Source organism: Carassius carassius, chromosome 32 (assembly GCF_963082965.1).
Source record: "Carassius carassius chromosome 32, fCarCar2.1, whole genome shotgun sequence".
NCBI classification, from domain to species: Eukaryota; Metazoa; Chordata; class Actinopteri; order Cypriniformes; family Cyprinidae; genus Carassius; species Carassius carassius.
This window is the reverse complement of record NC_081786.1, coordinates 17,765,943-18,025,005: the sequence shown is the minus strand read 5'-3', so window position 1 is coordinate 18,025,005 and position 259,063 is coordinate 17,765,943. Positions and strand designations below refer to the sequence as shown.

The 259,063-nt window shown below is 39.3% G+C and overlaps 4 protein-coding genes and 1 long non-coding RNA gene across 23 annotated transcripts in view; 3 read left to right on the top strand and 2 right to left on the bottom strand.

Moving 5' to 3' along the window:
• LOC132112898 (gephyrin-like) overlaps window positions 1-80,826 on the bottom strand; it is a 113,362-nt gene extending 32,536 nt beyond the window's left edge. For 12 of the 16 annotated variants that reach the window (XR_009425054.1, XM_059520619.1, XM_059520623.1 and 9 more), the window contains exons 1-9: window positions 80,686-80,826; window positions 35,395-35,473; window positions 26,564-26,621; window positions 25,812-25,904; window positions 22,693-22,787; window positions 22,495-22,561; window positions 17,314-17,586; window positions 16,938-17,054; window positions 5,226-5,357 (exon numbers count right to left, since the gene is read on the bottom strand). Coding sequence is in view for 15 of the 16 variants with exons in the window: in XM_059520619.1 (XP_059376602.1) it covers window positions 5,226-5,357; window positions 16,938-17,054; window positions 17,314-17,586; window positions 22,495-22,561; window positions 22,693-22,787; window positions 25,812-25,904; window positions 26,564-26,621; window positions 35,395-35,473; window positions 80,686-80,749 (978 nt within the window). In the remaining variant the exon portion in view is untranslated. The remainder of the gene's footprint in view (window positions 1-5,225; window positions 5,358-16,937; window positions 17,055-17,313; window positions 17,587-22,494; window positions 22,562-22,692; window positions 22,788-25,811; window positions 25,905-26,563; window positions 26,622-35,394; window positions 35,474-80,685) is intronic. The other 4 variants (XM_059520625.1, XM_059520629.1, XM_059520631.1 and 1 more) reach the window with 1 other exon arrangement.
• A 35,005-nt stretch (window positions 80,827-115,831) lies between these two features.
• fut8a (fucosyltransferase 8a (alpha (1,6) fucosyltransferase)) lies at window positions 115,832-208,178 on the bottom strand. Of its 4 annotated transcripts, none has more exons than XM_059520611.1 (11): window positions 208,160-208,178; window positions 183,120-183,176; window positions 159,113-159,618; window positions 130,294-130,412; window positions 129,498-129,660; window positions 127,380-127,494; window positions 123,221-123,458; window positions 120,664-120,910; window positions 119,763-119,939; window positions 118,527-118,677; window positions 115,832-117,191 (listed from the first exon to the last, which is right to left on the bottom strand). In XM_059520611.1, the coding sequence occupies exons 3-11, from the start codon at window positions 159,313-159,315 to the stop codon at window positions 116,859-116,861; spliced, it is 1,746 nt and encodes a 581-aa protein (XP_059376594.1). In that variant the 5' UTR covers window positions 159,316-159,618; window positions 183,120-183,176; window positions 208,160-208,178; the 3' UTR covers window positions 115,832-116,858. The 4 variants fall into 4 exon arrangements, with proteins under 4 accessions (XP_059376594.1, XP_059376595.1, XP_059376593.1 ...); XM_059520612.1 differs by lacking the exon at window positions 208,160-208,178 and adding an exon at window positions 205,401-205,557 and having other exon boundaries at window positions 183,104-183,176; XM_059520610.1 differs by lacking the exon at window positions 208,160-208,178 and adding an exon at window positions 205,401-205,557.
• LOC132113264 (uncharacterized) lies at window positions 156,091-156,979 on the top strand. The gene is made up of 3 exons (XR_009425129.1): window positions 156,091-156,261; window positions 156,455-156,475; window positions 156,850-156,979. It is a non-coding gene; the product is annotated as an uncharacterized LOC132113264 (long non-coding RNA).
• On the top strand, window positions 207,593-210,694 carry LOC132112897 (dynein axonemal light chain 1-like). Its single transcript, XM_059520618.1, has 8 exons — window positions 207,593-207,706; window positions 208,201-208,239; window positions 208,366-208,475; window positions 208,805-208,860; window positions 208,942-208,997; window positions 209,080-209,206; window positions 209,300-209,440; window positions 209,526-210,694. The coding sequence occupies exons 1-8, from the start codon at window positions 207,704-207,706 to the stop codon at window positions 209,573-209,575; spliced, it is 582 nt and encodes a 193-aa protein (XP_059376601.1). The 5' UTR covers window positions 207,593-207,703; the 3' UTR covers window positions 209,576-210,694.
• A 678-nt stretch (window positions 210,695-211,372) lies between these two features.
• On the top strand, window positions 211,373-223,865 carry LOC132112893 (tubulin epsilon and delta complex protein 1-like). The gene is made up of 8 exons (XM_059520609.1): window positions 211,373-211,641; window positions 211,792-211,882; window positions 211,962-212,173; window positions 215,793-215,969; window positions 216,067-216,156; window positions 218,224-218,310; window positions 220,750-220,956; window positions 222,173-223,865. The coding sequence occupies exons 1-8, from the start codon at window positions 211,510-211,512 to the stop codon at window positions 222,533-222,535; spliced, it is 1,359 nt and encodes a 452-aa protein (XP_059376592.1). The 5' UTR covers window positions 211,373-211,509; the 3' UTR covers window positions 222,536-223,865.
• The last annotated feature ends 35,198 nt before the right edge of the window (window positions 223,866-259,063 follow it).

The window sequence follows — 259,063 nt, the reverse complement described above, 5'->3', positions numbered from 1 at the left end:
TTATTGTTATTGTATAACAATTATATGACATGACATTATATTATATTTAGTGCTGAAATACAAAAAAAGTTTTTGTTTACATAATATATGTGTGTATACTGTGCATATTACATTTTTATATATAGACACACACATACATTGAGTATATATTTTGAAAAATGTATATTCATAGAATTTATATTATAATTATTATCTAAATATATTTAAATGTCTAAACATTTTTTATATACATGCGTGTGTATTTATATCTACATAATAAATACACCAAGTACACACACACACACACTATGTTCACAAAAACATTTATTTTGGATGCGATTTATCATGATTAATTGTTGCCCAGCACATATTATATTATATTATATTATATTATATTATATTATATTATATTATATTATATTATATTATATTATATTATATTATATTATATTATATTATATTATATTATATTATATTATATTATATTATATTATATTATATATCAAAGCCAAATTATGAAACGTCTGTTGTAAACTCATAAGAATACTGTATCCCCATAATGAAACACTTAAAGTGTGTAAAACAACACAAATCCCCCATAAACACAAACACACACTATGGACAACAACACCACCACCACACAGACATGCACTTGCACAACATGCAACACGCAAAATAAGCCACAGAATGAGACAAACATGAATGCACAAGTCATGAACAAAACAACATGATTCTCTCTGTAAGCTCCTGCACCTGGAGATGTGAACCAGCACTGAAACTACATCAGCCACATCTCCAAACACTGGCACCTAATGGAGCCTCCATTCAGAAAAGCCACAATATAACTACATCAGACCACTGCAGTTGTTATGAAACCAAGTGGCTGCTCTGTTAGATCATGCCCCCTGAAATCCTCCTGTCCCACTGATCCCCCCTGGAGTCTATGTGGAGCCCTACCAACCTACACCCCTCACACACATACACACACAACACACACATCCAAAACAGACATGTGTAAAACAAAACAGAATGACACATCAGAGCGGAGAAAGACTGCGCTTACCATGCTTTATCCCGACACACAGAAGAATGCCACACGTCTCCCGTGTACACACTAACACGCACTCACACACACATAACACGCATGAAGCCAGAGAGAGTGTAGGAGGGGAGGAAGAGGTGGAGTGAGACAGCATGCAAAGCGGAGGATGAGTAAAATCCCCATTGGGATCTAAATTTGGAGAAAGTGCAACCACAGATTTGAGGGATAGACAGCGTAACAGGGTTGACGGCTGTGTGTGCGGGTACAGAGTGTGTTTTCTGAAATCAGATTGGCTAAGGCGAAGCATCTGAGTGGGTTCAGAGAGGAAAAGCGAGAGAGTGTAAAAACTTATTATGCATTATTACCTCTGTGTTTAGCGTGCACGGAGAGCTCACAGCCAAACAGGGTCTTAGGTAACAGCTGGACGTTGTGCTGAGGGAATGCAGTGAGCATATATATATGTGTGTGTGTATGTGTATGTGTGTGTGTGTGTGTGTGTGTGTGTGTGTGTGTGTGTGTGTTGCCTTGGATGATGTATGCTAGGGAAAGGATTTTAATCACAAGCTCTTTTCTCACTGCTCACAAATCCAATTTCGTTTCACATGCGATATTTCGGCCTGATTGTTATTTTGATGAAATGCGATTCATTTGTTCAGACGGTCAAGATTCAGCATTTAGCATCATTTTAGTGTCAGCAGGATTTTAAAAGTCTTTATCGTACAAAAAGCTGTCAACGTGGAAAGAGAAGATGGGAAAACTGGAATTTAGCCTCTGCTGTCTAGCACGCCATTTTACGCATTCATGCATTTTTTTTATCCAGAACTGCTGATTCGGTCAGTAAATAGTGAATATCACACAGTTTATTATGTAAGAAAAGCATCAACAAAGAACAGTAATAAGACACAGTTCCAGAAAATATTGTGTATATTATGTAAGATGTTACACATATTAACATAAAAAAAATTGTGTGGTTGGAAAAATATTTAATGTTTATTTTTTGTCTCTTATTCTCATCAAGGCAGCAAGTATTTGATCATACTACACTTAAAACAGTTATATTGTAAAATAATATTACAATTCGAAAGCTTTTTTCTCATATTATATTTTAAGATGTAATTTATTTATTTGTATTCATTTACTCCAGTATTCAGTGTCACATGATCCTTTAGAAATCATTGTAATATATTGATTTGTTGCTCACAAAACCTTTCTTATTATAATCCATGTAGAGAGATGTCTTTTTTAGGATTTGTTGATGAGCACTGTAAACAGCAATTATTTGAAATAGAAATCTTTTCTCACATATATACAGTACAGACCAAAAGTTTGGAAACATTGCCATTTTTAAGTTTTCTATTTGAATATAGTTTAAAAAAATAATTTATTCCTGTGATGCAATGCTGAATTTTCAGCATCATTACTCCAGCCTTCAGTGTCACATGTAACATCCAGTCTATCACATGATCATTTAGAAATCATTCTAATATTCTGATTTATTATGAGTGTTGGAAACAGTTCTGCTGTCTAATATATTTGATTAATAAAAGGTTGAAAAGAAATAATAAAAAAAAATCTAATAATATATATTCTAATAATATATTTTCTTTACTATCACTTTTTATCAATTTAACACATCCTTGCTGAATAAAAGTATTGATTTTATTTTTAAAAAAAAAGAAAAGAAAAAAACATTACTGACCCCAAATTACTGACCAGTAGTGTATATTGTTATTACAAAATATTTATATTTTAAAAACATAGCTTCTTTTTTTTTCTTTTTATTCATCAAAGTATCCTAAAAAAGTATCACGTTCTGAAAAAATATTAAGCAGCAGAACTGTTTCCAACTTTGATAATGAATCATCATTTTAGAATGATTTCTAAAGGATCATGTGATAATGATCCTAAAAATTCAGCTTTGCATCACAGAAATAAATGATAATTTAAAGTATAATAAATTTAAAAACAATTATTTTAAATTGTAATAATATATCACAATATTACAGTTTTTTCTGTATTTTTGATCAAATAAATGCAGGCTTGATGAGCAGAAGAAACTTCTTTCAAAAACATTAAAAATAGTAATGTTTCCAAACTTTTGGTCTGTACTGTGTATATATATATATATATATATATATATATATATATATATATATATATATATATATATATATACATACATACAGTATATGTGTGTGAGAAAAGATTTCTATTTCAAATATATATATCCAGCTGATATCCAATCTTTGGATTTCTTTGTTTCTTTCCTGTTCAGACAAAAAGAAGAACGAATTGCAACAAAGCTTAAGAACTGTCACCTATTTCTCCTTTATGTTCATTTGCTTACTCTTTCTCTTCTTCCATTTCCTCTGGTGTTCACAGGTGAAGCAACTAACTAAACCATTATTGGCACCTCAAGTGCCTATTTTGGAAAATGACGAGTTATAGAAAGTCCAATTCTATATTTTATGTAAACACAGTATATGCATTATACTTTAAATAAGGTGACTGGTTTTTTTTTTATTTTATACAAGGTAGCGACAGATCTTTTCTAAGCCTTTTTGTTTTTAAAAAAATTACAAAGTTAAATGCATTTAAAAAAAAATTGCATGAATGAATTGTTCACAATAACACCAATAACATGCATTAAGAAAACTTTAAAATAAAATTTTCAACAACATATACATTTGGCTCTTTTTATGTGGGCTCCACAGTCTCTCTCTCTCTCTCTCTCTCTCTCAGACACACACACAGACACACACAATATTCCCACCGCATATAAATTCCCCACACATTTGTGAACATGCAATGACTATTTTATCAGGCCTGTGAATTCCCAGATGCTTAATGTGATAGGTGCACCGTTCAACAGCACCCACACACACACACACACACACACCTCAGCATGTTCTTTATTGTATGCAGCCTCTCACTGTTAAGTGCCACCTGACACCCTTGTTTAGCAACTAAAGCCAAACTGCCAGACACTTGTCACAAAAACATCAGTCAGCAGAATTCAGACCCAGTCTGAGGTCAAAGCGGACGCTTAGAGCACTTTGCTGGAATTCTGCTTATTACAGGCATTTCACATACATCCTAAAAACAGAAATGATAAAAAGAGCTCTGAACATTTCCATTATATACTTCAAGTACTTAGGGGCATCAACTTTCCAAAGTCTGACACTGAGACACAAATACTCTGATCTGTTAAAGGAAAACACAGTTGCAATACACACTGTGTTCACTAGAGGGAGACAAAAAGGCTGGTGAAGCGCCATTAATTATTTATGCACAGCTTGTTGACAGCTTTCAAACACACACATGACCTTCTCATTAACTAATCAGACACTCGATTGGTCCAGACCGAATTTTGCACTAAATGTGTTTTTGATTGTTTTTTGTCTGTCAATGGTGTCCACAAATGTGTAGGGTGTCTAGTCTGTCAATTTGTGTTTCAAATGGTACTATTAAACAGGATTCTGTCAAGTGAATGCTATTTTTGACAGGGCCAGCATCATCAGGGCCACAACACAAAGCACACATTTATACCAAGACACTCCTACAAAAAGGAAACAGTTGAGAAAGAGCTGAAACTGAAGAATCTTACTATCAAGCAATCCACAACAAAATGTAACTTGTTATAAACAGCACAAAAATGACTCCATTCAGTAAACGACTTGGTCAGCTACACTGATAGCACTTTTGAGTCAAAAACTGAGATGGAAGTCAACACAATGTGAGTTACTTCACCCCAAAATTTAAATTCTGTCATTAATTACTCACCCTCATGTCATTCCAAACCTGCTCATCTTTGGAACACAAATTAAGATATTTTTGATGAAATCTGAGAGCTCTCTGACCCTCACATGGACACTAATGTAACAAGGACATCGGTAAAATAATCCATGTGACATCAGGGGTTAACACTGTTGGATCTAAAACAACAAACTGTTAACTGCTAGAGGAGGAAAATCAATTTGGCCGAACTTCAAATTAAGCCAGTGAAGAGTTCCCGCCTATCCTCTCACACGGCCCAATGAGATACTGAGTCACTGCCGTCTGGAATGCAAAGCAGTGTGTCAAGCAGCCAATGAGGTGGCAGCAGATGAGGATCCAGCCATGGAGGATACGGAGTGCATGATGGAAAAGAGAGCTGAGGGGAGAAGGAATGGTTTGAATCAAGCGAGAAGGGGCGGAGTCTTACTTTGGGGGTGGGGCAGGAGGCAGTGGAGAGGCGGGACTGCTGAGCACAAGGAGACTCCGAGGGCGTGGTGCTGAGAGAGCCGGTGTCCCGTGGCAAAACCTGCACACCTCGTGAAATGATGGACTCTGGTATCTGTAGACAGAAGACAGGGACAGTCAAATTCAGTTAAGAACTAGCAATGATCAGTCAGTAAGAGTGTTTTTTCTAAGAAATTAATACTTTTATTCAGCAAGAATACATTGAAGGTAACAGTAAATACATTTGTAATTTTACATAAGATTTGTATTTCAAATAAATGCTGTTTTTTTTTTTTACTTTGTATTCATCAAAGAATCCTTAAAGGTCTATCACAGTATCCACAGAAATATTAAGCAGCTGAACTGTCAACACTGATAATAAAAATTTCAAGAGCACTAAATCAGTTTATTAGAATGATTTCTGAAGGATCATGTGACACTCAAGACTGATGTAATGACTGCTGAAAATTTAGCTTTTCTATTTTACAATATTGCTCTTTTTCTTGTATTTTTATCAAATAAATGCACCCTACGTGAGCATAAGAGACATACACTGCTGTTCAAAAGTTAAATTACATAAAAAGATATATCTATCATAAATATCTAATCATTAATGTAATTATTTAGAATTATATAATTGTAGAATAATAAATTCTAGATTTATTATTTTAAAATATAATTCTATTTGATAACATTTCATAATGTTCAATCAGACACACACACACGTGCACCCACGTGTGTATATGGCATGTTGCAAAGCATTAGCCAATCATAACACATCATATATACTGTACATACAGAACTCTCAAAGGTACAAGAGCAACCGAGAGCGGTGTGGTAAATAATCATGTAACACTACATTAAACCTTGACTAACATTGACTTTTGACTACTACTAGAGATCGACCGATATGGGTTTTTCTATAGCCGATGCCGATGTTTAGAGGTCAGGGTCAGCCGATGGCCGATATGTGCTGCCGATTTTTAGGGCAGTTTCCCCTTCATTTGCATGCTAAAATGTCACACTAATAATAAGTGGATGCACAACATTTTTAAACTTATCATCATTTATTGAGCACTGACTTGAACCATCTCTCCAATCTTAATTTTGTGCACTGCACGGTATTAAAATAAAAAATGTATCCAAAGTTAACCAAACAAATCAATAAACTGACCAAGTATTAAATATATAAAACAGGTAACATATATATATATATATATATATATATATATATATATATATATATATATATATATATATATATATATATATATATATATATATATATATATATCAATCAAAGTCAATCATTTAAATAAAATTTTAGAAATAAAATCAATTAAACTGAAAAAAAAAAAAAATAATTAATATATAAAAAATAAATAACAGTAGTGCTGCAAACACACTAGCAACCAGCAACATTTATTAAAATAAAGTACAGTCAACCAAACATTTAAAAGGTTACACTGGTCAGTTTAAATAGACCGTAGTATACCGGTCCACTCTGCTGTTATGCACGTTTTTGCTCATGTGAAGAGGATGATCTTTTCCGTCTAGTTTACATAAAAAAAAATAACAACATATTATAGTTTAACAGATACATTTCGAATATGGAAATATTTGGATATGTGCAGAACAAGACGTGAGCAATAACCTCCAAATACATCTAGTCAAACCCGCGCTCGCTCGTCCTCGTATGGATCGGATCATTTTTCAGATCAGCAAAAAAAAAAAAGAAAAAAAAGAAAAAAAAAAAAAAGGCCAAGACAAATAAACATACATTTTGTCTTTTTATATTAACATTAAATTATTAAATTAAAGGAGCTATGTGGAGGTTTTAACTTAAAAAAATCTTTAAGATAGAGTTCTCTTACGAGAGCTCTCTCGTACTGCGTCTTAGCTAAGACGCTACGGGAAAAGTCTCTTTTCACGAAATACTGAAGCAAAAAATTATCCTTAATTTTGTATTTTTGTAAAGCGCATTTGCAGCAGTACACAGCCATAGGCGAGACGGCTCGTTCGCTCATTGGCTTGTTCTGCGGCAACTACACAGCCTATCGAGCGCAGGCTGATGCAACATCAGACCAATAAGGGCGCTTCGTGCCCTTCTTGCCACTTCCCGCCGAAACGGGTGTGGCCCAACCTATAAAAGGAGCTCGAAAAGGCTGACTCACCTGATTTTTCATCTCTTCAGCGAAGCTCACGCATCGCTGGATCACGAGGAAGCAAGCGCCGTCTGGAAGAGCATATCAGCAGGACGAGCCATCCTGAAGCCGCTGGCATCGCCGCCTTCCACTGCCGTTCCTGCTGCGCTATCCGGCGCCCATATCCTTTACATCCTTGTTCTGTTATATTCTGTGTGTGTGTTCGCCCTGCGACGCACATTCACAAAAGAGCTGCGTCTTTTTAAAGATGCCCTCGTGCGGCTCGTGCAGAGCCCCGCTCAGCGAAGGAGATCGTCACGTCATCTGTGTCTCCTGTCTGGGTGAGGACCATGCAGCGCTCGCGCTCACTGACGGCGGATGCCCTCATTGCGAGTTGATGCCTATGGTGAATCTGAGGACTCGCCTAGCATCCTTCTAGAAGCCTGCATCATCCGCAGCGCCGTAAGAAGCCTTCGGAGGAAGAAGACACATGCTCTCTGCTTGCTTCGGGCAGTGAGGGTTGGGCGAGCTCCGTGGATCTCGCGCCCGCTGCTCAGAGGCCCAGCAGACGGGGGGATATCGATAAGGAGCTGATGCGTGTACTCTCGTTAGCCGCTGCGAGCCTCGGCTTTGAGTGGTCTGCACCAGCGCCCCCTTCACGTTCCCGGCTGGATGGTAGCTATCTTCCGGATGAGCGCACTTCCTCAAGCTCAAAGCACGCACCTTTTCTTCCTGAGCTTCACGAAGAAGTGGCGAAGGCTTGGGACGCTCCATTCTCGGCGAGAATCCGCTCATCTGTTTCGCCAGCATTCTCCACACTGGACGGTGCTAAGAACAGAGGCTACCTGTCACTTCCACCGGTGGAACAGGCTATAGCAGCGCACCTTTGCCCGCCCTCTGCTGGACGGCGGACTAAGGCGGCGTTACCATCCAAAGCCTGCCGCATGACGTCATCGCTGCTCGCACGGATATTCTCTGCTGCTGGGCAGGCTGCGTCTGCGTTACACACTATGGCTACGCTACAGATCTTCCAGGGCGATCTTCTCCGCAAGCTGGATGAGATGGGACCTGAAGCGATCTGTCTCGCGGATCTGAGGAGTGCTTCGGATCTCTCCCTCCGCGCTACTAAGTCCGCTACACAGGCCATGGGACGGGTTATGGCTTCCGCTACGGTGGCTGAGAGGCATTTGTGGCTGACGCTTTCTGACATCAAGGAGTCTGAGCGCGCTGCGTTCCTTGACGCGCCGCTAACTCCTGCCGGCCTCTTCGGATCTTCCGTCAACGAGTTTGTGGAGAGATTCGCCGAGGACCAGAAAGCTTTGCAGGCGTTCAAGCACTTCTTTCCGAAGCGCTCCAGTTCTGCAGCTAGCCGCTCTAGACCGGCCCCACAGAGCTCTCAGTCGCGCCCACCGCCTCCTGCTGCGTCATCGCGACAGCGTCAGCAACGCAGCTCGGGACCCCGTTCTCGCTCTTCAAGCCGTCGCCCCGCGCCGCGGGAGCCGCGGCAGAGGATTGCGGTGAAGCCAGAAGCCCCGACAGCATCCTAGCACTGCTGGGAAAGCGCCGGTGTTCGAGTTCCGCTGCGGCCGAGCTCTCACCCAAGCGCGCCGCTGTTGCAGTTCCAAGAGTTGTGACTGCCTCAGTGTCTTCTGCAATGCACAAGCCTGCACGAGTGCCCGCTTGCCTGCACACAAAAGCCGTTATCACGGCTACCCAGATGTTTCACAAAAAGAGTGTTTTTTCTGGTGTTCCGGCCACGGCCGATGGTGCTATAAATGTTGTGACGATGCCCACTCCTCAGTGCCCATCTCCACATGTAAGCACAGCCCTGCACACAGGGCCTGCGCCCATAATGTCGACTCAAGTCGGTCGCGCACACTGCATAGTAAACGTGCACACCCCTCAGTGCCCACAATTACTATGTCACACGCGTCATGTGGTTTCTGTAAAAACGAAACCCGTGCACGCTCGTCCGGCCACGGCCGATGGTGCTATAAATGCAGTGACGATGCCCACTACCCAGTGCCCATCTCCACATGTAAGCACAGCCCTGCACACAGGGCTAGCACACATAAGATCGACACGGATCGGTCGAGCGCGCCGCATAGTAAACGTGCCCACTTCCCAGTGCCCACATACACTATGTCACATACGGCACGGGGCTTCTGTAAAAACGAGGCCCGTGCACGTACATTCTGCACAGGCAGACAGCGAGTTGAAAGTGGTAAATGTGCACACATGCAGCCCACGGTTACTCGCAGATATATCGAGTCCCACGGGACCCGCTCAGCCTCCCTCCAGTCGGTTAAGCGCCGGAACGGGGTCGAGGAAGAGCGATCTGCCAGCTGTGATCAGCGCGCTCCCTGCCTCAGATGCGCAGCGCACTCGAGCGCCGCCGTTGCCCAGTCAACAGAGCGCGTTTCGCATCCAGCCCTTAGCCATTCATGCAGATGCATGGTCAGCGCTTCCAGGGGTTTCGGATTGGGTGCTAGGCATTATAAAGAGAGGCTACTCCCTACAGTTTTCTCGACGCCCACCGCGCGTCGAAACTACGGTCAAAACAGAAGTAGCACACATACTTCGGGCCGAAATATCAAAACTGTTGAGCAAAGGGGCTGTAGAGCCTGTGTCTCAAGCTCAAAGCGAGGGGGGGCTGTACAACAGATACTTTCTGGTGCCCAAGAGAGACGGGGGTCTCAGGCCCATACTGGATCTAAGACAGCTGAACAAGGCATTGATGAAACGCAGTTTCAAAATGCTCACGACCAGGAAGCTCCTCGCGCAGATTCGCAGAGGGGACTGGTTCATGTCAATAGATCTGAAGGACGCGTATTTTCAAATACAGATAGCGTCAAACCACAGGCGATATTTGAGATTCGCCTTCGAGGGCCAGGCATACCAGTTTGCAGTCCTGCCATTCGGCTTGTCCGTAGCTCCTCATACGTTTACGAGGTGCATGGATGCAGCGCTCGCTCCTCTCAGACTCAGAGGCATACGAGTGCTGAATTATTTGGACGACTGGCTGGTTCTGGCCCGATCACGAGCGGAGCCGTTTTACTCGATCACCTCGAGAAGCTCGGCCTCAGTGTCAATTGGGCGAAGAGTTCGCTGAACCCCAGTCAGACGATCCTGTTTCTGGGTATAGTTCTGAACTCGTGTTCCATGACGGCGCGGCTGTCACCACAGCGCGCGATGGGCATTTAGCGCGCAGCGAGTTCTTTCCGCTGCGGCGCGACCGTGTCGCTCAAACACTGTCAAAAGATGCTGGGTCTCATGGCCTCAGCATCTCCGGTTCTGCGGCTGGGCCTGCTCCGCATGCGCCCCCTGCAGTTCTGGCTGAAGGCTCGGATGCCGCGCAGAGCGTGGGCGTCTGGCCGGCTGCATTTCAAGGTCGATCAGAGCTGTGTTGCGGCTCTAGCACCTTGGACAGCGAACGGCTGGTACCGATCAGGTGTAAGCCTGAGGACTTCCCCGAGTGTGAAAATGGTGTCGACGGACGCCTCCACTTCGGGATGGGGAGCGCTGCTCGAAGGCAGACCGTCCTTTGGCCTATGGTCAGAACGGGAAAAGCTCCATCATATCAACTGCCTGGAAATGCTGGCAGTGGAGAACGCGCTGACGCGCTTTTGTCCCCGTATCAATGATCACCATGTCGTAGTCCATTCGGACAACATGTCCGTAGTGTCCTACATAAATCGCCAGGGCGGTCTCGGAATCCCGAAACCTGTGCAGGCTGACGGAACGCCTCCTGATTTGGGCTCAGCGCAACGTGCGCTCGCTGAGAGCAGTGCATGTGCCTGGACTGCAGAATCTGGGTCCAGACAGGCTGTCCAGAGGCAAACGCTCACTGCCCTGCGTTCTTTTCCAAGAACGAAAGCGCGCTGTCACGGAGATGGCCGTGCTGCCCGCTTTATGCGTTCCCTCCCGTCTCCCTCCTTCCGCAGGTGATAGAACGGGTGAGAGAAACGAGATGTTCAATACTGCTTGTAGCACCTCTTTGGAAGAACCAACCATGGTTCCCAGATTTGATGCAGTTAGCAGATGTCGCCCCGTGGCCGGTACCGTTGAGGAGAGACCTCCTCTCGCAGGCCAGGGGCTCGATTTGGCACCCTCAACCGGAGTTGTGGTCCCTCCATGTATGGGCACTCAACGGTTACCCGCTGATCTCGCAGTGGGAGTGCTAAATACCATCACTCAGGCTAGAGCTCCGTCGACACGACGTCTGTATGCCTCGAAGTGGTGGGTGTTATCCAGCTGGTGCACAGCTCGAGGTTATTCACCCCTTAGTTGAGAGGTGACGGAGGTCCTCTCCTTCCTTCAGGAGCTGTTGGATAAGGGCAGAGCCCCATCCACGCTCAAAGTTTATGTGGCTGCCATCGCGGCGTTTTCTGAAACGGCGTCCGGTCAGTCAATAGGAAGGAATGATTTAGTCATCCGGTTCCTCAGAGGAGCTAGGAGGCTGAATCCTCCCAGACCTCCGTCAGTCCCTATGTGGGACCTCGCGGCGTTTTCTGAAACGGCGTCCGGTCAGTCAATAGGAAGGAATGATTTAGTCATCCGGTTCCTCAGAGGAGCTAGGAGGCTGAATCCTCCCAGACCTCCGTCAGTCCCTATGTGGGACCTCGCGGCGGTTTTGGAGGCCTTGAAGGGTCCCCCTTTCGAGCCTATCCAATCGATTAGCCTTCAGCATCTGTCGTTCAAGACAGTATTCTTGTTGGCTCTCGCTTCTGTGAAGCGTGTGGGTGATTTGCACGCGCTCTCGGTGAGCCAGTCGTGCTTGGAGTTTGGGCCCAATGACTCAAGAGTCATACTCAAACCTAGGCACGGTTATGTGCCGAAATCCCTCAACACACCGTTTCGGGCTCAGGTTATTGCCCTGTCTGCCCTGCCGGTGTCAGGGGAGGATGGAGACTCGAGTCTTCTTTGCCCTGTCAGGGTTTTAAGAGCTTATGTGTCTCGCTCTGCTGCCTTTCGGCAGACGGAGCAGCTATTTGTCTCGTTCGGTGGACGTTCCAAGGGAATGGCTGTTTCGAGACAGACTCTATCCAGATGGATAGTTGACGCCATAGCGTTAGCTTACGCTTCCAGGGGCCTTCAGTGCCCGTTGGGCGTCAGAGCACACTCCACAAGAGGCGTCGCCTCGTCGTGGGCGTGGTCTACTGGGATCTCCTTGCAGGATATATGTATGGCGGCAGGTTGGGCCGCGCCGTCTACATTTATCAGGTTCTATAACCTGGAGGTTCCCGCCTTGCAAGCAAGGCTGCTGTCGGTATAGACGAATCAGGGCCCTAAGGGGAATTCTGAGTTCACGAGCGCTATGCGCTGCCGACTGTTATATGGGCAGTATTGCGTAAGACCCGCATTGCCACATTGGTCAGGCCTTGCCTCGGCTGTGTGATGTCATATTGCCACATCTATGGATGCTGCTAGATATGGGACGGAGGGCTTTCCCCCTTTCTGTCCTGGACTCTCTGTGAGTCCCTCAGGTGACTGTGCACTGTAAATCCTGGGCGTTGCTTCAGGTTTATTGGTGTGTGATCCCTGCGCGCACAGCGTTTTACATTGGGTTCCCGTAGCGTCTTAGCTAAGACGCAGTACGAGAGAGCTCTCGTAAGAGAACGTACTCAGTTACTAAACATAACCTCGGTTCTCTCTAGAAGAGCGAACGAGTACTGCGTTCTCTGCCATGCGTACGATTCACTTTGGTTCGCTTCGGCGATGAAATAAATCAGGTGAGTCAGCCTTTTCGAGCTCCTTTTATAGGTTGGGCCACACCCGTTTTGGCGGGAAGTGGCAAGAAGGGCAAGAACGAGCCGTCTCGCCTATGGCTGTGTACTGATGCAAATGCGCTTTACAAAAATACAAAATTAAGGATAATTTTTTGCTTCAGTATTTCGTGAAAAGAGACTTTTCCCGTAGCGTCTTAGCTAAGACGCAGTACTCGTTCGCTCTTCTAGAGAGAACCGAGGTTACGTTTAGTAACCGAGTACGTTTTCATTTGTACATGTATGAGCCAACCATGATGTAAAAAAAAGAATGACACCTCGACTGTCCACCACGGTTGCCTCTATCAGCCTGTAGGCTCAAATGTGTGTGGAGGAGTCGGGCCCGAATTGACGCGAAAATTCACAAAATGTGACGTCATGCGCGTTCTCGTCTACTTGGGCTTACAACCGTATGGCACGCCAGCCATTATAGTAGCGGCAATAGTGTTTTCAAATGGACTCTGCGGATGGAAAGAAGCGACCAGCCTCCAGCACAATTCAGACACCCACGGACACTCCTCGTAAGTAAAAAAAAAAAAAAAAGAGCGTGCGCACTGAGAACGAGCATGAGACTGGCTGCAGTTCCTCTAACGGCCACTGGTGTCAGTAACGGTTAAAAATTTCAGAACCTACGCAATGCTCCTTTAAAATATATGAAATCAACTTAAAGTGCACATGGCATAATATCTTCTTTTTAACATAATAGCCCGACTTCTCATCTCCCAGTCTGCTGTGATGAAGTGAGCAGTTATCATCACATAGCTCTCCGTCCCCCTGGACGTCCTCCCATCTGTCGTGAGCGCAACAGAGGATGCTCGGGATAGTTCATCCACAACTTTTTTCTTAAAGATCTGGCACAATCTTTTTGCTGAAGTGGGTGTGCGACGCGATGTCGTAACGTGGCTCTATGCACTCTCATGGTTTCACTCTAACCTCTTTCCTTCATCATTATATCTGACAGGGAAGCCAAAATGCACGGGGCATTCAAGCTCCTCCGTTCCTCCGCTCGCCATGACCACTGAGTGTGGACTGAACATGCGCAACTTTTTTTTTTTTTTTTTTTTTCATAAATCAATCTGCGGGTCACGTGTGTGCCGAACCGAAGATATTGATCCGAATGGATCACGGATCAATGATGATCCGTTGCACCACTACTATAGTGTCATTTGAAAACATTGCAGTTGCATTTTAAAATACAACAACGAGCACCACAAAACCATTTAAAGAGACGCATTCAGCGGTCTCCTTGACGGGAAACATTCAACAAAATAAAATGATCTCCAACGTATGGCGCGCTCTCTTCATTTTATCAAATGATCATAATCACATCTATTCATTTTACAGTCCTGCTACTAGCATTTTATTCAGACTAAAACTCCTTTAATTCGGGTGAGAAAGCTTTTTTTCCAAGTGGCATAATAATAATACCGCTGCAGACGCATTTTGCAGCGTTAAGGCCTGGTTCTCACCGGATGCGGAAGCGACGCAGAACGGAAAATCACGCACGGTCCGGCGCCTGCCTGTTCACACCAGATGCGTATTCTCCGCGGCGGTCGACAAGCACTTCTGCTCAGTTGTTGTTCATTCAGAGCACATCATGGGTAAGTAAATAACCTCATAAAATGAATACACCATGTTTCTGTAACCAAGAAGTTATGAAGTTAACCATGCGTGTGTGTGTTGTGTTTTTTTTTTTTGTCCATCTTTCTAGTCTGTGTGAACCAGGCCTAAAAATTTTATTAATTGATCATTAATTTAAACGACGATCGATAATGGAAATGATCGGATATTGACATCCCTAAATACAAATGAGTTGGATGAAAAACTGGTTATTGTCTGCATCAAACCATGCTTCCGAACAAATATAATTCATGGTTCTGGGAAGCTCCAGGACAGCTGTCTCTCCGAGCACGGTGCTGTCTGTGAGCGGGATGGAGTAACGGAGCCCTCAATCACGCAGTGTTTGTAAGAGCTGTCAACTTCTCCACCCCATTTACAGAGTGAAATTCTCTGACTACCTTTATCTCCCAGGACTGTTGTTGAATCTTCCAAAAGTTTTGGCTTGGGGTGCTTCACATGAGGCAGCAGCAGCGCACCAATAACACGAGGCTGCCCGCCTACGTGCCCGACTTTAAATCGGCGCTACTAAACACGGATATAGGATGATGCCGATATATTAAAAAATGACAAATATCAGCCCGATATATCGGCCGACCGATGTATCGGTCGATCTCTAACTACTACAGAAGCAAAATAGCCCACACAATCTTGAGAGAAAGTATTAATAAACCTCCACAGATAAATATTTGAAATGCCATTATCTAAACAGTGATATTTGTTACTGTATTCAGACTGAGATGCACTGTGTTTGATCCAGCAGGCGAGTCTTCGTAAGGTAACAAACTGCAGCTATGCTGTCTGGGAGAACTGTGCTGGGATTAAGCAGGAGTCTGATGGGCAGAAGGGCGAAGAGCACAGGGATCTTCCATAGGAATGCCGGGGCTTAACGAAGCACTAATTAACACTGAGGCTAAATCAAGGCCTCACAGGAAAGAGCAGCTCCACGAGCGCTTTAATTATCCAGCGCAGAAGCTAACCCTGTGCTAATAATAGCACTCGACTCAACCTCTGCCTTCCCATGATACTCGAGCTACGAGTGCTCCCTGTGGAGAACACAGTAATGCCAACCTGCACGACCCCATTATAATTACTATATAAAGACAGCTAAAACAGGATATATACTCAATCCTCTGTTATCAGAAGAAGAAAAAAAACACTTTACAAGACCTGGCAAGGCTGAACAACAAGACAAATATTGCTTGCTAGAGTATAACTGACAAAACGCACAACAGAAGGCTAAAGAAAGAAAGTGAGTCATGCTTGTCCATGTTGTGAGTGGTTGCCAGGGTCTTATTTATTGGCAAAGTCACAAAAGCTAGGCCTATATAAAAGCTTGGTCAATAGATATGGCGTTAATTTATACTCATCTTGTGTAACATTCAGAATAACAAAGATTCCAATTCCAAAATGTATGGTATAACAAAATGATATAATGTTAAATTATATGAATGTTACATTCTGGTTGGCTGAACATTTAATTATTATTAAATAATGTTATAAGAGATGGTACAGCTTTATACGCATGTTGATATTAAAGAATTAACATAAAAGTTAACCACAATAATAGTAGATTAGTAGTATAAAGTCAAAAAGCTAGACCTGGAAGTGTCAGTTTTATGTTACAGTATTTGGTCTCTAAAAATGTAATTCAAGTGTAAGGGACTGTTCACATTGAATGCATTTTTCCATTCCAATGCACTTATTTCCATGGTTTTTCTATGTAAACACACACTAGACACAGTTGTACTCGAGTGTTTTGAAGTGTCTCGCACATTACTACCAAGTTTTTAAAACATTGTGTTAAGTTAAACGAATGTAAACTTTTACACGTAGTGCCACTCATCAATGTCCGTTCCAGAACCTTGGACCAATCAAAAGACTCTGATGGTAACATGGTGGAGGAGCCATTCTCTGCTGAGGTTGTTTTAAAACCTGTGCAATACATCTTATGTTTTTTAGACACAACAATACATTCTGTGTGACAGCCCCGAAGGGATTTGTTTCCTGTTTTATTGTCAGGCAATAATAGTAGTGAGTAAATAAAACAATAATATCTTGCAATGACGTTTGATTTCTCTGATTGGTTGGCTTTGAAACAGGATGTTCAAAAAGGCCAATAGAATAGCAGGAGAGGTGAATCAGAATGGAAAAGTGGGTGTGGCTTACCGTATCGCTGCAGGAGCAGGTGAAATGGGAGGGAATGGAGGTGGACGGGATGAAGCCACTCAAGGGCTGTCCACCTTTCGCAATGACAACAGCATGGCTGGGATGAGACTTCATGCTCTGATGATGAACATGAGATGCATAAACATGACAAGAGACTTGACACGTGCAAACACAAACACGAAAGATGATTAAATGGAACATCAGTGGGCAAAAGACAATGATACAGAGTCTTAAAGGGGCAGAGTGTCATCTTTTAATTGTCAAAATACTTTCTCCTATTCCAGTTTTGTTAGAGAAACATGAAATTTCATGAAATTACATAATAATAATAATAATAATTATTATTATTATTATTATTATTAATACTGAAGCTCACCTTAGCAGCAATAGCAGCTGCTGTGATGTGAGAGGAGCCGCTGTCCTCTGTGGACGCCACGCCACTGTCCTTCTTCTCCTCATCATCTTCCTCACACTGCACACCCTTGTCTTCTGTCAGCTTGTGGGGGCTGGTGGTGTGTGGAGGGGAGAGGGGCGGTGGAGGGGACGGCAGGTCCTCTAGAGCATCGTGTACCTCCTTTACCTTTACTATGGCATCCCGCAGCAGGTCTATGGCATGCGGCAGAGCAGGCAGAATGAACTGAAAGCACTCCTGAGAAAAGACAGAGATGCAGATGAAGCAAGAGAAAGAATGAAAAAGCGAAAAGATCTTTTAGATATGCTCAAACTCTATTCTACAGAGACATAATCATGACAAGTTTAGAGAAAATCTCATTTGTATTTATATTTAGCATGAGTATTACATTGTTAGCATAGTAACAAGCAGCCAGTTACTACTAGGCAGTAAGAAGCTTTCTGGAAAAGAGCCATTAACTCAAAACAAAACAAAATGAACCAAATTGGAACAAAACTAAACTTAAAATAAACTAAACTAAACTAAACAACAAAACACAACACAAAACAAAAAAGACAGCAGTACACATAAAAAAACTTAACACAACAACAACAAAAAAATACAAAATAAAAGATAGCAAAACACAACACAAACTAAAAGCAAATAATTAAACAACATATATTAATAATTTAAAAAATATTTACACTTAGATAAAGAGAACAGAATATAACATTTATATGAATAAAATTAAGATTAAAAGGCTAATTTTAAATAAAATAAATTCTCATTCAGTTATTATATTGTCATGTAAAATCATTTTGTGTAACATTCAGTATAATTAACAAAATATAATTGTAACAATTACAAAAACAACATTTGCATGTGGCGTGTATGGCATAATGAAATTACATACTGTTAAATTATATAAACGTCATAGTGTGGTTTTCTTTTTTTTTTTAAATGTATCTTGTTTCAAAAAAACTTTTCATTTATTTTATACACCATTTGTTTTGACACATTCTGGTGCTTAAATAATATATAATCTGAGCTATTCCTTCAAGATTTGAACAGTAGAATTACCACAACAACAACAAAAAAAACTTTCTCAGAGTTCAACTTTCTCTAGCTCCTCAAGCTTCAAGTGTACTGTTTAGCAGTAATGTGAGGTCTTTAAGGCATAAATCCTTCTTGTTCTCCTGCAACGTAACAGGCCACTATCTATCCCAATCCCTTAATAGGATGACATACAGGCCAACCTATTGACACTAACTTAATGGAATTTCTAATACAGTTGGACATCCTCCATTCTGAGGAGCTGAAGTCCGATAAGGACACATTGTGTGAACTTAACACAGGTGGCCAAACTCGATTGCTCTTAAACTGCATTTCTTAAGCACTTCTGACAAGAGACATTAATAATAATAAAGGAAAGAACGGCAGAAGGGATGGAGACCGTTCCAGGGAGGGTTGATGCAGTGGAGTGTTCCCCCCTGCAGGTCTGATGTGGTTGCATCTCTCCGTTTTGGTGACTCAGAGTTAAAACGAAGATTAATGTGTGGAGACATCAGCAGTCCATAGGCTACTTCATGTCCTCTTGGTGCATGTAGGGATGGTCTATTTTTGTCTTCCCTTTGCAAGGTGAGGCACATGTGTGTGCGCTGACGCTCCAGTGCTCCAGAACAGAGTGTGCTGCTCTGTACAAATAATGGCACCTGAGCTCAAAGAAAGAATGATGGGCAACTCAGACATGCTGACCAGACAAGAAAATGCCGATATTGGATGTGTGATGTGAAGCCACATCACTGTAAAAGCAGATGGACATATTTCATGTCCAGTTTCCTCGAGAAAACGGTAGAATACAATGTAGCCCTTTTTCAGAGATAAGGCCTTACAAATCACTTGGGCAGCAACACTGTGTCCTAACTGTGTTTGACTTCACAAAGCAAAGCAAAATACTTTTTTCCTCAGTTGCTTGGTTTCTGTTTTGTTGTGTTCGACAGATCAAAGTGAAATGCAGCTAATTAATATAACTTAAGAGGTATCTTTGATGTGTGTTCAAATCTAGTGCAAATCTAAAACAGGTGTTTCTTCAACTTCACACAACTTTTTGGCTTTTTGTCACATTAAAGCTGTTTTTACATTTTTACAAAAACAAAATAAAAGCTGTCTTGCAACGTCTTACAGTTTTTATCAAAAAGGTCCTTATAGTGACCTTAACTACTATGTAATTACATTTAAATTAATCATTTGATACAATGCATTTATTATTTATTATATTATGAGAAAGAAAGACAGATAGAAATTAAGAAAGAAAGAAAGAAAATACATTATAAAAAATGAATTATTATTACATTCTAAACAAAGAAAACTAGCGTAATTTTTCAATTAATTGTTTTCAATGAGGGTGCTGCGTTTTATTTAGGAACTGAGCATTTTCTTCCCACTTAGTATTGTGCGCTCAGCGGTTTCTTGTTTGTTTGTTTGTTTGTTTTTTGCACAGAGAGTTGAAGAATGATACATTTTGGGTACAATGCATCATTTTCACTTTCTAGTCAGCCGTCCAATCACAGTGGAGGATGAACCAACCGCCAAATCCTCCCTTGTACAACAGCAAAAGATGACAAAAAGAAGCACAACAACAGAACAAAATAATTTAAAACAAGGACCAAAGCAAGTACTTTATATTCAGAAATAAACTATCGGTGATATCAGATCCAGAATCAGTTACACTTCCACAGATATTCTGTATAATAACAGCTAAAGTGTCTCAACTGAAGAAGAATAAATACCTTTACATCTTAAGCCCCATTCACACCAAGAACTATAACTATAAAAGACAAAGATATTAGCATTCACCCCAGTGGACAATATCGTCTGCTTATTCTTTGCACACGCTCGTATGCCACTTTACATTTTTGAGCTCGTTATATTAGGATGGATTTTTATTGGGTGTCAATGTTATTATTTAACAGCTGGAAAAAAAATTTTTTGTTCAAAGTTTGACTCCTAACCCTAAGGTTTTGGGTTCGAGTCTCGGGCCAGCAATACCACGACTTAGGTGCCCTTAAACCATGCACCGAACCCCCAACTGCTCCCCGGGTGCCGCATCATAAATGGCTGCCCACTGCTTCGGGTGTGTGTTCATGGTGTGTGTGTGTGTGTTTGTGTTCACGGTGTGTGTGTAAAAGCAGAGCACGAATTCTGAGTATGGCTCACCATACTTGGCTGTATGTCACTTCACTTTCACTTTTTTGTCACTTTATATAGTCATAGTCATGGAGTGGACTCTGCTATTCTTTAATACTGAGAATGATTTTTAGAACTGTATCTTTATCGTTATCTTTATAGTTATCGTTCTTGGTGTGAATGGGGCTGTATAATCACTCTCAAGCCTCATAGCTGGGCATTTTCAGTAGAGCGCCTGATTTGGCCTGATCTTTATTGGTGGAGTTCTTTTTTGGTAATCATTGGTAATTTAGGTAATTTCACCTGAAATTCTGCTGTTAAACACGATTATTTATCAAATAGGTTGAAACAATGTGAACTGATGAGAAATGTGATAAGTAAATTATGTAATTTCTAACAATCCCACAAGTTTGTCAAATTAAAGTGGAAAAATTTGATTAATCACGTGTATTTAGAATATATAAAATGCTAGCTACATTAGCTAAATTAGCAATACAAATTAATCTAATCAAATTACATCTATTTTTTTATTTATCACATAATTATGCTAAACCCTGTGCATCATTGTAGATGTGGTGGAAATATTCAGGACTTTAGAAAAGGGCCAAAGGTTGAAGAAACACCCATTGTATTTATTTTAGCAATTCATGGCCCTTTGAGGATTGTGTTTGTGTGTTTCCAGGTGACATTCTAGTGCAAACTGAAACACTGAATACACACACATCTCATTTTCTCTGATGTGCTGAGGTCTGTGGTTCTGTTTCGTATTCACTCAGTTTACTTACATGTTAACAATTTGCCTGTACCAAACCTCTTGCTGCAATCTAAAGGTTTTGCAGAATCTCTCTATGGATCAAAGTCTTTCTGAACCTGTGGCGTTGTGGCCTGGGTCTGTCTCCTTTTTAAAAGCAAGAAGGGCAAACTGAGTCCAGAAGAGAGTCGTTGTCATAGAGGAGGAGCCGGGGCTGTGAGAAGGTTGTGGGATGGAGGGTTGCTGGGGGAGGGAGGAGGGGAGAGGGGGAGTGCTGTAGCTAAGCTGGACTGGGCATAAAGGGGTTCTTCAAAGTTGAATCCCCTTATCGGCTCAGCTTCTGGACTTCAAAGCGGCAGTGACAGCAGAGTGCTCCGTGGCTGGGGCTGATGGGTAATGGAGATTAATACCACGGCCCAATCAGCGGAGCTTCATGGGAAGGAGCTGTAATAGGATTGGCCACAATGTTAACATGGTAAACGAGGGTAAACGTATATGTGAGAGGTGAAGGAAGTGGAGGGACGTATCCTCACTTGAAACTTTTTGTCATTGTTTATTCATCCTTATACATATATATTTGTTTTTCCATGGAACAGGTTTTTTTTTATCAAAGCAGTTCTTAAGTATGTATTTGTACTGTAATTTATATGTAACAAAAATCTATTTTTCTGTATGTATTATACAGTATATATACAGTATATATACAGTATATATACAGTATATATATATATATATATATATATATATATATATATATATATATATATAAAACAAATTAATAAATAATTTGTTTTAATCCATATATGATGTAGAGTACCCTTAGATAATTAAATAAAAATGTATAAACAATATAAGAAAATACATACAGTACATACACATAAACACACACACATAAATATATATATATATATATATATATATACACACACAAACACACAAATATATATACACACACAAACACACACATATACACATACAGATAGACAGACCCTACACCTAAACCTAACCCTCACAGAAAACTGTGCATTTTTACTTTCTCAAAAAAAAAAAAAATCTGTATGGTTTATAAGTGTTTTGAAAAAATGGGTTATGTCCTCATAAGTCACCCTCTCCTTGTAATACCTGTCTCATACCCATGTCATTATACAGAGTTGTGTCCTGATATGTCACAAAAACAAGAGCACACACACACACACACACACACACAGAAAGACAGACAAACATCTTACCTGTGAGCCCTTCTTGCTCCCAGGTAAATTAATGATGAGGGTTTTGCCCCTGATTCCACATACAGGTCTACAGGAAGGAGATTATTAGTATTTAATCCAATTAGTATTCCAAACACATCTTTCAGTCTTGTGCGTTTGAGAGAGACAGGGAGAGCGAAGGAGTGAGATGAGAGGACATGTCTGTGCATGTGCATTCACCTGGACAGCATGCCGAGTGGCGTGACATCTAGGGAGCCCATGAGCATTGCTAGAGCCATCCCTGGAGCTTCACGCTCGATCACCTCTCTGGTGGCCTGCAGACGAAAGAACACACATCTATAAACAACAGCAGGTGCATAAACCATCAATCTTATCTTTTAGGGATGTCAAAAGTACCAGTACAATTCGATAATAAGGGAGGGAAAGCAGTCTTTCTACAGTACAGTGTTGTCTGACTTTCAGGATTTTGCTTCATTTGTTTTTGTTTTAGAATATTTATTTATAGAGTTCTCGAGTCTCACATCTTCCTCCTGTTCATTAAGTCATTAATATTAATCAAAGGATAACTGACTTTAAAATTTTTGTACTGACTTGATGTCACTTGATGTATATAAAACAGTTATTGGAGTAGGTTTTACTAGGAAATACCATTTCAGTCTTTATTAAAAACATTATTAATTTACTTGCAATTTCTGAATGAAAACTGTTACAAATTAAATCCTACACCAAATTCTTTCAGTTGTCTATGTTCCTCGGGAGAAATAAATTCATCTATACAGGTTTGGAAAGACATTATGATTTTAATTTCTAGGTAAACTTGAATATATATATATATATATATATATATATATATATATATATATATATATTATATATATATATATATATATATATATATATATATATATATATATATATATATATATATATATATATAAAGTATAGCCTATATAGTAGAGCTTTCTAATATTTGTTAGACAGTGAGTGGCTTTCCAGTTTTTTCAGTATATGAAAAAAAGAATGTAAAAGCCACAAAACATGAGGGCCCTGCTAAACATCATTTTTTTATGATTTGCAGTCATGCATCCTAACAGGCTAAGATAAATCATCATTTAGAGCCAACTGTTCTTCACAGCAGTGGCATTAGCACAATACTCATGACATAAGCACAGCCCCATCGCTGAGATTTTTCATTACAAACACATTTCTAGTGGGTCTTTGATCTGAAAACCCCGTTCACTGAACCCTTCCCAGCATCCCCTGGGACACACGTCCCTCCACCTCCGCCATCCCATCCTGGTGGAACACACACACCCTCACACAGTCATATTCATACAAACACATTCTAGAACACACGCAAAGTCAGAAGAAAAAAAGTGCGCAGCAGGGAGAAGAGGAGAAGAAAAGGAAGGGGATCTCGGGCTAAAAGAAAGAGAGAACTTCTCTCCGATGTGACACACTGTGCCCTTGAATTGAATGACACTTCAAACACTCACATTATTAAAAAGGAGAAGGAGTGAAGGATACATAAAAAAAAAAAGCTACACAGTGTCGCTCCACCAGGCACAATCCCCACCAGACTCTCATAAAGATACACACATACTGTTTCATTTGTCAATTACAGCACTTTTGTGTATAGGTCTGCAGGTACACACACATACACACCAGGTATGGAGTGCTAAAATTATAATTTAGATTATGATTATGGTTTATCCATAGTTATCCGAATGCTAGAAAACATATACACTCTTGAAAGAAAAAGGTGCTTCATGATGCCATAGAAGAACCTTTTTGTCTAAATGGTTCCATTAAGAACCATTATAAATGGTTATATATTATAAATATATATATATATTATAAATAAATAAATAAATAAATATATATATATATATATATATATATATATATATATATATATATATATATATATATATATAAGCCAAATTAGAAATTAAATGTGTCCTTTTATTATTGCTTGGACAAAATGCTGCATGTTTCTTTGTGAAATTGAAATAGAACACTATAATAATATACTAATATAGCACTTGCTTATTATTGCTCTTTTGTTAAGTTTGATTGCTATTTGATTTGTAAGTAGCTGTGGATAAAAGTGTCTGATAAATGACAAGATTTAAATATATTGTAAATGTAAATAACAAAACTAAATTGATATTTTAAAACAAGCACAAAATCAAATAAATAACAAAATAAATATCTTCATAAAAACAAAACTAGGCTTTATCTGTGCACTTTCCATTTAATTTTACTTAGAGGCAACCACTGCATTTTAATCATGCTCCAAACAAAGATGCTGCAGTTTTAATCTAAATTAAATTGTATAATTTCAAAATTGGAAGCAAAAAGCAAAATGATTTGACTTCAGTTTTGTGAAACTATACATAAAAAATATCTGCATGAAACAGAAAGAGCAGATGAGCTAAATGAGACGCAGATTTACTCTCTGCCTGCACGTGGCGCTTAAAACATTTCCTTGGTTTCTGCTGTAAACACGACAGTGTTGCTCTTATGAACTTTAATATACATTATACAGAGGCAAGATGAAAATAAAAAATACCATCTAAACTTTTCTAAAGACAGTAAGTTCCTTTCAGACATACATTGTCACAGTGCGAAAGAGGCGAAGACTCAAATGCAGGCAGAATGGTCCTTTTAATACAAAAAATGAAACAAAACTAACAAAAACCACCCCGAGGGGGACAAACAGGCAGACTAGAAACTCTACTACAAACAGACATAACACCACGATGGAAAACAACAGATCAGCACAGGATTACAGACACCAGGAGAATAAATAGGGAACCTAACGAGGGAGACACAGGTGTGGCAACTAAAACAATAATGATGTAACAAGATGGGTGGGGTCAGAAAATAGACAGGATAGAGCACATGGCACCAAATAACACACAACACTCACAAGTAGACAGAGTCATCTGGTGGCCCTCCCGGGCACACCAGCTGAAGACTATGACATACAATAAACTCCAACCGCTAATTGAATTGTGATTTGTTTACCATTTCAACCGATTTGAATCATCACATATTTTAATCGATTTTTAACCGGCTCATGGTTAATCGTTACATCCCTACTGAAAAGCCTTTAAAAAGTCACATTTTTTGTTTCACAAGAAATCATCAACCAAGGAGCATGCATGTGAATGGAAAAGAAAATTGTACATAAACACAGTGCACAAATACACAAACATCACAATTTCTCCCTCTCACTCACAGACAGACTCAGAAAACAAGGACACATTGGGGTGGGGGCAGAAACACACACTCACATGGACACAAACACAAACAGGTGGGCTCCCATGTACCTCAGGCGTGACATCACGGGGTGCAAACCCTGTTCCACCAGTGGTCAGGATCAAGTTAAGCTTCTTCTCATCGCACCAGTCCACCAGCGTCTCCTTTAATGCACACAAACACACAGAATATCAACAAAATGTTCAGCAGTCATTTTGTAAAGTGCACAATGGTACATTTGCGTATGTGCATTTGTGCACCATATGAGTAGTCACCCTCAATTTGGTGGTGCAACATCACATCAGCTTTTTCGGGCATATAGTCTGCCCTGATAAATAAAATATTAAATTCTAAACTGCTGTTACCAGCAAAAAATATCATATACAGTGGCTCCAAAAAGTATTTGCACATGCAAGTCACTGCATCATTGCAGCATCAGACTTTTAACCAACTAGTCCGCCGAGGTGATTTTAAGGTGATAAAGTGGTGAAGATCACATTAATTATGAACATGATCCACATATATTTGTTTTATCATTTTAAAACCTCACAGTATTCTTTTAATGAAATATTTTGGTTAAAAAAGTGTACTTGTGTTTTCTAGTACAATTATATTTCTACTTTTTAAATGCAGCTTAAGTGTCCAAACCCATTTTGGATACTTCATTACATTTGTTAATTTGTAAGCTCAGCTAAACTTCAAGAAAAGCAAGTTATGACTACGAGTGCTGCACAATTACTGGCCTCTAGGGGGCAGCAGTGTGCAAAGGTGTGTATGGATGCGCCACATAGACTCACTGAAAGGGTGAGAGAGGAAGTGTTACCTTGATCTCGTCAATTTCATCAGGGACTATTTTGTATGCAGAGATTATGCCTCCAAGCCTGTGGATGAAAGACACAAATGAAAACAACCGTTAGTGTATGTTCAGTCCCAACAGCAGGGGACAAATGGGGAGTGAGAGGGAAAAAACACAATGTGACAGAGTGCAGGAAAGAGAAAGAGCAACACAATGCCAGAGGTACCAAAAAGCTGTCAAAATACATCCCCACACACTCCACCCACAACAGGAATGACAGTTAAAGAAGACATTTTCTCTTCTTTCACAGGACTCTTGCTGTTTTACTCACATCTGCATTCAAAGGGGTGACGGCTCACAGAGGATTCAACTTTGGCAGCCCTGTTTTTAGGCCACAAAACAGGTGGTTTTAGCGCAATGGCTAGTTTTCAAGTACCAGTTTCCTACATAAATATATGATGTAAATTCTCTGGAGATAGAGGAAATTTGAACAGACATGCACAGAACTTTTGAGCAGACCATATTTAAAGAGTAACTAAACCCTAAACCAACTTTTTTTAGTTAATGATCTGTAAGAATGGGGCTTTATTAGTGCTGTTCATTGATTCGAGTAACTTTTTTGACATTTGAGTATAAAGTGTTTTAATTCTACAATATATGGTGTAAAAACGTCTGAGTGCTGCCCTCTTCAAGTTGAACGGTGGCTACTGCAGTAGATTTTTCCTATTGGATGTTGCGGTGGCAAGTGACGTAAGCAGTTTCCAGCTCACCACGCCCCTTGGTACGAGCTACCATGCCCTTGGCAGTATAAAAGCATCTTTTTCTGTCAAAATCACTGTAGTGAGTCGGGATTTGTTATTGCGATTATTGAAAACGACCAGGATAGACTATTATAGCATCTATTTAGCATAGCAATTATATAGTTATTTAGATTATTTTGTGTAGCCTATGTAGTTAATTAGCAAAGTTTTTAGTGTAATGTTAGTATTGTTAGAAGCACAGTTAGTTAGTAGCATAGTATTGCATCAGTTAGGATAGCTTCATGTTGGTGTAGATTTATCTGTATTTAGTACAGTGGTCAGGATGGTACGTAGGTGTAGTGTTGCTGGTTGCATGCACTTGGCCTGGAAGACCGCGAGTTCCCGCCTAGAGCTGGAGTGTGCAAACTGCATTTTACGCTGGATTGCTTCTCCAACGCAATGGAGGTGGAAATGGGCTTCTCCACACAGCTCGCGACGCGGTGCGGGAGTTAAGACCGCATTTTAAGCCAGCGGCTCGAATTGATATGAACAGACACCTCGACATCCTCCACTTAAGGTGAAGGTGGGGGAGAAAAGACCTCTACTTCAAATGATCGCTCTGTTGCAAAGCTACTTGCGTCATTACAGTTACTCTCCATTTTAGCGTCTCTGACAGCAGCTGTCAATCAATCCGTCACTGCGGGTCTCAGGTTCACGCCGCACTCGCTCAGCCCCGCCCTAGGTTCGTCCCCTCTATCTCCGCTGTGATCTGCCCACTTTTCAGCATTTTTCAAATATTGCCAGTGGGTGGAGTCAGGCCTTGACCAGGGGTTTAGTTACCCTTTAAATTCTGAAGTGCTGCACTTACAAGTGGCTGCTTCTAGTACTGGAACTAGCAATAAATAGCAGTTCTGACAGATCTGGGCACATTTCTGGAAATCAGTTGCCTGTTACAACGAATGGGATCAGGAGATGATGCAAGTCAGACTCGAACCTGCATGAGCACCATGTTTTGCCATGTCCAGAGCACATCGGCCAACCATAGCGTGATGGGTTCAAATAAAGAGGATTTTTAAACAAGGACAAGCTCATCTGTCAGGAGACTGAAATGATTTAGCAAAATTGCATTTTTCAGTGTGGCTTTCTGGGGCTTATCTGTATATTCCGTGTTGATAACATTGATGTTTTGCATCTATTCATGAAGTACTGATCTATCTATATAATATATATTCTGATGTATCTGTCCATCTAACTACTATGGTGTAATGCCCACAAAAGAGCAAAAAATAGAGAACCAGAAAGAAAGAGAGACGGAGAGAGAGACATGGATAGCGGAGACTAAAAGAAGAATATGCTGAACACAAAGATGCAGAGCTCTTTAATCCGGTTGCCAGGGAAACCGCTGGTGTGTGAAGACTGGGGGTTTGGGGAGAGGTGCTTTAAGACGGAGATGAGTTTGGGATTTCAACCTGGGTATTTTGTTTGTGTAAGTGAGTACTCACAAACAAAGGAAAGTGAAGGAAGAATGCTGAATCTAACTGGAGAGTCTTCTGAATCTGTGATCGATTATGGCTTGATTAATGAGTGTGTATGTGGGTTGGACTGCACATCCTTTCTCAAACCCAAACGAGTATGTTAACATGTCTGTGTTTACTGATTTAGTAAAGGTTTCAACCTGAAAAGAGGTTGAAAACTTCAAAACTCTGTGGTGCAGTGCATGGACACAACTAATAGCTCATTCAAGCAGACAAGGCTTTGGAATATATAGGGAAGAATTTCTTAACCATGTTACACAATTTTTATATAGTATTTCAGTGCATAAAAACAGCATGTTGTTCATTTACCACTAAGGCCCAATCCCAGTTCTATTTTATACCCCTTACCCTTTGCCTTCCCCTTCTCCTTGTCCTTTGAAATAGAGTATCAAGGGGTAGAGGAGAAAATATTCCCCTAAGGTTTGGGACACCACTACTATGCTGTCACACGTCATCATTCGTCATCTAGCTCCTACAATACACACTGGTGTGCATTAGAGCCTTTAATTATCGTTCTGTATTAATGAGCTGCTTACTGACACACACACACACACACACCGGAAATCGCGCAGCTCACACATCCAGGAGAAAATAAACTTATCAACGCTGCCCCACGACTTTTATTAAATACAGTTTAAATACTGAATCGGTACATTATATTTTCCAGCGACGAGAGGATACAATCGCTGTTTTTAAGTAAACGCACTCTAAAAAGATAAACGCACAGACATGAACACACGCAACTTCCAGTTCTCTTTCTCTCTCTGTCTCTCTTTCTCTCTCGAATAGGCAATATTTGAGATAATGGTTTAGCGATTTCTAATTATTGGGGGGATTAGCCCCCATCAATTTCTATGGCAGTTATCGCCCTGATCAGACATATGCTGTGGCACTATCATGCAGTCTGTAATGATATGACGTTAGCAAATATTAGCGATTTTTTTGAGAAACATTTCTTTGAGTAACATGACCGTTAATATGAACTCACAATTGAATGTAACATAAAACAAATGATTTCTTTTCATTAAATTCTTTCATTTATGCCAAAAAAGCTTACATTTATGTGTCTCTTTGTTCGCTGTAGCAGCCATGTTGCCGAGATAATTCATACCCCTTTGTTTGAAGTGTGGTCCCAAAAAATCTTAATTTGAAGGGCTATCTGGCCCTTCCTCTTACCCCTACCCCTCCAACCAAAAGAGAATCAAGACACCCCTACCCCTTCACGTGAACGCCGAAAACGGAGAGGGAAAAGGGAAAGGGCTAAGGGGTAGAATTGGGATTGGGCCTAAATCTGCTAAAACAGTAGCTGTGTTTCAATCCAAAATTGCGAATTTAACTTGTGCGCAAAATTGGAATATTGCATAAAACATTAGCGAAAAAGCATTTCCATCCAATGAGTCAAAGAGAACAAAAACGTCACTTCCTGGTAAACTAGCAATATCACTATGAAAAGCAGAAAAAGGCACTGAATATAATATTTTTTTATAAAAAATGACTTGCGCCTTAGAGCGAGCAGACAAAACACTATAAATGCTGCCTTTGCTTTCAGAGGTGGATGCCTGCTGTTTGGGAGGCAATTATACAGAAATGCATTGACAAAAGACTTTTTGGCATTTAAGAATGATCATAACAACATTTCAGATGTTATACAACAAGATCGGTCCAGTTAGTCAAGTCATGCTGTCACATAGCGCAAAGCAACATTACTTTTTTGATGCGGAATTTATTCGCAAAATGCATGTCCATTTCCCATTGCTGCATTAACCCTCAGTCAAAAACCACCTCAAGTGAGCACAATTTCTTTAGTTTTATTTGGCAAATTTGTATTATTATTTTCTTTTAGAAATGTGGTTTCCATCACTCATGCAATACTTCAAAAAGCGCATAAAAACATGGTTATGGAAACATAGTGTTTCATAGTGAGTATTTCAAGTAATTGCAATTATTTCATGTATTTACACTGCAAGAAAAGAGGAATTTCCGGGATAAATCTGACATGGGAAATTTCAGGGAAAATTAAGGTGTACGAACCATGTACGAAAATGTCCCAGGGAAGTGTGCTGAGTCCCGTACAAGACCATACACTTGAGATGCACAGAGATTTCCGCATACAGGATATTTCTGATCGCACACACTAGACGTGTTCAGAGATTTACAGTACACCAGCCCTCATAAAAACTTAACCATGGTTTTATAATAGTAAAAGTGTATACTATGTTTTTTGGCAGTTTGACTGCTAATGGCAGTTTTACTACAAATAGGTTACCATGAAAACTATAATTATTGTCCCCTGGTTAATTTATGGTTGCCATGGGGAGTACAATAATCATGTTTTTATAAAAAAAAATCTTGGTGTGATTCTGGAGTAGGGCTGAAACGATTCCTTGAGTAACTCGATTACAAAAAATGATCGAGGCAAATTCTGTAATATCTGTAAATATTAAGCTGGAACAGTCTATTTAAATATGAATCCTGCATGTTCTGTGTGTCTCTGTTAATGAATGGAGCAGAAGCACGTCTTCCTTTATTAATGTTTAATGTACATCTCAGAAAATGCTTTATTTAAAACCCCAACTGAATGGCACTTAAATGCACTTAATTCATCTGTCAACTTTATTGTCATTGTTCACAGTACAAGTACAGACAGAGAAACAATGGGTAATAATTAAATTTGATGTATGCATTGCATTCTATGCATTTAAAAAGTACACTTTTTTTCTAAAAAAGGAAACTTAGTTGTTCATTTTAAGAGACCCAGGAGTTTTATTTTATCTTGCATAATTAATATTGCACTTTAATTAAGCATCTGTTTAGCTGTGCCTTTATTCAATGAGCACTGTCCGATGTCCGAACCATTTGCACTGTATTTTACATATTCACTTCAAAAAACGTAACGTTACATTTTTAAAAGTTAGCTTTTAGTACAATATACATGTTTATTAATTAATGTTGGTTTAGCACTTTAGTTGGTAACATATTACCCATCCCCAATGACAAACCTGTTGACACATTCTGCTCATCTGATTTCAGAGTCTCCAAGGTGATTTAATGTATATGTTTTAATGTGTATATTTATTTAATGTTTTTAGGTCAAATAACAAATGTTGCCATTCTTCTGTAAAACTTTTTTTTTTCAAATTTTTAATGAAGTTTATTTTAACAAAGTTAAGGAGAAACATTTTCACATAATCCAATTCTCATTTCCATTCCCAGATGACAGCAGGCCAAATATGCTTATTCTGTCTATTATATTTACATTTGTGACCTTGTGAATTGCTGTATAGTTCAGCAAACAAAATAACTGCCTGTTTTCATTACATTTGTATTATCATGTTATGTTTCATCATTCTAACTTGTGTTTAAACAAAAAACTGTATGTGTAGTAATGTGTTTAGAAAAAGTGTGTTTTATTGTATTTTTACAGGATCCTCTGTTCCCAGATCCAACCATTCATCTGAAGGACTGTGAAAATATGAACCCTTTGAACCAGTGGTGACAATTTCTACATAATAAATAGAAAGGACAAGGCAGAGTATGATAGGGGCATTGATATTTCGCTGATATTAAATATAATTTAATTATATTTAGTTTGATAGTCAGAATTATAGCTGATTAAATAAAAATAAATTGTGTTTCATGTTTGTTTTGGGATAGTGTTCCATGGGTCCTTTGTCCTGAACAGTTTAAATGATCCTCCAGATCCTTCAGTTTTTCAGGTTTCCCAGCATCTTTTGCATATCTGAACCCTTTCCAGCAATGAATGTATGATTTCAAATCTATTTATTTACACTGAGGACAATTGAGGGACTCATACACAACTATTTCAAAAGGTGAACGCATTTATTGATTTTCAAAAAAGCTGTGTGTCATTTATTAAGAGACACAGGGGGTGAACTACTTGAATTGGATGATCAGGGAAAACTGAAGATCAGTATTAAAAAAGTATGTAAGCTTCTGAAGGGCAGTACTAAATGAACAGATATGATCTTTAAACAAAACAAGAAAAATTGACTTATCCTGTTCAAAATTAACACCCCAAACTCTTAATGCATTGTGTTTCCTTATAGAGCATCAGTGAACAATGTTTTTACCTTTTATAATAGTTGTGTGTGAGTCCTTCATTTTTCCTCAGAGTGAAAAGATAGATCTCAAAATTATTAGTCATTGTCAGATGGAGCCAAATATGCAGAAGATGCTGGAAAACCAATGAATTTGCGAGACTTGGTGGGGATTTTTCTGAAGAACAGCAGGCAGTTGAACTGCTCTGGACTCATGAAAAACTATCCCAAAACAAAAACGTCATCCAGTGTATTTAAACTTTTGAACATTTTTATAAATTATATGTAAATAATAATAATAAATAATAAAATAAATGTAAATATCTATTATGTAAAATTGCCTAAATAAACTACAAACATAAAATTATATAGATTTATTTTGTCCTCACATTCTTTCTTGTAACTCTTCCCTCTCAGTGGTACAGATGACTGAAAGGCTCATTATGCAGCTCATTGTGCAGCCCTTTGTCTTCTCAGGTGTAAATCACAATAATATTCATGTCAGTTGATGCCTGCTCGCATATGACTTTTACCAATAAAAAGTGTCTTAGAAAATTGAAATCAATATATTGTTTGCTGTGAGTAAACAAGATAATTTTCACATAATTTAGAAAGACAAATTCTAAGCTACAAGCTCCAGTTCTCAAAAGTCCCGGGAACCAATGTTCTGTATGTGTTTTATGGCCTTATTCAAGTGATTTAACATTTTTAGTTTTTTACTAACCACGCATAACATTTTTTTTCTCAAAAACACAATTACTGTATGTACATACATGCTGCTCACATTATTATAGCCCAGTTTGTGCTGATTACCGTGAGATTAGACTTTAGCCATTCAGATGTGTACAAGAAACTGAAAAAAGCACAAATGTCAAGGCATGACAAAACTTTTCCAGGCCCCAAAAATACCTCAGAGGGTTAATAAATAACTGTCTGCAGGCCCACAGCAAATAAAATTCGCTCTCATAAGGAACCATGACCTTGGTGACACTTTTTTTGCTCTGGAGTGAAAACACGTCCGTGAGTACTCAGCTGTCCCTCTCTCAAATGTCTGCATGTTCACCTCTCTGTAGGTGAAGACATCGGAATAGTCTCTATCCAGAGGACGATGAGCCATGTGTCCCCACTATGATTAATTAAGCTCTATTTTTACCACACCTCGTTAGTAAAACTGACAGCTTATCCTATGAATCAATTCACCTGAACTGACCCACACACATACCTTATCCATCAATACTCTCTGAACTATCTCTACCTTATGGCTGCGTCCCATGCTTCTCTTCCTCTCTGACGTCTTTTAGAGACCTACATCCTGCTGTCTCTGTCACCCCTCTGACCTTGGTCCAGGTACGTAGAAGTGCTCTGAATGAAGCTTTGGTTTCTGATACTAAAGTAGAAACAGATGCAGTTTTGGAACAATTTATCATCAATTCCTAATCCATCAAAAATAAACTTCCCTAAAAGTCCCTATTGATTTAATCAAAATGCAACGACAACAAAAAAAAACAGGTAATTCAATTATTAGGATGAGTTTCAAATATCAATAGCTTAGTAGGTAGCATTTTCTGTATTAACTTTCTTCCCAAGGAAACAGGTCTTCCAAGGCACTTCAGAAATCAACTAGATTGGTGCATCTTTTTAGACAGGTTGCTAGTAAACATTTGATTTGGATGTACCTTGAGGCCTTCCAACATTCACATTATACCTAGAGAAGCCAGCATTTATATAGAGAGGTGGAAGGACAATAAACTTTCCTTCTTGCTGAAAGATTGTTAAAGGTTTCTCAAAGCACGGGATGTATCTGCTGAAGTATAAGAGAAGTAGCTGCCATACAAGAGGCCTGCATTATGTGAAATTGTATAGAAGCTTTTCTTCTGTCAATTCACAGAATCGATAATGTTTGCCACAATGCATGAAAGGCAATGCACACAGACTAAGTAAGAAATTGTAGTTGCTGTCATCCTTTGTCAGGGATGGACTCTTGGGCCATGTCCCAAATGCCGACCTAAAGGCTTGCAGTCCTCCACCAAGTCCACATATTAGTCTAGATCATTGGGTAGTAGTTCACATCATTGTGGGATCGGTTTAAGGTAGCATTCAGAGGCACATAGGGATGGTAAAGAGGCTTAAGCTATGGCAGGGATGTCCAATCCTGCTCTTGGAGGGCCATTATCCTGAAGAATTTAGCTCCAATTCTAATTGAACCAGCTTCAGGATTACTAGAAGCTTCCAGACAAGTGTGTTGAGGCAGGTTAGAGGACTCTTCAGGACATTAGCCCTCCAGGAGCAAGACTGAACACTGCTCCTCTGTGTTTTTTTTTGGACTTTACAAACATGTCTTGATTTGGAACAGGGCCTTGAAATTCATGCCTTGATCTCCATGAAGAATAACCATCCATCCAGTACACAGAAATACTAGGAATGGGACACAATGACTGTCTGGCAATGTTCTATGTTTAACAGGACCTGATGCATGAGCACTGTAGTATTGTAAATAGCCAGTGTATTGCGTGTGAGTCACTTACAAGGACGGGTCATGGACAAGATCTTTGAGGTTGACTCCACTGCGGTCCTCAGCAAGGTTTCTGAAGCAGCTGTCACTCACTGCAGACAGAAGAGTGAGGATGAGAAAGGACGTGAGACATGGAAAAGGGAAGAGAAAAGAGAAGAAAAAGGCAAATCATTGCATGGAAATATAAGAATGACCCTTTTACAAATCATACATGTCTGATTCCTTAAACGTCATGTTAGTCCTGAGGCTTGAGAGAATATGAGTAATGTCAAAACACATTACTCAACAAAAGCACATAGCTACAACCTAAAATCATGAATAATCATACTCTAAAGCCCTTGTGTATACTATAAAACAAAGGCCACACTGTTACGCACCACAGAGTGTTAACATTACTGTCCTCCTCTGCATTGTGTGAACTTTCTCTGGTATTTTACAACCTGTATGATGGTGAACAGAATCAGCCCCACTGATAGACAAAAGTGATACCAGAAGTTACAATTTCAACAGTATTTAAAGGGTATATCTCACTGAAAACAGGATTTCCCTTGCTCCTTTCCTAGTTCTTTTAGAAAACACACATTCATCATGAACCATCTACTGAAACTAAACTGGAAAATCATTCAGAATTCATCATGGTATCGATGTCGAAACAGTAAGCTCATTAGCATATAAACGACCAAGTTCACATATTTAGAATTCACTAACATTACAAGCCTTGATGAATAACAGTGTGAGAAGTTAGTAAGATATTAGCCAATTATAACAGAGGTCATTTGCATATAGAAGTCTTAAAGAAATAGTTCATCCAAAAAAATTAAAATTCAGTGATGTTTACTAAAGAAAGACTCCATTGACTTTGACTGTATAGGCAAAACAGTTTAAACATTCATAAAAATGTCTTTTTTGTGTGTTCCACAGAAAGGAAGTCATTCCAGTTCAATGCAAAATTAGTAAATGATGACAGAATTTTCTTTATTTGAACTACTCCTCTAAAGGCACAGTACCAACAACAGTTTAACTCGAAGAACCAAAAAAGGTGGAAAATAGACATAAACTACATGATTGCCATTTGAAGTGCAAGAAAACTTGACTAAACGTATATTATTGTACTTTGAGGAAGATAATAAAAAAAGAATGGACTACATAAGTCCAAGTGGTAGTTTGAGTCCAAGTCAGGACTAAGACCAGAAGAGGGTTGAGTTAGAGTCTGAATGATTCAGATAGTGTAAATATGCTTTCCACTGGGGTGAATGAAGTCAGGTTTTCAGTCAGTGTCATGCGATCCTTTACAGTGTATAAATAGTGTGCTCTGGTCCAGCACAGTGGGATAATATGTGCGAGAAAAAGAAAATGTATCTGCAGTGTTGTAGTCTGAGTCAAGACTGAATACTCCAAATGCTTTAGAGTCCATGACAAGACCAAGAGCATGTCCAGACTCAAGTATTACCACAGTGGGCAATATCTCTCAAGTCAACATTGAACCCCTATTTAAAACTGGTCATACTGTACATGTATGCCTCTTTCTATGCCTCTGAAATTACTTTAAGGTCACCATTAGTCCTGTCACGATAATTAAATAACCATCTAATCGAGATTATTTGATCTATTAGATTACTGTGCTACAAGTAATCTATTATTAGATTACTGTGTTACAAGGGAGAGTCAAAACGTTACACCAAAAGAAACAGAAGAGCACCAGTTTGGTTTTCATGCACTGTATAGCCTATATCATTGGTCGGCAACAGGCAGCCCACAGGCCAAAAACTGGCCCAACAGCAATAATATCTGACCCTCGCTCGCAACCAGATTATTCTGATAGTGGCTGGTTCTGAAATAGATCTATCATAACAGCAACAGTTACTCACAATCAAAGTATGTGAGACGAGCGGAGTGGGAGTGGTGTGATTTTGACTGGAGTGAGGAGCAGATTTTTTAAAAGTCAGGGCGTTGTGGATTTCACTCGCTCCAACAGCGCTCCATCACGAGTAGGGCTGTCGCGGTTAAGAAATTTGCCCTGCGGTTATTATGGGTGGCTCAATAGCACGATATGCACGATATTACCGCCGTTTTTTTTTTTTTTTTTACATACCTCATTTATTCTGATTTTGCTGCATACAAAGCTCTATCATTGAGTTATGTAGCATATATTGTTGCTTTTTTAACTGACAGAGAGACACGTTTTAAAACATTTTTGTTTATTGTTAAATGCCAAACATCAACAAGAACATGCATTTTCCAATACATTTTTTTTAAGAAATCAAAGAGTTCTAACATGTATTACACGTATTTGCGCGCGACTTTGGACAGCAGCGGAAATCTAGACTGATTATCGCGCCACCACTGGCCCACCAGGACAGTGGATTTGCATTGGAGTCGATGCAATCTTCAAGCAGATAGCGTGTGTGAGCTCGTTATCTGCTCACACTCTCTTGGGTATGGGCACTGACGCGGAGGTTGTCCGTGACTTCAGCAGGTATGCCTGTTACTTTTACGGCTGTATTTTAAAGATTTCGCAAAGGCTTCAGCTACTCCTAACTGTCGGCCGGTCTCAGCTGTTCTTTTTGATGTTGCTCTGCGACCTGATGCTTGAGGGGGCAGCTGCGCTGGATGACAGTGATTTTTAAAAACCAAAGTCACTAAACATTATTTTAATAAAGTATACGATGTACAAAAAAAAAAAAAAAAAAAAACAGATGATCCCTGAATATGAATGCAAGTCATTTAATAACACGTTAAGCCTTATGATGGTTTTCTATGAGAGGAAAAGGCTTAACGTGTTATTAAACGCATTGAATTCATATTCCTGGATCATCTGATTTTTTGTAGATACTTTATTAATATGATGTTTAGTGAGTTTGGTCTGTTAATATCACTGTATTGGTACATTAAACCACGTTAAGCGTTTTTCACGTTAAGCGTTTTAGAATGTCCCGATGACCTCAAATTAGATGTATGGCCGCTAACAGGAACCTTTTTGCAGCAAATTTTGCATATCGGCTCATCTATATTCGCTGGCTCGCCCTTTTCATTGGGTTGAAAGCAAAAATGTTCCCAAACTGGCGACGTGACATTAGGTTTTGGGACGAGATCGAGCGCCTCCCATCGTTTCAGCCGGCCTATTCAAAACAAACGAAGCACCATAAAGCTACAACGGCTCGCGATAAAATTACAGTCGTAACCATATAGTATCATTAATTTATTTAACATTGAATGCACAGTGACACATTGAAAAAAACAAGGCGGCCACAGCCTCATAAAAAAAAAACAAAAAAAACAAACGGAACACTGCGGTTGCCGCTGTTTCTGCGGTTGCTATCTTTCCTCTGTGGTTTGCTTGTCAATAGTGCGGTATTACAATATTGCGGTTATCGCGACAGCCCTAATCACGAGAACAATTCATGCCAATGGCCCGCCATATAACTGCATATGCCTATTTAGCAAGAATTCACGTTAAACATATTTAGCTAGCTTGGTAGAGATGGATCACTCAAATCAGAAAGAATGTGAAGGCTATGATGACGGCAATGGACTTGAGCAGGAAGTTGTAGTTCTCAGAGAATGTGTTTGTTCCTTCTAGATAGGCTACTGAATATTTTCAGCTGAAAGAATGATTTAAACAAGTACTGTAACATGAAATCGCTCTCTCAATAATGCATTCAAACAAATGTAATCTTACAGAGCAATTTCATCTGTAAGAAATGCATCGATCCGTATGTAAAATAACTAATGAAAACGTACTGTTATTTTCATCGCAAACAAAATTTGTACCACAAAAAGCAGCAATTATACATTTTAAAGCTGACAACCAGCTTGTCGTGGTAGCAAAAAAAAAAAAGTTTGCATACTAGTGTTCCAATAAGCCACTTTTAAAATTTCCTGTTATTTTATTTTTAAATATGTTTTCAACAGAACTGTAATTTTTCAAACATACTGAAAAACTTTAGCCGTGGAGTGAAGGGAGAAGGCGGAGAGGTGTTTTTGATGTCAGTGAGCAAGGAGTGGAGTGGGAAATGGTGAACCCGGAGCGGAACTGGAGCGTAGTGATTATTAAATGCTCAGAGCGCGGAGAGGAAATTGTTGATGCTTCACTCCACTCACATACTCTACCAGACACCACCACACAAATATGGCTTTTTGTTAATGACAGTCCTCCTAGAGGATTTAATACAGCTCACTACAAGTTACAAAATACACTGTAACAGTCTGTCACAGGCAATTCTAGTTGCATTTTTCATCAATTAATTTCTTAAATTATCCTCTGACTATGTTCTGGCCCACCATCTAGTGGCGAGATTTTTTGGGGGGGCCGATGCCAAAATTACTTGCCAACCCCTGGCCTATATCATCTGAAGCTATTCCGTATCTTAATGTGAAGAACAGAATTGTATTACATTGTTAACTTAAAGTTTACAGAAATTGATCTTCCTTCTGCTGGAGCTGTCAAGTTATTCTCCGCTCAGCATTCAAACAGCACATCTCGTTCAGTTATGACATTCAGCACAGTCAAAATCTTTAAGATGATATGTTCCCATTATAATACTTGATGTAGATAAAGATCTGAGGATTCACATAAAATGACATCTTGCTGGATGGCCATTGCTCTCTAATTTCTCTTCTCTTTATTTGTAGTGTGTGGTATAAGTGTTTTTGTATGTTGCTTCAAGCACATCATTCAGCACCCTATACTGTATGTGCATAAGCGCTCCGACTCCATGTTGCTTCAAGTGCACCATTCTGCACCCTGGATATGCATAAGAGCTTTGTGCCGTTCTGTTTGAAGCATTTTAAACATTATTGAAGTTTGCACACAGAAAGATTATTGGAAGCTTTTATTTTTCTCATGAGTTCGTTCTTTATTTTCATGAATGTATTTTGTAAGAATGTGAATAGTTAACAGAATAAACATGTTTAAATTGTATAATGTGCACCAAAGATTTTTTGTAAGATATTGATTTGTTGCTAAATTATACAGTCAGCTAGTTTAATTTCATAGTTTATATGTTTTTATTCAAATGTAGTTTTGCTATGTAATGAGGAAGTGAGTAATTGGTGGATTATGTTTTAGGGATGGGCTGATAGACGATGACATCGTGCATCGCCAATGGCTGAGAGACATCACAATGTTGAGCCGGCATTGTGACCTCCCCCCCTCTCACAATTCCAGTCCTCGAGCCCCACTGCTCTGCACATTTTGTATGTCTTTCTTTCTTAACACACCTTAACACAAAACGCTAAAGACTGTCTACACTGGATGCGACAAAGCGACCACTGAAAATAATTTGTACTTTGTGTCAGCATGTCATAAATAGAACATGACAGCTGTTTATATTCAGGGGAATTTTTTTGTACGCCGCATCCAGTGTAGACAGCATGTTTTCCCTTACAATTTACGCTTCAGGCACCATCATTCCCCGAACCCCTCACTGCTCCACCCACTCCGCCCGCTCGACCCCACCCCGGTCGATGTCATCGTCCATCACGATGTTTCATTGCAGACATCGTCCGATGGCAAATTTTTAGACATCGCCCAACCCTATTACGTTTAAAAAAAAAGTTTAAATTAAAATTTACCATTAGTTCCACAAACACAGTATTGATATTCAGTAGTGGTGTAGAAAGAAAAAAGCACTGGTGTTGGATCGGTATTGGCTAATTCTTAGAATTTAGAATACTTCATGTAATCTTACACTGCAAAATAATAACTCAAAAAAGATAACATCATAATTATTTACTGAACCCTTAAAGGGGTCATATAATGTGATTTAAATTTTTCCTTTCTCTTTGAAATGTTACAAGCTCTACATAAAGGTACATAAAGAAGATCTGTAAAGTTACAAAGAATAAAATTTCAAATCTAAAGAGATATTCTAGACAGCTAGTGGTAGAAGAAGTGAGGAGACAGGAGGAGGGTGAACGACATGCCAAAGCTGTCTCAATGGCCAAGCAGGGGAAATGGACCAACTGGGAGGGCCTGGAGAAGAAAAAACTGAGCTGGCGTGACATCTGGCAGATGGATGGAGCACAGCTGAGTTTTGTCATCAGAGCCACATACGACCTGTAACCATCCCCTCAAAATCTGAAACAGTGGTATGGAGAAGATCTCGTCTGTTCCCTGTGTCAAGTACCTGCATCCCTAAGGCACATTCTATCAGGGTGCACTACAAGTCTCACCCAAGGGCGCTATACTTGGCGGCATAACCAAGTACTTAGAGAGCTGGCATCAATACTGGAACAGAAAGAACCACCACAAACATTGACAGGACAGGTCAACTTCACAAATTTTGTACCAGCTGGCCAACATCAAGAGCATCGTATTACACCTAAAGAAGCAAGCTTCCTGCGATCAGCGCGGGATTGGAAATTGGAAGTGGACCTTGATAAGAAGCTTGTGTTTCCCCCAGAAAAAGTGGCTACAACACTCCGGCCAGACATGATCCTGTGGTCTCCAACAAAAAAGCTGGTATACGTTGTCGAATTAACAATACCATGGGAAGAGGGGGTTGAAGAGGCTTATGAGAGGAAAAAGAACAAATATTCCAACCTGGCAGCAGAAGCATCCCAGAACGGCTGGAAGACTAGCATCTTTCCAGTAGAGGTGGGATGCAGGGGATTTGTTGCAACATCTACCACCAGTTTGCTGAAAGAAAATAGGGGTGAAGGGTTGCTCTCTCCAACAGGCCATCAAGTCCATTATCAAGTGCTGCTAAAAAAGCAGTAACTGGCTCTGTATCAAGCGCAAGGACCCCATCTGGGCAGTAAGGTAGAGACAGATGGTATGCGGTCAGGCTTAGGCCCGACTCAGGGAGAAGGACGCCCCTGCCATGCAGAGCCCTAGGCTTGTTGCGATAGTCGGTGTTACCGGTGATACACGGTGTTAAACCCACCTACCGGTCATAGCACTTGACCACCGGCACCGTCCCCATAGTGTTGAAGTTTTAGCCTATAGCAATAAAGCACTTAATTCAGTTTGTGACTACGTGCCTTCGTAATTTAGCGTAAGCGGAATGAGCGCCGCAGTAAAGCAGCAGGTGTAAGTTACGATTTCATTTATCATTTGAGGAGAGTGAGGCGAGCTAACTGGCAAAGGATGGCGGAAGATTTGGTTTCGAAGCGAAATGCAAAAGCACCTATTTGGAAATATTTTGGATTCAAACCAAATGCCAACAGGGAACCTGAAAACGTTAACGAGGCAACCTGTAAACTTTGCCTGATGAAAGTGGCAGCATCCGGAGGTAACACTTCGAATTTACACGCACATCTTCAAGCACACCACAAAAATGAAGCGGCCAAGATGGGTCCAGCAGCAAAAAATCGACCACAAAAGCCTGACACACAAACACAGCCTTCGATAAGTGGTGCATTTGCGCGAAGCACAAAATATAAAAGGGACAGTGCGAGGTGGAACGCGTGCACTGACGCAGTGACGAAATACATATGCAAAGAAATGGTGTCTTTTAATACTGTTGAAAAGCAATCTTTCAGAGACCTCATAACCACACTCGACAGCCATTATGAACTGCCAGGGCGTTACTATTTCACCAAAACAGCTGTCCCACGTGCCTACAACCGTGTCCGGAGTGAGTTGCAAAACGTTATTTCAACTGTTGAGCATTTTTCACTCACCACGGACATGTGGTCGAGCACAAAGATGATCCCTTATATGTCTCTAACTGTCCATTTTATTGATACTGAATGGGGACTACAATCAAAATGCCTACAAACTAGTTTTTTGCCAGAGGATCACACTGCAGCTAACTTGGCCGATGCTTTGCAGGAGGCCCTAAGTGATTGGGGATTAGACGAGAATAAAATATCTTGTATCACAACGGACAGTGGAGCTAATGTAAAAGCAGCTGTTCGTAATTTAGGCTGGCCCTGGTTAAGCTGCTTTGGGCACAACCTAAACCTAGCTGTGTCCAACACAATCGACAAGACAGAGAAAGCCCGCACAGACCTCTAGCTCTAGCAGTGTGTCGTGCAATAAACGGCATGTTCTCCCACAGCTGGAGAAGGAGAAGGGAACTGCAAAAAGCCCAAGCCGAGCTTGGCCTTCCTGAACACTCGCTGGTGACGGTAAGTTTATTGTAGCCTCAAATAGTTTGTGACAAAAGCATCTGTTAACAAAAAAAAAACATTAAAACAATGATAATAAATAATTATAATAAACCAGGTTTTGAATTATTAATATTTTTATATGTTTTAATAGTGATTTGTAATATTGCATTTTTAAACGACTGGTTATAACGACTGGCTATAACAAATGTTTTTATTTTCTCCCATGAGGACTGTGCAACTCGCTGGGGATATAAGCAGAAAATGATTGATAGGATGCTAGAGCAGAGGCCGGCCATCAATCGAGTACTTGCAGATGACCGTAAAGCAAATGTGAGCATCACATGGCAAGACGAGGATGTTTTGCAATCGGTAAATAAAGCGTTGAAACCCGTAAGCGAGTTCACCGACATCCTGTCCGGCGAGAACTATGTTACCGTGTCATCGCTTCTGCCTATGCTGCATCTCATTAAAGAGGACACTTTGGCCCCATCAAATGAGGATGGACAACTGACAGCCAGCCTAAAAGCCGGCATCATAGCTATTTTAGATGAGAAATATGAAGCGCTGCCTGAAGAAAGCAAGGAGCTTATGCGCAAGGCGACTTTCCTGGACCCGCGCTACCGGGGTAACTACGATCCAAATCTTGATGAGACTAGGAGGATAATTGAGGAAGAAGCGGTCCTTTTGGGTAGGAGAGAACAGTCAGCGCAACCCGTGACAGAACAGGAAGGGGGAAATAAGGATGAAAGCGCCGAGGAGCCGCCGCACAAGAGGAAAACACTAGCAAGTTTATTAAAAAGAAAAACGGGCGCTGCATCAACACTGACTGTTCCAGAAAGGGTGCTCACAGAAATCGCAACTTATGTTCAGGAGCCCGAGTCCTCCATTAATCCTGAGACAGATCCTCTGGTGTGGTGGAAAGAAAATCAAAATAGGCTCCCCGTTTTGGCAAAAGTAGCCAAAAAATATCTTTGTGTTTGTGCAACAAGCTGCGCATCCAAGAGAGTGTTCAGCATGATGGGAAACATAATCACCCCAACAAGATCTCTTTTGAAACCAGAAATGGTAAATATGTTGGCTTTTCTGGCCAGGAATATGTAAGAATGTATGCAACAATCAGTGTGATCACGTTTTGTTCCCTGTTGCAATTTAAAATGAAGGTTTTTTCGTTTATTTCTCATTTAGCCTATTTATAATTTTTTTATACAGCGTATGCAGTTAATAGGCCTACCTATTTTTTTAACAGCTTAACGTGAGTTTCATTTTTATATTAGTTTTTTTTTGCAAGTGTCCAGTGATTATTCGTAATACAAGTGAGTGTCTTATTGTTTTGTGTATTTTTATTAAGAATAAAATAAATTAACCCATGATTAAATCAAACAAATGCTACTGAATTGCCGCTAATTAAAGTGAAAGTAAATTGAGATGTGTGCACGTCTGCACGACCGCATTTTCGGCCACCCGAAATCCCCGACACGCAACCCCGGTGACACCGGGATTACCGTTTTTTTTACACGTCGATTAACCGGTGGAAAAAATCCGTCACCGCAACATCCCTACAGAGCCCATCAGAGATATAGAGGGTATGGCATGGAGGGGGGTGTACCTGGGACACTGGGTACACCGTTGAGCCTTCTGGAGATGTTGTGGGCTTAAATCAACGAAACGTCGATGAAGCAGTGTGACCACCTGATGACCCCAATGACATACCTTGCCCTCCTTTTGTTTTAACCACTCCACACCGATTGCTACTATCAAGAGTTTCCTACTAAAGGGATTGAAACATCTAGTTCTATTAGCTTTACTTTATAAAAGTTAAGACTCTGCCATGCTCCCCTAAAATGGCTCGTTCTTACACGTCCCCTCATGTCTAAGTCACAATGTGGAAATAATTGCGTAATGCCACCCAAATGTTCACGCAAAGAAAGAAGGCGTGGTTTCAGTAACCGCAGTTATTGTTGAAGCAGCCATGTCAGGGGAGATTCTGTGTGTATCTAGGCAAAAACAAGAGCACTTTATTTGGCCTTCTGAAAGTAAATGCATTTAGGAATCTTTAAGATTACTTACAGCAGAACAGCAACGCATTTTATGGATGACCGTTTCGTGAAACTAGGAGAGGAGGTAATACTGTAATAACCAATAACCTTGACTATTTTTAGACAATTAATTGTCATGCAAATTTCATAACTGTGACAGCCCTAGTCACCATGCCCTCTTATTTTTCAACCACCAGCCATATATAGGCAATTGTTAGCCATATAATAATCATATAATAATCAATTCCCGATGATCAATTGCAGGTTACATAAAGTCTTATCCTACATTTAGTTTTCTCTTATAATATGCTTCAACTAGAAATATGCTGCTTTACCGAATAAAAACAATTACTGCAAAAGCTTTTTATAGTAACATAAGTAATAGTCATTTTAACAGCATTGTGATGTGGGTATAAAAGGGCAGGGCCATCCTTAGCTGACGTGGGGCCCGATGCGGGGTAGGGAGCGGGGCCCCTCCTCGGTCCGTTCGCGATTGCGTTCCAGGGTGTGGGGGAATTATGGTTGGGGGGTATGGGGGTGCCCAACTCTGTCTATTCACGATCGCGTTACACGGGGCCCCGTGTGAACACACCAGTTGCACTTCCCTAAGGATGGCCCTGTAAAAGTGTCTAGTTTAACTCAAAACAGGTCAATTTCTGTGACGAGAGAAGAGCTATGTAAATGAATTATAAAGCACTGCCATTCACCATCACATTTCCCATCACGCACAAGGGCTCAGTGCAACACTTGCTTCATAATTGCAGCATTTTCTCACCCTTCTCTCATTTCTCCTCATCTCTAGCTCTCTCTGTTCTCTCTCTCCACCCTGCTAACCCTTGATCTATAAATAGGCTGGTGTTCCCTGCAGGAGGCAGGAGAAGTGAGCTCTCCTCAGAGAGGCTGCAAAAAACTTCGTCACAGGCACGCAAATGCAACTTCTGAGTGCATATGAATGAAGGTACAGGTGGAGGATTGTTCTGTCAATGCGTATTGTATACAAGTGACCATGTGTGTCTATAAAACTGAATTTGAGAAAAAAATAAAACATTTCATAAGGCCTAAAAAATATATTTCTTTTTTGTTAAACTTTAAAAAAAATAGCTGTTTAATACTGTTATTTTCTTCATTTCAATTAATTAGACATGCTTTTTGATGAATACATTTTAATTTAACTATTAAAACAAAATTAAAACCAAAATCCAGAAAAATGGGAAAGTCTATGCCAGGGTACTGTAGAGGAGAATTCGGCTGATAGTCAAACCTTGGATTCAGGAGGAACAATGCGGTTTTCGTCCCAGTCATGGAACACTGAACCAGCTTTATACCCTCGCCGGGGTGCTAATGGGGTTCATGGGAGTTTGCCCAACCAATCCACATGTGTTTTGTGGATTTGGAGAAGGCATTCGAACGTGTCCCTTACGGCCTCCTGTGGGGGGTGCTCAGGGAGTACGAGGTCCGGGGCCCTAATTTAAGGTCTGTCCGGTCCCTGTACGACTGGAGAAGGAGCTTGGTTTGCATTGCCGGCAGTAAGTCAGACTTGTTCCCCGGTACATGTTGGACACCGACAGGGCTGCCCTTTATCACCGGTCCAGTTCATTATTTTCATGGACAGGATTTCTAGGCACAGCCAGGGGCCTGAGGGTGTCCGGTTTGGGGACCACATGATTTTGTCTCTGCTTTTTGCAGATGTTGTTGTCATGTTGGCTTCATCAGGCCAGGACCTTCAGTGTGTGACAGTTTGCAGTCAAGTTTGAAGTGGCCGGAATGAGAATCAGCACCTCCAAGTCTGAGGCCATGGTTCTCAGCCGGAAAAGGGTGGCTTATCCCTTTCAGGTTGGTGGAGAGCTCCTGTCTCAAGTGGAGGAGTTCAAGTATCTTGGGATCTTGTTCATGAGTGAGGGAAGGATGGAGTGGGAGATTGACAGGCGGATAGGTGCAGCTTCTGCAGTGATGCGGTCAGTGTAACTGTCTGTCGTGGTAAAGAAGGAGCTGAGCTGCCAGGCGAAGCTCTCGATTTATCGGTCGATCTACGTTCCTACTGTCACCAGATACAGGCGACCAAAATAAGCTTTCTCCATAGGGTGGCTGGGCGCTCCCTTAGAGATAGGGTGAGGAGCTCAGAGTACAGTCACTGCTCCTCCACATCGAGAGGAGCCAGCTGTGGTGACTCGGGCATCTGTTCTGGACGCCTCCTGGACACCTTCCTGGGGAGGTGTTCCGGGCACATCCCACCCCGGGGAAGACAGAGGACACGCTGGAGGAACTATGTCTCTCGGCTGGCCTGGGAATGCCTCGGTATCCCCCCGGAAGAGCCGGAGGAAGTTTCTCGAGAGAGGGAAGTCTGGGCGTCTCTGCTTAGACTGCTGCCCCCGCGACCCGGCCCCGGATAAGCAGAAGATGATGGATGGATCCAGAAAAATGAAATGGATTTCATAGGGCCCTATGTATATGTGTGTGCAAGAGAGAGAGGGGGAGAGAGAGGGAAAGACGCAGCAGTTGGAACATTCCTCAGAGACGTTAAGGCATCAGAATGTTAATGTCACCACAGCTCTGCCCTGCACGAGATGAGAGTATTTTATTTTTCAGACCTGATAAAGTGCCACACCTCTCAAGCAAAGTGTTGTTAAGCACATCAGTTTATATTCAAAGCCATCGTAATTGTTCCCATCAAACCTCACAACAACTGTGGTGGTGGTACACTGATAGTAACCGACGGTAATAACATAGTTCTTTGAAATCAATGATGACATTGATTCAAACACCATGGTACATGGTAATTACATTACCAGGCATGTGATCAGCTATATATTATATTGTAAAAATACATACTGTCCTGTAAAAATTAAAAGGCAACATTTAATAATCATGACAACAATATAATAATTATAATAATAAAGTACTATAATATATTATAGTAAAGTATATAGAATTGTTATTATTGTTAAAGTCCCTGCCAAAAGTTTGGAAACATTACAGTTATTAATGATTTTGAAATAACTATCTTCTGCTCATCAAGGCTGTAATAATAATAAATAATAATAATAAAAAACGAAATATTGTCAAATATAATTACAATTACAAAAAAAGTTTTCAATTTTGTCATTCTTGTGATGCAAAGCAGAATTTTCTTCATCACTACTCCAGTTTTCAGTGTCACATGATTTTAGAAATCTTTACAATTTATTTGACGCTCAAGAAACATTTCTGATTATTATCAATGATGAAAACATTTTTGCTGCATAATTTTGTGTGGAAATAATGATGCACTTTATTTTTCAGGATTTTTCGATAAAGTTTAATGAACAGCATTTATTTGCATTTATCAAATTAATTAATTAATTAATTAATTAACGTTAACACATTTATTAAATAGAATTCATTTTAAATGTCTTCACTCACTTTTTGTCACGTTCATGCATGATGAATAAAATTATTAATTTCTCTCTTTTTTTAAATCTTATGTCGCTGTTTTTGAATCGCTGTTTCCACAAAAATATTAAGCAGCAAAACTGTTTTTAAAATTGATAATAATAAGAAATGTTTCTTGAGCAGCAAATCAGCATATTAGAATGATTTCTGAAGGATTGTGTGACACTGAAACTTCTTAGTAAACAACAACAGATGAATAAACATTTCTAATAATGAATGTTGTATTCCCAAATGCAAATTAAAGTGGCTCAAACCAAGCACATCACTAACAGTCAGTGAATCACAACTCAAAACAGTACTGTAACTAACAGCAGACATGTAGCGCATCAGACTACAGCCTATCATATAATTACATCACACCCGAAGTATGAATTTTTTTTATTTGCTCATTCCATTGACTGTTTGCAGCCAGTTGAATAAGGCTTGTAAATAATAAAACATATAATATATAAATATATAATGATATATAATAACACTTCACAAAAAGTACTTAGGGTAACACCATGGTATTGTGATGGTATTCACCATGGTGCAATAATAGTATCGGATGATACTACTATAATAGTCCACAATGGTATTTATATGGTACTCCAAGGAACTTGAAAAAATGATATAGTGTTATTATAGTATTTTTGAAATATCTACAAAATAAGTACAATTTACATATCACAGTATTATAGTACTCTTAATGTACAGTACTAATGAATGGTAATACCACAGTAATTTGTTGTATACCATTGTACTCAGAGGAATAAACATGGTAATAGTATGATACAAGTTTAAAAGAGCATGAAATTTCAATGTTACATTTTTAGTTGTTAAAAGCAAATAGTGTTATATTAAGTAAAATGAGTGTAAAGGAATTACTGAATGTCGCCAACTCTCAATCTTCACTTCTCAACTTAAAAAGAAACGCCATCTTTCAAGCTCTAACAAAGGTACGCGAACACAAAGACACACACACACACACACACACTATTTCTTTCTACCTTATGTCTGTGACTCACAGCTCTGCAGACGGAAAAGTCTGCCTGCATGGACACTTTGGTGAGGTGAGAGTTTCCCTCTCAGTGTAAGACTGTGTGAGTGTGTGCGCAAGTGTGTGTTGCCTGCGGCTGTGAGTAGGAGTTAGACTTGCATGAGCTGAGCTGGTGTAAACCCTGTCTAGTTAACCCTTGCCTACATCCAGTGAAGACCTGTGGACCTCGCTCTGTTCCTCAAACACCAGAGGTCCAACACCTGGGAGCAGATAAGCCCAGCTTTGAGCCACAATTCACAGTGGAACAGCATTCCGTTTAAAAGAAAACTCCTGCTAAAAAAGACTGCATATAGAAACATTCGGTACTAAACCTCGCTGAACAAGGACGAGTATGTTTCCAATTGGACGATCAGCTAATCCAGTTGGTTCAATTTACTTTGTCTTGTTTCAACCCCTTTCAGGTTTTCAAGGTTTATTCTGACACTATGTAGCAAATAAGGTTGAAACTTCTATTTAAAAACTCTTTAGCACCCTAACTTAAAGGCGGGCGTACACGGTGCGATTTTTGCTGTCGTACGAGTTTTTGGTTTACGAGGGCACAGGAATTGTCCTCACAAACCATGTTTACATTGTAATACCTATTTCAGATATTTATAAACCATATACAAGAACACACACATACACACACACACATACACACACACACACACACACACAGGGTGACCAAACGTCCCGGTTTCCGATTGCTGAAAAATAACCTGTACGTGTAGGAAACAGTCACGGCTCGTATCAATATTTCATATGCAGTTATGAGAGAGGGAGAGTTATATTAGGCGCATTCCACTTGAAGCAGCGCTGCACAGAATGATCACCTGTATGACATCAAAGTACCGCGAGAGCGATTCGAATGCATTGGACATGTGTGCTCTCTTATCGCTCTCGCGGTACTTTAATGTCATACAGTGATCCTTCTGTGCGTGCAGCGGTGCTTCAAGTCGAACGCGTCTATCAACTTCGTGCGATTGCTTCTGGAATTCGCAGGTTGTAAAATCGTGTCGTATATCATCTCGTCCATACGATTTTCATATGAACTCACTCGTGCCGTGTGCGTGGACATACGATCTTCCGACCATCCGAATCCGCACCGTGTACGCCCGCCTTAACTGAAATTACATTTTCTGAGGCAAATGTGAGCGTTTCAAAACTCCCCTCTAAGTTCCTGTTGGTAGAGGGATGGGTAAAAAAATATCAATTTCTCAATTTAAATCAATTCTCCTTTTTAAGAAAGAATATAAATTCTTATGTTCCAAGAATCATTAAGTTTAGCCTGTTTTTAGCCAACATTGTAGCACAGCTCCCATCCAATAAGCTTTATGCTTTGTTACTTTTCATACGAAACAAAGTCTCAGATTTTAAATTCTGTCCATTTTATCTCAGTATTCAAAAAATAAATGTCTTTTTGGTGCTATTTAATTTGTGTAGTAAAAGATCGCTGCAGCACCTCAGATAAAGAGAAGCTTCAGCGAGATGTGAACTGATCATGTCCTCCGCTTTAAAGGGTTAGATCATCCAAAAACAAAAATTATTTTATTAATTACTAACCCTCATGATGTTCCATCTTCAGAACACAAATTAAGATATTTGTGATTAAATCCGAGACCTCTCAGACCCTCCATAGACAGCAACATAACTGCAATGTTCCCAGGCCTAGAAACTTAGCAAGGTTACGAGAATACTTTTTTGTGTACACAGTATTCATGGTATGATGCGACAAGCTTTGCATATCATCATTTGGCAATTATCTGCCATTCTTCACGTCAACGGTTCACCTCTCAAGTTCTGTCAGGCTGGATGGGGGCAAACACACATTTTCAGGTTTCTCCAGAAATATTTGATTGGGTTCAATCCCAGGCTGTGGTTGGGCCACTCGAGGACATTCACAAAGTTGTCTGTAAGCCACTCTTGCTGTGTGCCCAGTCTGAGGTTCTGAACGCGACAGACAAACCAGTAACCTAACTAAATACAAAAAAAATGCCCATGTATATTTAGGTATATAAAATATAAATAAAATGCATTTAGAAAATAGTTTGTGTGACACTTGATTTCACGTTTTTACAGAAAAAAAGAATCTACAAATTACAAAAGCCTACCACCTCGTCTCTATGATATTCTAGATGCATTTCTGTAGTTGTGGTGCTAACAATGCTGAGGTCTTGGGTTCATTTCCCAAGGAATACCTTGAATGTAAGTTGCTTTAGGTAAAATTTATCAAAAGTGGACAAACATTCTTGGAGTCTTAACCCTCCAAACCAGGTGCACAATTTGAAATCATTCATGTTCTTATTATAAATGATCCAGGAAAAGCTATGTGCCAAAGATCAATACATAAGGCCTGTGTTGGTTTTTATCTTTTTTACAAATATAAGCAATAGTAGCCTTCTCAAGCACTAGTATCAAAATAATTTAGAGGCCTTTTCTGTGTTCAGATGTGTCCAATCAGAGTGATGCATGCGTAACATCCTGCTGACCAATCAGAGAAGCCCCCTGGACCAACTCCCCAAGAGCAACTTATTTATTACTCACTTCTCTCTCTAGATCTAATCAATAAATGTCTTTACTGCCCCCTGCCTCCACCGTCATGACTATGCAAGACTGCTCTGGAAACATGAGAGATATGGAAAGAAAATGGAAATAGGGCAGAAAAGAAAAGGTTTTTCAAGAAGAAAGGGAGCTGGTCTGTGTAGGTTTTAGATGAACTCCATTAGATCAGTGACAGGAACACGCTGATCCCCAGGCACGTAGTTAGCAGTGCTGGACGCGTTGTGTGTGTGTGTGAGGGGATGATGTTGAGCAGAGAAGAGAGAAAGTCACAATGGAACTTAGATCTGTGAGCTGCATTTCAAAGCAACCTTATACAAATGTATCGTATAGAGTCTACAAAAGCTCAGTTTCTCGATAAGCGTTTCACAAAGGCAAAGGAGGAAACGGAGAAAAAGAAAAATAATTTATTTAGGGGGGAGGGTGCTGAAGGGAATATGAAAGAATAGTGGATGTGTTTTAGAGAGAAATGAAGGGCGTCTTATTAAATCATTGAGAAAATACCAACATCATCTTTCCTATAAACACACACAGACACACACAAACACATTTATACAGTGGTGACAGGAAGTACTTGGTAGCACTTCATTTAGTCAGTCATGACTTCCTAACATTTCCTGCATACTACTCCATCCCTACAACACATCAGCTTGAAGGTATTTTGGCCCATTTTTCTGCACAGGACTGCTTCAAGACACTGGTATTTTTGGTTGTTTTGAATAACTGCTGGCTCCAGGTCACTGCTGTAACATCTCAATTCAGTCAGGGCTGTGACTTTTGCAAAACCTTTAGCCATTCAGACTTGCTAATCCACATATACAAGAATAGAAATTATCCCCAAAACATTGTGAACCATGCTCATGAAAATTCCCCAGACATTTGTAACCAATCTGTAACTGATAAACCACTCACCAATTGCATTTTTCGTTGCACTCAACTGGCAAAGGCTTCTGCTGGGTTTTAAAGCTGTTGGTGTTTTATGTGGCCAGCTTATTTATTTATTTTCGTACTGTAATAAGAAACATTTCTGCTTTCCTCATAAAAACTAAATTAATTTAAATCAGTAAAGCCTTTTTTCATGAAATAAATACATAAAAACACTCCCAAAATTGTTCCGTAAACACTAGGCACTTCAAAATGAAGGCCATCCGATCTCACTGGCTTTCTGCATCAACAGAATCCACTCTAAACATCCCATCATGATATTCTGTGAAGTCAATCTAAAGAACGCCACCCTGATCTAAGCCTAAGTGAAAAATGAATTAAAGTGGTCATATGATGTTGCTAAAAAGAACATTGTTTTGTGTATTTGGTGTAATGAAATGTGTTAATGCGGTTAAAGTTTCAAAACATTTGAAAAATAATATCTCTTTGGATTTGAGACTTTAGTCTTTGTAACTTTACAGATCTTCTTTATGCGCAAAGAGCTTGTAACACTCCATAGAAAAAGGAAAAATATAAATCGCATCATATGACCACTTTAAAAAGCATTAGTTGAAAGTTGCCCTTGTCTTCTCTCTCTTTCCAGAGCATATTAATAAAACATCATACACAGTAGCTCCAGTGCTAACTTACTTAGTCAGCAAAATGTAGTCCATCTCTCAACACTGAACACACATACACGTGCAAACAACACCAAGACCACACAATAACAAAACAAGTGCAAAGAAAAAAAAATGCTTAGATGGGGCATGCCAAAATATTTTCAGCCTCATAGACTCTATAATGAAAACATTATCCTAATATCATCTGACTTTGACTAGCAATAGCAGGTAGCAAATCATGGTGTAAGACTGTGACAAACTAAAAGCTACTTTAATATCTCCGAACACATCTTCCTTTTTAAACAGATAAATATAACAGAAACTAAAGTCAGCCAGACATGTTGATGTGCTAACTCGTGATATCGCATGACTTTCTATGCCCTCACGACAACCTCTAAAAATAAAAGTGGCAAAAGCCCAAAAATATAAAGACGCTAGTCTCGTATTACCCTCAGAGTGATTTGGTACAAAGTTTCTCATCAATTCTGTTTAAAATGATCCTACTCCTTATTAGATTTCTGGATTAAAAGCATTGTTCACAAAAAAAAAAAAAAAAGTATTATTCTGTAGTTCCACATGATTATGAGTTGTTTGATGTGCTCTATGTCAAGCATGTACAGCATTTCGTGTTGATTGTTTAAATGCAAATTAAATCTTAAATTAAATTGGTTCATCATACAAAGTGGTCATGTCTCTTGAGAAGACTTGGATTAAACCACTTAATTAATATGGGTTACATTTATGAATGTTTTGAATGTTTTTGTCAATGTTTTAATGTAATGTAATGGGGTTTAAATGGAGGGACAAATCTCTCAGGTTTTAATAAAATATCTTAAAGGAATAGTTCACCCCAAAATAAAAATTATATCATTAATTACTCACCCACATGCCATCCCAAAACCTATTAAGACCTTCATTTATAGAGCTTTCTGATCCTGCATAGACAATACAACTAACACCTTCAATGCCCAAAAAGGTAGTTAGAACATCGATAAAAAAAAGTCCATGTGACATCAGTGGTTCAATCTTAATGTTATAGAGCTACAAGAATATGTTTTGTGAGCAAAATAAAAAAAACTAAAATAACGACTTTATTCAACAATTTACTCTCTTTCAATACGTGTTCATGAGATCCACGCGTCAGCAGCATCACAGCATCTCCCTCTCTAATATGTCTCTAATATGCACATAAAAACAAGAGAACTTCAAGTTGCATACCAGTTTGTGAAAATGGTTCTCTTTCATCATCTCGTGTTCGAGATCCACCTATGGGAAGGGCATCCGTACCTGACCTCTGCAGAAGCATCCAATTGCACCAAGTCTGGCTAGACAGACAGAAGCGTGCAGCCAATGCCAGGTAAGGCCCCACCCCTTACCTAAGGGCATATAATGGCTACAACGCTGCTATTCTCCAGTTGACATTCGCTTCTCGCGATCTCTGCACTGACACAGTTCGGTTGGATTGTGCTGCTCACTTTCGTGTCTTTAGGAGGATATATCGCCCGAGAAACAACCTCCGCCAGACGTGACAGTCGTCTTTTCAGTCTTTTCGCTGTGTTCTGCATTCGGAGCCGCCCGCGCTCTCGCCTTTTTCACCTGCTCCTCCTTCCACGGCTGCCCGCAACGGATTTTTCTGAGTTCTTCGCTGGTATGTCACTGTCTAAATCTTCCGCTTCTCCCGGGAACAGCCTATCACGGGCCTGCCAGGCCGCGTGTGGTGCGCTTATTGCCGCTAAGGATCTTCACCCTTTCTGTGTGGTTTGTTTGGGCCTTAAACACGCTCAAGAAGCCCTGGAGAATCCGGAAAATTGCAGCCATTGCCTCATGCTGCCCAAGAAGCTTTTATGATGCCGTCTTAAAGTTGCAGCGACCCAGTGCTCTGAGCTTGGCCTTTCTGACTCGGACGGGGGACATGGTGACGATGTTGCACTACCGGGGGAATCCCGGGGCGCCGCCTCCCTTATTTGGGCTGACCAGCCCAATCCCACATTCCCCGAAGAGGACATCTTTGCGGGCAACCTCACGCTCATCGACGAACCGGCCGGTTCCGTCGATGGGGATGATGCGGCCCTTCTTGGGATCTCAGAGGACAAGGAGGCCATCCCGCCCTCTGGCGTTCCCCAGGCTAGCGTCCATGCAGCCCTGCCTCAGTCCATCCTCCTGGAGGTTTGTGAGCGAGTGGCCGCTCGCCTCAAAATTGAGTGGCCAGCTCCGCAGAGCGCCACCGACCAGCAGAGGGATATCTACGACGGGAAAGTGTTGGGACCTCCTCCCGGTCCGAGGAAACAACTCTTCCCCGTCCTTCCAGCGTGCGCCAAGCACATGAGGCACAATTGGAGCGACCCACTCGACTTCAAACACAGTCTCACGGGCCTTGAAGTGAAGGATATGGCAGCTCATGGTATGGGTGACCCCCCCGCTATCGAGCCTTCCATCGCCAGGCACCTTAACCCCGCTCAGGGCGGGCTGCTCGCTCCCCCTAAGCCGGTCTTGCCCAACAAAATGGACCGTTTTACTGACTCTGTTCGCCAGGCCGCATACAAGTCCTCGGCCTTGGCTGTTAGGGCCCTGAACATCTCTTCCCTCCTCTCCGCTTACCAGGCGGAGATTTTGGATGAACTAGGGCAACAGCTGGAAAAGGGAACTCCTTCCCTACCCTTGTGGAAGGAGATCCTTACGGTGAACGACCTCGTCCTCCGTAACACTCGGCAGGCCGTCCAAGCCTGCGGGCGCACTATGGCGCTTTCAGTGGTGGGAGAGCGTGCACTCTGGCTTAACCTGTCGGGCCTTCCTGACAGTGAGAAGCGGCGCATCGCGGGCGCGTCGGTAGAGCCCGGCTGGGCTCTATACGGCCCCGCCGTCGCATTGATGCAACAACGGTGTGACGACAAAAAGAAGGAGGATGAGGCCTTCAAGCTATGCCTCCCTAGGAAGGCGGCCCCTCACCAGGCACCCCCTGCGCGTTTGCCTAACACACCTGCCATGGGATGACATTTCCATTAGAGCAAGGAAAGGCCCCGCAACAAACCCCCTCCACGGCAGAATAACCCACCGCCTGCTAAGCACTGGGGAAAATCGACTCCTGCAGCAGGCCCGGCTGGAAGACCATCTAACCCTGCCCCCACCGACTCGAAGCGTAAGCGGCTTGCCTGATGTCCGGCTGATGGGGGCATCGAGTCCACGTTCACTGGCCACGAGCCCTTCAGACTCTCTTCCTGTCCCGAAACCCCCGAACAAGAGACTTGGCAGACTGGGCTTGGCAGACTGTTTCGGCTCCTGAGTGGGTGATGCGTACTATAATGCAGGGGTACAGACATTGCAGAGGTGCAATGATACCCCCGCATTTCAATGGTGTTCTCTCTTCACACACGGAAGTGAACGCCTCACACATTCTGAAAGAGGAAATATCCTCTCTCCTAAACAAGGGAGCGATTCAGGTGGTGCCCCCCAGTCTGATGAATCAGGGTTTTTATTCTCGTTATTTCCTGGTTCCAAAGAAGGACAGCTCTCTCCGCCCTATCTTGGACCTTCGTGTGTTGAACAAACATTTAAGGAAATACAATTTCAGAATGTTAACTCGTGGCTCGCTCGCCGCGCCATAAAACAGAATGACTTCCATATAAGCATTTATCCGCAACACAGGAAGTTTCTTCGTTTCACCTACCAGGGCACATGTTACGAATTCACAGTTCTGCGGTTTGGGCTCAGTCTAAGCCCCCGGTGTTTCTGTCTGTGTGCGGAGGTGGGCTTGGCACCCATGAGAAGGTCAGGTCTGAGGATTCTGATATACATAGACGATTGGCTCATCATAGCCGAATCGAAGGAGAAAGTGTTGCAGGACACCTGCCGTGTGCTCACGCACATCACATCTCTCGGGTTCAGAGTGAATGTGAACAAGAGCAATTTTACACCCAGTCAGAATGCCATTTTCCTGGGCTTGGAGTTGAACTCAGTGTCCATGCGAGCGCGTCTCTCTCAAGAGTGCGTTCTCTCTCTGATGAACTGTCTATCGCAGTTCAGAGAGGGGGCGATCATCACATATGATGGGGTACAATATCGCACATGCCTCAGGCTGCAGGGTCTTATGGCTTCAACCATCCAGGTTGTGTCGCTGGGACTCCTGAGAATGAGAGCGTTCATGAAATGGGTTTTGTCACTACATTTCAGCCCGACGCGCGATCTTTGCCGCTCTGTAATAGTGACACGCGCCTGCTCGGCAGCCTTGCGCCACTGGAAGAGCGCAGACTTTTACGCACAGGGAACCCCTCTGGGGACGGTTATGATGCGGAAAGTTCTAACGACAGATGCGTCCTTAACAGGCTGGGGTGCCACCCAGGAGGGCAGAATGGTGAACGCTCTGTGGCCGAGCAGACTACGTTCAGCGCACATATATTATTTAGAGCTTCTGACTGTATGGAAGGCTCTGAATCATTTTCTGCCTTGCCTGCAGGGACATCATGTGCTTGTATGCTGCGACAATACCACAGCAGTGGCTTATATCAACCCTCAGGGCGGCGTGCACTCATCAAAACTTCACGCTCTAGCTTACAAGCTTTTGGTGTGGAGCAGACGGGTTTTCCTATCGTTACGCGCGACTCATGTTCCGGGCATTCTAAACAGAGGTGCAGATCTTCTATCGAGGGGAAACCCAATCTATGGAGTTTGGCGTCTTCACCCGCAGATAGTGGATATGCTATGGATGAGATTCCGACAGGCAACCGTAGATCTATTTGCCTCGCGCGAAAACTACCATTGTCCTATGTTCTTCTCGCTAAAGGACGTGGACGCGCCCCTCGAGGTAGATGCACTGGCCCACCCATGGCCCAGAGTGCTGCTGTATGCTTTTCCTCTAGAGATCGACCGATATGGGTTTTTCTATAGCCGATGCCGATGTTTAGAGGTCAGGGTCAGCCGATGGCCGATATGTGCTGCCGATCTTTAGGGCCGATATCTTGAAGTTTTCCCCTTCATTTGCATGCAAAAATGTCACACTAATAATAAGTGGATGCACAACATTTCTAAATTTATCATAATTTATTGAGCACTGACTTGAACCATCTCTCGAATCTTAATTTTGTGCACTGCACGGTATTAAAATAAAAAATGTATCCAAAGTTAACCAAACAAAATCAATAAACTGACCAAGTATTAAATATATAAAACAGGTAATATATATATATATATATATATATATATATATATATATATATATATATATATATATATATATATATATATATATTATATATATATTTACATAAAAGTTTTAGAGCATTTATCAAGTAGAATTTTTCAAGTTTGTTGGAACATAAATGTAAACTTAAATATACATTTAAATAAATACAATTTTAAAAATAAAAATCTGAAAAATATAAAAAAATATATATATAAAAATAAATAACAGTAGTGCTGCAAACACACTAGCAACCAGCAACATTTGTGTTTGGTATAAATGACACAGAACATCTAAAGTGCATTCTAATTTCAAACTTACATCGCAGTCTGTTTATTATTAAAATAAAGTACAGTCAACCAAACATTTAAAAGGTTACACTGGTCAGTTTAAATAGACCGTAGTATACCGGTCCACTCTGCTGTTATGCCAAGGTTTTTGCTCATGTGAAGAGGATCTTTATCGTCTAGTTTACATTAAATAAATAAAAAATATTATAGTTTAACATTCAGATACATTGCGAATATGGAAACATTTGGATATGTGCAGAACGAGACGTGAGCAATAACCTCCAAATACATCTAGTCAAACCCGCGCTCACTCGTCCTCGTATGGATCAGACCATTTTTCGGATCAGCAAAAAAAAAAAAAAAAAAGGCCAAGACAAATAAACATACGTTTTGTCTTTTTTTATTAACATTAAATTATTAAATTAAAATATATGAAATCAACTTAAAGTGCACATAATATCTTCTTTTTAACATAATAGCCCGACTTCTCATCTTCCAGTGTGCTGTGATGAAGTGAGCAGTTATCATTAAGAGCTCTCCGTCCCCCTGGACGTCCACGAGAAACAACCTCCGCCAGACGTGACAGTCGTCTTTTCAGTCTTTTCGCTGTGTTCTGCATTCGGAGCCGCCCGCGCTCTCGCCTTTTTCACCTGCTCCTCCTTCCACGGCTGCCCGCAACGGATTTTTCTGAGTTCTTCGCTGGTATGTCACTGTCTAAATCTTCCGCTTCTCCCGGGAACAGCCTATCACGGGCCTGCCAGGCCGCGTGTGGTGCGCTTATTGCCGCTAAGGATCTTCACCCTTTCTGTGTGGTTTGTTTGGGCCTTAAACACGCTCAAGAAGCCCTGGAGAATCCGGAAAATTGCAGCCATTGCCTCATGCTGCCCAAGAAGCTTTTATGATGCCGTCTTAAAGTTGCAGCGACCCAGTGCTCTGAGCTTGGCCTTTCTGACTCGGACGGGGGACATGGTGACGATGTTGCACTACCGGGGGAATCCCGGGGCGCCGCCTCCCTTATTTGGGCTGACCAGCCCAATCCCACATTCCCCGAAGAGGACATCTTTGCGGGCAACCTCACGCTCATCGACGAACCGGCCGGTTCCGTCGATGGGGATGATGCGGCCCTTCTTGGGATCTCAGAGGACAAGGAGGCCATCCCGCCCTCTGGCGTTCCCCAGGCTAGCGTCCATGCAGCCCTGCCTCAGTCCATCCTCCTGGAGGTTTGTGAGCGAGTGGCCGCTCGCCTCAAAATTGAGTGGCCAGCTCCGCAGAGCGCCACCGACCAGCAGAGGGATATCTACGACGGGAAAGTGTTGGGACCTCCTCCCGGTCCGAGGAAACAACTCTTCCCCGTCCTTCCAGCGTGCGCCAAGCACATGAGGCACAATTGGAGCGACCCACTCGACTTCAAACACAGTCTCACGGGCCTTGAAGTGAAGGATATGGCAGCTCATGGTATGGGTGACCCCCCCGCTATCGAGCCTTCCATCGCCAGGCACCTTAACCCCGCTCAGGGCGGGCTGCTCGCTCCCCCTAAGCCGGTCTTGCCCAACAAAATGGACCGTTTTACTGACTCTGTTCGCCAGGCCGCATACAAGTCCTCGGCCTTGGCTGTTAGGGCCCTGAACATCTCTTCCCTCCTCTCCGCTTACCAGGCGGAGATTTTGGATGAACTAGGGCAACAGCTGGAAAAGGGAACTCCTTCCCTACCCTTGTGGAAGGAGATCCTTACGGTGAACGACCTCGTCCTCCGTAACACTCGGCAGGCCGTCCAAGCCTGCGGGCGCACTATGGCGCTTTCAGTGGTGGGAGAGCGTGCACTCTGGCTTAACCTGTCGGGCCTTCCTGACAGTGAGAAGCGGCGCATCGCGGGCGCGTCGGTAGAGCCCGGCTGGGCTCTATACGGCCCCGCCGTCGCATTGATGCAACAACGGTGTGACGACAAAAAGAAGGAGGATGAGGCCTTCAAGCTATGCCTCCCTAGGAAGGCGGCCCCTCACCAGGCACCCCCTGCGCGTTTGCCTAACACACCTGCCATGGGATGACATTTCCATTAGAGCAAGGAAAGGCCCCGCAACAAACCCCCTCCACGGCAGAATAACCCACCGCCTGCTAAGCACTGGGGAAAATCGACTCCTGCAGCAGGCCCGGCTGGAAGACCATCTAACCCTGCCCCCACCGACTCGAAGCGTAAGCGGCTTGCCTGATGTCCGGCTGATGGGGGCATCGAGTCCACGTTCACTGGCCACGAGCCCTTCAGACTCTCTTCCTGTCCCGAAACCCCCGAACAAGAGACTTGGCAGACTGGGCTTGGCAGACTGTTTCGGCTCCTGAGTGGGTGATGCGTACTATAATGCAGGGGTACAGACATTGCAGAGGTGCAATGATACCCCCGCATTTCAATGGTGTTCTCTCTTCACACACGGAAGTGAACGCCTCACACATTCTGAAAGAGGAAATATCCTCTCTCCTAAACAAGGGAGCGATTCAGGTGGTGCCCCCCAGTCTGATGAATCAGGGTTTTTATTCTCGTTATTTCCTGGTTCCAAAGAAGGACAGCTCTCTCCGCCCTATCTTGGACCTTCGTGTGTTGAACAAACATTTAAGGAAATACAATTTCAGAATGTTAACTCGTGGCTCGCTCGCCGCGCCATAAAACAGAATGACTTCCATATAAGCATTTATCCGCAACACAGGAAGTTTCTTCGTTTCACCTACCAGGGCACATGTTACGAATTCACAGTTCTGCGGTTTGGGCTCAGTCTAAGCCCCCGGTGTTTCTGTCTGTGTGCGGAGGTGGGCTTGGCACCCATGAGAAGGTCAGGTCTGAGGATTCTGATATACATAGACGATTGGCTCATCATAGCCGAATCGAAGGAGAAAGTGTTGCAGGACACCTGCCGTGTGCTCACGCACATCACATCTCTCGGGTTCAGAGTGAATGTGAACAAGAGCAATTTTACACCCAGTCAGAATGCCATTTTCCTGGGCTTGGAGTTGAACTCAGTGTCCATGCGAGCGCGTCTCTCTCAAGAGTGCGTTCTCTCTCTGATGAACTGTCTATCGCAGTTCAGAGAGGGGGCGATCATCACATATGATGGGGTACAATATCGCACATGCCTCAGGCTGCAGGGTCTTATGGCTTCAACCATCCAGGTTGTGTCGCTGGGACTCCTGAGAATGAGAGCGTTCATGAAATGGGTTTTGTCACTACATTTCAGCCCGACGCGCGATCTTTGCCGCTCTGTAATAGTGACACGCGCCTGCTCGGCAGCCTTGCGCCACTGGAAGAGCGCAGACTTTTACGCACAGGGAACCCCTCTGGGGACGGTTATGATGCGGAAAGTTCTAACGACAGATGCGTCCTTAACAGGCTGGGGTGCCACCCAGGAGGGCAGAATGGTGAACGCTCTGTGGCCGAGCAGACTACGTTCAGCGCACATATATTATTTAGAGCTTCTGACTGTATGGAAGGCTCTGAATCATTTTCTGCCTTGCCTGCAGGGACATCATGTGCTTGTATGCTGCGACAATACCACAGCAGTGGCTTATATCAACCCTCAGGGCGGCGTGCACTCATCAAAACTTCACGCTCTAGCTTACAAGCTTTTGGTGTGGAGCAGACGGGTTTTCCTATCGTTACGCGCGACTCATGTTCCGGGCATTCTAAACAGAGGTGCAGATCTTCTATCGAGGGGAAACCCAATCTATGGAGTTTGGCGTCTTCACCCGCAGATAGTGGATATGCTATGGATGAGATTCCGACAGGCAACCGTAGATCTATTTGCCTCGCGCGAAAACTACCATTGTCCTATGTTCTTCTCGCTAAAGGACGTGGACGCGCCCCTCGAGGTAGATGCACTGGCCCACCCATGGCCCAGAGTGCTGCTGTATGCTTTTCCTCTAGAGATCGACCGATATGGGTTTTTCTATAGCCGATGCCGATGTTTAGAGGTCAGGGTCAGCCGATGGCCGATATGTGCTGCCGATCTTTAGGGCCGATATCTTGAAGTTTTCCCCTTCATTTGCATGCAAAAATGTCACACTAATAATAAGTGGATGCACAACATTTCTAAATTTATCATAATTTATTGAGCACTGACTTGAACCATCTCTCGAATCTTAATTTTGTGCACTGCACGGTATTAAAATAAAAAATGTATCCAAAGTTAACCAAACAAAATCAATAAACTGACCAAGTATTAAATATATAAAACAGGTAATATATATATATATATATATATATATATATATATATATATATATATATATATATATATATATATATATATTATATATATATTTACATAAAAGTTTTAGAGCATTTATCAAGTAGAATTTTTCAAGTTTGTTGGAACATAAATGTAAACTTAAATATACATTTAAATAAATACAATTTTAAAAATAAAAATCTGAAAAATATAAAAAAATATATATATAAAAATAAATAACAGTAGTGCTGCAAACACACTAGCAACCAGCAACATTTGTGTTTGGTATAAATGACACAGAACATCTAAAGTGCATTCTAATTTCAAACTTACATCGCAGTCTGTTTATTATTAAAATAAAGTACAGTCAACCAAACATTTAAAAGGTTACACTGGTCAGTTTAAATAGACCGTAGTATACCGGTCCACTCTGCTGTTATGCCAAGGTTTTTGCTCATGTGAAGAGGATCTTTATCGTCTAGTTTACATTAAATAAATAAAAAATATTATAGTTTAACATTCAGATACATTGCGAATATGGAAACATTTGGATATGTGCAGAACGAGACGTGAGCAATAACCTCCAAATACATCTAGTCAAACCCGCGCTCACTCGTCCTCGTATGGATCAGACCATTTTTCGGATCAGCAAAAAAAAAAAAAAAAAAGGCCAAGACAAATAAACATACGTTTTGTCTTTTTTTATTAACATTAAATTATTAAATTAAAATATATGAAATCAACTTAAAGTGCACATAATATCTTCTTTTTAACATAATAGCCCGACTTCTCATCTTCCAGTGTGCTGTGATGAAGTGAGCAGTTATCATTAAGAGCTCTCCGTCCCCCTGGACGTCCACCTTTCTGTCGTGAGCGCAACAGAGGATGCTCGGGATAGTTCATCCACAACTGTTTTCTTCTCCTGTTCATAAAGATCTGGCACAATATTTTCACTCTAACCTCTTTCCTCATCATTATATCTGACAGGGAATCCAAAATGAATCGGTCGTTCAAGCTCCTCCGTTCCTCCGCTCGCCATTACCACTGAGTGTGGACTAAACATGCGCAACTTTTTTTTTTTCATAAATCAATCCGCGAGTCACGTGTGTGCCGAACCGAAGATATTGATCCGAACGGATCACGGATCAATGATGATCCGTTGCACCACTACTATAGTGTGTCATTTGAAAACATTGCAGATGCGTTTTAAAATACAACAACGAGCACCACGAAAGCATTAAAAGAGGCACATGCAGCGGTCTCCTTGACGGGAAACAGTCAACAAAGTAAAATGATCTCCAACGTATGGCGCACTCTCTTCATTTTATCAAATGATCATAATCACATCTATTCATTTTACAGTCCTGCTACTAGCATTTTATTCAGACTAAAACCCCTTTAATTCGGATGAGAAAGCTTTTTTTCCAAGTGGCTTTTGCACATAATAATAATACCGCTGCAGACGCATTTTGCAGCATTAAAGTAATTAATTGATCATTAATTTAAACGACGATCGATCATGGAAATTATCGAATATTGACATCCCTGAATACAAATGAGTTGGATGGAAAACTGGTTTTTGTCTGCATCAAACCATGCTTCCGAACAAATGTGATTCACCGTTCTGGGCAGCTCCAGGACAGCTGTCTCTCCGAGCGCGGTGCTGTCTGTGAGCGGGGCGGAGTAACGTCAGAGACAGTTTACTTTGGTAACGTCACGCTGCAGTGTTTGTTAGAGCTGTCAACTTCTCCACCCCATTTACAGAGTGAAATTCTCTGACTACCTTTATCTCCCAGGACTGCTGTTGAATCTTCCAAAAGTTTTGGCTTGGGGTGCTTCACATGCTGCTGCAGCAGCACTTTCCACCGCACCAATAACATGGGGCTGTCCGCCGACGTGCCTGACTTTAAATCGGCGCTACTAAACACGGATATTGGCTGATGCCGATATATAAAAAAAATGACAAATATCGGCCCGATATATCGGCCGGCCGATATATCGGTCGACCTCTATTTTCCTCCCGTGCCTGATAATTCCCACACTGGCCAGGGTGAGAGAGCAGTGCCTGTCTCTCATTCTGATAGCACCCAGGTGGCCCAAAGCACCATGGCTGGCGGAGATAATCCCTCTGTTATATGCCGAGCCATTGCGCCTCCCTCCCACACGGACCTTTTGTCTCAAGCGAACGGGGAGATTTATCACCCGCAGCCGGACAGGGTGGCTCTTTGGACCTGGCCCGTGAGAGGACGAACCTAAGCACACTGGGGCTTTCGCCGCGTGTGATTGTTACTATACAGAATGCCAGGGCCGTTTCTACGCGGTCCCTGTATGGCTGTTAGTGGCAAGTGTTCGAAGGGTGGTGCGATGGGCGCGGTCTCACATCTTATCAGTGCTCAGTTACTGATATTTTGTGTTTCCTGCAAGACCTATTGGAAAAAGGTAGGTCTTTTTCCACAATCAAGGTCTACTTGGCTGCGATTTCGGCCTGTCATGTGGGTTTTGAGAGCTCAACAGTCGGGCAGCATCCTCTAATCCGCAGATTTATGAAGGGTGCCCGCCGCTCCTTGCCAGTCATCAGGAGAACTGTCCCTGAGTGGGACCTGTCCATGGTCCTGGAGGCTCTGTCTCAATACCCTTTTGAGCCTCTGGGATGTATTTCCTTAAAGCTTCTGTCTTTCAAGACAGCTTTGCTCTTGGCCTTGGCATCAGCTAAACGTGTCAGTGAGCTACATGCACTCTCGGTTCATCCCTCGTTCACTAAATTCTCTCTTAGTGGAGATAAGGTTTCCCTTAAGCCTAATCCGGCCTTCATGTCGAAGTGCTTCCCTGCGTTCACTTTGGAGGTGTTGGAGCTGTCCGCTTTTCACCCTCCAACTTTTTCCTCCCCGGAGGATGAGAGGCTAAATGCTCTTTGTCCCGTCGGCGCTTTACAGACTTATATGACCAGGACCAGTGCTTTCCGGAAGAGCGACCAGCTCTTTATTTCATGGGCACCCCCTCATGGAGGGAATCCCATATCTAAGCAACGCCTCTCACATTGGCTTGTGAACGCTATAGCTTTGGCTTATGAATCCAAGGGAGTGCAGCCCCCAGGGGACATCAGGGCTCATTCCACGAGGGGCATAGCCGCCTCTTGGGCTTTGTTTAGGGGAGTGTCACTGCAGGACATCTGCTCCGCTGCCAGTTGGGCTTCTCCTCATACATTTGTGCGTTATTACCGGTATCTCGGTAGCACATTCGGTTTTAGGGGTGGGGTCTTCTTAGCCCTTCCCTTCAACCACTTTGGAAGTAACGAATAGGAAGGAATGGGCCGGCAGGTCACAAACATTCCTGTCACCAAGCATGCATTTCCATTCCTTTCTGGGTGTATTTATATGCACTTTGGTGTTGCTAGAGTTACTATCGTGTGTGTACTAAATACAAGTTTCATGTGCTGCATGTGCACAGCAGTCATGTGTTTGCGTAAGTATTGCAGTTTCATGATTATGGGACGTGTCAGGCACCACCTCCCTGGGGCGACTGTCCTTCTCTGGCTTTCAGAACCTCACTGTGAGTGTATTGGGCAATTGGGGAATTGTCCATGTCTCTCCCATAGGTGGATCTCGAACATGAGATGATGAAAGAGAACAATAGGTTACTGTCGTAACCCCGGTTCTCTGAAACATCGAGTGGAGAGATCCACCAGCTTTGCCCCGCTTGCCGCACAAGAAGCGAATATACTTACTGGAGAATAGCAGCGTCGTAGCCATTATATGCCCTTAGGTAAGGGGTGGGGCCTTACCTGGCATTGGCTGCGCGCTTCTGTCTGTCTAGCCAGACTTGGTGCAATTGGATGCTTCTGCAGAGGTCAGGTACGGATGCCCTTTCCATAGGTGGATCTCTCCACTCGATGTTTCAGAGAACCGGGGTTACGACAGTAACCTATTGTTTCTGGGGACTGTAACAGCAGAACTGTCCTTCACTAGACAGACACTGCAGATGAAGACTCAGTTGGGCTTCAACGTGTGAGAGCTGTAATCCCACAAGCCAGCTCTGCATCCGAATCGGAAGCTTAATCTGCTGTGGAATGACTCCCTGGATCTCACACACCATGCTGATTTTAAGGTGCTCTATTCATTCACTTTGTGCATCTGTGTGTTTGGAGGATCAACGAACGTGTGAGTGATTGCAACAAAAAAATGAAGAGAAACACAGAGATAGAGAATGAATTAAGAAGTCTGAGTTCACAAAAGTATTGTTCTCCAGACAGATGTCTGCGGACTCACCTCCACTCCTGCAGAAGTCCCTCATTTCTGCGAGGTACTCTCACCAAAAGCATCTGTATGGCCATCTCATATTACCCAATTTTGGGGTGCTTCAATTAGCATTATAAAGGGTTATTCAAAACAAATAGCACTGCTTCGAAAAATTGGTTAGAATAAATTGTTTTTCATCGAGACTGGAAGGGTTGTTTAAGAGCAGCCAGAAGTTATTTTCACAACGCTCAGCAAACTGAAGACACCCCATTATACAGATGCACCAGATTGGATTTATTTCGCCTTTAATAGCATTAAAAAGAAACAAAAGCCTGATATATAACACACAATTTGCAAGAGATAGTGTATGAATGCACAAATACATTTTCAAGTATGAAAATACAGTATGTTACCATGAAGTCAATGATCATAACAACAACAACAACAACAAATTATTATTACTTTTATTACTATTACTATACTATTATTATTACTTATACACTAGGTCAGTAAGAATTTTTTTTTTTAAGAAATTAATAGTTATTCAGCAATGACTTTTATTCAAAAGTGACAGTAAAAACATTTATAATTTATTCAAAGAATCTTAAAAAAAATTTAAATCATTTTGCACATAATAAACAAGCAACTCAACTGTTTTCAACACTGATAATAATAAAAAATGTCACATATTTCAATATTATGAATATTTCAAAATATTACCGTTTTTTTATTTTTTGGCTCTGTGACACAGCTATCATAGCCAACTGGAAATATTTAATGTTTAACATACCCTACATTAAACACAAATTTGGATCAATGAGATTTCACAGGGGTGGTCGTGTCAGTGCAAAAATAATAATGTCTTTGACAAAACTCACTTTTGTGGTTGAAACTCACATGGAGAGAGCAGTTATTGCATCATACCTGGTTAGTTGTTTGTATAAAAGGGTTGGTTAAATGACCTCTTAATAACTTCTCTTGTTTGGCACAGAAAAGCTTGCTTGCCCAACACCTAGCCATGTCCTTATCTTTTTTGCAAGAAAGACCCTTCTTTCTTGAATCAAATGAATGTCTACTTGATTAAGAGAGAAACTTACCACCCTCCTCTCAGGATGGGCACTACCCACCTCCAAAATGTTGCACTCACAGAAATATGAAATAATGCCAAGCAAAGAAAACATCAACAAATCACATTCGCTCTGAAACACACACTCCAACAGGTTACATAAACATAAAGAGCAGCATGTCCATTTGATTCCAGGGGAATCCTTTAGCCGTGGGTGAGGGGGGGCTGTGATTAATGTCTGTATTCTATTATCTAAAACGCTCCAGTCACACTGTGTCCAGATAAGGCTTGAGTTAAATTATTCATCCAGACATGGGCCAACAGAACACAGGCACATTCAGATGGGAAGGCATGTTTAAGAGAAGAGAGCATTACTGAGACACTTTGGCAGATTCTCTCTCTCACACAGTCTGTTTCCACCATATGGGCCTCTTGTACTGTTACTGATACAGTTTCTACCTCACTGTGAGAAGTGTTCCCGGAATATAACCGAGCTGTTCAGGCATCAACAATAAGGATTTTTTTTTTTGCCTGCCCAGTCAATTTGTCACTTACATTAAAAAAACAAACAAAATCAAATGTATTTATAATGTATCTATATTTACATTTAAAGAGCAAAAAAAAAGTTGTTGTTTTTTAAAGTGCTTTATTACAAAAAACATAGATTTAATTTAAAATATTTAAAAAGTTAATATTTTAATAAAAGTAGTTATAGTGACTCAGTGACTCAGTATAGTTATCAGTGACCAATGATAAAGATGGACTTCTTAACTGGAAACAATTTCTTGTTTCCTGAGACCAACACTCAGCCCAGGTCCTTAAAACCATAGTTCACCCAAAAATGAAAATGAGCCATCCAATAGAATATAAGACTTTCTTCTTTCAGACAAAGTTATATTTAGAAAAAGGCCTGGCTCTTTATAATGGCAGTGAAAGGGTTTGATTTGGAAGATTTTGCAGCAAAAGAAAATGTGTCCATCCATCATAAAAAAAAAGTACTCCACAAGGCTCCAGGAGGGAAAAAGAGACATAACACAGTTTCCCTCATTCTCATGTTAATCTTGAGTACCTATAATAGAGTAGTACTGCATTCTTCTATCTCCAATGAGTCTTAAGTTTGATCATATTTATAAAAGAAAGATACAGCCTTCAAAAAATAGCCGAGCTCCTGGAGGTGCGCCGTGGGCGGAGCTAAAGAGTCATAAGCACTTGCGCCTCGATTGCTAACAAAACACAGACATTTAATGCGGTTTTACTTACCACCTGATGGTTTCGAATCAGGAATCAGGCGAATTTCGTCACCGAAATTACAGGAACAATTAAACACACTTGCGAAACTCTGTTGCTTGGCACTTGGCATTAACATGCTACCAGTATCCAGATGTTGTCCACATACAGATTGAAAATACAAGTGTAAACGCGCTTCTGTTTGGATAACGTGCCAAGTGTAAACGCAGTCTTTAATACTGTATGATAAGCGCGTAGGCAAATTACGTCATAGGCTATTATCGATTATGGTCTATTACTGCATCGATGCAGAATTGTTCACGTACACATTGCAATGCATCGATGCAATGATTAAATTTGACACCCCCAGGTGAAATGTAAGCTCCACTGAGAAGTGATGAACATGGAAATTCAAAGGAGAGAGGAAAACAAAACACCAGTCACGAATTATAAGTACAAGGATACAAATAATGATTTGCTTTTTTATGGCTATTAAACAGAAAACAATACAAGCTGTAACAGGCCTTGCTCCACAAGGCATGTGAGGAGAAAATAAAGCTCTGAATCCAAACACGTGACGTGTACATGTTTGCATCACCAACAGTGACATGCTCACAATCATGGCAAAAAAAGATTAATACAATTATATATAAAAATATATCACCCAGCATATCTGAGGAATTACAAAAGCTATTCTATAATACAACATTTGCTCACCCAATCAAAAAACCATAACCATGTTCTTAAACACACAGGCCTTCTTTTATGTATTCAGAGTTGGATGTGTCTAGCGTTGTACGGATGTGTGTTTTGAGTGCCGTTGACAGTAGAGGGTGTAATGAGAGTAATGATTAAAGGCCGATTAAAACTGCATGAGGATTATCGTGCTCATTTTCAGCCTCTGCTCTTGCTTTCTAACTATCAAACGCTGCTGCATTTTAGCCACTGCGCTAGTGTATCTGTGTGTATGCATTCATTTACACATTCTTATATGTAGCTTTTACATCACTGATTAAAATATTAGAAATTCAGCAAGTGAGCTGGAATTTTAAAAGCATTCTCAATTCAATTCTGAAGGATGCAAAACACTGCTGTGTGTAATTTGCACGCATCTCGTTATCTGTGCTGCTCTGTGAACTCTAATGGTTGAGCATGTGATAAATATATGACCAGCCATGAACCCCTTCAGAAGTCCATTTAATCAGCAGTCAGGGGGCCAGCGTGAAAAATACACCATTTCAAGGCCAGCTCTCGGGGCATCATGGGACAAGGGAGGCCAAAGGTCATTTCTTGATCATTAAGAGCCAAAAAAGGCACAAGTTCTCTGAAATAAAAGTCATAATCGTATATAAATTATATCTTGTTAGACGGATATGTTGCCATACTGGAATGGATCTCAGTAGCATTTGAGCATATCAATTTCTTATGAATAAACAAAATCTGTTTCTCATTTACATAGATGTTTATAGAAGACGATCTATTTTTAGCACTCATATTGGAGCAACTAACAATAACTTACAAAAGCTTTTTTAAGGGGAAAGATAGGAGGCAGTAATAAGACCACTTAATATTTTACTAAAGTAAATAAATAAAAATAATGATTACATCGTCAGAGCTAAGCAATATAAAACATCAAAAGAAAGAAAGAAAAAAAACAGAACAAAACAAATATATCGGCATACTGGATATCGGCAAAATCCAATATCATACATCCCTAATATATATAAAATGTTTCATGCCTGGAGAAAAATTCTGTAAAAAGATATGCTTATATTTCATTAAACATAATTATGTTTAATTAAAAACTCACACAAAGATTGAAAAATGCCACACCAAAACTTCATGCAACATGGACATAAATCAATGTCTACAGCACTTCTGCTACTAATGTTTAAATCACAGTTGCTGGCCTAACGTCTATGTTCAGCATGTGTATCATTACCACATTGATTACTACAGACAATGTCTGACTTGTCCCTCAGTGTCTTAACAAGAAACAAGAAATGCGTTAACAGTAAATACACTAGCAATTGAAGCCTAGGAGGCATGTAGGTTTCTATGCAGACATTTAAATAATGCACTGTTTCAACAATGTAACCGTAAAAGTACACATGGTGACATTAGACTGCTGGAGTGGAATTGCTTACTAACACCGTCTGTGCAAAACACATGTCAAAACCAGCTAAACAAGTAAACACGCTGACTTTCATTTGGATACCAAGATGACACTTGGAAAAAATGTGATGTATCTGAAAAGCACTCCAACAACCCTCTACATTGCGAGTAAATAACTAGCATATGAAACTAAATCTTCGCTCTGGGCGACTAAATGATGTCTAATATTAGCCAATGACTGATAAATTCTTAGATTTTACTCGCCAGTTGGAGGCTGAGTATAAGTTTAGCACAGATATATTTTCACTCGCCAAAATCACATTCCTTTGAATTTTTTCAGCTTTTAAGTACTGTCGCTTTCTCCGGTAGTGGGCGGAGCTAATGCATAAATGACAATTTTATTGGGTGGTGATCAACTATTATCATCCCTGTTTTGATTTCTGCGAATCAGTCCTAGTGAAATGATGTTTTTTGAGCAAAACATTTTAGGATTTCTCTCTATATAATGGACAATGGATCCTCTGCAGTAAATGGTTGCCATCAGCTAAAGACATCACAATAATCCACAAGTAATCCACATGACTCCATCAATTAACCAAAAAAAAAAAAAAGCTGTGAAAGCTGTAAGAAACAAATTGCTTCTAGCCAATATACGAGTCAACAATCCATAATAAAACTTCCTCCAGTAAAAAATTTCTTCAGAAATCTGCTCTTGAGTGTTTACAAGCAAAAAGAGTCCAACGTTCTAAACATATGTTGGTGGATTCTGATGTGAGAGGACAACAGGGTAAAGACTTTTTCAATGCAGAAAGTGTTATTATGGATCATGGACTCATTTTGGCCAAAAGTGAACCTTAAAGTTAAAATGCCTTTATGATGGATTTGTTTCTACAAAAGCATGCGGCTTTTCACTTCTCACAACATTAATTGATGGACTGGATGTGGATTAGTAAGGGATTATTGTGATGTTTATATCAGATGTTTTGACTCTCATTCTGACGGAACCAATTGGTCACCCACTGGTGAGCAAACATTGGATGGCCAAAATTTTCATTTTTGGGAGAACTATTTCTTAGAAAAACAAATAAAACTTAGGATTCTGTCTGGCTGTATGTGTAAAACACATAACACACCGATAATTTCACACACTCTGAGTACAAGTGGGAAGTGAAGCATAGGCTAGACTGCATGGTATAAACGTCCTGCTGGATCATATTTCCCACTGCTCCAAATCCCCAGCAGGACACAGACACAGTGCCAACATGTTCATGAGCCATTATGCATTTATGAATAGAGCTTGTGGTGTGGTAACAGAGGCAGGCCTTGGAGCCAACCCCACTGAAAACTGCGAGAGGACAGAGAACTGTCAGTCAGCAGGGACACCTATAGCAGAGTGGGAGAGTGGGAGATCTTATCTGGGTGACCTTCTTGACAAAATAAATGTGTAATTAAACAATGAGAAAACCAGATGGGATTAATACACTGTAAATCTTGTAAAACACTGTAAAATTATTTTTAAATGCCATGTCATACACTCTAAAATTATTTTTTTGGCGAAAACAAAAAGAATAACATAAGTCATACAATTCACAAAAAAAACTACATAAAACTTTTAAAATGAATATAATACAAAAACATGTAATTAACTATAGGTGGTTATTTTTTAAATGCATCAGTTTAACATATCTCTGAGTAAAAATGTTTTGTATTTACATTAAAAACTGTGCTATCCAGTAAAATATGTTTAACAGTCATAGCAGATTGACAAGACATGATTCACATTTCACTAAATAACTAAATTTTTAACGACCTTAAGGCTCTTATATAACATAAAACAGATGTGAATATAAAAATTGGCACTTAGGCAAGTAAAATATCAAATATGTATTATGTAAAATAAGAGTCAGAATAATATTTTTATTGTTTTGACTAAGGCATTTTGGTCATAAAAACATGCTTGTATGCATAATTATAAGAAAAATTATAATAATTTATCATACACGCATCTTTGTAATGTAATAGCCAAAACAAGTTAGCAAGTCAGAATGTTTTATGTAAAACATTTTCAAAACATAATGAATAACTAAGCATGCAAGTATATGTAAAATAATAACCAAAATAACTCTGCATGAAAGAATGTCTTTATGTAAAATAATAGCTATAATAAAGATTCATTTTCTTAATACTCAGCTACCTAGTGTTTAACTGTAAATCTCTGCTTAGTACTTGCATAAAGAACCTTCCATTTTAATTCTGTCTGTTCGAGTTGGACTAAGTGGGCCCCTTAGGCATTTCAAAGAATGCATCATTGCCATGGGGTTACATTATAACCGAGACTTACATTAAGTATATCTCAGTACGAGCTATGGCTCTCTAAACGGCAGAGAGATGCTTCAAAGATAATCCGCTTCAAAAAGAAATTCTTGTGCCCATGCTGAGAGATCTGAGCTCTAAACATATGCAGATAACAACTGCAGTGGATTTATCATGAGCATGCAATTTCATCTCGCCCACATCTGGACAGAAATCCCTCGATGGAATAGATTAATAATCTGCTAAACTGAAAATACTTTCCGCATAATGCGTTTACCAGAATGAAAACGGCTTTCGATTGGTCTCTATGGTTGGTCCATATGATGGCTAAGCAACTGGATTGACGTAAAACATTGTGCACGAGCGCGATTTTTACAGCAAAACACCTCAGGAATTATATAGTATTAAGTGAATGTAGAGGCAAATTCTTTCAATATAGCCATTAACTTGACAGTAGTCTTCAAAACTATGCGCAAATACACCCTTACGCTTCTGTGGTGAAATCTAAGGGATGCTGAGCCTTGGAATAACATAAATGTATAAATACCCCAAAGGGTAACTATAGTCACAGAAAAAGGAGCATAAATCCACAAAAATGTCATCTGTGTCTACATGTGAAAGAGTATTCACATAAACCACTACTACGTAAAAGCCACACATTTGCCTTTTGCTTTGATTTGATGAGCCGTTCTGAGAACACCGACCAGAATGCTCTGTTATCTGCGCTCTCCGGGGCTGATCTTGTCTGAATTTCAAACACCTGTGAAATTATGCCCCTGTAATTCAATACTGATGGCTTCAAAACGATACCTGCGGACTGACATCTGAACTATCTTTCATTAAGGCTTATTAATGGCAACTGTTGACGTTCAGCTGAGATTAAATCTTGGCAGAGGTCCATGTCTTTCAAATACAAGGTCCTCTATTGCCTTTAAATCTGGCACATGAGTTCCCAATTGCTATTCAAGTGTCTGCTCCTTCACCACTGGAGGGTTTCAGGAGGTGTTAAAGGGACTTGAAGCGTAAACTTTTGGAGAGCTGTTTGAGTGTTAGCACAAAGATACCCTTCACAAGGGCGCTAACATGCTTTGACACCACAATGGCAATGAGCAACTACATCTGAAGGTGGATCTCAAGTGGACAGAGCAGCTCACAGGTGACCAGGATGTAAAAATTCAATGCAACGATTAGAGAATTTAATGGATTGCTATGATAGAGTACTTGTTATAATAAATTGGAATGCAGGGATGTTGTCTTTTTGTAGGCCAACCTGGAAATTCAACTTGGTTCCTACAAAAGCCAAAAGGATTTGTTCTATTGAAATATGGACAACAGTAGAACATAAGAAGTTTATGAGATCAAGATAGGCTAATCTTCAAAAATGAACACAACTTCTGAATTTCGAAGCCTAAATGCAATCAGCAGTAGTAAACGTTAAAATCATGCTATTAAGAACTATATAATGGACATATGACTTAAACGTCAACACCACTAAGCTTCTGGCAACTCTTTCAATCTTCATTTAAAACTAGTCTAAAGAGTTAGAATAGTTTGCAAGAGCACAAGTATAAATACAAAGAGCTGTAAAAGCAGACTAGTTAGTAGATTAGTTTTGTTGTCATGGTTTGTCATGGTGTCATTTAATGTCCCAGACAGCCTTTGCAGTCCCATGTAGCCACTTGTCAGCAACCAGCTTTTTCAAAATATGTAAAAGCTCAAATAAATCATGTCCTTATTTCAGCCATTTAACCAAAAATCCATTAACTTTGGGATGACAGAACCGAAAGTTCAAAAACTCTAACTTGATTTCGGGTTGTAGGACTAAGTCCTGCATCACTCTATCACTGTGTTCCAAATGGAAACCCTTGGAAAGGGTACTTTGGAGTGAAAACAATCATGGCCGCCATATTGAAGGGTCATTCCAAACCTGTGCTCAAAACTGGCCACTTTAAAGCTCCCTTTAAAATAATGTCAAAGGGCTCAACTGATGGAGACTTTGCTCTCATGATTCTTCGCAGAGGTTTAGATGTGCAATGATGGCACCTCCTTAATTGGCTCGGGAAGATGACACAAAAATTTGCTATAAGGTACAGTTTTTACATACCTCATTTCTCAAAGGAATGAGTGCATAGGGATTAACCCTTCACAAAGTAATGCAGCATATAATACCCATCAATATAATGAGAAGGTGTCACTATCATATATATATATTTTTATATATATTTTTTTTTATATTATATATATATATATATTATATAATGATAAAATTTATTATAATTTATATATATATATATATATATATATATATATATATATATAAAAATATATATATATATATATATATATATATATATATATATATATATATATATATATATATATATATATATATATATATATATATATATATATTGAGGCTTTACTTAAAAAAAAAATATATCGGCTTTATATCGGCTATGGGACCCCTGCTTTCCATGATATCGGCATGAGAATCGGCTGTCAAAAAAACAATATCAGTCGACCACTATACTTTATTATAATGAAAATGATAATAATAAGAACTCAGATAAACCATATATTGCCATAGTCGTGTGTTTATTAGTCACGCTGGATCAATTAAAGCATTTAAATCTTCTGTTTATGCAGCAACTGCTATAGGGATTTCCTAGGTTTCTTCTGCAAAGTGTTTTTTGGGTTTCAGTGCAAGAACGCCCTCTGGCCTTTGGATGGAGATGTACTACTGATCACAGAGCCGTGCTTCACTGAAATATATGCATGACAATCACAGCTTCTGTCTTAATCATGATTTCGATATAATTTCGATTTATCGTGCAGCCCTAATCCCTGCACATGACATGAAGTGAACATTTTTTTATAATTTTTTCTTTCGTTTGGGTAAATCATGGCATGTACCTGACTTCAGTTTATTCATTGAAGCACGACAGCTGTTCAGAAGGAGGAGCCCTGCCCACCAGGAGGATCGCTCTGAACACCTCAGAGACAAGCCCTGACAGCATCCACAGCCGTGAATGTAACTCTGATGCTGGCACCTTTGAATGGAAAGATGAGAGCTGGAGAGAAAACGATCTAAAAGCTTGCGCTTTTTCTCTATGTGTCATTTCTTGTATCAGATATCAAAGAGTAACCAACGACTTAGCGATAGATGATTCTGACCCTCCATAGCATGCAACTACAGCTCAAGCAATCAGAAGGAAAAAATGTTTGGTTGAGCAAACCTGATGAATGCAGTAAATATATGGCACTTACAGCACAACAAATTCAGTTCAATATCACAATCCCCTTCCAGAGGTGGTTTGTAGGATACATTAATATTTTACTATTCTATGAAAAAACAAAATCAACACCCTTCCAAAAATTAAAGCCTCTAAGCTCAGCATTCAACCACAACCTTGAGACTCCAGAGATTTCTGTATTTGTCTTCTATACTCATTCAATATTTCCCCCTAAATGTTCCAGGCTATAAATGTTATGTGTTAAACATTTCTAATACCAGACAGCACTTGGAACAATGATAATATTTGCCTGGAAACCACTCGGAAATCTGCAGAGCATGCAGACTCAGTCTCGCCTGCTACCCAAAAAATACACACCAAAACAAATCAACTTTGAATAGCACAAAATCAATGCTTTCTCATTTCAATTCTATTTGTATGCAATTTTAATGCATAGTTTAAACATTTTAGAGACCTATTTTTAGACTAAGCCACTTTTGATAGCCCCTGCTGTGTTTCCATTTCACTACTTTACAACATTATAAACAAGAGGTCAAAAGGTTTTTGCTTGTCAATGCACATCTGTCTAGAAACTACAATGTGTCGCTTACTCACTATTAAGTATGCACGTTCCATAGTTCTATGTGCTTGGTCACACTTTCATCTCACTTTAAGGCATCCACACTCGCTCTCACTCCCTCCAAGCTTCCTTTACACACACACACTTCAACACACACGGAGTTCCTCATCAATAAGTGTGCGCTTCCACGAAATGCCCCTACACAGTGCAGGCATGCTAACCAATCTCCTAGAAGGGCTAGGCGTGACTGCGACTAATGATGGACTAGATCAGCTGATGTTAGTATAAGAGAAAAGGAAAGGAGGGGTGTGAATAATGTCCTCGGGAAATTCCCTCTCACCTTCTTCAAAAATATTTCCGTTACGGCTCCACAAAGCTGAGGAAAATGTTGCGACAAGCACAAATATGAGTCTGTGGGCTTTTCAGCACCAAAAACAGTGGACAGCACCCTCGGTCAGCAGTCATGCTTATACAGGGGTGTGTATGTGTGTGGTGGGGGAGGGGGATTCCCACAATGTTTTATGCCATTCCCCCTCGCGACAAGCATCTCTGAGGCTTGTGCTCATGGAATAGGCCCACCAAGAGGAATGTCATGAATATGTGACACACTGCAAAGTCACTGACATTTGAATTCAGTCAGTGTATGCATTTCATCACTTTTGATGGCAAGTCTGATTAATTTCCATTTAAGCAAAGAACCAATTTAAAAAAACGATTCAGTGATTCTTTTAATGTCATCACGTGATCCCTGACATCCGGTTGTGGTATATTACATGCTCTAAAACCTTCCAATAAAACCATTTGAAGGCACATAATGCTGTTTATGAAGCTTTTCAAAGTAAATTTTGTTAATAAAGTTTATTATTGTAATTTAATGTGTCCGGCTTCAGTTTGTAGTAGTTATCATTCAGATCATAAATGATATCTAACATTTACAAAACCAATGTAAAAGTTGTTGCATGTTTTTATATAGGCTGTTTTATTTATTTATTTTTTTAATCGTCAAATTTGCCTGGGCAAAATTCAAGAAAATTAGTAAATTCAGCGAAAGATTTCCCTACACTGATTTCGAAGCAGGTTCAAGTTTGTCAAACAAATTAGCAACGATGACAAACTCACTGCTAAACTATTGACAAATTTTGCCAAAATGATGCTAATGCGACCAAACATTCATGCTTGTTGATACAACTGTCACATAATTAAGTTGTAGGCTAACCCTATTTATGGAACTCTGCATATTATTTAGAGTGAGACATGTTCGAAAAACGGTTCTCGAATCAATGAGTTAATGAGTCAGAATCACTCAGACTGACATTCGATCAATCTGACTCATAAACGAAGAGTTTCTTCCTCCAGTCGTGAACAGATTCATTATAAAGATGTGACTCGTTCACGAATCGGACATCGCTATTCATCACCCATTCCCCCTGTTCCCGGGAGGTAGCTACGGCAGCAATATTTAACAAGAAGGCGGCTGCTTCATTCCCGTTTTTAGCCGAAATTGGGATCAATGAAGACGATTCAAACGCATGCACGAGAATACCACTTAATCGCGTGCATAGTGAAAGCATTATCGCTAACCCTAAAAGTTGTGTTTAATGTGCATTCCTGAGTGGATGTGTCTATTGCACGAGACGCTGTATATATTAATATATTACCATGCATGTATATAAATACAGCCTCAATGCAAACCCGAAGCTGAGATGCTGCTGTGCAGAAATCCATGAGAAAAAAAAAACACTGCGTGACCAACTCCAAATACCAACAGTTATCTACATAGCAGCACTATTCAACAACCACACAGGTTAATATAACAATAAACAGACACATGGCAGCGATCAGAGAGTTCATTCACAGATATAAGAGGGTTTTCCAACGATCTGCTGTATGGTATGTGGATGTCTTGCGTACAATCTATGAATAATTCATCACACAAACTGTTGTCTTGACACTGAGCTGTGCTGCATGACAGACCAAAGACAGATCTCATAGAGCCGGATACATTATCGCATAGATGAATAAATGAATATCAGGACATGCAGATAAATAAACGCACAGCGTTTGCGAATGAGTCGAGGAACTCGAGCGATAGATGGGCAGAACTCGCTCAGATAGGAATCACCACCGGCACGACAAACAGCAGCGGGCGACAGCACGAACGCACAGACCAGCACGAGCGACGAGGCGTAAAATGAGCTAGTGTCATTTCGGATTTACCTGTCAATATTCCAACTCGGATTTGGTGGTCGTGGTTGGTTAAAATCATCCCGTCCGACGCCATGTTTAGCAGCGCTCTCGCCCGCACTGACAAACCTGAGCAGAGCCGAGAGACGAGCGCATCGAACTCGGGGGAGGAGTCAGGCGCGAGCAAACGAACCCTGATCACAGCCCTGGAGATTTGACAAGCTTGGGGATAATGTTGGTGAGCAATAATCACAGTTTTGGGTAATAATTAGTTACCTATAAATATTTTATAAATTGCAATATGATACACCAATGTTTCAGTGGTTTAGGACACACAATAGGACACACATGCTTATTTGATAACTGTTTTATTTCCTAATTGGGATTATTTATATGCTTTATTTTTTTTTAGATTAACTGTTTTACCCCCAACGCATTGTTAGATGCCAGTGTTTCCTGTCAACTATGCAAATATGTCTCATAACTATTTCTTGTTATGATATTAAATGTGTAGCCTACCTCAAAGTAAAAATAGGTGCTAAAGTCTGATTTTGTGGTGGCTGTGCTTTTAAATTAAATTATTATAATCTTAATTAAAGTGATAAAAAATTTTAAGTCTAAGACTCGAGTAATCAGTGTTGAGTGCGACTGTAAGGTTAACCCTGCCTTGTTTACATGTTTGAAAATGATGAAGACTTGAAAACATTGGAAATTTAGAAAAGTAATTAAAAAGTAATCACATGTATTCCGTTACATTGCCTTAATAATAAATTCATTGAAATAGTTACATTACCTATTAATTTGAAATAGGGAAACTTGTAACCTATAACATTTTCAAAGTAACCTTCCCAACACTGGCATTAATATACTGTTTACTCACAAATCTCTAAATGTACAAGAAATGACATGCTTTTGATGCACAACAACAAGTGTTTTCCTCTTCCATGAATGTGCGGTGGAGACTGGGAGTGTAATCAGTGGTTATCTACAATTGGTTGCAGTGTAAATCTATGAAATTACAATCCAGTTAAACAAGCAGCTGATTCAGATGATGCTATTTGTGTCATTTAAAATTAAGTATTTATTTATTTCATATGTTTTTCCATGTATATGGTATAGTTTTAAATTTTAAAAATTGTAGGCTATTTCATCCTCTATCACCCCCCACAAGTTGTTTTAAAAATTTGGTAAATTTGTTAATAAACTATCAATACTTCAGTACTAAGTAGTAGGCTAACTGTTAACTTTAGTAAATGCAACATGAACAACAATGAATAACTGTATCTTCTTATTAAATAATATTAACGGTTGATAAATGCTGTAAAATATTCATTCGTTCGTTCATTTTAACTAATCCATTAACTAATGTTAACACATGAGATTTTACTATTGTTCCCAGATATTTTAATTCTAACATAGGAAATAAAATGATATCATATATATGTGTCACATTTACCAAGAGAGACATCTTATTTAGATTATATCAGTTATTACATTTATTTTTTTTATTTTTTTTGTATATATTTCAGACTACAGTGGTGGCCAAAATTATTAGAAAAATTGTATTTTCACCAGCTAAAAAATGCTTTCTTGAAGCATCTTGGAGACGTTGCCACAGTTCTTCTGGATTTAGTCTGTCTCAGTTTGCTCTGTTTCTTCAAGACAGATCGTCATCAGATGATGAGATCAGATCTCCGGCTGTTGTCAGACTCATTGTGCAAACAGAAATCTCACTGTATTATTACAATTAATGGCAAAATGAGTTTTTGGAAATGTAAACTAAATTTCCTACTGACACACTACAGCAAAAGATAGAAATAACTGACTTAAAACCATTTTAAGCTGGTTAAAAATACTAGTGTTCTAATAATTTTGGCCTCCACTGTAGTTTAAACCTTGTTTGAATGTTTATTATTGTTGTTATCAACCTTTACATATTTAACAATAATATTGCATTTGACAAAAAAGAAAAAGTAATAGCCTAAAAAGTTGTAAACCTGTGTTTCATAGTATGTTTGGGGTGGGGGGGGGGTGATTTATATAATAAAAATTGTTTATTAATGAGAATAATTTGGGTGATTTTTATGAGCCTGCTGTAAACTATGCAAGAAAATGTGCTATTATATATCTTACTTCTAGTTTGTTTGAGCTTGAAGGGGAAATATATGAAGTATCCCAACAATATGCCCAGGTGCAAAGATTTACAACAAAAGAATCAATTTTTCTGTGGCCTTTGGCATTTGAAAGTTTCAGTGATAGCTCACATATTTCACCATTTAGAGTCTCCCATTTAGCCTGCCTATTAATTTAGGAATTTGAATATATCACAGACATATTCAGCATTACTGCAAATGGTCAAAGAAAAGTCAAGGTAAAAGGGAGATTTTAGTTCAAGTAATAGATTTACAGGTATTAACATTATATCACTTAATGAAACACATGATTATAAGCTGTGACAGTATTTTTATAGTGAATTTCTTGCAACCAGCTGCCAGCTTTTTACTAATAATTTAACAGGATGTGTTTTTTATTTTTATTTTTTTATGATTTGTCCTGTTTTATAGTGTACAGTTTTCCCACAAACTCACTTTTTTTCATTAGCAGTGAATGACATAAAGGTCACTCACTTTGACAAACATATGTACAGCTTAGATAATACAAACATTTTAGGAGAATAATTATTCTAAATGCTTTTATTTAAGCTTCACATTTAAACATTCAAATCCTAAAACTGTCCTGGTTTACTTCCACTGTAAGCACAGAGAAGAAAAAAAAGACAAGAAAAAATCAACTTTTATGGTAACTTCATTTCACAAATGCTGTCGAATGTGATTAACAAGTACTGAGCCTGGAATATTCCTTTAAGGGTTGATGTTTAGTGATAATATTATTGGAGTATCAGTGCGGGACAAATCCAGGGGAGTTGGTACCGGTATCAGAAATTAATTACACACTTTATTGCATCACAGAATCACAAGCTTAGTTCCGGCACTGATGTGCACAGCTCCGGTAGAAGCACTTCAGCTTTATTAACGTGCACAAGAGCATTATGGGAAATACAGTACCAGTGAAAGCTGTGGGGAAGCCTGTGTCTTGTCCATTAATAGACATGAATGTTTGCTGTGGTGTTATTAGAAGTACCAATTTTCTGCTGTTGCAAGGATCATCGAGAGATTTTGAGCCAAGCACAGCTAAATCTAGATCAGGGCTCACCATGTAACCCCATGCAGGACGTCAGACTTTACTGGAGTTGAGTGAAAAGTCAGCACGTCAGCACCGGCCTCCTAGGAGGACAACAGCTCTCTGCAGGTCGTTATTTAAGCATTCTTATCAAGCCAACAAATAAGTGGCTGTTTTCTGCTGGCAGAGCACAAAAATACCCAGCATAGAAATCACAATCTATCCTTACATCTCTAAAATATATAAATGAAATGCAAACACTATTGGCTGTATAGGGGCTGGCACACTCCCAAATTAATTGTGCTCAGTAGCATTTTGTGATGAAACTGACACAGAGGGAAATGACATTTAAACATTTCTGGAATTAAAAATAGATTATTCTCTGTTGGTGTTCCTCAGTTTCTCGTCTGCAGTTAGTCTCGGTTTCTTACTGGAAAGTGCAAATATGAGACTATTACACCGGTTTTAATCTCACCTCATTAGATTCCAGTCAAGGACAGAACTGATTTTTAAATTCTACTGTTTGTTTCAAAATCTCTTCACAATCTGGCCCCACTGTACTTAACCGAGTTGTTACAGCCTCATACTTTGTCAAGATAGCTCAGATCTACTAATTGTGACTTGCTGCATGTTCCTAGGACAAGACTAAAAACAAGAGTTGACCGTGCCAAAAAATTTGGAATAGTTTCCCTTCTCAAATCAGAACTGCCCCAACCTTGTCTGCTTTTAAATCCACTCTAAAGACCTATTTATTTTCATTGCCGTTCGATATCCCATGACAAACTGTCTTTGACATTGTTCTCAGGAACGCCACACAGTTTGTCAGCTTGTGTATATTCTGTATATACTTAATGTGAAATTTTAAAGCTTTAATTTGCCTATTGTTGGTATAGTGTTGTAAAGCACTTTGGTCAGCTCCGGTTGTTTTAAAACTGTGTATATAAATACAATTGTATTGTATTGTATTGTGTAACATGTTCCATATCTCACCTCAAGCTCTTCAAAATAAATTATTAGGTACAAAATTTTTGGCGTAAAACGGAGACTTAAATGAAAGCCATAAAAAAATAATAATTACCTGAAACAAAATAAACTTTAAAGGTGGGGTAAGTGATTTCTGGTAGCCAATGTTGATATTTCAAATCACCAAAACAAACACACCCTTACCCCAAAAGGGTCTCGCCCCTTTTTTAATAGCTCCACTCCTCACATACTGTACATATGCAACCCAGGCAACTATTATGGTGGAATCTACTGTATTATTATCTGATGTATTAAATATATTATCTTACTTTTTGGACACACTTTGGGAGCTGACGCTTGAAATAGACAGTGGAGGAGGTTTAGACGCTACAGGTTTATAGGGTGTGGAAATGAATGTGTCTTTATCATATAGCTGAAGGGAACAACAATACGTTTGCAGATGAACAAACAAGCAAACATGGCACAAGAGCATATTCAAGCAAAAGCCAGCATATATTAGTTCTGTGTAACAAAGCAAAACCAATCTTACTCAACTATCAAGAAGAAACAAAGCAAACTCGGCGGCCAATCGCAGGCCTTCCAGCTGTAAAGCTAATCGGATATTTACACTGGTCCTACTTCTTGCCTTATCTATCCACCATCTTTACCTTTCTGAAGTCGCTAGGCTAGGCTAATGTCTGTCCTGTGCACTGAGCGCTCTCTCAACCACATCACGAGTAGACACGCCCCTTATTGCTGATTTGCTACAAGTTTGTTTTGGTACTCGACCTGACTCGGTTTTTGAAAAATACATACCCCAACTTTAACCAAAATAAATCAAAAATAAAATATTTAAAAAAACTTTACATTTCAGCTAGTTGCCAAGGCACATTTTCTAATTTTTATTTAGTCAATGTTGATGTGCTAAAATAACTTAAACTGAAATAAAAATGAATAAAAACTATACAGACACACACAACTAAATTAATTACCCTTCAACCAAAATGAAAATGAAAACAGAAAATATAAAGATATAAATGTATTCAAAATATGAATAAAAACTATAACAGTATACAGAAATTCTGGTATAAATATGTTTCACATAAATACTGGGATAGTTTTTTTTTTATTTCACTCTTGTTTAACTAACATAATTTAAGCTTGTTATAATTTTCTGTATATTTTTTAAAGATAGGAAGTATGGGACAAGTACAGTATAAAACAATAAATCTACAGATAAAAGGCATTTAAAAGTAGTAAAAGTAATTGATAAAGCTAGGGTGAAAAAGTTTCCAAGAAAGTTTTAAACTGACCTTCATTAAAAACATATAAATAAATAAAATATATATATAATATATTATATCTTGTACTTTATAATAAATTAAAATAAATATCAACTATGTTATGTAAAAAAACTCTGACATCACCACTGGAGTTTTAGTTCAAGCCAGAGAAGTGCAGAATAATTAGCATTGGACGGATTTTACTCCATAGCTATTACTCCATAACTCTTTGACAGTATCTTTTCAGTGTCTATGTCTGACCATCCTCAATTGCAATAACACAGGAAGGCCTCTCACTACAGCTGGCATGAACATTTCCTGCTGTTGGCACTCTGTGAGGAAAGCCTTAGCACTCTTAGATGAGACTGCTCTCCAATGAACACATATTGTATGCAGGCAGAATTTTAACCAACCTGAATTCCAAGGCACTAGCCTGTGAACCCTGTTCCTAAGACTGCTCTGCTCATCTGTTCTCTCACCTCCCCCATCCTCTCAATCTCGCTGTCTTCCTCACCAATGTCTTTTCAGCATCCCCCTGTCTCTCTTGCATGAATTTCCTTGCTGGTCCGGGCTGGTTAGTGCTGGTTTAGCTGGTGTAGCAGCATAACCATACTGTTCAACAGCTCAACCTACAGATGTTGAAATTGTCTCATTCTCGTTTCTGTAATATTTTATACTGTATATATATACATATATTTGTAATAAATAATTTAAATATATGTAAAGCAGTTTAATAAAAACAAACAAGGCTGCATTTATTTGATAAAAACATATTTTTCTTAAATATATACATGCATGTTTGTGTATTTGTATACACATAATAAATATACACAGTACACACATATTACATAAACAAAAACTTTTATTTTGGATGTGATTAATCATGATTAATTGTTGCCCAGCACTAAAATAAATAAATCAACAAACAAATCCTATACAAATAGACTAGTAGATTAAATTATTTTATCTTTTGGTTTTGGGTTTCCGACCTGGACATATCTTTAAGGTTTTAATTTTAAAAAATGTCGCAGTTATATCATCGTCACTTTAATATACAGTCAAACTCAAACACGGTCTCCGCATAACCAGAGATGGTGGACTGGATAGGGGATTGTGAAGGCTGGTTTAAGTGGGTTGTTGGAGAGCACATATATTACCCCGGTCCCAATTTCGAGCAGCACCGTTCATATATTCCGGGAGGTAAATGAGCAAGGCTGTGTGGTTACAGAGATTGAAATACATTCATTAACTTTTCCCTTTTTGCTAATATAAGCCTTTTAACGCCACGCATCCCTGAAATTTACATTTAAATTAAATTGACTGGGGGCCAGATGAGAAGGTACCCCAGACACGGCCCCTGGGGTGACTGTTATTTACTGATCTCCTCTCCTCGTTGGTCAGTCTCCGCTGCATGTCCCCCTCCCCAACCCATCACTCACTTTTTTCCCCTCTTCCATCACCCTATGATGGGAGGGACATCGACTTATGCCTTTAAGACAGGCTTTCAAAAATTCCTGTCAAAAATTTGAGAAGGCTGTTTGCTGACAGCTTGTGAAAGAAAGCTACATGTCTGGAAATGAACCGGATGACACTGTGACACAGGGGTGCACATGTAGAGGTGAGCGGCTCATTGGAGGGTCGTCGGGGGCAGGAGGGATCAACCCGAAAGGTCACATCTTCATTACTGTCACTCACTCGCATGCGCACACCTACACAAGCTCACCGGCCCTAATTCCACAGGACAGGACTGAAGGTTAACTTCAATGAGAATCGATAACCCATTTATGCTAATGTCAGCGTAATGTGCATTTCCAGCGAGTATGACCTAACCGAGATTGTGCTCGAGTATCGGACGGCCTCGCCAAACAGCTCTAGCAAACCTAACGTTCTACAGATTCATTTTTCATCTTAGAGTGTTTCAGCTTAGCGTCTTTCCACTACGGTTTTGTTGTAATTGGATTTCAAATGAGTTACAGCCAGCGAGACAAACATCTATCGCTGGACATTGCTTTGACCGCAAAAAAGTGAGCTTTAAGTTAATCAGAATTCATTTCGCCATTGATTTGTCTGAGCAGCAGAAGATAAAGGGGGGAAGGGCTTTGGATGGAGCCGATGGCTGTCATCACACATCTTCACACTAACAATTCACCATTTTCATACTGTACACGCTTTGACACAATGATAGTAATTTTAATCAAGCCACAAGTAAAATGCACAGCAACTAGATAACCAGTGAAAATGCTCAGATAAAGGCCTCACCATGCAATCCACTGGCATTTAACTTAAAAATTCCTTTTGAGTTTTATATTTATGTTTCTTGAGAATTATAGAAGAAGAAGAAGAAAAACAGCACCCTAATCACACTGTGTAAAATTTAAAATGGTATTTTCTGATTCATTACCTGATTAAACCTTTACTTTATTATAGGTATGGATTTTTTATTTTACTTGTTATTTATTTTTTCACTGTCACTGGGTGTTTTCAGTTTAGTTTCTTCTTTTTTCTTTTTTTTTTTTTTTTACTCTATAACTGTTAGTCTTGGTTCAGTTTCTGCTTATTACGAAGGCATCCAGCTCATTAATATTCCTCATCTCCAAAGACCTGCTCACCTCTGACGCCTCCCAACAAGACAATACTGTATGACCTGAGCGTCCTCTGAAATTATCAGCAGGGGACCGCTAAAAGGCTCCATAATCCAGTAAATAGAATAAAGGCTCATTATTCAATTCTCAACAATTAAGTGTGTCTATTCTTTGTAATCAAGCGCTGAGTAAATGTTTCTCATATGAGGCCCACCCCTCACCTCCACGCAGAGCGCACTCATGCAAATGCACAATTAAAACAAGCCATTACCCTTCCAGAATGCAAAACTGTCATCCTATTGTCATGACTAATTGAGGCTTTATAACATAGTGTTGAGGTCTTTTTAGACAGTGGCTCTGTCACAACAGAACAAAATAAAACTATCAGGCAAGCAACTGTGCAAAATGGTGACTGGTGTTATATGAGGAAGTGCTGAGAAAATATCAGTTTTGTTATTGGGACAAGAACAATATATGATCCACAGACAAAAAGGTTTTGCGAAAACATTGTAACATAACATTCACAGAATTATGGATGCTACTATGTGGAAGGCTTAAATGATAAAAACCTTTATGCTCTCTCTTTACAAGATGTGTTTACTGAAATACTGTTTACACAGTAGGTCCACACATCACTGAATTGTGCTGTGCTCACCATCACACTCCTTCAGGCTTGTAGTTTTGCAGTGCCACACTGATAAAAGCAATATAATTAGCCAGTAGATGGCAGCAGCGAGCTGATGAAAGGTGTTGGGCTGGAAGGTTATGACTCCAGAATACCTGTTCATGCCAGTCGGTTACATCTTCACTTATTTGTTCTGCTTCGGCCACCATTTTGGCATATAGGAGTGGAAACGGTGCCACAATCATAAAACAAAAACTGCATGACCTAAGTTTTAAATAAGCTCTTGAAAATATATTTAAAAATGTCAATCGTAAAGGCAAATGGGGCATAACTAGCATTATTTTACAGACTATAGTGGTAAAAAATATATATATATATATATATTCAGATCCAGATATAAGTGAGATGATTAACAATCCTTGAATGACTTAAGTACATTAGGATTAATTCAGATCTCTGATGGTTTTATGTCAAGTTAGTGCATCTACATTTAAGTATGTATATATCAACTATATCATGTTGTTCCAAATCAGTATGAATTTCCTTCTTCTGTTGAACACAAAAGAAGATATTCTGAAGAATGTTGGTAATCAAACAGTTCTGACTTCAATCTTCTGTTCAAAATACCAAAAACAAATTCAGGTCGGATTGCCTTTTGAATTTTGTGTCCAAACTTTGGAAGTCAATGGGTGAAACTATTTGGCTGCCAACATTTTTCAAAAACATTTTTTTCTTTTCCACAGAAGAAAGAAATGCATACAGGTTTGTGATGACATGAGAGTGAATAATTGATGACAGAATTTTTATTTTAAGGGTGGACTATATCTTTAAGAAACATCTAGTGCTTTATAACAGGGATCAGAAACCCATATAAACCTGTTGAGCTCAATATGTGCTTAATCTGACAAACATTTAAACATTTATTTTAGTATAAATGAGTATCATAATAATATGTTGAATGAATTTGTATATTTAATGTTTCCTGTTTTCATTTTCATTTTATGTAAAAGTGTTTTTTAAATGTACTCCACACACACACACACACACACACACACGTATATTATATATTTATAGTTTTTATTAATTTTTTTTATGTCAGTTTTAGTTATTTTAGTACATCAAGTTAAAGTTGAATGACAGTTAGAATTATTATCTTAACAACTAGCTAAAAAAAATCTATTTCGTTTTTTTATTTATTTGGTTTTATATATAATCTAAATTTAAAGTTATATATATATATATAACTTACAGGTAACAATGCTTGTGAGGTACAGGAACTGAACTTTGAGGGGTGAGAAAACATAAATGAACAGAGTGATAGATCAGAGTAAGACCCATGTTGTGATCTCTGAGCTGTGAAAAGCACCTAACCTCACTAGTCTGATTGCTTGCTTTTATGTCCAGATTTACAACTGCGCCTCAATTTAAAGTGCAATATACTTGTGCGGTCATGAGATATAGTTGGGTTACAAGTGCAGGTCTCATAACGCACAATGAGTCTCGGCCTGTAAAAACACCACTCTGATCTTTATTATTGTATTACTGAGAAAGTGTGAGAGCAACCTGCTGTACTGAGGTAAGCACTGTAATTATGAGCACTGTATCTCTGTGTGACTCCAATTATCCCTCCACATATAATCTCTCTCTTTCCCTCCCTCTCACTCACTCACACAAGTTATGAGAGTCTCAGACTTATAAGAAGGATGAGCAAAGGGAGTGGGTGAAAGATAAGTAGATGAAGAAAATGTGCTGCTTGCCACATAATTCATCACAATGTGTTGCTAAGATGTTCAGAATGTGTTCTTAGCATGCTGTTGATAGGTGTTCCTGGGGTTTCAGACTTTGCGATGCAGTTGCTATGGTTTTGATGGTTGTTGCCAAGGCGTTGCAACAGTGTTATGAGTTTTAGTGTCTTGTTATGTGGTTTCTAAGGTGTTCTGAGTAGTTGCCAGGGTCTTGCTAAGGTATTCTAAATGTGTTCTTAGTTTGAGTGCATTGCTGTACAGTTGCTAGGTGGTCATGGTGGCTTCTGGGCATTGCTAAGCTGCTTTTTGTCTTAGCATGCAGTTGTTACAGTCTTATAAGTGATTGCCCGGGTGTTGCTAAGAGGTTTTAGTGCCTTTTGCACATTTATATGCAGTTGCTAGGGTGTTATAAGCAGTTTCCAGGGCTTTGCTATGGTGATCTGAATGTTTTAGCATGTTGCTATGTCACTGCTAGGGTTTTGTTTGATTGTTTTCAGGGCATGTTTGTGTTCTTAGTTTTAGTGCATTGCCGTGTGGTTTCTATGGTGCTTATGGTAGTTTTTAGGGCGTTGCTAAGGTATTCTAAGTGTTTTAGCACAGTGTTGTCGCTAGGGGTTTTGTTGATTGTTTTCTGGGCATCTCTATGGTGTTCTAAATTTTAGTGCATTGCTATGTGGTTAACATGGTGTCGTTAAAGGTGTTCCAAATGCATTAGCATGTTGCTATGTGGTTGCCAGGGTGTTGCTAATGAATTTACTCAGTGTTTGCTAGGGTGTTGTTAAGGTGTTCACAGTGTCGCACTAGAGGTGCGCTAATCCGATATTCAGTATCAGCATCACTCCAATACTGGCATTTTCTGTCGGATCAGATATCGGTCAGATGAGACCGATCCAAATCCGATATTGTGCGTATACTATTGTTCTATTGTAAAGCCCCATGAAAGCCACAGAAACATTATAAAAAACATACAGTTTTTCTGCACTATATTTCAGATGTTCTGAGACCATTCCATAGTTTAATGTGAGGTACAGATAATTTAAGTCAAGTTCACGTAAACTCTTCTCTCTGCTGTGGCTGTCTGTCATCCTCCATTCAGCATTCAATCCTTGTTGCATTTGGTGATGACGGTCAAGACGATGAAACTCTCTCCAAGATGATTCTATGTTCCTATTATTACACTTGATCTGTAGATAAAGATCAATGGTTTTGCATAAAAGGACTTTATCTTGCTGGAGTTTAGTGCTGTTTCTAAATTATGTTACTTTTCTACCAGATGTCCATTATATCGCTACACTGGAGTAGAGAGCATTATGAATTGTTCTTCACCCACACACACACACACGCTCCATCTCCATGGGGAGGATGTCCATCACATCTTCTTTGATCTTCAGTCTTCTGCAGGCTTAGAGAACAGCAAAGGGACCCTCTGTTGTTGCATCTGTAGCGAAGTGGCCAATTATGCTTCAAAGTAAAACCAGAGTTTTCGGGGGTTTTTAAAACACACCCCATAAGGCATCCCCCTGGCTCTTTTTCCTCTCCTCTGTGTTTTATCACATTCGCACTCTCTCATTCTCCTACTCAGGTACATGGAATGCAGACACACACCCGCTCTGCACGTTTTGGTCTTTTGATACCATCAAACATAAACAAGAAAGCTTGACAGCCCAAGTGTTTGAGTATTCTAGACAAGCCCAGTGAAGCCTCTTTCCTACTTCCTTTCGGGTTAACATTTCCTTCCTCTGTGCTTTTAACCAACCCCGCTCCGACACTCTGTGGCCAGGTTACATGGAATTTTTATTTTTCAAGTCATTATGCAAACATGAGAAATCCAGAAGGCATTCAAATGGAAACGGTTCTCCAGAGGCCAAACCATATTTATCAGTTCATCAAGCTTTATTTTGCTCCCATTATTTGATACTCGCAAATGGAGTGCTTCCTTCCCAATCTGTGCCTGTCATGGTGAAACAAAAAAGCTTTTTATTTGGGAGGAATTATTTGAGATAATGTATGTTCTCCCAGTGAGACTCACAACTGATTTAACCTGAATGCGAGTTGCCGTGGAGATGCGCGATGAGGGCGTGCGCGAGCGTGTGGTGTCGCTCTTGGTAGCTGATGGGAAAAAACTGGAGAAATAAAGAACATTGAGTTTCTAATGAATCTGTGCTGCACCTCATCACAGCATGTGCAAATGGAAATAATGTCTCCAAACAGCCAAGGTGAAATTTGCCCTTGTTTGACATTGTTACAATTATATAACATTGCTTTAAAATTGGATGTATGTTTCTATAGTTGTGTATGTTCATATCCTCAAACAAACCAAACTCAGACTGCTTAAACAGGAAAAAGTATCCGGTTAACTTTGCATTCACACTGCAAAAGTGGATTATATTGTAGTATTTTGGTATATTTTAGTTGTGAAGGCTTAATTTTGGTTTACTTTAAAGGGCTTTTTACAGTATACCGAAATAAAAAAAAATGAGCCAATTGTGAAAGCAATGTAGGAATCACTTTAATTTCAGTATTTTTAGTTACCAGAACTCATCTAGATTTCTATGAATTTCATGATTTGTTACTAACCTAAGGTCCTAGATTATTTCAACCCTGTCACACTAGATTTGGAATTCATATACTTTGAATAGATAGGTATATGCATTTTTAATGTATGAATAATATTTGTTTATAACATATAGTGTCAGTGTGCTTTATAATATTTAACATTTAAGATCATTATATTGCCAAAAATGTTATTTCTCTTTCAAAAAATGTTTGTACTAAATCTGCTATACCTTCAAAATTCAGTAGCCTACACTAAAAAAGACAAAAAATAATATATTAATAATAATAATAATATAATAATACAGGAATAGTGGCTTAATGGTCTTTGCATGGATTTTTACCATAAAGAATTAATCTAATTAAGACTGTGCGTATAATTACATTTACATTTAATCATTTAGCAGACGCTTTTATCCAAAGCGACTTAAAAATGAGAACACTAGAATCAGTCAGGTCAACAAGAGAACAACAACAGTATACAAGTGCCATGACAAGTCTCAGTTAGTCTAGCACCGAACGCATAGCATTTTTTTTATGTGAAAGACAAGAAAAGGAAAAGTGCTAGTATTAGTTGGTTAAGTGCTGGCGAAAAAGATGAAAAAGATGAGTATAATAATGTACAGTGCCTTTGTCTGAACCATAAAATGGGAAAATGTCAGCATAAATGGGGTTAATTTGAATATAATTTTGGAAGAATTCCTTTTTTTGTAAATAAAATGTATCAAAATCTATTGGTGATGAACAAGGATATGCAAATAGGCAATTTTTAAAGGTAAACACATTAAAATAAGTTTTAAAGTAGAGACAAAGTTCTTCCTGTTATCAGCACTTTGTCAAGACACACATTGTTGGCAAATGCCATTGCATCCTGAGAGTGACCCTACTGTTCTCAACTCCACTAATCACATCATCCCCAAAAAAAGTCTATTGTTAGCCTACAATATTAAGATTTTCTTTCTTTCATTCATCTATCCATCCACCTATTCATTCAGCCATTGAAATTCCCCAGGCTATTTTCCACTGCATTGTTGCAGGTGTTCTTTTGGTGTTCGTAGATGTAATGAGACTGGATCCGATTGAGATCTGTTTCTTTTAAGCAACAGTGTATCCACCTTTCCTCCTTAACCTATTATTCCCGTCTGCATTCTCATGTCCCACTTTTTCTTTTCTTCCCCACAAAGAGTTCCACCCATACACACATTTAAAGACCCTATCTTATCCGTCTGTGGACTCCACCCCTGTTTTGTTACATTTGTGGCTCTCTGGTTTCTTTTGAACTTCTCTGCATCTCTATATTTCATCATCCTTACACCTTCCTTCCTCCTTCCCTTGCCCTCAATTCTCCTGTCCCTTTCCTTGTCCTTCACTTTATTTTCTCTCTTCTTTCATCCCTGCTCCTTTTTCTCTCTCACTCTCTTCCCACATCAATCCCTCTTCACTAATCACCATTGATGTGGGGTTAAATGTGGAAATGAGGTACATGCAACAGGAGGGGAAACTTACTCCATTTAAAGCTCGCCCAGTCGTCCCATCCATCACTCTCTCCGGCACGGCCTCTCATCTCTGCCCCGTCTGATTAATCATCATGGTCACATTACAGAGGCAGTGTTATGTGAAATGGGCCCTAGGAATTTTTAAAAGATTCAATTTAGAGTATCACTTCTCATCCGTTCCCAATAAATGCCAACGTGAGCATCATTATGGTGGCCTTGTTAATCAAGACATAGAGAGACGAAGGATGAATCAGAGAGGAACTGCCCAATTTAATAGAGAAGAGAATTGATGTCCAATCCTTCTGATAAGCTACCTGTGCCATGAAGGAGTGGGTTGGATTTTGGGTAGAATGCACATTTGAAAAAAAGCAACTTGGCAAATGTTGTCAAATTACAGAATTGCTTAAAAAAATAAAATAAATAACCTTAAAGATGAAGACGTCTCTTTTCACTTTTGAATTTTATTAACTAATCAGAATGGTACAAAACTTGACTTATGCAGCACTCAATATTTAAAAAAACTCTATATATGTATATATATTTGAAGCCTCTTGCAAGGTTATTAAAGCATGCCAATATACAGCCACATCACATGGCTGGTGTGATATCGCATTTATACAACAGTTCGATGGCATGAGTGTGAAAAATACATAAGAAACAACAGCGGGGTATAAGCAGGTGTTTGTTGTCAACTGTTCAGAACACGTGAAATGAAGTGCGCACATATGTAATAAAATGTCCCTCACACAGCTCTGGGGCGTGAATAAAAGCCTCCTGTAGCAAATCCATGCATTTTGGATGAATTTTCATTCTTGGGTGAACTAACCCTTTAACAGCTGAAACCAAGCCTCCATTACTAATTAGAAAACGTCACTTTAGAATAACAAAGAAACATTAAGTTGCTTCATTGAAAACATATTGTATTATTGTATTAAGAGCTCATTGTATTATGTGTAGCAGAGAATTATGAGAGAGCAATTGACTGAGCTAGTGTGATTACCTGCCTCTGATACAGCATTCATTCTTCAGCTCAATCTCATATTCACAATAAAACATTATTTTAATTGTCCACTGAGGAAAACGAACGCCAGGTTCATGAGTACTAAACTGCCGCTATTGCCCTGGAGCTCACATCTCCAAAAACATTGTAGCATATTTTAAAATAGACGTTACCTTGATTAACAAACTGCTTATTTGAAGTATAAATGAGTACATAAAAACTCTTAAACTATATTCCGTGACACAAAAATATTTTATTTAAAATTATATAAATTTGGGCATCTGCCACAACACTCGCTTTGAAAAATGCTTACTATACAAGTCCAAATGTGCAGTATAAAACAATACACAACAAATAAAGTACCATCCCCCATATTACCTCAATGTCACTCAAATGTCCATTTCCAGTATGATGAAAGATTCAGAAGCAATGCCAATGTTGATTTATAATATTTCCTTCTTGAGTCATGTATTTCATCAGACATATAACTCAAAAAACTGGATTAAAATGCATCAAACCCATATTTATTACATGGCTCTCTGGAATACTTCAATTCTGCTTCATGTCTGGGTCCTGTATACCCTGTCTGGATTTAGTTCAAAACTTCACCTGATAATCCAGTCTAATTTTTGTAATTTTCATTTGTAACTGTCCTCTGGTCAGTAGGGTGACTACAATAATTATTATTTCTTCTAATTATTTTCTTCTAAAACTGTAAATAAAGATTAAATTGCAATAACACACAGTATACAATCATAAAATGCTTTTTTTTCATATAAAAAACACAATGTCCCTTTTCTAGCACATAAGGTGTTTTTTTTCAATTGGCAAGATGCTATCAATTCACTGTACAAAATGAGGACAGGACATCAAAAACAAGACGTCTGGTGACACTAGTATTCCATTTGGAGTTTTAGCTGGCTGAGACAATCTGTCTGTGCATGCGTGTTGTGTAATGGAGACAGAGGGAGAAAGACAGCTTCATCATCTCCTCACAGTGTCTCTCTGTCCATATGTTCAGCAGTACTACCTCAGTTCACTACATCGGGAATGAGACGCTTGGAACAGCTGCTGAAATTGTGTGTGTGTGTCCTCATACATATGTCAACTCAGAGGAATTAGTCATCAAAGTGAGGGCTTCTGCACGCTGAGTGTCAGCAATGGTTTGGTGACTGGATTCCATCTCAACTTGGCAAAGAAGTCCCCCCCATGGAGGCGAGAGAGACACTTTGTTTGTCCATTCTCTTTATCAGTTGGGGATGTGATGGATCGTGGTGTTTGTGTCAGCTGAGTAAACAAGTCCATTTAAGCTGCTTCATCAACATTGGACAAACCACGTCCAGCCCAGGCAACAACACAGACCACAACTACAAAGAGATACTATAACAACGCATTTTAAAAATCACGAACCAAATGGTAATTTAATAGATAGCAAATTTTTTTCAGGAGCTATTCATTTATTTAAAGATGCATAAACACACACACACATATATGTATACATAACACACACACATATATATATATATATATATATATATATATATATATATATATATATATACAGTACAGACCAAAAGTTTGGAAACATTACTATTTTTAATGTTTCTGAAAGAAGTTTCTTCTGCTCATCAAGCCTGCATTTATTTGATCAAAAATACAGAAAAAGTTTAATATTGTGATACTTTTTTAGGATACTTTGATGAATAAAAAGAAAAAAAAAGAAGCTATGTTTTTAAAATATAAGTATTTTGTAATAACAATATACACTACTGGTCAGTAATTTTTTTTCTTGCTTTTTTTTAAAATAAAATCAATACTTTTATTCAGCAAGGATGTGTTAAATTGATAAAAAGTGATAGTAAAGAAAATATATTATTAGAATATATATTATTAGAATTTTTTTTTTAAATAAATGCAGTTCTTTTTAACCTTTTATTCATCAAATATATTAGACAGCAGAACTGTTTCCATCACTCATAATAAATCAGAATGTTACAGGATGTTACATGTGACACTGAAGGCTGGAGTAATGATGCAGAAAATTCAGCTTTGCATCACAGGAATAAATTAATTTTTTAAAGTACATTCAAATAGAAAACTATTATTTAAAGTTGTAATAATATTTCACAATATTACAGTTTTTTCTGTATTTTTGATCAAATAAATGCAGGCTTGATGAGCAGAAGAAACTTCTTTCAAAAACATAAAAAATAGTAATATTTCCAAACTTTTGGTCTGTACTGTATATACAGTACAGACCAAAAGTTTGGACACACCTTCTCATTCAAAGAGTTTTCTTTATTTTCATGACTATGACAATTGTAGATTCACACTTGAAGGCATCACAACTATGAATTAACACATGTGGAATTATATATGGAATTATATACATAACAAAAAAGTGTGAAACAACTGAAAATATGTCATATTCTAGGTTCTTCAAAGTAGCCACCTTTTACTTTCATTACTGCTTTGCACACTCTTGGCATTCTCTTGATGAGCTTCAAGAGGTAGTCACCTGAAATGGTCTTCCAACAGTCTTGAAGGAGTTCCCCAAGAGATGCTTAGCACTTGTTGGCCCTTTTGCCTTCTGTCTGCGGTCCAGCTCACCCCTAAACCATCTCGATTGGGTTCAGGTCCGGTGACTGTGGAGGCCAGGTCATCTGGCACAGCACCCCATCACTCTCCTTCTTGGTCAAATAGCCCTTGATGCCTTCAGTGTGACTCTACAATTTTCATAGTCATGAAAATAAAGAAAACTCTTTGAATGAGAAGGTGTGTCCAAACTTTTGGTCTGTACTGTATATATATATATATATATATATATATATATATATATATATATATATATATATATATATACAAACATTTTTTATTTTTTTTTGTTAACAATTCTGATTCTGTGAAGTAAAAATTATATGGTACATCCAAGAAAGTCACGGTCCAACCAGCATTCATTCATTCATTCTTTCATTCATTCATTTATTAGTTTGTTTGCTCATTTGTTCACTCATTCGCTCATTGATTCATTCATTCATTAATGACTTTATTCAACAATTCCTCTCCTCTGTTTCTCTCCACATCACCGTTGTGCTATTTTGGAGAATATGAGCTTGACGCAGGCAGCGTACACTTTTCTGTATCAGTGGCACCACAAGGATACACTTTTTTTTTTTATACCTATATATATATATTGTGAGCCGTGTCCCGGGCACCTATCAGCGTCGCCCTGGCAACGAGGGAGATTCACCTGCACGCAATCACAGCGGGCTGATCAGTCCCAGCTGAAGCGACTCAGAAGAGGACCATAAATGCTGCGCCTTGAGGGTGACGGGGAAGAGAGGATCTCCAGGCAACAGAAACTAATGTTGTGTCTCTTATTTCTCCAGAAAGCTGCGGATCGACCAGCCCGCCACCCGAGCACCGGACACCAAGTCCCATTGCACTCAGCCGGCCGGCAAACAGGACCACGTGGCACCGAGGACAAGCACCAGACACCACTACCACCGTCACAGTTTGAAGCACCTGTCAATAAATACACCCTCCGGGGCTTCACTTTTGCACTAAACCCTGTCGTGTGATTCTTCAGTCCGTGACACTGGTGGAGAATGTGGGCAGGTTGCTGAAGGATCACCGACCCACACGATTTTACTGGCTCACAAAATTGTCTTTTTTTTCCCCCTCTGATTTTTCGTCAGGCGGTGACTCCCTCCCCAGCTATGGAAGAGCTTCTCAAACACCTGACAGAAATAAGCATTCGACAGCAGCAGATTGTTGAGCACATGGCCGCTCGGCAAGGAGAAACGGAGCGTGAAGTCGCCGCTCTCCGCTTCACGGCCGCTCAGCGGGCCCCGCTGCCGGACCCCCGCACTCAAGCCACCCAGCTCCTGCCGAAGATGACCGTCCACGACGACGTGGAACATTATCTGGCCATGTTCGAGTCTATCGCGGCTCGAGAGGACTGGCCCCGCGAAGAGTGGGCACGGATACTGGCACCGTTGCTAACCGGGGAACCCCAGCCGGCCTACTTTTCCATGCCAGCACGCCAAAAGGAATCCTATGATGAACTGTGGAAGGAAATTCTGGCGCGCGTGGGGTTGTCTCCCATCGCTGTGGCACAATTGTTCCGAGCCTGGGAGTATAACAGTCGGTTGCCAGCCCACGCCCAAGCCGCCGAACTCAACCGCTTCGCCCATCACTGGTTGCTCGCCGGGAACCCCAGCGCCACCCAAGTGGCCGAACGCGTCGTCCTGGACCGATATCTGTATGCCCTGCCACACCGTGGGAGAGCTCGTCGAGGCCGTTGAGCTAGCGGAGATGACGATGCGAAGAGAGGCTGGGGAGCGAGCGCCGCCATTTTCCCGGAGGGTGTACCAGAAGCGACGCACGCCAGAGGGCACCCAGCGCACAGCCAGCAGGTCGGCGGTTCCCAGCATGCAGGACGAGCCAATGCCAACGGAACCACCACCCTCTCCCAATCGCGCCTGGCTGGCAGGCTGTGCCGTCCATTTGGAGCCACCACGAGAGGCGCCCCAGACCGAGGTTTTCATTAACAGCCGTCCCTATACAGCCCTACTGGACTCTGGCAGTGCGGTAAGCCTGGTCCAGTCCTCCCTGTTTCCCCCACGGATGGGAACCAAAGCCCGCCTGGAAGTGGGCGTAGTCAAGGACCTGCCCGTGCCCGTCCTGCTGGGAAGAGACTGGCCAGGCTTCGACCAACTGCTCACTCAAGTCGCCCAGCCTGCCAGCCCTGCTGGGGACCGCCAGAAGAGGAAGAACTTCAGCCAAGGTCCCCGACGGTGCCCTGTCCTCCTGGCTTCGGACAGGGCCCGAGATGGTGAATCCCCCCCCCAAAGTTCTAACCTTTTCTATGATGTGTTCCAGCAGGTTCGGGGCGGGATAAATTTTATTAAGGAGCAGCTCGGGGACGATCGGCTGAAGCACTGCTGGAAGCACACCCAACCCCACACTTCGTGGTCCAGAATGGCCTGCTGTACTGTGTCGCGCAGCAAAGAGGGGAGGAGGTAAAGCTGTTGGTAGTCCCACGCACAAAGACCCAAACAGTTGTCGAGCTCGCCCATTTCCATCCTATGGCGGGCCACCTAGGTGCGCAGAACACCACTCAACGAATACGAGACAGGTTCCATTGGCCCGTCGTGGAGGCAGAGATCAAGCGGTTTTGTCAGGCATGTTTGTACTGCCAACGGACATCGCCACAGACTCCTCCCCCAGCTCCGCTAATTCCGCTGCCCATCATCGAGGTGCCCTTTGAGCGGATAGGAATGGACCTTGTAGGGCTGCTGCCAAAGTCCGCCCGGGGACACGAACACATATTAGTCATCGTGGACTATGCGACCTGGTACCCCGAAGCCATTCCACTGCGCAAAGCGACATCCAAGGCCATCGCCCAGGAGCTCTTCCTGCTGTGCAGTCGGGTCGGCATACCCCGGGAGATACTGACCGACCAGGGCACCCCCTTCATGTCCCGGACGATGGCTGACCTCTGCCACCTCCTGAAGGTAAAGCAGCTACGGACCACCGTTTACCACCCTCAGACCGATGGGCTAGTCGTAAGGTTTAACCAAACATTAAAGCAGATGCTCTGCCACGTGGCTGCAGACGACCAACGGGATTGGGATCAAATGCTGCCGTACGTCCTCTTCGGCATCCGGGAAGTTCCCCAGGCCTCCACAGGATTCACACCATTCGAGCCTCTGTTTGGGCGGCAGCCCCGTGGCCTGCTCGATGTCGCCAAAGAGGCCTGGGAGCAGCAGCCGACAGCCCATCGGACCACGATCGAGCACGTGAGGGAGATGACGGAAAGGATCGACCGCATCATGCCCCACGTCCGGGAACACCTGGCGGCCGCCCAAGAGGCTCAATGTTGACGATACGACCGGGCGGCCCAACCACGGGAATTCCAGCCAGGTGATTACGTCCTAGTCCTCGTCCCAACAGCAGCATGTAAATTCCTCGCCAAATGGCAAGGCCCGTACATCATCGCGGAGAAAGTGGGGCCCGTGACTTACAGAGTACGCCAGCCGGGGCGCCGAAAGGAAAGCCAACTGTACCACATCAATCTTCTGAAACGCTGGGAGGGGACGAGGACTCACCCGTGGTTGTTGACGTCAGCCCCCACCTGTCGGCCGCCCAGAAGACGGAGCTCCAACATCTGGTCAGTCAGTTCTCTGATGTGTTCTCCCCACGTCCCAGGCGGACCCTCCTACTGCAGCATGACGTGCGCACACCGCCAGGGACCATTGTACGTCAGCGGCCCTACCGAATCCCGGAGGCCCAGCGACACGCAGTCGAAGGGGAGGTATGAGAGATGCTGAAGCTAGGGATCATTGAGCCCTCCCGCAGTCCCTGGTCCTGTCCCATCGTCATGGTCCCAAAACCGGGCGGCACCCTCCGGTTCTGTAACGACTTCCGTTGCCTAAACGAGGTCTCCGAGTTCGATGGATACCCGATGCCCCGTGTCGATGAGCTTCTGGGGAGAGCCTGGTTCATATCCACACTCGATCTCACCAAGGGCTATTGGCAGGTGCCGTTAACGGAGACCGCCAAACTGAAGACCGCCTTCTCCACCCCCAGTGGCCACTGGCAGTACCGGGTTCTCCCCTTCAGGCTGCACGGGGCTCCGGCTACCTTCCAGCGGATGATGGACATCGTGCTGAGACCCCATCAAGCTTACGCCGCAGCCTACATCGATGATGTCGTCATCCACTCGGAGACCTGGGAGGACCATCTGGAGCGGCTCCGGAGGGTGCTTCTCGAGCTGCGGCGGGCAGGGCTCACCGCCAACCCCAAGAAATGCCACCTCGCCCTACCTGAAGCGAAATACCTCGGTTTCCAGGTGGGCCGGGGCCTGATCCGTCTGCAAGAGGGAAAAGTGGCGGCCATTCTCTCGGCCCCGAGGCCCTCCTCCAAGAAACAGGTACGGGCCTTTTTGGGGTTGGCTGGGTATTACAGGTGTTTTATACCTAACTTCTCCTCCCTATTGACAGCCCTGACAGACCTCACTAAGAATGGACAGCCGGAGAAGGTGAAGTGGGGAACCCAGGAAGTAGAAGCGTTCAGGGGGATAAAGGCGGCACTCACGTCTGAGCCGGTCCTGCGCGCTCCCAACTTTAACTGTCCCTTCTTATTACAGATGGACGCATCCGACACCGGGTTGGGAGCCGTACTATCCCAAGTACAAGTCGGCGAGGAGCACCCGGTGGTCTACATCAGCCGAAAGCTGTCCACAACAGAACAACGGTACGCGGCAGTGGAGAAGGAGGCGCTGGCCATCAAGTGGGCAGTCCTGGAGCTGAAATACTACTTACTGGGACGGAAATTCACCCTCGTCACCGACCACGCCCCATTGCAGTGGATGGCCCGGGCTAAGGACACCAATGCCCGGGTGACACGGTGGTTCCTGGCGCTCCAGGACTTCCACTTTGATGTGCGACATCGAGCTGGAACCGCCGACGCCAATGCAGATGGACTCTCCCGTCTGTGGACAGCTTTCGCAGGTCTGTCAGGTACTCTTCCTCCCCCAGCCCCCACCTCCCCCCTCGCCCGAGGAACCAGGACAACGCTTAGGGGGGGGGGGAGTGTGAGCCGTGTCCCAGGCACCTATCAGCGTCACCCTGGCAACGAGGGAGATTCACCTGCACACAATCACTGCGGGCTGATCGGTCCCAGCTGAAGCGACTATGAAATTTCATTTTGGGGTGGGGTATACCTTTAAATTCATTCATTAAATAAAAATAATGATAATAATAACTTTTCAAATGTCTGACAATAATTTAAGGTCCCAAAAGGTCACAAAGAATACAGCTGGATCAATCTGGAGTTAAGTGCCTTGCTCATGGACACAGCTAATATCTCACTCCTTGCAAATGTTGAACCAGTGACCTTCTGATTACCACCCTTAAGTCGTAGCCACTGTGCTACATCACCAAAATAATAAATCATCTTAAGCTGAATATTCACTACTAGTTTGTCACCCTTAAGCCTGCAAACGATCATTCCAAATAGAACACTGAAACAGGCAGAGTTCCACACTGCACATTATCTGAGGAACATTTAACAAGACATGTAGAAAGAGTCCTACAGAACCATCTATGTAAAAAAAGGGAAATCTGTGACCTTATTTGTGTTCTGTTGAAGTGGATGTACTCTACTAGATCCATGCTAATCGAATGAAAGCCTGTAATCTGGAAAAGAAGCGTATAGCTCTGTTAATTAGAGTTATAACCCCATTTTCTCTGTCGGTTTGCCCCAGCAGAAATGAACGGGCTCGAATCGAATGATTTTATCATGCGAAATGAATCTTTTGTGCTTGTTGAACATCTTTGTCTAACATCACAGTTTAATTGGAAGGCACCGTGCCACATTACACAGCACACAGTCTGCCACTGTGTACTGAGACTAGTTTAGAGTAGTTTAAAGAGGTCAAATTAGCTTTTTACAAATTATTTCATTTTTTTTTCCTTGATGTTATAACGTTAGCCAAGGTTATCTGTACCATCAAATTGTAATTTAGTTTCGACACAACCATTTTTTAGCCTCTCTCTAAGCCTTCAGACTCATCTGGCTGTTTTGCCGTTTTGCATAAACACCATCTTTGCAAGTGCTTTGCATCATATGCCATTGCTTTCCAGCAACAGTATGTCACATTTTAGCTGAATGATTTTCATATGCTCTTTTTGTAAAACATCAACAATAACAGTGAACAAAAAAAGGTAACACTCTACAGTAAGATCCTGTTAGTTAATGCATTTTTTTTTTTGCATTATCTAACAATGAGCAACACAGTTGTGACAGCATTTATTAATTTTAGTTTGTTTGTTAATAAAAATGCAGCTAAATGTTAGTTCTTGTTATATCAGGTCCATTAATATAATATAAACAGAGAAAACTTTTAATTTTAAAAGGGATAGTTCATCCAAAATGAAAATTCGGTCATTAATTACTCATCCTCATGTGGTTTGTAATTGTAAATTGTATATATATATTTATATATATATATATATATATATATATATATATATATATATATAGTAAAGCAGTACAAATCATGTACGTACAGTATCTTTCCAAGTACAAACTCTTCAGTTTTAGAAGATCAATAAAACACACACAGAAACCACAGGGGGTTCTGTGGAATCTTCCCTCATGCTGTAACTGGATCCCCAGCAGATCCCACAGGGTCTCGGCACTGCAGAGTCAGCATCTCATCATAGTCTTCACCACAAGGGCAGACCGCTTCTCCTTTATCACTATTTCAAAAAAGCCTGTCACACAGGATCGTAGCTGCTGATAGCTCTGCAACAGCAGCTCTCCATCCTGTCAGTCAGGAGCCATTACAGCTCCATGTTCGGCCGGGAAGATCTGGGCACTGACCCAAACAACTTCTTTATGAGTTGAGTCCAAAGAGTGAGTTTCAGCATCCATAGTACTGTATGCCAGCAGACTGTCAGAACACAAGCCTCATCAAATATTCATCAGAATGAGGCCCTCTTGTCTTTGATCAGCAGGAGAAGAACAAGAAGCCCGTCCTTCCACACATAAAAGTAGAAATGAAACATGTCATCTCAAGCTCTTCAAGGGCATCTCCAATCATAAAAATACAGAACATCTTCTGTCTGTTCATCAATGTTCAAGAAGCAATTTTAAATTGGTGATTTGCTAGAAAGCTAATCATAATTTAAAGTTAGGTTTAACTACATTCAGGATTTACACTGTATATATACTGTATGTGTGTGTGCATATATATACAAATTTTTTTAATGAATGAATGACTGAAAAAAAATCTCAATTAGCATGACATCATCAAAAAAAAAACTATTTATTCATAAATAATATAGCACTGAATACTGAATATATACCAAACTGAATATATCAATTTTGGGTTCTATTATACATTTATTTTATAACATTTTATTGCAGGGTATCCTTGTTACAGTATGATTATACATTTTACAACTGAGTAATATTAATTAACTACTTGTACTTACTATATGGTTAGGATTAGGTGTTTGGTTTAGGTTTACTCTCACGTAATTATGCATAATTTATAGTTATTATAATAGTAAGCACATGTACTGTGTTACAAAGACACCTTAAAATAAAAAGTTAAAAAATACTTTTTTTTCCATTAAGAAATTATTACTTTTAAACTGATCAGAAGTGACAGTAAATATATATGTAAATTATAATGTTACAATTATATATATATATAATATATAACTACTGTTCTTTTGAATTTGTATACATCAAAGAATTCTGAAAAAATGAATGACTTCAGGGTGTTTTTGTCACTGAAAATGCTGCTTTTTAAAAAAGTAGCTTGTTAAAGCGGCAGTATTTTGAGCCGAACTACTGTCACACTACTGAGGAATGATGTTAAGTAAGTAGTGTCTCTACTTTTAGTTAGTTAGTCCTCAACACTGCTTCACACTCAGGAAGCTCGCACAAATCCACATACACGCTGAGCACCTCCTCAAAGCTCGTGTCAGTCTTCAGAACCTTTCAGAGCCAACCTCTCTGTTCCTCTAAATTATTCACACTGAAAGGCTCCTTCAGCTTAGCTAAACCCTGCCTTGTGCTGAAAGAGTCTCCACACACACACACACACACACACACACACACACACACACACACACACTGAACTTGTGCATGAGCTCACAAGCATCATTTTCGTCAGTACTGCCAATGACCCTTTTACAGACACTGTCATCCGATATACTGCATCACTGTGAAATTCCAAGGCCCACATGAATATTTTATTGCATTCATAGCTCAGAAGACTTGATGGAGTGATGTTTCACTTAAAGGAGAAAAAATAAGGCCGTTGAACATTTAAACTATACATTTTTCTGGTAATTAATTACATTCCTTTCTAAGGAAATAAAATAAGTAGTTATAATTTTTGGTAGGAATATCATAAATATCAAAATAACAAGTGCTTACATTTGTATTGTATTAGCAGATACAAATTTAGAAAATACAATGAAATGTATAAATTACTGCTTTAAATAAATGGTGTTTTTAACATACTATTCATCAAAGAATCCTGAAAAAATTAATCATGGTTTTCCCCCAAAAATACTGATAATAAGAAATGTTTTGTTTTTGTTTTTTAGACCCAAATCAGCATATTCAAATTATTTCTGAAGGATCATTACTGGAGTAATGATGCTGAAAATTCAGCTTTTTTTTCTTCTTTTTTTAATTAAAATTATATTTCACATTATCACTGTTTTTATTGTATTTTTGATCTAATAAACACACTTACAATCAAACATATTATCAAAAACATTACAACCTTAACCACCCCAAACTTTTGAACAGAAGTGTATATTTACATGCAGAATATGCAGGATATTTATAATTTTTACAGGTTTCCATTATCTTACATATTATCTCACCGCTATCAAGATGGAAATGTTTGAGATACTAAAGAGTTTGCATTTTCCTTTGGGCATGTTAACTGGTTTATTCATTAACCTCTCTAACCTAGACCTGCACAAACACGCACACACAGCCAAGCCAGAATGTCTGCTTATCAACCATTAATGAGTCGAGAAACCCGAGAAAAACCCTTGATTTACTGTTCAAATCATAAAAATCTTCATCAGGAGTCCACAGTGACCGCACTAAAATGACACCAATAGCATGAGTGAGTTATTGATGAGCTCAATAGCAGTACTCACTTAAATGGCTCTTAAAGGCACAGCGCACAGATACTCTCCAATACTACAGTCACATGGCCCAGTAGCATTATACACCTGTAGCTTGATGTCATCAAAACACTTAACATATTTTTGGCTGTAATGTCCCTCAGTGGTGTAGAATTAGATTTATTGTGCTGTGAATGTCGGATCAATATTTAATGAAGCAAAAACAACTTGAACGCAGTGTTTTTCTCCTCCATTCTTTTTCAGGAGACGATATAAAAGGAGGAATGGGATGTTCTCGCAAGGGAGAGGAGAGTCAAAATGGTTTATACGCTGCTAAATTATTCTTCAAAAAGAAATGGGAAATGAAATGATAATAAAACCCTCTCATTTAGCACAGCTAACACCCAGCTACCCACCAATCCATTCACACACCTTCACATAGGATCTTTGGTTTTAACACACTCATTATTCAGCTCTAACCAGGCGTCAGTTGCAGCAGCTGAACCAGAGAGGACCATGGGAAATTAAGCTTTCAAGGGACTATTCCCTCTCCACTGCTCCATCATTCTATGTCACATACAACTCATTCTCACTTTTCATTCAAGGACAATACTTTCGCACAGGTCTCAGATGCTTATTAAAGTACACACACACACACACACACACACACACACACACACACACACACAGGTGTGAATGGCTTCAGATGTGGCAGATAATTATTATACAAAATGAATATAACCTCGGGGAGAGGTAAAAAGAGAAAACAAAACTGGACTAAAATTAGGCAAAGCTGACAATACAGAAAGTTTATTGAGTGGAGAGGTGACAATATAGAGGAGAAGAAGAAGTTTCATGGTGCAACATGTCAGATCTCAGCCACAAACGGCATTCCCACAGTCCTCTGACCCTCTCGTGCATAATTCACACAAGACGGGAAAGCTCTTACACAAACCACATGCTCCAATCAGATTGAAAGACTGCTACACAACCTCCAAGAGCCAGGGTGCAAGTTTTTAATCAGTTTGATATAAGGAAAATCACTTTTTTTGCAACCCTGTTACCAAAAGTGTGTCTTAATATATTTTAACAAATGTCACATATATTAAACTACGGAGCCCCGCACATGACTTGCAAGAAAAAAGTAAATAAATCATGTGCACAATTTACTAATTCGTTCACTCAATGTACTAACACGTGCACACGTTTACTATTGCATTCCCTCGATTTGCTAAATCGTGCGCACGATTTACCAAATCAAGGGAACGAATTAGTAAATTGTTTGCACTATTTATAAATCGAGTGAATGAAATAGTAAATTGAGGGAACACAATGGTAATCGTGTGCACGTTTTAGTACATTGAGGGAATGAATTAATAAATTGTGCACACTATTTAGCCTACTATTTTTTCCTGCATGTCATCCGTATTAAACAGAAATTTCTATTTTTTTTAATATTTTTTATGTGAAGTCTGATACAAGTCTGTTAAATGCACGGCAAGAAGGTCAAGACATTAGAGGTGGGACAGACCTAAAGAAAACAAACCTTTTAACGAGTTTAAAAATATCAGTTTTTATCTATTTATCTGTGTCTGTCTGTATCCATCTATCTATATATCTATCTAGATAATTATTTATTTTTTAAAAAGTAGCAGGGACACCAAAGTATAAAAAGCATTGAATAATAATGTAGCAGATACTTGTGTCTAAAGCCACTAACAGTAGATGTATTAGTGGGTCAGGTCTACTGCTGTAAACTGAGGTTAAGTACTTTGCTCAAGGGCACAAGAGTGAATGCACAGATTAAACACTTGCATGGATTTAACCTAGACTCTTTCAAAAGCCAGCCCAGATCATTAACTACAACACGCCTCCAGTCAAATCAGCCAATGTTTTTTTTTTTTGTTTTTTTTTTTTGCTGAAACCATGTGCTCACCATACAAAATTCAACTAGTAAGCATAGACATTCACTGACAAAAAAATTAACCCGAAAAAAGCAAGCAGTTTTGAAAAGATTCAGCTGGGAGAACATCTAGTGATTAATTAAGTTAATTGATATCAGGTATATCTGTAACATTGATATCTGTAACATAATTAGCTATAAAAGCTTTGTCTTAGAGAAGCAGAGTCTCTCAGAAGTAAAGATGGGCAGAGGCTCTCCAATCTGTGAAAGACTGCGTAAAAAAATTGTGGAAAACTTTAAAAACAATGTTCCTCAACGTCAAATTGCAAAGGCTTTGCAAATCTCATCATCTACAGTGCATAACATCATCAAAAGATTCAGAGAAACTGGAGAAATCTCTGTGCGTAAGGGACAAGGCCGGAGACCTTTATTGGATGCCCGTGGTCTTCGGGCTCTCAGACGACACTGCATCACTCATCGGCATGATTGTGTCAATGACATTACTAAATGGGCCCAGGAATACTTTCAGAAACCACTGTCGGTAAACACAATCCGCCGTGCCATCAGCAGATGCCAACTAAAGCTCTATCATGCAAAAAGGAAGCCATATGTGAACATGGTCCAGAAGCGCCGTCGTGTCCTGTGGGCCAAGGCTCATTTAAAATGGACTATTTCAAAGTGGAATAGTGTTTTATGGTCAGACGAGTCCAAATTTGACATTCTTGTTGGAAATCACGGACGCCGTGTCCTCCGGGCTAAGGAGGAGGGAGACCTTCCAGCATGTTATCAGCGTTCAGTTCAAAAGCCAGCATCTCTGATGGTATGGGGATGCATAAGTGCATACGGTATGGGCAGCTTGCATGTTTTAGAAGGCTCTGTGAATGCTGAAAGGTATATAAAGGTTTTAGAGCAACATATGCTTCCCTCCAAACAACGTCTATTTCAGGGAAGGCCTTGTTTATTTCAGCAGGACAATGCAAAACCACATACTGCAGCTATAACAACAGCATGGCTTCGTCGTAGAAGAGTCCGGGTGCTAACCTGGCCTGCCTGCAGTCCAGATCTTTCACCTATAGAGAACATTTGGCACATCATTAAACGAAAAATACGTCAAAGACGACCACGAACTCTTCAGCAGCTGGAAATCTATATAAGGCAAGAATGGGACCAAATTCCAACAGCAAAACTCCAGCAACTCATAGCCTCAATGCCCAGACATCTTCAAACTGTTTTGAAAAGAAAAGGAGATGCTACACCATGGTAAACATGCCCCGTCCCAACTATTTTGAGACCTGTAGCAGAAATCAAAATTGAAATGAGCTCATTTTGTGCATAAAATTGTAAACTTTCTCAGTTTAAACATTTGCTATGTTATCTATGTTCTATTGTGAATAAAATATTGGCTCATGTTTTAAAAGTCTTTTAGTTTTCATTTTATTAAAATTTAAAAAACGTCCCAACTTTTCCGGAATTCGGGTTGTATAAGGCTAAATTGTGTGCACGATTTACTAATTCGTTCCCTCAATGTACTAAAACGTACACACAATTACTATAGCGCTCACTCTATTTATAAATTGTGTGCACGATTTACTAATTCGTTCCCTTGATTTCATCAAATCGAGGGAACGAATTAGTAAATTGAGGGAACACAATAGTAATCATGTGCACGTTTTAGTACATTGAGGGAACGAATTAGTAAATTGTGCGCACAATTTATTTATTTTTTTCTTGCATGTCACGTGCGGGACTCCGTATAAAACTATTAATCAAATTAAAAACAATTTAGAAGTAGTTTGTAATAAATTAATAATAATAAAGTAATAAAATACTAATAAAGTAAAATGTTCCCTTTTTTTACACTTACATTACACTTAAATTTTTTCTATGAATTTTTATGCTGATCCCTTATAGTGCCCACTTCACTTAAAAACCCCTGAAAAGTGTCTCATGGTCAGAGGACTAAAGCAGCAATTCTATGGTAAAAGAGCTTATGAAGATGGAATACTGGTTGAATGAATGAAAAGAAAACATAGATCTATGTCTTGGCACATGCTGTCGCACAGACATGAACGTACACAGTCCATTTAATGACAGCACAAATGACAGACAATTACTTCTTTTCAATGCAGAATCCTCCAAAAAGCTTTTAAAGTAACGGATTCCATCTGCTGTCTGATGTGCTTCAGTGATTTCTCATTTACGAAGCTGACGAAGCCATTTGTCATTTCAAAGCATCCATACGACTCGCCGCCAGTTGGCTGAGAGAAAGCGGGAGGGGAAGTTTCACCATTTAAAAGCTGCTGGGGTCACTGACATCATTTCCAGAAAGGTCAGAGAGTCTCTAAACTGCTTCATATGTATAATGACGGTTAGTTTAGGACTGGTTTAGAAAGGGTTTGTGTCTGAATAAAGCATGGAAACCTTTCATGTGTGGGCCTGTGAAACAAGTAGGCACTGCTATACTCTTTTGAAGACTGAATTGTAATTACACAATACATGGCAATTATCACAAATGCAGTAGTGTGTTTCTTCAACTTAAGGACTTTTGTGTTCCAGGGGGTCGATATTAATTAACATGAACAAACTTCTGCTTTGTTTTGTTTTTTAAGTTAGAGTTAAAAAAAAAAAAAAAAGCTTCCGAGGGAAAATTTCTACATAAAAAACCCTGACAAATTACTATGATAAAAGTCAAGCCCACTTTTCAGTCTTAGGCCTTCGGGAAGGCTTACCTTAAGCACACATTGACATTCAGTAACTGAGTCGTGATTGATTTAGGAAGGAATCATACTATACCCTCTTCCCTTCAAATCTCTATTCTACAGTCCTGCATCTAGAGCGGAAAAAGACAGATGAAGAGGGAGAGACGAGGAGCGGCTGTAAAAATAAAGACGTGTGAAGAGATAAGAGCCGTGCTGCAATTTCTCGGCGTGTCGCGGCAGAGACGCAACCTCTTAATCACCCGAGCTATCAGATCAGCCCAGCTGCTAACAGCGCTAAAAGCCCCGACGTTAGAGGACCAGAAACACACTGTTGCAGCCAACATACAAACTAATGCCAACGAGAGAGCAATAGAGGGTGACATGGGGGTCTTTGGCAGTTAATTGAGGCCGCAGGCAGACAGGATGCTAATCATTCTAGAAAACCTATTCTAGAGGCAATTCTTCAATTCCTGCTTCTACAAATTGTTGCCCTTCGTTGGAGCACTTCATCTTCTGCCTCCTTAAGAATTACAGCTGCTGTTTTGTAAATATCCAGTTCAGTTAAAGGGATAGTTTACCTACAATTGAAACTTTGCCCATTTATTCACCGTTATGTCAGTCCAAACCTGCTGTTCTTTCTTCTGTAAGACACAAAAAAAGATAGTTAACGCTTATTTTTGGCATGTTTGATCTTACTGTGAATGATTCATCCATGGATACTTTTAATTAAAATGTCATAATTGGATCTTTTGATGAAATGACTTCTCTTTTCCATGTTTATCAGATTCATCAAATAATTTCTTTTGCGTAAACCAGTCCCTTTCTTCCAGTTGAAAGCGAGCTCACATTCAGGTATAGCAATATAATATATTACTTCTTCTTCTTTCTTAAATAATCTGTTTCATGCAAGTTACAGTATGGAAGAAAAGATCTGTTGCTACAGTAAATACCACATCTATAATGCCACAGAGGAATGATATCATTGGAATCACTTTCAGAGCGATTATTTTCCAGGTGATGAATGACAAAAACATTGTTAGACAATCATAATCCATCCTGCTTTAAGAGCTTCAGCATTTAAAGCAGCAGATAACATAACAGCAGCTTGCGCTTATGGATGCTAATATAGTTATAATTACCTTTATAATAATTATTCTTGGTGTAAATGGGCCTTTATGGAATTCAATTTCTCTTTCCTCAAGCAAAATTATGACATGATTTCAATAATAATATGGGCCACTTTTATGAAACTTTTAAGGAATTTTTGTCATTTTTGAAGTTTGAGAGCCCCTATTCATTACATGGAAAATAGCAGCATAAACATTTTGCTAAATACCTTCTTTTGGCTTCCACAGAATAAAGAAAGACATACTGGATAAGGACAGGAAAATGCTGACAGACTTGTAAATTAGTCACGTCTAAGACATGTCATCTCCAGTACAATGTTTACAGCAAGGCCCAATATTATCTGTGCTGGAATCAGGCCATAACACAGAGGAACCCAAGAGGCACCAGACAACAGATCCAGTCTTCTGATAGCAGTATACTTCTGAGAAACTCCAAGAACAACATGACATCCTGCTGGGAGAGGGAGATTATTTTTCTGTTGTATTTTCATAAGCTTATATGCATTCATCGGTCAATTTAATAAATAATTGTAAATTTCGATCGAATACCTGTTTAGAGTGTGCTGTGGTTTAATTAATGAGAGCAGCGAGTGACTTGTGTGTTCAGGAACACCTCAGAGAAACACACCGCTGGGAACTGAACTCAGTTTCAGAGCTGTAATTTGGGCTAAGACACACACTCACACACACATACATCTGATTTGTAATTAACTGTTGACAGGACAGAAAATATCATCTCTCCATGGTACTAAAATTGCATAGGGGATGGCACATGTAAACCCACGTTTGTTTTGTTAATAGGGTGGTGACTTTTACTGTATTTAGCCAAAATTGTGCTAACATTATTTATACCTTAACCCTACACTGATATCATATTTGTGACCCTGGACCACAAAAGCCGTCTTAAGTAGCACAGTATATATTTGTAGCAAATAGCCAACTATCCATTGTATGGGTCAATATGATTGATTTTTCTTTAATGCCAAAAATCAACAGGATATTAAGTAAAGATCATGAAGATATTTTGTAAATTTCCTACCGTTAATATATCAAAACCTAATTTTTGATTAGTAATAATATGCATTGCTAAGAACTTCATTTGGACTTTAACTTTAAAGGCAATTTTCAAAAATTAAGATTCAAGCTTTTTAAATATTGTATCTCAGCCAAATATCGTCCTTTCCTAATCAATGGAAAGCTCATTTATTCATATATAAATCTCAATGTAAAATAGTTTACCCTTATGACTAGTTTTGTGGTCCAGGCTCACATTTTATCATTTAACATTATGCAAGACCAGGGGTTTTCAAAATGGAAAAGTTAATTACCATTTTATTTTGCCTTCTAACATAAATGGACATAACTTTATTATACTGAGATATAAAATTCAGTGCAAAGAAACCATGTACTTAATAGAAATTAAATATACACATATTTATAATATTATATGTTTTAACAGCATAAACGAGTTTTAGTAAAAAGCCGTCTATAAAAGTGTGGTTTTGGAAACAAACAGTTTTAACAGACCTTAAACTGTCATGCTCATACAACAGCAGTTCACGCCACATCACAGACAGTGATCAATGTAACAATAAAAAATGGCGACCGCGGGAGGGTTGCTGTTAATTATTACCTGAGTGTGGCATGCAGCATTTGGTTCACACAAAGCCCACAGGCCTGACGAGTGGATCTCTAGCACAGCCAACACAGCGACGGGATCCAAAACCTGCTGGATGTCACACTTTAAAGTCGCGCAACTTTATGGAACGAAGAAAGACTGTCGCATTGAATTACGTGTAAACAACTCTCGATTGATATGTGTTCGTTCACACGACAGATTTATCGACTGTACGATTGTGATTCAGTTATACAGTTGGAGCGCTTATAAAATACGTATGTGACTCGTTTACAGTATGAACAGTGTGTAAAAACAACAGAGCTCTAAAACAGAACTGAAAAAGTATTCTGCTACTGTGAATATTCTGACAATATAAAAATTGACATTTTTTACTCTTATATATCTTAAATTTTGTTAGCATTTTGGTGACGAGGTGAAAGTGAGGGTCTACTCATTGGCTGACTGCAAATTCCTTCAAAAACACTTATTTTCAAAGGAATTATAAAACTGGCACAAACCAATGTCAAGCTGTGTCAGTGCAATAATTAAATAATAATTAAAATATACTAATCTAGTATTCTAATTTCAATGAAACACCATGGGACTCCCCAATTTGTGTCCTGCAGCCCCTCCTCAGTTTGAACACTGTTGAATAGAGCCTTTTAAGATTTAACTCAATTGTCCTTAAAGAATAGCCCACACACACAAAATTAAAATACAGACAGAAACCCAATTTGGCTGATCAAGTTTATTTGATCTGCTTACCAAAGAGACAATGCCCGCAAACATAAAACAATGAACAACTCATTCATGATTAACTCAAATTTATAATGACAGCAAGTACGTGTCATTGTTACCATAATTATTCTTTCTTTTACCATCCTCATCAATAATATTAGTATCATTATTTTCATATTAAGTGACATTTTTCTTATCTGTATTTTAAAATTTAATAACATTAAATGATCTCTTAAAAAACATGATGGACACATGGCTGTGGATAAGACACTAAGTGGAAAGGAGGGGAGGAGTGTAAATCTGCGTGGAAAGGCTGGTCCATAAGGCTCCAGAGTCAAAACTCGTCCAGTAAAAGTGAGTCAATTGCCCTGATAGGCACCGTTTTCCAATCCGCACACACACACAAACACATGATAAACCTTACAATGAAAATAAAAACAGCATAAGTCACATTTAAAAGCACAATATGGCAGTGGAAATTAACAGCTCATGGGTGTGAAGTGGAGTGTCAGTTGGCATAGTGATGGCATGAGAGAAACGAGTTGAGTGAGGCTAAGAGTAAAGGATGCCATCATTGTGCACAAGGAGGTATAAGAGCATAGGAGGACGAGAATAACCCGGGTTTATGATTGCCTTGTCATGATCAGTTTGGAGTTGCAAAGTCACTTCTTCCAGTTGTGTTATCTTAAATTAACATATTCAGTTCCCTTCATTACCCGGAGATTAATTAGAAAGTACCTACAGTACAGTGTCTTCCGTTTCTGTTGCCTTGAGTTCATCCTCTTTGTTTTTATTTTTTGTCTTCCACAACCCTGATTGCCATTTCAGGGAGACTCAAAGGTCCAAGCACCAGAGTTAGGAAGGTGTCCCAAAACCCTGTGAAGAACCCCAGACAACACACACACCGACACACCTACACGAACACATTCATACACACTCACACACAAAGTGCATTCCCATTCGGGTGGTCCAGGGTTTCCTCATTTCAAAAACGAGAGTATTTGCGCTGTCTTTGTCTAAATCTACGGCTTCTTAAGAAGTTTGTCCGCTTCTGGGTACATGGGATACTTCACTGTCTCAATCTTCTCTTTGACTTTATAAGAGGGGTAGAGGCCTGTGCGGCCTGTTTTGCGGTTGATTCCCTTGGAGTATCCATCCCAATGGTTGCCTGCAACACCAATCACATCACCAGGCTCAAGCGGGATGTCGTCGCTATTGCGTGGTTGGTGCGGGTAGATAGCGATCTGGTTGTGGGCATTCTGCCCACCGAAGTAGTAGATGTCATCGAGGGAATAGAAGTAGGAGGAGGCGTCTGGGTGGTGAGTCTGCATGATCTCATAGGCCACTCGACACACCTGTGCACAATGGAAATAAAAACAAAGACACGTTCACAAGCTGCTTTCAAGCTAAATCTTCAGAGCAGAGTGGAGTTAAGAGGACAAGCAGGTGCACCTGACAAAGATGAATGGACTTTACAATGGTTAAGCGCTACTCATGAAAAGCTGAAGTAAAGATTAAGGACTATTAGAACAAAGTAACCACAGACTGCTCATGAACAGTCTAGAGCATATGGCACATAAAAATGTCAAGATTGCGATTTCTTTGCTTGGATCTGACTGGCTGGCCTTTCTGGGAGTTTTTAATCAGTCTGTCAAAAAACAAAGTCTTGTTTTTAATAGATCAGCCTGCTATAATGATGGATTCAGAGGAGCCACTGGACAAAAAGTTGGCTTTCTAAAGTTGGACACGATGTACGATATTGATGTTTTTTTTACAATTGCTGATAAGTCTACAACAGGGGTAGTGAACCCTGGTCCTGGAGGGATAAGTTCCTGCAGAGTTCAGCTCCAAACCTAATAAAACACCAGAACTTGGTGATAAAAGTTTTCGGGGTTACTTGAAAATAACAGGCAGGGTGGAGCAGGTTTTGAATTGAACTTTGCAGAAATATAGTCCCTCCAGGAGCAAGGTTGGCTACCCCTGCTCTACAATATGACTCCAGTGAGATTGGTACACTGTGACATCCACGTATTTTATGTCAAAGTGTACGGTGTATGTATTGTAGCAAAGATTTGATCCCAATTGTCCCGTTGAAAACTGTGACTTAGAAGACTAGTCTTCTGCCAATGAATATGTCACATTAAATAATCAAATATTGGTGATCTGTAATATACAAATATTGTTTAATATAATTAAAATTTGCAGGTCAAAATCGACAGCCAAAAACTGCACAGTGTGAACCTGCACAGTGGGAAGTGGGCGATTCCTGGCTAGAATAAATGGGCCAGACTTTCAACTGATAGTAGAACGTTTAGATCTGCAAGACTACTGATTGCCAGACATCATGTCTGGCATGAAAAAATAACCACACAAGCCACACAGTCTGCATTGTACTTGTGAAGAATATGACATGAGTATATCTATAAAAAAGCTAAAGTTTAACAAAGTAGACTGTAGAAGAAAGAAATAACCAAAAACCTTTAGGGTCCGCAAAAGAATGTTTAAAAAAAAATAAAAATAAATAAAATTAAGGGTTATCAAACAGTCAAGTCTTAACCCCATAGAAATGCTGTGGGAGGTTTGGGCACTTCATGCAAAAAAAACCCCTCACAAAAGTGCAAAAAGGGACAAAAAGTTAATGTAGGAGACGAACAGAACAAAAACTTCTGCAAAAGTGGGTCAAACTGTACCTGTGAAGAGAAGGTGCACACTAAGAAATTGGTCCTGGACAGGAAGTGGATATCCAGGATGACTCCTCTCAGAGAGTTTTCAGTGTAGCGGTTGTGCAGCCCAGCTGACCATGAAATAGAATTATCACTAATAAATTCATAATCAGGATACCTGCACACAAACAAAAAACAAATATGGGTTAAAAGGTCCTCCCCGATGGCACACCTCTTTATGTGTTCCAAAGCATGGTCTGCAGCCTTCAGGCACGTTCTTGATGTCAAGGCTTTTCCAAACAGAGGGGAGCACAGAATGCACAATTTGCCGATAAAGGAATCCCAGAATGCATTACATGCTCAAATTTGCATATAAGATGGTGGAGGGAGAATGGGAAAAGAACAAATTAATTAAAAATGGGTTTAATTAAAAAATAACAATATCACCCAAAATATGTGTGTTTTGTATTTATTTATTATTGTATTGAGCTATTAGAATAGCAACATGCTAACGTTAGATTGACTGTGACCGTTCACATCAAGAATAGCACTTGTAAAGATAACTACTGTATACGGATAACTATATTAGCATTCACATTAACACATATTATTACGTGTCTCTGTGGAATACGAAGATTTTAAAACATTTCAGTCTTAAATCTTTTATTGCCTTTATTTATTTATGTGGTGAAATGTTGTGTAATAAGTAGTTTGACTGCACCGTTTCCCTTAAATATCCGTCTAATTTTGAACTTGCCGCTTGGTCACAACTGCTGTGTTCAGGGAAGCTTTGCATTCAAACTTTTCAACTCAAATCAATATTTCGTGCAATGCAATTATGTCATCTACCATTTTGAATGCTCAAGCTCTTTAAAGTCGGGTGGATTCTGATTGGCTGATTGTCTTTTTTTATTATTTACCAGCTGAAAAGAATTTCTGAAAGTGATTTCAATGATATTGTCCATCTGTGTCCTCACTGTTATAGCTATGGCGTGGATTATTCTCAGAATAGAACAAATATTAAAGCTTTTGTTATAGTTATTGTCCTTGGTGTGCACTAAAAATTTGTCGCCATGTTAAGTGTTTCATTTCAGTCACTTGACCAGCTGAGGGTATTAACAGTTTTAAACTAGCTTATAATTTTTGTCCAATATTTTCCAGTTATTTACCTAAAGGTCCTTAAAAGAAGATCAATTCAACTGCCAAGCAACACAACATGTGATATTAAGACTTGTTTTCATAAACTGTATAAAGTGTGCTCACTTAGACTTGGCCTCCTGCAGTAGAGAGGGGTCGTCAGTGGCGAGGTAAACCCGTTTCTTGTCCACGTGCATACGCTGGGCCAGACTCTGGTAGTGGTCCTCAACATGCACCATGTACTCTTCTATTGGGTGGAATGCCGCCTCAGTTCCTACCTTATCTGTCCGGCGCACATGCACCCTGGAGAGATGAGCAAAACCTGGGTTAGCCTGATTGTGTGCGTCCGTGTGAGAAAGCGATTCAAGGTCGACAAAGAACAGGGAAAAATACAGACCAGCAGAATAAAAATTCTTTCTATTTTTTTAAACAGATGGTCAAAGGTTTTGCGCTTTGGGGTGCCGATTTTCTCAAAATGCCAACCATTATGTGTCTATGTGTGAGTGTAAGGATGGGTGGCTGAATAAAGTAAGAATAGAGAGTAAGAGAGAGAGAGAGAGAGACAGACAGAAAGATGGCTGTGAGTGGTTGCGCTCCCAGTAGAGAGCAAAGTGGGTGTAAGTGGAGACTGATTGTTAGAGCAGTGTTGGTTTGTGTGAAAGGGTCTCCCTCCTCCTTTTCTCCCCCTCCCTTCTTCTCACACATAAATACATTCGAAACTTATCAGTGCCTGTCTTTCCCAAACTTGAGGTTTATATCACAGGATACACATTGGCTAATTTCCATTAACTTTTAGTGTATTTATACAAAACTTATGTCAATTTTTATCCCCTAAATAAATAATATAAAACTAAATGTAATATATACATTAATTATTCAAAAATGTAAATAGGAAAATTTATTCAAATTAAGTAATATAGTAAGCATAGAACATTCTGTCTCAGAAAGCTCCACCAATAAAACATAAAAGTGAAACATGCACAGTAATATCTGGACTGATGTGATGCTTTGATGTGTAATGTCTCACCCTATAATGGGGTGCTTGAAGCCCAGCTTGGTGGTGGCCTCTTCTATTTCCTTCAACAGCCAAGCCTGAGGGCGGATCAGGTACTTAACAAACTGAGACACCCACCACACAGGTGGGTCTCCATGAAGCCTCTGAATCCGGTCTGCAAGGTCTTCGGGGATGGCCAGGGGCAGGTACGGAGGACGAGGGTGCAGGCTGTCCACGATTGGCAACTCGATGACCTGAACATCCCGATCGTTTGCTTCACCTACAGACGATGCACAAGACAATGAGCGGAAAAGATCAAAAGAATGCACTGGAGAAATGAAATGTTGTGGTACGGACTGTAAATTGGCCAAACATGCTTTTCCACTATGAGATTAATTTACAATTAGCAAGTCAATAAAGCTTGACGGAGGAGCTGCTCGCTCGGAATAGAGCGTGGGGGCTAAAATACGAGAGCAGGAGAGGGAAAAAAGACAACCTTAGGCCAGAAACATATCCAATAGAAACAAACCAATACAAATGCTCGGTGAATACATTAAAAGCAGGCGGCAATCTGAATCTGTGCATACTTTACTTTATATTATGTTAACGCCTTTGGCAGGTAGTTGTATCCAAAGTGACTTACAGTGTTTTCAAGGTGTACATTTTGACAGTGAATATACGGCATATTCTCCAAGCATGTTCTCGCATTAGTGTGGCGGCAACAAACCTCAAGGGCTGAGATGATGGAGTTCCCTTCAAATGTCTGTGCCATTACAATGGATGTGTTATTAGGTGCGTACATTCACACACAAGAGCATGTTTCAGGCCTTAGGGATGCACAATATACTGAAAGCCATAGTAGTGTGTGTGTATGTGTATACATACATACATATTCTCCTGTCTGTTAATACTGTAATATTGTCCAATACCAATATGGCTTCCAGTATATAGTGTATATATATATATATATATATATATATACATACACTATATATATATATATATATATATATATATTTAGGCATCATGCATTGGCAGAACGATGAATATATGCTCATTATGTTGATGGCTTAAACACTATAGATCCAGATCAAAAGGCGCTAACTATTGTTCAACCACTAGCATAAAGTAATGGAATAAAACGTTATCAGGGAAAAATGTCTTCAAAGAGTGTGCGTGCCAGGTTTAAATTATGCCTTATGCAGCATTAAATGTTAAAAAGTATTTTTCACACAAAGAAGTGTTGGAGAATCTCCCTAGCCATTCTTATATAACCTTGCTGTTAGGCTCTTTGCATGGGGATGAGGTTTTTCCAGCCCAGCACCCCTCAATGCACTGATAAACAAAATAACTCTCCCTCTCTCTCTCATCCTCATTAGAGCAGCAAGAGAATCTAAATTACATCTTGTCCTTGCATCCTGATGAATAAATTGAAGGGGGGGGCTTCAGGGGAGGAGGCTTCTTTATTATTTTAAATTCATGCTATCTGTGCGCATGTACCGCTGAAGTGGCACTGATTCATTTTAATGCTGCGTGTGTTTTGGTAAGCATATTGCTGGGGGTAATTTTCTCTAAACGCCAGCAGGATTATCCTGAAGGATTTGGTCTGCCCTTTGACCCCATGCATGTCATAACTAGAGGCATTAACAGGGTTGTGTTATGTACATTATTGAGAACCGTCTCTCAAAAGGTCCACTACAATTAGGCTGAATTCATTGGGCACCATCAGTATGTGTGTATATTATGAGAATCCAAGATGTTAATGCTAATGTGTAAAAACTGATGGAATGGCATTAGCAATACCAAAGTCATGGGTTCAGTTCATTCCCAGGGAATGTGAAAAGCAGAGAGTCCTGGTCTACTCTGAGCTCAGTCTTGAATATATTGAATATATAAGTCGCTTTGGATAAAAGTGCCTGGCAAATGCATAAATGTAACGTAATGAGTTGGAATAGCATGTTAAATATAACTCGCTTGCACAGTCTCCATCTCTGTCAATCTCACTGGTCCATGGAGTGCAGAAACTCAGGCTTTAGGGCGAACTAAGAGAGATTGTGTCCTCTGGGAGGAAAGAGTGATGGGAAAGCACTGCTTTGTTTTGAGGTCATTTCTTTCATGTTTTAAAGGCAGTCTCTCCTTCCCCTCCGCTTTGCTTTTAGAGCACAGCAGGTTCACTCCAGCTGTAGATAGATTCCTCTATATTCTTCATGCTAAAACTAGTAAAGAGGAAGAGATTAGCGATTCACATGCCGCTTGAACTGAGGCACTGTAGCGATCTGTCATGACACATTAAAGAGCCACAAAATGGTATTTATTGTTTGAATTTTTTTTTTTAAATGACAAAATTTAAATGCTTTAAATGCTTTGTTTCATACCACAGGTAACCTGCTCTGTCTTGTCTTGCGATGTATTTTGCACTGTGTGCAAAACATGATGTGAAAACGTAAAAATAATCCCAAATCCCTAAATTATTTACAAATAATCCCAAACTTTTCAAAAGGCAGCACAATTCTATATGATAAAAACAGCCAGTTTAATTCAAAGGATCAGAAACAGGGTGACAGATTTGAGGTACATGTGTGTTACTGACCAGACCAGTGTCCAGTGGAGGCCCCCGTGCGGTCAGTGCAAGTGTCGCTGACAGGTTTAAAAACTGTCTCCCATCCGCCGGTGGCGTAGCGCCAGTTCTGCGACTCCAGTATGAGGGTGCGCTGTGTGCCATAGGCAATCATGAAGCAGTACACCACATGATGCAGCTGGCAGCCGTAACCACAGCCCTTATTGATGTTACACAGCAGCTTGCGAGCCTTGCTGCAGTCCTGAGGGTTCTGCAGATACAGATCAGAAGAGAGAGAGAGGACTGAAGAGCTTTCTACACATTCAGTGGACACTTTTAGATGAGGAAATCACACTTAAAACATCTGAATTTCATTACATATGTTGAAATACAGTTTGAGGCTGCTGTATATCATATTTTTATAGTTCAGCAGGTTCCTTGATCTGCTGGATGTCAAAAACAGCACATGAATTTGCATTTGACAGTTCAAGTGCGAATTCTGTACCGAGCTGCTCATGGAAACATTTGTATTATACATGTTTCTTGGCCACCAGTAAGATAAAAACATGATGGAATAAAAAAAAAAAAAAAAAAAAGAGAGAAACAGTTTTGTCAAGGTTTTTGAAACTCTCCAATCATCTCACACATTGAAATATTTTTAGTATGTGCTGGAGGAAATTATAAATTTGGCTCTGTCACCAGCAGTATATAACATCTGAATGATCTTGGATGGATGAAAGAAGACGAAACAAACAGGACGGAAAATGCTCTCTCGTACTGAGACAATAGAGAGGCGAATTACTGGAGTAAAGAGAAAGAAAGGAGCAAGAGAGAGCGCACTGTAGATGGATGACAGCAATGTAGTGAGACAGACAGAGGACTGTCATTTCTCATAAGAGACACAGATTCTTTGTTATCAACCTGTCTCTTACACACAAAGTAAAATACACTCCATCACTTAATCACACTCCAGCTCTCATTACTGCTCTAACCTGTCTCTCTGATGGAGAGCACTGACACAAAGCTATTAGTCAAAGTTAACACAGTACTAGTAGCACAAAAGTTTTCCCCTAGGCCAAATGACTAGTTTATAATACAGAGCAGTGTTTCCCAGTCTTTGTCTCACCCATCAGTAAGGCCAAATACTTACAGATCATCAGCATCAAAAAATAAGAAATGGGCTTCTTTTGCCTCATATTCCAATGGTTTCAAGTAGCATTATCATTAGTATTCATAAAAATGGCCATAATAACAATGATTCATATATATATATATATACATATATATATATATATATATATATATATATATATATATATATAAATATACTGTAAACAGCTCAAAAAAATAAAGGTAACACTTGTGGGTTACATTGTGTTGTTAAATGTTCCTTTTATTTTTTTGAGCAGATAAAATATATATGGATCAGTATGATTATATATGGGTCAGTTTTTTTTTTAATATTTTTTACTCTCTTATGTTCACCAAGGATGCATTTATTTGATTTAAAACAATAAAAACAGTGATATTGTGAAATGTGGTTAAACTATAGGATTATGTCTGATGTTTTCACATTTTCATGAAAAACACTCTTGTGTGGTTGAATGGTACATTTATTTTAACAAATTCTGAATGTTATATTTAAGAAAACAGAATAAAGGGCAATAATCTGAAAAACAAACAATATCCCATACTTTTCCAGAACTGAAATCAAATTCTATACTTTTCCATACTGTGTATAAATCCTGACTGACTCTAATTTACAGACCCCTAACCATAAAACTGTATAATTTCCACCAACTGTAGAGTTCGATTGGAGATATGGCCTTGAGATTTAAAGTAAATTATATTTAAAACTAAGCCTATTAATTACAAAGATAAACCTATTTATTATGTTCTCTTATTAAATAGCTGTATTTTATTATTTGTACTTGGCATTGCATACTGTACGTGCGACCACTTTTTATTTCATACCATTGCTTTATGAAACTTAAAGATAACCACAAATATGCAGTTACAAATATGGAGATTATCAGGTAAAAGCATCAGTTGTCTAAAGCCACAATGTGCTGTTGTCCTTCCAACTGTAACTTCAGCATGTGACGCAGTCTTTCTGCAGGAGCCGTTCAGGCTGCGGGTTAAACACACAGAATCAAGCTGAGCTCTGCTGATTACAGCCTGTGTGCTTGTGCGTGGCACTGCATTGTGTTGCAGCTGAATGTCAGTTTAGTCTCCAGTGTGGAGTCAGTGCAAAACAACCGCCCCATCCCATCTCAGAGAGAGGGACAATATACTGCTGTCCCGCCAATTGCAATATAATCACCCCTCTCATTGATATATGGGGAGAGGGAAGAAGGAGGAGGGTGAGTGAATGAATGAGATCTTGTTCAGCTATAGACTGTATTCAAAACAGAAGCAATATTTCATTTGAAGAACAAACAAAACATGCAGTCAAAATGGAGGCTTGGGGGTTGGAAGTATTGGCAAATGCTTAAGACATGGAGGGGGACCCCCAATATCCATAAGAGCCATGCAAAATAGGTAATTCAATGAAAATTTCTCACATTTTTACATTTAATCCAGCCAAATCTTGAAAGTTTGGATTTATTTTTGCACAGAAGTAAAGTTCATTGAATATGTCATAACGTTGAGTACTTCCATCCCCTGTAATCATTATTTGTTCATTTCAAGTTAAAAATAGCATCCAATGGTTGTGAATGAATCAGTGTTTTTTAAGCAAATCTTTTAAGTGAACAGATCATATCGACATACTAACACACATTTTGTTCACTGAAGTATCTTTGTTTTAAAGAATTAGTCATGAGCAAATCAGATTTGGAGCCTTACAGAAGCACTTTTTTTATTACATTAAATTAAACACTTCTTCAAGAGCCTCTAATTAGAGTTTTAACACACAGGTATTAACAACAAATAATGCTTGCTTTAGTCTTCTGTGCAATTCTGTGTTTTTTAATTAACTGGTTTAGTAAATTATTCAGTGACTCATTCATAACAGAAAAAGTCTTATGGTCTGATATATGGCACACTGAGGGAATGGGCTCACAAATATGAAAGAATCTCTTTAGTCAATATGACTAGGGTTGTGCCGATAAACGATAGTATCGTGTATTGACGATAGTCAGAGATATCGACATAAGCAGATTTCTTTGTCGATAGTCAAGACGATATTATGCTCATTCTCCTATTAATGTAAAATAAAATAAAACTATTATTATTTGTATTTTTATTAGGCAGCCTATTATAATTCAGCTATCAAACTGCCCAGCTATTTCAGCACTGCATTTCACACACACACACACACACACACACACACACACACACACACACACACACACACACACACACACACACACACACACACTCTCACACAACCTCACTCACACACACACTTAAGTGATCAGTCTTTAAGAGAAGGACTACACCGCACTATAATGTGATGCATGCACAATACATAGTTTTGGCCGTTACAAAGTCTCCGTACACATTTCATTGCACTTTAACAAGTAATCTGAATGGCCTATACATGTGTTATATATTAAACGAGTTAACTGAGTTTAATGCTACAGTTATGTTAGAAGGAATCTCATTCTTGTTTCTGTGGTGTTGTGTCGGTCTCGTCATACAGTGTGGTCCCGATGCAGGTGATGTAGCAGTTCAATTCAACTTTACTCCAAATATATCAACTTACCTGTTCTGAATACTTTATATTTAACGTGTTCATTTATGTCCAATATTAGTGTTAAACTGCTGGACTTTAAATTAAATCTACTATTAAATTTCACCATTGACTGATTTTGCAGAACATTTAGACTGATAACTTCCGTGCGCAGATGCGGCAAATTTGTCACAGGACACGCGATATGACAGTTGCGTCCGATTATGAACTAGCTGTTTTAAATACATTATATTTAAAAAACCAAATAGTTATGATTTGACAAGAACAAAGAGTCTCTCTCTTGCTCCACCCATGCATGATAATATCATGTATCGTCGATCTCACGGACGATATGATGATCTGAAAAATGGCCATAACGCCCAACACTAAATATGACCCAAAGGATTTGAGTTACGGGTTCCATCTATTCTGACTAAAGTCTTAAAAAATAAAATCTTCCTAAGGAAAGAAAAGGAAAAAACAAAAAAAAACTAAACAAAAGCGTGCATACTATACCTGTAGGTACATGATTCTGTTCTGTACTAGGTCAGACAGTTCTTTAGCTTCTTTCTCTCTCCAATCTCCAGCACCGTCCGCCTGGCTCAGATGATACAGGTCTGTCATGATGGACCTAAAGATTACATAAAGACCACTGTAAAACACAGCTCAAAACTCCGAACAACTGCATCAAACCATTTCTGCTAATTAAACCAAGTGATTATTGGCTAATTAAGGAGCATTTTGTAAAGAAATAATATTCAATTCTTTTTAAAGTCACAAACTAAAGTCAGCCTGGCCTATGCACTCTTAATCATCCACACTACAATTAAAAGCGCTCTAGTAATGACTTCATTCTTTAGCTTCTGTTCAGCATTACATGGATGTCTTTTTCTGAAGCGCGAGCAAACCTGCTGATCTTAACATAAACACCCATTAAACCCCAAGAATGGTATTCCTACCCCATGAGATTACATGCTGTTTAGAAAGAGATTAGAGATGGAGAGAATTTTTCCTCTTTAATAAAATATAGCACATGATTAGGACAAGTGAAATTGAGCTTACACAAAAAAGGAAGTAAAGTCAGCATATATGTGTATTATGGGTATGTATTCCTCCTCTACGCTGGGATTCAAAAGTATTAAATAGTTATTCATCTCTTCTATTGTACAACAAAATGGTCTTGGATATTTAAAATGTGGAGAAGAGGCCCCTGAAGTGAATTTCAGTTTTTGGTATAATGTAAATTTGATGAGAGCTGTATAGGGACCAAGCTAATCATTTCAAATGTATCCAGGCAAAGTGTTTATATCATGATATTTCACTGTTGCATTTATGTTGACTTAATTTCATAATTAACAGCCATAATGGTTCAGACTTGGCCTGGTTAAAACCAGACCCTTTTCAGTTGAAACTGAGTTAGGGTCTGGCAAAGCCTATTAGACGTCTCGTTTCTAAAGGGGCGTCACCGACGGACCTCGTTCAAATGCCTCTGGGCGCAATTGGATAGACCTAAACCAGAGCCGTTAAATATATTTTTCAACGGCTCTGCCTAAAACCAATCAGAGCGATGAAGGAGATGACGTATGCAGAGCGAATCCAGAGCGAATCCAGTCGGAAGACAGCGATAACATCTTTTTTAGATATGAAGGCTTCAAGTGTTGTTCTTTGCTCGGGTTTCAACGCAAAGTTAAAGTTTAAATCACTTAAAACAGACGCGATAGCAGTTTCGAACGAATGTTCCTCTGCAGCATCCATCTTTGTAATGTACAAAATCTGCTTTACCGTCGCTAAGCTGTCGTCATCGTGTAAACCCCGCCTCAACGTTTCTGATTGGTGCCGCGATTTCGGCGGCACAGAAACGAGCTAGATAGTCCTCTTTGCCAGACTATTCTGTAGAGAGAATTGAAATTCGCCGGAAGTAGTCTGGGTTTTCCCAGGCTAGTTCAGACTGGTAAGTTATTTTAATTCATTCATTGAGTGGAGGTATTTATCATAAATTGACAGGATGCTGTGTTTTTTATGTTTAGACACAAAAATATGACCTTAAAAATTTTCAAAAAATCAATTCCACTGAGCAAATAAATAAGTTGATTTCTCATACTGGTGAGAGCAGTATATTTATTTGGAATCACATTTACACTACTGGTCAAAAGTTTGACTGAGATATTTTCTTACTAGATTAATACTTTTTATTAAGAAATTAAGAAATTGATACTTTCTTCAGCAAGGACAGTAAAAACTGACAGTAAATACCTTTATAATGTTACAAATTTGTGTTTCAAATAAATGCTGTGTTTTGAATTGTCTAGTCAACAATAAATTCTGACAAAAATGTATATATATATATATATATATATATATATATAAATGTATCCCTGTGATGTCATGTGATCCTTCAGAAATTATATGCAGATTTGCTGCTGAAGAAACATTTAAAAGTTTACAACAGTTGTGCTGCTTGATATTTTTGTGTATACTGTGATAAGTTTTTGTCAGCATTTTTTGTTGACTAGACATTTCCAAAAACAGCATTTATTTGAAATACAAATTTGTTATATTATAAAGGTATTTACTGTCAGTTTTTTATACTATCAATGTCATTATAAGTATATATACTGGATGTGTGTGTGTAACCTCTGCTGGTGTCCAAGGTCCTGTAGGAGTGTGTCCACATGTTTTTGTAGTGCTCCAGTGTCCACCAGTGCTAGTTTCTTCAACTCACTGCGAACAAAATACCACAATTCCTTCACGCCATTCTCCACCTTCCTCCTTAGCTCCTCCTGGTCCTTTCCTGGACCTGCACACACACACACACACACACACACACACACACACACACACACACACACACACACACACACACACACACACACACACACACACACACATTTTTCATCCATATTAAAAGGTTCCTATTAATTTGACACGTTTCATCTTTCCTTCACTCAGAATTAACAGCAAGCCATTACAGCACATCTGAGAGCTGTCAGCCCTCACATGTGTGTGTGTGTGTGTGTGTGTGTGCATTTGCTTAACTATACATTAGGATGTGCAGAAGTTAACTAAATCTGACTTTAAAGTCAGATTTAAAGTCTACCTTTGGAGGTGTTTAGAGAAATCTTTAAGGTACAAAAACTAAAATTATAATTTCTAGTTGTACTTTTAGAGTTAGACTTTGGTTTGGATTAGTTAATTTGCGTTATTTATTAAGAAATTAAATTAAATTTAAGTAAAATGTATTTTCTTATACTTAAGAATGATAAGAAAGGCTTTATATATTAAGATTTTTTTTTAAACAAACAAAAAATTGTTTTGTTTTTTTGGTTTAGCCACTGAAATTTTGGCAGGCAATTGTTTAATTTGATGTTAGCTTTACATAAAAACGTCAGAATTGTACAGTTCATTTGGATAATTGTGTATATTTACACACCATCAGCAGGGAGGCTACGGTAAGAGTTGATTTTCTCCTTAGCTTTGATCAGTTGTTCTTCAAGGTTGCGTAATTTACCCATGGCTCCGGGACCACCATCGGCCTGTCCTTCAGGTAACCTGGAAGACAGAGAGAGAGAGAGAGATGTTAGCATGACCACTGTCTGGGGAATCGGCATGTTCTTATACTGCGTTACCGCTTCTGAACATTCAAGCTCCTGTGAGAGTGAACGTGTTGTCTACTCGGTCAAGGTGAATTGTGGTTGGCTAATTTCCCAGGGGTCTTTGCTCCTTGCTTCCAGTGCCAATTTAATGCAATGATAAGTTGCGGCAGCCACTGCGGGCAACTAATTTGGTGGCAGGGGCTATTCATCACACACAGCACACAAACAGTTGACCGAAGCCTGCCCAGCGTGGGCTCCTGACGTCCACCACACACATTCTCATCTTATAAACTTCATTACTGACGAACATCCCAAGACCTGAACCTCCATCATTCCCTAACACTCCTTCAGAGAAATCTAGTTAATTTATGAGATGACTTCCTTTGGTCGACAACAGATCCTGCATATTCTCTCTCTCACACACACAATATTAGTTTAGCTATCAACATACTAATTCTATTGCTTTTATATGAAGCTAATTATAATCTCAATACAGCAGGGTTCTCAGACACATCACCTGAAGTGTTATTCTTCATTAGACACCAGATGAACAGGTACAACAAATACAAGTGGTCTTACAACCATGAATTTTAACTATATGAAGATATTGCTACACTTATACATGTATTAGTGAATAGGATTGTTGTGTGACTCATCTCTTCCTCTTACTTGCATACTGCACTGCTTGTTTATTGGACTAATGATGCCTTGAATTGCTTTCCTAGGGAACTGTAATATTCTCCTAGAAGATCAGGCAGGTAGTGGTCACACTAAGAGACCACAAACAGCGACGTGACTCTAAAAAGGAGTTCAAATACACATACTATTTAGAAATGTTTAAGATCTAAATTTAAAAAAATAATTTAACAAGTTTTTATATTTTTATGTTTTATATTTTAGGGGTCTCCAAATAACTCCTAGGAGAGACACAAACAAACAAACAAACACACACACACACACACACACACACACACACACACAAGCATCAGAGAGCTCAGTTCTCCCCTTTTTCTCATGCACAGCTCTGTGTCCTTGCAGTGGGTTTGTAGTGGAAATCTGAGCCGTATTCGAAATGTGTTTGACGTGAATGGAAAGCATTGTGGAAAAACTGCCTCATCTAAAAGAGAGAGAGAGACAGCGATAGAGAAACAGAGAGGGAGGAAAAATGAGGATAGGGCAGCAGAAGTCTTATCTGAGAAGAGAGGGATGGAAATGTATTTGTGGGAAGGCGTGCGTAGGGTTTTGAAATGGTAAACAACACATGCACATTTCACCTGGATGCAAATGGTCATGTGGATATGAAAGACAGAAAGGGAAAAAGAAGGGTGGGTGAAACTGAAAATGAGGAGGGATGCTGGAATTGGAGGAAAATTGCGATGTCAAACATTTATGTCATTCTTGGCTGGTGAAGGACGAAATGAGAAGAGAATGAGAAAAGAAAAAGAGAGAGAAGGGGTTTGTGTGTGAGTGTGTGTGTGTGTGTGTGTGTGTGTGTGTGTGTGTGTGAGAGAGAGAGAGAGAGAGAGAGAGAGAGAGAGAGAGAGAATCTTTGTGAGAAAGACGAAGGCCTTGAAGTGTCATATTTATGCGGTTTGTTAGGCGACATACTGAGTTAAAGACAACTTTGTTAAATGAATCCAAATTGATTTCTCATTTAGGCCAGAAAGAAACACGCTCTACTCAAGAACACAAATGCAGACATTACTTTGGGGGTGATAAACCTTGATTCTTAAAGAAAGGAGATACAGTTACCTTCTAATGTCTTAGCTATTAGGGCAGATACAAAAAATGCAAAAACATGAAAAAAAAAATCTTAATCAGCATTTTTGTTTTGCTTTAAAAAATGTAAACATCATTAAAATGAGAAATTTAACTGAGAATCACATTACTTTATTATTCAGACTTGTTTTCAAAGACTATATTTTAGTTTAAAGGTGTTGTATGTAAGTTTTTGACTCTACCAAAGCATAAACATACCATAATATGTTTGCAGATATTTAAGAAACATGCTAAGTTAACATACTTGTTTATCTGAAAAACAATGCTACACTCAGTTATTCTACTTTGAAAATGTAGAAAAGTCATCGTCAAGTGCGTTCGTTTCTGTTTGTGTCGTCAATCTGGCAACCTGCGTGTGCGTCAAGTCAGAGGAGAAAAAGAATCCCTCTCCAATATTTTGAATTTGGACTACGATACCTAGTTCAACCACTTGGTGTCAATCCTACATACAGCACCTTTAAGTTTATTTTGTTTATGTCACTGGTATTTTTTCATATACTCTTAAAGCAAGCACTCCTAAAAAACCCCCCAAAAAACTACAATTATTTAATACAGTATGTGGATTGCTATATTTTCTGGGTGCATTCCATTTAAAAGTTTTTATACCCTGCCTTCCCACACTAACTTCCCTCCATCTCGGGGTCTTGGATGTACATTACTGTTTATATAGTGTGAGTGTCCATTATAGCGGTACCTATGTACAAAGTGGAACGCACTTCCACAATGACTGCAGGGATTCCCTCGAGAGGAAATGTTTAGGGAAGTTCACAGAATGTACTGTATGTCTAAAGGGAATCGCATTGCAGTACAATTTGTGTAGCTACAAGTATTTTTGTTCATGTATACTACTGTTTAAAAGTTTGGGGTCAGTAAGATTTTGAATGTTTTTGCACAAGTCTCACCAAGGCTGCATTTAGTAGATCAAAATAAAATACAGTAAAAAGAGTAATAGTTTGACATATTACAATTAAAAATAACCTTTTTCTATTTTAATATTTTAAAATGCAATTTATTCCTGTGACGACATAGCTTAATTTTCAGCATCCATTACTTTAGTCTCACATGATCTCACTTAATAATACAGTTTACTGATTTCTTGTTTAATAAACATTTCTTAATATTATTATTGTTGGAAACAGTTGTGCTGCTGAATATTTTTTGTAGAAACTATGATAATTGTTTTCCAGGGTTATCTGATATATAGAAAGTTCAAAAGAACCTTAATATTTTTTAGTCTTTTTGACCAATGAAAGCATTTATTTTGCTGAATAAACATATTCATTTCTCTGTTCTTACTGCGTAAAACCTTGACCCCCTGTCTAAAATGACATTTTTGTTGATGTAATCAATACCCTGTCTGATTTTTACTATCCAATCAAATCTCACACTGAATTTTTTGCCACTAAAAAGATGGAAAGATTGCAGATGGAATTTCTTGTTGTTATTTAGACTGCCACAGCAAACACAGTCCTGACACACAGTTTAAAAACTCAAAACTCCCAAACTGTCCACAAACTGTGAGAAACAGTAAATGGCCTTCTCCTGAAGCCAGTTACAATGGAAGCTACACTTTTCAATCAAACTTCCTTCTCTGTCTTTCTCTTTTTGTCCTTCTCACACATCACCTGTCCTCAGAAACCTGAGCTTCATTATGTGGCATTACATAACCAGCAATCATCAGCTAATGAGGCCACATCACTCACAGCAGGGGCAGAGAGAAACATTTAGAAACACACCAGGGTTTGAGAACGGCTGTCAGAGAAGTGTGATGGAAATCCCACGAGGCCTCATGTTTTCTGCAGACGCTGAACCCTTGCGAGATGTTTTACTGTGGCACCCCACTTTTTACCGAAGTACCGAAATAGGACACACACACTTACACAAACGCAGACAAGATGAAAATAAGTGTGAAAACGGAAAGTGGAAGATGCAGAAAACTGTCACACTTGGGCGAAAGTACCAACAGCTTGCTGTGGGCTACGGTTTTGACCTTCTATGAGAAAATCTCAGTGTGACGAGAGCTGCTGGTGAGCTAGCAAACACTCAGACAGACAGTCAACCTCTTCAGTCATTATTGACGAATTGGATAATGTTTTGTGTAACACTTGGTGTGTAGGTGTGTGTGTGACACTAATATAGATGTACTGAACAAGAACTGGATGATGCCACTAAATGACTGCTGTTACACTATGACTGAATCACTGTCAAGTGTAATGAGTAATGTGATGTAGTGGCATAATGTGTAATGTGATGTAGTGGCGAAAGCTCAGGGTTTGTATCCAGATGGTTGCTGGTTTAAACCCTGTATGGAGTGAGCTGAGAGCCATCGTCATTGTGCCACTGAGTAAAGCACTTAACCCTAGGTGACTCCGGAGGGATTGTCCCTGTAATAAGTTCATGGTGGTGTTCCACTGCACCATTGTGTTAAGCTGCTGAAATCCATTTGTGTGGTTCTTCTTGTGTGGTGAAAGATAAATAAATATAGATAGAAAAACATAGAAAACTTCGATTGCTTGGCCTACTCTCAAATATCACTGTGAACATTACTGAAGGCTGAATTGTGCTAATGTACAGATATTTGCCTCAATCTGTAGTCTGGATGAGTCAGTTAGTTGCTGAAAGTCTAAGCCAGTCTGTAGATTCTGGGCAGCTGAAGCTGACATATTACACAGAAAATCGAGTAGTGTATGATGAGCACAGACTTTTCCTAAACAAAATCCTAAAAAAATGATTTTTTGTTTGCTTCAAAATATGATTTCATCCATTAGGTGGATATCAAACATGTTTGACATTTTGAGTTGATTTTAAAACAAATTGGGTTCTCTTACGAGAGCTCTCTCGTACTGCGTCTTAGCTAAGACGCTACGGGAAAAGTCTCTTTTCACGAAATACTGAAGCAAAAAATTATCCTTAATTTTGTATTTTTGTAAAGCGCATTTGCAGCAGTACACAGCCATAGGCGAGACGGCTCGTTCGCTCATTGGCTTGTTCTGCGGCAACTGCACAGCCTATCGAGCGTGGGCTTCGCGCCCTTCTTGCCACTTCCCGCCGAAACGGGTGTGGCCCAACCTATAAAAGGAGCTCGAAAAGGCTGACTCACCTGATTTTTCATCTCTTCAGCGAAGCTCACGCATCGCTGGATCACGGAGGAAGCAAGCGCCGTCTGAGAAAGCACATCAGCAGGACGAGCCATTCTGAAGCTGCTGGCATCGCCGCCTTCCACTGCCGTTCCTGCTGCGCTATCCGGCGCCTATATCCTTTCAATCCTGTTATATCCAAGCTGTTCTTTATGTGTGTGTGTGTGTTCGCCCTGCGACACACACTCGTAAAAGAGCTTGCGTCTTTTTTAAGATGCCTTCCTGCGGCTCGTCAGAGACCCACTCAGCGAGGGAGACCGGTACGTCATCTGTGTCTCCTGCCTGGGTGAAGATCATGCAGCGCTCGTGCTCGCGCTCGCTGACGGCGGATGCCCCCACTGCGAGCTGTTGCCATGGTGACTCTGAGGACTCGCCTGGCCTTTTTCTCTGAGCCTGCATTCTCCGCTGCGCTGAGGCGCCGTAAAAGCATCGCTTCCAGTGGATTCTGGAACCGTCTTCAGCTCAACCGAGCTCGCCGGTTCGCCCTGCTTCACCGGCCCCCCCTGCATCGCTTCCCGTCGTCCGAGGAAGTCGATCTCAGGGCCGCGTCGGGGGAAGAGGACACGCGCTCTCTGCTAGCTTCGGGCAGTGAGGGCTGGGCGAGCTCCGAGGATCTCGCGCCTTCTGCTCAGAAGCCCAGCAGACGAGCTGACATCGAGAAGGAGCCGGGGCGAATTTGCACCAGCGCCCCCCCTCTCGTTCCCGGCTGGATGGTATTTCCCTTTCGGATGAGCGTACTTCTCAAAGCCCGCCTCATTTCTTCCTGAGCTTCACGAAGAGGTGGCGAAGGCTTGGAACGCTCTATATTCAGCACGAACTCGTTCGTCTGTCTCACTAGCATTCTCCACACTGATGATGCTAAAAACAGTGACTACCACTCACTTCCGCCGGTGGAACAGGTGATAGCGACGCACCTTTGTCCGCCCTCTGCTGGACGGCGGCAAAAGCGGTGTTGCCATCTAAAGCCTGCTGTGTGACGCTGCGTCGGCACTACTAACGATGGCTGCTTCATCGAAGCGCAGGTGTACGAGTTCCGCTGTGGCCGAGCTCTCACCCAAGCGCGCCGCTGTTTCAGTTCCAGGAATTGTGACTGTCTCAGCGTTTTCTGCAATGCGCAAGCCTGCACAGTTGCCCGTTTGCCTGCACACAAAAGCCGTTATCACAACAGCTTCAGCAACGCAGCTCGAGACCCCCGTTCTCGCTCTACCTGCCGTCGCCCCGTGCTGCGGGGACTGCGGCAGAGGATTACGGTGAGGCCGGGAGCCCCGAAGCCATCCTAGGAAAGCCATCTATGCATGCTGCATGACGCTGCGTCGGCACTACACACGATGGCTGCTTCATCGAAATGCCGGTGTACGAGTTCGCTGTGGCCGGGCTCTCACCTAAGCGCACCGCTGTTTCAGTTCCAGAGATTGTGACTGTTTCAGCGTTTTTTGCAATGCGCAAGCCTGTACGGTTGCCCACTTGCCTGCACACGAAAACCATTATCTCGGCTACCCAGATATTTCCCGAAAAAGGTGTAATTTCTGATGTCCCGGCCACGGCCGATGGTGCTATAAATGTAGTGACGATGCCCACTGCTCAGTGCCCATCTCCACATATAAGTACAGCCCTTCACACAGGGCTCGCGCCCATAAAAGCGACTCAAGTCGATCACGCGCACTACATAGTAGACGTGCCCACTCCTCAGTGCCCACAATCACTATGTCACACGCGTCATGTGGTTTCTGTAAAAACGAAACCCGTGCACGTTCGTCCGGCCACGGCCGATGGTGCTATAAATGTAGTGACGATACCCACTCCTCAGTGCCCATCTCCACATGTAAGCACAGCCCTGCACACAGGGCCTGCGCCCATAAAAGCGACTCAAGTCGATCGCGCACACTGCATAGTAAGCGTGCCCACCCCTCAGTGCCCACAATTACTATGTCACACGCGTCATGTGGTTTCTGTAAAAAACAAAACCCGTGCACGCTCGTCCGGCCACAGCCGATGGTGTTATAAATGCAGTGACGATGCCCACTCCTCAGTGCCCATCTCCACATGTAAGCACAGCCCTGCACACAGGGCTCACGCACATAAGATCGACACAGATCGGTCGAGCGCGCCGCATAGTAAACGTGCCCACTCCCCAGTGCCCACATACACTATGTCACATATGGCGCGTGGCTTCTGTAAAAACGAGGCCCGTGCATGTACGCTCTGCACAGGCAGACAGCGAGTTGAAAGTGGTAAATTTGCACATATGCAGCCCACTGTTACTCGCAGACATATCGAGTCCCACGGGACCTGCTCAGCCTTCCCCCAGTCGGTTAAGCGCCGGGATGGGGTCGAGGAGGAGCGATCTGCCCGTTGTGATCAGCGCGCTCCCCGCCTCAAATGCGCAGCACACCCGAGCGCCGCCGTTGCCCGGTCAACAGAGCGCGCTTTGCATCCAGCCCTTAGCCATTCATGCAGATGCATGGTCAGCGCTTCCAGGGGTTCCGGATTGGGTGCTAGGCATTATAAAGAGAGGCTACTCGTTACAGTTTTTTTCGACGCCCTTCGCGCTTTTCAGCGCGCGTCGAAACTACGGTCAAAACAGAAGTAGCACACATACTTCGGGCCGAAATATCAAAACTGTTGAGCAAAGGGGCTGTAGAGCCTGTGTCTCAAGCTCAAAGCGAGGGGGGGGGGGGGCTGTACAGCAGATACTTTCTGGTGCCCAAGAGAGACGGGGGTCTCAGGCCCATACTGGATCTAAGACAGCTGTACAAGGCATTGATGAAACGCAGTTTCAAAATGCTTACGACCAGGAAACTCCTCACGCAGATTCGCAGAGGGGACTGGTTCATGTCAATAGATCTGAGGGACGCGTATTTTCAAATACAGATAGCGTCAAACCACAGGCGATATTTGAGATTCGCCTTCGAGGGCCAGGCATACCAGTTTACAGTCCTCCGTGGCTCCTCGTACGTTTACGAGGTGCATGGATGCAGCGCTCGCTCCTCTCAGACTCAGAGGCATACGAGTGCTGAATTATTTGGACGACTGGCTGGTTCTGGCCCGATCACGAGCGGAGCTCGTGGACCACAGGGCCGTTTTACTTGATCACCTCGAGAAGCTCGGCCTCAGTGTCAATTGGGCGAAGAGTTCGCTGAACCCCAGTCAGACGATCCTGTTTCTGGGTATAGTTCTGAACTCGTGTTCCATGACGGCGCGGCTGTCACCACAGCACGCGATGGGCATTCAGCGCGCAGCGAGTTCTTTCCGCTGCGGCGCGACAGTGTCGCTCAAACACTGTCAAAAGATGCTGGGTCTCATGGCCCCAGCGTCTCCGTGTTTTGCGGCTGGGCCTGCTCCGCATGCGCCCCCTGCAGTTCTGGCTGAAGGCTCGGGTGCCGCGCAGAGCGTGGGCGTCTGGCTGGCTGCATTTCAAGGTCGATCAGAGCTGTGTTGCAGCCCTAGCACCTTGGACAGCGAACGGCTGGTACTGATCAGGTGTAAGCCTGGGGACTTCCCCGAGTGTGAAAATGGTGTCGACGGACGCCTCCACTTCGGGATGGGGAGCGCTGCTCGAAGGCAGACCGTCCTTTGGCCTATGGTCAGAACGGGAAAAGCTCCATCATATCAACTGCCTGGAAACACTGGCAGTGGAAAACGCGCTGACGTGCTTTTGTCCCCATATCAAGGATCACCACGTCGTAGTCCGTGCGGACAACATGTCCTTGGTGTCCTACATAAATCGCCAGGGCGGTCTCGGGTCTCGAAACCTGTGCAGGCTGACAGAACGCCTCCTGGTTTGGGCTCAGCGCAACGTGCGCTCGCTGAGAGCAGTGCATGCGCCTGGACTGCAGAATCTGGGTCCAGACAGGCTGTCCAGAGGCAATGTTCCTACGGGCGAATGGTCTCTATACCCGCAAACAGTCCGGCTGTTGTGGGAGAGATTTGGCATGGCGGAGGTGGACCTCTTTGCGTCCCACGAAAACGCTCACTGCCCCGCGTTCTTTTCTAAGAACGAAAGCGCGCTGTCACGGAGATGGCCGTGCTGCCCGCTTTATGCGTTCCCTCCCGTCTCCCTCCTTCCGCAGGTGATAGAACGGGTGAGAGAAACGAGATGTTCAATACTGCTTGTAGCATCTCTTTGGAAGAACCAACCATGGTTCCCAGATTTGATGCAGTTAGCAGATGTCGCCCCGTGGCCGGTACTGTTGAGGAGGGACCTCCTCTCGCAGGCCAGGGGCTTGATTTGGCACCCTCAACTGGAGTTGTGGTCCCTCCATGTGTGGGCGCTCAACGGTTACCCACTGATCTCGCAGTGGGAGTGCTAAATACCATCACTCAGGCTAGAGCTCCGTCGACACGACGTCTGTATGCCTCGAAGTGGTCGGTGTTCTCCAGCTGGTGCACAGCTAGAGGTTATTCACCCCTTAGTTGTGAGGTGACGGAGGTCCTCTCCTTCCTACAGGAGCTGTTGGATAAGGGCAGAGCCCAATCCACGCTCAAAGTTTATGTGGCGGCCATCGCGGCGTTTTCTGAAACGGCGTCCGGTCAGTCAATAGGAAGGAACGATTTAGTCATCCGGTTCCTCAGAGGAGCTAGGAGGCTGAATCCTCCCAGACCTCCGTCAGTCCCTATGTGGGACCTCGCGGCGGTTTTGGAGGCCACGAAGGGTCCCCCTTTTGAGCCTATCCAATCGGTTAGCCTTCAGCATCTGTCGTTCAAGACAGTATTCTTGTTGGCTCTCGCTTCTGTGAAGCGTGTGGGTGATTTGCACGCGCTCTCGGTGAGCCAGTCGTGCTTGGAGTTTGGGCCCAATGACTCAAGGGTCATACTCAAACCTAGGCACGGTTATGTGCCGAAATCCCTCAACACACCGTTTCGGGCTCAGGTTATTGCCCTGTCTGCCACTCGAGTCTTCTTTGCCCTGTCAGGGTTTTAAAAGCTTATGTGACTCGCTCTGCTGCCTTTCGGCAGACGGAGCAGCTGTTTGTCTCGTTCGGTGGACGTTCCAAGGGAATTTCGAGACAGACTCTATCCAGATGGATAGTTGACGCCATAGCGTTAGCTTACGCTTCCAGGGGCCTTCAGTGCCCGTTGGGATCTACTGGGATCTCCTTGCAGGATATATGTATGGCGGCAGGTTGGGCCTCGTCTACATTTATCAGGTTCTATAACCTGGAGGTCCCCGCCTTGCAAGCAAGGCTGTTGTCGGTATAGTCGAATCAGGGCCCAGAGGGGAATTCTGAGTTCACGAGCGCTATGCGCTGCCGACTGTTATATGGGCAGTATTGCGTAAGACCCACATTGCCACATTGGTCAGGCCTTGCCTCGGCTGTGTGATGTCATATTGCCGCATCTACGGATGCTGCTAGATATAGGACGGAGGGCTTTTTCCCTTTTCTGTCCTGGACTCTCTGTGAGTACCTCAGGTGACTGTGCACTGTAAATCCTGGGCGTTGCTTCAGGTTTATTGGTGTGTGATCCCTGCGCGCACAGCGTTTTACATTGGGTTCCCGTAGCGTCTTAGCTAAGACGCAGTACGAGAGAGCTCTCGTAAGAGAATGTACTCGGTTACTAAACGCAACCTCGGTTCTCTCTAGAAGAGCGAACGAGTACTGCGTTCTCTGCCGTGCGCACGATTCACTTTGGTTCGATTCGGCGATGAAATAAATCAGGTGAGTCAGCCTTTTCGAGCTCCTTTTATAGGTTGGGCCACACCCGTTTCTGCGAGAAGTGGCAAGAAGGGCGCGAAGCGCCCTTATTGGTCTGATGTTGCATCAGCCCGCGCTCGATAGGCTGTGCAGTTGCCGCAGAACAAGCCAATGAGCGAACGAGCCGTCTCGCCTATGGCTGTGTACTGCTGCAAATGTGCTTTACAAAAATACAAAATTAAGGATAATTTTTTGCTTCAGTATTTCGTGAAAAGAGACTTTTCCCGTAGCGTCTTAGCTTAGACGCAGTACTCGTTCGCTCTTCTAGAGAGTTTTCATTTGTCATGTCTCTACTAGCAAAGTTTGTTGTGTTTGGAACAAATTGCAAGTGTGATAGTGTGTGATGCTCAGTTATAATGTATGGTGCCCCAAAAAACCTGATATATTTGAATTTACCACACAATTCCCTGTGACATGCCCTTTGACTCATGCTTAAAAGTATTGTTCAACCAAAAAATGTAATTCTGTAATGATATACTCAATCTTATGTCATTCTAAACCTGTATGACTGTATTTATTCTGTGCAAAATGAATGTTTTTTTTTAATCTATACAATGACAGTCAGTGGGATCAAAAAATGACCTTGGAAACCCTATTGGTTTTCATTGTATGGACATAGCACACACACACACACACACACACACACACACACACACACACACACACACACACACATACTGCAACAAATAACTTATTTTGTGTTTTACATAAAAAAATTAGGCAATATGAAATCAATTGTTTTTTAATCAAATGTTTATTAGCCCTTACATAAACTGAACTGAGAACAAAAACGAAGAAAACTGTGCCATGTCATACTTATCCACACATCACAATCCTTATCATTTTAACTATATGACATTTTTGACAGAAATATTAAATTATATTATATTGTAATGACAGTTAAATTAACAATATATTAACAATGGTAGTTGAATTCATAGTTAATAAATGTGTTTAACATGATTTATTCTGGTTAAAATATGGATACTAGGCAAGAACTTAAATAACTTATATTTTCATAAGGGCAAGTTCAAAGTGAAATAAGTGCTTTAAAGGCTGGACCTTCATGAATTATGGAGGAAGCTGTCAGTTTTCCTTGTGTAAAATCTCCTCTGTTCTACGGATCTTTGATTGCAGGAGGAAAAAAAAAAACACTGCCTTTGTTTGCCTTTAGAAATCTCAACAGGTGACTGCACATCAATAATTAAAGGCCTGATGAAAGGAAAACAATATCTGTTATGGAGTCCCAACTCACTGCAGAAAATTTGAACCCTATATAAATTAGTTGTTAATTAGTGTTAATTAATTAAAATTGTTGTTTCAATACTGTAAGTAAATTTGAAATCAGTGCTATACTGTCAAATCTGCATTTCAATGAAATAAAATAGGCAATGTTTTCGGTAATTGTACTTATTTGTACAATACAATAACAATGTCACCATAGTTTAGGTACAATGTTCTGCTAAATCCCTAGTCTATGTGTGTGTGTGTGTGTGTGTGTGTGTGTGTGTGTGTTTGTAATGCCAATGGCTGCCTGTGTATGTGTTTGCAAATGATGTGGTTCTTAAAAGTGCACATCTGAGACCAGAATTTGTTATACAAATGTGAGTAGGACCGGGAATAAGTGTGTTTTTACCTTTACAAATGACTAGTGGTGGTGTGGAATAGTTTGTTTTGGACATTTGTCAATTTGAGAAACGTATATCAGAGCTAATTACAGTTTGATGTTTTTTTTATTAATTCTGCACCAAAGAGAGAGGTCAAATTAAAAGACCAAGTCTAAACCTGAGTAATTAGTCTCATTTGGAAGGGACTAATTGACTGTCACTGAATCCAGAGTTCACAGTCTCTGTGGCGATGTATTGCGAGGTAGGGATCTCACGCTGTTACTGGCCCCTAGATTACATTTGCATGGCCTCTAAGCAGGATTTATTGGCTGGACAACCAAGTATTTAAATCAAATCAAAATATTTTCTAGACAGCAATGAGAATAAATGGAGAGCAAACTGAGCAAAGATCCCCAAAATTCTGCAAACAAAAGTTAGAGATATGATGCATATGAACGCTAATATATCAATAATATATCTGTGATACGCCATCCATATTCATTTTATACCTATACACATCAGACAAGCTTCTATTTTTATTTCTCCCAAGGAATTTTATGAGAAACATCTGAGACCTGAATTTGTATCTGGCAATTCCATTAAATCTCCTGAGGGATGAAAGAGCAATAAACCTTTAACTCTGGGCACCATAAAAACACAGACGCAAGCTCTAAAAGTATAGATTTGCTGCTGATAAAGAATCAAAATTTGATGCTATTGACCCTTAACCCTCTGGAGTATAAGGGTATTTTTGGGGCCTGGAGAAGTTTTGTCATGCCCTGACATTTGTGCTTTTTCAGTTTCTTATAAATATCTAAATGGGTAAAGTCTAATCTCACTGTAATCAGCACAAACTGGGCTGTAATAATATGTGAAATTATTGTACGTACATGATTGTGTTTTTGAGAAAAAAAATGTTATGCATGGTTAGTGAAAAACTAAAAATGTTAAAACACTTGAATAAGGCAAAAAAACACATAAAGAACATTGGTTCCCAGGATTTTTGAGAACTGGAGCTTGTAGCCTAGAATTTTTCTTTCTAAATTATGTGAAAATCATCTTGTTTACTCACTTACAGAAAACAATATATTGATTTAAATTTTCTAAGACACTTTTTGTTGGTAAAAGTAATATGCGAGTAGGCTTCAACTATCATGAATATCATTGTGATTTACACCTGAGAAGACAAAGGCCTGCATAATGAGCTGCATAATGAGCCTCTCAGTCAGCTGTGCCACTGTGAGGGAGGAGTTACAAGAAAGAATGTGAAGACAAAATAAATCTAAATAATTTTATGTTTGTAGTTTATTTAGAATATATTTAATTATCCCACAACATAATTTAATATCCACTTGGGGGAGCAGTTAAACAGTTTATCAGGAACAATCAAAGCTGACTTTCAAACTAATTTTTTTTGCATCATTACTCCAGTCACACAATCCTTCAGAAATCCTTTTAACAATCTTATTTTCTACAAAAAAAAGTATTGTTATTATTATTATCATCATTATTATTATTATTATTATTATTAATGTTGAAAAGAGCTTAGAATATTTTTTCAGGTTTTTTAGGGGGGATAAATTAAAAGAACACCATTTTTTGTTACATTTGTTACAGTTACATTTATATTATTTACATCAAGCTTTTGAATGGTATATATTGTATATTGTTATTTAAACTTCATAATGTTTCACTTGATTATACTGTACATTTAGTCAGGAATTATAGTTTGGAAAAAGTCTTTGGAAAAAGTCTAACTTGTAAAATGTTTACACGTTGTGTGAAAACTAGTACAAGTATATAAATAAATAAAAAGAGACTTACTCATGTTTATGATCTCTGCTGAATAAAGTGCTTCATTCTTTTTTTTCTGAGGAAATCCATTTCTCAAATGCTCAACCACATCACATCTTTTCGGGGTTAATTATGTCTCATTCCTCTCATCGTGAAGCAAACAGTAAAATAAAAGAACTTGAAGAACAGTCTCGCTGCGTTTTCTTCTGTGTGGGCGTATTCAAGCCGCGCGCTTCAGTTTGAATCTGAATAGCGCTTCAGCGCGTGGGCGTGGTCACATTAGATATAATGAAGGGAGACTTGAAAAACGGACATTGCGTTGTTTTCATATGGATTACTTTAATACAGTATATCTGTTTTCAGCAGCACTTATTTAGTTTAAAAGTAGACATGTCAAGCTTTCTATAGATATCTCTCTCATGTCTCTTCGTTGAGTATTCACTGAGTTACAGTTCATTTTAATGAAAATCAGCGCAGACAAAGGCTGCAAACAGCACACCTTGTTTGTTATCTTTATTTTATAAGTGCACAAAGTTTTGTTGTTATTATGTCTGTATCCAAAAAAAGGTAGACCCTTTACAGATTCGATTGAAGTATTGCTCTTATCTGTACGATTAAAACTGAAAGTGTCATTTAAGTTCTTTTCGGGGTTATCAGGAGAAAATGACTCATAACGCGTATCCGCGTTAATCGACTCCAGAGGGTTAAATGCATACCTGAGTTCTTTAGTGACCAGTGTCGTCACTCACTATCCTCTCCCTCCTTATTTTTGATAGTTAGACATAGAGGTCGACCGATATATCGGGCCGATATTTGTCATCTTTTAAAATATCGGCATCGGCCGATATCCGTGTTTAGTAGCGCCGATTTAAAGTCAGGCACGTATGCGGGCAGCCCCGTGTTATTGGTGCGATGGAAAATGCTCCTGCCGCATGTGAAGGACCCCAAGCCAAAACTTTTGGAAGATTCATCAACAGTCCTGGGAGATAAAGGTAGTCAGAGAATTTCACTCTGTAAATGGGGTGGAGAAGTTGGCAGCTCTAACAAACACTGCAGCGTGACGTTACCAAAGTAAACTGTCTCTGACATTACTCTGACTCGCTCACAGACAGCACGGTGCTCGGAGAGACAGCTGTCCTGGAGCTGCCCAGAACGGTGAATGACATTTGTTCGGAAGCATGGTTTGATGCAAACAATAACCAGTTTTCCATCCAACTCATTTGTATTTAGGGATGTCAATATTCGATAATTTCCATGATCGATCGTCGTTGAAATTAACGATCAATTAATAACCTTAATGCTGCGAAATGCGTCTGCAGCGGTATTATTATTATGTGCAAAAGCCACTTGGAAAAAAAAGCTTTCTGACCCAAATTAAAGAGCTTTTAGTCTGAATAAAATGCTAGTAGCAGGACTGTAAAATGAATAGATGTGATTATTATCATTTGATAAAATGAAGAGAGCTTGCCATACATTGGAGATCATTTTACTTTGTTGAATGTTTCCCGTCAAGGAGACCGCTGAATGCGTCTCTTTAAATGGTATCGTGGTGCTCGTTGTTGTATTTTAAAACGCAACTGCAATGTTTTCAAATGACACTATAGTAGTGGTGCAATGGATCATCATGGATCTGTGAGCCGTTCGGATCGATATCTTCGGTTCGGCACACACGTGACATGTTCAGTCCACACTCAGTGGTCATGGCGAGCGGAGGAACGGAGGAGCTAAAACGGCCCGCGCATTTTGGCTTCCCTGTCAGATATAATGATGAAGGAAATAGGTTAGAGTGAAAAGATTGTGCCAGATCTTTATGAACAGGAGAAGAAAAAAGTTGTGGATGAACTATCCCGAGCATCCTCTGTTGCGCTCACGACAGAAGGGTGGACGTCCAGGGGGACGGAGAGCTATGTGACGATAACTGCTCACTTCATCACAGCAGACTAGGAGATGAGAAGTCCGGCTATTATGTTAAAAAGAAGATATTATGCCATGTTCACTTTAAGTTGATTTCATATATTTTAATTTAATAATTTAATGTTAATAAAAAAGACAAAACGTATGTTTATTTGTCTTGGCCTTTTTTTTTGTTTTTTTTTTGCTGATCTGAAAAATGATCCGATCCATACGAGGACGAGCGAGCGCGGGTTTGACTAGATGTATTTGGAGGTTATTGCTCACGTCTCGTTCTGCACATATCCAAATGTTTCCATATTGCAATGTATCTGAATGTTAAACTATAATATTTTTTATGTTTTTAATGTAAACTAGACGGAAAAGGTCATCCTCCTCACATGAGCAAAAAGGTCCTTGGCATAACAGCAGAGTGGACCGGTATACTACGGTCTATTTAAACTGACCAGTGTAACCTTTTAAATGTTTGGTTGACTGTACTTTATTTTAATAATGAACAGACTGCCATGTAAGTTTGAAATTAGAATGCACTTAAGATGTTCTGTGTCATTTATACCAAACACAAATGTTGCTGGTTGCTAGTGTGTTTGCAGCACTACTGTTATTTATTTTTTATATATTTATTTTTTTATATTTTTCAGTTTAATTGATTTTTATTTGTAAAATTGTATTTATTTAAATGTATATTTAAGTTTACATTTATGTTCCAACAAACTTGAAAAATTCTACTTGATAAATGCTCTAAAACTTTTATGTAAATGTTTGATTTTATATATATATATATAATATATATATATTACCTGTTTTATATATTTAATACTTGGTCAGTTTATTGATTTGTTTGGTTAACTTTGGATACATGTTTTATTTTAATACAGTGCAGTGCACAAAATTAAGATTCGAGAGATGGTTCAAGTCAGTGCTCAATAAATGATGATGTTAAGAAATGTTGTGCATCCACTTATTATTAGTGTGAGATTTTAGCATGCAAATGAAGGGGAAAACTTCAAGATATCGGCCCTAAAAATCGGCAGCACATATCGACCTTCGGCTGACCCTGACCTCTAAACATTGGCATCGGCTATAGAAAAACCCATACTTAGACATACATTTTCTTAGTATTCCTCAATCTATTCATTATAAACAATGACAAAGAAAAATGTTATAAAATGTAAAATAATGTATATTTTCTGATTTTATTTATTTATTTAACTTTTTTGTTGTTGTTGTAAAAAGTGTATAGGCACCGAGGTGTGCAATAGTCGGAAGTATATTTGCTCTGTGCAATAATATTTACATTTCTGATGACTCAATAATTGCAATTCACCTTTATTCCTCAAGGTGGCTCTGTTTGATAGACGATGTTGTGACGTTTCACTCATAATTACAATAAACATAAAACAAAAGAATATCATCCTCAAAAATATAACTGGCTAAAGTGGCTTTATGGCAGAGCAATTACTGTACGCAATGAAATATAAATGTCACTGTCATTTGATGGTGGATGTGGTGAATAAGCTCCCAGTGATCAAAATATTGATTTTGAAGTTACTGAAAATGACAGTTTTGAGAGCATGATTGCGAATATGAGCCAGATGCTGAAATGTGCTCTGACGATGAGAGATATGGTAAAATTATCTGCTTGAATCGAACCCTTCTAAGTTTTAAAAGGTAACAAAATGTGCTTTATTTATTCTTTAGTAATCGGAAGTATCGATTGTCTTTTTTTCTCTACGGTGACGTGTATCCGAGTGAAACGGCATCTGAAATGAGAGGGCGGGACTTGATTTCGTCCTTCGGAAATTGATTGGATCGTTTGAAGTTGGGGCATTGCTAACAAAATGGAGGCAGATCTGAATTCCAGCTTGCAGTTAGTTGTGAGGGGATTTCTCTCCACTGGATTCACCGGCGACACCCAAGCATGAAGATTTTTTTCTATTTGTTGAGGAAGACGATGACGAGGATGATCAAATGGTACAAAATATACCTAACAGTGCTCGCTCGCTAGCTCGAGAGAGAGAGAGAATGACTGAGCGTGTCCTCCATCAGGTTAAGTCATACTATCCTATGAGTAATGTTGTGGTAATATCCTAGTATCCTTTCAATTTTTAAGGGTAGTGTACTCCCCCATGGCTTGCGTCAGCACTGGTCAATGCATTGATTAAAAAAATTAATAAAATGAAGCACTAGCTTCAGTTTTTCCTCCAGCGTTTACCCTCACGTCACTACCTCCACCCTTGCACCATAGCCTGTGACCGGAAGAGAAGACAAATCTTTGTGAGGGGGAGAGGAGGTTAACATTTTTGATTAAAGATTATTAGGGCAAATGAATAAAAATAATAATAATAATAATGAAGTGCACAGATAATAAAATAAAAAATAAACTACAGTATTCCATTAAAAAATAAGAATTTTCAATTTCGATTTCATGGTGACTTTAAGGGTTAATCCATCAGAAATATTTTTTTAATATAAAATGTTCTTAAAGGGATAGTTCACCGCAAAATAAAAAGTTTGTCATCATTTACTCACTCCCGTTGTTCCAAACCTGCATTTCTTTCTTTTGTTGTTGTTTTATGTTTCGAAGAATTCTGAATTCTGAAGACTTGCATGGTATTTTTATTTTATTTATTTGTTTATTTTTGTGTGTGTGTGTGTGTGTGTGTGTGTGCTATGGAAGTCAGTGGCTATTGGCAACTGTCTGGTTACCAAAATATCAAAATATCTTCTTCTGTGTTCAACAGAAGAGAGAAACTCTGGTTTGAAACTACTTAAGGTAAGTAAATGATGGTTGAACTATTCATTAAAGGGATTTTGATGTTTATCTGCTTACTTCCAGGGCATCCAAGATGTAGGTGACTTTGTTTCTTCATTGGAACACAAACAAGAGATTTTTAAAACGAACCGTTTCAATCTGTCTGTCTCATAATGGATATGAATGGGAATCACAGCTTAAACATACAATAAAACCTTAAAAAGAAAACATACACAAACAAAACCAAATTAAACCCTGAGGCTCGTGACAATTACATTGATGTGTAAAGACACAAAACGATCAGTCTGTGCAAGAAACTGCACAGTATTGATATAGGTTTTTTTTTTTTACCTCTGATGCACTGCAATGCCTGAACTGTATGAGTGCCTACTTAAAACACAGCCTGCGCATTTTGGATGTGTATGTTTTTTCTTTTTCTTTTATGTTTTAGCCTTGATTCCCATTCACCTCCATTATAAGACTGACAGACTGCAACAGTTTGTTTTAAAAATCTATGTGTTCTACTGAAGAAACAAAGTCATCTACATTTTGAATGCCCTGGCGGTAAACAGATAAACATCACATTTTCATTTTTGGGTGAACTATCCCTCTAACTATTATAATCCATTAACTATATAGTAACTATTAATTTTGGGTGAACTATCCCTTTAAATGTAAATTTAAAATTTTCTGACAAACACAGGTCTTGCACATGCTGGCACATGTCTTGGCTAGAAGAGTTTGTGTGTCATCATAAAAATATAAATATATGTTCTTATCATGAAAAACATCAGCTTTATCAGCCAAAGTCCATCTCCACCCTTATTATTTCTTGCTTTTTTACTTTCCCCTGCACATAAACGCACACAAATAGAGGAAGGAGTTTACAGAAACCACTCCTGTAAAATCAATCAGAGAAATTATAACACCAACATAACAACTCGGCAACTTGAAAAATAGGAACACAAGGAACAGAACTGAGAACACCAATGGAACATCCATAATGAACAAGACATGACAAAGAAAGAGTGACACACAAGAGCTATACACATTTTCTATGTCCAATGATGCTTTGCACAAATTACAGGAGAAAAAAAATCCATTAAACTATAAACAATCACCTAAACTTTAGCTCATGAATGCAAACGGTACAATGAGGTGACGTTATTCCACTCACCCTTCAGAGCAACCTTATAATTTTAAACCATTTTTTTTGGCCAAATCGATTACTGATTACACTGTAGGAATTAAAGTCACACATGTCTAAGATTTTGATAGTGGTATAAGCTGTTAATGTACTTGTTATTTATATCTTCAATATGCATCTGCATAAGCTAGACCAAGATGAAAAATAGTGTGATTTAAAAAAAAGCTACATTTATCATACCATTATTGTTAGATATTTTTGCAGACAGTAATAATGTTATCAAAACAACAATTTGGAGATTTTCCCATTCAATAGTATAGTATTTGCATGACTGCCTGGTGGCCTTACCAAAATGGTTTCTAAATAAACCAGCTTGCCGCAAGGTATGGTCACATTAAGGTCAGTTGTGTTTTGTAAATAGTGTACTGATTTATGAAGCACAGCTCACACAGATTTCTGTGGCTCAACTCAGCTAACTTGAATGTCCAAATTGAACAAAATCCTATTTTCAGGCATATTTGGACACAGGGTTAGTACAGTCTATCTGAATGAAGGAATGTCATCATCACAGTGTGGTGGCCAGCTTTTGATCTGTACTGCAATACAAATCATCAGTAAAGCTGTCCCAGCACTGCTGTGTGTAAGTGAGTGTGTATGAGAGATGTAAGTGTCTGTTAGTGCTTGAGTCAAACACCTTCTCTTCCATCAGGCTTCTCCTTCTGGATCAATCACAGCACCATCTTTGGCCTGCCTCGTCACTCATACACATATCTGCCGAACAAGCCTCTATGTGTGCGTTATAAGCTTTTTCATTTACACAGGACTCAATATAAAAGCACGATGAAGCATCAGTGGGCTCTAATGGGGAATTGCGGTGTGTGTGTGTGCATGTATCAGTGCCTGATAATTCCCACAGGAAGTGCTTAATGAAAGACTGACAGCGCTGATACTGTACTGTGTCTGAGCGATAGGAGGAGAACAAATCGTTTCAATTCATTAGGACCGCACATGTTCATATATTTCAAATAACACTTTCTCCATCCTTTTCTACTTTGAGTAGCAAGCACACACCCTTAAGAGTCAAGTATCTCTATGCAAACAGTTCTACATAATCTCTTATAAAAGAAAAGCTCTAAATAAGAGTTTTGGGCGGTTACTAGGAATGTGAACCTTGACAAATCCATTCATGATTTACTGGTTTTGGAATACCATTGAGACTATATTATGAGTAATATCAGACAAGCAATAGTGAAGTGGTTTCTGACTGTTTGTTAAGATATTCGGCAAAACAGTACAACAGTGACGATTGGCCATTGGTGGCGAACGACAGTCGGACTAGTATGTGTGGTGTGTTCAACTCATCACCCTTGCTGTATATATTCTATCAGTCTGTCTGTGATGTCGGTAAAGTCTAGCTGCTAGAGACTTTGTATTGAAACAGCACTTTTTATGCTTTTCATTGTCCATACCGCAGTTGTTTTAATCATTTATAATTGTCTGGAGCATGAAATAAGTAGCTGAGAAATACTTCACTGAAACTAACTGCAGATGAAAAAAAGCATTGCTTCAAAGCCTTCACATAGCCTTTTTCTGAAAATCATACTACAGTGTAATCACAAGTATGTGTTTATGTTATGCAAAAAACCTTTTAACGAATATGAAAGCTTTAGCCTAAGTTCTGCCAGGAAGACTCAATTACTTCGTCACTAATTACCTTCCTCATTATCCAATCACGTCTTTATACTTTGGTATAAAAGATCGTACTTACACATGTTTGAGTTCACAGATGCCGACGTGATAACAACCGCAGATTCCGACACGATTGTTCCTTGCTCAAACCGTCGCATTATTGATTTACTTGCTATAGTTAAGTTTGTGTCCTGCAAACTATAGCGAGTTCGACGTTCCTCTAAGATGCACACGAGATCGTTGGCTTTGCTCCGTGTCGCGGTGATTATCTGCGGTCGTTCGTGTCGGATGATATACAAGCTTTGGCTTTTCTCGGCAGAGGATGTGAAACATTCGGTGGAGTTTCGTGTGCTTCCAGGGTTGCCAGGTTTTCTCAAAACCGTCAGTTACTACTAAAAATAGCCCAATCGCGTTCAAAAAAGGGTTTCTCGAAAGAATTCACATTCTAGGGGTTATGTATGACATTATTGGGGTCATCTCAAACCCCGGACCAGAATAGCAACCCGCAGCAAAAAAAAAAAAAAAAAAAAAAAAAAAAAAAAACACCGGTCTTGGCAACGCGGGTGCTTTCCGAGATGTCGCGTCAGTGCTGCTTGGGTCTCAACAGCTGAAAGGATTTTGGTCTCAATCAACAAATATTTCATCCGTATGCACGTGAACCTGCACGAATGAAGTCTCTCCGGACCAGCAGACAGAATCAAGGCTGCCGGTCTCTTCGGCATCTCGCCTCCATTACTTCATCAATCTACAACATTATAAGTATCATTTTGTTCTATGCACTTGCGGCGTTTGGGCATTCATTTTATTCTCTGCAAGGCTTTATACTCACACGTTCAAGATAAAGCACTGGGCGTTTCGTGCTTGTTTATCTAGCAGACACGCACTGCATAATTAAGATGTTGATCATAGTGCATGCAATGTTTCGAATAACACCTTCGTAATGAGACATTTTAAGGCTTGTAATAAAAGCTACAATCTTTTATACTGATAAGGATCGTTCGCATTTCTGTAAAAATATGCTTCGTCTAGCACACTTAAAATTGTGGTTTTAATCCTATGCTATCTTTGTTTTTTGTATGGTCTTGCTGATCTGGCTCATTTTCTATTTTTGGGAGGGGATCCATTTCTTCTGCAGATTCTCTCAGTTAGATGGAGTTCTATCAAGCGTGCACAGGAGTCTAGCCTAAGGAATGTTATGTATCGTATATGCTCTTAAGTCACTGTTAGGATCCTAATTCTACCTCTATCATTTAACCTAAACTAATGGCCTCTCTCACTCAATGCAGTGGTTCAAATTATCACAATCCGCATCAATTGCTATGTACATGATCGTCCCCACCATATTTCTGTCAAGATTAGTCTCTTAACTATTTCACATAAAACTCAAGGTACAGGTAATACTCTTCGCAAACTAATGGTGGTGGTCCTTTTCACATGCTCCTCATGTTAAGTCAATCACGGTCTTCACATACAATGGCCTATCGTGGTCATCTACGGTCGCGGCCGGGAGTTTTGGGAGTTGCATGGATGTTGGAAATTGGTAAAGTTGCTGCTTAGTTTTTTATGATAACAATTCACCCTCCAACAGCAACAACTTCCAACAATCCAACAACAGTTTGGTGAAGAACAATGCATTTTCCAGCACGATGGAGCACCGTGCCATAAGGCAAAAGTGATAACTAAGTGGCTCAGGGACCAGAATGTTGAAATTCTGGGTCAATGGCCTGGAAACTCCCCAGATCTTAATTCCATTGAGAACTCGTGGTCAATCCTCAAGAGGCCGTTGTTTTCAATTTTATTATCAAAGCTGAAAACATACCTGGTCACTCCAATGTTATTGCTGATGCGCTCTCTCGATTTCGATTTCAGACTTTAAGACAGCTGTGCCCCTCAGCCAACCCGGATCCTTCATTCTGCCCTCCGTTAGCAGACATAATACTAAACTAAACAACCTGCTTACGTAAGCTAGAAATTACATTTCTAAAGGCGTCGCTCCCTCTGCACTCAAAGTCTACACGTCAGCATGGTCCGCTTTTCTAATGTTTCGTTTTCCTTCCAAAATTCAGTTTTCCCTATTCTAATTTCGACCGTTTGCTCCTTCTTGTCTTTAATTTAAAAAATCGCAATCTTAAAATTTCTTCTATTGCAGACTCCTCGCCGGCATCCAATTCTACACTAAATTTTATAATCCTAATTTTCAAAGCCCTTTTTCTGAATATTCCGTTCGATTACTACTTAAAGGGTTAGCTAAATCTTCCAACAAAATTAAAGACAAACGTCTGCCTATTATCCTGCCTATATTGCAAAATTAATTACTTCCGTCCGCCATGGCCTTCTTTCTAAGTACCTCAATATTCTAATAATCGAGGCAGTGTTTTTATCTGCCTTCTACAGGTTTATGCGTCCAGGGGAATTCACTTCAGAAACTAATCAATTTGATCCTGCTCGTGGCATTTCCTTTTCAGATCTACGATTCGGACCTAAATTCTTCACACTCTTCCTTAAGCACTCAAAAACCGATGCGCAAGGTTCTGGTGCTACCTTAACAATTTCAAAAATCTATAATTTCTGTCCCTTCTCAGCCATGGTGAAATTCCTTAAAATCCGGCCTAGAACTTCTAAAAAACGCACCGCTCTTATTTTACCTAATGGAGCACCCCTTTCCAAGGCCTGTTTTAGAACTCACTTAACCACTGTTCTCAAAAGCTTCAGTCTATCCCCCTCTCTCTATACCAGCCATTCATTCAGAATTGGGCCAGTTACTTCAGCAGCTGAACGAGGAATCTCTACGTCAGCTATTAAGATCATGGGCAGATGGTCTTCCTCAGCGTTCGAATCATACATCAGACCTGATTCTAAAACTATTCTTGAAGCTCAGCAAGCTCTCCAGTAACAAATCAAGTAAATTCATGCAATTACTGGTGGTGGTGTTACTATATCTGTAGGGTCTATCGAGGCCTGTCTGTGTCTGCCTATCGTGGCTATTTCTGTACGGTCTATCGAGGCCTGTCTGTGTCTGCCTATCGTGGCTATTTCTGTACGGTCTATCGAGGCCTGTCTGTGTCTGCCTATCGTGGCCTGTCTGTATCTGGCCTATCGTGGCTATTTCTGTACGGTCTTTCGAGGCCTGTCTGTGTCTGCCTATTGTGGCTGTCTGCGTCTGGCCTATCGTGGCTATTTCTGTACGGTCTTTCGAGGCCTGTCTGTGTCTGGCCTATCGTGGCTATTTCTGTACGGTCTATCGAGGCCTGTCTGTGTCTGCCTATCGTGGCTGTCTGCATCTGGCCTATCGTGGCTATTTCTGTACGGTCTATTGAGGCCTGTCTGTGTCTGCCTATCGTGGCTGTCTGCGTCTGGCCTATCGTGGCTATTTCTGTACAATCTATCGAGGCCTGTCTGTGTCTGCCTATCGTGGCTGTCTGCGTCTGGCCTATCGTGGCTATTTCTGTACGGTGTATCGAAACCTTTCTGTGTCTGCCTATCGTGGCTGTCTGCGTCTGGCCTATCGTGGCTATTTCTGTACGGTCTATCGAAGCCTGTCTGTGTCTGCCTATCGTGGCTGTCTGCGTCCGGCCTATCGTGGCTATTTCTGTACGGTCTATCGAAGCCTGTCTGTGTCTGCCTATCGTGGCTGTCTGCGTCTGGCCTATCGTGGCTATTTCTGTACAATCTATCGAGGCCTGTCTGTGTCTGCCTATCGTGGCTGTCTGCGTCTGGCCTATCTTGGCTATTTCTGTACGGTTTATCGAGGCCTGTCTGTGTCTGCCTATCGTGGCTGTCTGCGTCTGGCCTATCATGGCTATTTCTGTATGGTCTATCGAGGCCTGTCTGTGTCTGGCTATCATGGCTATTTTTCTGTACGGTCTATCGAGGCCTGTCCATGTCTGCCTATCGCGGCTGTCTGTGTCTGGCCTATCGTGGTTCTGGTGCTACCTTAACAATTTCAAAAATCTATAATTTCTGTCCCTTCTCAGCCATGGTGAAATTCCTTAAAATCCGGCCTAGAACTTCTAAAAAACGCACCGCTCTTATTTTACCTAATGGAGCACCCCTTTCCAAGGCCTGTTTTAGAACTCACTTAACCACTGTTCTCAAAAGCTTCAGTCTATCCCCCTCTCTCTATACCAGCCATTCATTCAGAATTGGGCCAGTTACTTCAGCAGCTGAACGAGGAATCTCTACGTCAGCTATTAAGATCATGGGCAGATGGTCTTCCTCAGCGTTCGAATCATACATCAGACCTGATTCTAAAACCATTCTTGAAGCTCAGCAAGCTCTCCAGTAACAAATCAAGTAAATTCATGCAATTACTGGTGGTGGTGTTACTATATCTGTAGGGTCTATCGAGGCCTGTCTGTGTCTGCCTATCGTGGCTATAAATTAAACCTATATAATATACATTTATAATATATATAAAAAAAAAAAAAATTCATTTAGACATAGGTTATCATACTGATCATGCTAACTCTCTCTCCTTATCTTCCAGGAACCTTAGGATTCACAACTGGTTTGTATACTTTCATCTATTATTTTGGGGGGAAGGCCCGCCCGTCTGGTGGTTTCATAATCCACCTATTTTTGGGGGTCGGCTGCGCCCCTGCCTTCGTCTTCAGGCAGGAAATGCAGGTCCGCTACCCTCGGATTATGAACCATGGACGGGGCCTTCCGCCAAAGAAATTTATAATTATGCTTGCTGAGTTGTCAATAAATGTATGCTTCGTACGTTTTATCTCCCGAGTCTTTCTGGTAGAAATGAAAGCTTTAGCCTAAGTTCTGCCAGGAAGACTCAATTACTTCGACAGTAATTACCTTCCTCATTATCCAATCACGTCTTTATACTTTGGTATAAAAGATCGTACTTACACATGTTTGAGTTCACAGATGCCGACGTGATAACAACCTCCACCCTCCCCACCACCACCAGGATGGTCCTGTCCTTACCTTCCAGGGGGGGTCAGCTGCGCCCCTGCCTTCGTCTTTAGGCAGGAAATGCAGGTCCGCTACCCTCGGATTATGAACCATGGACGGGGCCTTCCGCCAAAGAAATTTATAATTATGCTTGCTGAGTTGTCAATAAATGTATGCTTCGTACGTTTTATCTCCCGAGTCTTTCTGGTAGAACTGTTGTTCCTAGGCTTGTTAACATGTGTGCAGGAAGTAGGATGTCCTGTTTCCTCTTTTTGTTTATGGGAAGCTGATTTTCATACAATATTTAGAGTAAAAGTCTTTCTTATGGTGCTGATGTGTCCAAAACCTTTCAGTGACCTTTACCAAGATTTTGGTGACTTTTGGTAGCATTAGCAACTGACTAGTTCTGAAAGTCATATTTGATTGTGGCACTACAGAGTGGGTCTCTAAAAACACCAGTGTTTACAGGTAAAGTAAATTAATATTTCATGTCTTGCATGCATAAATTATTTAGCTTTTTATTATTATTTGACAAAGTATTAGTTTTGTATACAACACATACATTCAAAAGGGCAAATGACAAGTGATGACAAGTAACAAATTAGTTTACTTGTTAGTGTTTCAAACATACATAAAGGGGGGGGGGGGGTCAGAAAAAAAAACGGTGCATACTGAACGGTTTATTAAAGAAAAATCTGATAAAAAATAACTATATATAAAACCAAATGTTTGGAATAATTAATATGCTCATCAAGGCTACATTTATTTGATTGAAAATACGGTAACATTGTGAGGAATGTGCATGTGTGCTGTCATATATCAGATCATTATGAGGCACATTTGTGGAAAAAGTCACCAGGGTCAATTTAATAATTTACAATAACACTAATAAATGAGTTTACAGTATAATGTATAAGATGTCATGACCACAGCTTAGTGAAATACACGGTGCACACAAGTTTGCACACACAGCACATATACGCACGCATATATACACACATTTAGATGACAATGGCAGACAGGTGAACTGTGAAGAAGCCTGTTTGCATCTGTCGATTATACAAGGTGTCTTGAAGGGTAATGATCATTTAACTAGCAAAGCAGCTCAAATTTAGCCCAATGGCTGTCTGTCAAATTCCACAGTGCATGACAGGAAGTGACTAGTGCAAGCCTAACCATACAAGACTATTGGCTGATGAGGACCAATCATAACCCAGCAAGTGTAAATACAAGACCAACAGAATTACAACTGTAACTGTCCTTAAATTTATTGTTATGGTGAATTTGCTACAAATTGGTGATTTTATGTCAGTATGCAACTACTCACTACCTACTGGGAGGATTTTTACCATGCTGAAAATACTGGAAAGCTGTTAGCAAGCTAAAACACAGCACCTCGTATCCTATTTAAAGCATTGCAAATCTCAACTGCTTCATTGGTTCTTTCACTGCAGAATGTAAATTATATTATCATCCAGTTCTAATCTTCTAAATGTAAAAGCAATAAGATATTAGGAAATCATTAACATTGAACACCATTTTTTTTTTTTGTAAAACTGCTTTAAAACAATATATATCATGAAAAGTGCGATGCAAATAAAAAACGACTTCTTGTTACTTTTACTTTTTAAAATGTTACTTTTAAAAACCCCCAACAAGGATAGACTAGTTGACCAATTAACTAGTGTTTGTCGACTCATTCTAGAATAAACTGTAGTGATAAAATAGAGAAAAACTGAGCACATTTTACAAAAAAATAGCTTATGGTCAGTGTTGTCATTGTTAAACTAGAAACTATTCAAAATAATTTTAATTAATTGAAATAAAAATATATGAAATCTTAACTTTAAAAAACATAACTGAATGTTGTTTTGGCAACTAACTGAATAAGTTAAGGTTAAAGTAGTACAGTTATTCAAACTGGAGTTGGATAAAATTAAAAATAAAGCTAAAGATACATAATTAAAATAAAAATGACAGAAAGCACATAACAAAATCAGCAAAACAAACTAAAATGTAAACTACAATAAAATATTGGGATAAAATGCCATAAATATAGCATTTTCTGATTTTTGTGCAGGAAGATCCAGCTAACATATCACATATTAGACTTCACAAACCTGTTGGCCTGCAGGCTATTGCAGTAGATATCCTAAATTATACTGGCAGTCCAAATAACTCACATCTGAAGAAAAACCCTAAAGAAAAATTCATAATTAAAAAAAAACTCACAAACCTTAGAGTCTCTGCCATGCGTCTCAGATCTTCATTCTGCTGTTTCAGCCTTTCCAGCTTGGCCAGGATCTTGGAGAGCTCTCTGCTGGACCGTTCTGGATTCTCGCTGTCCTTCACGAGGTGACCCCCGATGTAGAAAAGCAGCGTGCCCCAGGCCAGCAGCACCAGCATAATCCAGCGCCACGAGCCCGTCCACGGACGCATGGCGCCTAGTGCTGCCCAGCGCACACTCTCCTTTCACAACACAGGAGTTTGAGGCATACTCAGCTCAGCAGCAGCGCACCACCTCAGGGCTCCTCCAGAGCGGAAAGGGGACGTCGGAGGTCGCTGGGTCTTGCTTGTGTGTGCACTTAGAGGCTTGGAGGTTATATCATGGCAGCGGCCCCTTTGCAGAGAATGGGCGGAGGGTTTTGAGGTCCCTTGAGACTTTACTTATGATACTTCACTTCAGCGAACCGATGGCTCTGATGAGTTATTCCTCTAGGGCCTCTGCAAGGGATTCTGGTCCTGTAAAAACACAGCGTGTATGATCAGTGAGATGATAGGACATAGTTGCGTTATCTTCGAGAGATTAAGGCATAAGTGAGGTATAAGATTATCTATGAGCTCTATCTGTTCCTCCACATATATATATAAAACTGGATTGAGCTCAACTGTTAATGAGGATTACAGTGAACTCAAGGAGTAAACAGAGAAAGTTAGTTGTCAAGTCAGCACAAAGTGAAAGGGCACATAGTAAATTCTTCCAAATTAATCAGTTACACAAATGTCCAGGGTAGCACAAGAAAGGTAATAACAGGAGTGAAATCCCAGATGTAAAGAAAATAAAACTATTTTTAAACACATTTTAATGTTGTTTATGTTTTATATTAATTATGCCATTTTTAGTGAGGTTCCAAATCGCACATATGCATAAAGGGAAATACCAATGACACAGGGAACAACTGCACATCAATGTATCACTTCATAGTAGAGGAAGTAGAGAAGAAAAATTCCGCTTTAGTCATTGCACACCACTATTGCAAACCAAAAATAATGTTTGACTTGTTACAATGGCATGGGTTAACATAATAACAAACATCGATAACATATATAATAAAATTCTTTTAAAAAACACACATATAGTGTGTGTGTATGTATACATTTCACTATATATATATATATATATATATATATATATATATATATATATATATATAGTATACACACACACACATATATACAGTATGTGTACACACACACACAGCACAATGCAAAAGGCTTGTTGGCTTTTTATTATTTACACATATAAAAAATATATATTATGCATACAAATAAGTATGTATATGTTTACACTTATATTGTCATTTATATTATATTTGTGTTTATTAACATTATGGATTACAAGTCATGACTCAAAATGTTGTCTGTGTTCGATGATGTCTCGGGTGAACAGATTTTCTTTAGCTCTCCTGTAGCTCAAAAAGTAGAGCATGGCACAATCAAAGCCAAGCTCTATGGGTTTGATTCCTAGGAAAGCAAGAAAAAAAAATTTAAATGTGTACCTTGAATGCAAAGTAAGTCGCTTTGGATAAAATTGCTTTGGATCCAAATGCATAAATCTGAACTTCCAAAGAAATCTCCTGCAAAGAATGACATGTAATCTGGAAGTAATATCTACAGCATCACAGTTTTTCTAGACTGCCACTTTTTTTTTGTGTGCATGCCAACTGAAAAGTATGCCATGTGACAACAATGTTGCATTTTACAGTTTGAAATGTTTGAATAATGCATTCAGTTTCACCTCATTTAAAAAAAATGGTAGGCGATATGTAAGTAGACACTGCACTGTATGGGGAAACAATGATCTAGTATTCCATGCACATTGACCACACTTGCAATGCACTGGGGTATGTGTGTTTTCATGTGCATCCGGTGAAAACTTTATCTCATCGCGTTCAATTCAGACTGCAAACTCTGGCCAAATATAATTCCCCCCTCCCCCAACACACACACACACACACACACACACACACACACACACACACACACACACACTCACACACTGGGACTCTAGTTCAACTTGTGAATGCTTGTACATTAATTTATTGACTTAAATGAGCAATCACAGTCTAACTGCACTTGTATCACATTCTCAAGTTAATACACCCTGCACACCCACGAGCGGCCACGGTCGTATCTTAAAAGTGAACCATTTACAGAGCTAAAATAATGTGCCACTCACTGTGCATGTAAAACAAGCCTGACGGACGGGGACTATCTGACAGATTGGGGAATGTGGGCACCGCTTATCCTTCATTATGAATGAGGGCGGAATATAGAGAGTCATTATAGATTCCTGCACGGAGCATATACAATGCATTATAGATTGCGGTGGTGTGTCAGGCCCGGTAATCAAAGGCTGCAGTGCGGGACTGAATCAATAGAATGACCTTCTGCAAGTGTCTCAGTACAGCAGACCGCCAGCTATTTATGCACATCACTACTGCAGTCAACGGGGCACTACTACACAGAAACACAGGATTTACCCACAATCCTGGTGGCATACACTGAAATTAGCACATAATCTAATGCGTGAACTGCTGTCTAACCCATTAAAGATTTCTTGCTCTTTGGAAATTTAAATATATGTATACTCTCTAATGTTTACAATGAAAAGCTTACAACCCAATCTGCTAATAATTTACAAAAATATTATTACAATTTTAAATACCAATTTTCTATTTTAATATATTTTAAAATGTATTTTATCCCCGTGATGGCCTAGCTACATTTTCAGCAGCCTTTACTCCAGTCTTCAGTCTCACATGATCATTCATAAATCAGTCTAATATGCCGATTTGATGCTCAAGTAAGATTTCTTATTATTATTGATGTAGAAAATAGCTTAATATTTTAAGGAAATTTTAACACATTCTTTTACAGGATTCTTTAATGAACATAAAGTTATAAAGAAAACCTTTATAACAATGTAAAAGTATCAACTGTCACTTTTATTAGTTTAATGCACCAGTCTCTTTAATGTTTACTGAAAAAGCAAGCAGCTCTACAGTAAAATCTAATAAAAAGTAAAAATCAAGCTTCTCAAAACTGTATATTAAACATCCAATATATATATATATATATATGTGTATATATATATATATATATATATATATATATATATGTGTATATATATATATATATGTGTATATATATATATATATATATATATATATATATATATATATATATATATATATATATAATGGTTGTAATTGTGTTGCATCACACAGCATTGTTAGGACACTTTGTAGCAGTCAGAAATTTTCAGTCTTAGACATTAAAATGGACTTTAAGCAAAAACTAAACTGCTACAAAAGTGTATAATATGGCCAATCTACATGGAGTCTGTTAATTTGATGTGTGTAAAACAGTGAGTGACACATAATTTCTCCAGGGCAGAAGTGTGCAATGCAGGATGACATATCTCTTTGCTACACTAAATAAAGTGCCTCTTCAGCATGACATTCTACTCATTTAAACTTGTAATTAACTCACTGGGGTACACTGGGGTGGTGAAGCTGAGATTCCTAGCTTCATATGCAAACGTATATCACAGAGCGTCAGTGTAAGTACACACTCAACATCCTCATTACAGAAATGTCACCACTGACTGCTATTAGTCTTAGTTTTAAATGAGAAATGGGGAGCAAGTCATTAAAATGCTGCAATAAAGCGAACGGGACGATTTGGTTCTGAAAAAGAAATAATCTGTAAACTGCACCGTCCCGCTTGGATGCACCCCCCTTTACCCCGCTCCTACAGCTCATGAATAATTGAGATCTGCATAGTGACACAGCAGTGCACAGACAAGGACAGCAATAAATCCATAATTAATGCCTGCATTTATGAAAGCGTGCAGGGCTGAACAACAGCCTGCTCAGGTTAGGGTGGATTTCAGCAGGGTTTCATGTATCTTTCTTCCTCAACAGTGGATGAGAGACAAACTCAACTAGACTAAAATGGTTAGTGCCAAGGTTACTGTCAACAAAAAACTTAGACCAAAAAACCTCTAAAAACCAAAACCTAAAAAAGTTAGAATTATTGACAGGATGTTTTCTTCTATATTGTGACACACAATTGAGTCAAAAATTGTTCATGAATCGTTCACAATAAGATCAATAATTAAGATAATCTTGTTTTCTAGTACACATTTGTATTTTTTTGTTAAAGTAATCAGAAAATGAAAATAAAACAAGAAATGACTATTTCCAACTATTATATATGGGTTTACTAATTTACTAAACTGAGCAAATTACTGTTAGAGTGCAATTAAAAAAAAAACAAAAAAAAATCCCCGCAGATGAGAGGGAAATTCTGTGGGTGTTTTACTGACAATGCACATATTAAAACACACAGACACAGTTAGATAATCTTCATAATGATCAGCGCAATCTACCATGAGCAGTGCTGATTACCACATGCTTTGCTTTTTGAGGCGTCCAATAATGGCGCAAATACCAGTAATTTGATGAACGCAAACGTTAGAAAATCACATTGTGTGATTTATTTGAATATTCTCTAATAAATTTTGCGTCTGAAATAGAAATTCCTACAAATGCATATTCAATAAGGTCAGGTGCAAAAATAACTGTCCACTTTTTTTTCAGTGCTAATTCTTCATTGTGCATCTTTAGTAAATCCTGACTGTACTATTTTAATGCCAAAAGATGGTTTGCGCTGACACAAGCTGTTAGTAATTCCGGCCATCCATACATACAGTATAGAATTAATTGTATTACTTGGGAATAATTTTTCATCATGGTAAGACGTGCATTGATTTACTTTATTGTTATATTGAGTAGACTTGTGGTGACACAATCCAATATTGATGTTAAATATTTTCATTTTCATTTACTCTCTCATTGACACACTGGGTCTGTTATGTGGATTTGGCACAATTTTAATCACAATTCAGTTGCACTTCAGTGATCTGTATCGATATGTAACGCATTGCGATGTTGTTACCGATACCCAGTCCTAACATCAGCTTGTTCTTGTTGATGCTGCAGAAAACAAAGTCAGCTGATATAGCTGAGTAGCCATGCATGCAGTCATGCTACATTGACTTTCACCGTTAGGATTTTCATACCTCAGCTTTTCAATGTGACATGAACGAGTTTTACTGTCCACAACCTTTAAACGTCTGCAAACAGATTTAAACATAAACAGATTTTTCCATATTTGGGCGAACTACTCCTTTAAAATGCTAAATAACAACAATTTAAAATACTTATCGATTGAATGTTGTGATGATAGACTGACTATCACAACACAGTAGTGTATTGATATTTCATTTTCTTCTGTTGGCTACTTCCTACATTTTCAGAATTTTTTTTTAAATTAGGTTTTATTGACATTTCTCAGTTAATGCAGTTGTAAATAGAGATGGTCCTTTTCTGCTATTAAAGATTTATCCTTTTTTCCCCTCTCTCTCACAGCAAGTATAACAGACTCTCTAATTTCCTTTCCCATACTGATGACAAAACTGTCAGCTCTTTTCATTCCCGTAAAGGTGCATTGTGGGAGGCCCACATGTCTATGGACCACTCCCACTGACTTCACACTGCATTATGCACACTGACTCCTATACAGATCCAGTGTCCTGTGGGAATCACTGATAACCTGTAAGCTCTCCATTCAGATAGAAGATAAATGTTTTAATCATTGAGGAGGATGAGAGAAAAAAGCATGTCATGTTCAGGTGTGGTCTGGATGCACATGCCTCATGTTTTGTACAGTATCTAGAGCAGTACAAGCCACAGGGCTTAAATGTGAACATTTTAAGTAGGCCATCACATACAAATACAAAAATACAAAAGGTGACAAACGGCTCTTGTTATTTTTGTGTTCATATTGGATTAAGGTTACGAATTAAATGTAAGATATGAGTCTTATATAGAGAGTTTAAAAGAACCAAACCACAAAACCAGGCCTTGATCTTTCATATTAGATCCTGAGATTTAGCTCTTGAAATCTGACACTTCATAAATTTCAGAGCCACTCCAAGAATGATGCCGTGGGATGGAACATTTTTCCCTGCTCAAAAACGTCTCTGTGGACATTTGTGCTTCTGCTTAGAACAACCTACAACATTCATAAAATTAAAGAGTTTTATACCAAGAACAACCCACAGACAAGATGTGTATTTATCCAGTTTACAATTTGAATTAATGTGACCAGAAGTCTGGTTGGAGCATTTCATAACAATCTTCATAACCAGATGTTATTACATCTCGTCTGCTTTTAAAATACCAACCCTGGCTATTACTTATTGCTCTCTTGCAGTTTCTGTAGATGTCTCATGGAGGCGTTGAATGAACTTGGCGAGGTCAAATGCCATGCTTGCCCCAGGGTGAACTTTTACTGCAATGCAGGACATTGCGTTTATCTTGTTTGCATAGTGAAATTCTAATCAATTACATGAAAATGTGGGCTTAAATTTGTGTGTGAGTAAACTTGTGTCATAAACTCTTTATTCCTGTTCAGCCATCTGTCTACGCTGCAGGGCCATGCACTTATGACAAAAATCTGTGCAGAAGTCAGATTCCAAAATGTTTGGAAAACTAAAAAAGCTAGAAATTTATCGAATTAAGAATTAAAAGAACAATAACAACAACAACAAAAATATTGGAAGACAATGGTAACTAAAAAGACATGAGATTAAATAACTGATTACGTAATTTTCATTTTTGGGTGAATTATGCATTTTGTAAAGATGGTTAAGTCTGTTACAAGAGGTGTTTTAGTTCAGGTGGCCAAATGTAATGATCAGCAAAAAATAAGAGGGAAAATTAGTTCTTATGGTTTTGAAAGAACAGTTAACAACTTCCATTTGGCCTCAATTGTGGCACAAGTCATTGTGTTGGAGTTATCTACCTCCAATCATCACCCCCTGGCCCTTTTCATTTCCGGCCCAAGTCCAAACTCACACCAGGAGCAGGTGGCCAGGAATACGGGGCACAGCACTTGAACACCACTGGAAGGGCACACCTGATGTGTATTGTGCTTCATTATTGCAGTTTTCTTTAGAGTTGTGCAAGCTTTCCATTTTTCAGTGTCACATGATACTTCAGAAATCATTGCTGCCCAAAGGTTCTGTAAAACTGTGATACGTGAAACAGGATTCTTTGATGAATAGAAAGGTTCAAAAACTTTTGAACAATTTATTGCATTATTGCATCCTTGCTGAATAAATCTATAAATGAATAATATATATATATATATATATATATATATATACTGTATATGCATGTCATAATGTTGTGAAATGGCTCTCAAACTACGTACATCTTAAAAAACTAGGTTGTAAACTAAGGTTTAGAAATGCATAAAGTGTTAGACTGTGGCCTAAGTGTGGCCAAAGTTTGGCAGGAAACTGCACTAAAGTGAGATACTTTGCAAGGGACACTGTGTGTGTGAGTTTTAGCATGCTGAGATGCAAGGTAAAAGGTGTGGCTTGCGGCTATCACAGATAATCAGAGAAAAGGTCACACCTGCTTGGAAAGAACAGACACATTCTCAGAGGGACCTGTGCATGTGTGTATATAAAAACAATTATGCAAACGAGTGAGCCTGCTCGAAAGGGGGTGGGAGGGCAATTAGGATGGAAAAGCCTTGGTTTGTCTCTTTCATCAGTTTTATATTCAATAAGTGTCACATTAGGCAGGCAACACCTGTTAAGGCAATCTGGTCTTCCCTCTCTAGGTGTATTAGCTTGTGTGTATTTGTAGCTGTGTGAACCAAACTGAATACTTCAGCTACTGTAGAATAATATAAAGTGCTCTAATGATTTATCTGCCATAGATGTGCATGAGCACTTCTAGAATACAGTAAGAAAGATACAATACACAAAAATTATAGCAATAAATGCAATACATTACTAAACACACATGCAATAGCTTTAAAATGTGTGTGTGTGTGTGTGTGTGTCTGCTTGAGCAAGGCTTTCAAATACGTGAAACCCCCAAATGGAAACTGAAATCAAGCTATAGCAACCCACCAGTTTCATTACATATCTTACTCAACTTTAAGGCAGATTGCAGACAGATATGATGTAAGATAGGCATAAATAAAATTACATTTTTATGGATGGCTGCTAGGTTTCAGGAGCATTGACAGGTGGTTGCTAAGGTGTTCTCCAGTTTCTTTAGTAGTTGGTCTCTAGACTTCCAAAAAAGATTTTTCTAAGTGGTAAATAAAGATTCCTGGAGTATGTATTAATAAAATACAATAAAATAAGTAATAAAATAGGGTACAACTTTAGTGTAGGAACCAATTCTTACTATTAACTAATGGCTTATCAGTGTGCATTCTGCTAGCAAATTAGTGTACTAATACAATTAGTACTATTATTAGTACTTTTAAAGCACATATTAATGCCTTATTCTGCATGAAAATATTTTAGACCTCTTTAATCCAAACCTAAACAACTACTAATCTAAACTTAACAACTACCTTACTAACTATTAATAAGCAGCAAATGAGAAGTTAATTGAGGCAAAAGTCATAGTTAATAATGATTGAAAAATAATTTAATTGAAAATTTAATATAATTGAAAAATAATTTAATTTAACTAAAAAGTCGGACCAAAAATACAATTTCAGTCTTTCTACTTAATATCATGTTTAATTCAATCTGTAGAACAAACTGTGTGGGACGAGGGATGCAGTAAAATTGAACACTCATGCATGGGATATGTTTCTGTTTTTACACACTGCATACAGTTGAAGATTCTAGTCTTTCCAGTGACCATGAGCCCTTACTTCAGGCTTAGGGGTTCGAACAAACATGTTACCCTAAATATGAGCAATATTAATAACACTTGCCTCAGTAACAGATCATAACCACTTCTGATCTTGTAATGTGTGACTACACAGTCCTTTCTATTTGATTTTACAATGCGCAACTGCAGGATTCAACAGATCTTCACCAAGAGAGCAGCCAGAAAGAGCGATGCTGAATCATCTCGGCACTTTATAGTGCTGAGTCAAGAGCTATAATAGACTCTTGGTGAGCTGCAAGTGCGATTGGGGATTGTGTGCCTGAGGTTGGGTATAAATTTGATTTAACTTCTTATGAAAGTGGAAAGGTTGAGTGTACATGTGGGAGGGTGTTTTATGGTATAGGTATTGTGGCTATCAAGAGCAAGCTAAGATAAATCCATATGCATCATGATAGCAGTAGATAAACATTGGATGGATGTTTAGTGAGAACATATTATTGCTCAGGCCATGAGGTAAGTACAGAGCTATATTTTGTCTTAATGGAAAAGGCTCTAGAAGCCGAGCAGCAATGCGGCGCTGCCTGGAAGGTTGTCAGATGTATTTAGTGTCAGGTTAGCTGATTGAGGTTGCAGGATAAAGTAGGCCTTGATTCTGCTCTTTTTATGAGCCAGTACAATAGATGACCTTTGATCCGGCAACGTGCTAGAAATGAATGCAAGAATATGACAGAAAGAGAAAGAGATTTGGAGGCCAAAGGAAAAATGAGCTTGTCATTCTGGCCTTGAGCTATTAGTGAAGAAATGGCTATATGTGTTGGTCTATATAAAGAAATATGGTTGGACACACCGAGCAAACAGATAGATAGATTTAAAAGTATAAGAAAAGAGAAATACCCGAGTAATTTTTTTTAAGCTTTTTAATTTAAATCTGTTGCATTCTTGCAATTTATTTCATAGATACCGTGTGAGTTGTGAATTTAATGCTGTACAATGCTATGAAATGTTACTGGGGTCACAGGTGTGTGAGGTGGAAAGATGTGGGAAGCATTTAGAGACTTGTGGCTATGCAAAATGTGAGAAGAACGGTAGGTGTTTTTGACATGGTGATTACATTCCTTCACTGTGAAACAATCACACAGGACTCTCAAAAGGAAGAAAAGAAAGCATAAAACAATCAAAAAGGATAGTATTTAGAAGGAGGGAAATACAATTTTCAAACCCTGGGAAAAGATAATGGGCACTTTCCACAAATAGGGTACAATATAAAGCACTTATAAATGATAAAACTCTTAAAATTGATTTATTTTTCTCTCTCTTTTCAAGAGACGGGGGATGCTTAACCTTCAGAGAATGTTGACTGTCAACATCAAAAAATGTGTTTGCAATATAAAAAAATTATTTGCTGTTTTTGCAACCATTTCTAAATGTATAAATATCATTAATACATTAGTATTCAATACAGTTGCACACTGAATAAACATAAAAATTATATATATATATATATATATATATATATATATATATATATATATATACAATACTGTTAAAATGTTTGGCGTCAGTGAGATTTTTTAAAGAAACTTATAATTTTATTTAGCATAGGGTGAGTCAGTTAACAGCAAAGTTTCATTTTTGGGTGAACTATCCCTTTAAGCTTGCATGTTTATAGACTGTACGACAAAAGTTATAAATGCAGATTGTTATTAAATAAAGGCTTTTATGTGTTTTAATATGTGTAATGATTGATAGACACCAGTTAATAATTTTCTTAAAGTCAGTATAAAATATAATAACTAGTTCCACAGCAATTTCTTATGATGCCCAAATAACAAATCTTAGTTGAGGTAACATATGAAACACATGGAGTGAATTGTTAATTGACATAATTTGTTGTAGTTTTCTAAATGTTTGACCAATTAAAATATTTAAGTTGAATGGACTATAAAACTAGTTCAGTAAAGGTTGAGCCAACTAAAAAATAACAATTTAGGCAACACTTTGAAGACAGAAATTGACTGAACATAAAATTTCCGTTGAACAGGTTACAAAATAATAATTAGTTGATACAGCTTGAATTTTTTTACAGTGTAATATATATATATATATATATATATATATATATATATAAAAACTAAATATCCGTATGAAAAATTAATCTATATAAAATTAAGAAACAGGTAACATGATAGAAAATTTTAACAAAATTTAAGACAGGTTGTTTAAAAACAGGCTTAGTAGTCAAAAACCACCTCAAGCGAGTGTAAAAACTTGCGAATTAAGGGATTTTATTAAAAAAAAAAAATCTATTTCCATCACTTGTTTCTGATGTGATACTTCAAAATGTGCATAAGAACAGGGTGATGAAAACATAGCTTGTGTCTCTTCTTGTGCTTGCATAGAGTATTGATCTGCTGAGTATTGCTTGGTTAATGAGCAGCACTGATGATTCCACGAGTCGGTCTCGCTAGAAAGGGCTAATCAGATTGCAGCTGCCTCCAAGGAATGAAAGAACATGAGGAAAGCCTATGAGTGCATGAGTGGACGTGTTAGCACTCAGCCTGTCTTCACACTCACCACCTCTGGCTACAGTAAATGCACTGATGTGAGAGCAATCATGCTAAAGTCTCACCCTGTTGTTTCATGGGTGGAGGATAAATAATTTCATCAGCGGAACATATGTCTCACCTGAGTTCTCTCTTGCCTGCAATTGTTCTGTCTTGGCTTTTCTCTATCTTGTTTGTCGGTGCCGATTCTCAGCTTCAATGGAAGGAGGAACGGCTGTCATGTTTGTCTAGACTGATCTGGCAGACTTCAACAGTTCTTAATAGCTCATCTAACTTTTGAGCTTTAATAAATGTCTATACCGTCACTTTTGATTAATTTAATGCATTCTTTCAAAATGAAAGTTTTACTTTTTTTCAATAAATACACTTAACTAACCGCAAACTACTTAACTATTGAACTTCATTCTTAAACCTAAAAGGTAAGTTCACCCAAAAATTAGAATTTTGTCATTGTAAAGACGGAGGCGTAGCAACAGAGTTGAGGTCAATCTGCAGCTTTTATAAAGAGTATAGTCAGACAGGCAGGGTCAAAATACCAGCAAAAAACAGTACATCCAAGGTAATTAAAACGAGTAATCCACTAATCCACTAAGTAATCCAGTAATCCAAGGCCGGGGCAGGCAGCAAATGACCACAAATCAGGTAAACAGTCCAAGAACAAAACACAGTAAGGGAAGGCAGAAACTAGAAAACTTAACAGGTTAACAATCAACAGCGATCTGTTTGAGTGTGTGAGCATCTTTTATAGTGCGTGATTGATGAGGTAATTAGAGACAGGTGACTGTAATTGATGATGAATGCCTATGGGTCCGGGCAAAGGATTATGGGAAATAAAGTCCTGGGTGAATGATAAAAGTCATGGATGGAGTGCACTCTGGAGGAGCTCATGGGCAATCCAGCTGGTGATCATGACAGTCATAATTTACTCAACCTCATGTTATTCTAAAACGGTACACGTTTTTTTTTTTTTTGATGAACACAAAATAAATAATTTTGAAGACATAGCCAACAATTTCTTATTATGGGGAAAAAAAATATTAATTTCATTTTTGGGTGAACCGTCCCCAATATTATTGTTAGATCAGAATCAGAATCAGAAAGAGCTTTATTGCCAAGTATGCTTGCGCATACAAGGAATTTGTTTTAGTGACATAAGCTTCCAGTAAACAGAGACAACAACACACAGACAAAAAAAAAAAAAAAAAAAATTTACTGGAGAATTACAAATTGGCAAATAAATAAGTGTATAAACAATTGTGCTATAAATGATAATGGAATAGGATTGAGTGAGATGCAGGAATGTTCTAGGATGGAGGGGTAACAAATAAATATAAGGATATTGCACATTTTTGCATAAGCATACGTTTAAGTGGGAAACATTTAACTGTTCATGAGGTAGATTGCCTGGGGGAAGAAACTATTCTTGTGCCTTGCTGTTCTTGTATTTGCGGCTCTGAGGCGCCGGCCAGATGGCAAAAGTTCAAAGATGGGGTGACTTGGATGTGAGGGATCCAGAGTGATTTTCTGAGTCCTTTTCCTCACTCTGGATGTGTACAGTTCTTGGAGGGTGGGCAGGGGAGCACCAATAATCCTTTCAGCAGTCCGAACAGTTCTCTGTAGTCTTCTGATATCTGATTTTGTAGCTGAACCAAACCAGACAGTAATTGAAGTACACAGGACTGACTCAATGACGGCTGAGTAGAACTGTTTCAGCAGCTCCTGTGGCAGGTTAAACTTCCTCAGCTGGCGAAGGAAGTACAACCTTTGTTGGGCTTTTTTCACAATGGAGCCAATGTGATTGTCCCACTTCAGGTCCTGAGAGATGGTGGTTCCCAGGAATCTGAATGACTCCACTGCAGCCACAGTGCTGTTCATGACGGTGAGTGGGGAAAGTGCAGGGGGGTTTCTCCTAAAGTCCACAGTCATCTCCACTGTTTTGAGCGTGTTCAGCTCCAGGTTGTTAAGACTGCACCAGACAGCCAGCTGCTCAACCTCCTGTCTGTAAGCAGACTCGTCACCGTCCTGGATGAGGCCGATGACTGTAGTATCGTCTGCAAACTTCAGGAGCTTGACAGAGGGGTCTTTAGAGGTGCAGTCGTTGGTGTACAGGGAGAAGAGCAGAGGGGAGAGAACACATCCCTGAGGGGCACCAGTGTTGGTGGAGCAGCTGTTTGACATGAATTTCCCCAGTCTCACTAACTGTTGCCTATCTGTCAGAAAGCTGGTGATCCACTGACAGATAGAGCTAGGAACAGAGAGCTGGGTCAGTTTGGTTTGGAGGGTTGTTGGGATGATGGTGTTGAAAGCCGAACTAAAATCCACAAACAGGATCCTCACATAAGTCCCTGTTTTGTCCAGATGTTGCAGGATGAAGTGCAATGCCATGTTGATTGCATCATCCACGGACCTGTTTGCTCGGTACGCAAACTGCAGGGGGTCCAGTAAGGGTCCAGTGATGTCCTTCAGATAAGCCAGAACCAGTTTTTCAAACGACTTCATGACGACAGACGTTAGAGCCACAGGTCTGTAGTCGTTAAGTCCTGTTATCTTGGGTTTCTTTGGAATGGGGATTATGGTGGAGCGTTTGAAGCAGGAAGGCACTTCACACAACTCCAGAGATCTGTTGAAGATCTGTGAAAAGATGGGGGCCAGCTGGTCAGCACAGATTTTCAGACAGGCTGGTGTAACGCCATCTGGGCCTGGTGCTTTTCTTCTTTTGTTTTTCTTGAAGACCTGGCGCACATCATCTTCACAGATTTGAAGAGCAGGAGGTATGGAGAGGGGGATTGCAGGAGGTGTTAATGGTTGTGTAGGGAGATGGTCAGAGTGGGTGTTGGGGGTTTCAAATCTACAATAAAACTCATTCAGGTCGTTAGCAAGTCGTCGATTAGCCTCAGTGCAAGGGGATGGTGTCTTGTAGTTTGTGATGGCTCTCAGTCCTCTCCAAACTGAAGTAGAGTCGTTGGAAGTAAACTGGTCTTCCAACTTTTTAGCATAGGTCTTTTTAGCCGCTCTAATCTCTTTGTTCAGTGTGTTCCTGGCCTGATTGTACAAGACCCTGTCCCCATTTCTGTAGGCATCCTCTTTGGCCTGACGAAGGTGTCTGAGTTTTACTGTAAACCATGGCTTATTATTGTTGAATGTTAAATAAGTCCTGGTAGGAATGCATATATCCTCACAGAAACTAATATAGGATGTTACAGTCTCTGTGAGTTCGTCCAGATCGGTGGTAGCAGCTTCAAAAACGCTCCAGTCTGTGATGTCAAAACAAGATTGTAAATCCTGCTCTGTTTCGCTGGTCCATCTCTTCACAGTCTTTACTACAGGTTTAGCAGATTTAAGTTTCTGCTTGTAGTTCGGTATAAGATGAACCAGACAGTGATCAGAACGTCCCAAAGCTGCTCGTGGAACAGAGTGATATGCATCCTTTATTGTGGTGTAACAGTGATCCAGTATATTACTGTCTCTGGTGGGACAGGTAACATGCTGTCTGTATTTTGGCAGTTCACGGGAGAGATTGGCTTTATTAAAGTCCCCAAGAATGATTAAAACAGAGTCCGGGTGTTGTTGTTCTGTGTCTGTGATCTGATCAGCGAGTTTCTGTAAAGCCAGACTTACTTGCGCTTGAGGTGGAATGTAAACACTAACCAGAATGAGCGAGTGAAACTCCCGCGGCGAATAGAACGGCTTGCAGTTGATAAACTGCGTTTCTAGATCAGGACAGCACATCTTCTTTAACACAGTTACATCTGTACACCACCATTCATTGATGTAAAAGCATGTCCCGCCGCCGCGCGATTTCCCCGTTGATTCTGCGTCGCGATCCGCTCTAAACAGCTGAAAGCCCGGCAGATGGAGTGCGCTGTCCGGTATGGCGTCATTCAGCCAGGTTTCCGTGAAACACAGAGCAGCAGAGTGAGAGAAATCCTTATTTGTCCGAGAGAGCAGAAGGAGTTCGTCCGTTTTGTTGGGTAGAGAGCGGAGATTTGCGAGATGGATGCTAGGCAACGGCGTTCGAAATCCGCGCTTCCTGAGTCTGACGAGCGCTCCCGCTCGCTTTCCCCGTCTGCGCGTCCTGAAGCGCTTGATCAGCGCCGCTGCTCCTCCGATAACAATGTTCAGTAAAACGTCTGTATAATAGAAATCTGGAAAAATATCATGTGGTGTGTTCTGCCGAATGTTCAGCAGTTCATCCCTGGTGAAACTGATCGTGTTTGTTAAACAAAAAACAGGAAAAACGAACAAAAACAGTACAAACACTGGAGAGCCAAGCACTGAAGCAGCCATGTGCGGCGCCATCTTGGATTGGAAATGTTAAAAGTTTCAACTAAAGGATCACCCAAATTGAAGATTTTGTTGCAGCTGGTTCCATACACTTGTAACTCATGGCTGCCACTTTCAGAGTTTAAGCCAACCATCTTAAAGGTACAATTGAGTTAGAGCTATGGAGCACTGGCTGATCCTGGCACCTCATCCTCCTTCTTTACAACCACAATGGAGGCTCTCACTGCATCCAAAGACTCTTTTCTAAGCAGCACTGCCTCCTCTGACATCCCCTAAACAATGGAGGGCAGTGATCTCTGACAGTGGCCCACAGGGCCCTCGCCTGATTAAAAGGAAACAAAGGAGACGGGTGACCTCCGTCCAAGCATCTAATCTTAGAGCCACAATGAAAGTAGGCGATGTTTTGTTCCATGTTTGCTTTCTCAAAAGCTGACAGTGTTAGCTGCAGATGGATGAAGATGGGGGTGGACCAGCAGAAGTCCAGCAGAGTCTGGACCTGCTCCCAGCCCATGCTGTAGAGAAGCTGATCACTCTTCATTACTCTATTAACATCCCAGACAGCAACCGACTACAGTACACACAACACAAACACACATGTAACCACACAAGCTACAGTACCAACACAAAGGTCATAGCTTCTAAATGGATACATCCTCAGAAGGTTATCTGTATGTTTAATGATATTAAGTATGTGGCAGACAGTGTGCTAGAATGTCAACATCACAGCTTTCTTCTGTGTGATGTGGGTCAACACACATCCTGTTTCTCACCTGCAATGCTGGGACAGCCGTCAGCTCATGCAGGCACCTGTGAAAAGCGTTTGCTGTGGCAGCAGCTTCAAAGCAAATATGTGATTCAGAAAGACAGTAAAGGCATTTCCATGAGACTACGCCTTTATCTGGGACTTCATCAAGTTTTAACCACCACAGTTTATAGAACTCTCTCAAATAGGAAAAAAAGAGATATGTTCCTGTTCCTATTTCTTTGTCCAGGTGTGTCTACTTCAGTCATTTGGTCCATTATATTTACACAGTTTTATTTGCCATTGTTCCTTATCAGATAGCAAGTGAGGAAACTTGGGAGAGTCTTGTTTATTTAGTGGAAAAAAATAAGTATTCTAGTTTCTCATTCCTAGGTTTATTGTTGGGTTTAGTTTATTCTGAGTATCTATTATAAAGCTGTATTACATTTATGGATGTGCTGGAGCTTTTGCAGCTATCATTGCAATTTTGCTTTGTAAAGAAAGCTTAGCTTAGTTTGAAAAAAATTAATAAAGTCAACATGATATGGAAATTTCTATTTTCTAAATTAAATGTACTGAACAATTCATGAATGAACACGACAAAATCACCACAACACAATGCATATGACTAATTTCATTGTGTTGCACCTTGATTCTGTTTTGTTGTGGCTTGTTTCCATTGTGTTGTGCCAATTTTGTTGTTGCAGCTTGTTTATGTTTTGTTGTGGCTTGTTTTTGTTGTGTTGAAATAATTCTGTTGTGTTGCAGTTTTTTCCATTGTGTTGTGCTAATTTTGTTGTGGCTTGTTTCCATTTTGTTGTGGCTTGTTTGCATTGTTTTTTGCTAATTTAGTTTTGTTGCGACTTGTTTCCATTGTGTTGTACTAATTTTGTTGTGTTACAAATGGTTTTTGTTGTGTTGAAATAATTCTGTTGTGTTGCAGTTTTTTCCATTGTGTTGTGCTAATTTTGTTGTGTTGTGGCTTGTTTCCATTTTGTTGTGGCTTGTTTGCGTTGTTTTGTGCTAATTTAGTTTTGTTGTGACTTGTTTCCATTGTGTTGTACTAATTTTGTTGTGTTACAAATGGTTTCTGTTGTGTTATTCTAATTTCGTGGTGTGTGGCTTGTTTACGTTGTGTTGTGCACTACTGGGCCACTGTACCCATGACTCAAATTCAATTAATAAATGTGGTGTCGGCCAGTAAAATCTGAACTACCAGCATAAATAAAAAATCTTACTGCTGAACCTTGGTGCTCTCCATGTGATAAGATCACTTCAGTCGGATATTCATATCAGTGATAAATGGGTCCACAGTATGTAGAGTATGACTGATTTTTAATCATTTAATATTATCAACCCATTATGCAATACGTTTTCTGCCACAGTGTTCTATTTAGATGATAAGATGTAGCGTGTACGATGACTTGAGTATTTTTAGTAAGCTCACAGTACACAATAATGTCAGTCTCCATGAAAAGCCCCATCACCCTTGCCATATAGATAAGTGCTCTCGATAGAGATGCCATGAGCTGACTTTATTGGTATTTAGTGAAGAAAGCTTCTATAAGCACCGTCAAGCAAACAAGCCCCTCAGCCAACATTTCCTGAAGACCACTAACAGCTGTTGCTAAGCAACTTGAGCATCTGCAGCAGGGCCAATCCTGGTAAAATACACAGGCACTTAATAAATGTGAAAAAAAATAAATAATAATAATTGCCTCACTACAGTAACTTTTTGCGCACGTTTATGTTTACATTCAGCTAATTAATTTAACTGATTTGAAATGACTAAAGTTGGCTCACACCAAAAGATTTTTAGCCCAATTTAGCCCCAATTTCCCCCTCCTGAGAATCAAAGCAAAAATCTTGTCGAGCACCTCGATCGCTCCCGATGTTCGGTGCGTATTATCTGCTAATGTGAGGCATTCACAGATTGAATTTGGCACCTCTTCTCGCACACAAATCGGGGGCGCCCCGATCATATCAAACATGTTTGCTATTTAGGATTTTAATCGGGATGATGACGGCTATATGATTATGTCAGTACTTTCTCAATAGCCAATGCGCGACCACAAAACAGCTAGGGGTTCGTTGGATGATGGAGACGGAGGAAACTGCTTCTTGTAGTAACACTGTCTGTATAATGTGTCAAAAATATATCACAACCATAAGGAGAAATAAAAGTTTACTTGTTTACATAGGATATATATATGTAATATATTTTATATTATTTTGGCACTCATAAGCTATAGTTTGACATAATATTCTAATTCAACATGCCAATCAAACTTAACATTTTCTTATATTGATATTGTTTAATTCTTCCTCCTTAACAGTCCATCAGACTCTTAATGGTTTAATCTATGTCATCTTTTGGAATATCTGAAGTCCACGTACAGTAACATAGGTCTTAAATGTAGTATTTGTTATAATAAGACTAGCCTATTATTCATAACCAGGCCAATAATGACTTTTTTTTAAATAATCAATATAGCATTTGTTATGAACAAACAACCGCCCGCACATTTAACCGCCTGTCTTTTCAGTTATTTGCCTTTTTTAGATACTGTTCGACTGTTTCGACTGTTTCTCCATAGCATTTAAAGTGTCTGTTTCTCTAAATAATTCAAATAAATCATATTTGACCATCAGCTTGATCAGCTTCATCTTTTCACCCGACTTAATGAAGTTTACGAATTTTTAATTTTTTCTCATTTGCAGCTATTATATATATATATATATATATATATATATATATATATATATATATATATATATATATATATATATTTATATACACACACACACACACACACACAGTATACATGCATTCCATTGCGTCTATGTTTTCACCAGGAGAGTGAAACCAACATGTGTGCTTATGTCTGCTCATATGCCTGAGTGCGCTTTCTTTTTATAAAATAGAGAAGTGAAACATAAAGGAAGTCTGACTGCTGTCTCATTGTGCTGTTTATATCTATCAGAAAATTTCTAAATGAGTAAAAGATTGTCAGATGTCAACAAAATAGTAAATGATAGTACATCATTTTTACATGCACATACAACACCTGCCTGTCATCAAAGCTTTGGAATAAAAGCTCACACATCTTTTTATCAGTATTGATCTATCTGATGTCATAAAAAAAGTAATGCTCAAAAGAGACAAGCAGTGACTTGCAAGATCTTAAATTTCAAATGTGTTTCTTACAGGAGTGTCTCATTTCACACAACAGAAAAACACAGTCCTACACAGTCCCCTTCCCCCGGGATTTGCTTATTCACAGATAAAATGAAACATGTTATATTAAAAACACTTATCCTGATACGGTTGTCATTACATCTGGCTCATACACTACCATTCAAAAGCTTGAGGTCAGTATGATTTTTTCCCAGTTTTCACAAAAAAATTAGGCAGCAACTGTTTTCAACCTCCATAATAATAAGAAATATTTCTCAGCAACCGAATCAGCATATTAAAATGATTTCTGAAGGATCATGTGACACTGAAGACTGGAGTGATAGCTACTTAAAATTCAGCTTTGCCATCACAGAAATAAATTACATTATATATGATAATTAAAAAAAAAAAAGAAGAAAAAAAGAGATGTCTCTTAAAAGGCAACTTTCGACAATTACCGAGATTTAGGACCCTTTCTTCTTTTTCCTCAATAGGAATTCCATTCCTTAATGCTAAGTATTGTAACTTAAATGTTGTGCGTTTATGTCACTGTATTGTAAAGAGTGTTACATTTAATGGATTATTCTTTTATTTTTTTGTTTATTTATTTTATGCATAAGAAAATTAATCCTGGAACTTGTTTATTTCAAGGTTATTCATGACTGAATAAACCTTATCTGACAATAAAAAAAATAAAATAATTTAAAGTCTTTAAAAAGAATACTTAAGGTACATAAAAAAAATAAAACTTTATGCTTATAAAAAGGGTAATTTCTTTTGTATGCAGCCAGTGTTCATTTTGACAGGTATTTTTGATTTAGTCTTAATCTTTATCTTCAGACGAAAATGCTTTATAGCCTTGATCACCTTTTAGTCATATGAGTCTTACATAGTTTTAGTCATTACTTTTAGTCAAGCCGCAGTTACCAACATTCATTTTGGTAGCTATTTTACATGTAGTCTTCTTCAAACAAAAATGGTCATTAATTCTTCTCTCTTTAGACCAAATCAATTAAGCTTATGAGAAATTTGAATCAAGGATTGAATTTGAAAAAACTTGAATAAAATATGACAATTTCAATTTTTGGGTGAACTATTTCTTTAACAGTAGTGAAAAGGGAGCAATTTATAAATATTATAGCTGTTCATATTTAATATATATAATTTATAATAAAAAAGCAGGACAAGACAATAAGACAAATACAAAAGCTATACAAATTAACTCATTTTTCAGATACAGTAAGTTTACTTAAGATATTTATTTAACATTTTTTGTTGGTTAACATTAATGACACGGATGGGTACTTAATTCGGAATGCTGTCCCTTTAAGACGGAAGGCATGCATGTAATACTGACAGACATTCAGAGACTTTTGGACTGCTGTGTGTGTATTTGAGCGCTGAGAACTGATTGCGAGCTGTATATGAGAACTGAAGAAGTGGAGTGTGCGTGAGAGAGAGAGCACTTCTATCAGTGCGATTCTGCCTATCCCGCCTTCACTAACTTTAAGTTAATCGACAACGAATTGTGACTCCCGGAAAAATGGGATGTTTGGTCAACTTATCCCGACCCCTTCGGGTGCTAAGGTCATTATTTCAGATCGCTAGTTCAGATTTTGGTAGCCTATTCATCCACTGCGGCAGCCATACTAAGACTAGATATGCAAACGCCCCTTATCCGATTGCAATCCAATGACAGGGACACATTTTGGAGGACAAAACAGTAGCTTACAGAGTATTTTGAATTTCTGGTGGTCCTCAAATAATGTTATAGTCCTGTCTCGTCTTGTTAACGAAGACGTGGCATAAATTTCATAACAGTTTTTATCATCAGATATAAGTTTTAGCTTGTCAGCGTCTTGTCTTAGTCAGAAAAGATGTTCGTTAACGAATATTTTTCGTTGTATTCTTCGATGACGAAATTAACCCTTTATGCAGCATGGAACTGTTATTTATCACTTTGGCACAAAAGAGGAAATAAAAAAAAAAGAAAGGATATAACAAATTCAGACTGTAAATACAATGCTCTAAGGAGAAGTCACTGTGTTCATGTTTAATGACGTAACAGTATGAAAAGGTATTCGGCCAACAAAATTCGGTTTGAAAGCTACATTAAGCCCCGCAGGACAGTTACTTTAACATAAAACAAAGGCATGCCAATACCTCGCCTCGAATTTCTTCTCATTAGCTCTCATGGCAGGAGTCTAATGCATTTAACAGGTTCGGCCTTTTCTAGGAACTTTGCTTTGCTCTTAATGAAGAGCCATAAAAACATTAGAGAGAAACCCAGGTGTTTCAGGAGCAAAACTCTGGGCTTTATGGCGTCTGTCATCATTTCTTAAACTGAGAAAATGGAGAGCCACATTTTGAGTGTCTATCTTTAGGAAGGGCCTAATAATGAAACTCTTGAGCTATGAGATGTGACACATTTGCCCCCCGACTGTGTCGTCTGATGGAGGGAAGACAGAAAAAGAGAGAGAAAGAGCGAAGGAGAGAAGAGGAGAGTGTTCTGAGGGGGTTTAAGGGGAGTGAGGCTGAGAGGCTGCTGTCATGCTCTAGTTGGCCTGCTGAAAGATGGTTGAGACATGTTTAAGAGGGTGGAGGAGGGGGGTTTTTGCTGGGATTCTCCTTTGCTGAGCAGCAGCTCTGAGCCTGGACAGAAACAGCAGTGGTAACAGGGCTGACTCACTCAGCTCACATGAATGAGAACGCTTATTCACCTAATGCTGCAAAACCTGTTGTGAGCGCTCAGAAGCATACAGAATGAACATGTGTGTGAAAATTTAACAACGTTAAGTAGTGTATATTATATTCAAAGGTTTTAGGTCTTTTTTTTCTTCCTGAAAGGAATGAATACTTTTATTTAGCAAGGACACATTAAAATGATAAAAGGTGACAGTCAAGTGAGTTGTAATGCTATAAAAGAGTTATATTTCAAATACACTTTATTATTTGGGACTTAAATTCTTTAATGAAAAAAGTTGAACCATTTTCAAAATTGATAATAATATCAAGACATAATATCAAGAAACATGTTTCTTGAGCATCAGCTCAAGTAGCACATAAGAGTAATTTCTGAAAAACTCTGAAGGCTGTATAATATTTGGTAATTAATATTTAATATATTAAAATAGGAAACAGTTATTTTAAATATCAATCATATTTCACAATATTACTGTTTATACTGTATTTTTGATTAAATAAATGCAGCCTTGGTGAGCATAAGCAAAGTCCTTTCAGGCAAGTCGTGCCACTCGGCCGCCATCTTGGCAATGCAGGATAGGAGCAGCTCCTATCTAAATGAATGTGCAGAAAGTCAGAACTGCACTTTAACTGGTCACCGGGACATAAAAACAGCATGTATAGAAACAGCATTAAAATATGATAAAAATCGCTGAAAAATGTTGATGACTTTGCCCCAAAATAAGGTTTAAAACGGCTTTTTCCCCACAGGTTATACCTTTACTATGCATTCGCAAGGGTTCCTGAACTGTGCGCATGCGTCAGTGGAACCAGACGATAGGCTTAAATGTTTCCCGGCTTGACTGTTAAAAGCAGATGATTGGCTTTCCAGCGGGAGGGGTGGGACATGTGCACACAACCGCCATCTTTGCCGTTACGGGTTTTGCTTATATAGTTGTATTGAGGATTGAGGAAGTGGCATGTCTCTTATAAACTGTCTCTGGCATAAGAGACTTCTTTTAAAAAGACCATCAACTTTTGAACGGAAGTGTACTTTTTTCAGAGAGCAATGGAAAAAGCACATAAAATTAATTAATTAATAATAATTATATATATATATATATATATATATATATATATGTATATATATATATATATATATATATATATATATATATATATATATATATATATATATATATATATATATACGTGTATATATATATATATATAATTATTATTATTTATTTATTTATTTTATTTTTTAATGGCTGAAAAATGTACCAAATTATTTTTCTAGAGACAGTACATCAACAGTCCTTGATGATTTGATTTACTTTACTGACCTAGTGATGCCCTCATCCAGACTCTCAGCCATGCTAGTGAATATTATTGTTATATAATGCTTATGAAGCACAAAATGTTCCACATTTAGAAATAGGACATAGTATAAAATAATAGGTTTCAAAAAAAAGAAAAGACATTTATATATCTTTCCACAGATCTTTGGACCCTTTAATCAATATTTTACTTCTCTGAGGCACTGTAGTGGACATCAGTGAAGTGAGACGCATGAAACTTATCCAGCAGAATCACTCGCTCACACTGATATGCTGAGGGTCTCTCTTCTGTTCAGTTCAGTTTCAATCACAATCCCATTATTATATTGCAATGATGCACTATGATTTATTGAATCACATATTGAAATACAACACTAAGCCATAACGCAATTGTTTACCACAGTTAAACAGAACATATGTAGACCGACACATACAACAGAGACAGCTTACCAAACTGTGTGTCCTATAAAAAGCTTAGCTGGGACATGCGTGGACGATTCCCTCCCCCTGTAACATAAGAAAAAGAATCACGTCACTGACACTAAGTAAATATTCTCCTCTTTTTTTAGAGTCAGCAGGAAAGTGCTCTCAGACGGGTAATTTGTCTTCTCCTCAAGGGTATTCATGAAAAGGACTGGAAGGCGCGTGCAAGTGTCAACAGTAAAACTTTTGAGCTGATGTATTGTATGTCCGAGGGATGCTGTTCTGAGAACCAGAAGCAGCCGTTGTTCCTATCACTGATGCTGATGTGGTCTGCTCTGACCACTCTCCCCTGCTGCCGTGGCAACACAGCTCAAGATGAATGGTGGCATCAGTTTTAATAGAAAAACATTATGCAAGGCTCAAGTCCAAGAATGGCATGCATGTACACACATATCTATGAACGATATGAAAGTCAGTTTCTGCCTCAGGCTACAAAATAAAATATATTAACTTTGAAAATAAAACATTTATAATTGATGAAAATTTAAATCTCACTTTTAATAAATACATTTCAATTGAATGAGTTTCAACATGAATTCATAGAAATTAAAGTTACTATTGTAAAATTTGAAGGGCTAGTTTGTACTAACAGCTTGTGCCAGCGCAAACTATCTTTTGGAGTTAAATTAGTACAGTCATGATTCACTAGACGCGCAGTGACGAATAAGTGCTGAAAAGGTGTGGACAGAGTTATTTTTAGGGCTGGGTATCGATTCAGATGTTCCAGACTCGATTCGATTCACAAGCTCAAAAATCGATTTGATTATCAATTTGATTTTTGATTTTGATTCTCGATTCGATTTTCTATACTAGATTTTCGATTCAACTCAATGCATATAGATTTAATACAAATACTATATTTATAAAAGAAAGAACATTGAACATAAGTTTACAAATGGGTAATAAATAAAAATAAATTAAGAGACACAAACCTGTATATTAAACTCGTTTATTTTAGGTACACTTGGGTACATTAAAACAGAACCCATCTCTAATTTCAAATGCATACAATTATGTTAAATAGATTTTTTGATGCAAGATGAAAAATGTATGCTGAAAAAAGTCAGAACAGTCGCATTCCTTGATCAAACAGGATCAAGTTATTTCATTTGTAAGATAAAATAATTATACAATTTTACAAAATTTTCTGTAACATTGAGGCTACAAGCCTATGAACAATGTAGGACAACTAATACTGGCTTATTGGTGATAGTTCACCCAGAAATAAAATAATGTGTCATCATTTATGTATGTATTATTCATCATGTACAGTATAATTATTTTTTTCTTCTGCTGAACAAAAAAAAAAAAAAAGAGAAGATTATTTGAAGAATATGGGGAACCAAACTGTTTCTGGTCTCAAAATGACTTTTTTTTTCTTCTCAATATTATGGAAGTCAACTTTTGTGTTTAACAGAAGAAAGAAATTATTATACATTCATATTTGTAGTACATTCAGATTTGTAGTATTACTACAGCATTTCACCTCTGCATTACAAATCACGCAAATAACTTTGTTCTTGTCCACAACACTATTGTCGTCATCTTGATTGCAAAATCTAAAATGCTTCCATACCCCTGACTTTTTATGTGAAGGTGGCATCATGTCGACAAAGCACCTGAAACCGCCATTTTAAGCACTGAATGAATGAATGACAGGTTCGCCTCTCGCTCCTTGGTAACATCGCGCAAGGCAAATAAGAAGGTGACCTCTAGTGGAGTATACTAGTAATTAGATTAACGTTAATCTTGCGTTCAATGTTTGCGGAAATAAATATGAAAAAAAAAAAACGATTCGTGGCCATTGAGAATCGATTTTGAATCGACCACATTTTAAAAAACGATTAATCGAAAAACAATTTTTTTTACCCAGCCCTAGTTATTTTTAAGCCTGACCTTTTTGAATAGCATTTGTAGGAGTTTCATTTCAGACGCAAAGGAGGAGAGTATTCAAAGGAATCGCGCATCGCAATTTACTGATTTTTTGCGCTCGTCAAATTACTGGTATTTGGGTTATTATTTAGTGCCCCCAAAAAAGCATGTCTTGACCTATTTTGTGCTTGGAATGGCTGTAATTATTGTTGGTAGGAGGAGGCACCACACAGAACAGAGCGTGTGGTAGAAGAGAGAGAACGTATTAATTTATTAGGAATGCCAGTACAACACATTATCCGAACATATCGTTTGGCAAGCCATGTTATTTTTACTTTGCTACAGGAAATAAAAGATTACTTGGAACCCTCAACTAGGAGTCAAGCAATACCAGGTCTAACAAAACTTCTTGCAACCCTTCAATCCTTTTCAACGTACTGTGGCTTCTTTAATTTGTGACTATGCTAATTTGCGTAGTGCTTGGTAGGTTATTAAGTTGGTCGATATGTAAATTAGATTCTGCATTGTGTTCTTTAACTTATGCGTTGTTAGTAAATCACCCGCAGATATTTCCACGACCGTCTGTACTGTTTTGGAACTGCTCTCTCATGCTAATTTGCCCTGCTTAGTAAAACTGGCCCTAAGTTGCAAATATGAGATATAAAATCACATTAGCTACATTTACTTTATATGCATCCAAATAATACGTTAGGACTGAAAGGGGTGGGATTCAATTAATAGGAAAATAAAACTATGCATGTAAATGCTCAAATATGATTTGACATGCAGTGCCTGGTTGCATTGGTTTTGTTTGAAATACATAAATGCACATGTAAACAAAAATGTGAATCAAGTTGCAAAATTTAGGGTTTATATAATTAAAACTTTTAGATTCTGTAATCAGACAGAATTCATTCGCATTAACAAAAATTAGTGCATTTAAACATACTAAACTTACCTATATTATAAGTCACAATCGCATGAAATAAAGGCACAGTTTCAATTGTATTTATGTATTTATTTATCTATTTTAAACTCCGAGGCAGAAACAGGCTTTCATGAAACAACTTGAATTGTTTTATTTTGGGTACAACATAAAATGTTGGGTACAAATAACACCCGCTTACTCTGTGAATTGACAACTGCGAAAGTGACTTTAACATGGCATTTCTTAGGGAAGAAAGGAATATGCATAATTTAGATACAATTTTGGATCAAAATAACAATCCTGGTCTCCTGTGAAGCAAAATCATTTCCCACAAGGGGGAAGTAAAGGAATTCATATTTCATAGCCCAGCACTCTCAGTATAGAAGAAGGGAGAGTCGATCACAAATCTTGTGCTGAGTATTAGAGCACACACAAGGCAAAGCTAGTTATGTTTTATTAAATGCTCTCTTCCAGAGGTACCGCACCTATGAGATGCCAGTGCTTAATATTTTAGCGCCAGACATTGGAATTCTGACTGAGGAAGGGGAGATGTGTGGATCCTGTCTCTGCAAAGTCCAATTGGAATGATTTATGAGTGGTTTGGTCATTGATATCCCAGTCAGCTGCAGGAGGGTTTCCACCGCAGTGTCTGTTCTTATAGTTTGGGATGGCGACAAATTCTTTGCACAGGAAAAGTGGCAATTTCCGTTATACCCTAAAGGTCTGTTCACACCATGTCTGATGGAACAAAATAACAGATTTTTCACATGATTCACACCAAGTGCAATAGTGGGTTTTACCTCTGTTCTTCCTTTCTGGGGATTTCTCTTAAATTTGACTGCCTGTGAAAACCCAGCTTTTTTTGTGATTTACTGTTTTCCACATAAAATCCTTCATAATGTAGAACATTCTCTGAAAATATAACCTTTACTATCTTTAATACTGACTGAGTAAGGCCATGTCAAAGATTGAAATCAATGGTTGAAATCAAGCTTTGATGCTTGTTGTCTCATAATTACATTTTACAGACGGGGTCACAAATAATGTGTTCAGTTTTGGAAATGAAGGCCCCCTTCCAAGTGCACACTTAGTCTGCTACAAAGTCAGCATCAGTACAGATCAATTACTGATTGTGATTAATTGATTAATTAATGAGAGGATTGACATTTTTTTTGGTGAACTAACCCTTTAAACTATTGTTCAATTATGTAAACATTGCGTAAATAAAAATCTAATGAATACTTATTAATTACATATTTTAACATTTCAGGGTTTTTTTTGTCTCGTCCATTGCTAACACAAAGTCAAAAATCAGACATGTTTGTGATTGGCTACAACGCTCAACACAGCAAAAACACACTGTAAGCAGAAACCATTGATGCTGACGCAAACATGGGAGTGTTTAAAAGCAGCAGCCACTACTATCAGCTGGTACTAGATCGACCAAGTACTTTATCCCAAAAGGCTTGGTCCAAAAGAATCGACTTGGTCCCAAAGTACTAGTACTTTTGTACTACTCTGTATCCTTTCAGTCCATTAATATTTAGAATCATGCTGCATGTGCACAAAACAAAGTATGTGGCATCAGGATCAATAAAAACATTGACTTACGAGTCAAGCTTATGCTGTAAGTCAGCAGTCTTCGAGATTAAAGGTGGAACGAAAGGTGACGTGTCATGTGATGGGCACCACTGTCTCTCTTCATGCTGGGCAGCAGCTGCGTGCTAGCACAGTCTCTACAAGCATGCAGGAATGAGACGGCAACAGCAAACCACCAACAGTCCTGCAGTGTATTCACACTGTAAATGTGCGTGGATCTGCGCCAGGTGTAAGTGCATACACACACAGATCTCGCTGGAGGAGGCAGAAGCACAGATGGGCATTTCTGGATGACTGCGTCTCCTGGAGGGGTCAAAAGCAGTGGGAGGTTTTGGCAGGCCTGTAATGCTGCTACACCAGCACCTCACAAAACACTCATACTCTCTCAAACATATGCTGTCACTGAAATGTGAAAATGACAAGAGATCTGCAGTCTTAGACAGCTAGTCAAGGCTGTATGATATGTGATTTTTGCTGTCCTTAATGACAGCTGCTTGTCAGATTGTATAATGCTATGATGTGCCCCAAAGAAACCCTTGACAGACTTTGCGACATCAGCATTATTTTATGTCACACTTCACAATTCACATTTATACTTGGTGACACATAAGGTGCATTCATGCCATGTCAGAATTATTGTTATTATGAGATTCTGACTTGTAAAATGTCTGTGTCATTGTAAAACTCATAAATCCAACTTATGCCACCTGACCACTGTAACATTATGTCGAAAAACCTTCAAAATGCCAGTGGCTTCAGCAGTATAATTTTTTTAAGCAGTTAAAATATTTCTGTTTATTAATTCATATAATTTTCTAGTGTTAATGTCTTAATCATGCAAGAATAATCTTAAAATAAACAAAAGAAATGCAATACTGTTTAATGTAGCTGCAATTACTAATTTTCCTGTTTGTAAGTTTATTATTAGGGCATCTGCAGAAGAATTGAATACTTGTACTGTCGTTTTAATATACCTGTCATTGTGCATCACTAGTCTGTCACATTCTCATGGGTCTGTCACAATTAATACATTTTGACTGGTGATTAGTTTTTTTAATACAAATAATTGTGATTAATGACTGTGATTAATTATGGTAGTTAAAATGTAAAATGTCAGGTTTTTTTTCATGTCACAGAAGTGTAAATTCAAAAGGCCAAAAACACACTAAATACACAAATATGAAAACAAAGTGAAAACAAGCTTAACAATGCACATAATAACCAACCTGCTCCGCATACTTGCAGCAAAACCATTTGAAAAGGTCATAAGGCCCAACTGCAAAAGACTCAGCATTTCTGATACTGTCTGATACTGCATCAGAAGCTTCACCACAAAGGCAATTAATCTGTGAGGAAGTCACACCAAGCAAACAAAGACTTTCTGACAAAGAAATCTTTTACGATCTGCGGATGTTGTCTAAGATAGTGACGTCTTGGCAGTGTTCCTACAGTGTGCATCCGCGTCAAAATGAACTAAGTTCCTGAGTGTATTTCAATGTGAGTGTATGTGTGTCTTGAGGTCCCTCGCAGAAGAACTGTTGATTCCAAAGAAAAAAGAAGTGGAGAGAGAAAGAAAAAAGGCAGGGTAGACTGAAATAGTCTGAAACAAAACTTTGTTTGGTTTCATTTCTCCAAATGTCACTCTCTTTCTCCCTCTCTTCCTCCCACAGACACAATCACAAGTGTTCACAGTTTGATTGATTTCTGTCAGTTCTCTTGAGTTTTGAGGCTTTTAGTCAGTGTCTATTAGTTTGAACCCATCTATATGCTACTCCTACATTAGCATATAATTGACAAAATAAACCTTAGCAGATACATATGTCTTTCTCTTCTGGGGGGAAAAAAAGTAATGACTCATCCTGCACTACACAAAAGTTTGTCTAATCAAATGCTCTATAAACCACCTGCAAATAATATGGTGTGTTTGAATCACATCAGAAAGATTGTATGTATTGAATGAACATGAATGTGCAATTATTGTCACTAAGTACTAATAAACAGCCAATATGTTAATAGGCATGCTAATAAGCAACTAACAGTAAGAAGGTCCCTAAAGTGTTACCTAAAATTACGTGTTTCCCCTTTTAAATAAAACTAGCTAATTATTATTATTATTATTATTATTATTAATGTTGTGGTTAAAAAAGCCTAGTAGTAAAAGTGAAAAACAAACCCTAATAGTTACATGTCTGTCCTAATTCATTTTCACACATTATTTTACAGTGATCTTGTTAAACCCTTGGGCATTTATTTTACATGAAATAAGACCTTTGTGTACAATACTTTCTGTGTTCAATGATTCTCATTTTAAATATAGAGAAATGTTCTCAACTACTCCACTACTGTGTCTTTGTTGTTTGTGATTCTATTTGCATGGTAATTTGGAAAGTTCATATTTAAACGACACAGCAATGCCAGAATTACAAGTGGGAAACTATTATTTCAGTCAGTGAAAAATATGAGGTACACAATAAAAGCAGTGTCTGTACTGATGGCAAATTTGTTGAAATGAATGAAATTATTATGTGTTTCCCATTAACAACAAAACTATCTAAGTTGTGTTTACTGTATGACAATATTATATATAAAGATTTAATTTACATCACCTTTAAACAAAGACACATCTGATGCACATTGTTTAATTATATTTTTAAGTTTTTTTTTTAAGTGGTTATTTTATATTTTGTAAAATTGCAATCTTGCTCCTACCAAGTGATTTGAACACGCCTGACATCTTAATTACAGCATCCTAAATCATAAATACGAACTTCCCAGGTGGATTTGAATGCACCAATAGATCATTTCTGACATAATTAAAGCCTGCTAGCTATAAAAAATTGAGAGAGAGAAAACAAGCTTCCTGTTGCAATAGGAAATACATCAATACAGAAAATAAAATGCGATTTAATGGGGTTTTAAAATAGAAAAAACTTAAGACTTGCAAATGAATGTTTAATGGCTGTGAAGCAAATGCTGAATAGAGCAAGTGTGCAATATTTTAAACAGAGCATAAATTTCCTCTCAAACTAGAGGCAATGTGTGAGAGGTGCTGTTCCATCCCCCAGAGCCCTGCAGGCAGTGCAGATCAGGAGTTAAAACATGGAGGTGGGGATCTTTTGCATACTATAGTGGATAATAATATGGATAAGAAATATAAAAATTACGGGAAGGCGAACAACATGGAGCCCCAAGCTAAGCAAGAACACAAAACCACATACAACATGTGCCCTTCTGACACAAAGTGATGCATGCATCACTTCTTTAATTATGAGACTAACTTCTAGGGCTGTGTATTGCAAAGAATCTGGCGATACGATACGTATCACGATACAGGGGTTGAGATACAATATGTTGCTGTAAGCAAGGTGATATATTGGGATATTTCTTATTTTAGGAATAGGATATATTTTCAGGAAAGCTCTCATTAAGAACACAACACCATATAAAAACCTTAGCAATAAATAAAAAACAATTATTTAACTAGAACACAGTGGGATCTGCATTTGCAAATAACCAGGCCCTGTAACATTCAATGTTACTGAACCACTTTTTGTGCAGTATGAGTAAAGGGGGAAAAATTTAAGTGCTTGCAGGATTTACCTTTAGTTAAATTACAATACAAATAAAAGGTATTTTATAAAAAATACCATATATATTTTTAGACAATGCTTTAAAGGTTCACAGTTTATCGATATTTTCTTACACCCCTACTAGTTTCATGCTAATAAAGCTTCTGATCATGTCAGTTTGAAGCATTTATGCATGGAAACACACATAAACTCACATGCACATGTTCAAAAGTTTATTTTCCGGTTTCTGGATGCATAGCTAGTAAACTCTACAACTAAAATCTAACTACAGTAAATTATGTTGTTATTTGAATTAGAGCTGTGCGTACAGTCAGCTTTAATGATATGTTTCATCCAAAAAGCAGTGCTGTTAGTTGCCCCAAAGGCTAAAATGCAGGGTGACAGAAGAGAAGAAGCTGTGGGGAAGGGTGTTAAAGAATAAACTCAGCTAAATGTGGTTTCTCCTCAGGCTATGTCCACCAATTTGTTCCATATTCATCTTATGTTAAAGCTGGCTGGTAATCTGCTTTTGTTGGGGATTCGGAATTTTTGTTGTCAAAGAACTTGCAAACTGCAGTTTGATGCAGATAATGCATGACCAGTGTTAAAACTGGTACATAAAAAAAAAAAAAATAAATACACAAAAGGGAAAAATCCCTCTCAAGGGCCTTTTTACTAGGGTTGACGTTCACACAAATTGCAGTTTTTTTCTGTTTGTTAGTAGGGTGTTATACAAGAGCAACTGCTTGGAGTTATTCATAATTATAATTAAATATAAATTCATTTTAAGAAATTATATATAAAGCATATTATACACAGTAAGGATCAGATTTCTTGTTTGATTATGGATCATGGAATAGAGGAAACCTATCTTGGGGGGTGGCAGTAAAGTAACATAAGGAGCTGTGTGGTTAATGTGAATGTTGCAGGCTTAATCCCAGTTCTATCATTATCGTGCCCTTGAGCAAAGTGTTTAACCTCAGGTTACATCGGATTCTAGCATAGAAGGACTAGATCGATAGTGTCCTGTTTGACAAATGACAACAATATTAAGCCTCTAAGTATAACACACAAGAAGGCAATTGAAATGCTGGAGAAACAAGAGAAGGCAGGAAAATCAAAACTACTCATTTCTAAGAGAAGGGCAACCAAAAAACAACATATATTTTGTGAGGGTTGCAAGCACAACTATGAAAGAAGAATTAATTAACAAAGCAACACTGCAAATATGAAGCCCCATAACAACAAAATACACACAACATCTATCTGATAGAAGCAATATCATTCATATAATTAGAATGAGATAATCTAGTTTTTGAATAAAAGCGATCAATGGTCTGTTTATTAAATGACATCACTGGCATGGACCCAAACAGCTTTCAACCCCACAGACAAAACAACTAGCATAAAATGCTTTTTTTATGAAAGAAGTAAACACTGGCCTGGTTATACCTTGACAAAGCTGCCTCCTTAAAAAAAAAAAAAAAATTCAATGGCTGCACAAAACAAAGCAGTAAAATCCTTACAGATATTCTCGAGTGAAAATCTATGTTTTGGAAACCCTCATCCTACATAAGAGATTTTTCTGATGGTCTGAAATGATTTTATACAGTAGAACTTAACAAGCAAAAGCATAACATCGCAGACCTGACCTGCAGAAGTGCCAGGCCTGATGGTTCTTGCAAATCCTCACACTCCCTTCTGCACTCCTGACTTTTCTTCATGAGGGTGATGAGTTTCAGCATCATTAAGCCACCACCATTCTGCACCAAATTACTGTGTGTGTTGAAATGTAATTTAGCTGGCGGAGAACTAGGCATATTCAGTGATCAAGGAAGACTGAAGTGAACAAACAATTGGTAATGCTATGGAGACAGATTTGAGGGTGTGTTCCTGTGTGTTTGGGAGAATCTGTCTGACAGATGGTTGCCACTGGGTTCTGGGCAGGGACTCAAAGTGATTTTGAGATGGTCATATTGATCTGAAGGCTGTTGGCCGAGGCTGGTCGGACTGAGCTATACAGGCAGAATGGCCTTGACGGATCACTACTGGTCTCCAAGTTCATCCAGGCATAAGGAAGTCATCTCTTAGGATATCTTTAGCAAAATAAGGCAGTGCTGGACTGCTACTTTAAAAAAAGTGGTTAAATAAACAATCATGCCTGAGTCAGCAGCTCATTCAAACATGTTCACAAATCTCTGCCACAATGCCAAAGCCAATTATGTAGTTATAAAGTTATACTTGAATTTTCAGTTTTCACTCGAGTTTTGACTTGAATCAAAAGTATTTTAAAGTACTATTTTATTTTTAATTCAATTTATTTGCAGAATCTCTACTTGTTTTCTTTAAACATACATATACATATTATATGTATGTATCTCTCTATCTATCTATCTATAGCTATATATCTATCTATATATCTATCTATCTATATATATATATATATATATATATATATATATATATATATATATATATATATATATATAAATAAATATAAGCAATAAAACCCAGTCTAACAGAAAAAATAATTTGTTGTATTGCAATATATACAGTATACCTTATATATACCTATACCTGATAGACCTAAAATCAAGTCAACATTTTTGGGACTTAAGTCCAACTAGAGTCTAGAGTCTTATACAAGTAATGTATTGATTTGTAGTAATATTTCAGGCTCCGACAGAGTAACAGACCAGGAAACAAGTGGTTGGAAACTCAAACGCTTGGCTGATATAAGAGAATGTCATTGCTGGGGCAATAAAATGCCTCATAAACTAAGTGCATGACTGGCACATTTTAAAATGCTCTTACTGTGGCACAGCTTTACCATACATTTTATTAAAGCCTGACTGGTATAATGAAGGCAAGATACAGTACAACATTTGACTACAAAATGAATTAATATCAAAAATATGCAAACTACATGGGTGCACGTTATATAGTAAATGCAGCAAAGTTATACAACCACATCAAACTGAATAACTGACTCAATCTACTTTTCAAACCTTTTAAAAAACAACAAAGAAACATGCCATTTAAAAAAAAAATATCAACTATTTCCAGCCCTTTAGATCAAGGCATCTTTTACATTGTTTTCTTGACTGCACGGGATAAACAAACCTGTCATCTTTAATTTTATCATGCAGCCACTAGTCAACATCACGTCGCTGAGGCTTTCAGAGAAAATATGGTACTTGACATCTTTATATAGAGGGAGGAGAATGCAAAAATATGTTTGCATTTTCTAAGACCACAGCTTGAAAAGTAAGTTTAAAACACAAAAGTTAAATATCAAACCAACACTCAGGAATTTAACAAAACTGTACAATGAGAATACAGTGAATGAGTCCTCTGTGCTCTAGTGTGTGTAGGAGCCCTCCCTAGGATGAACATAAACCCCTGTAAGACAACTAATCAGAGACCAAAAACAATAGGCTTTTGTCTTGTCTTGAGACATGCTCAAATTGGCACTGCAAAAAACACCTAAACCAACACTGCCAACCAGGAGACTACAGCAGACTAAATGCTGTTCTTTTGAACTTTTTAATTCATCAGAGAATCCTGAAACATTTATCATGGTTCCACAAATATATTAAGCAACGTAACTTTTTTTTAACATTGTTAATACGGTAATAATAATAATAAATGTTACCTGAACACCAAATCACCATATTAGAGTGATTTCTAAACAATCATGACACTGAAGACCAGAAAAATTGTTGCTGAAAATTCAGCGTTGCCATCACAGGAATAAATAACTTTTTTAAATTGTTAGACACTTAAACATACATACATTAAACATACATTCAGTTTATATTCTATAAAATTCTATTACCTTACAAATAGACATGAGTGACAGAGCACCCAAAAACAGCGTGTCAGGCATATTGATGACTTGATGTCTGTTCATCAAGACAATAAAAGGTGTTTCTTCAAGCGTGTACCTACTGCCTATGCATCTAAGCAATGGCATATCTTGTCAAATGTCAGTCTGTCATGTCTTACAAGTAATCCGCTACAATGGCTGATAGATGAGCACAATTACCCACCGCTGCACAAAAAGCACCCACATTTGATTGGTGTTAATTTCACACCATCAGCTACAGAGCTGTATTCTAGAGTCTAAACTTGAATAAATCAAAAGAAACCAAAAAAACTTTGGTTCTGTATTGGAACTAAATGGGGAGGGGGGGGATTCTCCAAGGCACATATGTAATGGGCCACAACTCTTTCTCTGTAGGAAAAAAGACAAACAAAAAACAGAGTGATGAATCGTGGAGGAGTTCAGAGACGCAAGTAACTCTGACAGTCTGATCCATTGCCCTGGGCAAGAATTTGTGAAATGGAAAAGTTCTCATCAGGAATGGAGAGGCCTTCCTCTGAGGAAATAAATGGCACCCACACCTCCAGCTCGCAAAGAGGAGACAGAGAGATAATGAAATGGCAGGCGGATGTTTATCGACTTTTATGAATTCTATTTGATCTTGCTTCTGTTGTCACATGTTGGCAAAAACACACAACTCCCTTGTGCCGCTGGTGCCGAGGGTGGGCAGAACAGCAGAGGGAATATGACAAGGAATGCAAGCAAGCAACAGATGGAAAACAGAGTGGCCAATTACACTGTGCTGTAAAAATCACTCGGTGTGCGGCACGAGAGAAGCAGATGAGGTGATTCATTCAGACAAATGATACCTCTCTCACAAGCTGCCTCCTGCTAGAATGGCGTATACGTCATGCCAGGTTTCCAGCTAGCATGTGAGGTAAAACGTTAGCACATGAATGCAACACATAAGGAAGCTGCTAATGAATAATGTTGAGTGATTTCTAATAAATGTAGTAGTGCCATGCGGTAGGCCACAGGCATTCAGAAGCTTTTGCGGAGCGCCTCTGTTATTGCCTCACAAGGGCATCTCAACTGCCCTGAAATTCTATTTCCCAGTGCCGAAAAGCCTGTTTATACGTGACTGTTAATGCTCACAAAAGACGCTCTGATCACACCAATAATCCGTGCAAATCACTGAAGCACCAAAACATCCATTCGCACCAAACTTGAGCGTGCAGCAACACAGAGTATCTTAGCACGCTGATTACCATGGATGTCAGTGGAGCACTAAGGAGGGCAGCTCATCCAGTGCCAGGTCCTCAGCTAAACAGACCACATACCATACAGTACTGCTATCTGCATCATTGTTCTGTCATTCATACTCACATCCACATATGATAGAAAGGTCAAAAAATTATAATGCCTGATCCTAACCACTTCCTTCTTCTGTTCTCTTCACTCCTGTATTACGATCTCATGGTCATAAGACTGAACAGTGACCAAAGTCTTCACGCACTTCACGGTTGAAATATAAAGTTGAACTGATGGCCTTTCTGGCAGGTATCACTGATCATGTATGTGTTTATGTGCCTCTCAAATGTAAATGTTTGGCTTTCTATTATTTCTGTGAATCTTGAAAGAATCAGTTAGAATGGGTTAATAACTATAATTATCAACCCATCACAGTATGGCATTGTTTATGAATTTATAGCTGCCATAGGGTTAAATTATAGCTTCCTGAATAATTTGACTCTATTGCTGCAAATAAAAATTGTATACATTTGTAAAGGAAACTTTAAATGGAAATTATAAAATAGATACTGGGTAGTCAAATTTGCATTTAGCATATTTATAAGAAAAATAATAATTCCTGAATTCATTCTAATATTTTGGGGGACACAAATAAAAAAAAATGCCCAGATGGTGTAACTGTCTATAGACTGTGCGTAGCAAAAAGTCTCAAATGCTAAAATTCTTGGGGGGTTGAGAGGATGGGGGCAATGGTGGCAAACATAGTTTGTCATTTTTTATTATTTCTTAAAATGTATATATTTATTTATAGACCACCTCACTGTAATGAATGATTTATTATGTTATTAACAACACTGTTTGCCAAACCAAAATCAGTGTGGGCTAACCACACAACAGTTTTACAAATGTAATGTATCTGTTCAAATAATATAAAACACTTTGAAAACACTGTCTCAAAGTTAAAATTGGTTTTAAAAAAAGAAAGGGTGTATAAGGGTATTAAGGGTGTACAACCAGCAATACAACTTCACATAATCATTTATCAGTGTACACTTTAATTAAATAAAGAGTCATGATGAACAATACAGTAAAATCAGTGTCCACTAAATCTTAAAACTAATTCCGCTTGTGAAACCACAGTATATTGTAGTTGGCATGAGCAGCAATCCAACTCTTGATCCCAATTAAGACAACCTGTGCCTTTTCAACACAAAAGGGCTTGCTACAACCCTATGAGGATTAGCGAAAAATTAAGTCGACAAATCCACTGATCAGATTATCTCTCCGAACAGGATCTTCTCTGCCTTACACGCCTCTCGCTGGCACAGGCTAATGCTACTCCATGGTGTCTAAACTGTAGTCGATAGCTTGGCTCAAAGATGATGCTCTGCAAGCAGTCCATTTCAAAGCGAATGAAGGAAGGAAAGAAGAAGAAAATAGACATTGCAAAAGATTGATGAAAAGAGTGAAAGGGAGGTTAAAGAAAGGGCACTTTTACCAAACAATTCGTCACCTGCACGGTAAGGGAAAAGTGAAAGGGTGCTTGTTCAACCCTTTTACCGTTTACCAGGCTGTACTTTTTCTGCACTGCACAAAAAGACTGAAGAAAAGGACAGAACCCAGAATGTGACATATCTCCACACAGCACCCTGTCTTTCTGTCATCAGTGTCACATGAGGTTTGCTCCTCTGGCTCTGTACCAAATTAGCATTCGACTCATCCTCTGCTCTGTGATGCACCACTAAAAAACCACCGGCAGCAGATAAACATTGTGATCATAGCGCTTCTGAGTGTACAGATTTAAACTTCAAATGGCCAGCGGTTACTTGGCCTTGCCCTGCAGTAGTTTTTAAGGAATAACTGATGCATGGAGACAAAACTGCAAGTAGCATGCTGACATGCAAACTGACACATGTGAAATATAGCAGTATGAAAACATTCAATCGGAAGACTGCGAAGACAACATGAGTTAGTGGTCTGGCTTAAACCCAGTTGTGGTTTGCTACAGTTTTTGTTCTGTGTAGGCGGCAGAGCCCACCTGAGCCGAACCCCTGGGCCAACAACTCTACTCAGTGGGTGAGGGGCAGCTGGGCTTCTAGTCAAAAGGTATAGCAGAGATTTTCACACAAAACCAAAAACAAGCAACAACTTAAGTGTTCAATTCAGCTTATGCAAACGTTAATGGAGAGAAGCAAATATTTTACTAATTCTCAGAGTGCTAAGGTTCAAACAGGAAGGTGGGGTAGGGGGGTCTCATCAAGCATTCCCTCTAATATTCCATAGTACACTCTGGTTTCACAATTGAGTAGTTGGGAACCAGTTTTCCGAAGGTAGAAATAGCAAGATAGGGGGCGGATCTGTACTTACAAAAGCACACTCAATATGTATGTGTCTCGTGAGGTTTGGACCATCTTTTTTCTTCCCACCCGAAGGGCAGGAGACAGAAAGGACAAGTGACTGTTGATGGGGATGGCATAAACCAAATAATGGTATGGAAGCAGTTGCTGCAACAAGCTAAGTAAAGTGCATTACCCAACATGCCTCCTGCAACTGATAGGCTGCATAATGCACTCAGAGAGTCTATATGCTTGAAACATTTGAAGATATCAGTACAAGATGAAATCCAATCATAAAATCCCCTGAATCCTCTTAGTATGACAATCCCCCACCTCTACTTGGTGCATAAAGGGGATAAAAAGATCAATCAAATAAACAATCATAGTGGTGTCTGAGCTTTACCTACCTCAACCTGATGACTCCTGAAGAATGGCACTTACTGGATGAGATGCCCTAACCCTGCAATTTGGGTTTATTTAATAACATTTCAACAGACATATTGTCTGCCCTCTCATCCTACCTGTCGTTCTTTATGCAGATCTCAATCCATCGTTGTGAGCACAGCAGTGATGCTTAACTATTCCAGTAAAGCCGTTAACAATCCACAAGGCATTAGAGATGCTATTGAGCATGCTCCAGTTGAGCTGAGACAGCAGTCTCAGTCAGGTCAATGCTGAGCAATGCAGACTTCAGGACTAGATGCCTAAAAAATGCTTCCATCATCTTTACCTCAGACACGAGTCCCCTGGGTATTCATCCTAAAGCATATTTGGACAGTACTAGTTTTCCCTGAGAAAGTCAGGTAAATTTGTGTTTCACATATGTACTTTCTTTAATCCCAGCCAAATCTGACTCTGCTACAACTCAAACATCATTGGGATTTGGGAAAATGAATCCCATCATAAACAGCTATTTACTGTAACTCTAATTTACTGATCTGTGTTTTTCACACCTTGTCTCTATCTCGCTTGAGCTGATGTGTGTGCCAAAGGGTGTGTCTAATTCAACTCTGTTTGGGAAAGGTGTGTTTGCTGGCACAGATGACAAAGCAAGGTGAATGATGGAGTTTAGAAAGAAACAAACACATTATGCCGCGTTTCCACTGAAATTACCCAGAACATTTGTAACAGGAACTTTTTTCCCCCGAGACCTGTTGCTTTCTGCATTTCCACCGCGGTCTAAAGTACCAGGAAGATTAGGCAAATAGACTGGTGACGTAGGTCTCCGCACATTTCTCAATACAAAGGACGCTGATTTTGGACGTGCATCCTCAGTAGTTCGGACTTTGCGCATTTGACTCGGGAGTGTGATGTCCGCGAGCTCGCCTTGGCTACTGCAATTTTCCTCACTGTTTATTTACAATAAAACGAAATAGGATATCAAATACCACTGCCTCCTTTTGTTTTCATTTGAACATAATAATAGCTACAGAAATGTACTTAGTTCAGGAAAATGTGTATATATACAGCCATTACAATGAAATGAAATATTATATTAATTTTCTTTTTTAATTTTCATTTTAACATATAGATAAATTGAATATAGACCAAAAATCACCTGTTAGATTCACCCAAAACAAATTATATTTTATGTTTAACCACTAAAGAGACATCAGAGCCAGCGACACATATCAGACAGTCTAGCTGAGGTGAGGCTGCTCTCGGCGGATACATGATTACTGAGCTCCCGCTGATCGCGTAGAGCTGACCGTCTCCGAAATCGGTGAAACACATTTTTAAATAGGCGCTGTCTTTATGAACAAACCACATATTTGAGTTTTAAACAACTACATTCTTGCCTGAAATACTTTTAAAATTACATTTCATGACACAATAACAGTAATATTTTGAAAATGATCTGAATAAATGGTGGCTGAAATCACAGTACTGCGTGAACTCAACCAATCAGCATGTTTAGCACCCAAGTCCCGCCCCAAAAGTTCCGGAACTGAAAAAGTACTACCTCGTAGCAGGAACTTTCTGAGGGGCATTATTTTACCCGGAACTTTATTAGTTCCTGGTTCCTGCGGTAGAAACACACCGAGTACTGTCCCAAAGTCCCTAGTTCCTGGGTAAAGTTCCTGCGGTGGAAACACGGCTTTCGACTTTCTTGCAATTCAGACAGTCACAGAGCAAGGACATTGTGGAAAAGTACCTAGATACTATGCAAGAGAGTTACTGTCTATTTCTGTTGCTAGTTTTTCCCCTTCTTCTGAATTAAAGTAACCTTGGCCTTATTTTGTGCAAGTAGCTAAAGCAGAGGACATAATTATTATGCAAATTGCGTGCCTCAACTCAAGTTCTCAACTCTAAACAAGGGTCTCAGTTCAGTTTGTTGAGGACTATTTACCCCATGTTCTGAGAAAGTCTACCAACTGCCTTTGCAGACGTGGATTTGTCACAAACACTCACATTTAGCTGTCTGCAATGGCAAGGGCATGGGGAACTCAGGAAGAAAAGTGGTGTCATGTGCAACAAATTTCCCCTGGTTCAAATGAAGCCCTGTGGTAGGTAATCATTGTCTATGATGGCTGCAAATGCACGGCTTCCAGGGCAAATATTCCCATTTAATCATTCAGACCATACGTTTGCACAAAACATGTCAGGGGTCAATCAAGGTCTGTGCTTGGTGTAATTCTGACCCTTCCTGTCCTCATGTGTGAGCGATGGCGGAGCAGTTCCCCTGCAGCTGCCAGAGCGGTGCTCCACATTGCAGTGTGGTATTTATAGCCGATGAAACAGCTCCCTGTCGTTGGCCACTGTCAAGTCTGAAGTTGCAAAAGCAGTCAGCCAAGAACCTACCAGCAAAACACACAAGCATGCATACACATACAGACTATTACAATCTCCAAAGGGCTCTGAAGAATGACTCATGGTCCTCCTTGTCCTGGGAAAGACAGAGTTAGTAAAGACAATGGCTGGGTCGTTCTTTCTTGCTGCCCAATGCTGCAGAACTAGAATGGGGAAAGAGTGCAAATGTTCATCATGTGGAAAGCTACATGGTCTGCCATTAGGATCCCTGCCAGAGATTTCATCCATGTGATTATCCCACCCCAACGCAGCTACTCGCTTCATCACATCATCCATCTCATGCAAACACACACACCTGCACTTGTACACGCTAGTCCCTGCTGCCCAATCCCACACCTCTCTGCCGTTCTAATCAAAACCTATTGGGAGAGACTTTCCATCTCCTGCTCAGAGAGGCAGACTACACTATCATTAAAACTGATCAGAACCTCTTTATCCCCGCCCAATGCCCATATTGCTATGGAAACTCAGCCAAGAGTAGTCACCTGATATTGGCAGAACAGAAGAGATGAGCATGGGGAGCGGGGGAGGGAAATGAGATTCCCTTCACTCCTGTCTGATCCGTGATTTTGAGCTTTATTACAGCCCCCGTCCTGACCTTCACTTCACAGCATGGGGCGAATGTATGTTAAGAAAGTAGCAAAGCCCTGCACTCTATTACTCCTCCATTCAATCTCAATAAAATGAGCATAAACCAGAACGTCTTTTCCTGGATTAATAATTCTTCTTCATAATTCACCCCAGGAGACGATTATCTATCGAGGGCATTATTAGATTTCTCAGTTCATTACTCAAATATGACAAATGTGACAAGACAGACATGCCTACAATGGATTTCTGCTGGGCTTAAAGTGTGCTGTTACATGTTCATGTGACTATGGCAACATCTGTAGTCACTGCATCAGTGTCCTAAATTTAAATAACACAGAACAACCCTTTATAAGCAAAGGTAGCATTTGATCACATGGGAATGTGAAGCGACACATTATGGAAATCTCATAACCACATATTATGTTTTTAAGTTAATGTTTCACAACCATAATTGTGTGAGCAGAGTGAGTCAGTGCAAAACACGGAGCTGCAACGAGACTCCCGGGGCCTATGACAAATTTAATGCATATTTAGGGATCACCTGTCAGTTGCGATAGACTGAACAAAATTTAAATTAAAAGCAAACTTTCAACAAAAGAGATGATTATACAACATCAAAAACTTACATCAATTTTAATGCTAATAAAATACTGGAGTAAAGATAAACTTCACTTATGGTTAACTTGAGCAAGATAAGGCCACATCACACCCTGACATATGAACTTTATAACCAATTTCCTTTGTCTAAATATGAAAATGTGAACAGATGTATTCACTTCTCTGTTTAAAACTGGTATCTATTCAGAGACCAGCATGAAATTTGATACTGCACTGAAAAAGGAAGCATACAGTAATTGCCACCTTAGCTGTTTGTACCTGATCTAACCCTTAAAAAATGACTTAAGTTGGTGAAACTTAGTGCAGACCTTTATATTGTTACATAATGCATTTGATTCTGTCATATTAAATTAATTTAGATGTAACCACATTTTACATTAACTGACAAAACATGTTTAAAACTCTATTTGTGGATTTGTTTTAGAGTGATTCCCTAAAAAAGGCCTCTAGCTAAATGAACCGCCCCTTAGGGAAGTTACAGGGACTGCCATTGGCTAAGACTGCTCTAAGGACCCTGGCAAGTAAACATAGCAGAGGAGTGTTGAATTCATTCTCTCAGTTTGTCTGACTACACTGTAAAATGTGAAACGTGTAGGAGTGACTTTTACCTGACCCATGAAAATGAATTTTCTTGGTTTCATATAATATAGTCAGACTGATTCAGTCATTATTTGTTAGCCACTTTACAGGTTACTTGACAAACATATTCTCCAGTATACAATTGAAAAGTGCTAGTCTGAAACCTGCCATTTATAGCATATGTTAATATACAGTATTTACAGATGTGTGAAATAAAATGTTCATATTGTTGTATTTTTTGCTGCTCTAAGGCCAAACGGTAATGCAAATCAACTGACCCAGGACAGATTTCGTTAATTTTTTGATAATGACCATCCGACTTGAGAGGAATAAAATCTCATCATTTCTATCCAGAAACCTAAGCTTCTGGAGGTATCAATTATCATGGCATATTTAATTAATTCCAAGTCAAGCGAGATAAGCTTCAATGCAAAAAGTATTATTAAAGATGTATGAATGTTGAGACAATGCACACAAGTCCAAGTAGATGTGATAACACACTTGACTATGAAAGCTCGTTATCGGTGTATGCTTGGAAGAGCAGGGACTGGGCATTATGACCGTACATCTGTAGAAGACATTGATTTTACAAGGCTCTTAAGAGTGGGAAATGTTTCCAGTGCATCGATTAAAACAGCAGATGACATGACGGGAGATAAAACCACATAGTAGACTTGAAAGAGTGAAGCCAAATAGTCATAAGATGATAATTAATGGTGTCGATCCTGAAGTGTGTCTAATGGATGTGATAGGAGTGGATTAAGTAAGGAAAAGCACTGGCGGAGACAAATAATCCCTGTGCTGTGATTTCCACATATATGCCTTCTAGTTAGGCAGCTCACTTTAGCTAATAAGAAATCAAACTGATCCAAGTGCAGTTGAGAAGCATAACCTTTGACAGTTAGAATAGTGAAAATACTTGTAGGAACTGCATTGGGAAAAACAGTCATCATCATAATAATGACTTGTATTGTTGCAGTAAGGTTTATTGCCTTCACATTTTATTTTATTTTTTATTTATTTTTTGCAGGATAGGGACAGTTTGCAAGTCTGGGACTCTTGGGACACCCGAAGCGTAACATAGGTATAAGTTAGCGCACTGCCCACAAGGCTACTAGCGCCCACACGTCATGATTTTTAAAAGGATAGTTCACCACAAAATTAAATAGCTATTCCAAATCAGAGAGGCAAACTTTAAGGATTCTGTCAGCTGCATATTTACATGTAATTCCAATGAAGGGTAAAAAAAAAAAGGGTGTGTAAAACTTCCATAAAAGTAATCTACTTGATTTATTGCACTGTATTCCAAATATTCTCAAGTCATGTAATTGCTTTTTAAGAGGAACATATTTGTTATCTTTGGTTCAACTGATTCATTGAAAAGATATGACTCAAACATATTTCTGATATACAAATCATTTCTTCTCTCACAGTGATCAAGGTGGGTGTCAAGATTTTGTAAACAACCACTCAAATTCCATTTTGTTCCATATAAAATTGACATCTTTAAGCACAAAACCACTTTGAAAATAGCGTACGAGATATGCAGACTACTTTTATGACACATTTATTACAGTTCACAGGCTTGACATTTTCTTTCCCCATTCAGTCATTTGATGGAAACTACATTCATACAGGCTTAAAACAACAAAATGAAGTTAACTGAATTTTATTTTGGGTGAACTGCTTCTTTAAACATCATTTCGCAGTGTTCAGTAACTCGCTGACTTCTTTACAAGGGTCTAAAAGTAAACACTCCGATTTCTGCAGCGACTTGATGTTAACTTGCCTTTCTCTTTCTACCCACATTAAAATGGACACGCTACTGCTGTTGTTATTCCCGCTAAATGTCTGACTCACATTCCGGGCATTATTCATTTCTTGATACAAACCATTTATTAATAATCTCGTCTGGTGTATTCGTGAACAGTTTCGTTTTGCGCTATATGGTGTGGATTCACTGAAAGTAGTCTTCCTATGTTTGGCACTGCTATTATCATTCACAATCGTCTTCATCTCTTTCTAGTACATAAAGACATTATACAGTGTGCCGTGGTCGTGATACCCACAGAATAACTGTCTGACCAGAGCATACTTCGCTATCACGGCGCGAAAACACAATACGCTCGAGCTGCAAAGCTGACCGTTATTTTTGTCGTTCAGCGGTCGAGGAAGCTAGCAACAGGCCGGGATGGAGCGAACTCGCAGGTGAGAAAAACGTCGATTTCCTTAACATAACGCGGTCGTATGTAACGGCGACACACTTACCTTGATTTGGCACTGGCGTACTTGTATCTCCACAGCGCGAATGTTTTAACGAAAGGGATGCTAGGCGAGTCGTGGCGGAAACAGGAACTGGGGAGACTGACTGCTGCTGTCTGAATTGTCGCTGCTGGGCTCTTGAGGAGGCTGCTCGGCTGTCACTGGGCTGCACTGCGCATGCGTGTGTCAGATAAACACGATACAAGTGCTCCTCGGCACTGAATACAATTTCTTGGATCTCATTATTCATGGTTTTGCCAGCGTAATGCGACTGATTTTCTCCGTACAAATGTGACAAATAGTCGTTTCACTAATGAGACTGCAGTCAAAGCAATTTAAAGCGACCGGTCGTGTGGGATTGTATTAGAAAAGAATAATAAAAAGCCCACTATTATGCAAATGTAAGACACTCTAAGGGTATTTCAGATTAATACATATTACATTTCTTATAAACGTCCAGTCTAACATGCAGGCTCGAAAATCTGATGTTCAGTGTTTCCACTCTGAACATATTGTAGCCTACTGGACACTGAATTCTTGTTTGCAGTTTATAGCTAACATTTTTGTAGCATTTTTTATACTTTTACACACATGCATGTTTGCATTTGTGTTTTACTCAATATTTTATTGAAACTCTTGGCTTGTTTTGTGATCATCATAGCAATTGTACATTTACTTATTGATGCAGAATACTATTGTTTTAACATTTAAAACAAAACAACGAGTTAAGAATTTTAGAGTTTTAGAGCCTGGCAGGCCAGTGTTATAGACCTCTTGCTCAATGGAAACCTATTTCTACCACATAAGAAAAAACATCAATGCTTTGAAAATCATAATTACTGCATGACATAAAACATCATAATTATAAAATAAAGAGTCTAAACTATGGAACACAAAGTCATAATTATAAGACAAAAAGTAACAGTTAAGAGACGTCACAGTTGTGAGATAAAGGCTGAAAGTATGAGAAAATAAAATTAAGGTTGCATTTTTGTCACAATTATCTCATAATTTTGACTTTTTTATAATTAGGATTTTTGGCCATTATGTCAGTTAACCATTTTATTATAATAAAAGTGTAGTAACCATGTTTTTGTATAACCGCAGCTTTACTACAGACACCATGGTTATACTATGGTTAGTGAAGTAATTGTTTGTTTGTTTGTAAAGGGTTTTATATTATAGTTTACTAAACTATGATTCATTTTTAATTTTTTTCTGGTCGAAATGGGTTCCATATTGGACTGTTATTAAAGGCATCTAGAAGAATACACACACACACACACACACACACACACACACACACACACGCGTTTACTTAGCTATCTAAATGGGGACATTCCATAGGCGTAATGGTTTTCATACTGTATAAACTGTATATTCTATCGCACTACACCAACCATAAACCCTAAACTTACCACTTACAGAAAACTTTTTGCATTTTTACAATTAACAAAAAAAAATAATAATAATAATAAAATAAAATAACTTTGTTTATTTTTATACCAGTTTTACAAATGAGGACGTCCCCCAAAGGGAGACTTCTGAAGACTGTGTCAGGTTTAGCTCAATTCTGGGTACAAATTTGTCCACAAAATATGGTTATGAAGGTACACACACGCACACACACACTAAATCGAGGGTAGTTTAACTTAATTATTGTTACATCACTCCCACCCAGTGGTCTGACTGCGGAATCACACCATGAACCTCTCACTAGGTTTAACAGATCTGGACCAGTGCATATACACTAGTATTATCAAGTATTAAAATGGAAGTGTACGGAATGACTATACAATAAAATATACAGGCCTGTATCTTATAAAAAGTGAAAATAGCATTGTGAGATATGGCTTTGTTCAAGAGACTTTAGTATCCTTCAAAAGTCGACAACTATAAAAAGCAAAAAATAAAAATATAAAAAATAATAATATGATATAACATTGTGTGATATTATTTAGTTTAAGTGGAATAGTAACATTAAATTAAGCTATTGTGTCTATCTATGTATCTATCTATCTATCTATCTATCTATCTATCTATCTATCTATCTATCTATCTATCTATCTATCTATCTATCTATCTATCTATCTATCTATCTATCTATCTTGTCTGTCTGTCTGTCTGTCTGTCTGTCTGTCTTTCTGTTTGTCGCTCTCACCGTTCTCTTGGTTGCCTATTTTCTTTCCCTGTGCTATCAGCATGATGTTTGTGTTGTCACGCGGATACGCGACTCGTGCCACTCAGAAGCATCACTTTGCGCACGCGCTTTGCGGCGGGGCAGTTCCATAGCAACCGTAAAGAACAACATGGTGAGTTCCCATCGTATTTCTGCTTTAAATACACATTATTATGTTATGTTACTGGGTTAAAATGCATTGTTCAAAATCAGGAAATAAGTTGTTTGTTTTATAACAAAACGAGGTCATTACTCTGGCTGGAAAAGAAGCTGCATCAGTGTTCTTCACTTGTGTCTGGCGGTTTGCAGCAGATAAACATTTAGCCACCTCGCTAGCTTTTAGACATTAGCAAATTAGGTTTTAAATTTACAGAGGTTTTGGTTTATTAAGTCTTAAAGGGGCTACATATAGGATACAGAAGATGTCAACGTAATGTCAAAAGGATAGCGAGCTTAGCAACTCTATTATTATTGAACGTTGAAGCGGATGATTTTACTCTAACGTGCAGTAGAATATTCATAGAGATATAACGTTAGAGAAAAATGCATGTTATTATACATATTATACACAAAAGTATCATATTACCTTTCTGTTAGTCATCACGAGTGTATTATGTGTATTTTCAGGCAAAAGCAACAACTATTAAAGAGGCCCTGGTGAAATGGGTAAAACATTTAGTTTGTAGATGAACTTTTCCAAAACTTTTAACTCATTAAACATTACTAGTAAACATGTAAGCTCTGCTCTCTGTCAGTCAGATTATCAAAATTGATTTCATTTTGTTATCTAAGGAGGAGAAAACGGGGGAAAAAGCGAGCGAGGCAACAGCAGTAAAGCTTTATGGTCAGATACCTCCCATTGAAAAAATGGACGCAACTCTCTCTAATCTTGTCAACTGCGAGTGAGTCTAAATACACAGATCCAATTTTTAGTTCATTTTCGGTTTCACTTTAATTTAAGGTGTCCTTGTTACAGTGTGTAATTATACATTTAAGTGCTGAGTAATATTAATTAACTACATGTACTTACTACTTTATGGTTAGAGATTAGAGCTTGATTTAGGGTTACTTGCATGTAATTATGCATAATTTATTGTTATTATAATAGTAAGTACATGTAACAAGGACACCTTAAAATGAAGTGTTAAAAAAAACAAAAAAAACAATGTCAGTATTTGTCAGATTTAATAATTTTCTAATATACTTTCATTGTATGTTTTGACCTACCTAGGAGATTATCCTTGTCTACAAACTGTATTGAAAAAATTGCCAACTTGAATGGTCTAAGTAAGTAAACTCTTTAAATGCATTTCTGTCAAGTGCATTTGTCATGATTGCTGAACAGTTTATTTAAATTTTTTCTCCTAGAGAACCTTAAGATATTGTCCTTGGGGCGGAATAGCATCAAAAACCTTAATGGACTTGTAAGTAAAGAAGAAGAACATTAATTATATCGTAAAGAAGTGGACATCTGCTTCCTTCTAACTCCTCTTCTGTCCCCCACAGGAAGCAGTAGGTGATACTCTGGAAGAGCTGTGGATCTCTTATAACCTCATAGAAAAACTGAAGGGAATTCACGTCATGAAGAAACTCAAAGTCTTGTATATGTCTAACAACTTGGTCAAGGAGTGGGGTGAGCATGGAAGCTAGGTTACTGAGAGACCAGTAGCAGCTTAGTCATGGTACATCAAGAATGAGCATTTTATGAGATTGTTTGTTTCTTTAGGGGAGTTTCAGAAGCTGGCAGATCTTCCAGCATTGGTGGACCTCGTCTTTGTGGGGAACCCATTAGAAGAAAAGTATTCTGCAGATGGTAACTGGATAGAGGAAGCTACTAAGAGGCTTCCCAAGCTTAAAAAGCTAGATGGTAAGCAGCATATGTTAGTTAAACAAAAAATAAAACACGGGTGCAAAAATTACCTTTGATGATTCCTCATAATTTTCATTTTTAGGAAACCCCGTTATCAAACAAGAAGAGGATGAAGGTGAAGGGGAGAGCTAATGCAATTCCTTTAAATATTCAGAAGTTGGTGCATTTTTTTATTGTTCAAACACCAGCATTTTAACTATTAGAAGTCTGTGCAATATTTCTATTTATTTATTTTTTTTTATTAGGTTTATTTATATGGAATGAAGCCAAAAAAGCTAAATCCATTTTCTTGAGCTTTAACACTTTGAATAGATTTGAAAAGCACACACTTGATGCGTTTTGTTAGCCTTAGTACAAGCGGTGATATACAATCATAATGTAAGGGTTTTGCAGAAAGACAGATTGGATGATACTCATTACTTACACTGTAAAAAAAAATGGCCATTGTTACTTTAAAGAACTATTTCTACCTAATCTAACCTGTGCTTAAAAATAACTATGAAGAATTAAAATGAACACCACTATAATATTAAATAATTTAGCATAACTTTCGATAAATTCAGTAAAAATAATATTTTCGATTTGAATAACCACTGAAGTTACCGCGTGAAGGACATATTAAAATTTTTATATATTAACAAAACTTTTCAGGGAGATCAATAACATGTTAGATTGTAACAGTAAATACAAGCCAGTGACATTGAAGCAACTACAGAATTGGAATGATTTATTAAGTTTGTGACATGGGCTTATAATTGTTTCAATTGGTGATGCTATGTTTTAGTATGTCTCTATTAGGAGGCTACTTTAAAAGTTCAATCTGAAGTTGAATAATAATTGCAAGATTTTAATTTTTAATTAAATAACTTTTGTAAGTGGCATACTTTTTGTAATAAATTTGTTTGGACAAACTAATTTGCAGTTAATAGTACAGTTTCATCACTAAGTGTATTGTTAACACATTACATTGTATGTGTTGTATTTAAAACAAGTTGCACAATGAGAGCAATTTAACACTTTGTAGCATGACTCCATAAAGTAAGTTAAATGTACTGTGGCCGAATAAAGGCACCATAACTAATACTGTAATTAAAAAGTTGTCTGAATTTGTTTCTTGTTAACAATTTTGTACATGTGATTTAAAATGTATATTTACAATTTTATGCATGTTTTATTGTTTTTGATCCCTCTACATGTTTTTGTTTACTGTGTTTCAGAAGAAAACAATAAACTAGTTTGTCCTCTGCTCAAGTTATATTACCATTCATTATTATTATTACCATTGCTTTGAATGTGTGGTAACACTTTACAATAAGATCTCATTTGTTAACATTAGTTAATGCATGAACTAACACGAACTAAGAATTATGAATATTTTTACAGCATTTATTAGGCCCAACCTTTGTTAACGTTAGTGGAATGTGTTCATGTTCATGTTAGTTCAGAGTGCGTTGGTTAATGTTAACGGATACAACTTTTAATCTCAAAAAATGTATTAGTTGATGTTGAAATTAAAATGAACTTATATTGTGTTAATGTTAACAAATGTTATTGGTATTGTAAAATGTAAGCAAAATATGTCTTTATTTAGGGGTGAGCGTCGAGTCGTAAACAGTAGGTGGCAGTAAAGTTCTTTACAAAGTGAAACCACACAATCTTCCTTTCTTTAATTACTGGATTAATTACTAATTAATCTGACTTTACCCCCCAGCAGTATATGACCTGTCATAATTATTATTGCATTTTCATTTTTCAGTTCATTACTGATTTGTGAATGTATTTTTTTTTTCATTTTAAATATATTACCACAACATAACATAGATAAATATACAACATAAAAAAAAATAAAAAATAAATAAAGATAAAAAACAAATCGAGTAAAATCAAGTCCATGCAGTATGACGTATCGAGGTGGGCTGTCTACAATTCCTATTGGTCAGGATTTACGTCAATCATGTAGAGCGCCAAATCAACAATAATCAATACGGCCTGAATGACGCTCAACTAGGAAGTGTCTGTTGCCTAACAACTATTGACGTTGTAAACATACTAACGTTACTTGTAAAATGTCGCGCGAAAAGAGTGTTAAAGTGAAGGAAGTTATTTCTTCTCTCTGTAAGTTACTATCTGCATTAAGCGTCGAGTCGATACCGACAGCTGAGGCATTCAGGAGAGCTAAATTCAACAGAAAAGATGCGGTAAGATGATCATTGTACCTTAGTACTATAATGGTACCACTTCTCCCTCCCTCTCTCCCTCTCTAATGTGATTCAGGATAATTTGATAGATAAGTCATCATTAGCTAGATTATCCCTACTTAGTGTGCTCAATATGTGTTTTGTTTTCAGGCAGTGGACATGTGGAGTTTGTTAAGTGGGCTTCTGCAGAGAGTTTTTGCTCTGGATTGTGCGTGCCGCGACTCTAAAGACCAAGATTTTGGTAAATTGATCATTACAAACAACTGCAGTCCATGTGTAATGCATTATTGTTTTTACAACCCACAGTGCTGTGCTTGCAGATGTGCAGCTGCTGTTTGTGAGGAGTGCTCTGTGTCACTGTGGCTATGGGCCCCCTTGGGTGGTGGGGCCCCAGCCCCCCAGTCACATTGAAGAAGTGGGGAGCCGAGATCAGCTCTTGGCATTCGGATGGGTGTTGTCATCAGGGAATCTACTGGACTTCCTGCTGGCTGAGAAGGTTCATCAATTAGACACTCTCTCATCTGCACCAATGGTGAGACCTTTAGTTTTGGTTATCCAAGCAAGGAACAGATTATTAATTTTATCCCTTTCTTTTCCCTATTGATGTCAAGTGTTATTTTATGTAAGGCCAGCAGAGAGCAGGATAACTGTATTTTATGCACAATTGTGCACATGGTCAGAACATTGACTTTCTACTACTTATTCTTATTTTTAAATAAATAAAAAAAAAAAACTATCAGCAGCCTCTCAAGAACATTACACAAGATACTAAACTGTTAACTTGTTGTTCGAATTGCTCTTGGCTGACTAATCTAATTGACTTTCTAATAAAAAAGCAATCATGAATAAAACACATAAATAAAATCCTGTTTGCTTTTAGGATCAATTTTAACGCTGTTTCAGGCTTTTTGAAAGTCTAATTGGTTAAATCCTTAAACTTTAATCTAATGGAGGCGTTCAAAGTGTCAGTTTCTGTTTCAGTAGTGGTGCTTGCTAAGACAAGCATCACTGTTACTCATACCTAATATACATTAGATTAGCATATAACTCATCCTACGCTGTTTGTTCTACAGGCATGAGTAATATGCCAAGTGCTTTGTGTTGAGTAGAAGTATGCTATTAAGATTTGAAGCATTCTAATTTAGAATTTGCGATTGTTTTATGATAAAAGAGTGGAAAAAACAACCATAAGCTTAGATAGGATTGATCCAAGTCCTATCTAAGAACCAGGGCCCGGTTCCCCAAAACGTTCTTATCGCTAAGTAGTTCTTAACCTATTCCTTAGCCTCTCTCTTAACCTTATGGCACGGTTCCCGACACGTTCGTACGCTAAGTATATCTTTTGTAAGTCACACTTTCGTAAGGTTGGTCTGGACCATTCGTAGCTCTCTCTTAGCATTGTTTGAGCTCATGACGCTACTGTACAGCAGTCTTTAGAAACCAGCGCAGCGAAGTACAAGTCAAACTATGGTATGTTGACAATTTTGTGGCTCAACAATGATTTTCTGTTATTTTTTAAGACTCATAATAAATTATGTTCGCAATGGATACAGGCCTATTTATGAAGTTGACTTTATGTGGTTAAAGAACTAATAAGGTGGTAATTAGCCTAGGCTTTTTCGTAATGTAATTAAAGCGAATTGGCAATCATTTTTTTGATAATTAAAATCTGGCAAACAATTTGGCTCTAAATGGCTAAGATCTTTAAATGGGTAAGCATGGTGGTGTCCAGTAAGCGACCAACTATGGCAGCGATCCAACGTGTTCTTGTATTGAATCAAAGACGGAGCCGGACTCGGAGCCGTTTAGTCCATGTCAGTTTTTTTATTCGGCAAAACTTAAGCCCTTTTGACATTTTGCCTGACGTGGCTATATTAAAAAAAATCCCCTCCCAAGACAACTCATTGTGGAGCAGCTGGACCTTCCCAGACCTGCGCTGACCAGGCTAACGCGGCGGAATTCTGCTTTAAGCCCTGAAGCCCAGCGCTACTTTTTCTTTTTGCTACAGAGAGATTCATCGAGGTTGTGGGAGAGGGCTACAGCCTAATCAAGACCTCCGTGTTGAAGTGCGTCCACACTGTCACCAACGCCCTTCTGCGCCATGCCGGGGATTGCATCCTGGTGGATGGCACTCATCCCTATTGCCAATCCATCAGTGAATGATCAGGCGTAGGCTACTTATCGCGAAAGGAAGACGCGGCCATAAACGTGCAGGTTATAGTGGACCATAGGGGTGTGATATCTGACCTGGTGGCAAGGTCCAGCAACACTTCAAGTTCCTCTGACGAGAGGCTTGGTGCCCTTTTTTACGTTGCTTCCCCAGCATATTTTGTATCTAACACTCTCTCTCTCTCTCTCTGTTCATTGTAGATAGGTTGCTTTTTATTAAAAACATAAACCAATTGCAATCAATACCGCATTAAACAGAAGTAACTGCAGTTGCTTGCCAATCAATTCTAATTGTAAAGTACCTTGCCATTAATATAAAAGTGTATTATATAATTTTTTTAAGTCGTTAAACCCATGTCAAGAAGCGGCAAAGTGGCACAACGGGATGGATGATTAGCGAGGGATACCCGGTTTGTCTTACCGTCACAACATATCGTGTGAACATTACTGACCCTTTGATAATTTAATTTATAGTCTATATTTTACTGATAACTTAAACTATGTTAAAATAAATGTTACTGTAATAATTTGAGGAATGTTTCATTTGCATAGAACGTGTTGTCTTTCTTAACGCTGTATTGCACCTTCGCGTAAAGTGGAAAATCGATTCATGAGCAATCGATGCCAACTAATTCAGCACCCTCACTTTGGACAGCGCTCTTGTAACGTCGGACGTAAGAGGCAGCGTGCTAAGAAGCTTCCTAAGGGACACTTCGGGGAACACACTTAGAAACATCAACAACTTTGGTAAGATATATCTTTCGATGTCTTCTTAGCACGCTAAGAGTGAACGTTATCGGGGAACCGGGCCCAGAATATTAGAGACTTAAAGGTGGGCTCTTTTGTTTGGAGCAAATATACTATAAACGACACAGAACACCACAGCAATGACATAGCAACACCCTGGCACTCATTTTGTGAGTGAGTTTGGCAAGCACTACTGACTTAAGTTTCTGGTTTCACTTCTCTTCTGTTCATCTTATGTATATATATTTTTGTCTTATGTGCTGTCTTGACCTATCATTAAAGAAATGTGTCCCTTCTCGTTTTTGTATGTATTAGTATCATTAGTGTTAATAAGGATTTTATTAACTCTAACAATACTAATATATGTATCATTTGCATGAATAAAATCCTTAATGGCCCCAGTATAACAAAGAGTAGCAAACTCTGAAGTAGATTGAATAATACAGACTCTGTTATTTAATACGGACATTTATATATTTTTAATAGGAGAGAGTATTGCATTTTTTTCATGTAGAAAGGATTAATTAAAATGATCAAAAGTGACAAAGACATTTCAAATAAATGCTCCTCTTTTGAACTTTATTTTCATCAGGGAAACCTGAAAAAAATGCATTAGTGTTTCTTGAGCTCCTATTTAGTATATTAGAATGATTTCTGAAGGATCATTCGACACTGCTGAAAATTCAGCTTTGCCATTACAGGAATAAATTAGCCTACATATTAAAGTAGAAAACAAACATTAAACTATAATAGTATTTTACAAAGTAAAATAAAGTTTATAAAGTTTTTCTGTATTTTTGATCAAATAAATGTAGCCTTGGTGAGCATAAGAAACTTCTTTCAAAAACAATAAAAATTCCCCAAACTTTTTGAAAGGTAATTTAATATACTGCTATGATTACCATCTGAAAAATTACATAAATGAATCATGTGTTAAGCTGTTAATTACAAAAAAAGATCAAGACATTATTATTTGTTCAAGGCAACAGCCCAAAGTAGCAATTCCTGTTTTATGGGTTTAACAAAGCAAAATTAAAGTCTCCCCTGGAACCAGCTTGGGGTTCATGCCTCCCCAGGGGATAAATCATAAAACCTTAATCTACTGCAGGATTTCTTTATCTTTACTTTTGTATTGTTGGGTTTGTACCATTTCCCTCCAGATGTTGTTTCAGTATTAGAATGATGCTTGATGGCCACTGTAATGATTTTTAATGTCACATTTGTGAACATCTAAGATCGCTCAGGGTCTAACACCAGAACAGCTTGACGTAGCAGCACATGGACCAGGAGCAGATACCACAGTGAAGAAGGACCAGGTACTACACGCACTGCAGTGGCAATATGGGAAACTGAGGCTCCAGTGGAAGAGCTTACTCTCAGCCCAGGAGGAGAGGTCCAGATTCACCCATAGGGCAAGTCACTAAAAATAGAATCTAAAATAATGATGAAAACAGCAGATTCAGATGTAAATGCAGAAATATAGCAATATCCTGTATTTTCTTTCTCTAGGTTATCTCCAATATCCGCCCCTCTGCTGTCTGTCAGCCTCACACCACTGCTTCCCATCACAGCAACACAACGTCAACTTCTCTTGACAAGGTGACATGAAAATGCTTGAACATTTTAATGAAATATTGGCATGAGATCATGTAGGTCTCAAGATTTGTGCATTAAACACTGTGCAAGCGTTATGAGTTCGGCCCCTGATCATTGTTATTACATGACAAGTGACTCCTTTACTAATTTAGATTCTCTCCAGAGATTTCTTGTTGCATTTGTATTCCTTTGGTGTATGGTAAGTGCTTCTATCCGTCATCAGAGCTTGTGGTGATCAGCGTTCGATAATAACTGCCGTAAGCTAGGTAACAAGCTCATTTGAATCGGCGAATGATTGCATGCAGCTGTCAATGTGTTTCATTCCGTGGCTTATTCTGGAGAAGGTTGTAATGATGCATCCACCTCTATGTACCTGCCGCCCCGTGCTTTGGTGTGACAGATTAATAAGGTGGGAAATACTGCTTGTTTGAAGAGTTTGGATACTGATCTTTAAAGTCAAAAGGCCCACGCTCTCCTGTTCCCTTCCTCTTTCCCCTGCTCTTTAGAGGGTTTGTAAGAGTATTTTATCTCTGGGAAAAAGTCTCCCTCCTGACATCTAACGAAGGGGCTGTTTTTGCTAGATAGGTTGTTTAAAAGTGTATAACAAAAGTGTGAAAAAGAACAAGTGTAAGAAAGATAGTGAAAAATAGATATTATGAGTGCTTTTTAGATCCTGGTCCGGTATTGTTTTTTCCTATCAAAGAAATTATTTGGAACAGTCATTGTAGTCAGCACACTCAGAATTTTTAGTTCAAAAAGTAAAATGCAGTAAAACCTACTTCTAATCTAGTAAACCCAGTCATGGTATGTTTTCCAGTTATTTGCTACATAAACACAGCAAGGATGTATTAAATTGATCTGAAATGACAATAGATTTCTAACTTTTATAAATAATAATATATTTATAATATTTATAACTCAAATAAATGAATTTTTCCAATAAATGCTGTTCTTTAGTATTTAAAAACATGTACAGTAAATGTAATTTTAAAATGTAATAATATTTCATTATATTATTGGTTTTACCATATTTTATGCAAATAAATGCAGTCTTACCAACCCCAAACCTTTAAATGGTAGTGTATTTTTATGAATTAAAATTGTTAAATGCTAAGTTTATAATTATATGTTTATTAATAATATATATAATAAAAAAATTAACTCATTTAACAAAAAGTGATTATGCAGACGACATGTTGAATCTGCATTTTAATTGATCAGTGGGAATGGATGGTTATAAGAATGGATGGATTGTGTAGTTGATTAAAGCTCATGCCATTTTATTCTTACACTCATGAATAGTAACACATGGAGCGGGCATGAAATTGGCCAACTAACTCATCATTTGGCAACTTAATGACTTTGCTCTATTATATTAGATACATAACCAATGTCCAGTTCTCTTGTAGGGCTCATTGGTCATTGTAGTCGCTAGTGAAGGGTTTGGGGCTGTGCACATTCTTATGGTTTCATCAGCCAATCTGTGTTGTCATGACATCATTTTTGTGTGTAACTTCACAGTAATTAATCATGTATGGCTCAGGTAATTGGCTCAAAACCACCCAGCAGCAGAGCCCAGCACCCATGATGATGAAAGATTGCAGATTATAAATCGCATACATCAGGGTCGGGGGTGTCCTGTTTCTTAAGTAATAGCTTTCTCCAGGTATTCTTCAGCTTTCTCCACTCCTTGGCCTGTCAGACTTTACTATGTGAGGTATACAGTGTGGGATGTGTTCAGACACAGGCTAATAGATCACTCTTCTCAAGCCGTGTAAGTTCCGGTGGGCAGCTCAGGGATCTCTCTCCTTCCCCATTGCCCTTCAGCCTGTGTGGGGTGCTGAGAAGAGTTATCAGCCTAAGTCCCTGGAGTGCTTCTGTCTAACCGCAGAGATTTGAGGTATTAGCTGAGCTCCTAAAGGAAAAAAATTGCCCACGAGTACAGATCAAAGCGGCTGCCAAGGGTGCACAAAACTGTTCTTGCACTGCAGGGCCACTGGGGTTTTTGTTTTAAAAACAACAGAGCTTCTTCGCGTGTAATCCAGATTTTTTTGTTACTTTTTATTTCAGGAACTGGAGCAGATAAAAGCGTTCAATGGAATTCTGGAGGCATATCTGGATTGGAAACTCCACGAACCTTTATTCTGGTGTTGGATGGTACGTCTGCTGTTTTCCACGCAGGAATGAATTTGAGATTCAAACTCATGCTCCTTTATCAAATATTCTGTTTGTTCACGCTGTCACATTGCTGTTCAGCCCCAGGTATTTATGCATGGCCGGTTCATCCAGTTCAATGAGTGTGATTGTCAGCATGACCGAATTAGTTTACTCTGAAAAGTTACCAATGATGCTAAATCTAATATGTACATTACCCTACTGTTGTTTGAGAGCCAGACTGCCAGTCTGCCCACAGTAACCTTGGCCAGCTTTGAGTTGTCACTCACAGTGATGCTCTGGCACTCCAGGACTCTGAATCTGCCAGACAAGAGCCCTCACTCTCACTGGCACCTCTCCAATTTGAAATGAAGTTGTAAAGAATTCCCCGGCTAGCAGAAGTGGGTCCTGAGCACTTGGCAGGGGTTTCATTTTTCACTCGCAAGTGTGCATTTTGAAATGAAAAGGAATGTTTTAACTGCTATTCAGTTAGAGCGGTGAGCTCACGGGTGTCTTTGAGTTGGACAAATGGAGGAAGGCTTTTTGTTTTCCTACTTCCAGCACATCATACTATTGAAATGATTACTTTTTCTTACGGTTCTTTTATGTTGAGCCTCGATATAAGTCGATATAAGACGCACAATCAGAATAAAGGGCATTGTGAGGTTTCAAATAGTTACAATAAGCTCTATCAAATTGAGTTGTGGAAATACTTTAAACCCCGTTAATTCAATTTTTGGAGCCTTTTAGTGAGAAATTCAATTTAGACTTTTGAAACGCAGACAAAAGTTCCCCGGTCCAAAGAACAGGAAGAAGGGGAATGGAAATCAAATAGCATGCCCACTGCATCAATGGGAAATCTATAGTCCTTGATGAAAGCCAAACATTTTGTGGATGGAGAGCTATTTGGGCAGGGTTGTTTTGTCACTGTCCACACAAGATTGATGGAAGCGGCTCTTAAGCTTCAGCTGTTGGTTGAGCCGCTGTTGATTAGCACAGGTTCTTAAAGAATTGATTTTCTCTACAAGTGCTCGTGCAGAGTCTGACTTTGAGCGAACTGGATCATCTACCAAAAACAATTTTACAGAGTTATTTGGGACATTTTGTAGCACAACTGTTTAAACAAGAAAGCAGTCAGTGGTGCTTGCTGTTATTATTGCTCATATGTAGAGTTATTAGTTTATTCTAAACTCATTGAGGCCACACAGAAGAGGATAACTTTTATGATAACTATAACTTTAAAGTTTTAATAAATGTTTTAATACAGTGTAGATATTATTCTTGGTGTGAAAAGGCTTTTACGTGGAGTATTATTCTTAAGCAAATTTGTCACTTGTTCAGACATGCGTAAAACCCCCAAATTGTGTTTTTACAATTAGTTTGGTCTTTCTTATATGAATGCAACAATCACAATCTGGGACTAGTTTTCCATACAACAACATACCTCATACTGAAATGTTAAGATGAGGGAGTAGAAAGTTTTGTACACGTCACTTTTATGAATAAATTTTGGTCCTTTTGAAATGTCACTTTGTGAAAGTGAACAAAACAATGCAACAGCTGGTTCTGCAGGTAAAAATCCCAATAATTTTTTCTGTAGAGGAATTGAGGTTTAACAGTTTTTTTCCTTGTGACTCTGAAAAGAAATCTCGACCAATCAGAGAAACACTATGAGCAAATTGTGCTCTTCAAAAAACAAAAACAAAAAAGCTCTTCAGTGACCACCCACTTCCATGAAGCACTGCAAATTACATAATATAATATTATGTCCCTACAGTCTCAAATTGAATGATTGTATTCATATGCACATTTGCAATAAAACTGAAATTTCTATATACAACATAAACAACTTGAAGTTTCTCTTTTGTTTTTAATGGGATTTATGACATTCACAGATCTTCATGGCATTTTATTGTATCTTTATTTACACAGTATTGTATCTTTGTATTTTTGTTTTGTACTTTTTTGCTTTACATCAAAGTTTGTAATGTTGGTTTGTTTCATGACGTATAACTGAGTCTTTTTAAAATCCCTATGGGATTTTCAGTAGAAACTGGCTTAGCACTGTTGCACAGTTTAGTTTGTTTCAAAACAAAATCAACATAATATTGCAGGTCTTTGTTTTTGCATAGCTAAGAATCACTCATTTTCCTCAGAAAAAAAAAAATAAAATAAAAAATAAAAAGCAAGTTCAATTGTGATTGATTGCACATTAAAGAGAAACCTGGCCAAAAAAAAAAGCTACACATTATGCATGTTCTGACTGTAAATGAGAACCAGCAGCAAACTAAGTCTTCTTATAGCTCTTTAGTAAATTAATCCAAAGACTGTAATTCTTTTTGCAGATCTAGCTAATTTGGCATGGCTTGAGCACAATGCATCTCAATTGTCTCAGAAGGGGTGCGTGACAGACCTCTTGCACTTATGCCTTTGTCTCTGCAGGACAGTGTGATCGACAGCTCTCTCGCCGATGTGTCTGAGGAGGGGCCTGTCGATTGGCCACCAGGGGAGCGGGCTGTCACGGTGAGGTGTCCCCACAGCGACGAGACCAGGAGAGCAGTCAGACAACTTGACAAGATGTTACTAAGGCTGCAGACAGAACCGAGGGCCAGAAGAATAGAGCAGTCCACTCTCACACTCACCCCACAGGTAATGACCGCCCAGCAGGTGAGATTTACCCGCATAAGTGCTGACGGGAAGGCTTCAACTTATAATCAGGTCAGGATTGGTCTGCTTGAAGTTTATAAAGTATTTCTTGTTACCTTTTCTATTTTAATGTTGAAGTAGTTTTATTTTACACAGAATATTGGCAAAACAAAAATATGAATGCATAAAAGGAGAAAATATGAATTATTATTATTTTTTTAAGTATTTATTATTATGCTAATTTTCTATGCTCATTATACTTATAATTATTGTGGTAATTAATAATAATAGTAGGGTATATATTTTTATTAATAATAGTTAATGACCTTAATGGCCATCATTAAATTAGAGGGATTGTTCCCCCAAAAATGAATATTCTGTCATTACTTAGCCTCATGGCATTCCAAACCTGTAAGATCTTTGTTCATATTTGGAACACAAGGTTATTTTTGTTTTTGCTTAGTTTTTTTTTTTTGCAAAAAGTATTCTTGTCATTTCATAAAATTATGGTTCTTGTTCTTGGTACCTTTCTGGGCCTTGAACGTGGTAGTTCCCTTGCTGTCAATGGACGGTCAGAAAGCTCTTGTGTTCCGAAGATGAATTAAGGTCTTTTGGGTTTGGAACAACATGGGGGTGAGTAATTAATGACAGAATTTTCATTTTTGGGTGAACTATACTTTTAATAATAATAATCATCATAATAAGTATTCCTTTTCTTCGGATTTCCATAGGCACCGATTCCACATTTGTTCTGTGCTTGTGGAATTTTTATTACCGGTTCAAAGGTTCTTCCAGCAGATTGAGAGGTATTTTAATATCTCTTATAATAAGGGAGAATAGTGCTAAAAGAATTATAAAAACTAGTTCATCTCATCATTGAATTCTTTTTTTTTTTTGCCTGAAGAAATTACACTTCATTGTATGAATATTCAATGTGGTTGGTTCAGTGGATAATTAGGTGGTCCTTGTGATGTGGTAGATCTAACCTGTTACAATACATGACCGCCTGCCATAGTGTCTGAGAATGAAATTTCTTCACATCAATTCTTAACACACTCCTAGTGATGTAAGAGATATACACTGACATTTCTACTCCCACGTACTTGTTTATCCGGGTTTCCACAATACCTTTCTTTTTGATATTAGTATCCATTTGATGTTTGATCAGTATTCCAGTCTGCTGAAATCAGTAGTCTTAGCAAGCTCTTGTTCTCATTAGGGGCGACGTCAAGGGGCTTCTTGGCTCTCTGAAAGTCAGAGAATGGAGGTGGAGAGGAAGGTTTCAGGCTATTTAGAGGGTCTACGTCTTACTAACACCTCTGCAATCACATCAAGAGGCTTTTTGCCATGTCTCCAGGATCCACAGCCCACAAAGCCACCTCACAGGTTCCACACCGGAGAACCCGGCCTGGCAGTGACAGCTGGGAAGCTCCAGGCATCGACGGCTCTGAATGAGCTGAGGGAGAGAGAGGCTGTACTGCAGTGGCAGCTGGAACGATTGAGGCAAAATATGAGAGTGGAAATGCAGAGACAGGCCAGCACAATGGAAGGTATTGTTCTCATCCCACCACTTGAGAGATAAACACACTTTTTGTGTCACTGTATGCACTGGGATTCTGACATAAAGACTGCATTTTGAGTCCCCGAATAAGGTGAACATATTAGTTTTTCGCTTATTCAGTGGAATTAAAACTCTTAACGTCTGGACATTATGAATTAGAGAATGGTTTATTATCAGTTATGTATTTAAAAAGACTGCCGCAATGTGAATGTCTGTGCATGGGGGAAAAAAAGAAAAGAAAGAAACTTCAAGGGCATTTATCATCTATACTTCAATACTTGCACTGAAAAATATTATTTTGACCACTGAAATGCATCAAGCCACACTCTGAAAAACAACTCCAATAACTCAGACTCAAGCAAATGGCTGACCTCTGTACTTCCGTGTACTTTGCGGTGTGCTAGAGAAAATGGAAGACATTTGAAATCATTTTTTTAATGCATGCCGCTTGCAGAACAGCCTGCAGTTTTCAAAGTAGGTCATTCTTTTAGTTGCTTTCCAAAACCTGTGAAAGTTAGGATCGAAGTTTGGGAAAAAAAATCAAACCTTGCAGAGATCTGAGCCCAGTTTTACTGAGCGGTTCATAACATGAGATGATTTTGCCTTTCAAGGCCAAGTCAGTTACTATCAGCCAATTGGTGTGGTCTCGATAACATTTGGAAAGCTGTAAACAAACTAGGTGTGTGAGATAACATGAGCTGTTGGGCCAACTAAAGAAGCTGGCAAAGGCTGCTGTATTAGCTGATTAAGAAAGTCATTTCCAACACCGAATTTCATTAGGATTATAAACAGAAATCCTAATCTAGATGCTGTACAGAGCATGACGATTTCTAAAGGATTTTCTCTCCATTACCTTCGGCCTTCTTATCTAGGCAAGAATTGCTGTTTACAGCTGAGGGAATGCAAACACACAGACTCGGCGGGTCCATTTCCCTGATGTTTGATGTGTGCCCTAAATGACCTAAGACTCATGTAGCTGGAATTCAAGGTTATAATTATGCTATTATCAAGAGGGTCAACCATTGTCAAGCCAAGAACTGGTGTGGGTGGGTTCCTCTCTACCTGGAGCTCTCTGATGAATATTTCAATAATTAGATGCTGCAGATGTGTGAAACAGGTCTAAGCGACGCATTTTCTCCTTGGCATCGATATTAATAGGTTGCAGTTTTCACACTTCATGTGTAAGGTGGTGTTGCATAGCAGAATTGTTGCAGGAGTTGCTCTGCAAATAGAGTTTAAAAACTGAACCTGCTTTTTTTTTGCATGCTGATTGCGAAATGAAAATGTAGTTTCACCTATTTATCAACTCTGTATTTTATACTATGGTCTTTAAATAAACAATTTAAAATAATGATGAAGTGAACTACTTATTTGTTGTTTGACAAAAACACTAAATGTTCTAATCCGATTGGCTGATTTGTACACCACTCCCCTGATTAAGTGCACACAGGGTTTTTTTTTTCTTTGTTGTTGTTGTTTGTTAGTTTTTATCAGTCAGCTTAGAAACAAATGAAAATCTTCCAAATCGGAATTTTCCAGAGTTTGCCAGCTTATTGACATCGTATTAAACAATGATTGTTTAAAGCATTTAGTTGTTATTTTAGTATCACTGATTTACTATTATAGTTTGTTAATATTTCTAATTAGATTTTTAAAAAATATATATATATTTAAGGTTTAATTTAAGTTTTTAAAGGTTTTTTTTTTCCATTATGTATGTATAATTTTTCATTTTTTTTTGTTATTTAGTTTTAGTTATTTTGGTAGTTCAAGAAACTAAATGAAAATGAGAAATGCTATCATGGCAAGGTTTATATATATATATATATATATATATATATTATTATTTTTTTTTTTTTCGTTATTTTATTTAAAGTGAAAATGTGTTTATGGTTTTAGTTTCAATGATAATAACCCTGCTTAATACAAAGGCTTCTAAATATCCATAAGCACAATTGTATATTTTAAAATGCATGTAAACAATGTATTTATAGAAGCATTTTACATATGATCAACTTTAGGGATGCACAGATGTTTATAAATACTTTTTGGTTAATAGAATATTTAAGTATTGGAATAAATAATTGATTTTAATGTAATTACATTTGTTCATTCCATTTATTTAACATGTTCACTTGATTTGACAAAAATGTCACTATATTCTCTTCAATGTCAGGTGCTGCATTCATTTTATCCAAAACTTAAAAAACTCGATTATCATTTAATCATTATTTAATCAAAAACAACAATTTCCCATACCATTCCATCTTGTTAGTTTCAGCGTATATCCAAACATACAAAACATTCATTTGTAAACGTTGTGCTCAAATTCTTACGAATTATAACGCGATCAGGTGGTCGGGATTTGTAAATTATTTACCATTTGGATATTAAATAAAGTCCCTTGCCTCATGTAAATAAATTGTATTATGATTAAGAACAGTCTTTAATAGTTTCTCCAATAACCACTGTATGTATGTCTGTTATCAAAGGAACTACTCAGTGTGGCAACCCAGAAATCACAGTTGGCTGTCTGTGTGAGAGCTCATGCTGTTATTGCGTTAATGTGCTGCAGATGTAGACCCAAAATCACTGCTGTCTGCTAGTCCTCTCAGTCAGAAGCCTGATTAGACCTGTCCCCGAGCTCCAAAGTCATTCCTCCAGTACTCATCCAAGCCAGTCCCAGCACTCTTTACTTATTACAAAACGCCAGCTTCCATTGGGGGATAAGCATGGTACCGTAGTGTCACAAATGAGAATGTGGCACAGACAGACAGTGTTTCCAAAGGCACGGTGCCTAATGGATGGCGACAGGGTCAGTACGGCACTGCTGCACACTCCGCCGCTGCTCATTTTGACAGGAGGCCATTAGAGAAGGTGTTGCAGTGATGCCTTCGAAAAGTACTCGCTGGAAAGAGAGAGGAAGAGACTTGAGCCATCCTTCACGGAGGTAGAGCAGACCGCTTTACCCTTGAGGACCGTGATGTACGATGGGACCTTGCTAAGTACCCACAGTGCAGAACTACGGAGCGTTTTGCAAGAATTGCCTTGGAATATGTCTTTTTAATTGGCTAAATTGTGTCTCTTCTCTTTGCTGTGTGTGGCGAGCAGGGGCCAGTGGGTCGAGAGGGCATAACTTCGAGTTTACTCTGAGATCTTGAACAGTGTGTGTGCGAGTGGAAAGATGCATCAGACTAATTAATGAAGCCAAGGTGTTTGGTACACTGGGATGATGAAAAAATGAAGAATTTACCGCAGGCTGAGGGTTTGAACCCTTCATAAAACATGGAATATAGCAGCCTCCACAGCTCAGGGACATAATGCAGATAAGAAAGTACGTCAGGATGGAAAAATGTTTATGAGTTCATCAAATACAGACACACAAAGCATGATTTATTAAGAGGTGGTGCTTTATTGGGAGCTTCTAGGTTGTATTTCATTGAAAATCTCTTCTGAAGATATATATCGCCACGTTCTGATATTGTAGTGCAAGAAGTTTTCAAACTGGGGTTCAGTCACCCCCAGGGGGCCACAAGAGGATGCTAGGGGTGTGTGGAAATTTGACAGTGAGAGAAAAAAAAATATTTACAAAAGTCAATTTTAAAGTTATTATTTGCACTTTATAATACCTTTATATAAAATATAAATATTATATTATAATATAAATTTATATATGTATATATATATACACACACACACACACACACCGTATTTTTCGGACTATAAGTCGCACCTGAGTATAAGTCGCATCAGTCCAAAAATACGTCATGATGAGGAAAAAACATATATAAGTCGCACTGGACTATAAGTCACATTTATTTAGAAAACATTACTATCTACAGCCGCGAGAGGGCGATCTATCCTGCTCAGTGTAGGCTACAGGAGCAATGAGCAGCATAGAGCGCCCTCTCGTGGCTGTAGACTGTAATGTTTTCTCTTGGTTCAGTTCTCTTAGTTCATTTCTCTTGGTTCATGTCAAATTAATTTTGATAAATAAGTCGCACCTGACTATAAGTCGCAAGACCAGCCAAACTATGAAAAAAAGTGCGACTTATAGTCCGGAAAATACGGTATATATACTTTTTTTTAATTTATTTTTTACAGAAAAAAAACCCTTTGAAGTGGATCAAAACCTTTCATCAAAGTTGTCCTTTTGACAAGAACGGGTATTGTTTGTATTTTAGGACAACTTTGATGAAAAGTTTTGATCAACTTCAAATGTTGACTACTATATTTTCAACATTTATAATTATAATAAATGTTTCATGTTTCTTGAGCACGGCATCTTCATATTGATTTCCGAAGTATATCACGTGACACTGATGTCTGGGCGAAATGGCTGCCATCACAGGAAAATATATATATATATACTGTATATATATATATATATATATATATATATATATATATATATATATATATATATATATATATATATATATATATTGTGTTGTTTACATTTTAAAGTATATTAACATAGTAGTAATATTTCAGATTTTTACTATTTTTCTGTGTTTTGATCAAATAAGTGCAGTCTTGGTGAGCATAAGAGTTCTTTCAAAAATATGAAAACAATCTTATCAATCCCAAATTTTTGAAGAGCATTGCTCGAGAATGAGTCAGTCTGTTGTTCGTTATCTGGCTCGGCTCGGTGTTCATCTTCAGTTCTCTCTTCACAGCAGTTCAGTCAATGTACTGTTTGAGTACATGAATTACTCCGGGATATTGGTTTGTTTGAATTCAGAGGGAGTGTCAGCCACATTAAAAAAGTGAACAGCTTAAGTTGTTTGTGGATTAATGCGTATTGGAGAGGCGAACCGTTTAAAACGATTCAGTTCGATTTGGTGAACTGGTTCAAAAAGATCTGGTTACATCGAATGATTCGTTAGCGAACCGGATATCATTGAACTGTTGTGTTTTGAACTCTCTCACAACAGACACGGAAGAGAAGACAATGATGAATAAAGTCGTAGTTTTTGCTATTTTTGGACCAAAATGTATTTTCGATGTTTCAAAAAATTCTAACTGCCCCTCTGATGTCACATGGACTACTTTGATGATGTTTTCTTACCTTTCTGGACATGGACAGTATACCGTACACACAGTTTCAATGGAGGGACTGAGAGCTCTCGAACTAAATCTAAAATATCTTAAACTGTGTCCCGAAGATAAACGGAGGTCTTACGGGTTTGGAACAACATGAGGGTGAGTTATTAATGACATAATTTTGCTATTTGGGTGAACTAACCCTTTAAGTTAATTTTGTTGTCTATACAGCACTGCATCTTTATAATAAAATGTTATAGTTTTCTAAAAGCATGTAATGAAATTGTATACATGCCAACAACTGCCTTTATTTTTATGCGCGTTGAGATCATCTTTTGGGGGTCTTTGTCCTCATAGTTAAAAACCCCTGGTCTTGTATACAGTATGACCCATATAACCTCACAAGTGTGGCTGAATTCAAGGTTTCAAACCCCTCAGAATGGAAAGGCGTGAGGTGCATTATTAAAGCACTGACCCAAAAAGTGTTCAGAGTGAATGTGTTCTGTATTCTAAGAGAATGGGCAGGTCTACTTGAGGGGCATTGAGAAATGAGACTCCCATGTGTCTGGTTCATCTGCTATCCAGCATATGTCTACATTGGTGCAGTATACTTATAGAGATGTAAATAGCTGTTATTTATTGATCCCAGAGGGAATGTTTTCTAACAGATGCCTCTTTACAAAGGTCAGTATTATCTCCATTAATATATTTCTGCACAACAAACTTTAAAAATGACTGGAAAATCAATGATGGATAGTATGTGACATTTTTGGGTTTCAACTGGGCCAGGATTTCTTCTCATTGTTCTTTTTTTACTATGATCCCTTGGAAAGTCAGTTACACTGGAAAAAAAAGTTTTCTAGTACAAATATCATTGTTAAATCAAGGTACATTTATTTGAAAAGCAAAATTAATTAAGATATTAAGTTTTAGTTTGTTTTTGCTTAAAATAAGAAACAATATCTGCCAGTAGGGTCAGAAAAATGATCCTCTTTTAATTATTTTTATGACTGCACAGGCAGACCTTTTTTTTTTTTTTTTTTTTTTTTTTTTTAGAATAGTAATGAAGGCTTAACATTTAAGAAACAAGGCTTAAGAATTATGATTTCAGAATATATAAATAAGTGTACTGGAAAACTAGACAAAAATACAGAGGAAGAACCAAATTTTTTGTAGTGTAGGGAGACCAGAACTAGTTATGACACTTTAATTTGTACTTTATTGTTTTTACCCAAAAATGTGCTTTTCACAAATTTAGTCAACTGAGAAATAGCTTTTGTGACACCTTCTGTTCTCCCCTTTGAGTTTTTCTACTCTCATTATGTATTGAACAATCCTGCTTATTTAAAACTCTTAAATACTTGAATGCTTTGGGGGAAATGAATTGGTATCCAGTTGCCCACAAGATCACTAGTGAAATCACAATACAATTAAATAATAATTCAAGATCACTGTGATTAACTGAAAGAACTGAGATGGAAACTGTCCTCAGGCTGCAAAATTCGAGTAATTATCCAAGAGGCTCTTTGGTCCATGGCCACTAGTGGGGTTCAACAACAAAGCAGTTTTATATAACCGACTAATGTGATGTTGTGTCTGTAAGAGTCCGAGTGAGTGCTAAAGCTGTGAGATCTCTCCCCAGGGCACATGAATGGCACATATGAGAGAGCTGGTCTGTGGTAGTGCCATGCAGCAGATAGCACAGCTTCTGAGCACTAAATCAATAGCCATCACAATGGCTGGTGGATTTACAGCCTCCCATTGATCCTTCCTGTAACTCCTCAGCAATCCTCAGACCAAAGCAGCTGAGTGTGAAAGACTGATAATGCTGAGCCCAGGACGTGGCCTGGAGGGATCTACTGTAAGATACAGACCAGAGCAGCAGACTGCTGAAGATCAACAGAAAGGATCAGAATCCGGCTTAAGTAAAGCTAAAGCTCTTTATAAGCCAGTCAGTTTGCTCGACAACCATCTTGGTCAGATATTTGCTTTAGTCATGCCAGTACTACTTAAATGGGGTAGGACTGAAATTTCAATAACATGTCAAATAACCAATAATTTGAATACATTTGCATAAATGTAGCTTCTTTTAAAAGGTTGCTCCAGCTACAACCCCCACCCCCCATTTGCTGCACAGTGTACACTGTATACTGTTGACAATACTTTTAATAACATGTGAAACCCTTAAAGAAATTACAAAAAAAGAAAATAAAACAAGTATATGAATCTGCATTATACAGTGAATCATATTTAAAACTGTAGTACAGTATGCTTTGCATTGCATGTTGGTAACTTTTTATAGTAAGGTATTAATACAATTTTTTTTTTTAAATCATTAAGGTTTTTTTTTTTAAATAAATCTGTAAAATTTACAGTTAAAAACTTACGTATTTTAAAAATACGGTGGCAACATTTTAGGTTTTACGGTTTTAACTTAAATTTACATTTAAGTACCGTATAAATGACATAATGTTAATAATCCAACCTATTGATGTACTGAAATCAGTTTTGTACCTTTGTAATACACTGATAACTACAAAAAGCAGGTTAATAAATGTTGATAAACATTAATTTAACAACATTAGCATTGTTATTTCAACAAAGAAATGTCAAATTTAAAATGTAACACAGGGAATTCTGAATGTCAATTTATGGTTATTCACTGTAAATTATACGTTCTTTCCACTGATCTATATTATAGATCAATGGTTCTTTCACTTTTTGGTTTCACTTCCAAAAACAGTATACCACTGTAAAATTACATGTAATGTCCAATACAGTTTTTCACCATAGGCTATATAGTAGGGGAACTTTAACCATTTAACAGGTTTTTACTGTAGCAGTTTTACAGTCTTTTACCGTTAAATTCACTGACATTTTTTACAGTGTAGTTTTTAATACGGTAAAAAAAAAAAGTAGTGTTTCCACTGTCACTTCCGGTGCTTGATTGAGCCTCGTCTGTGCTTCCTCTGGGCCAGCGGCCAGGGTTTTTTGGACTGATGAAAACCTTGGGCCAAAGCGGGCCAGACAGGGCTAGAGGAGTGTTTATGAACAAAGGTGGTGTATCTCCGTGTCTGGAGCGTGTCAGTGCCGCGGATCATTTCAGAAAGCTAACAGCTTTTTAAAATAAGTTGAGCACAAAACTCACTTTCAGTCTGGAGCGAGTGTTAGGCATCAACGGTACGATAGTAAACATGGTAAATACGACTACTTGAAGAAATCAGACTTCAGCTTGTTATTCTTTATCACAATCATGTATTTATTTAGTAACATATTTTACCTGTCATAAGTCTTGTTTCGAGAGTTTAGATCCGCGTAGCCTATGTCATAAAAATATAATGTTTTTTGTTTGGGAGTTTTAAAAAAAATATAGAAATTATAATTATTTCTAAATGTGATGTACACAGGCTACTGTGACATCAAATAACCAGAATCAGACTCTCGACTGAATAAGCAGGCTATGTTCATAACGCTTTATTTCTGTGATTAATTTTCAATCCTGATAAATTAATTAATTATGATGCATCACTTATTATAGTAAAATATAAATGCTTTTGGATTTAAATATTTAACAAAGCATGCAAACAAACGGCCGCTTTTATCATGTTTGTTTTGTCTAGTTCCAGTGTCTTATTAGTTTTCTGATAACTTCTCTTTGTTGGTGAAATTATGGGGTTGTATGACATTGTTTCCGAGAGGCGTGTAAAGAGCGTGTTTTAGTGAAGCGCAGCAGAGATTCTGGCCCGTTGGTGGAAACGCAGTGCTATTTTGACATCGATGCTACAGGTCCGAGGCTATTAGCCCCGCCCAGCCCATTTAAAGCACTTGCTCACACTGGCCCCACAGCTGAAAAAGTGGCTATTGATCTGAGGTTAGGCATCTCAGATTTGAGTGGGAAAAAGAATTATTTGTGGATAATTATGCCAATGTTCAGTCAAACATTGCCATACATAAGCTCAGATCAATGAGACCAAGTTAACAAGTTAAGTAGTAATTTATAATGTTTTTGTCATATGCGATACAATTAACTTTTAATTTTCAGAAAAAGAAAATCCTCTCTGGGTCAAAATGTCTAGAACACAACATCAGGATTCATGCATTTTGAAAAAAAAAAAGAAGAAAAATAAAAATAAATTGTGAACTTTTTGAAGTGTTTTTTCTTATTTTTTTTATTTATGTTACCTGTATGTATAATTCAACTTTAGTATTGTGTAAAAAATCTTAGAATTTCCATAAAATAATGTATCAAGGAGAAAAAGCCGGAGCCAACATTACTTACAGTTCATTTTTTATAAATGCATTGTATGTTGGATATATTATTCAGTGCAGTACGGTCTGCTCTGTACCGCTAATTTGATGTATTATGCTAATAAGGTATCCAGGTATTTCATGTAAAGAGAAATTTTGCTTACAATATTCCTGCTGAAAGTTGTACAATATTTTTGTCAAGTACAAGCTGTAAAATGATGCTTAAATTTTCTGTAACAAAATGCTTTTTACAACAAAAAAAAGATCCCTCAGTCCTTGGTGACAAAAGCAATGCAATGCAATCTATGCTTCAGCTGGCTAAATTGGGACCTGTATGACACTGGGAAGATTTATGGCTTAAGACTCAATCTATACAGTATATGTGAGAAAAAATCTATTTTGACTTTGTTTGTATCAGGAGAGAAGTGCCCAAGGGAAAAATGTGATTATAGAGACAATCTCTGTGGTGCATGCAGAACGCAGGAAAGAGCCAGCTATGTTTCAGCTGAAGTGAGCGTCAACACAACCAAAAGTGTACAAATAAACCATTTGGAGCGACTTTTGCTCAGGGATACTTTCCTCAAGTGTTGTTTTCAACATCGGTAAGCATGTTAATTTGCCCTTGCACAAAACCAGTCATGATTCTGGTATAGAATGCACACGGCTGATGTAACAGCAAAATATTTTTATGCACAACACATGCATGTTTTTGTCTTCTAGCACCTTCATATTTTGATAATTCAGTATGCTGTATTATGTCAGTTTTCCCTGGTTTGTTTTGGCTTTTCATCATAATATCCGGCTGCAGTCCTTTGCCACGTTCCCTTCAGCCTTGCTGACAGCCTGTTCTCTGATATACACAGCAATAAATAGCATTCAACTTGCACCCCCAAGCCCCAACAACCGTCTGTCATCTCTTCAGCAAACACCCACCCTAAGCCGTAATAAATACCAGTACGCTCAATAAAGACTCTAGTTTCATAGCATCAGTCCTGTATGGCGTATATGTGTGTGAGAAGAAGAGAGAGCCTCCTTGCGTTCACTTTCACTTTATTTGCTCCTTTATCACCTTCACTCCCATCCCCCTGCAGCTTACACACACTATACTACCTGGAGCTGATGTCTAAAGACACTTGATGTCCTGTTAATGCTCTTGTCAAGGACAACCAAAAAACAATTCAGACAAATGAAACTTTTTAATGAAGAACTAAAAGCTTTTTTCAATTATCAGGCTGTACTATGACTTTTTAATTTCTTCCCTGCGGTTTTTCTGTTAGTTTAAGATAATGACTTAAGTTCTTAATTAAAAGTGGACTATACAGAACATGAAACTCTCTATTCTGTGGTTGAAACTTCGAATTGAAAGTTTGTAATTCTATGATGCTGCATTTTTGGCCATAATGGGGTATCTTTGGTTTTAAAGTCCTGGTGAAATGAAGATAATCTATTTGTTTAAATTAATGTTATTGATTTTATTGTGAACCAATCATATGTGTGCATACAATTTTTTTTTTTTAATTCTTAGTCAACATGTCTTCAGATGAAATGACAGACTTTTCTCTGGTCATGTATGCCAAATTTATCCTATCATTTAGTCCATTTAAAGGGATATTTCACCCCAAAATTAATTCTGACATTAATTACTCACAGTTTTCTGCCCCTCCATAAACAGTAACGCATCTACCACCTTCAAGACCATCAGTGGATCAACCGTAATGTTATGAAGCTATGAGAATACTTTTTGTGGAGAAAGAAAACAAAAACAATTTTATCTAACAATTTCTTCTCATCCGTGTCAGTCTTCAAAGCATATTACTGATGTTTTCATCTATAAAGTTATCTAGATAGGTGGTTTAAAGTCTAAGAGAACACCAGCATACTTAGCTAATTCCAGATTATTTGACACGCAGGACTGGGATACGATCCAAATCAATTCTCAGCTTAAATTTTGTGCTTAGAATTATTAACACAATAATTCACGATTGAATTGCTCTCAGCGCTGAGCTTATATTAGCGGAGTGGAAATTTCAATAGAGCAGGTCATGAAGTCATGAAGGTCTTGGAAGCCACACATGAGAGGCCACATGTTCTTATAACATGTTCCTCACTCTTTTCCATTTTCTGAGATGTTGATTCAAGCATGTAGGCCTTTAAAAACTTATAGACACACAAGCTTATATTAAACTCTGAACTCCAGGATGATCAGGGGCCTTAACTGATTCAAATAGCAGAGTTTGGCTTTCTTATGAAAACACACACACAGAGAAACATTTTGTGCAAACAGACAATTCTCTTTCAAAAGCTTAGAGAAGGAGAAAGGGATTAATGATCAAGTGCAGCAGAGTGTGTTTCAAAAAACCATTACCACCTGCTTCTGTCATCATTCTTCAGTGCGAGTGCAAATTCAGTCACTCCTAATTAAAGCTGTTAAATTAACATTTTAATTTAGTACAATTAAAAATATGCATTAAATCATGGCCCCCCCAACCCCTAATAATGAATCTTCCTTAGAAATTCAGGCTTATACCTGGCTTGTATTTAATGCACGCAGGAGCTTTTCTCAGCATATTTTTAACATGTATTTTTTTTTAATTAATCTGCTTATTAATTTAATGAATATGCAATCACATAATTGATTAAATACATTAATGTGATTGACACCTCTCTACAGGTATTCTAATTTAATGTAACTTTTTTTCACATTACTTTTTACATGATTAACCTTTTTTAATTTCTTTTTATTTTACTTAAAGTCTGATTTCATGAATTATCATGGAGGCCCGGATGGAATCTGTCTTTGAATGTGGAGAGAAATCTTGGGAATTCTATGTCATAAAATAGTCAAATGCAGTACTTCACTTACAGCATATGAATTAGACACATTAAATATTTAATATTAAATATTTAATAAACAACAATGTAATAACTTTTGTGAATTACACTTTTATTCAAATTCTGCAGAAATGTGATTCCTTTTGGGCCTGTAATCTTCATTTTTTGAGTTCCTAGATAAAATGTATGTCATAAATATAAATCATTGATAACCAAATGCAAGTGTTAAAACATTCCATGTTCTTGTTACAGTATAACATACCTGCATCTATTACCCTTAAGGTTTTTTTTTTTTTTTTCTACCAAAAAGAGGACATGTCAAGACCCTGGGGGAAAAATGAGTATTTTTACTCAGAATTGGGGTAAATATTTACAGTTTAATAGGCTATCTACACTTCCCTCCCATCAGCCTATCTCTTTCCTAAATGCTGACGTCCTGCATATTTATCAGAGCAGGAATCTGCCATTTAACTCATTGGGAATACTGCTGATATTCAGCACTTTTCTGCCTCTTCAACAGAATGGAGTTTCCAGCTATATTTTTTTGCTTTCTTTTAAATATTTATGATGAATGCTCAATGGGATTTTCCCCTTGAAAAAGTGCAAGTGACGGTGGTTGTACACTAATCACTTCTGTCATATGGTAGGTGGCCTTTTCTACAGGCCATCTATTGTATTTCCATAATGCAGCTAGTGGGATTTATTAAATAAGCTCACAAACAGCGTATTTAAACCTTTCATTTCTATCTTGTCAAATAACAGAAAAAAAAGAGGAACCTAAAACTATGGTACTACTATAACCTGCTGTGAAAATCACCCCATGCGGTAAAATACTGTGGAAATATTCTAGGTTACTTAAAAAATGTGTTATGCCAGGTTAGTTTGTGCAAAAACATCTGGCAAATGGATTTCTTAAACATATACATTAGCGCAGAAGCTCTAAATTTGCTAAATAAAAACGTCCTAAATAGAATCTGACTGGATCATGACTGGATGATGGGGGGGTTTGGCTACAACTGAAGAAAAACAACACCTTACCCATGATGTATTAAAAATGTAACCTGTTGCTGTGCCTGATTGAAATAAGGAATGCAAATTGAAACTTCATGCAAGATGTGTGTAATTAGCATAAGTAAATGCACAAAAATGGCTGGAGAAGCCTTATTTAGACCGAAGAAATTAGTTTCTCTTTATATTTAAAAAAAAAAAAATTGTAAATGCTAACACGTCTGAATTTTTCTCAAAACAAGTTTTGCCTAAACACGTGTTTGGCCCTTTTTAGCCCAAAGCATATTCTGCTGAAAAAAATGTGTATTCTAGATATAAAATATGTAATGGTGCTCACAGGCTTTTTTTTTAAAGTTATATAATGAGTTAAATATGATATGACTACAGTCATAGTAGTAGCCTAAAGGAGATAGCACAACGGACAAGAAGTGCAGTGTACATGCCACATCTTTAAAATTCAAACCTCACTTCTTGTGCATAGGTTTGACTCCGGCGGTTGTTCAAAATCCTGCATTGCCTCTCACATAGTTTTCCATTAAATTACTGTATATTTATCCCAAATCATTGTTCATGTACATAATGACTTGGAAGATTGTGTGTTCTGTAGCTCGTCATATGTTAAAGACATTAATATAAGATCGAACTTTTATCTTCTTCAAGTGAACTTTTGCCTGTTTTGCGATATCATACAGTGTTTTAGATGTATCCGATGTGTGATACCTGTGAGAAAAAGTAGGAAAGGATTGGATTGATTGTATCATGAAAAGTAGGCAAAGCATACTTAAAACTAACATGTATCCAGGCAAGTTTGCTCAAACTGGATATTAGGCTATAGGTGAACATTATACAATAGCTTGAATGTTTTTCCCCCTGTAAAATGACATTCAATTATGAATCATTCATAGTTAGACTGCGCATTAGGAAAGTAAATAAGATCATTTCTGGCTTCATGTTGACTTTAACATCAAAGGTCTATAATAGCCTATTTTTTTCTCTTTGGAATTACTTGCACTGATGAAAGATTCACAGTAAGACTAGGAACATGCATTAGGAAAATAAATAGGACCATTTCTGCTTCTATGTTGCCTTTAATGTCAAAAGGTCTATAAAAGTGAAGCACTAAAAAGGGCTTATCCTAAATTAACCACAATGGCTGGGATATGTTTCCCCTACTTCAAATAATATTTAAATGGGTATCATGAGGTTTGCTGGCCAGTGGTTTGTAGATGTGTGGTGGTTTGGGGTGACAGAAATGTTAAGCACACACTTGAGATGCAGAGTCATGTTTCGAGAGCTTTCAGAGTTCAGGTGTGAAGTGCATTCTGGGAAAAGTAGGGCTTTCTGACTGACGAGTCCCTGGGGATCCCAGCTCTGTTGCACAGTAGGTGAAATCGCCGCAAGTGTGACGGAAAGATCAAGGGTGATGGTGAAGGGGATAAAAAACAAATGATTTTCTCTATTCCTCTCTGTTTTAATGTGATTCAGCCACGGCACTGCCATCACTAAACCAATGGAATGATTCACCAAAGCAATGTCAATGTAATTTCACCTCCACGACCACAATTGAACTGAAGAACTTTGAGTCTTGCTTGAAAGAAGTTCCCATTCTGAATTTAACTACATAGATACAGAACGGATGGCCACGCATCATAAAGCGTTTCTGGCCATATGAACGACGAGTGTGGCTAATTGGAAAGCTGTCGGGTGCAATTTAGCAGATGCCTTTAAAGAGCTACATTAACGGAGCACAAACTATGAACTCAATAACAGTCTGACAAAATTCCAACATGCGATCAATGCTGTGATGTGCAATCAATTTGGGGAAATGAACTGGAATTGAGTGTGAATGTAGAGCTCTGGACTCCAAAAAAGTGGATTAGGTAACAATTATCTGGAATGAGGGTTCACTAGTTTCCAGCCAGTTACAGAAGATAGGTTGCATGTATTGAGGGCGCATCACTCTTTGCTGTCAACCAATTACGACACTGATGTGTTGAAAATACAGATAATTTAATCAAATTAGTTGCATGATAAGCAGATTGATTATTCTAATTATGTGGCTATCTAGAATGCTTGATTCTGACTTGTCATTTCAGAAATCAAATATGATACTTATCTGGATAATTCTGTATTACTACTAACCACCATCATCATTTATCCCCCTGATAAAGATAATTTAGGACATTTATAATGGGGTATTATATTAGTGTATGACAACAATGTACTAAACATGGAAAGTTTTTTTTTTTTTTCAAATTGCTGTTATTGAGTAAATGGATGTCCAAAACTCTTACAAAGTTTGTAATTTTTAGTTGAAAACTGCCATGTAATGGCCGCCTTTATATGTAAGTGATGAGTTAATTTCAAGTCAATATAATTTTGCTGAATCTGAATTAAGCTTAAAACAGGATGCAGAATTGCTGTTTGAATTTAGAATTAGAATTTAAAATGAATCGAAAATGATGTGCAACTTAAAACTAGAAATATAAAGTTTGTCAGCAGAGACTTTGAATGTTGACTTTCCAAAGCTTTCTTTTTGAAAGAATTGAAAAAATACAAAAGTTTAAAAAGCCTATACATTTCAGTAAATGCAATCTAGTTTGTCATTCCACAATGTTTAAATTCCAATTCAACTTTCTGTCTGGGTTATCACCAATTCAGATTCAACTTATGAATTGAAAGGGAGCCAATTCTTTAGTTTTTTTTTTTTTTGCACAAGCCTGGAAAAAAACCTGAACCTTAATGAATGGCTATGGTCCTAATATATAAATTAGTCAATTGTTTATAACATTTTATAACAACTAAATTACCATGAAATTGGCAGTCCTATTTATATTTACATTAGACATTTAAAACACTACCAAATATTCCTTAACAACAACAAAAAGTTTGAAAAGGACACTCTAACAAAAAAGTCTCTAAAACTCTGATAGACATCAGAGAATAGTGACATTGGGCAGTGCTGTCGAGATCTAAGAACGTCTCTGTCAGCCCAGAGGTGACTTTTTTTATGTCTCTTGAAAGTGGCCTGGCACCAAACACAAAGTCCACCTAGCCTCGGGCAGCCCCTTGAACGGAGCTGTGGGACATGCGCTGAATACATCATGATGGTCCTAATGACTGTGGAGAAGGCTCCATTACCTGGAAGTCTATGGGAGGCTGATAATTACAAGACACACTGGCTCCCATCATTAGACTTACTGCTTTAATTCTTCATGCATCTGTTCTTTCCCATACTAACATTCTCTCTGGCTTCACTAGCCCTAACCATATGCATTTACCCTCTAAGGCAATGTCCTCATTTGAAGTGTTAGATGATGCTTCATGCTACTAATATGAGAATAGATTTTAGTGATTTATGTAGAGGAAGAGCTATAGTGTATCGCTGCTTCTTTACCAAACAAAAGCCACACCTTCATCCTTAGCTTGCAGTTCTGCAGCCCGGATAGTGGACTAATTGATGTTTGTTTTTCCATCTTTGGAACTGTGACAGAAGGACAAATGGTCTTATTATTATGCAAATTGCCCTGCTATCTCATCCCAGTAAAAGCAATGGCCTGAGCTCAGAGCAAAGAGAGTGCCTGCAGTCATTGCCCGATCAAGCTGCTCCAACTCGGCCAAGTCACGCATGCAGAGTCAGTTAGTCTCACAATCCCTCTAATTCATAAGCAACAGAGTGGAGTGAGTCAGAAAGCGTACGGGAAATAAACAGGGGCATCTACGGCATATGTACCGTGACGGAAATGAGCAAGCTACTTTGACACTCCAATTAGGCTCGGAAGGGTGCACGGGTGAGTCTGACTAGATGAGTAACAGGGGAAGTGTGACCGTAATCAATTCCTTTATTGAAGATAATGTGAATAATTCTCTGCTTGGAAAGCATCCAGAGCTCTCAAACTTCGTAGCCTATATAACCGAGATGAAAACACATGCACAACTGGAGAAGCGTTGCTAAAAAAACTAATTATGGGAAGATATCAAAGGCTAGTAACTTGCATCGTCTTGGCTGCCGCTCTGCTGTTCTTAAAAGGTTCCCTCTGATGCTTATTTTGTCATGCTGTGTTGTCAACAAGTGGGTCGTGAGACCAGAAAAAAAGTTATCAGCGTATTCAGTGGTGGGTTGCACGTGTCCAATTAGAGCTAGTGTTGACCAGCTCCCAGTTTGATTGCAGCACTTGAAATTGGTCCCTATTTCATAGGCCAAATACAACAGTAAGTAAATAACAAAGGAACTGAAAAATATTTGGCTGCAATATTTTTCTTTTTAAAAAGCACAAGCCAGTTTCCATTGGAAAAACATGCCTTTGGCGACATGATATATGTTGCTTCTTCAATTTGTTTCACAACACATTCAAAGTGAAATGTCCAGTAAATGGTGATAAAAGCGTATTTGGTTTTATCAGCTACAGATGAATGTGAATTTGGCAACATATTTTAAAGTTGATTGCTGTACAGATTGTGACAATTCAGAAATTAAATGTTCATTGAGTAGCACTAAAAGGTTAATGCTCTATTGCATTTGAAAATAAAGTACAACCTGCATTAAATCCTACCCTAAACGTATGATAGTGTTGACAAAATCAAACGTGAGACAACAGCACATTTGCTGCTAATTACATTTACTGATACTAGTGTTAATTTGAGCTTCAATCTGCAATGAATTAAAAATGTAGTAGAGGCACATTTTGCCAATAAGCTTATGTTGCATATTTAGGCTATAATATTTAAATAATAATAGGCTATATAATAAAATTAGCCACATCAACCATATCTCCTTCAAAAACAGCCAGAAACCTTGCAGTTGTGATTGATAATCAGTTGAATTTATCAGACCACATTGCTAAAATTGCCCGGTCCTGCAGATTTGCTTTATTCAGCATCAAGAAGATCAGGTTCTTTTTTTTGGAACATGCATCACAACTCCTTGTTTAAGCTCTTGTTCTATCAAGGTTGGACTATTGCAATGCTCTCTTGGCAGGTCTTCCAGCCAGATCTATCAAACCTCTACAATAAATCCAGAATGCGGCAGCAAGATTAATTTTTAATGAGCCGAAAAGAACGCACGTCACACCTCTGTTTATCAATTTTCACTGGCTACCAGTAGCTGCTCACATAAAATTCAAGGCATTAATGTTTGCCTATAACCACCACTGGCTCTGTACCCCTTTACCTAAATTCATTACTTCAGATTTATATGCCCTCTAGAAGTTTGTGTTCTGCAAGTAAACAGTGCTTTATTGTGCCATCCCAAAGAGGCACAAAATCAATTTCACAGACTTTTACTTTAACTGTTCCCTCCTGGTGGAACAGTTAGAGTATGCCCTGCTCAACTCAATCTGAGCAGCTGAGTCCTTAGCCATCTTCAAGAATCAGCTAAAAACACATCTTTTCCATCTTTATTTGACCCTCTAACTCTAGAACTCTATTCTAATTCTATTCTAAAAAAAAAAATAAAAAAACTTGCCCCTTTTAGACTTAACTGATTGTTTTCAATGCAGCATGAACTAAAATTAGTTTTTTTTTTTACAATGTTTTAGTTACCATGACAAAGTAACCTAGTATTTTATTGTAATAAGATAAAGTTCAGTGTTGTAAAATCCAGTGTATGCTGTAAAAATTACAACAACTTCTATTTGAATTTCTAATACATCAGCAGAGGCATGCTCGTGTGGGCAGTTTGAATCCTTTAATGTTAACACTTGCATATTTTCTGTGTGCTGTAAAATAGGCCATAGAGAATTAGTCTTAACCCACTTTAAACTCAAAATACTGCATCTAAAGAGGCTTACTAGTACACAACGTTCCAGGACACTTCAGACTGCTTCATTACAGCTAGATTCCTTACAAATTATTATTATTATTTTTTGACTGGGTTTAGAAAAAACCCTGGATATTAGGCTGAAAACATAATATATTATTTATTAGCACACAAAACATACTCACATATTTTTGCAATGTTCTGACTTTTGTATATATATATATATTTACCTTCTGTGAAACAAAAAAGTACAGTAAAACTGCTACATTTACAACACACACTATATTCAAGTCATCTGAAGCGACAGCTTTGTGTGAGGAACATATCCCCTGTGCGCATTCATTAGAGATAGAAGTTGCAATGTCTGTTGTATGAATGAATTGTCCTTTTGAGCCAAGTTCATTAAATCAGCCTGAGTAATACTGGCTCTCAAGTTGACTCAGTGATCTTGTTGCAATGGCTACAAGCCCACTATAGGAGAAAATTATCAATGAATAATGACTCAAATTAGTTTTTTTCTTAACCAGATCAATCGTATGACTTCAGAAGATTTGAAATAAAGCACACAAGTTGTATGGATTACATTTGTAATACTTTCGTGGTGATTTAACCATTACCATTCATTGTAATCACATGAAAAGTGTGACCAACTACATCTCCTCTTATGTTCTACAGAACAAAGAAATTCATAGTTTGGAAGTTTGGAACGACATGAGGGTGAATACATGATGACAGAATTTTCATTTTTGGCTGAACTTTCCCTTTAAAAAGGGACCTTGCAGCAGAATAAGTGCCTGCTATTGCATGTATTTACTCAGGAGATGATGGGCCTGGAAGCCATAATTACTTATTTATACGCAAATGTAAACCACCAAGGAGTTTGTCAGTCATTACTGTGGTTTTCATCATTGTGTCTGAATGTAATCTCATATTACTCCTGCAATTCCTCAGAAGGGTACAATCTTTCTATTAGTTTAATTGCTAATTAAAAACTACCATCAGAAGAGAATTGCTCCATTACCAAGAATTCATGTTGTTTCCAATAAAAGGGCCAAGTCTTCGGACAAGAAATAAGGATTGATCATTGTAGCTTTTAAATGTTTCTTAAACCCAATTTAAAATGTCCTATTGTGTCCACACATCACCCTGATGAAGAAGATTCATGAGATTTATTCAAATGTATTTAAAATTTATATAAAAACATAAGTTAAAAGAAGAATTTATGGGTCAATTTCCACATCAAAACTAAAATTAGTTATGCATCCCAAATCCAGCACTTTTGAGAGAGTTTTTCAATCACACAGATCTTGCGGCAAAATGAAGAGAAGAAAAATGAACACCTCCTCTTTTCATCTTCTTGGGAAATAACATATGTCTGGATGAAGTTATGGTATTGTATCTCTTGAGCTCTCAAACTTTCATGAGAATACTGAGCCTGGCCTTCATTAATGAAGGGCTAACTTTACATATATTCCTGAGTTACAAGATAAAACATTGCATGAATATTCAGTTGCTCTATTTTGGAGCGTACTTTAAGATCTGTGGGGAGAGATGTTGGTGAACTTACAGTAAACACTGTGCCAAATCCTAGTGGGTATATGAGTATGTATAGTACATATGCAGTACAGTATAAGCTGTCATCACTAATGCATATTTGTAAACTTTAAAGCTCTAAATGCAAAATTAAATATTTTAATCTGTTTTTTTTTATACAATATAAATATGTTTTGAGACCATTTTTTCCTGTATTTTTTTCCTGTATTTTGCTCTGGTTACTTTATTCCTTTTTTATAAGATGTTGATTAAAAGCATCCCTGTGCCATGATATTGTCACCATCATATGTCTGTGATAAATATCACTACATTTATGTAAACTAAATGTAACAAAACATCAATCAAGTATGTATTTTTCAATAAAAAAAATCAGTTTGGTTCAGGATTGGAATCCTCTTGCAAAGCACTGTATATATCAGAGATATATCATTAGAAGGGTTCATTTAGAACGCACTAACGAGGAGTCACAAATGCAAAAATATATTTCACTATAACAAGTTGTTCCTTTAGTGTAATTACATGACATGTTTGTGCTCAGGGGTTGGCCAGATCTATCAGACTCCAGTAAATGAGGCTCATTTGATATCCGTTGGCATCTTCTCTGCATCCATATTAAATGTAATGTAAGTAGTCGGGCGAACAGCGTTTGCTCTGTGTGGCAAGACGGGAATATACGAAAATCAATAAAGCTCATCTAGCATTAGAGGAGCTATAAAAGGTCAGTGTTAAAGAGCATGGATGAAAGTGGGTTAATAGCATGAGCAGTGCTCGTGAGGCTCTGTGTGGCTAGCATAAAGGGGAGGAGCCTGCTGAGTGATAAATTATGACTGGGTTGAGGAGGTATGAGACTCAAAGTTATTACTATAGTACTTTTCAGCAGTGCTGTGCACTTTGTAAAGTATGCAGATGTATGCATGGTATATTCGGATAACTTACATTTGCTAAAATATAAATATTATAATTTATTAAAACATTGCGTATTGTAACCCATAATGAAATATGTTTAGCAAGTTTAGTCATGAACAAGTTAAGAAGCCATTACAAACATGAAGTAACAACTGTTTTTAACATTAAAAAAAAAAAAAAAATGTTTGTTGAGCAGCAAATCGGCGTATGGGTGTCTGATGCAAACTCAGAACTGCAAAAAAGAAAGTCCAAACTAGAAGTTAGAATTACCTTTTTTATTTTATTTTTTTCTATGATGCTGTGGCGGAAATAAGCTTCCATAAGAGACATAAATATTAACACATTTAAAAAATCTTATCGACTCCATATTTTTAAATGGTACTATATTTACACAAAATTGAATGCAAATTTGAATGCAATAATGTATATCTCTTTAAAAGATTACAACTAGACAGCACTGAGATCAATTTAGCTTACTTCGGAGTTACGTATTGTGCATATTCTGTTTCACTTTTTTTAAAATAATAAATAAACAGTGTTCAGTAGTAAGATAGTATTCCATTCTGAGCCCTTATGATGGATCATTAAATACTTCTTGCATAGCAACAGTCTTACTTTATTTTATACCCTAATAATCCCTTGAGAACTGTAATTAACCCAATATGGTAATTAAATGTACCTATTTCTCAATATATCAACACACTGAAAAATAAGCCATGCATTCGTAACATCATTAACGAACATCAATTAAAGTAGGGCTGCTTAAATTAAATGCAAGTTGCAGCCAAAGCCATCTGCACCAGCATTCACACTGTATCCCAGAATGCCAAGAAAAACCCCAGGGGATCTGTTCAGTGGCTATGACTTACATTAACATGATCCATTTCTGTGATTTCCTGTGCTTAGGGGTCCTACAGTGCAATCCTGACCACCAGCAGACACAGTCATATGTGCATAATGCATCAGTCCAGCACACACACACACACACAGACACACACACACATACATACATATATATATATATATATTTTTTTTCTGATCCTTTAAGAACTATGGCTTCTCAGAGCAATCTAAGGAAGCTTTTGGGTCATTCAGAGCAGTATTTTTACATTTCCTCATTTAGTTCAGGCCTTCTAATTTTAGCATAATATTTGCTCGTCATTTTTCTTATTCTTTAAAATTTCAAACTCACAAGATGTTAAAAATATTAATCAAAAGTTACAGTATCTTTCAGTGTGGTGGTGTTCATGTGCTTTTTATTATGCAAAATTCACTTTTATATGTTGTTTGAACATAAATGTCTGTTGGAAGTGTGTGAACACAACCACCCTATTATCCACCCAAAAATCCACCTGCTTCCTTTTTTTTATCCACCTAAAACATAAGCAATGTTTCAATGTGATGTCACTTTGCCCATGCCCCTACCACAAATGCTGACGTACACTACCCTGAGTGAGCCGTACACAATCAGCCATATTTATCTTCACGCTACAGCATTTAAAACCAGTATTCAAGTAAGAAATGTCTTGTTTGGGTCATATTATCAGCATAGACAGCAGTATAGGTACTGTATATTACACTCAGAGACCAACTCCAGAGTAAGATTAAAAGCAGCCAAATGTATTAAACATCATAAACCCATCGTTTTAGGCAAGAACCAGACATGGATGCCAAGTATCTGTAGGCTAAAAAAAAAAAAAGTTTAATGGGACTGAATTTGTATATAACGTGATTACAATTTAGTAAAAATGTCAGAAATGTATAATTATACTGTATATCGTTTCTTTTCCACGATTATTCAAACAGCAAATAAATTATATATAGAAAATTACATTATCACCAACATTGATCTATCCTGAGTTTAAGGACTCTAAAAAAAAACTAACGTTATAATCACTGAAGCTGTATACACTATGAAATTAATCTCTTAGTTTGTACATACATCAGTGCTTTGTTATATGATGAGGAAATTCGCAATAGTCCAGAATTCAGTCAGAAATATTTCAGGCTACTGTGTCAACCATTCTGACTACCAAGGGAGTTCACTGCGGTCATTATTACAGCTGTGTACATCCCCCCTCAAGCTGACACAGAAAAAGACAACAAAATAATATGGATCTTTCCCAACTGTAAATCATTGATTAACGGCGATGTTCACACAGCGCTAAATGTACGAACCACCTCTTTTAAATCCAAAAACACACAGGAGCAAAAACATTCCCATTACCTACTCCGTAAAACTGTTAGTACAGCCAAACGGCAGTATAAAATTAAAGTGGAATCACAAGTCAACTCCAACGACACCAGAAGCTTATGGCAGAAAATTAACAACATCACGGACCTTAAAAAGAAAACGTCTAAGGTTACGTATGTAACCCTGGTTCCTCGAAGGAACGAGACGCTGCGTCGAGAACGTTTGGGGAACGCGTCCAGCGTGACGTCTCTGAATAATGTGTATAGTTAGTCCAAAGCAAGGGCGAGACGTCATAGGCGGGTGACGTCAGAGACCAGGAAGCATAAAGCATGAGCTGCGAAGCCAGAAATCAGCCTCAAAGGATGAAGCAAGCGCCAGCCAGAGATGCCGGAAGTGTGGCACTGCGACGCAGCGTCTCGTTCCTTTGAGGAACCAGGGTTACATACGTAACCTTAGACGTTCCTCTTCAGGAACTCGAGCTGCATCGAGAACGTTTGGGGAACGAGAATGCCCACGCCGCCAGACTTTCAAATCTCTGCCTAGTGTGGAAGAGCACAGCTAAAGCAAGAGAAGGAGCCTGACAGAATTCGGGGACAACCCGTCCAATGGCCAAACTTCAGAAGGAGTGAGTCTTGACCCCCAGGAGAGGGGAGATCAGAGGACTCGAGGCTTAGGATAACATCCTGATCACCGCTTAGCATAAGCTTCTTCTGGCAGGAGGCCTCAGCCTCAGTGCACCATGGAGGAAACATGTAACCACAGGGTTTCTGCCCACTGACTGGCCACCGAGAGGGGCGCGGTAGGCCACCATGGCCACCACGTAGACCTTCAGGGTGGAGTGGGTCAACCCTGCGGAGAGCCTGCAGGAACTCCAGCACTGTACCATACGGGCAGTTAACTGGGTCGAGCTGGCGGTCTCCGCACCAAGAAGTGAAATGCTTCCACTTCAAGGCATACAGTTTCCTCATTGAGGGAGCTCTGGATTGGAGAACAGTCTTACAACCTCGGTTGAGAGACCGGAAGCTAAGAGTTGTGCCTCCTCAGAGACAGCACCAACAGCCTCTAAGCTCCATGCGGGGGCGCACCCTCCGCCTGCGAGAGGAGATCTCTCCTGACGGGAACCTCCTATGGAGTGCCGTCAAAAAGAGAAATCAGGCCCAGGAACCATACCCAGCCCGTCCAGAACGGGGCTACTAACAGCAGCCGGACTCCGTCCCGGCGCACTCTCTCCAGAGCTCCCGAGAGCAGAGCAATCGGGGGAAAAATGTACAGATGAAGCTTAGGCCATGTCTGTACCATGGCGTCCAGCCCCAGCACCAGCCCCATGGCTTCCCTCTGGATGAGTCAGAGGAAGCCAGAGGGGACAGTGCGATGTCTCTCGAGTCTTAAACAGATCCACCCGAGTCTGGCCAACATCTCTAACTCTGCTTCATCACCTCAGTGTGAAGCCGCCATTCCCCGGGCCTTGGCCCCTGCCTCAACAGGATGTCTGCTCCCATATTAAGATGCCCAGGAATGTGAACTGCTCTGAGCAAGAGGAATTCGTCCTGGGCCCACACAAGGATCTGGTACGCTAGTTGTATAAACGGCGTGAGTGCAGACCTCCTTGGCGGTTGATGTAAGAGACCACCGCTGTGTTGTCGGTGCGCACCAACACATGGCGACCTCTTAGGTCTGGGAGAAAATAACGAAGTGCACGAAGCACGGCCAGCATCTCCAGGCAGTTGATGTGCCATGTCAGATGGCGACCACTCCTCAGACCACCCGAGTCTGGCCAACATCTCTAACTCTGCTTCATCACCTCAGTGTGAAGCCGCCATTCCCCGGGCCTTGGCCCCTGCCTCAACAGGATGTCTGCTCCCATATTAAGATGCCCAGGAATGTGAACTGCTCTGAGCGAGAGGAATTCGTCCTGGGCCCACACAAGGATCTGGTACGCTAGTTGTATAAACGGCGTAAGTGCAGACCTCCTTGGCGGTTGATGTAAGAGACCACCGCTGTGTTGTCGGTGCGCACCAACACATGGCGACCTCTTAGGTCTGGGAGAAAATAACGAAGTGCACGAAGCACGGCCAGCATCTCCAGGCAGTTGATGTGCCATGTCAGATGGCGACCACTCCTCAGACCGCGGGCAGGGTGGCCACTCATGACCGCACCCCAGCCAGTGAGGGACGCGTCTGTCGCTAGCATCCCGCGGCGACAAGGAGCTCCCAGCACCGGGCCCTGAGACAAGAACCAAGGCTTCCTCCACATATCCAAGGCACGTAGGAAGCGCCGTGTGACCTTTAGCATGCGAAGTGGGTTTCCCTTCAGGGAGAACCCCTTGGTCTTGAGCCACCACTGTAGGGGTCTCATGTACAGCAGGCCAATAGTATTCATGTTGGACGCAGCTGCCATCAGACCCAGCAATCTCCGTGACTGCTTGACAGTGAGTGACCGGCCTTATCTCACTCTCGCGACTGCAGTGAGGATCGACTCGATCCGAGCAGGTGACATACGTGCCTGCATCGTGGTCGAATCCCACACCATGCCCAGATAAGTGGTTCTCTGAACTGGAGAAAGCACACTTTTCTTGGCGTTAAGTCTTAACCCCAGCTCTTTCATGTCAGCGAGAATGACATCTCGGTGCAGAACCGTCATCTGCTCAGATTGAGCTGATATCAACCAATTGTCAATGTGGTTGAGTCGTGAAAGTGTGGGGTGAGAGTGCAAGGCCAGAGGAAGATCCGTATTGGTAGGCTTTTGCCCCCAAAAGCAAACCTCAGGAACTTCCGATGAAGAAGGATGGAGATAAGTGCATCTTTTGATAGATCGTGACACACCAGTCCTCGTACTTGGCCTGTGCAGGCGTGCTAAACTTCAGTCCCCTGACTGAGAGGTTCAAAAAGCACAGATCTAGAAAAGGACACAACACCTCATCCTTCCTTGGAACAGTGAAGTACCGGCTGTAGGATCGGACTCTGCAACCCAAGGAGGGACCACATCGATGGTCTGCGTCCTCAGAGAGAGTCTACTTCTGTTCCATTACCAGAGCCTGCTTGGGGCCCACCAGAACTGGATTCTGTGGCCTCTCACTACAGTGTGCAGATAGTGACTGACACAAACACACAGAGCGCTTGCTGAAGACACAAGGCTGATTTCCGGCTTCGCCGCTCATGCTTTATGCTTCCTGGTCTCTGACGTCACCCGCCTATGACGTCTCGCCCTTCCTTTGGACTGATTAAACACATTATTGAGAGACGTCACGCTGGACGCGTTCCCCAAACGTTCTCGACGCAGCTCGAGTTCCTGAAGAGGAACAAATATTACTGTTAACACCCCCACCTCTCTTCCCGACGAGCTAAATTCCTAACAACACTGGTCTCGTGGAGAGAGCTACCATGACTGATGCTATAGAGACTAGTTCACTCTCTGTCTCTGTCGCAGATGTAATCCAATCCCTCAAACGTGCAAAGCTGCGGGTCTGGACAGCATCCCGAGTCCCATTCTCAAAACATGCGCAACCCAACTTGTGGGTGTTTTCACAGACATTTTAAATCTCTCCCTTTCCCTGTGTGCAGTCCCCACATGCTTCAAAATGTCCACCATAGTACCTATACCAAAGCAACCAAAAATAACCTGCTTCAATGACTGGCAACCCATTGCCCTGACACCAATCATCAGCAAATGTTTTGAGAGGATCATTAGAGATTATATCTGCTCTGTACTGAATGCCTCCCTAGACCCACTGCAGTTAGCTTACAAAGGCAACTGTTCCACTGATGACGCAATTGCACATGCATTAGACACTTCTCTGTCTCATCTAGGCAAGAAAAACGCATATCTGAGAATGCTGTTTGTAGACTACAGTTCAGCATTCAGTATGATAGTGCCATCCAAGCTTGATGTGAAACTCCAGGCTCTGGGTCTGAACAGTTCACTGTGCAGCTGGATACTGGACTTCCTGTCAGGCAGACGTCAAATCGTACTATCATACAAAATACTATCTCCTCTTCACTGATCCTCAGCACGGGAGCTCCCCAGGGCTGCGTTCTCAGCTCACTTCTGTACTCCCTCTACAACCATGACTGCATGGCCACAGACATCTCCAATGTCATCAGTATATTTGCAGATGACACAGCAGTGTTAGATCTGATCACGAATGATGACGAGACAGCTTACAGAGAAGAAGTGAACCCCTAACAAACTGGTGCCTAAGATTCTAAGACCAAGGAGATTATTGTGGACTTCAGGTGAAAAAATAGAGAACACAGCCCAATCACCATCAATGGAACTCCAATATAGGGTCAAAAGTTGTGAATTTCTTGGCGTCCACATCAGTGATGACCTCACATGACTGAGGAAATTTTGAATGAGCTCCAGCACCCTCAGATCATTCCCTCAGACCATCACCACCTGGTTTGGAAACAGCACTGCTGCAAACCGCAAAGCACTGCTGAGAGTGATATGAACGGCCCAACACATTACTTGTAGGTGATTTTCCCTGCCCCCAGGCCATCTACAACATTCGAAAGCCCAGAAGATACTTAAAGCCATCCCAGTCACAGTCTCCTCTCACTACTGCCATCAGGCAGATGTTATAAAAGCATCAGGGCCCATTCGACTGCGGGACAGCTTCTTCCCTCAGGTCATCACACTGCTATACTAATGCACTACCACTGTTGCACAAATATATCATTAATATAACAATTTAACACATATATCCACATTATATATACTATGTATATGCCTTCCACAAGTAAATTTCCTGATGTTACATATATATTACGTTTTATGTATTGTATTGTCAGAGCTAATGGCAGTACTATCTGTGTATGTATGTATATCTATTCATCTGTTTATATATACAACACTGTGCATATTTGTACATACGTGTATGTTGTTTATATGTATATTGTATACCATATTTAATTGTTAATTGTATTTTTCTCATATGTGGAAGGTCTGGAACACGCACCTAAGCCTTTCATACATCATTTACTTGTAAATGCTGCAGTGACAATAATAGTGAGTTGAATTGAGTTGCTGTCACTTAATACACAGATCTAATATAAACATGAAATTTCTTTCCCAGCTGTTTACCTTCACAGACATAACCAACTGTTTTTATAATTTATGTGTGTTTTTACCATAACATTGTGTGTATTTGACAGTTTAGGCACAATAAGACATGAAAGAAACAGTTTAAGACTCACATGCCATGTGACAGCCGCATTCTGTGTGCATGTTTTGGATGTGAAGCCTACTCATTAATGGATTAATCAATAGATTTGATTAATTCTTTGATGGTTCTGTGGTATTACTTGTCTTGTTGGATTCTAAAACCTTCTATCCTGTTTTAATATAATTACAGAAAGACTTAAAAAATAATAATAATTAGTTAATCAAAAGCTGACACTCTCATGTAAGCTAACTCTGTTGAGCAGTGGCTAACTTTAGCTATTTTCTTTAGCTTCCATTCTGTCAGACGTCCTTTAATTTCCTTTCTACTGTGTACATAATCAAGATATAATTAACAAATTTTTATGTACCTGAACCGGTATTTCCGAATGTCTCCCTTTATCTTTTATAGAAATACTTCCTTACATTGCAACACATTAATTTTTAAAACATACAGAGTTAAAATGGTTCTGCATAAGAGGAATGGCCCTGCTATCACTGACTACAACCCACAAGTCGATCAGTGAAGCAACAAACGCTCTTTGCATTTAAACGGCAGCTCCAAGCACTGATTAAAAATTGCTCAAACCGTGCATAATGAGTGTCTGGAGAAGACAAAGGGAAAGACAGCTAAAACAGCGCAAGCGACAGACAGAGAGAGAGAGAGCAGCAGAGAATGAGACAAAACGGCAACATGTGGCACTTCACAAGAACCCTAACCATCAGTCATGTCTCATGATGTCACAGAATAGAGTACATAATGTGTATAATTATAATCAGGTCTGACAGCCCCACACACAAACGAGTTTTAGGGGAGTTTTATTTAGCAGCCTCCGGTTCTTCTGCTGCTCTCTGATCTATCATTATTCATCTCCCAGGATTTACTGAACTGATATAAATATCATCAGCTTTTTATGAGTACGTTCACAATATCCCAACAAAGTGCTTACTTAAACTGCATGGTTTATCTCAAATTAGCTGTGGTGAGCAGAATGAATCGACTGAGAGTGTACTTGAATTAGAGCCATTTGGAGACTGCATAATTCATTTATAATTGATTGCAGATTGATGGGAACTTCACAATACAGATGCAATTTAATTAGCTCTGCTTGGAGTGGACGGGGTAAGTATTAGCTATAGTTTAAGTATTTAGAAATTTCCAAATCCGCTGGGCAAAAGTTTTGCTTATATGTGACTCAGATTTGCTTTTCATAAAAGTGTGAACAGCACAAATCATGGAATCTAATCTTTTTGATTCTGATTAATCAAATACAGGTCTGAAGCCATATCACTATTCATACGACTTTTACTTCACTGGCCCCCTTGTTTACTTTCATATGCAAGTCACTTCAGGAGTGTGACAAGTTCGAATCTGATATTAGCCACATAAAAAAAAGTATGTGATCTGAGCAGTGAATCAAAATTGAGCACTAGACTTCAGGATGTATGTAGCATAGATTAACTTAACTTTTTAAGGTAAATGGACTAAGGTAATGTCTTATGGTGCAAAGGTGTCATTAATGAGTGGAAAATTATTTGCCCTTGGTACTTTAGACATTTTTACTTGAAAGAATTAATGCGTCTAACAAAACTTCTCATTGTATGTGGCTTCTACACTGCCAATCACAGCACAATGACTATTGTATCTGTACAGGCCATACACATATTTAAGGTATAATTTATTAGAATATGACAAGGTTATACTGCCTGTGTCTGATAGTTAAGCATTCATCACAGTTGTGTTAAATGTTCTGCACTGTAGTTTCTTTTCTTTTATTATCTACTGCAGAGGAGAAATGACAGCGAAGCCAACTTTGGTTTTGGATGATCGAGGGTGGAATGAATGCAGATTTGTTAGACCTCTTCTTTGAAAACAAAGTCAAATAAATCAGTGTCTTTTTTGTGGTTCATATCATCAGTGGAATGGGTCATCTGAATGAAGCATTTACTAAAATGACACAAAATTCCCAACATTGCTCATATTCTAGGAGAAAATATAATGCCCTGCAACGTTATGAACAAGGACACTTTTTTAACAGCTCAGATCTCAGTTTCAGATAAATTTATAAAAAAATATATTTTTTGAAGTTGCAAATAAAGATTATTAAAGTATATTTTACAAGACTATATAGTGAATTCCAGTTAGCTGGGACATTTCCCAGTCATCACAATGGCAAAAATTGTCCCATGTGTACTTACAAGTGTTGAACAGAATCAAGTGTCTCAACAGTCTGGTCAAAAAAATTGCATAATTAATGCATTTGGCAGATACATATCTAAAACAGTTTGCATTTTATCATTTAATGTAACCCCTAATGAACCCTTGGCATACAGAAAAAAAAACTTGGTCTGCTAAAAGCATGAATGTTAATGTATAATAATTTTGGCTATTTTGTTAAACAATTTTTAGATAATTCTATTTGAATAATATTTAATCTCATATCTGAAATCACTTGCAAATACTTCATTTAAATAGTTATTTAATTAAAAAGACCACATCAGTTGAGTGCAGCTAAGACATGTAATTCCTAGTCCATTTTTAAAGCCAAAAAATATGTTTACTTAGTTCCTCTTCAGGAACTCGAGCTGCGTCAAATGCACTTTCGGGAACGCACTTAGCGTGAGCGACTCTGAATATCGTGTGTAATCAGTCCAATGGAAGAGCGTGACGTCACAGGTGGGGTGACGTAAGCGACCAGGAAGCTATAAAAGCAGCTGCGCGTCTTTCAGCAAGCGCTCTGTGTGTGAATGTCACTTGTTTGTCTTGTGAGTCTTATTTACTGTTGTCTGTCCAGTTAGAGCTCCTAGACATGCCGAAGAGCAAGGCGAAATCTAAGCATTGTGATGGCGATTTCAAATCGAGCTATAGTTTGTGTGTTCCTCCCTGCCCGCGATATATAATGGGTGGGGATACACACAGCTTATGCGTGGTTTGCCTGGGAGAGCCGACTCTCCGCACTGTGAGCAAATGTCGGTTGGCTGCTTCGTTCCCAGAGGGCCCTCTTCGAGGAGGGGGCCTTCGCCAGCGTTCCCCGCGGTGCTGGTACCGCTTCTGCCGAGGCAGAACGGCGGCTGCACTCGTGGGGTTCGCAAGTGGATTTGGTGGAGGGAATGGAGACAGGCCAGTCCCTATCTCCTTCCACTTCCGCCAGATCTGGTGCCCAATCCCTGAAGTCGGAAGCACGCTCTGCGGTTCCTTCCACCCAGGGAGAGGGATCGACGCTCCGCCTCTCTTCCTTTCGAGGAGGTTGATGTGGAGTCGGTCGACAGGGATTCGCCACCCCATTCGCCGCAATATGAGGAGCTCTTGGAGGTGGTTACTCGTGCGGTGGCCAAATTAAGTATTGAGTGGCCCGCCGAAAAAACAACTCAACCGCAGCAAAGCAAGCTTGACGAACGCTTCCTGCGCGCGAGTCAGCCACCTCCCAGCCGGGGCCTTCCATTCTTTCCCGACCTGCATGATGAGATCACCAGGTCGTGGAAACGCCCATTCTCGGCCTGCCTCTACATCCCCTCGTCTGATTACTATGGAAATGTGGTGGGGATGGGAGAGCACGGCTATAGAGCGATGCCCCGGGTGAAACAGATGCTCGTGAGCTATCTGTCCCCCTGTGCGGCATCGTCTCTGAAGGCCCCGGCACTGCCCTCAAAGCCACTCAGAACAACATCGGCTTTGGTGGGCAAAGGGTATGCGGCTGCGGGTCAGGCTGGTGCGTGTCTGCACCATCTGGGCGGGAGATGCCCCAGCCGCACCCTAGCTCCTCATACCGCGAGGCACAAAAACAGCTCTCGGCCGAGGTCTTCTAGGCCCAAACAAGATCTCAGGGCAGTCATAGAAGCTAAGAAGTCCTCGGCCAAGAAACCCTGACGCCAAAAGCCCAGGGTTTCAGAGGGCAGACTCTGCTGGGGTAGAGCGGTACACACCGCAGTACACGGTGCCCGTCTCGCCTCATCGCCCTCTGGGGGCCGGTCTGCCAACCCTGCCAGTGTTCCAGGGCGCAGCGGTCCCCAGCGAGCATCGGTCTCAGTATCTTCCGCCCGTGCGCGTAGCGGGGCTGAGACGCTCGCCGCCCCTGCGGGGGCCTCTTACACCAGAAGTCAGTCTCGAGAGACTGATTCCCTTAGAAGATTATTTAGCAGCATGGAAACTACTGCCAAATGTATCTCAATGGGTCCTGCACATAGTAGAAAAAGGCTACCGTATTCAGTTCGGCTCTGCGCCGCCAGAATTCAACGGGGTCATCCTGACGATAGTCGGCCCCAGGCAGGGTCTGGTTATGGAACAGGAAGTGAAAACCCTATTAGAGAAGGAGACCATCGAGGTGGTCCCTCCTCAAGACAGGGAGTCCGGATTTTACAGCCGGTATTTCATAGTTCCAAAGAAGGATGGGGGGTTGCGTCCGATTATAGACTTGAGGGTCTTAAATCGTTCAGTTATGAGATTGAAGTTCAGAATGCTCACAATCAAGCATATTGTAGCTCAGATCAGGTCCGAGGACTGGTTTGTCACAATAGATCTCAAAGATGCATACTTCCACAAATCCATTCTTCCACAACACAGGAAGTTTCTTAGGTTCGCTTTCAGGGGCGAAGCTTACCAATATTGAGTACTTCCCTTCAGCCTTGCACTCTCACCCCGCACGTTCACAAAATGTGTAGATGTGGCTCTGGTCCCCACCGGTCCCCACCGCATTCTCAACTTTATCGACGATTGGTTGATTTTAGCTCAGTCAGAGCAGGTTGTGGCTCAGCATCAAGATGTCGTTCTCGCACATATGGGGGAGCTGGGTTTGAGACTGAACGCCAAGAAGAGTGTACTTTCTCCGGTTCAGAGAACCACCTATCTAGGCGTAGTATGGGATTCGACCGCGATGCAGGCACGATTGTCCCCTGCTCGTATCGAGTCGATCCTCATCTCAGTCGAGAGAGTCAGGGAAGGCCAGTCACTTACTGTAAAACAATTTCAGAGATTGTTGGGTCTGATGGCAGCTGCGTCCAACGTGATACCTCTTGGCCTGCTGTACATGAGACCCCTACAGTGGTGGCTCAAGACCAAGGGATTTTCCCCGAGGGGCAATCTACTTCGCACTATCAAGGTCACGCGGCGCTGCCTCCATGCCTTAGACATGTGGAAGAAACCTTGGTTCTTGAATCAGGGCCCGGTGCTGGGAGCTCCTTGTTGCCATGTAGTACTAGCGACGGACGCATCTCTCACCAGCTGGGGTGCAGTCATGAGTGGCCACCCTGCCCGTGGTCTGTGGAGTGGTCGCCATCTAACATGGCATATCTATTGTCTAGAAATGCTAGCAGTTTATCATGCACTGAAGCACTTCCTCCCAGACCTAAGGGGTCACCATGTGTTGGTCCGCACCGACAACACATCGGTGGTCTCTTACATCAACCACCAGGGAGGTCTGCGTTCGCGCCCTTTGTACAAGCTGGCGCACCAGATCCTGGTGTGGTCCCAGAGCAAACTTGGTCCTGGTGAGAGTACACCGGGACGGGGTCCATCTGTTATTAGTAGCCCCGTTCTGGCCGGGCCGAGTATGGTTCGCAGACCTGGTCTTGCTCCTCGACGGCTCTCCATGGGAGATACCGATCAGGACAGACCTACTCTCACAGGCGCAGGGCACGATAATTCACCCTCGCCCGGAGTTGTGGAAGCTGTGGGTGTGGCCCCTGAGGGGGCACAACTGTTAGCAGCTGGTCTCTCAACTGAGGTTGTTGAGACCCTCCTCCAATCCAGAGCTCCCTCAACGAGGAAACTGTACGCCCTGAGGTGGAAACTCTTCACCTCATGGTGCAGAGACCGCCAGCTAAACCCAGCAAACTGCCCAGTTGGTACAGTTCTGGAGTTTCTACAGGCTAGGCTCTCTGCAGGGTTGACCCACTCCACGCTGAAGGTTTACGTGGTGGCCATTGCGGCCTACCACGCCCTTCTCGATGGCCAGTCTCTGGGAAGACACCCCCTAGTTACACATTTCCTCCGTGGTGCGCTGAGGCTGAGACCTCCAGTACTGTCCCGTATTCCCCCGTGGGACTTGGTGGTGGTGTTAGAGGCAATGTGCAAACCCCCGTTTGAACCCTTTCTGTTGGCTATCACCTCTCTACGGAGAGTAGGAGATCTTCAGGCCCTCTCTGTGGCCCCCACCTATCTTGAGTTTGCACCTGGCATGACCAAAGCGTTCATATACCCTCGAGCGGGATATGTTCCCAAGGTTCCCTCTGTTACACCACGACCTGTAGTGTTGCAGGCCTTCTGTCCTCCTCCCTTCCGGGAGCCCGACCAAGCGAAGCTAAATTGTATGTGTCCAGTTCGAGCGCTGGACGCATACGTCCACAGAGCTGCCCTGTGGAGAAAAACTGACCAATTGCTTGTATGCTACGGTCCCCCCAAGAGGGGTTCTCCTGCTTCTAAGCAGACTATTAGTCGTTGGATAGCCGAGGCTATCAACGCCACCTATGAGTCCTCTGGTCGTCCCCCGCTGTCGGGAGCCAAGGCTCACTCTACTCGGGGTATGGCGGCCTCCAAGGCCTTCCTAGCAGGTGTATCCATGCTGGACATCTGCAATGCTGCGGGGTGGTCCACGCCCTCTACGTTTGTTAAATTCTATGGCCTAGATATGCCAGTCACTCCAGGCACTTCTGTCCTCTTGTCCTAAGCTGTGCTCTTCGGATACACACTAGGCAGGGGTTTGGTAGTCTGGCGGCGTTGGTACTCGTTCCCCAAAGCGCATTTGACGCAGCTCGAGTTCCTGAAGAGGAACGTCTCTAGGTTACGTATGTAACCCTAGTTACTCGAGGGAACGAGACGCTGCGTCTCGGAGCCATACCCACGGCACCCCTGCCAGCGCTTGCTGGTACTCGAAGCTGACGCCAGCTGCGCAGCACATGCTTTTATAGCTTCCTGGTCGCTTACGTCACCCTGCCTGTGACGTCACGCTCTTCCATTGGACTGATTACACACGATATTCAGAGTCGCTCACGCTAAGCACGTTACCCAAAGCGCATTTGACGCAGCATCTCGTTCCCTTGAGGAACTAGGGTTACATACATAACCTAGAGACGATATTCAAAGTCATATTTTGCATGCTTTTTTAAAAAGATCAACCCATTAGATTTTACAGTACATTTTCACTGTGGTCCAGATCATCAAGGCAGTATGAGGAGCATAACATTTACTGAGAAAAAAAGAAACTTAGTGAGGGGATGTGGGAGGTAAAGGCTAGTCTAATGTGTGTTTGTGTGTGTATCAGTGTGTCATACACACTCTGCCCCTCAGGATATATGACTGCTGCAGAGTCATGGGATGAGAAATATACTCTAGCACAAAAGGCTGCAAATGCTCACCTGGGAGCAAACAATAAATAACCTCTAACAGATATGGACAACATGCCAGAGAATTTACTGCGTTTATAGTCTCATTTGTCGAGATTGGACTCTAGGCAAGCGACATTAACAAGATTTTGGTAACAGTTAGGGCCTGGACCTCTGCACATCCCTTGGGGGAGAGAATTTAGTGGCCCACTTATTTAACAGCTTTGTGTCTGACTTCTCTCTGCACTACTCAACCTCAGACTATAAGATATATACTATATGTTTGTGTAGATGTGATCTCATGCTGTCTCATTTTACAAGCCTGTACAATGTGTAGATACTGTCTTGCTCTGTCGGTAGAATTTAGATGACAAGTCTGTATTGGTTGCAAGCTGTGAAACAATGTCACCACGGCAACTTGCACAGTGAGAGCAAGGACCTTCACGCTGTTCTTTTGAAATTACACAGATGTTTTCCCTGTCAAAAAAGATTATGATTCATCGCATGAAAGCTGATTAACTAACCA

Excerpts from the sequence above, each read along its gene's own strand:
- fut8a (XM_059520611.1), bottom strand. The coding sequence starts at position 159,315 with ATGCGTCCGTGGACGGGCTCGTGGCGCTGGATTATGCTGGTGCTGCTG. Across the intron at positions 129,661-130,293 it reads CCGTAGCCTCCCTGCTGATG|GTCCAGGAAAGGACCAGGAG; the intron begins GTGTGTAAATAT and ends GTGTGTGTGCAG. Across the intron at positions 127,495-129,497 it reads GACCTTGGACACCAGCAGAG|GTCCATCATGACAGACCTGT; the intron begins GTTACACACACA and ends TGTAATCTTTAG.
- LOC132112897 (XM_059520618.1), top strand. Across the intron at positions 208,476-208,804 it reads TCTAATCTTGTCAACTGCGA|GAGATTATCCTTGTCTACAA; the intron begins GTGAGTCTAAAT and ends TGACCTACCTAG. Across the intron at positions 208,861-208,941 it reads TGCCAACTTGAATGGTCTAA|AGAACCTTAAGATATTGTCC; the intron begins GTAAGTAAACTC and ends TTTTTCTCCTAG.
- LOC132112893 (XM_059520609.1), top strand. The coding sequence starts at position 211,510 with ATGTCGCGCGAAAAGAGTGTTAAAGTGAAGGAAGTTATTTCTTCTCTC. Across the intron at positions 215,970-216,066 it reads GGTCCAGATTCACCCATAGG|GTTATCTCCAATATCCGCCC; the intron begins GCAAGTCACTAA and ends TTCTTTCTCTAG. Across the intron at positions 220,957-222,172 it reads CTCTCACACTCACCCCACAG|GGGCGACGTCAAGGGGCTTC; the intron begins GTAATGACCGCC and ends TGTTCTCATTAG.